The sequence below is a fragment of the Staurois parvus genome, unplaced genomic scaffold (genome assembly GCF_062004578.1).
Source record: "Staurois parvus isolate SC_StPar_1 unplaced genomic scaffold, SC_StPar_1.0 ptg000237l, whole genome shotgun sequence".
NCBI lineage: Eukaryota > Metazoa > Chordata > Amphibia > Anura > Ranidae > Staurois > Staurois parvus.
The window spans coordinates 1,521,498-1,809,855 of NW_028318033.1; the positions used below are offsets into that span (position 1 = coordinate 1,521,498).

General features: G+C 43.1%; 5 protein-coding genes and 1 pseudogene across 6 annotated transcripts in view; 1 reads left to right on the top strand and 5 right to left on the bottom strand.

Moving 5' to 3' along the window:
* PSMA6 (proteasome 20S subunit alpha 6) overlaps positions 1-6,920 on the bottom strand; it is a 12,180-nt gene extending 5,260 nt beyond the window's left edge. The window contains exons 1-3 of the mRNA XM_089680214.1: positions 6,762-6,920; positions 1,418-1,512; positions 394-475 (exon numbers count right to left, since the gene is read on the bottom strand). Coding sequence (XP_089536340.1) covers positions 394-475; positions 1,418-1,512; positions 6,762-6,837 — 253 coding nt within the window. The 5' untranslated portion in view covers positions 6,838-6,920. The remainder of the gene's footprint in view (positions 1-393; positions 476-1,417; positions 1,513-6,761) is intronic.
* A 7,845-nt stretch (positions 6,921-14,765) lies between these two features.
* On the bottom strand, positions 14,766-160,024 carry PRORP (protein only RNase P catalytic subunit). Its single transcript, XM_089680215.1, has 7 exons — positions 158,832-160,024; positions 145,223-145,270; positions 134,850-134,982; positions 89,180-89,287; positions 21,584-21,732; positions 16,674-16,866; positions 14,766-15,017 (listed from the first exon to the last, which is right to left on the bottom strand). Exons 1-7 carry the CDS (start codon positions 159,803-159,805, stop codon positions 14,886-14,888), a joined length of 1,737 nt encoding a protein of 578 aa, XP_089536341.1. The 5' UTR covers positions 159,806-160,024; the 3' UTR covers positions 14,766-14,885.
* On the bottom strand, positions 107,552-107,670 carry LOC149460012 (U2 spliceosomal RNA; annotated as a pseudogene).
* Positions 160,025-160,218: 194 nt separating the features above from the next.
* Positions 160,219-194,842, top strand: PPP2R3C (protein phosphatase 2 regulatory subunit B''gamma). Its single transcript, XM_089680216.1, has 14 exons — positions 160,219-160,467; positions 162,628-162,693; positions 168,579-168,700; positions 170,485-170,589; positions 171,008-171,120; positions 171,257-171,354; positions 176,460-176,530; positions 176,687-176,819; positions 178,856-178,911; positions 183,823-183,898; positions 185,925-186,061; positions 187,847-187,984; positions 189,430-189,489; positions 192,443-194,842. The coding sequence occupies exons 2-14, from the start codon at positions 162,645-162,647 to the stop codon at positions 192,629-192,631; spliced, it is 1,347 nt and encodes a 448-aa protein (XP_089536342.1). The 5' UTR covers positions 160,219-160,467; positions 162,628-162,644; the 3' UTR covers positions 192,632-194,842.
* Positions 194,843-205,719: 10,877 nt separating this feature from the next.
* On the bottom strand, positions 205,720-243,881 carry FAM177A1 (family with sequence similarity 177 member A1). Of its 2 annotated transcripts, none has more exons than XM_089680217.1 (5): positions 243,773-243,881; positions 238,472-238,648; positions 221,233-221,299; positions 216,469-216,566; positions 205,720-210,411 (listed from the first exon to the last, which is right to left on the bottom strand). In XM_089680217.1, exons 1-5 carry the CDS (start codon positions 243,815-243,817, stop codon positions 210,205-210,207), a joined length of 594 nt encoding a protein of 197 aa, XP_089536343.1. In that variant the 5' UTR covers positions 243,818-243,881; the 3' UTR covers positions 205,720-210,204. The 2 variants fall into 2 exon arrangements, with proteins under 2 accessions (XP_089536343.1, XP_089536344.1); XM_089680218.1 differs by lacking the exon at positions 243,773-243,881 and adding an exon at positions 243,152-243,306.
* A 43,626-nt stretch (positions 243,882-287,507) lies between these two features.
* LRRC14B (leucine rich repeat containing 14B) overlaps positions 287,508-288,358 on the bottom strand; it is a 4,645-nt gene continuing 3,794 nt past the window's right edge. Inside the window, exon 2 of the mRNA XM_089680219.1 lies at positions 287,508-288,358. This exon is cut by the window's right edge and continues 687 nt beyond it. The gene's annotated coding sequence lies outside the window, so the exon portion shown is untranslated.

Here is a 288,358-nt window from a genome sequence, read left to right on the forward strand (position 1 = left end):
ACTGCTGCATTGATTACAATGATGATAAAGAATCTAATGTGATCCATTTGACCTGGGGACAACCTTTTTACCAGGGATCTTACTAATGGAACCTTTAATGCCAGTAAAACCTGACAGGAGCTTTAATACCTCTGCACACTAACCAAAACTAAAAAAAAAATGTTTTGGCTATAGATGCACATTAAAAAGCCCCAGCTATTTCCACACAACTTCCTGTTGATCAGTTTGCAGAACAACAAATCTGCAAACTTCTATTGCTTTATCTGTGTAAAGCTGTAACATTATAATTGTGCACCAGTACGTAGTAAATTAAGGCAGAATAGCACAACATATCCACATACTCAGCCTTTCACAAAGTCCACATAGAGCAAAAACTAAAGCCTGTCAAATTACCTGTCATTCCTGTCATCACACAGCCAATGTTCTCAGTTATCCGGAATAAGTGGGTCACTGTGCAACTGTCTAGCAACTTGTCCTGCGGAAAAGAATAAACTCATCAGCAGATATTTCAAATAATATCCAATATTTAAGCAGGAGGCAGAGCAGATATGACCAGTTTACAAAGCTACACAATCCGGTTGTGACAAGCTGAGCAAACAATATTGAAGTGTATATATAGCTAGAACTTTTTTCATGCTTTGTATAAGGCAAGGAAACATTAAAAAAAAAATTTTCTGTCTGTGTCCTATTAAGGAGATTTGCTTTCACTGCCTGCTCTGGAGACACAAAACAGGAAGTACAAGAAAATCTCTGCAAAGAGACAGAATCTTCACAGAAGTCATCAGAAAAGGTGTCTTTTGAAGATTTTCCCACACCTCTTCATGTGATGGCAATGGTAAAATCTTTGCGTTACCATTGACTTCTGTTTTGCTGACAATGGTCCCCAGGACAAATAGAGGATGAAACTAGCTTGTGGAGGGATTGCGAAGCCATCCCCTTAGTATTAATAATCTGATGTTCACAGAAGGAAGAACAAACGAATGCAGAGTGCAAAAAGCGTAGAACTACCGTTGTATCTTCTAAGAGCATAACAGAAGTAATGGAAAATGTCTTTCCATCAGATGCTGCTGTAATTTAGAAGACATTCTGCAAACAAAACAGATAACCCCCCCCCCCCATCTGCAGAAGATGGGAGCAGTCACATCCTTCCCCTGCACTGCCAGGTCTCTATCAGGAATCTCCTAATCTCTCAAAATACCACGTTTCACCATCCCTATGCTGACTCCAAAGAAAAGCAAGACGGTGATAATACATTTTATTCCCAGTTATTTACTACTGCCTCATTTGTGTTTCCACGCCAAGCTTCCTTTAATAAATACTCCAGTTTAGTGTAGGTCCCCAGCCTCCCTCTAGAATCACATTTTCAAGTTCAGGTGGAATGTCCATTTCAAGAATATTTCAAACAAACACAACTTACTGGAACCTTTTTCTGTGTAACAACAACTGCGCAGTCTTTTCCTCGCACTGCCACCGATGTGAGGCCACCTTGGTTAATTGCTTTAAAAGCATATTCTGAAAACATAAAATATATGAAACCGTAATAAGGTCATTTACAGAAATAATACTTTTTATTTCATTAAAAAATATACAATACAAATTAAGGTGTGTGTTAAAGTGTGCCATTTAAACTAGTATAATTTATTACTACGGTTTTCTTTGTTTACTGCGCCAATGCGTCAAAAAAAACAGATTACAATATGCCCAACAACACCTTGATACGCCCCTCTGAGATTTTTTATTGAATTGGTGCAGTAAAGGCTTCTTTCTGGCAACTCGACTATGCAGCTCATTTTTGTTTATGTATTGTCGTATTATGCTTCTTCACAAACATCCACACCATATTTTTCCAGAGTATCATGTGTTTCTCCTGAAGTTGCCTGTGGGTTTTTCTTTGCATCCCGAACAATTCTTCTGGCAGTTATGGCTGCAATCTTTCTTGGTCTACCTGACTTTGGCTTGGTATCACAGAGATCCCTGAACTTTCCACTTCTTAATAGGTGATCGAACAGTACTGACTGGCATATTCAAGGCTTTGAATATTCTTTTATATCCTTTTCCATCTTTATCTAGTTCCATTACCTTGTTACACAGGTTTTTTGACAGTTTTTTTTTATCCTCATGGCTTAGTATCTAGCCTGCTTAGTGCATCCATGAGAGAGCTAACAAACTCGTTGACATTTTATACACAGACACGAATTGCAAGTTATAAAGTCACAGATGTGGGAAATTAACCTTTGCCATTTTACCTGTGTGTCTGTACCAAGGCCAAACATTCCAGTGTTTGGAAACTTTTGATCATGGCCATTTGGGTGAATTCTGTTATCATTATAATTTAAAAAGGAGTCAAACAACTATGTGATAATGGCTTCGTATGATCACGATCCTTAAATAAATAGTTTTTTGGCATGATGATTGTTCTGTTTACTAACAGTTCTCCTCCCTGTCAGCTCGGGCATACTGGTCTGGATGGCTGGGGGTGATTACAGTGAAGCACACTGGCACCGCCCCCTAGTAAAATACTCCCTGCCCACAGTTAACCCTTTGAGCGCCCTTCATGTTAACCCCTTCCTGCCCAGTGTCAGTGCTTTTTTTTTTAGCACTGATCACTGTATTGGTGTCCCTGGGGATGTCAGTGACACCAAGTCAGTTCCACCCAGTGTCAGAATGTCCGCCACAGTCCTGCTATAAGTTGCTGATCGCCACCATTACTACAAAAAAAAAATATTTGAGTATCCATACTGCCATTTGTAAACGCTATGACTTTCAATTAATTTACACGTATTGGGATTTGTTTTTAGCAAAGACATGTAGCAAAATACATTTTGCCCTAAATTTATGACAAAATTTTATTTTTAAAATTTTTTTACTGGACTTGTTTAATAGCAAAAAGTCAAAAATATTGTTTTTTTAGTTTTTTTAAATTATAGCACAAAAAATAAAAAAAGCACAGATCAAATACCACCAAAATAAAACTCCATTCGCAGGAAAAAAGGGAAGCAAATTTAATTTGGGTGTAGCATTGCATGACCACGCAATTGTCAAAGTAACGCAGCGCCGTAACGCAAAAAATGGTCTGGTCAGGAAGGGGGCTAAATCCTCAGGAGGGCAAGTGGTTATCGGGCCCATTCACACTATGTGCAGTTACTTGTGTTTTCCGCATGGAACAAGACAGGTAACTGCAATGACACATAAAAAACAATAGAAGCAGAACCCCTTGTTTCTCTGTGTTCCATAGCAGTGAAATTTTATGTAACGTTTGCATAACAACGTATCGCAACATGCAAAAAATGTCAAAGTGCACCCCGATGCACCTCTCACCCACAATGAATCAACGGAAACATGACTTTAAAAAAAATTATGTGCAAAAAAATGCATGGAAACATGCATAAATGCGCATAAAACACACAGAAATGTGAAGGAAATGCACAAAAACGCAATGCGCTGACCGTGCGTTTTTATGTGTGTTTTAGTATGAATTGGCCCTAAGATGGCTTCATGTCCTTTGTCAGAAAACTGCTGAGTTCACTGGGTGTGCCTGTTCTATTGCTGCTGATCCTTTCACTTTCTCTTTTAGTATGTTATACAGAAATGAAAGGCTGGGCTCTTCAAAGAAATACGTACTTTTTACTTTAAATATGCTTATAATTTGTACTCGGACTAAAGACTATTAAAGAATAAGTTCACCTTTGGGAACATGTTACATGTTCTACCCATTCTCAAGCAGCAGCCGCTCCCCCCCGACAGATAGTACGGGATGAAGCCTCCCCATACTGTCATATTTAAAAACAGCGCGGCCATGCGGGGCTCTCCCCACACGGCCGCATCGCTCATTCACAGACTTCCATGAATGAATGAACTGAATGTCTCGATAGCCTTAGCAGCTGTCGACTTGTAGTTTTCAATGAACTACTATGGCACTGTGGAACACTGCGGGTGATAGTTCATTGAAGTTTCTTGTCAGAATATCTGCTTGCTTGTACATCCCCTATGGCAAGCAGATATTCTGACAGGTCTGCAGGAGCCCTGCATGGCACCAGAGATCTACTGATCGCTAGTGCAACGCTTTCCAGGCTCCTGTAGACAAAAATAATAAATGCACATTTTTTTACCTGCAAAAAAATGTGCATTTATTATTTTTGTCTAAAAGGTGAACTTATCCTTTAATTATTTTTGACAGCTGAGCTTACGATAGATATACAATTAAAAACAACACTTTCTTCCCCATGACCTGTTCCTTCACTGAATGCGTTTGTGTGAAGGAAGCATAACCACCAACAAAGACTATCTGTAAATAATATGAAATTAAAAATGTGTATATAATTGTATAAAACAGAAGATCTTGTAAGGTCACATTGTATTGATCCAGCACTGTGCCCAACTGCAGTTCTTTCCTGCCTTTTTCTTCCTATAGGATGTTTGTGCCGCGGCCATTGGCTCATGCTGCTATCAATTAAGTCCTGTGAGCAGAGACCAGGGGGGTGGGGCCAAGCTATGCTGTGTGTGTCCATAGACCCACATAGCGAGACTGCGCAGAAGAGGGGGAGGCAAGCTATACATATACCATATCTGTTGCCACTACTCGCTACACATGCTTTCTTTTCAATAAATACAAGGAGTACTCTGACTGAATAAGGTGGAGAGGCGGGGGTGACATTGCGATCTCCTCCTCACCCAGTCAGAGAATGCTTCCATTCAATGAGGAAAAAAAAGCAAAGTTATTTGTGAATGGGGCCCCCATGCATTGCACCGTAGAGCACAATGCACATGCTAAGTGTTGTGGTGAACTGTGGTCATGCATGTCTTTTTGTTCGTTGTAGTGCGATGACAATTCATAATATAATGTACAGCGCTGAGCAAACTATTGGCGCTATATAAATACTGTACAATAATAATAAATTAACTGTTTTCATACACACCATATCACACGCATGTTAATGCATCATAGGTGAACACTTAAAGCGGAGTTCCACTCGACATATCAAAAAATAAAAGTCAGCAGCTACAAAAACTGTAGCTGCTGACTTTTAAAAAACAGCCACTTACCTGTCCCTCGGTCCCGTGGTGTGTCCCCCGCAGCCCGTTTCACCGACCATTCTGTATCCCAGGAGGCTGGCATCTTCAGTGTGGGCACCCGGCTGTGATAGCTTGCGGCTTCACAGTCGGGTGCCCACTGCGCATGCGTGAGTAGTGCTGCGTGAATGGTCCTGTAGTCTCCTGGGACCTGTCACGTGTCCCAAAAGACTAGAGGTACAGAACATGTCAGGGTACAGGTACAACACATGCCGGGACCTGTAGTTATGTCACAGCCTGCAATGTAGGTACAGCACATGCCGGGACCTGTAGTTATGTCACAGCCTGCAATGTAGGTACAGCACATGCTGGCACCTGTAGTTGTGTCACAGCCTGCAATGTAGGTACAGCACATGCCGGGACCTGTAGTTGTGTCACAGCCTGCAATGTAGGTACAGCACATGCTGGGGATGTAGTTGTGTCACAGCCTGCAATGTAGGTACAGCACATGCTGGCACCTGTAGTTCTATCACAGTCTGCAATGTAGGTACAGCACATGCTGGGACCTGTAGTTCTATCACAGCCTGCAATGTAGGTACAGCACATGCTGGAACCTGTAGTCCCTCAGTGTACACACAGCCAGGAGGCATCCCTGTACCATTGGCAGCACACAGGTGTGTATTGACCTGTCATGGATGATGCGACACCCGTCCAGCCCAGTGCCCAGACCCCTGCCCAACCATCTGCCACCCGCTCCAGCCCCCGGGGCCCCTCAGGCCTGCTCTATGCCCCAGCTTTGCTTATCAGTGACTCAGCTTGACCACTGACACCCAGGCGGAAGTGAGCGCCAGGCCCACTCACCCCCACCTCACAATCACCGACAGGCTACTTCAGACAAGCAGGCCGCTCAGCCAATGGTGAGGTGCAGTGGGCGGGAGCTGGCAGCAGCCTCAGTGCCAGGCTTGAACCTTGCGAGGTGGTGTCATCTGGGGCTGTGTGATCCCAGTGAATGGTATTCTGACAGCTGTGTAGGAGTTGGGTCCCAATAGACATCACTGGGGATGCACAGAGCAGCTGGCGGGGGGTACAGTACTGTACACCCAGTGTGATAGAGGCCTCATAAATAGCGGAATACCATAGATCGCCCCTACACGTGGGCACAATTGTATGTTTATATAGTCTGCAGGGGCAATGAGGTAAAACCCAGAGAAAGGTGGACTATGACCCCCCCAATACATCGATCACACATACAGCTACACACCCAATGGAGAGCAGTTTCAGTGCAGAGGGACTAGAACCCCTGTCAGTTTTTGTTGCTGTCTGGGTCCCCAGTGGGAAGATTCCCCCTCTCCATTTGTCCTGTTTACCATTATCACCGAGAGTGAAAGTGAAAGAAAATCCAAAATTGCAGGTTGTCACCAGAACAGGAATAGGAGAATTCTTCCAATGGGGACACTACTTCTAGTGATCACCAGAGATTCCCTTATTTCCGGTTTTGCTGTGGGACAGGAAGTGATGGGAAATCTCCCCAGTGGAATACAGACAGAAAAAGATGACAGGGGTTACTTTATTGAAAACGAAGTGCCTAGACGTGTATATACAGGACATGGAGATGGTGTGTGTGCGCCATTCATAAAGATGATGTGACATAGCTGAGCTCCTCCATGCGCCTGCAGGCCGCCAGTGACACAGCAGCTGGGGATGTGAGGATCGGACAGGAGGCGGAGGATCAGGAGGCCGTGCTCACTCACCTACTTGGTAGAGTCTCCCTTCAGGAGAGAAGATGGTGATGTGCCGGTCAAACCCCGCGCTGGAGCCCCGAGACATGACTAGACAAAGCTGCTCCGCTTCCCCGACCTCACTGGATGCTGAGGCGCCGGCTAACACCGAAGACACACCGTCATCAGCCTGAGCCACAAGCGCACCAACCGGGATCAAGAACGCCCGTCACGTGAGGAACTGATTTCACATGGAAGCCATGTATGACTTGGGAAACTTGCCCACAATGACAAGTGCAATCCAGATGCAGTATTTTGGATTATGTTTCCCACAGGATGATAAATGCAGCAGTGTTCAGGGTTGGTTTTGCCTAAACATGGCAGCTGAAGGGCTAGTTCACACTACGTGTTCCAGTACGGTTTTTGTTCTCTCCAAAACGCACAAAAAGTAGGTTACATGGTTGTCAATGGCTTGGTTCACATTAGTGCAGGGGCGGACTGACAACTCATGGGGCCCCCGGGCAATAGGGGATCATGGGGCCCCTGTGTCCTTGCCCAAACTCAAAAAAGCTATGAAAAAAGGTACCAGGGGCAACTCATGGGGCCCCCTACTGACCCCGGGCCCTCGGGCAGTGCCCGAGTTTCCAAATGGTCAGTCCGCCCCTGCACCAGTGCTTGCAGTTCTAGTGTGTTGCAGTTCCAGAAAAAAAGTAGAACATGCTGCATTTTTCCTGCACAGAACTGTACTGGCACACAGTAAAACGCATCAAACATGCAGCAGAACGCACTGGAACACATCGAAAACACACTGGATCCAATGACCCAAAAAAGGAGGGAAAAAAGCATCTGGAACACACCGCAACAGGTACAAAACGCATGAAAAACACACATGCAGAAACGCATCCAGACTGCGTTTCTATGGTGTCAAACATTCCTTAGCCTAGGTTCACACCTGTGCAGTTTGCGTTTGATCCGTTTCTGCAGTGCTTTTTGCGGTGCATTTTGCGTTTTTGCACTTGCATCTTTGATGTGTTTTTCCTTTTTTTTTCCAACTTGTTGCTGGGCAGATTAAAACAAAAAACACGTCAAAAACACAACATTCCTGCAGCATGTCCATTGGAGTCTATTGAACCAAAAACGCAACGTTTAGCATTTAGAAAAGTCACTGACCCTTTCCAAAAAACGCACTGGGTGAAAACGCGGAGTGTGAATGTGTGCTATAGGAAATCATGGGACTGTAGTACGTTTCTGTAAAACACAACAAAAAACGCACTGGTGTGAACCTAGACTTTGTCTAAGCCCTCATGCACCCGGGGCGTTTTGATAACACTGGTAATGTTAGTGGTGTAAAATAACGTTTTTCAGCTTCTTTTAGTATTTTTGCATTAGCGTTTAGCGGCGTTTTTCCGCGATTAGTGGCGTTTTTCCGCATTTGTGGTTTTTAACCCAAAAAAAAATTGGGATGGGGTAAAAAAGTCCAAAAACACCGGTTTGCGGCGTTTTATCGCGTTTGTACAGCTAAAAAAACTCCCAGAAACCCGCTAGTCCTGGGTTTTTTTTTCCAGCCAAAAAACGTTGATTCCAGTCTATGTGTGTATGGACACATAGGATAACATGCTGGGGGGTTTATTAGCTGTACAAAAAAAACATCAAAAGCCAAAATGGCCGCTGTAAAAATGTCCCGTGTGCATGAGGACTAAATAGACTAACACAGAAGAAACAAACATGGGCTTCTTTCACTACAGACTTTAACCTCTTGGCGCTGACCGCACACAAATGTGCAGCCTGCCGGGATCTGGGATTTGACGCCAAGCGGCCGCATATTTGCGTGCAATTAAAAAAAACATATGTGCCCTGCGCGCTCCCAGCACACATGTCTGGTACTCACAGAAAGGTCCCGATCTCCTCTTTCGATAGGGACCTTTCCCGATCATGTGACAGCGAATCACAGCAGTCACATGACCCTAAAACCCCGCCTCCCAGCTTCTGAAACCCTTAAAGGGCTGGGAGGCGCCAAGGGGTTAAAAGATGTCAGAAAGGTGCCCAGAGCAACCAATTATATTCCATTTAGAGATCATCAAGTGTGCATTTCGAGCTCCTGTCAGGTTTTATCGCTGTCTGTGCCCCCGTCATGGAGATTCCCTCTCTCTATTTGTGCTGTTTACCATTAGCATTCAAAGTGAAAGTAAATGAATTCCTAATTTTTAGGCTGTCCCTAGAAAAGTAAAAGGGGGAAATCTTCCAATGGGGACACTAGTTCTAGTGACTATGCGGTCTCCTAGGAATTCCCTTCATTTTCAGGGATTTCCTCTCACTTCCTGTTTGGCTATGGGACAGGAAGTGAAAAGAAATCTCTGAAATGGGACAGATGGCGGAAAATCTCTGACGGGTTATAACCCTCCCTTACTCTATCCAAAATGAAACAAAAAAGTTTTTCCTCTTCACAGATAAATTGACAGGCAAGTGAGGTGCAGTATTGCCTCCTCACCGCCTCCTTTAACTACTTGAACACTGCGCTAGTGCGCTGTAACTAAGTGGTCGCAGGGTGCCTGCAGAGCGCCCCATTCTTTCAGCTAAAAGGGGAGTGGTTGGGGGAAGTAAAAACACAACTCAACTGCGGCATTGAATTATAGCCCCTGGCACTTTCAAGTGAATGGGTCTGCTGTGCAATCTCCCTGCAACTGAGTACAATGCACATGGTTGTGCCGTGCTAATGTGGGGTTCAAGCAAGTGGTGAGGAGGCAATACAACGCCTTGTCACCACCTCTCAAACACAGAATGCTTTTCAGAAATCAAAGCACATGTAAACCAGCCCTTGGTAAAGCTCTGTGTATTATGAACAAATGCAATGTTATTCATTAACCACTAGCCTACAGGACACTTCTACCCCCTTCCTGCCCAGGCCAATTTCCAGCTTTCAGCGCTGTTGCACTTTGAATGACAAATGCGCGGTCATGCAACACTGTACCCATATGAAATTTTTATCATTTTTTTGTGACAGAAAGAGCTTTATTTTGGTGGTATTTAATCACCTCTGGGTTTATTTTTTCTTAAACAAACCAAAAACCACTGAAAATTTTGAAGAAAAAAAAGTTTTTTCTTAGTTTTTGTTATAAAAATTTGTGATTTTTCTCCTTCACTGATGTGCGCTAATGAGGCTGCAGTGATGGACACTGATGAGGAGGCACTGGTAGGTGGCACTGATGGGCATTGACAGGCCTCACTGATGGGCACTGAAAGGCAGCACTGTTAGGTGGCACTGACTGGCACTACTGATAGGTGGCACTGATGGGTGATGCTGAAAGGCAGCTCAGATGGGCACTGATATGTGGCATTGATGTGCACTGGTAGGCACTGATGGACACTGGCAGGTGGCATGGATGAGCACTGAGAGCTGGCACTGATGGACAGTGACAGGTGGCACTGCTGGGGCTACACTGATCATCAGTGCTCTGATGATCAGTGTACATGTCCCCTCCACGGAATGCCGAGTACCGGCTCTCCTCTCCTCTCGAGCTGTCAGCGTGACAGCTTGAGAGGAGAGAAATGCCGATAACCAGCATCTCTCTGTTTACATGTGATCAGCTGTGATTGGACAGCTGATCACATGACCGAGCCGACATCTTCGGCTCTTTCCATGGATCGGCGATCTGCTGTATCCGAGGGACACAGCACACCGCCAATCGCCGCGCTCCAGGAGCCACGCATGCACGGTTAGAATGGGAGGACGTCATATGACGTCCTCCCAGAACGAGAGAACCTCTCCAATCAGGCAGGCCCTTGCACTACATAGTTGAAGGTAAATCTAAAGGAAATTGGACAGAAAATTGTATAGTGTGTGGCCAGCCTAATGCCAGCCATAGACGGGTCGAAAATTGGCCGATATTTCAGCTGAAAAAAAACTAATCGGCTGATTTTCGCACTGTTAGTGGGTTAATTGGTTGGCCATTTTTCAGGTTTTTTGCACAGTTTTTTTATCGGTCATGTTGGAAAATTTGCGGCCCATTTTGACAATCGGCCGATTTTCCCGCCAATGATGGACAAATCGGCCGATCGTTTTACCGATAAAAAATCAGCGCATGAGCCGTGACCTGCAGAGGGACAGAAGCTATGGGGTGAACTTTATGATTTTGTCGGCCAATTTTTTTTACCGTTGTTGGTAACGTCAGCCGAGCTAACGATTTTTTGTTTTTTGGGGTTTTTTTCCAAAAATCGGCCGATGTTCGACCCGTCTATGGCCTGCATTACTCAAGCTCTGTCAGATTGGATGAAGAGCATCTGTGAACAGCAATTTTGAAGTCTTGCCACAGATTCTCAATTGGATTTAGGTCTGGACTTTGACTGGGTCATTCTAACACATGAATATGCTTTAATCTAAACCATTCCATTGTAGCTCTGGCTGTATACTAAGGGTCATTGTCCTGTTGGAAGGTGAACCTCCACCCCAGTGTCAAGTCTTGCAGACACTAAGCCCAGGTTCACATATATGCGGTTCGGTACATCACGTGTGACTCACACAGGAACGGTTCACAGGTTTTCTTCTAAGATTGCCCTGTATTTGGCTCCATCCATCTTCCCATCAACTTTGACCAGCTTCCCTGTCCTTGCTGAAGAAAATCATCCCCACAACATGATGCTGCCAGCACCATGTTTCACAGTGGGGATGGTGTGTTCAGGGTGATGTGCAGTGTTAGTTTTCCACCACATATAGCGTTTTGCTTTTAGGCCAAAAAGTTCAAGTTTGGTCTCATCTGACCAGAGCACCTTCTTCCACGTTTGCTGCATCCTCCACATGGCTTCTTGCAAACTGCAAACGGGACTTCTTATGGCTTTCCATCAACAATGGCTTTCTTCTTGCCACTCTTCCATAAAGGCCAGATTTGTGGAGTGCATGACTAATAGTTGTTCTGTGGACAGATTCTGCCACCTGAGCTGTGGATCTCTGCAGATCCTCCGGAGTTACCATGGACCTCTTGGCTGCTTCTCTGATTAATGCTCTCCTTGCCCGGCCTGTCAGTTTAGGTGGACGGCCATGTCTTGGTAGGTTTGCAGTTGTGCCATACTCTTTCCATTTTCGGATGATGGATTGAACAGTGCTCTGTGAGATGTTCAAAGCTTGGAATATTTTTTTTATAACATAACCCTGCTTTAAACTTATCCACAACTTTATCCCTGACCTGTCTGGTGTGTTCCTTGGCCTTCATGATGCTGTTTGTTCACTAATGTTCTCTAACAAACCTCTGAGGACTTCACAGAACAGCTCTAATTATACTGAGATTACATGACACACAGGTGGACTATATTTACTAATTAGGTGACTTCTGAAGGCAATTGGTTCCACTAGATATTATGGAGGGGTATCAGAGTAAAGGGGGATGAATACAAATACTCGCCACAGCTTTCAGATATTTCTTTGTAAAAAAGTTTCAAAACCATTTATCATTTTCCTTCCACTTCACAATTATGTGCACTTTGTGTTGGTCTATCACATAAAATCCCCAATAAAATACATTTATATAACATGACAAAATGAGGAGAATTTCAAGGGGTATGAATACTTTTTAAAGGCACTGTATTTGGTAGTCAGGGACAGAATGTTGTCACCCTATAATGGGAAATACCTGAACAGGAAGTGACTTTCATAGCAGGATCACCAGGTATTTTTAGAATCAAATCTGGGCATATGAAAATATTGAAAATGACTGATGAAATTATATTAACCATTTCAACAACAGGCCAGTTCTGACACTTCTCACATTCAGTATATGGAAAAATTCACTTTTTTTTTTGCAGTGAGAATTAATTTTTCTTGTTTACAAAGTTAAATTGGGAAATTATCAATTTTGATGCTTTATCATCGCACTGCAAAAGCCATAGGCGTGTTTACAGTGTATTTATGGCTCATTTGTAGTGCTTTGTAATGGTCCTTCCAATCCAAGCCTGTATGCCACAGCCGTGATTCCTTGTATCGCACTATGGCAAAAATGATCCCCACAATACTGCCTTTTGAATAAAATTCATTCAACTGAATGGGGCATCCCTATTCTCCTTACATTTATGACTTAATTTACTTGTTTTTGAAGTGTTGTTAATGGAAACTTAAAAAATGGCAATATTTTCTCAATAAAAAAGAATCTGATATAAAAAAAACCCTCCTATATTACATTTGGTAACAGTGTAGGAGGTGGAAATATTCTTAGATATAACATAACTTTAAGTCAGCTTTAACCACTTCAAGTCCAGACACTTTTACCCCCTTCCAGTCCAGGCCAATTTCCAGCTTTCAGTGCTATCACACTTTGAATGACAATTGCGTGGTCATGCAACACTGTACCCATATGAATTGTTTAGCATTTTTTTGAGACAGATAAAAGTTTATTTTGGTGTAATTATTCACCACTGGGATTTTTATTTTTTTTGCTATATAAATGAAAATCCAAAAATTTTGAAAAAAAAGTGTCTCTTAAAATATTTTTGCAAATAAATAATCTTTCATCATAAATCTTGGCCAACATTTATTCAGTTATCTTTTTAGTAAAGAAAAAAAAACCCAAATTAGTTTATAACCAAAAATTATAATTTTTTTTAACATACTGTCACCATGGTGACACTGTACTACTTGTGGGGGGGTGATGAAGATTTTTTTTTCTTACACTGATTGCTTTTACACCCATAAATGCTGTAAAAGCAATCATTTCTCCTCTCTGGCTGCATTCTTGCAGCCATTGAGAATTACTGCGAGAGCTGTGATTTGTCACATGGTACAAGTCTTGTACTATGTGACCTCTGTGATTAGTCACAGATTTCACTAGTAGTAAGCAATGATGTCAGCAAGTGACATCTTGCTTACTACTATTCATGTGATCACTGATTGGCCAATCAATGAACACATGATCGGGACCTCACACAGAGGTCCCGTACAGCGATCGGTGTTCCGCTGTGTCCAGAGGACACAGAAGGCACCGGATCGTGGTGCCGCGCGCTCCCATTCATGAATGGCAACCCGCTCCTGCACTGCTCCCATCCAGCCATTTATGTACATAAGCCGGACGGGAAGTGGTTATTATACATGTTTCAGATAGGCGTATGAGTGCTGCTAATGCAGACTCCTTTTCGAAGGTGGATGCTCTACCCTTGTCATCCATTTCATTCCAAAGATTGTAAAACCCTTTATTGTCTGGTGAGTCACTGACCAGGAACAATTATATGTATATCAGTTGTCAGACACGTAATATAAATATGCTTGTCCTGAGATTCACCAAGATATAAAAGAAGGATGACAGCCCTGGGGAATGCATCTACAAAAACAAGTCAGCCAATGCTGCTCCCATAAGGGCAGCCTTACATTCAAATTCAGCCGTTTCAGCAGGGGACAGCCAAATTTCAATCCATGTATGGGCAGGCTGGTTGCAGAGAAGTCTGTCTTCCGTTTGACTTCTGTACAACCACCCTGTTGGGCTTTTCTTGACTGATCAGTGCCACTGGCTATTGCTGGCAGCACTGATCAGTGTATTCTGATGGTGGGGGAGTCTCCTTGCTGTCAGAATACAGTAGCTCAGTGAGGAGGATTCCCCCATTCACATTTAGTGGATGGGGGAATCTGGTCATTCAACCTGCTTGTTAAATGAAACAAAATGAAGAATGTATGGCTAGCTTAATGCTGTCCTGAGAGATATGGGCATACAATCTTTATAAAACCCAACTACTAAGAGAAAGGATACGGGCAGCTGAACACGCATTCTTTGAACAATGTCCCAAATTGTGTGTGGTAACCTATTATTCACCAAATTCTTATGGCTCTGAGACAATCTTGAATCCAGCATGCAAGTTTTACTGCATTAATAATAGTAGCATCCAAGTGGTAACATATGTCCTACAGTACCTGTACAGAATCAGTAGTGTTTTTATGATTAGGAATATTTAGCGAACCATGTAGTGGATGTGGACCAAGAAGTCCTTTTAGTGGTCTGCAGCATAAAGGTCACACTATGTGGAAAGATTCACTTGCATCTGGTGTAAGCAAAAATAAAGACGGTACAACAACAAAAAATGAACTTTATTCCCAATCAAGAGCAGTACAAAATATAAGGAGCTGCTGGTAAACCTTCAACAAAATGAGAGAAATAAGTACAGTACAAAAGTATATAACATGTTATCCTACTGCTCTTTCCTCAGACATAGCCAGGTCTTTGGTACTTCAAAGCTAGCTCTCGTCACATTTTTGTGGTCATATGGAATATGATAGGAGTTCTTTGTACTTTGCACTACTGTATCATAGCTAAAGGAAGGCTGTACAGAAAAGAAAACAAAGTTATTACATATTATCATTATGCTAAAGCCTCTATACATAAGCCAATATTATAGGGTCAATCCTCCAAAACCTTCAGATCTTTCAGTTTTTGGTAAATATTACAGCAAGGGTAGGCAACCTTCGGCACTCCAGCTGCTGTTAAAGTAGAAATCTAAAGAGGTGTAATTTCACTATAGCTGGAGTGCCGAATGTTGCCCAACAGTTTTGTTTTTCCTTCTGGGATAAACACTGACCATTGTAAGTAATATTTTTTCTCAACACTATCTCCCACTTTCGCTGGACAGTTTTGTCTGTTAAAGGAAGTTAAAAAAAACAGACTTACTGGCCAGAAAAAAACATAAAGCTAAAAAAACAAAACTAATGCAGCTACCACAATTAAGAATTTGTAAACTGCAATATATTAAATCTTTGTTTTTGAGTTTTGATACACTGTAAAGTAGAAGGAAAGGCTAACTACCCAACTGATACCTAAATCTTCCCTCCCCGTTTTTCCCCATGGCCCTGCAAATGGTTTTAAAACAAATCACAGTGTAAAGTTTTCCTTTGGTTGGAGGAGACTCTAGTAATGCCCTACACATTACAGAGAGGATTCTGAGCTTTAATATCACACGACCTCCAAGAAAACAAAAATGATAAAATTAAAGGTATTTACACTACAATTTGCAGGGCCATGTCAAGAAAAGGGACGAGAAGAATTAAATGTTGATTTGTTAGTTAGCCGCTCCTGCTACTTTTCTAAGTTTCTGGGTCTGCACGCTTGCTGTGGCCATATTGGGGTCCCACTATTCTTTTTGGATATTTTATTTAGTCTAATTTTATTTTAAGGTGAATTAAGCAGCAAGAACATGCAAAGGTGGGTGGGTGCGCCGAAAACTTTCAATGTGGAGAAGAACAGAGATGGGAATCATGGCAAAGAGATCTCACTGTTGAAGTATCCAAAAAAGCTGGACCTGACTCAAATAAAGAAATTAAAAAAAAACTAATCCACGGTGCCTTGAGATCTGATTATAGGATATGTGATTCTCTGGATAACTAAGGAGCAAAACAAAAGCAACAAAATGGACAGGGATATCACAATAATTTTTTTGGGGGAAAGTAAAAACTATAGGCACCCACGTACTGCCCACCTTTGTCCTATGATATGATTGCTTACTCCATAAACTGCCACAATTTTATTGCATTACGCAAGTGCTCTGGAGATGGTTTACCCTATAATTAAAGCTTCATTCTGGGAACATGAGAGCCATCCATAAACGGATCGAAATGTGGTGGTTCAGCAGGAACCGGACAAATTACAATCAGTGTGTGGCCATCCCTGTTTGTTAGATTGACTTCTGTCAAACTGACAAGTTATTCTGACAGCACTGGGTCCCAACTGTCAGAATACAATGTCCTTGTGGGAGGGGATTCCTCCAAAAAAACGACTTATCTATGACCAGCTTTACCATTTAAGCAGTAACCCATGGCAGCCAATAATCGACTGAAAGGTGCTTCTGTTTTATCAATCTGGTTTACTTCACATCACTGATTATTTCACCATACAGTTAAATGGGGCCTGGTTCTTCTATAGATAACCAAACAGAAACGGGATCAAAACTGGGTTGTTTTTTTTCAATTTAGACTGTAATATTTACCATCACGTAAGCACTTCCAGAACTGCGGTTGACCAGTACTAGCTGATGTCCACGCTGCCATCTGGAAAAAAGTTGTTGTGTTTCAACATCAGGCAGACAAGCCTTGTGGTCCCTTAGGAGGTCTTGGGTCAGAAAACAACAGTGGCTGCCAGAATTTATACATGCATAAAGGAGGAAAGGATCATCTAATGATCTGTGGACACAGGGGAGAGAGACATATGCATAAGGTGACTCCTACAGACACTGATGGTCAGTACATACATAAAAATGTTAGCTCATACAGACATTGCTGGTCAATGTATACCAATTATATGGCTAATAAAGACACTGTGGAGTCAGTACATACCCAAAAATGGTAGCTCATACAGACACTGCTTGCATAAGTGTCCACACCCTCTTATAACTGGGGATGTAGCTGTGTTCAGAATTAAACAATCACATTCAAAATTGTGTTAAATAGAAGTCAGTACACACCTGCCATCATTTAAAGTGCCTCTGATTAACCCCAAATAAAGTTCAGCTGTTCTAGTAGGTCTTGCCTGACATTTTCCTAGTCGCATCTTACAGCAAAAGCCATGGTCCGTAGAGAGCTTCCAAAGCATCAGAGGGATCTCATTGTTAAAAGGTATCAATCAGGAGAAGGGTACAAAAGAATTTCCAAGGCATTAGATATACCATGGAACACAGTGAAGACAGTCGTCATCATCAAGTGGAAAAATATGGCGCAACAGTGACATTACCAAGAACTGGTTGTCCCTCCAAAATTGATGGAACTACAAGAAGTAAACTGGTCTGGGAGGCTGCCAAGAGGCCTACAGCAACATTAAAGGAGCTGCAGAAATATCTGGCAAGTACTGGCTGTGTGGTACATGTGACAACAATCTCCTGTATTCTTCATATGTCTGGGCTATGGGGTAGAGTGGCATGATGGAAGCCTTTTCTTACAAAGAAAAACATCCAGGCTAAATTTTGCAAAAACACATCTGAAGTCTCCCAAAAAGCATGTGGGAAAATGTGTTCTGGTATGATGAAACCAAGGTAGATCTTTTTGGCCATAATTCCAAGAGATATGTTTGGCATAAAAACAACACTGCACATCACCAAAAGAACACCATACCCACCGTGAAGCATGGTGGTGGCAGCATCATACTTTGGGACGGTGTTTCTTCAGCTGCAACAGCCTTAGTCAAGGTAGAGGGAATTATGAACAGTTCCAAATTATTATTATTATACAGTATTTATAAAGCGCCAATAGTTCGCTCAGCGCTGTACATTACAAAGGGGGACAGAACATGTGACAGAACAATACCAATACAATGCAAAACATGAGGGGATCGAGAGCCCTGTTCTTTCGAGCTTACAATCTAGGAGGGAGGGGATGGTAGCACAGGAGGAGATAGCTGTGGGGGATGGGGTGGTAGGAAGAGTGGAGGGGGTTGGCAAGTTAGCAGGGGGTGGGGTAGGCTCCCTGAAGAGGTGGGTTTTCAGGGTGCGCCTAAAGGAGAGGAGAGTAGGTGATAATCTGATGGGTTGGGGCAGGGAGTTCCAGAGGATGGGTGACACCCTGGAGAAGTGCTGGAGGCGGGCATGGGAGGAGGAGACCAGGGAACTAGAGAGAAGGAGGTCTTGTGAGGAGCGGAGTGTGCGTGCTGGGTGGCACTTAGATATTAGGTCGGTGATGTAGTACGGGGCAGTATGGTGGACAGCTTTGTACGTCAGTGTTAGGATTTTGAATTTGATCCGTTGCGCAATCGGAAGCCAGTGGAGGGATTGGCAGAGGGAGGTGGTGGAGATGGAGCGGTTGGAAAGGTGAATGAGTCTGGCAGCCATATTCAGGATCGACTGAAGCGGGAATAGCCAGCGGCGAGGTAGGCCAGTGAGGAGGGAGTTGCAGTAGTCGAGTCGTGATATGATGAGGGAGTGGATGAGCTGTTTAGTGGTTTCTGGGGTTAGGAACGTGCGGATTTTGGCGATGTTCCGGAGGTGAAGTCTGCACGAGTTTGTTAAAGATTGGACTTGGGGCTGGAAGGATAGGTTGGAGTCCAGAATGACACCAAGTACTCTGGCCTGTGGGACGGGTTTGATAGTGGCGTTGTTGGATGTGACGGAGAAGTCAATGGGGGGTGGTGTCCGGGCTGGGGGGAAGACAAGAAACTCGGTTTTGGAGAGGTTCAGTTTAAGGAAGTGGAGCGACATCCAGTCTGATATGTCGCTCAGTAGGTGTGTGATTCGGGCGGAGACCGAGGGGGTGAGGTGGGGGGTTGAGAGATAGATTTGTGTGTCGTCGGCATAGAGGTGGTAGTTGAAGCCGTGAGAGTGTATGATTGGCCAAGGGAATACCTTGTGGGCACAAAACCTTCAGGCTTCTGCTAGAAAGCTGAACATGAAGAGGAACTTCATCTTTCAGCATGACAACGACCCAAAGCATACATCCAAATCAACAAAGGAATGGCAGACAGATTTGAAGTGTTTTGCAAGGAAGAGTGGGCAAATATTACCAAGTCAAAATGTGCCATGCTGATAGACTCATACCCAAAAAGACTGAGTGCTGGAATCAAATCAAAAGGTGCATCAACAAAGTATTAGATTAAGGGTGTGCACTTATGCAACCATATTATTTTAGTTTTTTATTTTTACTTCCCTCCACCTAAAAGATTTCAGTTTGAACGGAGTTGTACAGTTTATAGGTTACATTAAAGGTGGAAAAAGTTCTGAAATGACTTATCTTTGTCTAATTTTTTTCCATCACAGAAACCTGACATTTTAACAGGGGTGTGTAGACTTTTTATATCGGAACTATACCAAACTTAAACATCCTCTCATGGTGCCATCTTCCAAGGTCCAGCATATGCACACATGCACCACCAGTTTTTCTGCCAGGCATTTGGGACCTGGCAAAAACCAGTGGTTCAACTGCACACATGCAGGGGTTTTGTGCACATTTGTACAAATGTCCCCAGGTTCTACAATTGGGCACTCTAGTTGTCAGTGGCATTTCTGCACATGCGTAGATAACCCACATGCACACAGACCACACACTGCTTCCTGGGATAGCTGTGATGTAGCAATCCCAGGAGGCAGCAGGGGCCAGCCTTGGCCAAAAAGCAGGAAGTGCTGCCTTTTGCAGCACAAATGTACCCAAAAAGCTAAAAATTATAATTCATTTTTTAAACATTTTTGTAACAGCATGGTGGGAGGACTGAATAGTGAAAATATGGCTATAAGTGTAATTAATCCCAGATTATGTTTTGAATGGCTACAATTGTGTCCAACGCACCCTTGTTCTCTACTCTGGTCTATGACCAACATTGAAACCACCTCTTATAAACATCTCCTGCTTGGACCCATGCATTTTACTATATTTTATCTATATAGAGGCGGTGTAGGGTTAGATTCGCCCTGTCTTTGTGTTCCCCCTGACCAATGTCATACTTAATCCTAGTCTCCCTGATAGTTTGGCTTTGGCTTGCTTTAAACCCTTTTCTGAGATTCAAAAAGCTACTCGTATGTCATCTCACCAGTAATATGTTTATCTACAGATATGTCACTTTTTCTCCTCCAAAGCCCCATCTCTAACCCTTGAGAAAGCCTACTCTCTTCGAACGCATCTGCATTCAGGGTCCATACCAACGGGGCATAATTTCCTCTACTTATAAATTGTTTCAAGACGCCTGTCCCTTTTCTATCGATACACACCTTTATATGGGCAAATGGCCCCGAATCTTTCAACGTGATTTTGCCTTGGATCAATGGAGTAGGAAGCTGCCTCCAGATCATCTATTTGTGTAGTATATAAAGAAAATACTTACAAAATACTGATGTTTTAGTATAAGACCCCTGAGGTTCTCCATGCCCTCAATCAGAGTGTTTCTCCTGTCTGCTGGCGATGTGGCGAGGAAACTGGCACCCTCTTCCATATTTTCTGGACTTGCCAACACATGGCACCCTTCTGGAGAGAGGTCCTTAACCTTTTGCAGCTACTGTTACAGGCTCCTATTCCATTTGAGCCCATCCTCTTTTTTTTGCTGGGCCTGCCTATTCCAGGCCTCTCCAAATTTGCCTGGAAACTTTCCTCCCATGTTTTAACAGTGGCCAGGAGAACCATTCCCAAGCATTGGCTTTCTACTATGCCTCCTACACATTCACAATTGGTGAAGGTTATAGTAGAGATCAGAAGAATGGAATACCTCACTGCCTTACATGCTAACTCTGTCACCATCTTTGAAGCAGTTTGGGAACCGTGGGATCTTTCCGTTTCCGATTTGTCTACGCAATTGTCTGAAAATAATGGCTAATTCACTGTTATGCACTGACACTGTATGTACTATATGCTTCTCAACGATGAGCCTGTTTCTTTGCTCTTTCATTGCCTTATGATTGTTATTTCACAATTCTTTGCAACCCTGTTTGTTGTACACTCTTTAAAAATTTATAAAAAACAAAATTATAAAAAAAAAAAAACAACAACCCCTGACTATGAAAAACTATCTATGCATGCTATATAACAGAGTTTGCATACTCACAAAACCACTAAAGCATTCATTTTGTATAGATTAAAATATACCTGGTTGATCCTGCCTTCAGCTGTCCCTCCCATCTTCTCTGTGTCCCCATTGCAGGCCAATGAGCACTGTCCAGAGAGAGGGTCAGGAATCATGCAGCCTCATAGGACAGTAAGAGGAGAATGAAAACTCCTTCATACTACAAGAATAACCAGTGCTCAGCTGGACACTGATAGAAGAGGCAAGACTGCTATATACTGCTGATAAGAAAAGGTATTTATCAGTTTATATTTACTAAAATAATTGCATTTCCATGTTACTGTAGGAGGCCAGATATAGTGAATGCAGGGTCCTGGGTTTAGTAACACTTTACTTCTAAAAGGTTATGATGAACTGAATGATACTCACATATTGTCAAGGAAAAAGATGTCAGCATATTTCTGCATGTGATCCATGTGCTCCTTTTGCCACTTCTTAGAGGGTCTTTGCATGTGTTTCCTTCCCAGCACCAGAATATGTTTCTTCTTTATTGCCAGGGAAGTGATCGTATCCAAGAGCTGAAACAGGACAAGAAAATAAGAATACACTCTGCAAAGGAAAAAAATAAAAAGGTGGAGATAATGTGATGATTCTGAGCATTAAAACCTCTCTTTATGAGCTATTTAGTGTGCTGGTGAGCATGTTTGTGATCTCCAAGTTAAAGACAGAACTTCCTCTGGTGGGTAATCTACAAATCCATATATTTACTACAACAAAAAAATATGAAAGAGAAACCACAAAAAATATAAAAGGGCAAGCATATGTACAGATAACACATATCTGACCCTAAAACAAAAATGGAATGTACAGCGGCTTACCAGTCCATTTCTGCATTAGTTCTCTTTTTTTTTCATGCAAAGACCAGTTTCAGCAATAGAGATATACAGTGTCCTTGTCACTTCCTGTGAGATGAACTGGAAGCATAAAACAAGGTTATCTTCTATGTGTAAACTACTAATCCAATCATCCCCCATGTAATGGAGCAGAACAAAGTCCAACCTAGGTGGAAATCACCCAGGGACAGGAAGTGTGTTAATCACTGGACTACCAGGTGACAAAAAGCCTGAAAAAAAAGAAAACTAATGCAACATCACATCTGGTGGGCTGCAATAATTAAATTTTTTGTTTTGGGATTTAGATACGCTTTATGTCATATACAAAATGCCTTTAACCACTTGCCCTCCAGAGGATTTACCCCCCTTAATAACCAGGCCTCTTTTTGCTACTCGGCGCTACACTAATTCAACTGATAATTGCGCGGTCATGCAGTGCTGCACCCAAACGAAGTTTACGTCCTTTTTTCAGACAAATAGAGATTTATTTTGGTGGTACTTGATCACCTGTGAGATTTTTATTTTTCGCACTATAAACAAAAAAATACTGAAAATATTAAAGAAAAACAATATTTTTTACTTTTGGCAATAAAAAATATATAGTAAACTCAAAATTAGTTATAAATTTAGGCCAAAATGTATTTTTTGGTAAAAAAAATCCCAATAAGTGTATATTGATTGCTTTGTTTGAAAGTTATAGCGTCTACAAACTATGGTATAAATACTGCAATTTACGCCATATTTCCGTTATACAGTGATGCACTAGTTTAACTGACAATTGCGCGGTCATGCAATATGGTACATAAATGAAATTTATATCCTTTTTTTCACAAATAGAGCTTTCTTTTGGTGGTATTTGATCACCTGTGCGCTTTTTATTTTTGGCGCTATAAACAAAAAAGTTTAAAAAAAAAATGTTTTTTGAAAGAAACGATATTTTCTCATTTCTGTCATAAAAAATATCCCAAAAAACTAAAATTTCATCATAAATTTAGGCCAAATGTATTCTGCTACATGTTTTTGGTTAAAAATATTCCAATAAGTGTATATTGATTGCTTTGTGTGAAAGTTATAGCGTCTACAAACTAAAAGTTGTCATTTAAATGATATATTTCTCGCACAAGCCATGGGTATATGTGGAATTACACCCCAAAATACATTCTGCTACTTCTACTGAGTATGGGGATACCACATGTGTGAGACTTTTTGGGAGCCTAGCCACATACAGGAGCCTGAAATCCAATGACTACTTTGAAAGCCTGAAGGTGCGTAACTTCCTCATTTCACTTCCTCCTGTATGTGGCTAGGCTCCCAAAAAGTCTCACACGTGGTAGTCAGGAAGTGTAATGAGGAAATAAAGAACTTTAAAAGCCTGAAGGTGAATATTGGATTTTGGGGTCCTGTACTTGGCTAGACTGCCAAAATGTCTCTCACATGTGGTACCCCCATACTCGGGAGAAGTAGCAGAATGTATTTTGGGGAGTAATTCCACATATATCCATGGCATGTGTGAGCAGTAAATCATTTAAGTGACAATTTTGTGTGTAAAAAAAAAAAAATAATTTTTTTTTGTTATTTTCCAAAAACTTGTGGTAAAAAAATAAATTCTTCTATTGATTCAACATGCCTCTCAACAAATAGTTTGGGGTGTCTACTTTCCAAAAAGGGGTCGTTTTGGGGGGTGGGGGCATTCTATGCCCAGCATTAGAAGTTTATGCCACACATCACTCACTCTTCTAACCACCTAAAGATCAAGCCTTTTCTGACATGTTTTGTTCACATGAAAAAAAATCAGTATTTTTTGCTAGGAAATTAATTTAAACCCCCAAACATTATATATATTTTTAAAGCAAACACCCTAGTGAATAAAATGGTAGGTGTTGCAATTTTTTTTATGTCACATAGTACTCGCGCAGCGATTTTTCAAACGCCATTTAAAAAAAAAATACTTTTTTTACTTTTAATGCACAAAAACTTAATATATTGGCCAATTATTTGGTTAGTTATAAAAGATGATGGTATGCCGAGTAAATAGATACAAAACATGACATGATTTAAAACTGCGTATGCCCTGTGCAATGGCGACAAACTGCATACATTTTTAATATCCATAGGCAACGTTTTAAAAGCATTTACAAGCTACCATTTTAGATTTACAGAGGAGGTCTAGTGTTAGAATTACTGCCCATACCGCCACAGGGTCAACGCAAGGGGGGGATGGGGGGCGAGGGTGATTTTTTTTTTTTTTTAAGTTATTTTGATTTTTTTTAAATTATTTTTACACTGTCCCTTTCATTTTTTGTATCACTTTTAATGCTATCACAGGGAATGCAAATATCCCCTATAACTTCAATGGGCATTGTCATATATTCTTTTTTGAGAAATCTGGGGTCTGTCAGACTCTAGATATCTCCTCTGCTCGTACATTATCTAATCGAACCAAAATCGGTGTGATCAGATGCTATCCCAATTTACAAATTGCGCTGTTTATATCCTGCGAAACTGAAGTGATGAAATGCTCGTAGCTTCCGATTTCTTAGACTATAGAGATGATTAGCACCATTCTGGTTTCCAATCAGCTCTATGGTCAGCTGGCAGAAACACCGGCTGCATTCTCAGGTTCCCCTGATGGCACGGAACTGCCCGAGAAGGCCGTGGAAGGCAGCGGGGGAGGGCATCATCTCTTGCTCTTGTAAAAGCAATCCTGCAGCTAATTAGCCACTAGGATTGCTTTTACATGAAAGCCAATCGCCGGCTAAATAAAATGATACCAGGATGATGCCTGCAGCTGTAGGCATCATCCTGGTATAACCGTTCAAAGCCCAGGGATGTACCAGCAGGCTGTGGGCTGAATGAAAAAAAGAGAAGAAATCTCTGCCAGAAAAAGTGTGTGGTATGCCCACCATTAGAATATACCGCCCTGCATCCACCCACTTCTAATGGTGGGCACATATTTGGTCACACGGTGCCACATGTGCCAGTTCCAAGATTGAACAAATGTCTAAATAGTGGCACGCTTCAATAAAAATTGTCCACCTATAATTGGTACCCCATATGGAAAAAGGATGACACCAAGTCCCAAACTATCTTGCCACTACTCCCTATGTAGTCTGGGCATCCGGGGGGCTCCATGTGACTATCTTTTCCCTCGTAAATCTGAAACTTATATGTATAGTCTGTTGCCCTCTCACAGGTCTTCTACATCTTGACCCCATATCTGGCACGCTTGCAGGGGAGAAATTGTTTGAATGCAAGGCGGCCAGAAAAATTAATAAGGGACTCATCAACGCAGATTTTTTGCTGGGGAGTATAGACATCTGCAAATTTTTGGTTAAGGTGATTTGCGAGGGGCTGAATTTTGTGGGAGCCAGTCAAATGCAGGGTTACCCTGAGGACGCCAGAGTGTATTGTCGTTGAAATGCGTAAAACACATTATACTCTCATATCTATGCCTGGCCATTGCAGCAGAGAACACGGGCATATGATGAACCGGGTCTGTGGATCAATACAACCGCAATTAATTTTTTTTTAGTAATGCCCATGTTGAGGGTAAGGTTAAAAAAAAAATGTAAATTCGGAAACCATAATGAGTTTCCATGCGAATGGTCTGGCAAGGTTTGAATTTGGGTTGGCGGCAATACATTGTTGTGCATATAAATTGCTTTGCTCCACAATCAATGCATACAGACATTCTATGAAAAACATCTCCAAAAAAACAAGGGGAGGAGTTAAATTTGCTGTTTCCACCTGAATTCTGGGTTGGGCAGTGAATGGGGGAAGTATGGGTGCTGTACAATTTTTGGGCTGCCAATCAGGATTTGCAAGCAGATCCAGAAAGATACTAGGGGCTCTACGGGCCTGTGTGCGAATTCTTGGTGGTTGCAGGACAATACTTGTGCTTGCCACCGCACCAGATTGTACTGCACTTATGGGACTCGCCACGTCACCAAGTGATACTGCAGTGCTGGTAAGTGAAAGACCAGGACGTACTAGACCGCTGGTGCTCGCCAGTTCACCAAAAGGTAGCGCAGCACTAGTACTGGCACTCTGCTGCATAGGAGAGTCATCAAAATTTACCGGTAAGTGCTAACAGAGATCAGGCCTGATTCTGTGAACACTGCGGTTTTGTGTGCAATGTGTCAAGTGACAGTGACCTACTGACACTGCACTTGCTGGGGGAGAAGGGGGGGGGAGTAAGTGTAGGGGCTAAATGCAGTTGCTGGCACAGATCCCGCTAACGCTGAGTTTTTGGGGACGCTATACTAATGTGAACGCTGGTATAGTGCTGATCTGATCAAAGATATTGATCCATTCAGACACTATACTAGCAATAGAGGTTTATTGTGCATGAGCATGCTCCTGGCAATCAAGGGGTTAAATGTGATGACTGGTGTACTGACGGGCAATCTGACACTATCTGGGGGGAGCATGAAAACCATGGTAGCGGGAATCACACATATATATATATATATATATATACACGTGATTGTGTGCACCGGTGCCGCCCTGTAACAGTATTTCTGCTATAGGGTGGTCAGGAAGCGGTTACAGAAGCGGCTTGCGTTACGGTGCTGCATTACTTTAACTGACAATTGCGCGGTCATGCAACACTGCACCCAGATTAAATTTACATCCTTTTTTCCCCCATGAATTGAGCTTTCTTTTGATGGTATTTGATCGCCTGTGCGTTTTTCCGTTTGCGCTATAAAAAAAAATCCTACAATTTTGAGAAAGAAAACAATATTTGGACTTTTTGCTATAAAACCTGTCCAGCAAAAAAATTTAAAAATCAAATTTCATCATAAATTTATGCCAAAATGTATTCTGTGAGATGTCTTTGCTAAAAAAAATCCCAATACGTGTAAATTAATTGGTTTACATGAAAGTTATAGCGTTATGGCAGCAATCAGCGACTTATGGCGGTGATCAGCGACTTATAGCGTGACTGCGGCGGACATTCTGATTGGCCAATCAGCGATCGCATGAATAGTAGTAAGCAAGATGTCACGTGCTGACATCATTGCTTACTATTAGTGAAATCTTTGAATGATCACAGAGGTCACATGGTACAAGGCTATTCACAGCAGCCTTGTACCATGTAACAAGCTGTGACCAATCACAGTTCTCACAGTATTTCTCAATGGCTGCAAGAATGTAGCCAGAGAGAAGGAAAAATGATTGCTTTTACACCCATAAAGGCTATAAAAGCAATCAATGTAAAAAAAAAAAATCTTCATCACCCCCCACAAGTAGTACAGTGTTGCTATGGTGACACTGTACTGCTAGGGTGACAGTATGTTAAAAAAAACAAAAAACACAAATAATAATATAAAAAAAAAATAAAAATGTAAAAACTATTTTCAAAAAATTATCATTTTTGGTTATAAACTAATTTGGGTTATTTTTTTTTTACTAAAAAGATAGCTGAATACATTTTGGCCAAAATTTATGAAGAAAGAATATTTATTTGCAAAATTTTATAAGAAAAACACTTTTTTTCAAAATGTTTAGGTTTTGAATTTATATAGCAAAAAATTAAAAATCCCAGTGGTGAATAAATACCACCAAAATAAAGTTTTATCGGTCTCAAAAAATGCAAAAAAATTCATATGGGTACAGTGTTGCATGACCGCGCAATTGTCAATCAAAGTGTGATAGCGCTGAAAGCTGAAAATTGGCCTGGGCAGGAAGGGGGTGAAAGTGTCCGGACAGGAAGTGGTTAAATAGGCGAAGTTCCAGGCAACAGATGGCAGATAAGCTTTACAAGGATTTTGTTTTATAGATTTAGTAAAACTAAACAAAAAACATTTATTGTCAATATGGGGAACATTCATGGGGTTTCCACAAGTAAATCAAAAGCTATGAGGTTGCAAAGATTACCTGTCTAAGCACTTGAGTCTTTATGGTAGAAGGCACACCTACACTCTTTAATGCAGCTGCACATACTCAGTGGGAACAAAGTGCAGGGTATTGAAACTGTGAATGTAGATGTAGTGGGGAATTTTTAAACTTTCATTGCAGTTACAGTTAATCTTGTTGAGGACAACAGTGTTAACTCAGGGAACTTCCACAGGATTTCCTCTTCTTGGTTCTAGAAGGAAGTGGCTCATCTGGCACTGTTCTCATAATATGTAAAGATCTCAGCTACACCGTGCTATTATACAGAATCTATTAGAACACATATTCTGAGACACATAAACCACTATGAGGAAATCACAGGCAATCATAATATATACAAAGATCTTTTCAGTTGTTTGAGGAAAAGGCATCTGACCACATGGACCACAAAGGAGTGGTACAGCAAACTGCACATGGCACCACAAATGCACTGGACACAAAATGGAATTTTAAAAGTACAAACTTGCACAGGGATCCATTTAGATCAGCAAGAAATATGTCATCTGTGCCGGGGCACCTAAGGTCTCATGCACATTGGGTGTTAAAAAAGCTCCTTTTTAGGGGCATCTGGAGGGGTTTTTTTCTGCCTCCAAATGCCCCTCCATGTCAGCCTATAAGCGTTTAGAGGCAGAAAAAAAAAACACCAAACGCCCCTTAACCACTTGCCATCCAGATGATTTACCCCCCCCCCCCCTTTCCTGACCAGGCCGGGACACTTAAGGTCTCATTCATAGTGGATGTTAAAAACACTCCTTTTTAGGGGCATCTGGAGGGGTTTTTTTCTGCCTCCAAATGCCCCTCCATGTCAGCCTATAGGAGTTTAGAGGCAGGAAAAACAAAAAACAAAACATCAAACACCCCTTAACCACTTGCCCTCCAGAGGATTTACCCCCCCCAATTCCTGACCAGGCCATTTTTTGTCATACCGCGCTGCAGTACTTTACCTGACAATTGCGCGATCATGCAACACTGCACCCAAATGAAATTTGGAGACTGACAGTCACAGCTCTCTGCTCAGAGCAGAGGGGAGAACTGAGCGATCAGTGGTGTGTTCACTGCAGAGCTGGCAGGGGACAGATGCAGCATCAGACCAATGCTGCATTCACCTAGGTGAGTAGAAAGGTGAGGTTTTTTGTTAAAGCCCATACTTCTCTTTTAATTTACTAAAAAAAAAAAAAAAGAAAAGGGGGGCCACACTCTGATGACATCACAGAAGTCTGACAGACATACTAAAAGACAGTGCATCCTTCCACGCATTTCACCAGTCCGAGCTTAGTCTTAGAGATACACGCCCGGATGGGTGAATCGCATCAGTGGGGCAAACCTAGGGTGGAAGGATGTAGTGTGTACTGTCGGTCCATAAACCTGTTGGACTTTTGTGACATCATTGAAGTGTGGTCCATTCTTTTACAGTGGTGCGTTTGCACGGAGCAGGAACGGGCCCCTTGGGCTTTGCACCCAACTAGCTATGGAGCGAAGGGATGGCTGTGCAGCTTGGATGCGGTCAGGTCTCTGGATTTCTTTTAACACAAAGTTAATTTACGTTTCACTATAAAGCAATGCTTTAGCAAGTAAAATACACTGTATTACATTAGGTGCAAACCCTAACTGAATGGTATTTAGTTTGCCAAAGTGCTGTGTACCCTACAACTGATAAAATACTTGATCTCACCTTTTTCATCCTTTGCTGCAACCTCTTTGCTCTCACGCCCTGTCAACGTGCATTGCAATGATGGTTGCATGGCATGTCACATGGATTCCTGATGGTGATAATTGTGGATCATGCCTGTGTAATGTTTGTTGAAACACCCACTCATAGTCCCAGAAGGAAGCCTAACTGGGTCACAATGCAGAAACACAATTGGGAGACACGGGGTGCTGGTGCCATTACTTCTGGAAAACATAACCGTACTGGGAACTGAGGTTCCCGCGTGGGCTGCGTTTTCAGAAGAACTGCAGGAACTTCTTCCCTGCGTGTCACGTGGCATGAGAGTCCATTCAAATGAATGGGCTCTTGTGCCCATGCTCAGTTGAATTCATACTCGTATAACCATGTAAAAGCTTTAACCTGAACTCAGTAAGTGAAGATTTGCTATGTTACAGGGGACATCTAGAAATGTTAACTGTGCCTAAACTAAACCCTAAAAAAGTACATTTTTTTCTGGAATCCCTAATAAAAATATAGCAGTTTATAGGTATGTGAGTGTGCCTAGGCACTCCTGTACCTATAGATTCATAGCTGCATATCTGCAGTGTGAGATCTACGGCACTGCTGCCTCTGACTTCTAGTCTCAGGAGATTTGACATTAGATTTGATCATGTCACTATTGAGCTGATCACTTTTCTCTATGCTGGAGAAAAGCCCTGCATTCACTGATACCCACATGGACAAAAAACATATATGAAATATATTTTAAAAATATTCTTCCCAAATATATTGACATATACTACAATTTTGTCCATATTCAATATATTTCAGAATATATATACTGCATATTGAAATGCTTTTTTTATATATTTTTAAAAATATATATTTTTTAAATATATTCTTCAGATTTTTTTTTTAACATATAAAAAAGTCATTTTAACATATATTTTGTACATACATTTGTAAATGCATTCCAAAAATGTAGATTTGTATTTTTAAAGACATACAGTATATTTGAAATGTATTTTTAAAAATGTTTTTCATATATGTTGAAATAACGCATTTCAACATACAGTATATATATATATATATATATATATATATATATATATATATATATATATTTAATATGGCCAAAATTTTAGTAATTCAAATATATCTTAATATATTTGGGAAGAAATTTTTTTAAATATATTTCAAATATATTTTTCTTCCATATGGGTATGGCCGCCTCTATACAGAGGTACAGTGTAGAACAAGCATTGTAAGCCAGTAATGTGGGAAAGATCAGCTGCAGGAAGACCACTGGTAGGGAAACCACAGTAATTGTCTCCCTGTCTGCCTTTTTTTTGGGGGGGGGGGCAGTTTCCACAGTTCAGTTCCACTTTACATGAGATTTTAGGGATTACATATGCTTTAAAATGATTTGTACTAAAAGGGTCAAAAAATTAAATAGCTATACCTTTGAAAACAAGATGCTGCTCCCCAGCCTCCTCGTGTATGCAATACACGAGGAGGCTGGGGAGCAGCATCTTGTTGCAATGTGGGTGTGTAAATTCCTGCTATCCTGGCAAAATGCAGTAGTTCCTCCTGTCAGTTGGGGGGTCAACAGAAGGAACCACTGCATTCGATGGAGGAAACAAGAATTCAACTCATGTGGCTAGTCAAATATTTGCAGTGGCCAAGGAGCAGCATCAAGGTGGCTTTTTAGCCTGGGTTCACACTGATGCGGTGCAGAATTTTCACCGGTTTCTGTGCGAATTCCACACCGCATCATAATCGCACCATTCATGTGAACTGCTGCGGGTGTGTATGTTAACAAACACCCTGAAATCGGTTCGCAAAACGCAGTGCGATGTGTAGAATCAGATCGCATGGGTGTGAATACCCATGAGATTCGATTCTAGTGCGGACAAAAAAAAAGGGTCTTGCATGTTTTTGGTGTGGATGCGGTGTGATTTGAGACATACCAAATGTATGGCTCAAATTGCACTGCACAGAATTTACATGTGATTTGCACAGGAATGCGGCGCGGTTGCTGTGCGGATCATATGGGATGTGCTGCGCCGCAGAAGTGTGAACCAACAATGCTTAAAGCCACTTCTTTCTGCAGGTACAGCTATTTGCTCCTTTGATCCTTGCACTTTATTATTTGCCATGCATTCCTGAAACTGCAGTCTGACAGTAAGCAATAAGCAAATGTAACTCCAGCAAATAGATTCATTATGAGGACTATGCACAGTTTCAATGCAAAATTTGAGGTTGCCATTCGCTGACATATTCTAGTCATTTTGTCTAATACAATGGTGAACAAACATTTTTCTTCATTTCCCTTCAGATTATTGTACATTGCATTGGAATTATTTCAGCTATTGCATGCAACAGTTTTTTCCTCTTGTGGATACCTTACAACACAATTCTAAATGTGTATGTGACCTTCAAGATTTAAAAAGAAAAAAAAAAAATATTTTGGTGGTCTAAACATTTCCTGGGCTGCCAGCTTTATCACGTCTTTGCCTGTTACTGTAGAAGCAAGGGTACAAATGACACCCTGCGTCTTCTAGTAAATATATTATACTTGGCCAAAAGAGAATTAAAAAACGAAAGGGGTTCAACATGATTGCTGCCTTCTAGCAGAAAGCCCGTGGTTGTACAAATGGTCTGCAGATGGGACAGCACCTCTATAAGACTGCTTCACTGTACTACTGTCTGGGTGAAGGCACAGACCTTTAGCTGATAGTGGGAAATCACCTAAAAGTTCGGCCTGGTTAAAGTGCAGAAGGAGGAAAGACAGAACTAAAAACAGGTCATGTCTGGTGGGTGACAGGAAACTGACAGCGCTAGCATAGATCTGTAAGTCTCCAAAAGCTGCAATGCTATAAATCTTCAGGATAGAGCCCAGGGCTGCCATTGAAGAAAATTTGTTTGAAATGCATGCTGTATGTAACTGATGTCAGTACACAGGCTTCAGATCATTCATCTTTATTACCAGAGAATGTTGGGCTCAGTTTGGTTAGCCATAATGACCATTAATGTGAGCAATGATAGGCAATGAGAAGTGCAAACAACAGCTATCATTACAGCAAATGACACATGCATTATAGCTTTCTGAATTAAGCCTGATGTCTCATGTGAGAAGTACTTTTTTACTGCTGAAAATACACTTAAAGTGACCCTGTGACCAGTCCATGGACATTACTGTACTTCTAAATTAACAACTGAGTTTTAAAACAACCCCTCACTGGACTCTGTAACTGCAGGCACTGCAGAGTAATTAATCTTCAAAATTCACAACTGATGCACTTCAGTCATTCAAGTTGCTCTCTCAGCAGATCAGCTCCCCCCTGCACCCTGATCATAGCAGGGACTTGGCCCATCCCATTCTCTCAGTGAGTCGACTATCCCAGCTCCCTCCCTCAACAACTGCTCGGCAGCCTTCTGACACTCTAATCTCTAATGTAAACACAGTGGAGGTGCTCCGTAAAGGGGAGCAGAGCTGCCAAGAAAGACAACTTCAGTGCTTCTTCTGCTAGCTTTGAGGATGAAATAATTCACAGTGCCTGTAGCTACGGAGATTATTGATGGCTTGTTTTAAAGCTCATTTTCTGCTTGATAAGAATCTGTAATTCCTTGAAGGTCCAAAGCCTGGGCATAAGTATAAGGATCGACTTATGCTAGAACTGATATTTCAGATTTTTGATGGGCATTAATGAACCAAACCATCTACCCACTTCTTATATATTTTGGGGACTTTAAGGGTGGAATTTTCTTGCAGAAGTTTGTGACTAGTTTAAAGTGTTACTAAAGTCATACATTTTTCTTTTTTAAAAAAAAAAAAAAAAAAAAAAATGTTATACTCACCTGCTCTGTGCAGTGTGGTATTACACAGAGTGGCCCTGATCCTCTTCTCGCATCCCCAGGTGGCGATCCTGGCTTCTCCTCTTCTTTGTGCGTCCCCATATGGAGGCACGCAGTGTCTGCATGCTCCCGAGCCGTGCTCCATAGACCTACACCGTGGGACTTAGCCTTCCTCCTCACTGCATTTGATTGCTGCTTGAGTGCCGTGTGAAAAGGAAGACAGGGGAGAAGAGATGCAGCTGTGCTGTCAAGGTCCTACCTTTTCCCTGAGGTTATGTTACTCCATGTGCTGGCGTCCATCTTGGATTCTGCTGTGCATGGTGGGAATCCTTTTTATGCCTTCAGGTCTCTGAGGTCCACCCCCCAGAGGGGCGTGGCTGATGACATATAAGTCTGTGGCCCGCACATGCTCTTTGCACTTGTGTCTTGTGTCTTTGTGTTACTATTACTCTGTTCTGACTCTTGTGACTCTCCTGGTATCTGATTCGGCTTGTACTGTACTTGACTATTCTTTGTATTCTCCTTTGATCTGACCCTCTGTTGCTGAACCCGGCTCGTGACCTGTGATTCTCGTCTGCTGTCCTGTACTGTTTTGTCCTGTTGTTGTTGACCCCGGCCTGTCTGACTACTCTTTTGTCTCTTCCACCAGCTACACGCCATTGGCGGCGGCCATTACCGCAGCTGAGGTGTCTCGGGGGCCGCGACCTGGTTCCTGGCTGCGTCAAGTCCATCCCCACCATCAGGGGCCCTGGTGAAGGGCAGCCTGGGACTTAGACTCCGCGCCCTGAGGGACTTCGGTCTGTGGGTGGTGGTTGTCGTCAGCCAGTGCGTTACATTGTTAGGCCTGCCTGTCCGTTCCTCGGCTCCTGCCCTGACATTACACAAGTGCCATGAACCCTGACGGTGCAGGCACGCCTTCGCTCCCAACGCTAGTCGCCAGACTCGATCAACAGGATCACCTGTTGGATCAGTTCGCTCAGGCGTTGCAAACTCTGCTTGCACGCACTGCACACCTTGCTCCTGGTGCTATTAGGCCGGTAGTCACTCCGGTGGTCTCTCCCGCTGCTTCTCCGCCTATTGCGTCCACCACCTCGGCGGCTGCATCAGCGGCACCCAGAGGTATGACTGGCTCTGCCCCTCTTCCACAGGGCTTTGGGGGTGAGCCGAGTCAGTGTCGTGGGTTCCTCAACCAGGTGGGTATTTATTTTGAATTAATACCCCACGCCTTCCCGTCTGAGAGGTCAAAGGTTGGGTTCCTAATTTCACTACTCTCAGACAAGGCCTTGGCCTGGGGAAATCCCTTATGGGAGAGGAACGACCCAGTGATTCAAGATTTTTCCGGTTTTGTCGATGCCTTCCGTAGGGTATTCGACGTACCGACTCGTTCCGCCTCGGCGGCCAAGCTGCTCATGACCATGCATCAGGGTTCACGGACCGTGGCCGAGTACGCCATAGAGTTTCGTACCCTGGCGGCAGAGGTCGGTTGGAACAATGAGGCTCTGGTGGCTGCGTTTTCCCATGGTCTTTCTGACACACTGAAGGACGAGATTGCAGCTAAGGAACTGCCTGTGGTGTTGGAGGAGCTCATCTCTTTCCTGATCCTGATTGACACCAGGCTCAGGGAGAGGCCTTCACTCAAGGAACGCCTGCGGAGGCCTTCCAATCGACTGGCACCTGCGTTTTCTGTCCCACCCGTTCCTCCCTCTCCTCCCACGCCTCCTGGGGATAGATTGTCTGGTGGTGAGCCCATGCAGCTGGGGTTTGCTCGCCTTTCCGAGGGAGAGCGGGCCACTCGGCGTCGGGAGGGTCGCTGCCTGTACTGTGGTCTTGGTGGGCACTTTCGGCAGTCCTGTCCGGTCCGTCCGGGAAACGCTCGCACCTGAGATCCTGTCGGGGACAGATCTTGGGTGGAGTCTCCTCGTCCCCGGCGTTCCGCAGAGATAAGCCACTGATCACCGTTGTCCTCTCTTGGGCGGGGGGCTCGGTGACGGCCCAGGCGTTGGTAGATTCTGGGGCCGGTGGGTTGTTTATGGACAGCTCGTTTGCTGCCCAGCACTCCATTCCCCTGCAGGCTCAAGTTACCTCATTGGTTCTCGAGGCGATAGATGGCAGGCCCCTGCAACCACCGCAGGTTACCCACGAGACTGTGCCAGTGGAAGTAGCTATTGGGGCTGTTCACAGGGAGTTGGCCTGTTTGCAGGTGATTCTTCTCCGCACTATTCGGTGGTTTTGGGGTATCCCTGGCTCCAGATGCACAATCCAACCTTCAATTGGCAAACTGCCGAGATTCTCTCATGGTCTCCACAGTGTGGGGCCGGGTGCATCCGTGGGCCGGTTAAGATGTTGTGTGCCTCCTCGGACTCTGCATTGCCCACTGATTATGGGGAGTACCAGGACGTGTTTGATAAGGTACGCGCTGGTGCCTTACCTGCTCATCGTCCTTACAACTGCGCCATATCCTTGCAACCCGGTGCCACTCCTCCGCGTGGCAGGGTGTATCCTCTCTCGGTTGCGGAGAATAAGGCCATGGAGGAGTACGTTGCGGATGCGCTTTCCCAGGGGCACATTCGTAAGTCTACTTCCCCAGCAGGAGCGGGCTTTTTCTTTGTTAAGAAGAAGGGTGGTGAATTGAGGCCTTGCATCGATTATAGGAGTCTTAATCGAATCACCACTAAGAATGCCTACCCGATTCCCTTGATTACTGAGTTGTTCGACCGCCTTAAGGGGGCAACAGTTTTTACCAAACTTGACCTTAGGGCGGCGTACAACCTCGTACGGATCAAACAGGGGGATGAGTGGAAGACCGCGTTTAACACCAGAACCGGTCACTACGAATACCTGGTGATGCCCTTCGGGTTGTGTAACGCGCCCGCAGTTTTTCAGGAATTCATAAATGATGTCCTTCGTGACTTGTTGCAGCAGTGCGTGGTAGTTTACTTGGATGACATCCTGGTTTACTCTGCCTCCATGGAGTCCCATATCCAGGATGTCAAGCAGGTGCTGCAACGATTACGTGAGAACGAACTTTTTTGTAAACTTGAGAAGTGCGAATTCCATCGATCCCAAGTTGCCTTTTTAGGCTACATCATTTCTGCGGAGGGATTCTCCATGGACCCTCAGAAGGTTTCGGCGGTTCTGCAGTGGCCTTGTCCCAATGGTCTTCGGCCCATTCAGCGCTTTTTGGGTTTTGCCAACTACTATCGGAAGTTCATCCGGAACTTCTCCACGCTGGCAAAGCCTCTCTCAGACCTAACCAAGAAGGGCAGTAATCCTCACGAGTGGCCACCCAAGGCCATCGTAGCATTCGAGGCTCTGAAATCCGCCTTCGCGTCGGCTCCGATACTGTCTCATCCCAATCCTGGATTGCCCTTCGTCCTTGAGGTTGATGCATCCGAGACGGGAGTAGGCGCTCTCCTGTCTCAACGTCGGTCGCCCGATGGACCCCTACTTCCCTGTGGGTTCTACTCCAGGAAGCTTTCCTCTGCAGAGTGCAACTACCAGATTGGAGATAGGGAGTTGTTGGCAATCATTCTGGCTCTCAAGGAATGGAGGCACCTGCTTGAGGGCTCCGCGGTTCCGGTCCTCATTCTTACCGATCATAAGAACCTGACTTATCTTTTGGAGGCCAAAAGATTGACACCCCGCCAGGCCAGATGGGCTCTGTTCTTGTCACGCTTCAACTATGTGGTTTCATATTTGCCTGGTTCCAAGAATGTCAGGGCTGATGCGTTATCACGGCAATACTCTGAGTTGTCCAGGGAAGACTCTGAGCCAATCTCAGTTATTCCTCCAGATCAGATCCTGGCTGCCATTCGCACCAGTCTGACCTCTCCTCTTGGGGAGCAGATTTTGGCGGTTCAATCTGATGCTCCCCCCGGGAAGCCGGAGGGTAGATGTTTTGTACCCGAGGGATTGCGCACCCGCCTGCTGCGTACCTACCATAACGCCAAAACTGCCGGGCATCCGGGGAAGAACCAGCTGTGTTGGGTCGTCTCTCGCTTATTCTGGTGGCCAACCCTCCGTGCCGACATTGCCTCTTATGTAGCGGCATGTTCGATCTGTGCCCAGAATAAGTCTCCACGGCATCTCCCTTTGGGTCTTCTGCAACCCATTCCCAATTACATTACATTACATTACATTGAGTTTATATAGCGCCAAAGGGTTTGCTCAGCGCTGTACAATAGAGGGGGGGACAATACATGAAACATTACAGCAACTACAAACAGCACACGAGGGGTTATAGGGCCCTACTCTTTCGAGCTTACAATCTAGGAGGGAGGGGGTAGTGGTACAGGAGGAAGTGGCTGTGGGGGATGGAGTGGTAGGAGGAATGAAGGAGAGCAGCAGTTAGGTGAGGGTGGGGTAGGCTTCCCTGAAGAGGTGGGTTTTCAGGGAGCGCCTGAAGGTGAGGAGGGAAGGTGACAGTCTGATGGATTGGGGTAGTGAGTTCCAGAGGATGGGGGAGGACCTGGAGAAGTCTTGCAGACGTGCGTGTGAGGAGGAGACCAGGGAGCAAGATAGAAGGAGGTCCTGTGAGCGAAGGGTACGGGTAGGGTGGTACTTGGGAATCAGGTTGGTGAGGTAGTTAGGGGCAGTGTTGTGAATGGCTTTGTAGGTCAGAGTGAGTAGTTTGAATTTGATGCGTTGGGCGATAGGGAGCCAGTGGAGGGAGAGGCAGAGGGGGGTGGCAGAGGTGGAGCGGGTGGTGAGGTGGATGAGTCTAGCCGCTGAGTTGAGGATGGTCTGAAGCGGGGAGAGCCTGCACTGGGGTAGGCCGGTGAGGAGGGAGTTGCAGTAGTCAAGGCGTGAGATAATCAGGGAGTGCACAAGTAGTTTAGTGGTGTCTGGGGTAAGGAAGGAGCGTATTTTGGCGATATTGCGGAGGTGGAGTCTGCATGTGTTTGTGAGTGATTTGATATGAGGTTGGAAGGAGAGGTTAGAGTCCAGAATGACTCCAAGGACTTTGGCTTGCGGGGCGGGATTGATGGTGGTGATGTTAGTAGTGATGGATAGGATGGGGGGGGGGGGGCGCGGGCAGGAGGGAAGACGAGAAGCTCGGTTTTGGAGAGGTTGAGTTTGAGGAAATGGAGCGACATCCAGTCAGAGATGTCGTTTAGGAGGTGAGTGATGCGGGCGGAGAAAGTGGAGGTGAGGTGAGGGGTGGAGAGGTAAATTTGAGTGTCATCAGCATAGAGATGGTAGTTGAAGCCGTGGGAGTGTATGAGTTTGCCAAGGGAGGAGGTGTAGATGGAGAAGAGAAAGGGTCCAAGGACAGAGCCCTGGGGGACCCCAACAGAGAGGGGGAGTGAGGGGGAGGTGGCACCATTGTAGGTGACACTGAAGGAGCGTCGGGATAGGTACGAGGAGAACCAGGAGAGAGCGGTGTCTCTGATGCCAAGGGAGAGTAGTTTATTAAGGAGGAGGGGGTGGTCAACTGTGTCGAAGGCCGCGGAGAGGTCCAGGAGGAGGAGGACAGAGTAGTCGCCTTTGGCTTTGGCGGTTAGTAGGTTGTTGGTGATTTTGAGGAGGGCGGTTTCGGTGGAGTGTAGGGGACGGAAGCCGGACTGTAGTGGATCAAGGAGGTTGTTGTCAGTTAGGTGGGCGCTTAGGCGGTTGTAGACTAAGCGCTCCAGGAGTTTGGAAGTGAGTGGCAGCAGGGAGATGGGTCTGAGGTTGTTTGGGTCAGAGGGGTCCAGGGAGGGCTTTTTGAGTATGGGGGTGATGTGCGCATGCTTTAGGGGGGAGGGGAATACGCCGGTAGAGAGGGAGAGATTGAAGATGTGGGTGAGGGAGCAGATGAGGAAAGAGGGGGGTGACTGGAGGAGTCGAGAGGGGATAGGGTCCAGGGGGCAGGTAGTGAGGCGGGCTTCTGAGAAGACCCTGGTGACTTCCTCAGTGGTAGTAGGGCTGAAGGAGTGCAGAGCTGGTGGGGTTACGGTAAGCGGGGTCTTGGGTGTGGAGGGGGGCAGTGCGGTTGCGAGGTCAGAGGAGGGAAGAGATGAGGGGGAGATAGGGGGGGGAGGCTAGGTGGGGAGGTAGATTGCGAGTTGACTATGTCCTGACGGATTGCATCAATTTTGTTGTGGAAATGAGTGGCAATTTTGTGGGCGGTGAGTGAGGTACTGAGTGGAGGAGGGGGGGGAGAGCAGGGAGTTGAAGGTGGAGAAGAGTCGGCGAGGGCAGGAGGAGAGGGTGTTAATCAGGTTTACGAAGTAGGCCTGCTTGGCGGCGTGGAGGGAGGAGGTGTAAGTGAGGAAGGCAGATTTGTAGAGGGAGAATGAACGGGGGGACCTGGTTTTGCGCCATAGTCTCTCTAGCGCGCGACTGCGACGTTTGAGGCATTTAGTGTGGTCGTTCTGCCAGGGTTGGAGCGGTCTGGGTTTGATGTAGCGTGTGGTAAGGGGTGCCAGAGAGTCTAGGGTAGCTGATAGTGAGTCGTTGTACGTGTTAGTGGCTAGGTCAGGACAAGACAGTGGAAGGATGCTGTCGTGTAAGCGGTCGGCAGCTGAGTGGAGGGGGGCCGGGTTCAGGTTGCGGAGGTTGCAGCTGGTGATGGTTTGGCGCTCTGGGGGGGGGGAGTTAGGGGAAGGGGAGATGGAGAACGTGAGGAGGTCGTGGTCGGAGAGAGGGAAGGGGGTGTTAGAGAACTGGTTGAGGGTACAGAGGTGGGAGAAGACGAGGTCCAGGGTGTTCCTAATGATGTGGGTGGAGGATTGAGTGTGCTGTGTGAGCGCGAAGGAGGAGGTTAGGTGGAGGAGTTGGGAAGTAGCCAGGCTGTTGTCATTGATGGGGATATTGAAGTCCCCGAGGATGATGGTTGGTAGCTCAGAGGAGAGGAAGAAGGGAAGCCAGGCAGCGAAGTCATCCAGGAAGCGGGGTATGGATCCAGCCGGATACAGTGAGCCTCGAAGGAGGAGAAGGTTAGGGAGGGAGGATTAGGGAGGACCTGGAAGGTGCTCAGCGGTGATAGGAGCAGGCCGACCCCACCACCTTTGTGACCGCTCAGTCTTGGTGAATGGGACCAGACGAGACCTCCATAGGAGAGTGCCGCAGGGGAGGTGGAGTCAGTGGCCTGTACCCAGGTTTCGGTGATGGCTAGGAGGTTAAGGGAGCGGGAGATAAAGAGGTCATGGATGGCAGTAAGTTTGTTGCAGACCGAGCGGGCGTTCAGGAGTGCAACCGAGAGAGGGGGGATGGATGCGGGGAGAAGGGGCACAGATATGAGGTTGAGGGGGTTACGGCAGCTGGCGGGAGCAGGGGGGTCCCTAGAGGAGGGGTGAGGTGGCGAGGGGCCAGGGTTCGGGGAGATGTCCCCAGCAGATAGGAGAAGGAGAAGGGTGAGGAAGGTGGCATGGGGATGGGAAGTGTAGGAGCGTGTGGGTCTGATAGTGGTGGCACGTGGGTCGACGGGGGAGTGGAGTAGCAGGAGGAGGTGGTGAGTGCCGTAGTGGGGAGAGGGGAGAAGTGAAGGGGCAATGTAGAGCTGTTTTGGGGGGGTAGGCGGGTAGAGGGAGGTGATTTTTGGGATGGTGGAGAGGAAAATGAGGAGGAGGAGTGCAGGAGGCATGTTGGGGTGGGTGGGGTGACAGTTGGGTCAGGGGAGGTGAAGGGATACAGGTCAGGGCAAGGTGGTGTGGGGAATCTGTATTACCGTGGGAGAGTCATTTGAGTCCTTCTGTAGGGGTAGAGTGAGGGTGGAGGGCGGCAGCTGGTTGGCAGCAGTCTGTGGGTGCAGTAAGCTGGCGACCATGGGTGCTGTGGCATGTCTTCAGTGGGTACGGTGGTTCGGCTAGTGGAGGGGTCGTAGGGTGCGATGGCTGGGGGCGATGGTAGGCACGGCGACTGGTGATGCTGGCGGCTCGGTGTCTGGGGTTGTTGAGGCCAGGCGTCGGGTGCTGAGGGCTCGGCGTCGTGAGGCGCTGAAGGTGTTGAAGGATCGTCATCAGGGTCGAGCGGGGCGTTGCGGTAGCGATCGTTGGCCCTGCGTGGTTTGTGCTCAACCGTGATCTGTTGCGGCCGGTAGGAGAGACCACGGCTTCAAGGGTCGTGGTGGGCCATTAGTCGCCGGGGCATCGCCAGAGGGAATAGCGTGCCGGAAAGCAGGGTGCTGGGCGAGCGGTCCCTGGTGTGGTGGCTGGCTGGTAGTCCCAGGTGGGGTGGTGGGCAGGGGATCCCCGGTGGGATGGTGGCCGTGCTATCCCTGGTGGGGTAGTAGCGATCCCTGGAGAGATAGTGGCTTAGGGTCCCTGGTGGTTTGGGGTTTCAGGTGGATGGTGGGATCCCTGAGTGAGTCCCTGGAGGCTGGCGGTGTGATGGTGGTTGGGCTCCCTGGTGGGTAGTGGGCGCCCCTGGTGAAGTACCTGGTGTCCTGGAGCGTCGGGGTGGAGGTGGATCCCTCCTGGGTTAGCAGGACCGTTGGTGGTGGTGGTAGCTTCCCGGAGGAGCGGAGGCGTCCCGCCGCGGCCGCAATTCCCGCCGCGATTCCAGCCACGGCTGGCAGGAAACACCGCGGCTTCGGGTGCCGTGGTAGGCCTCAAGCTGCTGCGAACCGCCGGAGCTCCGCTGGAGGGACGGAGTGACTGTGGGTGTTGGTGGGGACCTCGGCAGCAGGCACAGGGGCCCGGATGGGCCCTGATGGCAGCGGTAGGGGCGCAGGGGTGCTTAAGCTGACCATCCAGTGGCTGCTCCGGGCGATCTGGTACCCGGTGGTCGGGGATGGACCCAGAGTCGGTGAGGGGGGCCCTGGGGAGGCTGGCTGATCGGCGGGGACCGAGGAGCGGAGCGGCAGTAGTCCGGGCTGATGTCCGGCGATCCTGGTCGGCCGCGCCAAAAATCGAGGCCGCGGCTTCAGGTGCCGGGTAGGCCGCAAGTCCCGGAGCTCCGGGAGAAAGGTCCAGTGGCCTTCCCTGGCTGGCGAACAGGGACCGGAGGGTCGTGGGGCCCCCGTCAGGGTCCGCTGCCGCCCAGATGGCAGCGGATTGGGGCCGGGGGAGCAGGAGCTCGCCGAGACACGTCCGTGTCGCCGGACGTCCACTCCCAATGGGGAGCGTCCTTGGTCACACCTAGGTATGGACTTTATTGTAGACCTCCCGGTGTCTCGGGGTCATACGGTCATCCTCATGATCGTCGATCGGTTTTCCAAGATGTGCCATTGCATTCCACTCAGGAAATTACCAACAGCGCAAGAACTGGCCACGGTCTTTTCCAGGGAGATTTTTCGCCTGCATGGGTTGCCTAAGGTGATTGTCTCGGACCGCGGGAGTCAGTTCGTGTCCAGATTCTGGTGCGCCTTCTGTTCCCAGTTGGGTATTAGTCTCTCCTTTTCCTCAGCCTACCACCCGCAGTCCAATGGGGCTGCGGAGCGTTCCAATCAGGCCTTAGAACAATTCCTTCAGTGTTATATTTCAGACCATCAGGACGATTGGGCCGATCTCCTGCCTTGGGCAGAGTTTGCCAGGAACTCGGCGGTCAACTCCTCCTCCGGGATGTCGCCCTTCATGGCCAACTATGGGTTCCAACCCGCGGTATTACCTGAGAGGTTCTCACCACAGGACATTCCGGCTGTGGAGAACCATCTTGCTGCCCTGCGTTCTTCATGGGGGCAGATCCAGAGGGCCTTGAGGGACTCAGCTCAGCGCCAGAAGTTCCAGGCTGATCGCAGACGGTTGCCCGCTCCTTCATACCAGGTCGGCGATCGGGTTTGGTTGTCTACTCGCAACCTCAATCTTCGGGTGCCCACACCCAAACTAGCTCCCCGTTTTGTCGGTCCTTTCCACATTCTCCGCAAAGTGAATCCGGTGGCCTATGCCCTTGCCCTTCCGTCTGGGATGCGGATCTCCAATATCTTTCATGTTTCCCTGTTGAAACCTCTGATCTGCAATCGCTTCACTACCTCTCTGCCTCGGCCCCGTCCTGTCCGGGTTGACGGTCATGAGGAGTATGAAGTGAGCCGGATCCTGGACTCTCGATTGGTGCGCGGTCGATTACAGTTCCTGGTTCATTGGCGCGGTTATGGTCCTGAGGAGCGTTCCTGGGTTCCTTCCGCGGATGTCCATGCTCCTGCCCTCCTCCGCGCTTTTCATACCCGCTTTCCTCAGAAACCTTTTGTTGAGCCGCGGAGGGGGAGGGGCCCTTGAGGAGGAGGTACTGTCAAGGTCCTACCTTTTCCCTGAGGTTATGTTACTCCATGTGCTGGCGTCCATCTTGGATTCTGCTGTGCATGGTGGGAATCCTTTTTATGCCTTCAGGTCTCTGAGGTCCACCCCCCAGAGGGGCGTGGCTGATGACATATAAGCCTGTGACCCGCACATGCTCTTTGCACTTGTGTCTTTGTGTTACTATTACTCTGTTCTGACTCTTGTGACTCTCCTGGTATTCTGATTCGGCTTGTGACTTGACTATTCTTTGTATTCTCCTTTGATCTGACCCTCTGTTGCTGGACCCGGCTCGTGACCTGTGATTCTTGTCTGCTGTCCTGTACTGTTTTGTCCTGTTGTTGTTGACCCCGGCCTGTCTGACTACTCTTTTGTCTCTTCCACCAGCTACACGCCATTGGCGGCGGCCATTACCGCAGCTGAGGTGTCTCGGGGGCCGCGACCTGGTTCCTGGCTGCGTCAAGTCCATCCCCACCATCAGGGGCCCTGGTGAAGGGCAGCCTGGGACTTAGACTCCGCGCCCTGAGGGACTTCGGTCTGTGGGTGGTGGTTGTCGTCAGCCAGTGCGTTACATTGTTAGGCCTGCCTGTCCGTTCCTCGGCTCCTGCCCTGACATGTGCACAGTGCTGGATCTATTTTCCGCTCTCTTTCCCTTCACACAGGAAAGGGGGAGTACAGACAAACAGAACATTTTTTTACCTTAATGCAAGGAATGCATTAAGGAAAAAAAGAAAGTTTTTAGCTTTAGTATCACTTTAATGCAAATAGATACTGCACTACCAACAAGGAAACACCGAAAATACCCTCAAATCAATTTACTTCTGTTCCACTAAATGTTCAATCCTGAACCCCTCTTTCATGTACCCCAAAACTGACCCTTGTCTGATATCTAATAGCCTGCAGGTGTAACAATGGCACTTGAAACAGGCCTGTGTTGGGGCTCGTTCACGTTCGACTAATTTCTAACTCTTGCCAAATGCCCCTATAGCGTTTGACAGGCGTTAGGGGAGTGTTTTTAACGCTCCTCAAGCTCTTCCTAAACGCCCTATGCACGTTTTTGAGGCGTTTGTCAAGCGTTAAAACCACACCACAAATGCCTATAATGAAGTTTAATGGATAAAACGCTCCGCAAACACCTGCCAGGCGTTTGAGGAGCATCACCATAGACTTGAATGGGAGGCTTCAGCTCCTCCTGACTCAACATAAGGCGTCAATTTTGTTGTGACGCGACGCTAAGGCTTCAGTGTGAACAGCACTGTGTGCTGCCATGTGTAGAATTTTCATAGGCGTTCGAGGAGAGTTAAAAACGCTTCCCAACCGCCTGTCTAACGCCTGCTAACAAAGCTAGTGTGAACTTAGCCTTAATGAATTGTGAATGTTACTAAACGTTAGTAGTTGACATTGGCAAATAACATGACTATTACTATGATGAGACAATGATGTTGACATTCAGACAGAGAATAGCAGCCTCCACTGTACTGTGATTATGACATGTGATGCACTGAAAGACGTGTTCTGCTCCACTGGGCTCACATATGGAAACTGGTCTACCTAAGCAATGCTTCAAGAGTTATGTCTTATGACATCTCCTGCTCGACTGTCTAGAGCTGTAGGTGGGATGTGCCGATACAAACATTTGTTTCAAAATAGTCCCAACGACCATTTTCTGGCAGGAGTTCCCGTAAGAACCAGTATTTGCACCAGTGTCGGAGGCATTATGTATGGTAAATTCAGGTGGTTCTTACTACTGCTACTCACATTGGCTTTAATTAAGACCAGCTCTGAATTTATTTATTTCAGGTACTTATATAGCGCCGTCAATTTACGCAGCGTAGTATATATATATATATATATATATATATATATATATATATACACACATATACAGTGGGGATCGAAAGTTTGGGCACCCCAGCTAAAAAGTTGTATTAATGTGCATAAAGAAGCCAAGGAAAGATGGAAAAATCTCCAAAAGGCATCAAATTACAGATTAGACATTCTTATAATATGTCAACAAAAGTTAGATTTTATTTCCATCATTTACACTTTCAAAATAACAAAAAACAAAAAAATGGCATCTGCAAAAGTTTGGGCACCCTGCAGAATTTATAGCATGCACTGGCCCCTTTGCAAAGCTGAGACCTGCCAGTGTCATGGATTGTTCTCAATCATCGTCTGGGAAGACCAGGTGATGTCAATCTCAAAGGTTTTAAATGCCCAGACTCATCTGACCTTGCCCCAACAATCAGCACCATGGGTTCTTCTAAGCAGTTGTCTAGAAAACTGAAACTGAAAATAGATGACGCTCACAAAGCTTAAGAAGGCTATAAGAAGATAGCAAAGCATTTTCAGATGTCAATATCCTCTGTTCGGAATGTAGTTAAGAAATGGCAGTCATCAGGAACAGTGGAAGTTAAAGCAAGATCTGGAAGACCAAGAAAAATATCAGACAGAACAGCTCGCAGGATTGTGAGAAAAACAATTCAAAACCCACGTTTGACTGCACGATCCCTCCAGAAAGATCTGGCAGACACTGGGGTTGTGGTACACTATTCCACTATAAAGAGATACTTGTACAAATATGGTCTTCATGGAAGAGTCATCAGAAGAAAACCTCTTCTATGTCCTCACCACAAAAATCATCGTTTGAACTTTGCAAATGAACATATAGACAAGCCTGATGCATTTTGGAAACAAGTTCTGTGGACCGATGAGGTTAAAATTGAACTTTTTGGCCGGAATGAGCAAAGGTACGTTTGGAGAAGAAGGGGCACAGAATTTAATGAAAAGAACCTCTGTCCAACTGTTAAGCATGGGGTTGGATCAATCATGCTTTGGGGTTGTGTTGCAGGCAGTGGCACAAGGAACATCTCACGAGTAGAAGGAAAAATGGATTCAATAAAAGTTCAGCAAATTTTGGATGGTAACTTGATGCCATCTGTGAAAAAGCTGAAGTTAAAGAGAGGATGGCTTCTACAAATGGATAATGATCCTAAACACACCTCGAAATCCACGGGGGATTACATCAAGAGGCGTAAACTGAAGGTTTTGCCATGGCCTTCACAATCTCCTGACCTCAACATAATTGAAAATCTATGGATAGACCTTAAAAGAGCAGTGCGTGACAGACAGCCCAGAAATCTCAAAGAACTGGAAGACTTTTGTAAGGAAGAATGGGCAAAGATACCTCAAACAAGAATTGAAAGACTTGGCTGGCTAAAAAAAGCAATTACAAGCTGTGATACTTGCCAAAGGGGGCAGTACAAGATATTAACTCTGCAGGGTGCCCAAACTTTTGCAGACGCCATTTTTTTGTTTTCTGTTATTTTGAAAGTGTAAATGATGGAAATAAAATCTAACTTTTGTTGACATATTATAAGAATGTCTAATCTGTAATTTGATGCCTTTTGGAGATTTTTCCATCTTTCCTTGGCTTCTTTATGCACATTAATACAACTTTTTAGCTGGGGTGCCCAAACTTTCGATCCCCACTGTATATAGTACATTCACATCAGTCCCTAACCCTCAAGGGGTGTACAATATAAGGTCCCTAACTCACATTCATATATACACATACTAGGGCCAATTTAGACAGGATCCAATTAACCTACCAGCATGTCTCTTGGAGTGTGGCAGGAAACCGGAGTACCTGGGGGAAACCCACGCAGGCACAGGAAGAACATGCAAACTTCAGGCAGGTGGTGCCGTGGTTGCAATAATCCTGTCTCTGAGCTCTGCAGGCAGTTCCTTTGACTCCATGGCTTTTGTTTAGATACAATATTGCCAGCTGTGACCTTCATCTATTGCTCTGAGGAAGGGAGTTTGATTCCTGAAACGCGTTAGCACTTTATCCGAGGACGCATGCTGTCCACGATTGACACCTTTGACTTCTTGTCTCTGCTTTTTTGACCTTCATGGCTTGTGAGCAGGTTTTTGCATCTTTTTAATAAATGTATGGTTTTTGCGTTAATGCACAAGGAGAGTGCGCCCTGTTTTGTTTTTTTCTGCTAGTATCAAGATTCCCCAATCTATCAAGGGTGGCACCTCAGCCAATGCATTATTCCATTTTGAGTGCAGTAAGAGAGATTTGAGCGCCGGTTTCTGGTTACTGTTGGAATTGCCAGCTGTGAGGGCTTTCATAGAGAGGTGTGTGCCTTTCCAAATCATGTCCAATCAATTTCATTTACTACAGATCAACTCCAATCAAGGTGTAGAATATCTCAGCAATGATCAAGAGAAATGGGAGGCACCTGAGCTAAAATGTAAGCATTGTTGTAAAGGGTCTAAATACTCATGCCAAAGTGATCATTCAGTTTTTACTTTTTCCGAAATTTTCAACATTCTAAAATTCTGTTTTCACTTTATTATGGGGTACCGCCAGGGGTGTATTTACAGTACCGCAAGGCAAACAAGACATTTGCCTACGGTGTCATTTTTCAGGGGGGCAGCGCCGTCCCCCAAAAGAAGGAAAGGAAGAAGGGACACACACAGCAAGAGGACCAGGTGGGATCTGAGAGAGGCTGCAGGCTGCTTGATGGTGTGTGCAGAGCCTGACTCTTATTCCCGGGGATGTCCGGAGCTGTGAAGGTGAGTGTCTTATCTCTTGTCAGTGTATGGGGGGGCGGTGGTAGTGGAAGGCTCTCTCGGGTGGGGGGGTTGGAGTGTTGTTCATCAATGGGGGAGCCATTTTTTGTGTTGCCTAGGGCAGTACGAAACCTAAATACACCACTGGGTACCGTGTGTACATTAATGAGAGAAATGAAAAAGTGAAGGGGGTCTGAATACTTTATGAATGCACTGTATATTGAACTTCAATTTTAGCCTTTTGGTGATGACATTTGAGGCCCCTCTTGTACGTAAGTTGACAACCACTGGCCTAGAGAATTAAAACTAATGCAGCTACCACATCTAGGGACTGTTAGGTTGCAATATTTTAAATTTTTTGTGGGGGGATAGAAATTAGATACAATTTTATTGTGAAGGCAGGATCACTAATCTTCAGATATATTTTCTTCAGTTTCTCTCACAAGAACTGTCTACTTGTCTGTGGTGTCCTGACTATTATTATTATACAGGATTTTTATATATTATACAGTTTGCTCAGTGCCTTACAATATAAAGGGAGACAATACAGCAACAATACAGTTCAATACAAGAGGGTTAGGAGGGCCCTGATCCTTGGAGCTTACAATCTAAGAGCTATCTTTCATTAATGTCATCATAATGAAGACTAAACTCTGCAGAGTCTGTGACATAGGCCATCTCTGTTGAACATTTTTTCCATTGCGTGTGTATTTTCCAACATTTGTGTTTATTTTAATGCACAATTGTGTACTTTTTACTGTAAATTACAAAATGTAGTACTGTTAGGAAAGCACAGAAATTGTCTATGAAAGTTTCATCATTAATTTCACATTGCCCAACATTTTAAAACCTCAATAGTGCAGGAAAAAAGTGATCATGCCTCAGTCCCATGTCTGTAGGCATGCGTTCTCAACGTTCACACGTGTTTATATACGGCAGGATTGATTTATTGAAGGAGTGGAGCATGTTCACTTTGCAAACTGAATTTTCATACAGACTAGTAAATGAGGTGAAGGGAAGTAAAAGTAGACTTTGTAAAGAATACCCGATGATATGCAAGGAGAATTGAAAAAATAATAGGATTTTTCTCACACATACCTGGATGGGTTAGGGCCATCACAATGCAATACATGTAATGTCACACTGTTGTGTCAAGGCTGTTCTTCAAAGTGTGGATCAGAAGTAAAGCAATATACACAGAACAATACAAGTGTGAATTGCTCTCTGCATTGTCCTGCCCATGTGCACTGATACTTTTGCTAATTACAAAGAGAGCGGCTAACATGTTTCCTTTGTTTCCCAATAGGGACGCAAGCATTATAAAATTATGATAAAGGATCAAAAAGTAAAAAAAAGATGTGCCTGAAGTTTAGCCCATGCAGGGCAAAACATAACATTTACTTTCCTTCTTTTTTTTACTCTGGGAAGCAGAATAGAACACTAGGAGGGGGTGAAGAAAAGGTAGGTCTGTGTGGTGGTGGGCATAAAAGAGCTCCCATTTTTATGTATTTGATTTTATGTATCTGAGTTGTCCTCATTTCTAAAGCAAGCTTTACTGTTTGTTTGTTTTTTACTATGTATGGGTGCAATATCCGGAAGAGTAACCATCAGGCATGCAGATTGTTGTTTTTGTATTTTATATTTTACATATTTTAGTGTCTCCATTTATGTGTGGCTGTTTTTGACCTCTTCTGTGGTCAGGAAAAAGTTAAGATGGCTGAAATCATCATTTCCAGTTGTCTGTGAAGTTAGTTTCCAGTTTCTGTAGAAACAAATGTAGCTGCTATTTAAAAGATCTAGGAATGCGGACTCCTTGCCTACTGAAGAAGCCCAATCATGTGGCGTAGTGTGTATAGGTGGGAGGAGCCGAGCCTGTGACGTCATTCTGGCAGCAATATAGGGAGGAGCCTACGTGCTGACGTCACGCCGCTGATGATCCGTCGGCCATCTTTGTAAGTGCTTTTTATCCATTGATGATTTTATGCTCCAGGTGGTTGCTATCTTTTTAATAAAACATACTACACTATATGACACGGTCTCCGGGCTCGGTCTATGAGCTTGCCCTCTAGGAGGAATCCCTTTCCTTGGTTCACCGTGGGCTGGAGATGGAGACTTGGCTACTCTACTTTTGATTGTCATTTGGTGCATCACTGGCTTCTGGAGAGATCCCACCTTCAACCGGGTCACCGGCAGGAGGAACAAGCAGGAACACCCCTTAGTGTCATTCCGCTCTGGGCTTGCTTGCTACTTACTTCTGGTGAGTGCATTATGGTGGAGGTGCAGTGCGGAAGTCACAGAAGTCACTACATTTTATTGATTTGATCACATCACTATTTTTGGGACTATTATGATATTTAGAGGACTTCTATATTTTCATTTGTTAGTTGTGATACCGTCCATTTTGTTTCTTCATTGGAGTATTCACTATTCTCTATTTCTTTTTTATGAGGTTTCCTTTCTCTTTTACTATTACACTGGTCATCATTGATTATAACACACATTTTTATTAGTGCTACACATTGATATTATAGTCAGGGGCGGACTGACAACTCATGGGGCCCCCGGGCATTAAGGGATCATGGGGCCCCTGTGTCCTTGCCCAAACTCAAAAAAGCCTATGAAAAAGGTACCAGGGGCATCTCATGGGGCCCCCTACTGACCCCGGGCCCTCGGGCAGTGCCCCAGTTTCCAAATGGTCAGTCCGCCCCTGATTATAGTGTTTTGTCTTGGTGAAGACAGAGGGTTTGCCATGTTGTGCTAGCTGCTTTACTTTTTCCTTTATTTGTCTTGCGCTCACCATTTATTCTTTGATTTTACATTATGGAGTGTTGAGCGTAGTTTGATCCGTTCATGAGGTCTAAGAGTGAGGTGAGCGAAAAACGTGGAGGCACGTTTGGCACTAGAAAAAGATTGGCGATTATAATGTTACATATTGCAAAGTGGTGTTTTATAGCACGGTTATAAAATACTTTAATTTATTAAAAGATTACATTTTTTCGCACTATTACAGCGCTACACTATATTAATTGATTAAAGAGAACCTGTTGCATTGCACTGAAGAGGCAGAACAAATGTTTCCTTTAAAATACAACTCCATCTTTTGCATGTTACACCCTAAATACAGGTGTAAAATGATGCCCCCCCACAATGTCCCCCATGTGACAGTTTAGGGAGTTCTTCTCCCCCAGAGCAGCTGTCACTTTTGAATTCAGAAAGGCTGTGCTGGGCTCCGCCACCGCAGCAGACGGACTGACTTCTAATTCTCAAGGTAATACAGGTGTGACGATCACTACATCTGTAGTCCATTAACACTTCCTCAAGCTTTCCAACTGAAAGTCTGAACCTTGGTATAGACAGGGAGCTGGAAAAAGAGTCTGCAGGAGACAGGCACTGCACCCCATTGATCCTGCTTTGCAGGCTCCTGTGCAAAAAAAAAAAATAAATGGACATTTTTTTTCATATGTATGTAAATTCGTATGTGCATTTATTTATTTTCTTAAAGGTGAACTTTGGCTTTAAAGTGGTTGTAAAGGCTAAAGGTTTTTTACCTAAAAAAACCTTCTGTTTGCAGCATCCCCCCCCAGTCCCCTCAATACTTACCTGAGCCTCATGGCGATCCAGCGATGTGAATGACAGCCTCGGCTGGACCGGGTCTCTGTCTCCTCATTGGCTGAGACAGCAAGCGGGAGCCATTGGCTCTGGCTGCTGTTAATCACAGCCAGTCAGCCAATGATGAGAGAGACGGGGGTAAGCCATGGAATGGACACACGGATCAGCGGGTGCCCCCATAGCAAGCTGCTTGCTGTGGGGGCACCCCGACAGAAAGGAAGGGTCAGGAGAGCCTGTGAGGGACCCGAGAAGAGGAGGATCCAGGCTGCTTTGTTCAAAACCACTGTACACAGCAGGTAAGTATAGATATGTTTGTTATTTTACAAAAAAGAAAAAGATGAGCCTTTAGAATCGCTTTAACCCCTTGACACCGATCGCACACAAATATGCGGCCTCTTGGCGTCTGGGCCTTGACACCAAGTGGCCGCATATTTGCGTGCAATTAGAAATTACATATGTGCTGAGAGCGCGTGCCCTGCGCACTCCTAGCGCATATCTCCACAACTCCTGTAAAAGGTCCTGATCTCCCCTTTCAATCGGGACCTTTTCCAATCATGTGACCACCGTGACGGAGAATCACTGTGGTCACATGACCCTAAAACCCCGCTACACCTCCCAGCTTCTGAAACTCTTAAAGGGCCGGGAGGAACCAGCGTGAAAAGGTTTAAGTTCTGTTTGTACCTAAAAATCCCCCCAATATTCACACACTTGACAAAAGAAGCTTGCTGCACCCGCAGGGCCAAAAGAAAACAATTTCTCATTACATTTGTTTTGCAACTTATCAACTGTACAGAAACACAAGCTATGGTTATACATAGATCTGCACAGAGATCGCACTTTATGGGGGTCCTTGATGCCAGCTCACTGTAAAGACAGACACTGGCGAGGGGCAGACCACGGCTACGTGTGCAGCTTTCAGAATTGTCTGTGTCACAAGGGGAATTTTTATTGTGTCATGTGTGAACGCATTTAGAATGTCCACATTTATTCAGGGGCTTTTTTGATTGATTCTTAATTTACTGAGCTACAATGACTTCTTTCACAATAGGTGGCTTCAGTTATTTCTCTCTAAGGCTGCTGTAGCAAAGGCAGAATAGGTTTATTTTAGGGTAAAGAGATTTTTATCATAGCTGCATCAAAATGTGTTTGCCAGTCAAAACGCATGGGAGAAACATTCTTGTAACCTACAGAAAAGACCTTGTATAATATTAACCCCTTTCTACCCTGGCGTCCCTTTAACATTTAAAAAGCTGCAAGCAGGCAGGCACTGTAAAATCAACCTGTCAGTTTGCAGTCTTCCTTAGGGCTCATGTACACAGGGCGTTTGGAAAACTTTTCTGAATGATGGAAACTGACTGCTGGAAAATGTAGGTTAAAAAAACATCAGTTTAGCCCCGTTTGCATACCGCGTTTATGTGCATTTAGAAGCGTTTTTAAAAGATAACCTCAGGAGACCTTCTAAAATGTCCAGAGTGCACTGAAAACCAGTAAATAATTAACTATTTCAGACATTTTGAGAGAAATAGAGAGAGCAGAAGCAGAGAGAGCAGTATGTGTTGATATGACCTGTCTTTTCTGGTTATATTCACTATGGATCCCATCAGGAGCATAATGCGGCACATTCTAACATTTTTTCCTTCATGCGAATCCTGGAACTGACTGCACTGATGTACCGGGTCCATTAGAATGCATGGAAAACGCTTTGCATGCATTTCTGATGATGAAAAAAGGCTCTGGACAGCATCTGGACATGGAACAGTTAAAAAAATCTTCTAAACGCAAATGCTTATAAACGCAGTTAACCATGTTTACAAGCATTTGGCGTTTGGAACGCCGGTAAAATCTCCTGAACGCAAGTTTGCTGCGTTCGTACACTGCAGCTGATAAACTCATGTTTAGGAGCTTTTCTGTGTTTTTTTCAATGTTCCTAATGTTTTCCTATGTATCCATGTACACATCGTCGTTTACAGGCAGTTGAGTTTACAGTAGTTTTTTTGAACGCACCAAACTTGCGTTCAGGAGTAGATTTTATTAGCGTTTCAAACGCCAAACACTTGTAAACGAGGAAAACTGCGTTTATAAGAGTTTGCATTTGGAAAAATTTTTTTAACTCTTCCAGATGCTGTCCAGAGCCTTTTTTTCATCATGAAAAATGCATGCAAAGCATTTCCCGGTACTCAAATGGACCTAGTACACCATACTTTGAGGTTTCGCATGAAAGAAAATATGTTAGACACTGCTGCAATAATTTCTGCACAGAAATGAGCTGGAACACATCCAAACATCATGAAAAAGAAAACAGACAGCTAATCTCAACACATACTGCTCTCTCTGCTTCTGCTCTATTTCTTTCAAAATGTCTGAAATAGTTAATGTTTTACTATTTTTCAGTGCATTCTGGGCATTTTGGAAGGTCTCCTGAGGTTATCTTTAAAAAATGCTTCTGAACGCAAACGTACATAAACACTCATAAACGCGGTATGCAAATACAGCTAAACAGACATTTTTTAACCTACGTTTTCCAGCAGTCAGTTTCCATCGTTCAGAAGTGTCCTGTGTACATGGGGCCTTAGAATGTACAGCTCAGTTTACATTCCGCTACAGATCCTGTGCGCCTGGATGACTTATGTCCTGCTCATGTGCAGGAGTGACGTCCTCCCATGACAGCCAATGAAGAGGGCCACAGCCCAGCACCCAGAAGAAGCTGGGTAGAAGACACTGGTGCCAGCGAAGGCTCCCAGACCAATAAAAAAGAGGTAAGTATTGCAGACTTTAGTTCCACTTTAGAGCGTTTGTAAAGGTAATTTTTGTTATTAGAATAACAAACATGAGGAATGCGCAAATACCAGGGACAAGTTTCAGGGGCTGGGCAGGTGGATTCTTTCTACATTTAGCCTTGCCCTGTGGGCAAGCAGCAGGGTTTAGTCTGGGTTCACACATCTACAATGATATTTAGGCATGCCTTTCTTTGTGAATACCGTTCTGGTTTCTGTGCGATTTCACTCAGATGCGATTTTGACAGTTCTCACTGTTCACAACTGCTTCCAACTGACTTAAATGTAAAATTGCCTCCCATTGACTTCAATGCAAAATTGCCTCCCATTGACTTCAATGCAAAATTGCCTCCCATTGACTTCAATGCAAAATTGCCTCCCATTGACTTCAATGCAAAACCACCTGTCAGTAGCAAAGAGGAGGGAAATATCTACAAATCTAAAAAAAAAAACCCAGCTAGATTCGAATTGGTGTGAACACAGGATTGCGATTTCTATGGAGATGAAATCTGTACCACAGCGCACTAAACTCGCACAGGACCCTTTTTTATTTAACTGGATCAGAATCGCATTGCATAGATGTGAACGTCTTTCATAGAAAACAACGTATTTTCAGATGCCATGCAAATCTATGCCTTTCGAATCGCATTTGATTCGCACCAGTGTGAAACGGGACTAAGGCTCCATTCACACTTGGGCGTTCCGGGATCGCGACGGAATCACTGCAATTCTGCCCGCGATCTCAAATGAACTACAATCATAAAACGCAGGTTCAGGTGCCATCATTTTCAATGGCACCTAAAACAGGGTGAGGTCTTGCTGCAATTGTTTGATTTATTATGCGGCAAATTGCACAGCATGAAGCCTGTCGCCCAAAAAAGGAGAAGGAGCTTCTTTTGGACAAGCTTCACGGGATGCGGTTTGCGGTGATTGCCACGCGGTAAATAACGTGACAATTGTGGCTTTAGAACCACCTTAAGTCATTCTTTAAAATCCTTGAAAATTTCCCCTCACTTCCTGTCCAGCTAGCACCAGTCTCCCATACAGGGATATAGACAACAGTAAAATCTGAAAGAGTCTACAAATCCAAAATGTGCCTAGATTTTGTTTTCAACTTTGGCTTGACTTTCATTATAAAGTTGAAGTCAAGCCAACTTTTTTTTTTTTGTTCTGCCATTTTTAATTTGTAGTGACAGTCAACTGAGTAGTGTCTAGACTAACACAGCAATGTTTAGTAATAAATAAGTTGTGTGCCAGGTGAGCTAGCTTACATAAAGAAAGTGTGTAATAAGCCGTATTACAGGAAACAATTGGTAAAATCACCAGCTTCTTGTGTGTGGGAAAGGAGACGTTATTGTGTGCATCACCATGATTGCTTAATATTAATGTGGACCTGTCATCCATACAATACATTCTTTATCCAGCACACATCAAGGGAATATAATAGGTTATGCCAATTAATAAAAAAAATGTATTTCCACATGGTCTTCAGAAGATTAGTTTAAAGCTCCATGTACACGGGGCGTTTGGAAAACTTTTCTGACCGCTAGAAACTGACTGCTGAAAAACGTAGGTTAAAAAACGTCAGTTTAGCCGCATTTGCATACCGCGTTTATGAGGGTTTGCCTTTAGAAGCATTTTTAAAAGATAACCACAGGAGACCTTCCAAAATGCCCAGAATGCACTGAAAAACAGTAAATAATTAACTATTTCAGACATTTTGAAAGAAATAGAGAGAGCAGAAGCAGAGACAGCAGTATGTGTTGAGATGATCTGTCTTTTCTGGTTGTATTCACTATGGATCCCATCATGAGCATAATGCGGCACGTTCTAACATTTTTTCCTTCACGCGAAACCTGGAAATGACTGCGCTGGTGTACCGGGTCCATTTGAATACATGGAAAACACTTTGCATGCATTTCTGATGATGAAAAAAAGGCTCTGGACAGCATCTGGATATGGAACAGTTAAAAAACGCTTCTAAACGCAAATGCTTATAAAAGGGGTTACAAGTGAAATAAAATAAGTGAGCCCTTTTCAAATAAAGCAGCCAGGCACACAGGATAACCAATAACAATCCTCACAAAGACATATGTAAAAAAGTGCAGCGCTAAAATAAAAGCAAAAATAAAAATATTAAATAAAATGCTAAAATAAAAAAATATAAAATATATTAATAGTCCCAATGAAGATGAAATAAAGTGATAAATGCACACTAACCAGATGTGCACATTAAATGTGCAGTGTTAATATCCTACAGTTCAGCAAGTGGTCATCTGGGTGGTAAAGATAGGTAGATTCCCCCAGACAGCATGGATCCACGGATGGCACATAAATAGTTAAAAGGTTCCCTTTGAGGGTAAAACCAGGCACAGCTCCATCAAAGGGCAAGACTCCTTCACCGGGTAGAGTGGGGCATGGTGTCTAAAAAAGAGATGCTCCCCGCAAGGGGTCAAGAAAAAAAGTGCCCATAGTGATATAATGTTTAATAAACAGCATTTATTGAAAGCAAATGACAGTAGCAAAAGGATGCATCCGATAAAAAATTGCAGTGTACAGAAGGACTAACCGTCCTGAAGGAGTAATGGCCGCCGGAGCTCCACGATGCTCCGACGGTGTGACGTCACGGCGTACGTAGGCTCCTCCTATCTTTACCACCCAGATGACCACTTGCTGAACTGTAGGATATCTACACTGCACATTTAATGTGCACATCTGGTTAGTGTGCATTTCTCACTTTATTTCATCTTCATTGGGACTATTAACATATTTTATATTTTTTTACTTTAGCATTTTATTTATTATTTTTATTTTTGCTTTTATTTTAGCGCTGCACTTTTTTACATATGTCTTATAAACGGGGTTAGCTGCGTTTACAAGCGTTTGGAACGCTGACAAAATCTACCCCTGAACGCAAGTTTGGTGCGTTCAAAAAAACGACTGTAAACTCAACTGCCTGTAAACTACTATGTGTACATGGATACATAGGAAAACATTAGGGTGAGTTCAGGGGCTGCTGAAAAAAAAACTGAAAAGCTCCTGAACGTCAGTTTATCAGCTGCAGTGTACATGAACCCTTAATTTCATTTCACTCAGTTTCTGTGCTGTGTGATAACAAGTGCAGCCATGGGAAAAGCGCATGTGCAAGAAATGATTTTTCTTGGAGTGTTCTGTGTACAAATCATCTACAAAACACCCCAGTCTGCCATATTGCAAGAATGTGACACATGAATACAGAGCTTACCATAAAAATCCTCCAAAAAAAAACTTTGGGTGTGATGCAGAAATTGGTACCTGTACATAACAAAATGCATTTGTGCGTACGCATCCATCCAACGCAGTTCAAGTCACCTGCCCTTCCCTATGTAACCTAACTAGAGATATACGCATGTGCAGTAATAAGTCGCAGCATTAATCACAGTACTTCCAGAGCTCACAATTAGGTCCTGTTAACACACAGCTCAATAACCTGGGTTTTACCACCCTGGATGAATGCAGGTCACCGCTAAGACAACCGTCCTGTCCTATTCACACTGCAACACACCCCAGAGGTGCGGTGCAGTGAGCTGCGATAAAATGCAGACATTTGCAGGACAAAATGCAGGACATGCGGTCCTGTCCCATACACTGCAATAAAATGCAGACAGAACCGCATGTCACTATAAAGCAACGCACCACACTGCACTTCTGTACTATGTCATTAATCACTTGCCCTCCTGAGTATTTACCTCCCCCCCCCCCCTTCCTGACCAGGCCATATTTTGCATTACGGCTCTGCATTACTTTAACTGACAATTGCGCGGTCATGCAACGCTGCACCCAAATTAAATTTACGTCCTATTTTTCCCCACAAATAGAGCTTTCTTTCGGTGGTATTTGTTTGCCTCTGCATTATTTTTTGTGTATAAACAAAAAAAGACCGATAATTTTGAGGAAAAAAAACAATATTTTTGACTTTTTGCTATTAAACATGTCCAATAAAAATTTGACAATCAAATTTTGTCATAAATTTAGGGTAAAATGTATTCTGTGACATGTCTTTGCTAAAACAAAATCCCAACACGTGTAAATTAATTGGTTTCTGTGAAAGTTATAGCATTTACCAATGGCGGTATATATACTGGAATTTTGGGGGGGTTTTTTTTACTAGTAATGGCGGCGGTCAGCGACTTATAGCGGGACTGTGGCGGGCATTCTGACACTGGGAGGAACTGACTTGGTGTCACTGACATCCCCAGTGACACCAATACAGTGATCAGTGCTAATAAAAACCACTGACACTGTACTAATGGCACTGGGCAGAAAGGGGTTAACACGTGGGGCGATCAAAGGGTTAACTGTGTGCTGCTTTACTACATGGGCTGTATCTGTGTTTCAATTGTACGCACACGGTTTTGTATGGTTCTACTATGCAGAGCCATACAAAGCAGTGTGCTAGAGCTGACAGGGGAGAGAACTATATTGTTTACATACAGTTGCAAGAAAAAGTATGTGAACCCCTTGGGATTCCGTGGAGTTTTGCATGAATTGGGCATAAAATGTGCTCTGAACGTCATCTAAGTCACAACAATAGAAGAACACAGTCTGCTGAACATAATACTACACAAACATTAGATGTTGCCGTGGTTTAATTGCACATAACATGTAAACATTCACAGTGCAGGGAGGAAAAAGTATGTGAACCTTTGGACTTAATAACTGGTTGACCCTCCTTTGGCAGCAATAACCTCAACCAAACGTTTCCTGTAGTTGCAGATCAGACCTGCACAACGATCTGGAGTCATTTTGGACCATTCCTCTTCACAAAACTGTTTTAGTGTAGCAATATTCTTGGGATGTCTGGTGTGAATCGCTCTCTTAAGGTCATGCCACAGCATTTCAATTGGGTTGAGGTCAGGACTCTGACTGGGCCACTCCAGAAGGCGTATTCTGTGCTGTTGCAGCCATTGTTTTGTTGAATGACTTGTATGCTTTGGGTCATTGTCCTGTTGCATCACCCATCCTCTGCGGAGCTTCAGTTGGCGGACAGATGGTCGTACGTTTTCCTGCAAAATGTCTTGATAAACTCTGGAATTCATTTTCCCATCAATGACAACAATCTGTCCAGGCCCTGAGGCAGCAAAGCAGCCCCAAACCATGATGCTCCCTCCGCCATGTTTCACAGTGGGGATGAGGTTTTGATGTTGGTGTGCTGTGCCTTTTTTTCTCCACACATAGTGTTGTGTGTTCTTCCCAAACAACTCAATCTTGGTTTCATCTGTCCACAGTATATTTTGCCAGTAGTGCTGTGGAACATCCAGGTGCTCTTTTGCAAACTTCAAACGTGCTGCAATATTCTTTTTGGACAGCAATGGCTTCCTCCGTGGTGTCCTCCCATGTACTCCATTCTTGTTTAATGTTTTCCTTATTGTAGATGTGTCAACAAAAATGTTAGCATGTGCCAGAGATTTCTGTAGGTCTTTAGCTGACACTCTGGGATTCTTCTTTACCTCATGCAGCATTCTGCGCTGTGGTCTTGCAGTCATTTTTACAGGACGACCACGCCTAGGGAGAGTAGCAACAGTGCTAAACTTTCTCCATTTGTAGACAGTCTGTCTTACCGTGGACACAGGAACATCAAGGCTTTTGGGGATACTTTTGTAACCCTTTCCAGCTTCATGCAAGTCAACAATTCTTGATCATAGGTCTTCTGAGAGCTCTTTTCTGCGAGGCATGGTTCACATCAGACAGTGCTTCTTGAAACCAGTAAACCCAAAACAGGTGTGTGTTTTTTAAGGGCAGGACAGCTGTCAGCAACACATCCAATATCATCACACTGATTGGAGTCAAGGTTGGCTCCCTCCTGGCTCCACTTAGCTCTGGGAGAAGTCATTAAGCTAGGGACTCACATACTTTTTCCTCCCTGCACTGTGAATGTTTACATGTTATGTGCAATTAAACCATGGAAACATCTAATGTTTGTGTAGTATTATGTTCAGCAGACTGTGTTCTTCTATTGTTGTGACTTAGATGACGTTCAGAGCACATTTTATGCCCAATTCATGCAAAACTTCACGTAATCCCAAGGGGTTCACATACTTTTTCTTGCAACTGTATAGTTCTCTCCTCCATTGGTAATACTCGGTGATCACTGGGTGCCGGCAAGTAATCACCATCCGAGACCCAGTGACTGACAGCCGAGGCCACTTATACAGTGGAGCAAAAAAGTATTTAGTCAGCCACCAATTGAGCAAGTTCTCCCACTTAAAAAGATGAGAGAGGCCTGTAATTGGCATCATAGGTAGACCTCAACTATGAGAGACAAAATGAGAAAAAAAATCCAGACAATCACATTGGCTGATTTGGAAAGAATTTATTTGCAAATTATGGTGGAAAATAAGTATTTGGTCACCTACAAACAAGCAAGATTTCTGGCTCTCACAGACCTGTACCTTCTTCTTTAAGAGGCTCCTCTGTCCTGCACTCATTACCTGTATCAATGGCACCTGTTTGAACTTGTTTTCAGTATAAAAGACACCTGTCCACAACCTCAAACAGTCACACTCCAAACTCCACTATGGTGAAGACCAAAGAGCTGTTGAAGGACACCAGAAACAAAATTGTAGACCTGCACCAGGCTGGGAAGACTGAATATGCAATAGGCAAGCAGCTTGGTGTGAACAAATCAACTGTGGGAGCAATAATTAGAAAATGGAAGACATACAAGACCACTGATAATCTCCCTTGATCTGGGGCTCCATGCAAGATCTCACCCCCTGGGATCAAAATGATCACAAGAACGGTGAGCAAAAATCCCAGGACCACACAGGGGACCTAGTGAATGACCTGCAGAGAGCTGGGACCAAACGTAACAAAGGCTACCATCAGTAACACACTACGCCGCCAGGGACTCAGATCCTGCAGTGCCAGACGTGTCCCCCTGCTTAAGCCAGTACATGTCCGGGCCCATCTGAAGTTTGCTAGAGAGCATTTGGATGATCCAGAAGAGGATTGGGAGAATGTCATATGGTCTGATGAAACCAAAATAGAACTGTTTGGTAGAAACACAACTCGTCGTGTTTGGAGGAGAGAGAATGCTGAGTTGCATCCAAAGAACACCATACCTACTGTGAAGCATGGGGGTGGCAGCATCATGCTTTGGGGCTGTTTCTCCGCAAAGGGACCAGGACGACTGATCCATGTACAGGACAGAATGAATGGGGCCATGTATCGTGAGATTTTGAGTGCAAACCTCCTTCCATCAGCAAGGGCATTGAAGATGAAACGTGGCTGGGTCTTCCAACATGACAATGATCCCAAACATACCGCCCGGGCAACGAAGGAGTGGCTTCGTAAGAAGCATTTCAAGGTCCTGGAGTGGCCTAGCTAGTCTCCAGATCTCAACCCCATAGAAAACCTTTGGAGGGAGTTGAAAGTCTGTTTTGCCCAGCGACAGCCCCAAAACATCACTGCTCTAGAGGAGATCTGCATGGAGGAATGGGCCAACATACCAGCAACAGTGTGTGCCAACCTTGTGAAGACTTACAGGAAACGTTTGACCTCTGTCATTGCCAACAAAGGATATATAACAAAGTATTGAGATGAACTTTTGATATTGACCAAATACTTATTTTCCACCATAATTTTCAAATAAATTCTTTCCAAATCAGCCAATGTGATTGTCTGGATTTTTTTTCTCATTTTGTCTCATAGTTGAGGTCTACCTATGATGCCAATTACAGGCCTCTCTCATCTTTTTAAGTGGGAGAACTTGCACAATTGGTGGCTGACTAAATACTTTTTTGCCCCACTGTGTATATATATATATATATATATATATATATATATATATATATATATATATACACACACACACACGATTTTGCAGATCTGTGCTGTCCTGTAGCAGTATTTCTGCTATAGAGCGGACGGGAAATGGTTGATGAAGTGCCAGTTTGTGCTTGATCCATTTCTGCAGTGCATTTTGTGGTGCGTTTTGCATTTATCTCATCCTCTGTATTCTCTGCAAGGTGCGGTTCTGGGAGGTGAGTGGGGGGGTGGAGGCAAGAAGTGACTCAGAAGGGGGGAGTTCCTGCACCTATTGTATGTTTTAGGTGCAGTGCCCATTTAAGAGGTCCCCGCAGTTTAACCACTTGCCTACTGATCCAATTCTGACACTGCTCTCCTACATGTAAAAATAATTTTTTGCTAGAAAATTAATTAGAACCCCCAAATATTATATATTTTCAGCAGATATCATAGAGAAAAAAAATGCTGGGTGTTGCATATTTTTATGTCGCAGGATATTTGTGCAGTGGTTTTTCAAACTAAACTTTTCTGGGGAAAAATAAAATTTATTGAGTTTTAGGCCTCTTTCACACGGGCGTTCCGTATGTCTGTTTTTTACCTGTTCATTTACTGATGAAAAACAAACACCCATGTATTTCTATGGATTAGTGAATGTAAATGGATGATCATCTGTTTACATCCATTTTTTTGGAACGGAAGAAAACTCTATTTTTTTTCCATTAAAAAAAAAAACGGGACAAAAAAACGGATATAAACGGATGTAAAACATGAAAAAACGGATGTAAACTGATGAAAAAAAAAAAAAAAACATGTAAGCTGATGAAAAAACGGATGTAAACTGATGAAAAAAAAAAATGGATTTAAACTGATGAAATAAAAATAAATAAAAAACGGATTTAAAGTGATGAAAAAAATGGATTTAAAGTGATAAAAAAAAAAACGGATTTAAAGTGATAAAAAAAAACCGGATTTAAAGTGATAAAAAAAAACGGATTTAAAGTGATAAAAAAAAACGGATTTAAACTGATGAAAAAATTGATGTAAAGTGATGAAAAACGGATGTAAACTGATCTGTTTTTTATTGGAAAAACTGTGACTGAAGTGATGAAAAAATGGACCGCTCGTGTGAAAGGGCCTAAATTTGCAAAAAGCACAATTTAATACCCTATTGTTTGGTAAAATATAAAAGATGATGTTACGTAGAGTAAATAGATATCTAACATGTAGCGCTTTACAGTTGCATAAGCCCACGGAACTTAAAAGCCTTTACCGGTTACTAGTTTAGTTACACAGGCGGTATGATGCTAGAATTATTGCACTGGCCATACCATTTGCGGCCATACCTCACATATGTGGTACAAACACCGTTAACATATGAGTGCACAACCTACGTATGCGTTCGCCTTTGTGCGCAAGCACAGGGGTGCTTTAACTTTTTTTTTTGTAATTATTATTTATTTTAATTTTTACATGATTTCTATCAAATTATTTTGGTCACTTTTATTGCTGTCAAAATGTCCTCGACGATCGCTATGGTCAGCTGGCAAAACTGCCCCGGTTGCGATCTCTGGTTCCTCGGTGGGACAGGCGAGCCTGGAAAGGCAGCAAAAGGGGATCCCCGTCCACCACCTATAAAAGTGATCCAGCAGCTAATTATCTGCTAGGACTACTTTTACCAAAAAGGAGAATCGCTGGCTGAATACAAAGATACCGGGTATAGCCACTGCAACTGACATCCATGGACATCCTTGGGTGGCAAGTGCTTTACTGTGAACCTGTTTCAAGACTATTAATTTGAACAAAAATCTTCCCATATTATTATATGTACATTTCACATAATTTTGCATGTTATTTACCTGTAAAGCTGCCCTTATTAGACTGCCGCTGGACAACACCTTCTAGGATGCGATCTTTGCAGCCCCAGGTTCGTTTATACTTGCATGAGCCCTCAAAGAGCAATCTGCAGTGGATCACTTTTCTGAGGGTTCACAGGTATTATGTCGCTTCCTCACCGCCTGATGTAACCCCTCAATTCTGCGTTAATGTGCATTGCACATAGTTGCAGTGCGGTCCTATTCATTTGAATGGGCCATGTTCAGCAAGTGCTACTGCCCACGTAAAGCAGCAGAGGGGAACATTATTTTGCAGAGCATTGCAGCCAGACTATGTCTATACCCCTGTATGGGGGGGGGGGGCACAAAAATGCATTTCAACCACCTTGTCACCTCCTCAACTGCAAGTGTTGACACTCCAAAATATTGCCCTTCTCTCCTTCCCTTCTGCTACATAAAAGGTCATGTAAGGAGGTGAAGGGAGAGTGGAGGAGCTGGACCAGCACAGTACGCAATTAGGCACATTCAGAAGAAAAAAAAATATTAAGGCTGATTGGCGGGTGATCATGGGGAGGGGTTAAAATATGCCTCTAATTGTCCTAATGTGCATGGACTCAGGAGACCATGGAGGCAAAACACCAACCTCCTGTAGAAGCAGACATTTATAGGCCAGAGTTCATGGAGATAGCAGCTTTTTTTCTGCTTTTTTTTTCTTTTCTACATTTACTGTAAAAACGCTAATAAAAAGCAAACGCCCCTAAACGCTGCTACAAAAACGCTATTACCAGTGTTGTTTTTATCCAGCTTTTTTTTTGCTAGCATTTTTGAGCTTATAAAAACCGCTCGTGTGAATGGAGCCTAAAGATTGTACATTTCCCTCTGCACTTTAAGCACCTTACAGGCTTTGTAGACTGATTGGTGGACACAATAAATATGGAACAGCACGCACCCACCGTAATAAAAAAAACCCAATTAAGTCGTTTCACAATCCTTCCCCTGAAGTACCAACATAAAAAGAAAATTATACAAACAGACTTAAATAAATACACCCAAAGTCCAAAAAAAAGTCCAAAGAAAGTCCAGAATTTTGAAAAAATATGCACATAAAGTCCTCAGTCTTGATCAATAGATACACACTGATCCAGATGATTGGTGATTGGTGGACACGGATCTACATTTTTCTTTTTTCTTTTTTTACACAAATCCTTTTAGAAAACGAAATCGATAGTAAACAGTCAAGTACAATGCAATTGGGTAGAGTTTCTATGTAAACTGTCACAGAGTAAGATAACATGAGTGTTCCCAGTTCTGGAAATTCCCCGATAGGAAAGGCAGTACGTCCTGTGCGGTTGCCATGGTGACAGTGTCCACAAAGACTTCAAGTACGCAGTTTCCTTTAGACTTTGTAAGGTTAACCAAGGGCGTGTTGCAAAATTCAACAAAAATCATTCCAAGCTCCTCCTTGATATTACAGGTTGTGTAACTGCAGATCCAGCACCGTGAATCACACCGACATGCAAAATAACATAATGGTAACTGACGGAAAATGTAACTAGGGGCTATACCTGTACAATGTGATTAAAATGTAGACATCCTGAAATATATCATCATTTACTGCAGGAGCAAAGTTGGGGTATTATTATTCTTTTCATCTGTTAGGGTTCATGTACACTGCAGCTGATAAACTCACGTTTAGGAGCTTTTCTGCATTTTTTTCATCAGCCCCTTAACTCTCCCTAATGTTTTCCTATGTGTCCATGTACACATCGTCGTTTACAGGCAGTTGAGTTTACAGTCGTTTTTTTGAACGCACCAAACATGCGTTCAGGAGTAGATTTTATCACCGTTTCAAACGCTTAGATTGTACACCCCTTGAGGGTTAGGGACTGATGTAAATGTACAATATATATGTAAAGTGCTGCGTAAATTGCCAGCGCTATATAAGTACCTGAAATAAATAAACCGTGTTTATAAGCCTTTGCGTTTGGAAACTTTTCTCTTCCATTTCCAGATGCTGTCCAGAGCCTTTGTTCATCATGAAAAATGCATGCAAAGCGTTTTCCCGGTACTCAAATGGACCTGGTACACCATACTTTGAGGTTTGGCATGAATGAAAACATGTTAGACACTGCTGCAATAATTTCTGCACAGAAATGAGCTGGAACACATCCAAACACCACAAAAAAAAGACAGCTAATCTCAACAAATACTGCTCTCTCTGCTTCTGCTCTCTCTATTTCTCTCAAAATATCAGAAATAGTTAATTTTTGTATATTTTTCAGTGCATTCTGGCCATTTGGGAAGGTCTTCTGAGGTTATCTTTTAAAAATGCTTCTGAACGCAAATGCGCATAAATGCAGTATGCAAACACAGCTAAACTGACGTTTTTTAACCTACGTTTTCCAGCAGTCAGTTTCCATCGTTTAGAAGAGTTTTCCAAACGCCCCGTGTACATGAGCCCTTAGACATTTTGTTACCTAGTTTTAGAACCCCCACAGAGAAAAATGTCTTTAAGGGCTCCTTTTACGTATGGGGTGGGCAATAAAAACAGGAGGTTAAGCTGTGCTTTTACTGTCTCCCCCTCCTAATCACTTGTCTACCAGAGCAATTTCTTCATTTTTTTGCACTCATGTCAAATACACATTTTTTGCTAGAACTTACTGTAAACTCCCCAAAAGGTACGTATTTTGTGAAAGAAGAGACCCAGGAGAGAAAAAAAAGGGCGGTAGCAATTTTTTTTGTTACACATTTATGCAGTTATTTATCAAAAGCATATCTTCAGGAAACATTACACTAAAATCATTTTTAGCACAAGCAAACCCAACCCAATTTTGGAAGAATATAAGATTTGGTTGAGTTGAGTAAATAGGTATGAAACATGTCAAACCTTAAAATTGTGCAAAAAAGGGAAGTACCCAAAATTCTCCATAGGCGATGCTTTAAAAGCCTTTACAGGTTATCAGTCTGGAGTTGACCATGAATTATGTCCCTAAGAATTACTACTCTCACTTCAATGTTCGCAACAATACCTCACATGTGTGGAGAAACTGATGATGCTTGCATAAATATGTACATATCTGTCAATCTCTCCACTGGCTTCTCATTGCCCAATGGATAAAATTCAAAACATTATAACATATAAAGCCATTTATAACTCTGCCCCAAATTACATCACCAATCTTGTCTCCAAATATCACCCAAACCATCCTCTTCGCTCCTCGCATGACCTCCTGCTCTCTAGCTGCCTTGTCTCCTCCTCCCATGCTCGTCTCCAGGACTTCTCCAGAGCTTCCCCATCCTCTGGAACTCTCTACCCAATTTATTAGACTATCGCCTACTTTTGCTCACTCTCTCTGAAAACCTCTCTTCAGGGAAGCCTATCCTGCCCTCAGCTAATAATGGAATCTTCTATTCCTCCTACCAGTCCACCCCCCACAGTTATTACCTTTTGTTCCACTAGCCCGGGTGTCGGCAACCCGCGGCTCTTTTTCATCTTTTCTGCGGCTCCGGAGCACACTGCCCACCAGGTGACAGCGTGACGAACTCCTCTCCTCTCACAGTCCGCCCTGAAGACCGGAACGGCGCGGGAACACGGCGAGAGGAACGCGCGGAGCAAAGGTAAGTGAATTGACACTATAGGGGGGATGAATTACTATGGGGGGGATGAATTACTATGGGGGGGATGAATTACTATATGGGGGATGAATTACACTATGGGGGATGAATTACTATAGGGGGGATGAATTACTATAGGCGGGACGAATTACTATAGGGGGGACGAATTACTATAGGGGGGACGAATTACTATATGGGGGATGAATTACTATATGGGGGATGTATTTTCAGTTTTAAAAATGTGGCTCTCAAAATAAAAAGTATGCATTTGGAGTGCTGTCGCTCTTCGGCTCCACATATGTATGTGAGCAGGTCTTCTCCAACATGAACTATATTAAAAACAAACATCGATCACGCCTCACAGATGACAGCTTGCAAGCCTGTGTGAAAATGAAGGTGACATCTTACAGCCCTGATGTGCAGACACTGTGCACTGAGGTTCAGGAGAAAAAATCCCATTAACCAGATAAATTAAATATTTTAATTAGCTATTAATGTGCAAAAATATATTTTACATTGTTAAATGAAAAAGTTCTTTTTTTCTTCAGATTGACAGCTAACTGCACGATCCTGTATATAGCATTAAGGTAAGAAACAATATATGCAGTGTCGGATTTGTTTTAAATGTTGCAATGGTTTTGCGGCTCCCAGTCTTTTTTTTCCTTTTCGGAAACGGGTCCAAGTGGCTCTTTATGTCTTAAAGGTTGCAGACCCCTGCACTAGCCCCTCCCTCTTAGATTGTAAGCTCCAAGGAGCAAGGCCCTCCTAACCCTCTTGTATTGAACTGTATTGTCTCCCGTTATGTTGTAAAGCACTGAGCAAACTGTTGCTGCTATATAAATGCTGTATAATAATAATAATAATGTGCTCCCCTTATTCTGTGCTTTTTATATGTGTGCAGGGGTGACAGGGGTGCTTTAAAAATGGTTTTTTTTGTTGGTTTATTTTATACAATTCTTTTTTTAAATACTTTTTTCATTTTTTTTTTTTTACTTTATTGCTATCACAAGAGGTTTACTAAGCCGCCTATAAGATAGCATGGGCAGGTGACAGGTACTATTTATGGAGACATATTGGGGATCTCTTAGACAAACAATGTCTCCCCTGCCCTCCAATGCAGCTATTCAAACATAGATTGTGTTTGAACAGCTGTATTCTTGGCTAGGTGACAGGTCTGGGATTAAAAATCCCATTTCAGTCTTTGCAGATGACACCAAACTGTGCAGCAGAATAACGTGACCTCAATGCACTGTTTAATTGGGCAACTATGTGGCAAATGAGGTTTAATGTTGATAAATGTAAGGTTATGCACTTGGGGGCTAAGAATATGCATTCATCATACATACTAGGGGGGGGGGGTACAACTGGGGGAATCAATAATGATGAAGGATCTGGGAGTTCTGGTAGATCACAAGCTTAATAATGGCATGCAATGCCAAGGTGCGGTTTCTAAAGCGAGCAAAATCCTCTCTTGTATTAAAAGAGGTATAGACTCCAGAGAGAGAGATATCATATTACCCCGGTACAAATCATTAGTAACACCTCATCTGGAATATGCAGTTCAGTTTTGGGTACCAATTCACAAAAAGAACATTGGGCAACTGGAGAAAGTACAGAGAAGGGCAACTAAACTGATAAGAGGCATGGAAGAGCTCAGCTATGAGGAAAGATTAGAGGAACTGAATGTATTCTCTCTTGAGAAGAGGAGATTAAGGGGGATATGATCAACATTTATAAATACATCAGTGGTTCATATAGTGAACTCGGTGTAGAGCTAATCACCCTGAGGTCATCACAGAGGACAAGGGGGCACTCTTTACATCTGGAGGAAAAGAAATTTAATCTCCAAACACGGAAAGGTTTCTTCACAGTGAGAGCTGTGAAAATGTGGAATAGCCTCCCTCAAGAGTTGGTTCTGGCCAGCTCAGTGGATTGCTTCAAAAAAAGACCTGGATTGTTTCTTAGATACACAGAATATAACTGGATGCTAACATTTATAGGTAAAGTTGATCCAGGGAATATCCGATTGCCTCTCAGGGGATCAGGAAGGAATTGTTTTCCCCGCAGGAGCAAATTGGATCATGCTTTGCTGGGTTTTTTTCCTTCTTCTGGATCAACTGTGGGTATAGGATTCTAACTTTTTTGGTTGGACTGGATGGACTTTTGTCTTTTTTTCAGCCAGACTAACTATGTAAGTCAATTCCAGGGTCATTAGTGACCGGAAGATATGGGGAACGGCTTTCACCAGGGAAGCAGTTTCCTGGATGGAATGGGAGAGTCTGGGAACGTGTGTGTGTGCATGTGGGGGTGTGCCGCCCCTTTCCGAGCCCCATAAAGGTACTCGGGTGGCTATCTAGCTGTTGAGTCACTTCTGTGGGAAGCCCTTTGCCGGCTCTTAAAGCCAGTAACAAGCACCTTGACATTTATAAACATACTTTGGAAGACAAGTGTATTTAAGCTGCAAAGCCAGCCGGATGGAGGTGCCATATTAAAAGAAAAAAAACCTGCAATAGGGCTCTGGATCCTACACCAATCAGCAGTAGCTAGTGCAATAGCCAAGCACATGGTACACAAAATATAATATACAAAAGTGACGTGCTATAGTGTTGCCTAGATAAATATTGCTTACAAATTAATAATGAGAAGCATCTGTGTTATAATAAAAATAACCAAACTGCAAGCCATACGTCATAATCACATACTGATGGGGTTTCCGATTTGAGTTGAATTGCATATTGAACTGTGCGGACATAGTTGTGTACATTTTTGGCATGCTGTTGCTGAATGCCCAGGGTATCATATAGAGCACTGTTTGACCACTCTTTGGTGTCCTTTTATGAAACTGAGATCAGCGGCGATCCTGAGGATTATTGCTGATCTCAGATCATTAGTGGTTTAGGAAACAGAGATGATCAGCAGAGAACATGTTCTCCGCTGATCATCTCAGCACACAGATGGCCAGTGTATGAAGGAGCAATGTCAGCTCTTCACTGGTGATCTGCGTTCTCCCTCCAGATTCTCCAGCCCAGAGCTGGAGAATCGGAGGAATCACAAACGAAGCAGCGATAATTTACCGCTGCTTAGTAAACTGTGTTTGACTGATCTTACTGTAATCCTGGGAGATTACAGTAAAAGCAGCCGTTTTCCAGCATTCAAAGCGTTTGTAGATCCTTTCTCTCCTCATTAGGAGAAGCGATCTACACCACTTCATAAAAAGGCATTCAGAGGAGAACTCTCCTTTGAGAACGCTGGAGAACTGAGCAGCGGTCATTTACCACTACATGATAAAAGGACACCTTTATTAGGGGTCATTTAACCTCGGTAAGTCCCCCTCTTTCTGCACTGAAGGGATGTAATATTGCTGCAACAAAAATGTGTTTGACTGATCTTACTGTAATCCTGGGAGATTACAGTAAAAGCAGCCGTTTTCCAGCATTCAAAGCGTTTGTAGATCCTTTCTCTCCTCATTAGGAGAAGCGATCTACACCACTTCATAAAAAGGCATTCAGAGGAGAACTCTCCTTTGAGAACGCCGGAGAACTGAGCAGCGGTCATTTACCACTGCATGATAAAAGGACACCTTTATTAGGGGTCATTTAACCTCGGTAAGTCCCCCTCTTTCTGCACTGAAGGGATGTAATATTGCTGCAACAAAAATGACCCACCCCGGAGATGTTCAAGTCAATGGGGTTGGGCTGCAACTACAGCCTTTACAGGGTTAAAACAGGCACTGAGGAGGTGACATACTGTCTTCTTACTGCATGTGAACCACCTCTGAAAAGTGATAAACTGCTGATCACTTTTCAGAGGTAGGTCAAGCGCTGCAATCATGTGTAAAGCTAGCCTTACACACTAGGAGGTTAATGTAGACCAGTCCTCCACCTCCAAACAGAATAAGGTCAACCACTTTTCACTCGACCCAGTATCCCTTTAAAAGTTTCTGAACGCTGGGGGGGCAAGGATCAGTGATCATTTGACTAATGTGATTGGGCACATATTCAAGAACCAGTCCCAAAGGCTACCAATCATTAGTGGGGACCAAGAGCCGTCTTTGATAGCTCGGTCTCTGTAGTACAAGCTCACACATTTCTGCACTCTTAGCCCGGAAACATTGGCAGCCCAATAACGGATGTGTGCAGCGCACAAGCATTACAGACCATCCTTTCATCGATGCACATGTTTAGTGCAGACAAAGGAAAATTACCAAAAACTACCTCAATCCGGCTCCCAACTTCCAGGAGGCACTGATGATGGACCCGTACCTTATATTGGAAGTAAATTCTATTTTGCACCTTTTACCGACAAGTAAGCCTTTGACCACTACGTTTATGTACGTGGGCCGGACGGGAGCAGTGCAGGAGTGGGTGGCCGTTCATAAACGGCGCCCGCATTTTCAGCCTGTGCGTGCTCCCTGGGAGCGCGCGGCACCGATCACTGTACGGGACCTTTGTGTGAGGTCCCAATCATGTGATTACTGATTGGCCAATCAGTGATCACATGAATAGTAGTAAGCAAGATGTTACTTTTGACATCATTGCTTACTACGTGTGAAATCTGTGAATAATCACATGGTACAAGGCTATTCACAACAGCCTTGTACCATGTGACAAGCTGTGACCAATCACAGCTCTCACAGTATTTCTCAATGGCTGCAAGAATGCAGCCAGAGAGACGGAGAAATTATTGCTTTTACGCCTTTATGGGTGTAAAACCAATGTGTAAAAAAAAAAAATCGTCATCACCCCACCACAAGTAGTACAGTTTCACTATGGTGACACTGTACTGCTAGGGTGACAGTATGTTAAAAAAAACAAAACAAAAAACAAATATAAAAAAAATAAAAATGTAAAAAAATTTGTTTAAAAATTATAATTTTTGGTTAGAAACTAATTTGGGTTTTTTTTTTTTTTTACTAAAAAGATACCAAATACATTTTGGCCAAGATTTCTGAAGAAAGATTATTTATTTATATATAAATTTTTATAAGAAAAACACTTTTTCATTTATATAGCAGAAAAAAAAAAAATCCCAGTGGTGAATAAATACCACCAAAATAACGTTTTATCGGTCTCAAAAAAATGCTAAAAAATTCATATGGGTGCAGTGTTGCATGACCGCGCAATTGTCATTCAAAGTGTGACAGCACTGAAAGCTGAAAATTGGCCTGGGCAGGAAGGGGGTGAAAGTGTCCAGACTTGAAGTGGTTAATAAGGCTTATCTGTACATGTTGTAAATATTTCCTAAACATGCACAATTTAGGAGATATTTACTGTAGAAGCGCCGGTGATGTCACCAGTGCATACATACTGTGCTGAGAGAGCCGTGCCGCGGCTAAAACTCCATTCATGCAGGCGCGGGAGTGACAACATCGCAGCTCGGCCAATCAGATGGCCGGAATAAGGACCGGGTGAAGATGGAAGCCTTGGGGAGCCGTGACAGCACTCCGCTGGAGGGCTTCATTTTCAGGCAAGTCTCTCATAATGTGAAAATAGACTAGCACATTATGCACTTAACCTGCAGGGAGATCTTTTAGAATTTTTTTTTCATGGTTTACTACAGCTTTAATGCTGCTTTCTGAGCACTCAATAAGCTAAAGGGCATTCTTAGTGGATTTTGATGCAAAACAACCCCATCCGTGTCTCCTGGAAGGGAACGAGGTTATATTTTTATTTTTTGCCCTTTTTTCCAATGCTTTATTTTAAACTTTGTTGGGAAAAACGGGTAGGAAAGCAGACCTTCCATTTTTCTTATAAAGGCCACTTTAAGACGAACATTTCCATTTCATATGCACGTAACATTGCCTTCATAATCTGCTTCATCAGTGCACGCTCCCATTGCGCAGAATGCGATGTCCAAGCAAACAAACCAGTGCAAATTTCTATTTTGTGTAAGGTCAACAGCGAAGCAGAAATCTCCACCTCTACACCAGTGGGTTTGAAGAAAGTAGAGACGCATGACATTGGTGTCCCATGTGCAGCCTGACTTTATATTCTCAATGAGGAATGAGATTCAAGATGGCGGTGCCCAATGAATAAACTGGAGTGGGGCTTTCTTCACTGATTATGTTTATAAACCCAATACTCCATATTTGGCAGCGGTTTCTGTGAACATTGGTGAAGGAAAGGGTGACATCTCAGTCTGCTGGGGAAGATGTCATCAAGATGGCAGCATCCAGTAGAAGTCTCGGGACTTTTGGCTGTCTTCACAGGGAAGACTTTACAGGTAAATGTCATTTGAATATTTCACAAGGAAAGAAAAAAGTAAAAAAAAAAAAAAAAACCCTCAAAAAGCACCTCAGGAGAGCACTTCGTAGTGTAGTAATTGTGATGGAATGTAAATAATCAGGAAATAGAAAGGGCATTTAGTGGTGGAGTGCTCACATCTATGGTTGAAACCAGAAAACCTGTAGTCTGCACCTATGGAGAACATAGCTGTCTCCACACAGAGAGGGGTCTACTGGATGCTCCTACACCATGTGATCTCTGGACCCTGATATGGTATATAGAACAGGATCTTACAGCGGCAGTACACTCTGATTTTAAAATTGTTCCTACATTGTAAGCTTATAATAAGTCTTACCGGCAGGTACTGAAATATCAAAATACTGAACTTGCATTGCTTAATAAATATTCACATCAGCCTCAGCTCATGACGTCACTGCACATGTGCAGTATGCGCTGCATTCAGGACACACTTTGGGGTGTTACTAAAACTGGAGCACAAAGAATCTGGTGCAGTTATGCAAAGTAACCAATCAGATTCTAGGTTTTGTCAAACCATAACCACTCCGTGCCAGCCATATGCATATATGAGACCTCTCGGTGGGTGGGTCTTAACAGTGAGCAGCCGCATATATGCAGCCCTGTATAAACAACTTACTGTGCTGAAAAAACACTCCCAGCATGGTAGTTGGTGGGGATCGGCAAGCTCCCGATACATACTTGCCATTGGAAGCTTTCCGATCATGTGACCTCTATGACAGCCAGTCACAGCGGTCACATGATCTGAATGCACCTCTCCGCCTCCCGGCATCTAGAAGCTCTTAAAGGGCTGGGAGGCATCGGTGGGAAGGGGTGAATTGAAAAAGTTGATCTGTTACTATGTACGGCTGCACCAGATTCTGTGTGCTCCAGTTTTAGTAAATCTCCCCACTCAGTGTGCCATGAATGTAGAAAGTGCAGTGCCTTGGTGACGACTCCCCATGCGCATGCACAGGAGTGATGGGCTTGTAGCCCGACCAGAGAGTGCAAACCAAGAAAGAAGACCATGTGAAGATGGAAGCGCCGGGAGTGGTGACAGCACAGTGCTGAAGGGCAGCCTTTAAGACGCAAGTCTGCCATCATATGCTAGTATGTGGTGCATACTAGCACATATCAGAAAACTGCAGGGAGCCCCTTGAAAAAAAAAACAATTTCTGAGTTTACTACTGTTTTATGCCCCAGATAGCAAAAAAAATGTTAGCAGAGGTGCCATTGATAAAAAGAAAAAAACAATCATTTAAGCTGCTTTTTATAAAGAAATGAATGTTTATTTGGACATGTAATATACATAAAACATTGACGCATTTCAAGACTCAGATATGGTCACTTCTTAAGTGAAGTGTGGGAGTGCAAGTTGCAAAGATCTCTCTCCATAGCTGTCAGAGTGTTTTCATAGAGTGAAACTCTTATGGCCAGTGCAGAGGGATATCTGTGGCTTCTTGGCCTGAAGTGTCTCCTACATCTCCATGAGGAAGTGGCCACATCTGTGCCATGAAATGCGTTGATCTTTTTTTTTGATGTATAGTCCATGTCCGAATGAATTTTCATTTCTATATAGAAACCGCTTCCAAGATTGTCCTTTATCAACCACAATACATGGTTTGTGCATTGTAACGTACTGCAGAGTTGGTAGGTTTTTTCGCTAAATGAATACCACAGCAATGCACCAACTGACTATACAGTCTGGAAGAGATTTGGAGTCAAAAAGTGACAGATAGGACACTTGACAGAGGTGTACTTCAGCTGTATATACAAGAGTTTCCCTGAAGCCCAGCATTATAGTGATGCCACCTATCACTGTATGCTACCATATATTTTGTATACACTCCACTCTTTTATTTTTTTTTCCCCAACTACTTGCAATCTTCTGGTTTAAACCCCCCTATTTATCTTCTCTCTTTGATACACAACTATAAAAATTTTCAAAGGAAAATGAATGTTTATAGAAACAAACCAAGCCAATAACACTACTGTTGCCTTGTTCAGCTATACCAGTCATATCCCTGATGCATCATTTCACATTAGTATGAGCTAGAATTGAACAATCCCTGAAAATAAACATTCATGGTTTGTTCAAATGTATTGAACAGATTGCATAATGTTGAAACTGTGAATAAATGATTGTGCACGGGGATTCCCCTCACCAATCTTACATCACAGCACGGCTGATCTCTTCTCTACAGGTATTGTCTTGGTTCTGACGTCTGACCCAAGGAACGCATAGTTCATGTAAAGAGACCGGGACTTGACACACAAAGGATGGAATGCTGCAGAACCACTGCCTGTTACTAGAGTAACTGGAAGTTTTCACAACAATTAATCATGGAATCTGATCATCGTATGGTATGTTGTGTTACCTCTACAGTAAAAAATTAGTGGAATGCAAAGTCAGGTGTGCTTATTAAAAAAAATCTTAAAAGTTCTACTATTTCACAAGTTTGGAAAATAAAAAAGTTATAGTGAAACTGCAGTTGTGTAGAGAAAACAAAACTCCTCCTGGTGAACTTTGCAGGGAGTTGAGGATATGTCAGATTCTTTATTCATCCCTTTTTTCTTTCTTTTTTTTCTGGAGAAAATTCTTGTGGTGTCCTTTTATCAAAGTGGCTGCTTAGAGGAAGAGTCTGCCTTCATTAACATCACCATGGCAATCTTTGATTTGTAATCCTTTGTAACAAAGCATTCTAGCTGCAGCAGTTTAGCCATGTAATGCCCCGTACACACTATAAGAATATTGTACGAAAATTTTCGTACGAGGACCGATCGTCCGATAATCGGATCGTTAGTACACAGCTTTCTAGAGCCAATCACAACAATTTGTGTGACAATATCCGAAGGGACAAGTGCAAAAAGTTTTCTTGTATGATTTTCGTTTAGTCAGTACAGTAGTTGTCCGAAAATACAATACAAATACAATACAATACAATACATGACATCACTTTCAAAATTCTTTTCTTTCATATAAGCATTTTGGTATCTTTAACCAGTTCCTGACCGCAGATAGCCGAATGACGACTGCACTGCGGCCGGCCAGTTCTGGGAGGGCGTTATATGACGTCCTCCCAGAATGCGCTCTCCTGCGCGCCCCCGGCAATCTCCGTGATCGCTGTGTCCTACGGACACAGCTGATCACGTGATGGGGTAAAAGGCCAATCACAGCGGCCTTTTACCACGTGATCAGCCATGTCCAGTGACACACTGATCACAGGGAAATGCCGGTTCTCAGCTGCACTTTACTCTCACTGTCAGAGCGTGAGGAAAGTACTGTCGAAAAATGGCAGTTGTCAGAGCAGGGATCGGCACCGATCACCAGGGCACTGATGATCAGTGCTCTGATGATTGGTGCCCAGCAGTGCCACCCACCAGCTCTGCCCACCTGTGCCCAGCAGTGACACCCACCTGTGCCCAGCAGTGCCACCTACCTGTGCCCAGCAGTGCCACCTACCTGTGCCCAGCAGTGCCACCCACCAGTGCCCATCAGTGCAGCCCACCAGTGCTGCCAGTCAGTGCCACCAGTCAGTGCCCAGCAGTTGCGCCAGTCAATGCCCAGCAGTGCTGCCTATCAGTGCCGCTCACTGCTGCCTCATCAACGCACATCAGTGAAGCAGAAAAATTACCTGTTTGCAAAATTTTATAATAGAAACAAAGAAACTTTTTTTTCAAATTTTTTGCACTTTTTTTGTTTATAGTGCAAAAAGTAAAACACCCAGCGGTAAGTAAAAAGAAAGCTCTAAATGATAAAAATTTCATATGGGTACAATCTTGCATGACCGCGCAATTGTCATTCAAAGTGCGACAGCGCTGAAAGCGCTGGCCTGGTAAGGAAGGGGGTATAAGTGCCTGGTAGGCAAGTGGTTAATAACCTTTTCACTTTCGATGTGAGGCTAGCAAGCAAAAAAAAATGGGCGATCGTTCATCCGATATTCTCATCGTGTGTACAGGGCTTAAGGGTCTTGCAAAGAATCTCAGCAAAAGTGAAACTCCTGTAGGATGCTTGTAATCGGATCTTAAGCTGTGTGTGAACTTTTCTGAAAAAGCCAGCAAAGTTTAGAAGCAAAAAAGGAGAATGCTGGCGTAAATATGGACATCAGTGCAAGCAGGGTCTCCAGGCTATCAAATCACAGCTCCCAAAAGAAATATATCATTTTTGGTTTGATTTTGCAAAAATGGCGTTTTACTTTGTGAAATGTAAGGTTAGTGTAGAATTCTTGGAAAGTCCAACATTACTTTAGCTGAGATGTTTTTTTCCTTAAAGGGCTGTAGAAATTACTTTTAAAAGTAGTAACCAATGGATTTGTTAATTATGTCCCTGAAAATGACCAGCGAAAAAAAAAAAAATTATATAGAGCCAACAGTTTGCTCAGTGCTTTACAATATAACGGGAGACAATACATCAGCGATACAGTTCAATACAAGAGGGTTAGGAGGGCCCTGCTCCTTGGAGCTTACAATCTAATAGGGAGGGGCATACATACAGTGGGGATCGAAAGTTTGGGCACCCCAGCTAAAAATTTGTATTAATGTGCATAAAGAAGCCAAGGAAAGATAGAAAAATCTCCAAAAGGCATCAAATTACAGATTAGACATTCTTATAATATGTCAAAAAAAGTTAGATTTTATTTCCATCATTTACACTTTCAAAATAACAGAAAACAAAAAAATGGCATCTGCAAAAGTTTGGGCACCCTGCAGAGTTAATATCTTGTACTGCCCCCTTTGGCAAGTATCACAGTTTGTAAACACTTTTTGTAGCCAGCCAAGAGTCTTTCAATTCTTGTTTGAGGTATCTTTGCCCATTCTTCCTTACAAAAGTCTTCCAGTTCTTTGAGATTTCTGGGCTGTCTGTCACGCACTGCTCTTTTAAGGTCTATCCATAGATTTTCAATTATGTTGAGGTCAGGAGATTGTGAAGGCCATGGCAAAACCTTCAGTTTACACCTCTTGATGTAATCCCCCGTGGATTTCGAGGTGTGTTTAGGATCATTATCCATTTGTAGAAGCCATCCTCTCTTTAACTTCAGCTTTTTCACAGATGGCATCAAGTTACCATCCAAAATTTGCTGAAATTTTATTGAATCCATTTTTCCTTCTACTCGCGAGATGTTCCCTGTGCCACTGGCTGCAACACAACCCCAAAGCATGATTGATCCAACCCCATGCTTAACAGTTGGACAGAGGTTCTTTTCATTAAATTCTGTGCCCCTTCTTCTCCAAACGTACCTTTGCTCATTCCGGCCAAAAAGTTCAATTTTAACCTCATCGGTCCACAGAACTTGTTTCCAAAATGCATCAGGCTTCTCTATATGTTCATTTGCAAAGTTCAAACGATGATTTTTGTGGTGAGGACGTAGAAGAGGTTTTCTTCTGATGACTCTTCCATGAAGACCATATTTGTACAAGTATCTCTTTATAGTGGAATAGTGTACCACAACTCCAGTGTCTGCCAGATCTTTCTGGAGGGATCGTGCAGTCAAACGTGGGTTTTGAATAGTTTTTCTCACAATCCTGCGAGCTGTTCTGTCTGATATTTTTCTTGGTCTTCCAGATCTTGCTTTAACTTCCACTGTTCCTGATGACTGCCATTTCTTAATTATATTCCGAACAGAGGATATTGACATCTGAAAACGCTTTGCTATCTTATAGCCTTCTCCAGGTTTGTGAGCGTCAACTATTTTCAGTTTCAGTTTTCTAGACAACTGCTTAGGAGAACCCATGGTGCTGATTGTTGGGGCAAGGTCAGATGAGTCTGGGCATTTAAAACCTTTGAGATTGACATCACCTGGTCTTCCCAGACGATGATTGAGAACAATCCATGACACTGGCAGGTCTCAGCTTGGCAAAGGGGGCAGTGCATGCTATAAATTCTGCAGGGTGCCCAAACTTTTGCAGACGCCATTTTTTTTTCTGTTATTTTGAAAGTGTAAATGATGGAAATAAAATCTAACTTTTGTTGACATATTATAAAAATGTCTAATCTGTAATTTGATGCCTTTTGGAAATTTTTCCATCTTTCCTTGGCTTCTTTATGCACATTAATACAAATTTTTAGCTGGGGTGCCCAAACTTTCGATCCCCACTGTACATATACACACACACTGCTCAAAAAAATTAAATGAACACTTTTTAATCAGAGTATAGCATCAAGTCAATTAAACTCCTGGGACATTGATCTGGTCAGGTAAGTAGCAGAGGGGATTGTTAATCAGTTTCAGCTGCTTTGGCGTTAATGAAATTAACAACAGGTGCGCTAGATGTGCAATACTGAGACAACCCCCAAAACAGGAATTGTTTTATTGGTGGAGGCCACTGACATTTTTTCCCCTACTAATCTTTTCTGACTGTTTTTCACTAGTTTTGCATTTGGCTAGGGTCAGTGTCACTACTGGTATTATGGGGCGATACCTGGACCCTACAGAGGTTGCACAGGCAGTCCAACTCCTCCAGGATGGCACATCAATACGTGCCATTGCCAGAAGGTTTGCTGTGTCTCCCAGCACAGTCTCAAGAGCATGGAGGAGATTCCAGAGACTAGTTACTCTAGGAGAGCTGGACAGGGCCGTAAAAGGTCCTTAACCCATCAGCAGGACTGGTATCTGCTCCTTTGTGCAAGAAAGAACAGAATGAGCCCTACAAAATGACCTCCAGCAGGCCACTAGTGTGAATGCCTCTGACCAAACAATCAGAAACAGACTTCATGAGGGTGGCCTGAGGGCCCGATGTCTTCTAGTGGGCCCTGTGCTCACTGTCCGACACCATAGAACTCGATTGGCCTTTGCCATTGCACACCAGAATTGGCAGGTCCACCACTGGCACACTGTGCTTTTCACAGATGAGAGCAGATTTACCCTGAGTACATGTGACAGATGTAAAAAGGGTCTGGAGAAGCCGTGGAGAATGTTATGCTGCCTGTAACATTATTCAGAATGACCATTTTGGTGGTGGATCAGTGATGGTCTGGGGAGGCATACCCATGGAGGGATGCACAGACCTCTACAGGCTAGACAATGGCACCCTGACTGCCATTAGGTATCCGGATGAAATCCTTGCACCCATTGTCAGACCCTACCCTGGTGCACTGGGTCCTGGGTTCCTCCTGGTGCACAACAATGCCTGGGCTCATGTGGTGAGAGTATGCAGGCAGTTCCTGGAGGATGAAGGAATTGATACCATTGAATAGCACCCACGCTCGCCTGACCTAAATCCAATAGAACACCTCTGGGATATCATGTTTCAGTCCATCCATAGGTTGCACATCAGACTGTCCAAGAGCTCTGTGATGCCCTGGTCCAGATCTGGGAGGAAATACCCCAGGACACCATCTGCGTCTCATTAGGAGCATGCCACGACGTTGTCAAGCATGCATACAAGCATGTGGCGTCGCTGAGTTGCTGCAATGAAATTTCAGCAAAATTGACTAGCCTGCTGCATAATTTTGTTCATTTTGATTTTCAGGGTGTCTTTGAATTCAGTCCTCTGTAAATTGATAATTTTCATTTCCATCAAACGATCGGGCATCCGAACACATTACCCAGTTCATATCAATATAGATATCCAGCATATTCTTCCTCATTGAAATCTGATGTGTTTTCAAAGTGTTGCTTAAATTTTTTTGAGCAGTATATATATATATATATATATATTTATATATTACACACACACTGGTCACTTTATTAGGTCCACCTTGCTAGTACTGGTTAGACCCCCTTTTTCCTTCAGAACGGCTTAATTCTTCATGGCATAGATTCAACAAGGTGTTGGAAAAATTCCTCTGAGATTTTGGTCCATATTGACCTGATAGCATCACGCAGTTGCTGCAAATTTGTCGGCTGCACATCCATGATGCAAATCTCCCGTTCCACCACATTCCACAGGTGCTCTGCTGGATTGAGATCTGGTGACTGTGGAGACCATTGGAGTACAGTGAATTCATTGTCTTGTTCAAGAAACCAGTTGGAGATGATTTGAGCTTTGTGATATGGTGCATTATCTTGCTGGAAGTAGCCATCAGAATATGGGTACACTGTAGTCATAAAGGGAAGGACATGGTCAGCAACAATACTCAGGTAGGACACGGCGTTTAAATGATGCTCAATTGGTACTAAGGGGCCCAAAGTGTGCCATGGAACCACCACCAGCAGCCTGAACCGTTGATACAAGGCAGGATGGATCCATACTTTCATGTTGTTAATGCCAAATGACCCTATCATCTGAATGTTGCAGCTGAAATCGAGACTCAACAAACCAGGCAACATTTTTCCAATCTTCTTTTGTCCAATTTTGGTGAGCCTGTGAGAACTGTAGCCTCTGTTTCCTGTTCTTAGCTGTCAGGAGTGGCACCCGGTGTGGTCTTCTGCTGCTGTAGTCCATCTGCTTCAAGGTTCAACGTGTTGTGCATTCAGAGATGGTATTCTGCATACCTTGGTTGTAATGAGTGATTATTTGAGTTACTGTTGCCTTTCTATCCTCTTGAACCAGTCTGCCCATTCTCCTCTGACATCAGCACGGCATTTTCATCCACTCAACTGCCGCTCACTGGATATTCTCTCTTTTTCGGACCGATTCTCTGTGAACCCTAGAGATGGTTGTACATAAAAATCCCAGTACATCATCAGTTTTTTAAATACTCCATGCCATGTTCAAAGTCACTTAAATCCCCTTTCTTCTCCATTCTGATGTTTGGTTTGCACTTCAGCAAGTCATCATCACCACGTTTAGATGACTAAATGCATTGAGTTGCTGCCATGTGATGGCTGATTGGCGATTTGTGTTACCAAGCAATTGAACTGGTGTACCTAATAAAGTGGCCGATGAATGTACCTAAATATTAGTCCAGGATTGCTGCACTTATAAATGTATAATTTGTTTGAAGATTATTACAGAAACAAATTACAGAACAAGATCCAAAACTGTTTTTGCATTAATCTTCAAATAAATTGCATTGCAGTAGAATTATTGAAGCTGTTCATCGCACCTGTTGGAGATTTATATAGTAGGGATGCACCTATACCATTTTTTGATTGGTAAATACTGATACTTTTGGTCAAGTACTCGTCAATACCAAGTAACGATACTTTGCGTGGCGTGTCGACCAATCAAAAGCCGTCTAGTTTGTATTGTCATCCCTGCACTGAGAGGAGAGAAAGCCACAGGGATTTCAAATCCTTGCGGCTTTACACCCCTCCTACAGCTGAGAATCTGGAGTGTCTGTTTCCATCCTCAGTCTGATAGCCGACACCAGTGTATACATCCCCAAACGCCCTCCTCTTCTACCCTCCGCTCAGCATGGGATCGGTGCAGGGAGGTTTCCCGCACTACTCCTGTGTGAAATCAGGCTATGGCAGCCTGGGTTTACATGGGAGTAGTGGGGAAACTGCATGCAATTTGGACAGGAATCCTAGTCATGTTCAAATCGCATGCTATTCTTTGCGGTGCAATTTGTGTCCATACATTTTTGTATTAGCGCAAATCGCACCGCAAAGTATCGGTCTGGGTATCCGGAGCATTTTCACGAGTACTTGTAAAAAAAAAAAAAAGATTTTATATATATATATATATATATATATATATATATATATATATGTGTGTGTGTGTGTATTTTTGAAATGCTTCCTGACTCATTCCTGCACTGAATTGGTGTGAGTTAGGCTTGGTTCACACCTATACTTTTGATCCGTTTTTAGATGCTTTTTTGCATTGTGCTTTGCATTATTACATGCACGTTTTTGCCACGTTGTTCAGTGTTTTGCATTTCTTCACCTTTTTTTTTTTTTTTTTTTAAGGGGACATTTTTTTCTTAGTGGGCAGAAAAAAAAAAAAAACAACCCAAAAAGCACTACATGCATTTCAGCAGCTTCTCCATTGAACTCTATTGTAGCAAAAATACTGCTTTTTGCATTTAAAAAAGTGCCTGATCTTTTCCAAAAATCTAGCAGCTCACAAAAAGCACAGATGTGATCATGTCCCATTGGAAACCATGTTAAATGGACTGTAGTGGATTTCTGCACAAAGCAAAAAGCACTAAAAAAAACTCAGTGGTGTTAACCAGGCCTTAAAGAATATGCAAGCCCAACATTTCATATTCCTAATATGTGCCTGCTGTACCATGTACTAGTATGAAAAAGTATCCCGTTTTCACTGTATTGCTTTTTTTGTGAGAAATTCCTGATGTTCCTGTCAGCTCCTCTACTTTCCTGATAAAAACTGACCACACTAAGCATGAGAGCACACCTTGGTCAGTTCTCTAGCTGTGCTGAGACCTTAGTTTGCTCTCCTCCAATGATCAGGCTTGTGCTGACACGCCCACTTGCATAGCAATTCACTGGGATGATCAGTGTGCTGCTATTTCTTCTCCCCTAGTTCTTATGCAGCTGGGAACGGAGGGTATGTGAACACTTATAAAAAGAGGAAAAAATGGTGCATATAATGTTTTTTTTTAATCTATACATAAATATTTTGACTTTTATTGCTCTTTTGAACTGAATAGGTTGTTTTACAAGGTGAGGGTTTACAATCAGCCGGAAATGGGCAACAAATATCTTCTAATTATACAGGTAGAGCAAGACCTTCCACTGTGAGATGGCTCAAAAATATTACCTGGTGTGCAGGATATGATGTGGATGTAGCATGAAGAATGGCAGCAGGAATTGTCAGACTGCAAGTTCTCAATAAATATAATTCTGATCCGATAGGGGATGTACAGCTGAATGCATCACAGACTTATTCGCAAGTGCCGACTTTGTCAAATAAAAAGCCACGGCATCAGCACATTAGAGCAATGAGGAACATAAAACATTACTTGTGGGTAATATTTTGCTTGATGTATGTCATAGGTGCACACATCCATATACCATGGTTCACTCTGCATACACACTGGCACAATTTGCATAGAAAAGAGGCATCTTAAATGTGGTTTCTTTGTGAAAAACATATAAAAACCACATTTACCTTTCCCAACGTTCTGTACATATACAGCTGACACATAGTCGATGGTTGCAGGTTAGTCAAACCACACAGGAAATTTTTACAGCATTAGCCGGAATGTACATCGCCTACAGTGTATTTTTTGTAAACATTCTCCTTGGATTAAAAACAAAAGGGTGAGAGATTCCACGCAACAAAATCAAAAGGATAGGCTGCAGCCAACACCTACCACAGACCCAATAGGAGTGTGTGCAAACAAACACAAAAATTGGTGTGGCGTTACACCTATTCCAATAACAAGAAAACAAATGTGCGCACTAGGACTATAGTGCACCTCCCTCTAAAACCAAACAACCCTAGTACATAGACTGCAGTGTGAAAACAAAAATCTATATGGTAAGTGTTCCACTAAAACCTAAAACATATGATAAATAAAGTACAGTGAAGGAGATAAGTATTTGATCCCCTGCTGATTTTGAATGTTTGCCCACTCACAAAGAAATGATCAGTCTAAACATCGAATGGTGGGTGTATTGTAACACTGAGAGACAGAATAGCAACAAAAAATTCAAAAGAAGTGCATGTCTAACAAATTATGCACTGATTTGCATGTTCATGAGGGAAATAAGTATTTGATCCCCTATCATTCAGCAGGATTTCTGCCTACCAGGTGTCTTTCATACAGGTAACAAGCTGAGAATAGAAGCAGTCTCTTAAAGGGAGTGCTGCTAATCTTATTTTGTTACCTATATAAAAGACACCTGTCCACAGGAGCAATCAAAAATCAGATTCCAAACTCTCCACCATGGCAAAGTCCAAAAGAGCTGTCCAAGGATGTCAGGGACAAGATTGTAGACCTACACAAGGCTGGACTGGGCTACCAAACTATCGCCAAGCAGCTTGGTGAGAAGGTGACAACAGTTGGTTCAATCATTCGCAAATGGCAGAAACACAAAACAACTGTCAGTCTCCCTAGGTCTGGTGCACCATGTAAGATCTCACCTCGTGGAGTGTCAATGATCATGAGAACAGTGAGGAATCATTCCAGAACTACACGTGAGGATCTTGTCAATGATCTCCTGGCAGCTGGGGCCACAGTCACCAAGAAAACAATTAGTAACACACTACGCCGACAAGGATTGAAATTCTGCATTGCCCACAAGGTCCTTCTGCTCAAGAAAGCACATGTCCAGGCCAGTCTGAAGTTTGCCACTGAACATCTGAATGATGCAGAGGACGACTGGTTGAAAGTGTTGTGATCAGATGAGACCAGAATCGAGCTCTTTGGCATCAACTCAACTCGCCCTGTTTGGAGGAGGAGGAATGCTGCCTATGACCCCAAGAACACCATCCCAACTGTCAAACATGGTGGTGGAAATATTCTGCTTTGGGGGTGTTTTTCTGCTAAGGGGACAGGGCAACTGCACCACATCAAAGGGACGATGGACGGGGCAATGTACTGTCAAATCTTGGGTGAGAACCTTCTTCCCTCACCCAGGGCATGGGTCATGGAAATGGGTCATGGATGGGTGTTCCAGCATGACAATGACCCAAAACACATGGCCAAGGCAACAAAGTAATGGAGCAACAAAGTAATGGCCTAGCCAGTCTCCAGTCCTTAATCCGATTGAAAATCTGTGGAGGGAGCTGAACGTTCGAGTTGCCAAATGTCAGCCACCAAACCTTAGTGACTTGGAGAGGATCTGCCAAGAGGAGTGGGCCAAAATCCCTCCTGAGATGTGTGCAAACCTGGTGGCCAACTACAGGAAACATCTGACCTCTGTGATTGCCAACAAGGGATTTGCCACCAAGTACGAAGTCATGTTTTGTGAAGGGGATCAAATACTTATTTCCCTCATGAACATGCAAATCAGTGCATCATTTGTTAGACATGAATTTCTTTTAAATTTTTTGTTGCTATTCTGTCTCTCAGTGTTACAATACACCTACCATTCGATTTTTAGATTGATCATTTCTTTGTGAGTGGGCAAACATTCAAAATCAGCAGGGGATCAATTACTTATTTCCTTCACTGTACATGTGACTTATGGCAATGGTATGAATGATAGTGCACCTCCCCCTAAACATACAATTTCTTAAAAAGTACCGTATTTTTTGCTCCATAAGACGCACTTTTCCCCCCCCAAAAAATGGGGGAAAATGTCTGTGCGTCTTATGGAGCGAATATGGAGCGGCCGACCTGGTATTCCCCCCCGTCGCTGCTGCCGTGTTAGAATACTGGGCCGGCGGCTCGGCTCTACTGTGTAGAAGAACCTACTCCTCGGTCCAGTGGTGTCCTGCTTTCACCAGCCGTCTTCTCTCCCTCACGCCGGCTTCTTCAGTGTGGGCAACCGGCTGTGACAGCTTGCGGCTTCACAGCCGGGTGCCCATTACGCATGCGTGAGAAGCACTGAGCTTTGCGAATGGCCCCGTAGTCTTGTGGGACCTGTCATGTATCCCACAAGACTACAGGGAGGGAGGGGGGAGGACAACTCCGCGGAAGTGGAAGCGGGTACCTGTCAAATTTCGAGTACCCGCTTGCCCCCCTCCCCCCCCCAAAGGTATGCAGTCTCTGGTCATCTCCTGTACTGTGTCCGCAGTCTCTGGTCATCTCCTGTACTGTGTCCGCAGTCTCTGGTCCATCTCCTGTACTATGTCCGCAGTCTCTGGTCATCTCCTGTACTGTGTCCGCAGTCTCTGGTCATCCCCTGTACTATGTCCGCAGTCTCTGGTCACCTCCTGTACTATGTCCACAGTCTCTGGTCATCTCCTGTACTATGTCTGCAGTCCATTGGTTCAGAATTTTGTATTTCTTGCTTTCCTCCTCTAAAATCTAGGTACGTCTTATGGAGCGAAAAATACGGTATATACCACATAAATAAATCACCATAGGGTACATGTCATAGTGAGTAAATAAACGTGTTAAATCCACAGAAAAGTCTTTGAGTCTTGTGAATGAATGTGATCCAATCTGGTATCTAATCATCACAGTATACGCTTAGACAGATGGTATTCAGTTCCGTTCACCATTCAGTGCTCTCTGTGTGGAGTGAACTGATATTGTCCATATATATTAGTGACATGAATTTGTGTTCATGCGTGCTCCCCCTTATTCACCGCACTCACTGCAATTTTAGACCCGGTGCAGTGGAGGGGGAGCACGCATGTTACATTTTAATTTCCCATATTTTTTTTATTATATTAAATATAGAAATTTGCAGGTGTACCACTACAGGGAGTACTGTATATGAGTTAGCTTCATTTAATCTTTCTCTGATAGCTGGTGAAGTGATGTCATACACACAGCCAGGCGGACGGCATTTTCAGTGGGAGAATAGCAACGCCAGCCTGTATATTTCACTCATGACAGATACCTGGAAGTAAAATCAAAGCCTAAACTTTTTTTCATTTTGGGTAGAGTAAGAGGGTATAACCCGTTATTTTTTTTTTTTGCCATCCATATCCCATTGAGGAAATTTCTCTTTACTTCCTGTCTCATAGCCACAAGAGGAAGTAATAGGAAATCACTTCAAAGTGATGGAAATCTTAGGTTTTCACCAGAACTAGTGTCCGCATTGGAAGATTTTCCCTCTATTCCTGTCCTGAAAACAACTCAAAATGTAAGATTTTATTTCGCTTTCACTCTTGGTGATAATAGTCATCAGAACAAGAAGAGAGGGTGAATCACCCTCATGGACCACAGACATCAATAAAAACCTGCACATGTTCTAATCCTTCTCCAATATGGCCAAAACGTAAAAAAAAAAAATACAAATTTGAATTTTGTTACAATTTCACATATATGCATTGTGGTAATGTGCATGTTTTAACACACCTAAAGCACAAACTGCAATGCGGTATGGCAACACAACACTTTATACCAGCATCTGTGTTTCACTGCATCACAAAAAGGTAACATGCTACCCTGCGGTTTGAAAAATTGGTTCAGGAACTATTTCTGGATTGTCTTGGAGCGTTGGCAGCACTTTCAAATGAATGGGCTGCCTCAACACATTGTACACTATTGCACGGCATGATGTACCTTCATGCACCACATCTGACCGCACAGGTATGCTGGGGGCCCTTAAAGTGGACTTTTCTACTGATGTGCATAATGACCAATATTCTATAATGTGTATGTCTACACAAACAAATATCTTGCCGATCACCATGATTATAGATAGGTATTACTCACAGCCTTGGAGTAAACATCTTTTTTGGCATTGTATGCCACATTCAGCCCATCCACCACAATGTCATACGGGGGCCGGGAATTCACGAACATAAGAAATGACTTCAATTCCTAGAATAATAAAAAAAACAGACATTATATGATAAAAATGCAATTTATTCAAGAATGGGTTACATCACATACACCAAACAACGAGATGTTGTACAAACCATAATCAGCATGAAGAACATGTTAGAAATCGCATAGGTATTACAAGTTATGAAATTGATTGATTAAATGAAAAAAAAACCACTATAAGTAGTCATAGTTGTTACAAAGCGATTGCACCCTCAGGTAAATAACGTATTCTAGATGTTGCAATGCCACCCAAGCAAAGGAAAAAAACTTAACTGGAGAGGGTTCCCCAAAGAAACAGGGGGAATAAGTGATAGGGTAAAGGAGAAAGATGGGTCTGTAATGACAGCGCAGGGGAGATCAGCTCGTCGGTGTGGAAAATGGAAGACAGGGGAAAGTTGAAAAAAAAAAAAAAGGGGGGGGGGGGTCATAAGTTTAAAGACCAATGGGAGACAGAGGTATATTGTAGGGGAGAGGGAAGCAGTGGTGTATTTAGGGTTTGTGCTGCCATAGGCAACACAAAAATCATCTGCCCCCATGGACAGCGACCCATACAACTCCCCCTTTCCACTCCAGTGGAGAGAGAATGACATTGACCAACAACACCCCTGCTTCCGACCCAGGAGAGCCTTCCACTACTCCCCACCCTCAGGCGATAGAGAGACACTCACCTTCACAGCTCCGGACATCCCCGGGAAGGAGAGCCAGGCTCTACATACACCATCAAGCAGCCCGCAGCCTCTCTTGGATTCCATGGTGCATGTGTCTCTTCTTTCCTCCCTTTTTCTGGGGGGAGGTGCTGCCCCCTGAAAAATGCAGCCCTAGGCAAGTGCCTTGTTTGCCTTGTGGTAAACACGCCCCTGGATGGAATGGAAGTTATGACCCAGTCCCATCTATAGGCAGGTGTAGATAAGGGTCAAGATACCATCCCACTAAGTCCTCCGCATGTTGACTCCAAACTATTAGAATTAAGGAGGAGTGGGGGGGGGGGGAAATAGGTGAACACAAGTCTAATCCATTGAAACAATTGTTTATAGACCTTGATTGTATCTGAAGGAATATTTCAAGTCGTTACAGTAGAACCATTTCTCATTCACTTCAGAGGTCTTGTGAGGTCTTCGATTTCCCCTGGCAAACCAGTGTCTGACAGTTGGGAGTTAGCTACATTTCCATGCGCTAGGAATACAGGACTTGGCCGCGTTCAGCAGCTGTAGGAGCATAGATTTCTTGTAGCATTTACTTGATATAGGAGTGGAGGAAGATGGCCAGATTATCCATCAGGGAATAATCTGTGGTGTGATGTATAATCTATAAAACCGGTAAGGCTGGGTTGTTTTTATGCTGCAAATTCAGACTCCATTTTTTTATCATGCCTTTCAAAATGAAAGTGGTAGTAAAGTCACTTTGTATATTTTTACCTACAGGTAAACTTATAATAAATCTTGCCTGTAGGTAAACTCAATATCTCCTAAACGTGTACCATTTAGGAGATATTCTATGGAGCAGCAGCCAGTGACAATACTGGCACCTGCGCTATGAAGGAATGGCATACCCGTGCCATTCCTTCAAAGCTGCATGCCGTGGCCAAAACGGAGGACATCATCGGGGGCTCGGCCATTCAAGCAGCCACAGCCCAAGAACCCGGGCTGGAAGACTTCTGCAGAGGGCTTCTTTCTATGGCAAGTCTTTCATAATGTGCTACTGTGCAATGAATAGTAGCACATTATGATATTACCTTCCAGCAGGAAACTTTTTTTTTACATGTTTACTACTACTTTAAATCTTTTAAAAACAATTAAAGTAGATCTAAACGCAAAACTTTTTTTCCTTCTGGATAGAGTATAGGAGGGTTATATCCTGCCAGATATTTTTTTTGCCTTTTGTATCCCATTGGGGAGATTTCCCTTCACATCCTGTCCCATAGCCAAAACAGAAAGTGAGAGGAAATTCCCTGGGGTATCCCAGATCACCAGAACTAGTGTCCCCATTGGAGGGCACAGACAGCAATGAAATTTGACAGGTGTTCTAATCCCTCCAAAAATGTTTTGCCTTTAGTTATACATAAGAAAAAAAAAAAATGTAACCTGGCCTGGCCTCAGATGAATCCGAGAGGTGTGGCAGCATCAGTGTGCCTCATTGCTGCCTCCTGGGAAAGCTGGGTGCTTGAAACCACAAAAAATGCACTCCTGCAATTTTTGTTGTAAAAACTTCATTTTGACATGCGTATTAAACCTATTTAGGTTTTGTTTTTTTAGGGGGGAGGGGCCATCAGTCAAGCAGACTTTCGATTTTATTGGAAGGTTCACTTTTAAGATTTTATTGTGCACTTTACTGCACAATACCGAAGTATGAGAAATGTGAGGCAATGTATGCAATTGGCTGCAGTGCTTTGCAGTACCATTCCTTTTGAATGGCACCCTTGCCATCACACCTTGTCAGCAGACCACAGCGCACATGTGTTTCAGCGCAATACCGTGCACAGATGTGAATCATCCGTGTGTTGTCTTAGATTGAATAGAAAAAAAATTATGCCGGTCCATTAAAACCTTTGCAATGTGTTAGCATCTTATTTAACCACTTGACAACCAGGCACATTTACTGCCTTCATGCCCAGGCCAATTTTCAGCTTTCAGCACTGTTGCACTTAAATGACAATTGCGCGGTCATGCAACACTGTACGCATATGAAATGTGTATCTTTTTTTTTTTTACACAAATAGAGCTTTCTTTTGGTGGTATTTAATCGCCACTGGGTTTTTTAAATTTCTTTCACTTTCACTTTGTTTCTATTATAAAATTTAACAAACAGGCACATTTTCTCCTTCACTGATGAGGGTTGATGAGGCTGGACTGATAGGCAGCATTGATTGGCACCGATAGGCTGCACTGATGAGGCGGCACTGACTGACAGCATTGATGGGCACCGATAGGCTGCACGGATGAGGCGACACTGGTCGGAATTGATAAGGAGGCACCGATGAAGCTGCACTGATATGCAGCACTGACTGGTGGTACTGATGGGTGGCACTGCTGGGCAGCACTGCTGGGCACTCATAATCAGTGCCCTGTGACAGAGTGAGCAAAGTGCTGCCGATAACCGGCAACTGTATTTACTTTGCAATCAGCTGTGTCATTGGACACTGTATCCTCAGGACACATCGTTCCTAGACAGCGCCGGGTGCGCGCCGCTGGGGGTGCATTCTGGGAGGACATCATATGACACCCTCACAGAACTGGACAACCGCGCTGTAGCCATCATTCGGCTATAGCGTGGTTGTAAAGTGGTTAAAGTGAAAGTGCATTACTGCAGTTAAAACACAAAATGCCATACTTTACTGAGAGAGTGTAAGAATGCATTGCAAGCGGTGGACTCGTCTGAATGGGTCCAAAGAAAACCGGTCAAAACTAGGAAGCAGCCTTTGCTGATCTAAACAAATTAATTGTTTAGCTATCATGCTGATTATTTGGTTTCCAAAATAAAGCACTGATGCAGCACACATAGGAAGTTAAGTCAGCACTTCTGACTGCCATACTTTTTTAGAAGGAGAATGACAACCTACATATGTCTCTGGGGACAGGCTTTCTCCAGGGGGCAGTATTGAGACTTGCAGACCAATAAACAGATAAAATGGGCACTCTGCTTAATCTTTGTGTACTAAAAAAGACTTGCCCTGTCCTGCATGAATGTATGAAACAACACTTGAGCTGCAGGTATTCTGTCAGTCACTCCTGCTCTACCCCTTGTTTCAAATTTTAGCTGCCCATGTTGCCACTGTCAGGTGGATTTTAAATTGAAGCTGGTGCTCATCTCTATGGCAAGGAAGGCCAGATAAATTCCCTGACATACACATAACCACCAGAGATAGTTTTTAGAAATGTCTAAAACAAATGCAGTAGTATAGTACAGCATTATCCATCAATCAAGTCTGGGGTTTAAGTGATATCCTTTATTGGCGAATTTATTTAAAAAAATTATGCAAGCTTTTGAGATTCCCATTTCAGGAAAATTGTATAAAACCTGCAGAAGTGATCCAAGTTATGCCGAAAGCTTGTATTTTTAAAACAGAAATATGCTTTTTATATAATAAAAAGCTTTTTTGGCCATATATCTCCTGTGGGTCACAGGATTGCACTTTACTTGTGCACTCTTGTGACCCAGAATCAGCCAGCATCCTGAGCAGAGCAGAGAGCGGTGATTGAGAGTCACCGCTCTCTGCTCAGAGATGGCCGAGAACGGAGTAATCAGCAGTCATTTGATCACTTAGTTCTCACTCTTAGAGCTGGCGGGGAACAGCTGCAGTATCAGACTGAGATTTATTTTTTTTTTTCACAACCCCAAACTTCTCCTTTAATATCTTATTAGTCAATAAATGCTATCACTTAAATTTCAAATACATTTTCAAAACTAACGGACACGTTACAATACCGAGTAATCGTGTGCGCTTCATTCTTAGTTTATGCTTATAGTTTGCTTCACTGTTTATCATATTTAGGTAATTTTTTAATACTCCACTTATCACTGCAGAAAATTAATAAAAAAAGCCCCCAAAAAACCAAAGCGTAATGGACCCTGTGCTTTTTTTTGTGAAGTGTAATGAGGATTGCCAGTATGCATGAGCAAAGGATGTAGCAAGGAAGATGGTAGGCTTTATGCATGGGAGAGCAATGTGGAAGGTAAGAAAGCGGCGAGCATGTGTTGGAGAGAATTGCGGATGGTATGATGGTGGGCAGTGTGTGCAGGAGAGATTTTTGGTAATTAGAAGGGTGGTTAGCAGGTGCAGAAGAGGAGAGTCGAAGGTATGAACATCAGCAGTATGTAAAGGTGAGTAGTATGGAGGGTATGACAGTGGGCAGTAGGTGCAGGTGAGTAGTATGGAGGGTATGACAGTGGGCAGTAGGTGCAGGAGAGGAGTGTGGAGGATATGACAGGGGGCAGTAGGTGCAGGAGAGGAGTGTGGAGGATATGACAGGGGGCAGTAGGTGCAGGAGAGGAGTGTGGAGGATATGACAGGGGGCAGTAGGTGCAGGAGAGGAGTGTGGAGGATATGACAGGGGGCAGTAGGTGCAGGAGAGGAGTGTGGAGGATATGACAGGGGGCAGTAGGTGCAGGAGAGGAGTGTGGAGGATATGACAGGGGGCAGTAGGTGCAGGAGAGGAGTGTGGAGGATATGACAGGGGGCAGTAGGTGCAGGAGAGGAGTGTGGAGGATATGACAGGGGGCAGTAGGTGCAGGGGAGGAGTGTGGAGGATATGACAGGGGGCAGTAGGTGCAGGAGAGGAGTGTGGAGGATATGACAGGGGGCAGTAGGTGCAGGAGAGGAGTGTGGAGGATATGACAGGGGGCAGTAGGTGCAGGAGAGGAGTGTGGAGGATATGACAGGGGGCAGTAGGTGCAGGAGAGGAGTGTGGAGGATATGACAGGGGGCAGTAGGTGCAGGAGAGGAGTGTGGAGGATATGACAGGGGGCAGTAGGTGCAGGAGAGGAGTGTGGAGGATATGACAGGGGGCAGTAGGTGCAGGAGAGGAGTGTGGAGGATATGACAGGGGGCAGTAGGTGCAGGAGGGGAGTGTGGAGGATATGACAGGGGGCAGTAGGTGCAGGAGGGGAGTGTGGAGGATATGACAGGGGGCAGTAGGTGCAGGAGAGGAGTGTGGAGGATATGACAGGGGGCAGTAGGTGCAGGAGAGGAGTGTGGAGGATATGACAGGGGGCAGTAGGTGCAGGAGAGGAGTGTGGAGGATATGACGGGGGCAGTAGGTGCAGGAGAGGAGTGTGGAGGATATGACGGGGGCAGTAGGTGCAGGAGAGGAGTGTGGAGGATATGACGGGGGCAGTAGGTGCAGGAGAGGAGTGTGGAGGATATGACGACGGCAGTAGGTGCAGGAGAGGAGTGTGGAGGATAGGACGGGGGCAGTAGGTGCAGGAGAGGAGTGTGGAGGATATGACGGGGGCAGTAGGTGCAGGAGAGGAGTGTGGAGGATATGACGGGGGCAGTAGGTGCAGGAGAGGAGTGTGGAGGATATGATGGGGGCAGTAAGTGCAGAAGAGGAGTGTGAAGGACTGCCCCCCATCATATCCTGCACACTCTTCTCCTGCACTTACTGACCCCCATAATATCCTCCACACATAATAAATGAGGAGACATTTTGATGAAATCGACTGGCCAAAGGGTCTCTCTAAGTGCTGGGGGTGATGCTAAGTGTTAAGTGCAGTTAGAGTGTTAGATGTATGGGTTAGAAGAGTTATAAGAGCTTTGAGGGGGCTGAATCTGTCGAGAGAGAGACTTTTTTTAATCAGCTGCGATGGACCAGCATCAAACACTACCAGAGACTGGCTCTTGGTCTTGGAAGCATAATGTACAAATAAATAAGATGATGATGTAAAAAAAAACTTTATTTTTTTAAAGTAACATAGGAAATTTGTACAAGTGTAATGAATATTGTTTAGCTGACAAGTGAGACAAGTTAAGCTTGTACATGAATACATCTGACCTCTCCTGAAATATTTACAGAATGTTTAGTAAGAACATCGACTTCAATGTCATTGTTGTGACAAGTGTAGCTTGCGGCAAAAAAATACCCTGAAAAAGCACCTTCATTTTACCAAAAAAATGATTGAATATGAGCATATGGAATGAAAATCTTACAGCTGAACTTCGACAATTATCTATATTGCATACATATAGTGAAGGAAATAAGTATTTGATCCCCGGCTGATTTTGAATGTTTGCCCACTCACAAAGAAATGATTGGTCTAACAATCGAATGGTAGGTGTATTGTAACACTGAGAGACAGAATAGCAACAAAAAATTCAAAAGAAATGCATGTCTAACAAATGATGCACTGATTTGCATGTTCATGAGGGAAATAAGTATTTGATCCCCTTCACAAAACATGACTTAGTACTTGGTGGCAAATCCCTTGTTGGCAATCACAGAGGTCAGACGTTTCCTGTAGTTGGCCCCCAGGTTTGTACACATCTCAGGAGGGATTTTGGCCCACTCCACTTGGCAGAGCCTCTCCAAGTCATTAAGGTTTGGTGACTGACGTTTGGCAACTCGAACTTTCAGCTCCCTCCACAGATTTTCAAATCGGTTTAAGGTCTGGAGACTGGCTAGGCCACTCCAGGACCTTAATGTGCTTCTTCTTGAGCCACTCCTTTATTGCCTTGGCCGTGTGTTTTGGGTCATTCTCATGCTGGAACACCCATCCACGACCTATTTTCAATGCCCTGGCTGAGGGAAGAAGGTTCTCACCCAAGATTTGACGGTATATTGCCCCGCTCATCGTCCCTTTGATGTGGTGCAGTTGTCCCCTTAGCAGAAAAACACCATCAAAGCAGAATGTTTCCACCATCATGTTCGACAGTTTGGATGGTTTTCTTGGGGTCATAGGCAGCATTACTCCTCCAAAAACGGCGAGTTGAGTTGATGCCAAAGAGCTCGATTCTGGTCTCATCTGACCACAACACTTTCAACCAGTCCTCCTCTGCATCATTCAGATGTTCAGTGGCAAACTTCAGACGAGCCTGGACATGTGATTTCTTGAGCAGAGGCACCGCTTGATTTCAGTCCTTGTTGGCGTAGTGTGTTACCAATTGTTTTCTTGGTGACTGTGGTCCCAGCTGCCAGGAGATCATTGACAAGATCCTCACGTGTAGTTCTGGGATGATTCCTCACTGTTCTCATGATCATTGACACTCCACTAGGTGAGATCTTGCATGGTGCACAAGACCTAGGGAGACTGATAGTTGTTTTGTGTTTCTGCCATTTGCGATTGATTGAACCAACTGTTGTCACCTTCTCACCAAGCTGCTTGGCGAGAGTTTGGTAGCCCAATCCAGCCTTGTGTAGGTCTACAATCTTCTCCCTGACATCCTTGGACAGCTCTTTGGTCTTTGCCATGGTGGAGAGTTTGGAATCTGATTTTTGATTGCTCCTGTGGACAGGTGTCTTTTATACAGGTAACAAAATGAGATTAGCAGCACTCCCTTTTAGAGACTGGTTCTACTCTCAGCTTGTTACCTGTATGAAAGACACCTGGTAGCCAGAAATCCTGCTGAATGATAGGGGATCAAATACTTAATTCCCTCATGAGCATCAAATTATTGCATCATTTGTTAGACATGTATTTCTTTTGAATTTTTTGTTGCTATTCTGTCTCTGTGTTACAATACACCTTTGTGAGTGGGCAAACATTCAAAACCGGTAGGGGATCAAATACTTATTTCCTTCACTGTACTTTAGTTCAAACTATCTCATACCTTAGTGGTCGCTGGGAAACCTGATAATCATTATAGCAGTTGACACTTCTACAGTGATGGCTGCAATATCTCCGATCCTGCTTGTGTTCTGTGTAAGTGAATTCCCCTCTGCATGCTGACCATATGGGGTTGCTTACTCGGCACCGTCCTGCATTTTTTTCAATGAATGCACAGCATTTTCTGATTGGATTGGAGAGGAGGGGCAGTGATGTCACAATCTCCACCTTGTCCAATTAATGCTAGTGCCTCCCGGCCCTTTAAGGGGTTTCTGATGCCGAGAGGTGGGGACGGGTTTTGTGATCATGTGACCGCAGTAATTGGCTGTCGCAACGATCACATGATCGGAAAGCTACTTGCGATCGGGAGCTGTTAGCCCACTGGTAACTGTGCCGGGAGTGCATTCTCGGCATAGCTGTGTTTACATTCTGGTATGCATTTATGCGGCTTCTTGGCGTTAAGGCCCACCCACAAAGAGGCCGCATTCTATTCTACAAATGGTGGCGGTGCTGAGCTAGCGACCTCCCCTGTGGGAGCTACTTGCAAGAAATTTGAGCAGGATACGGAGGATTGCTGCTATCACTGCAGTGGCGCTGACTGCTCAAGCAATTCTCAGCTTCCCCAACGGCATATCAGGTATGAGATATACATACTTACATTGTGCCAAGTTGGATCAGTGTAACTAAGGGCTCATGTACACAGGGCATTTGAAAAACTCTTCTGACCGCTGGAAGCTGACTGCTAGAAAACATAGGTTAAAAACATCAGTTTAGCCGCGATTACCTTCTGCATTTAGCCGTGTTTATGCACGTTTGCGTTCAGAAGTGCTTTTAAAAGATAACCTCAGGAGACCCTCCCAAATGCCCAGAATGCACTGAAAAAGTCATGCAGTATTTTAGTAGTGAAAAGCATGCATTAATGTTTGTGGGAACCCCGCTGACAGCTGAATGTAAAAGAAAGAATTGCCGGCAATTAAAAAATTATTTTAAAAACTGGCATGGGGCCCCCCTCCAATCCATACCAAGCCCTTCGGGTCTGGTATGGATTTTGAGAGGAAGCCCCACGCCAAAATTGAAACAAAAAAAAAAAAAAAATGGCATGGGAGTCCCCCCCAAAATGCATACAACATTCAAATGTTTTTTTTTTTTTTTTAAAGGCTATGTAGTATCCTACCGCATACTCGGATGCGGTAAGATACCGCTTCGTGAATTGTGCTCTGGATATCGACCAGTCAAAAAAGGCTTCTAAATGCAAATGCTTATAAACGCGGATAACCGCGTTTAAACGCGTTTGAAACGCCCGTAAAATCCTGAATGAAATTTTGCTGCATTCAAAAAAACGACTGTAAACTCAACTGCCTGTAAACGACTATGTGTACTGTACATGGACACATAGGAAAACATTAGGGGCTGCTGAAAAAACGCAGAAAAGCTCCTGAACGTCAGTTTATCAGCTGCAGTATACATGAGCTCTAAGCAATACAGATAATACCCGGAGTTCAGCTTTCAGTACTTCTCTGTGCTTGTATACTATCACTCAAAGACAAGTGGCACCTAGCATTCGAGGTACAAATATTATCTGAATCAACAAGGGAGAGAGGTTCTGAATTTGTTATTCAAAGAAAGGAAAAACCCCCTAATAAAGCCTGTTTCATTTTTAATACAAGGAAAAAATCCTTCGTAAGCCCAAAAGGCCATTAGATAAATCCATGGATGAACACTTAACTATATTTTGTGCTTTTAGGTATTTTCAACAATCTACTAGATCTGGTAGAACTACTTCTTGTAGAAGGCTTTTCCACATTATCAGAGCTTCTTACAATAAAACATCCTTTCCAAATTATTATTTTATAATTATTGTTCTAGTTATACAGGATTTATATAGAGCCAACAGTTTATGTAGCACTTTACAATATAAAGGGGGACAGTACAGCAAGAATACAATTCAATACAAAGGGATTAGGATGGCCTCATCCTGACAATTTACAATCTAGGGAGGGGCTGGTGGAACACAAGGTACTGTGAGAGATGATCTAATGGGGGAAATAAAAGATTTGGTTAGCTGAATGAATGATAGGTTTCCCTAAAGAAATGAGTTTTCAGGAATCTCCTAAAAGTGGCCAGAGTAGGAGATAGCTGGACAGATTGAGGTAGAGAGTTCCAGAGAATGAGAGGCTCTGGAGAAATCCTGGAGACTAGCATGGGAAGAGACGACATGGGAGCTAGAGAGCAGGAGGACTTGGGAGGACTTGGGAGGAGCAGAGAGGATGGTTTGGGTGATATATTGAGACAAGACTGGTGATGTAGCTTGGGGCAGAGTTGTAAATGGTTTTTTATTTATTTATTTCAGGTACTTGTATAGCGCCGTCAATTTTATGCAGCACTTTACACATATATTGTACATTCACATCAATGTTAATACTTTGAATTAGGGCCAGTTAACACAAAAAAAGCACTCCAGATGCATTTGGATATGTTTTTGCTTTCAGTGCACACCACATTCCATTCCGGTGCAGTTTTGATGCAGCTTGACATGTTCCAGTACAGTTCTGTGCAGAAAAAATGCAGCACGTTCTACTTTTTTTTTCTGCACTGGAAACTGACTGCACTGGTGTGAACTAGGGCCATTGGAATACATGGAAAACACTGTGAATGCTTTTTTGATGCAGAAAAAAAAATGCACTGGACTGCATCTAATGTGAACTAGCCTTTAGGGTTGCACGATACTGGTACACGCGCTGATACTGAGTACTTGCACAAGTACTCATACTCGTGCAAATGCTCCAGATACCAAAACCAATACCTTTGCAGTGCAATTTGAGCCCATACAAAATGAATGGGCTCAAATCACGCCGCAAAGAATTATATGCAATTTGAATAGGACTGCTGTGCAATTCCTGTCCAAATCGCATGTGGTTTCCTGCATAGCTCCTGCATGAACCCAGGCTTGTCATAGCGACTTGGAGCCTGAGTTCACACGGGAGTGGTGTGGGAAACCTTCCTGCATGAAAGGGTTCCACCAGCTCCGGCTCTTGATTCCACTGTGGACACCAGTAGCTTGTCTCCTCCTGTCTCTCCCATGGTTCTCTCCCTGCAGCTTCTCCAGTCATCCACTGGACCCCCTCCCCAAATACCCCCCCCAGTCCTGCTGTACCAGATTGACAATCCCCACTCTGAGACAATGAAAAGCCACTTCACAGGTCCGGGGATTTGAAATCCCTGCAGCCTTCTCTCCTCTCCTTGCAATGATGACAGTACAGGCTAGATTGGTCAGCACTATCACTGTGGGCTCAAATCAGATAGGCTCAAATCGCCCCACTGCAAAGGTATAAGTACTCATACTCGCTTGTAAAAAAAACTAAAAAAAAAAAAAAAAACAGTATCAGTACATCCCTACTTTGCGTTTTATTTGTTGGGCAATCAGAAACCAGTGGATGGCTTGGCAGAGAGGGATGGCAGATAGACAGGATAGACTGAAGGCAGTGGTGTTCCGAGGCAGGTGTGGGGAGTGCGGCCTGCTCCGGGTGACACCAACCACATGGGGTAACACCGGACCCCCTCCACAAAAAGGTAAGTTGTAAAGCAAGCTGACGATCCCCACAGGATGGATCTAATCCATTCTGCGGGGATCGTTGGCTTTCTTTACAATTTACCTTTTCTTAGAGCAGGCCCGATGTCACCCCGTATAGGTTGCATGTCGGCAATCCCCGCATCACCGAACCTGCTCCAAGAAAAAGGTAAGTTGTAAAGAAAGCCGACGATCTCCGTAGGATGGATTGGATCTGCGGATTGAGCTTAATGGATCGAAGTCCAATCAATTATGCTCAATCCACAGAGCCGATCCATTCTGCAGGGATCGTCGGAAGGGGTGTCACCAAGTGTTACCGCACCGGTGACACTAACCCTAGGGACGCCTCTGACTGAAGGGGTGATAGCCTGCGTAGAGGTGGGCCTATGAGCAGGTAGTTGCAATAGTCAAGGTGTGAGATAAGAATGAATGAGCTTGTTAGCAGTTTTATCAGTTAAACATTCACAAAATAAACTCTTTTTGATCAAGTAGCAAGGGATGTCATGAAGTCAACTGTGGAGGCATTAAACTAAACAGTTTTCCACTGTAGCCAAGATCCTCCTTTGAAACTTGGCTCGCTTTTCTGCACCATTCCAAGTTCAACGTAATTTTTTTTTTTTTTAATGAAAGTTAATGGTGCAAGGGCCAAATAATGCTTTGTAGAAGGGAAGAACAATTCTTGTCTCTAGAGAATATTCCTTTTTTAGTTCAATTTATAGACCAGGAATTGGTGAGTATAATGTGTGAGGGGCAGACAGAGGAAAGTGCAGCATCCCTGCCCTGTAAGGGCTGGCAATGGCTTTTTCTGAGGCCGCTCAACCACCTGAAGGGTGGAACCTCACCAGGGCCAAGCTGGACAGCTGCCAGTCAGTGATGTCCAAGGTGGAGTTGATAAATGGCACAGCACCCTGTACTCCTTGGACACTGGCACTGCTCACCATTATTGCAAACTTTTCCTTGAGCATCAATGAAACCCATTTTCCTTGAACACCAATGAAAAGTTAAATGTTTGTAGTAAGCACCAATGCAAAGTTAGTTTTGCTACTGAACACCAATGCAAAGTTAGTGTTTTCTGTGACTGTCATTCTGATATTTAGTATGCAATTCTGTTTCAAGAGACCTTAAAGTTGTAGTAAAGCATAAAAAAGTGTTCCCCCTGCCAAGCAACATCATAATGTGCTAGTAGGCATTGTATAATAGCAGATTATGAAACACTTACCGTATTTGCCGGCGTATAAGACGACTTTTTAACCCATAAATATCTTCTGGAAAGTCGGGGGTCGTCTTATACGCCGGTATACGGCGAGCCGGTGTCAGGGCGGCACTTTTTCCAGGGGCGGCGCGGTGGCGGAAGGGACACTAAGTACAGGGGCGGGCAGGGGGCTGCTGTACCTTACCTGGCTCCGGTCCCGGTCCCACGACGATCCGGTCCAGGAAGCGCGGCTGCTCCTTTTCAGTTCGGCCGCTCGATGGTCGCGTGGCCGCTCGGCTCCGCCTCCTCACCGGTGATTGGTAAGTGTGCAGCAGCACCATGCTGTGACACTCTTGGCACTATTCCTCTCCCCCACTGACACTAACGATGGGGCACTGTTCCTCCCCCACTGACACCAACGATGAGGCACTGTTCCTCCCCCACTGACACCAACGATGAGGCACTGTTCCTCCCCCACTGACACCAACGATGAAGCACTGTTCCTCCCCCACTGACACCAAGGATGGGGCACTATTCCTCCTCCACTGACACCAACGATGGGGCACTATTTCTTCCCCCCACTGACACCAACGATGAGGCACTGTTCCTCCCCCACTGACACCAACGATGAGGCACTGTTCCTCCCCCACTGACACCAACGATGAGGCACTGTTCCTCCCCCACTGACACCAATGATGAGGCACTGTTCCTCCCCCACTGACACCAACGATGGGGCACTATTCCACCCCCCCACTGATACCAATGATGGGGCACTTTTCCCGCCACTGATACCAACGATGGGACACTATTCCTTCCACTGATACCAATGATGGGGCGCAATTCCTGCCACTGATACCAATGATGGGGCACTATTCCTCCCACTGACACCAATGATGGAGCACTATTCCTCCCACTGACACTAATGATGGGACACTATTCCTCCCACTGCAACCAATGATGGGGCACGATTCTTCCCACTGACACCAATGATGGGGCACTATTCCTCCCACTGACTAATGATGGGGCACTATTCCTCCCACTGACACTAATGATGGGACACTATTCCTCACACACTGACACTGATGATGGGGCCCCATCATTGGTGTCAGTGGGAGGAATAGTGTCCCATCATTGGTATCAGTGGGAGGAATAGTGCCCCTTCATTGGTGTCAGTGGGAGGAATAGTGCCCCATCATTGGTGTCAGAGCGAGGAATCGTGCCCCATCATTGGTGTCAGTGGGAGGAATAGCACCCCATCATTGGAATACCATACTGAAATAGCATACCATATTGAAATCAAATCTGATGTTTTTTCATTTTTATTTGGTGTGTGTTGGAAGAGGGGTAGTCTTATACGGCGAGTATAGCTCAAACCCTATATTTTAACAGGAAAAGTAGGGGGTCGTCTTATACGCCCAGTCGTCTTATACGCCGGCAAATACGGTACCTTAAAACGAAGCCCTCCAGAGGTGTGCCATCAACGCTGACAGGGCTTCCATTTTCATCTGGTCTTCTTTTGCGGGCCATCTGTCCAACTGGCTGAGCCACAATGACATCACTGCTGCGCATTCGTACGAGAGACCTGGGCACAGCAAAAGCTCTGATGAAACGGCATGAGTATGTCGTTTCTTCAGAGCATGTGTGCCGGTGACATCACCGACTACTGCTCGATGGAGTATCTCCATCGGTGCTTGTTTAGGAGATATTCATTTTATTTACAGGTAAGCTTTATTATTAGCTTACCTGTAGGAAAAAAGAAAAAAAAAAAAAAAATCACAACAAGTTTACTACCACTTTAAAGCCAAAAAGTGGGCCCCTCTGTGGGTTAACCAGTTGGCATATCTGATTTTCTTTACTACCTTCTCATTATATTTATACCCATATGGAAACCTGATATTTATTTCAGGTACATATATAGCGCCGTCAATTTACGTAGTGCTTTACATATATATAGTACGTTCACATCAGTCCCTAACCCTCAAGGGGCGTACAATCTAAGGTCCCTAACTTACATTCATTGGATTTGTAATACACCACTTTATGGCAGGTCTGCTCTTGTCAGCTGCTAATTTCTTTTCCCTAACTTACATTCATACATACTGTGGGAACTCGCTTCAAAGTGGTAGAGCTTTTAAATGCACACAGCAACTCGCTTTCTTTAAGGGCCTTTTTAGCCCACTTTTATTTAAAGAATGTCCCATAACATAAAGGTTTCCCGCAGAGGGGTATCCACCATCAAACAAAACAATGATTCAGCCTCCTGGCTTACACTCAGCTTGATGTCTGCCTCCTGCAGACTTCTTCAAGAATTATGGCTCTTGCTCACAGCTGGCCACTAGCACACAGCTAGTCTCTAGCAGCCCCTTGCTGCTTTTGGCTTCCACCTCTCCTAGGCGAAGCCCACCTGACTCCTATCTGCCGGGGTGGAGCCCAGAACTCTGGTCCTGACTCTATGAAAAGGCCCGCACACACCTGTGCAATCAGTATCCTGGCCATTCCCAAAACCTGGTCCCAGGATTGGAGATTTCATCCCTCCCAAATCGCTTCGAAATCTCCAGGCTCCAGATCCCAAAACAGACCTTACAAACAAAGGAGGAAAGTGAAAAGCCACTTTCCTCCGTATCAAACATTTACCCTGGAGCCCCTCAACCTGCCTTGTTGAGAATCCAGGGTGACAGATCGCCACACTGTCACAATACACATCTAGGGAAAATTTAGTCAGGATCCAATTAACCTACCAGCATGTCTTTGGAGGGTGGGAGGAAATCGGAGTACCTTCAAGAAACCCACGCAGGCACAGGGAGAACATGCTAACTCCAAGCAAATGGTGCCATGGTTGGGAATCGAACCAGCGACCCTAGTACTGCCAGGCAGAAGTGCTAACCATTTAGCCACTGTGCTGCCACTACTACCTGATGGCAATCAAAGTATGCTTTGAAATGTCACATTACATGAACATGGGTTATTGTGGTGGATTTCACGTCTCCAAAAGCATGCATGCAATAAAGCCGGTCACCAAATCCAACTGTACAATCTTTTTTTTAGATTTACCTTCATCTCGTTAGCTTAAATGCCTACTTGACTGGATATAAACCAAATAGGTTGCTGAGAAAGGACCTCACATTATCCAAATCTAAAAGCAATCAGATTGTAACATGTAGTCAGATCTGTCATGTGGTTGGGAGATCCGGTCAACACATGGCAAACATAATGCACCATAAACCACAGAAACTGTTCATACATAAAGAGCATGTCTGTACCCAAAATTATAGATTTCAAAAATGAAACCTATTCAGTCTAGAAAAGCAATATAGGTTACCCTTTCCTGTATTTCACATTTCCTTGTGTGTTCTTTACAAAAAAAAAACATATAAGGAAAAAAAAATAACGAACATTCAAATAAAGAAGAATTCAAATAATCTTGACATAACTGACAGAGCACCAAGCACAAAGGTTATTATACAAACAACTGCCTGTGGCCGGGCAGGTACTAAAGAGATGATAAACTTCCCCGTGTTGTTTACAGGGAAGAGTGTGGGGATTCCCCAGTGTTTGCGCTCAAAGACAGGCACTCACTATGGCAGGGTGGGGACGCATAAGGAACTAGCATGATATTTCATTTTCTTCAATTCCCCCAGCTACCTGACAACCAGGAGAATAAACAAACGTCAAACAAGACTGCTAATGGCTAAATACAGTACAGCATCGAGGACATTTTTTACAGCATCTGCAATGTATCTAACAATAAAAGAGCTTACCAGAAATAGCTTTGCTATATATTGCTGCTATGAATGCTCTTGGCTAAAGGGCAAGGCTGTACTTATTAAAGACTCAAAACAGAGAAATTATGATACCTGTTCCCCTTTTGTTTCCTTCTTTTATCCACATGTAGACATCTGTGGATAAATATAGCTAGATAACTGTACAGCCAGCTTTACAGTAAAAGGGGGGTTGTCTAGTGTTCAGCAATTGAAAAATGTATACAACTTCCTTCAAGCAACCCACAGTATATTTTTTTTTGTGAAATAACCTGCACCAAAGAAATAACACACAATCAAACAATGCTGCTGCTCAAAAGATTTAAAAAAATCAAAGTAAAAAGAATGAAAACAGCGCAAAACAAAAGAAGAAAAAAACAAAAGTCCAAATAAGTCCCAAATAAAGAAAGTCGTGTTTTTTTAAAAAAAAACTTATTAAAAAAAATAGTTCCCAACGTGTTCAAATCATCTGTAATAGTGCAAATATTCACCCACACCCACCCAATCAGGTGATTACCAAGTGGGAAATGACTTCAGGAATCAGACACACATTTTGGAGGTGAAATGAGATCTTCTCAATTGTATAACACTGAACGAATCTCCAAATTACTTCAATATTTTCCTGAACAATGCCTTACAATTGGATGAAAGAGAGAGAAAAAAAACCAAATCATGTAATTACTGATTTTTTTTTTTTTTAAACATGAGACTTTCTTTATTTGGGACTTATTTGGACTTTTGTTTTTTTGTTTTTTCTTTTCATTGTTTTGCGCTGTTTTCATTCTTTGTTTGAACCCACAGTATATGAATGGTCACAAATTTTTTTTTTAAGTCCACAAACGTGCAGATAACGAAAAAACCCATAAGTGTTCACAAAAAAAGTGCAAGTGCAAAACACCACACAAAAAAGTGCACTTAGGGGTGTGCTTTGTCCTTCCCCTGAAGGGACAGGGGAGGAAGGAACCAAAAGGCCACACATCCTCCCCCTAGACTTCAGGGCAGGCCCGAGGACCCACACCCTCCATCCTGTGAGAAAAACACACCCATAAGTAAGAAAAAGTGACAAAACGTGGGAGGTGAATAAATTAAATAAATAGAAAATAAAAAAAGTGGTCGTGCCAAATAGTGCACGGACCAGGCCCTGAGGCCTGTAGCAAAAATTGCCCTGGTCCTAGCCAAAAGGCCTGGTCCTAAGGGCAGTGTGCAAGAAAAGTGGAAACAGTGACCATGTGCCATTTTCACACTGTGGGGTCCCACACCCAGGTGCTACTAGTGGCACCCCTGAGGCGACTACTCAGGGGGCACTGGTTTGCGGACTTTCTGCCTTCCCGGCCCCTGGCCAGACAAGGTATATCTGTCCAAATCAGGAGGAACTGGGTCCTTCCGGTCTCCTCAGGAGAATTACTCACGGGCCCCAGCTACTACTCGTGGGCACCACGCTTTCTGTTCCCCCGGTACTAGCCATCCAGCCCCCATCATTCCAGCAGGGGTACTATACAACCAGCCATCCCCGCAAAGCTAGAATGGCCGTGGAGCACCCCCCACTGGACACTGATAAGAACAGATACTACACTTGATCTTAGCCAAAAGGCCGAGAAGCGATACAAATAGGGCTTCTAAACAGCATTGAAGGCAATCATCTTCCAAATCCTGAATCCTGTGTTCCAGCTCACATGACCGTCTCCCGATCATGTGACAACTCATTGTCACAGCCAATCACAGTTGTCATGTGATCAGCACATCCTTCCCCCCAGGCATACAGACCCCGTTAAAGGGATTAAACTGTTCAATTGCAACCCTTTCTTCACCCAGCAATCTGTTGCAGTTGCATACGCACCCAGCCATTAAAAGGAAATGTTTTCAAAATTTTACATCTAGGTAGGGTGGCCATATATTGTGTCATATTTTTGATCAATTACTTCATGGCATGGCACTTTGTACTGCATGACACAACAGAATGGGGTCCATTTATTTAAAAAAAAAATGCATATACATTTGTTCTATGCAAAGTATTTATTGCAGGTATTTTACTACAGAATAGAAAACACCAAAAACAATTGCCTAAGAACATTCCAACAGAGGAGAAAGTACTCTAAGAACATTCCATTTTGAACCATTCTCCCAACAGTTGGGTAAATCGCACAGAATGTCCAATGCGGTTTTGATGGATAATTTTCTATCATTTTATCATTCAATGGATCATTTTGAACATTTTTTTTTAATAAAAAGACTCTAAATAATAAATCACAGCAACGGCTGGGGTGGGTGGAAGTAATAATTTCAAGTATGGTCAGTTAGTAGACACTTTAATCTGGTTGTCTGTGATGGCATAGTCAAAACTATGTTGTCGAATATTCAGTTTCACGCTATTCATTTGTTTATTTTACATTGTTTTGTATGTTTTGCGAATGTGACTGTACAGGATGGCTCATACATTTTTGACCAGACAGGTATTCCAGCTACATCCAGGCCAGTCAGGCAATATTCTTCTCCTCCGTAATGGACCTTGATGGTACATACCAGGGAGCATCTGTAGAAGAAAAGCAATCCACCACAACCTTCCTTGAATTGAAGGTGCACTGGATCTACTCTGAGATGTCTTACCTTTCCCATTCTGTTATTACGTGAACTCCAGGAAACCAGCAATATACATAGGTGGAATACATATATAGGAACTGCCAAAGAAATGATCACACTGTTCAGCTTGTCTTGCGTTCTATGCACCCGTTGGCCAACAGCAGAGCTAGGCCTTTGGCCTTCACATCAGCAGCAATACATCTTTGTTAAAAACATTAATCTAGAAAATCCCCCAACCTGCTGAATAGCAAACAAAAGGAACAAAAGCAAACAGGTGAGGTCATTCCTTTGTTCACTCTGCTCTTTCATCCTATCAGCATGTTCCCTGTCAACAACCTGTGTACTGCAGTAGAGCCTGACTGGCTTGTATTGCTGTATCAGGCAAGCCTGGCAGCTGCACTTGCAATATAGTTGGCACTCAATGCGCAGACCTACGCCAAACCAATGAAGTACACAGCCAATCTGGCACTGCATGCATGTAGACAGGAAGAGGGAGGAGATCAGCAACACAGAGATACAAAAATGGTAAAAACAGAATGCTGTTTTCTTTATAATATATGGGGTCAATTCCAGGGGTGGACTGACAACTCATGGGGCCCCCGGGCAATAGGGGATCATGGGGCCCCTGTGTCCTTGCCCAAACTCAAAAAAGCCTATGAAAAATGTGGCAGGGGCATCTCATGGGGCCCCCTACTGACCCCGGGCCCTCAGGAAGTGCCCGAGTTTCCAAATGATCAGCCCGCCCCTGGTCAATTCACTAAGAGTTAAATAACGACTGAAAAAATGCGGTAAAATAAGCATGCGATAGATCTTTTGTAAATGTTCAATTCACTAAGAATTTTGTGGTAAATAACTCTTGCAGTAAAATATCGGTATTGCGGTAATTACCACATATTTTCATGCAGTAATTTATCACACAGTAGCTGGTTGTTAAGGAAGTCGGCCGCCGTGTCCTTAACAGTGGATAATGCCTCAGCTGTCAGTGGGTGTCCAACTGACAGCAAAACAAAACATGACGGCTATTAAAAATGATGAAAAAAAAAAACAGCTTGGGGGGGGGGGGACAGCTTGGGGTCCCTCCCCCCCCCCCATTCACACCAGGCGCTTTGGGTCTGGTATGGATTTAAAAAGAAAAAGAAAACGGCCCCTAGGTCTGGTGTGGATTTGGGGGGAACCCCACGCCAAAATTAAAAACAACCAAAAAAAAAAATAAGAAAAAACGGTGTGGGGGTCTCCTCACAATCCTAAGGGATTTTGGGTCTGGTATGGATTTTAAAGAAAGCCCCACATCAAAATGTAAAAAGAAAAAGAAAATGGCCCCTAGGTCTGGTGTGGATTTGGGGGGAACCCCACTCCAAAATTAAAAACAACCAAAGAAGAAAAAAAAAAAACGGTGTGGGGGTCTCTTCACAATCCTAAGGGATTTTGGATCTGGTATGGATTTGGAGGGACTCCACAACTTTTATAAAAACTATTTTGGCATGGTCTTCCCCTTAAAATCCATACCAGACCCCCAGGGCCTTGTATGGATGGGGGGGGGGACCCAACCACTGCATCTGCAAAAATCCCACACGTGATACTGCCAGCAAAACCTGCCAGCAAATACCCTGCTGATAAATATCGCATTTTTTTCCGCATCTTTTGTTACTTTCTGTTCTGTTTGTGAATGGGACTTAACAGCTTACCGCATGTTTTTTTGTGGTATTTACCAACACATTTTTAGTTTTGCATTAAATATCGCAGAATCGTTTTTTGTAAAATACTATACTCACCGTGCCCCTCACAGATCCGGCTCTCTTTCCCTCACCATGGTCTCTATGTGCAGAAAAGAGAGCCGAGATCCGGCAAAGGTATTGAGTCTGTTCACACTGTGACAGCTGTGATTGGACACTGCTGATCATATGGGAAAGGACTGCTGTGATTGGCCCCTTACCCTGATCTGCAATCTTCTGTGTCCAAGGCACACAGCGGTCCCAGAGTGCTCCCGATGTGCACCCTCCCAGAACTGGAAATCCAAGCTGTAGGCTTATATAGGCTATAGCGCCGTGGAGAAGCGGTTAAAGTGGTTTTAAAGCCTCAGTTCACATATATACGAATTTGGATGCATTTTTGAACAGCACAGATTTGCAAGATGTGTGAAATTAAATTTTTCTGCAGAGCCTGTTCACATATATGTGGGCCAGCAGCAATGCGATTTTAAAAAAGGGTCCTGTGTGCATCAGAATCGCACCTGTACGGCATGAACGAAATCGCACCGCACTGGCCTTTAAATTCGCACAGAAGTGATGTCATCTCGGCCCAGCCAATGACAGCGGCCAGCAATCGAGACCCAGGGTGTTCTAGGGATGGCAAATTGCTTGATCAAAGGTGAGTATTGTTCTACTTTAGGGTAAAATACCTTCAGAGTGCAGCCCCCTCCTTATACTTAGCTGGGCCTGATCTTGATCCAGCGATGTGCAGAAGAGCAAAGGCTCTCTCTGTTCTTTCCCTCCTCATTGGCTCAGATACAGCATCAGGAGCCATTGGCCAGTGAGGAGTGGGGGGCGGAGCCGAGCAATGCTCTGTTTGTCTTTTTGTTTGGACACACAGAGCCGGCTCAGGAGCAAGCAAATACAAGTTCCCCATAGGGAGGCCAAGAGTGACAGCAGGGGACCTGAAAAGAGGAGGATCGGGGCTGCTCTGTGCAAAACAATTGCACAGAGCAGGTAAGTATTAACCGGTTTGTTTTGTTTTTTAATCCCTTTAAGAGAGGTTTCAGAAATAGAAGTGCTAATAGTTTATTTTTTATCAATTAACATTACATTGGTAAGGGCAATGCTGACAGTTTACACTTCTTCAATTTGATAAAATCTCCCTTAAACCTATTCTTGGCAACATGTAAGGCCCCCATGTACAGGGGACACTTCTGAACGATGGAATCTGACTGCTAGAAAACTTAGGTTAAAAAAAAGTCTGTTTAGCCATGTTTGCAAACCGCATTTATGCGCATTTGCGTTTAGAAGCGCTTTTTAAAAGATAACCTCAGGAGACCTTCCAAAATGCCAAGAATGCACTGAAAAACAGTAAAAAAATTAACTATTTCAGACATTTTGAGAGAAATAGAGAGAGCAGAAGCAGAGAGAGCAATATTTGTTGAGATTAGCTGTCTTTTATTATTGCAGCAGTATCTAACATATTTTCTTTCATGCAAAACCTCAAAGTATGGTGTCCCGGGTTAATTTGAGTACCGGGAAAACGCTTTGCATGCATTTTTCATGATGAAAAAAGGCTCTGGACAGCATCTGGAAATGGAAGAGTTAAAAAAAAAATTTTCAAACGCTTTTAAACGCGGTTAGCCGCGTTTGAAATGCTGATAAAATCTACTCCTGAACGCAAGTTTTCTGCATTCAAAAAAACGACAGTAAACTGCCTGTAAACGAAGATGTGTACATGGACACATAGGAAAACATTAGGGTGAGTTCAGGGGCTGCTGAAAAAAGCGCTGAACAGCTCCTGAATGTCAGTTTATCAGCTGCAGTGTACATGAGCCACCATTATTTCACGAAGCTGCGAACACACTCATACATATAAAACGTGACTTGGAATTTTGGCAATAAAGAACAAATAACCTTGGGGTTCCATGACCCTTGTACTCAATATCTTTTTATCAATTCTAAGAAGAGGAAAGATATAAAAAATGCAAAAAAGAACACAGAGTGCAGAACACAAGGGGAAACCCAAGAAAACTTGCAAAACAAGAAAGTAAAAAGAGGCGGGCCTCCCTGGCTCAGATCTCCGAGGGACATGTGACATGGCAGGACGCGCAGGCCGTTTTACTGAGGAAACAAGCTCAGGAAGTAAGAGCTGTGAATCAATTCTAACACAGAACATCTGACTATGAGTACAACTTCCAGTACAGTTCACTACATATTTCCAGCATAGTTCACTGCAGATTCCCCTTGATTTTTATAACTTCCACATTACGAAAACTATTCATATAAATGGATGAGACGATCGCAGATCTCTGGTACCCGTGTGACAAGTCAGGCTCTCTTCTTCTTCTTCCTAGAGCAGCATTAAACCCCAAAATAGAAATGTAATATATTAGATATTTTACAGCTTATCAACCCTTATATATGATGGCTGCATTTGTTTTCTTTTTTTTTAGGCTTTTCTTTTCATTTATTCTCTTCTGTTGATCTTTCCAGTATCACACTTTTTGTCTTCGTCTAGGTTAACACCTATGCATTTTCCGCTGCGTTTTGCAGAAATGCACAGCAGTCCATTTAACCTCTTCATGACGACCATACGCAAATATGCGGCCTCTTGGCGGCTGGGCCTTGACGCTGAGCGTCCACATATTTGCATACCATTTGTAAACAAACATGTGCTGACAGCACGTGCCCTGTGCACTCCCAGCATGTCAGCGTCCCACGGAAAGGTCCCGATTACAAGAAGAGATCGGGACCTTTCCAATCATGTGACTGCCATAACAGCCAATCACAGCGGTCACATGACTCTAAACCCCACCCTGCCTCCCGGCGTCAGAAACCCCTTAAAGGGCTGGAAGGCGCCGGCGTGAAGGGGTTAACATGATTTCCTATGGGACAGGTTCACATCTCCAAGTTTTCACCCATTGCGTTTTTTGGAAAGGGTCAGGGACTTTTTTTTAATTGCAAAATGTTGCGTTTTTGGTTCTATAGACTTCAATGGAGACGCTGCAGAAAAGTATGTAGTGCGTTTTTTTTTTACGCGTTTTTGATGCATTTTGTGTTTTATTCTGCAAAGCAACAAGTTGAAAAAAAAACAAAACACAAAGCATCAAAAACGCGTTTGCAAAAATGCACCACAAAAAGCACTGCAGAAAACGCATCAAAAGCAGACTGCATAGGTGTGAACCTAGCCCTAGAGTGTCCCCACTTCACTGGAGGAGCAGCAGAGACACCTTTGCGTAGCAGCACTGTGAATTAGGTACTGTTAGATGCCCTAGCATATTTACATTGATTTGGCTAACAAATTAAACCCAAACTAATACTTATTAACCAGTTAGTTACGGCAACAGTTTTTTCCTTTTAGGAGAAAAGTTTTTACATAAATGAATAAAAGCTGAGCATTGTAAGGCAGTTTTAAATGGTTTTTTCTTAATCCTCGAAATGCCACTTTTGCTGGATAGTTTGGTCTGCTAAAGGAAGCTGAAAAATAACAGACTTACTGGCCTGGATCACCAAGTGAAATAAAGGGGGAAAAAAAGCAGTCACCAAATCCAAGAATTGGTAAGCTGCAATGTAATACATTTTTGTTTTGGTGTTTATTTAAAGGCTAAGTTCACCTTTAGGAGCATGTTACAGTCCAAGGCTGTCAAATTGGAGGCTGTGGTGAAACTACAAGTCCCATCATGCCTCTACCTTTCGGAGTCATGCTTGTAACTGTCAATCTTGCAATGCCTCATGGGACAGCTGGAGGCCGCCAGTTTGACACCCGAGTGTTACACCCATATTTAGTAGCATGCTCCCATGCAGCCACCTCCCAACGCCAGTGCTCCCCTCTCTGTGATACTGGAAGAGGGATCTTCCCTCACAATTTGAAAACAGCGCGGATGTGTGGGGGTCCAACAAATGAATTTGACTACAAGTACTGTCAGCCATTAGTGGCTGATGGCTTGTAGATCTCAATGAACTTCAAGGGCGCTGGTGAGTGCTCTTATAGTTCACCGATTCTTCTTGGCATTCAGTAACTGCCTGCCCATATGGAAGGTACTGGGCAGACAGTTTGCTGACAGTCTTCCTGTTCCTTGCATTACACGGAGATCTGCTGATGGCGGGTAAAATGCTTTAAAGGCTGCAATGTAAATTAAATAAATAAATACACATTTTTTAACCTGAAAAAAAAAAAGATGTACATTTATTTTTTTTTTTTTTTTTTACAAAAAAATGAACATATCCTTTAAAGTTCGCTGTTACTTTCATGCGTCTGCATGAAGGTAAAAGACCTTCAGTGTGCAGCTCCCTTAATACTTACCTGAGCCCGATCTTGATTCAGCAATGTACACATGAGAGGCTGCTGTCTCGGGTCTCTCCATCCTCATTGGCTGAAACACAGCAGAGGGAGCACTTGGCTCCCGTTGCTGTCAATCACAGCCAGCGATGTGGGGGGCGGGACTGAACCATGCTCTGTGTGTTGTTTCATAGACACATGCAGGAGTGAGCACACTCCAGTGCCCCCAGGAGCAAGCTGCTTGCTCTGGTGGTTCTCAGGAAAGAGGAGGAGCCAGGAGCATGGGGATCTAAGAAGAGGATAATTGGGGGTGCTAAACCATTACACACAGCAGCTAAGTATGAGGTGTTTATTATTTTATTGACAAAAAAACCCCTGAAACTTTAGAACCACTTTAAGGAAACCTGTACTGAGAAAATACAGAGGCTAGCTGACTTCTGAAAACGCAAGCCGCCTGGCTGTCGGATTTAGAACACGCTAATTGAGAAAAGTCAGAACTGCTAACTTGTATAACCCTTCAATGACCCAAAGTTTTGATCTTTGGATCAGTAGGATGACAAGAGAAACTGTCCTTTTGGAGTAAGAGGAAAGCAATGGTATCCGCAGTAATGGTTTCTTGTAGGTTGTAGTGATGTTGAAGAAATGCCTGTGCAGTAACACCCTTCCTTCTTTGAAGTGTTTCTCTAGCTTTAAAGTTGAACACCAGGGAAAAGGGATGTCCTCCCTTGAAGTGGGGCTGCCCCCACACTGTACGGGTTAAATCAATGCTCATTTATGTGTAGAGTACTGGAAAAAGAAAACAAAAGCAGTTTTACTTACCCAATCGTCTGCACTGAATGGAGCAGAGGGGGAGCAAAAGAAAGATAATTATATGCTGCTGGCTATGGGGGGATTAAAGCAAACCTGTTGCTTTGTCTGAATCAGAAAACCTTAGGTTTGCTTTAACTGGTTTGGTAAATGTGGTAGCTTTACTAGTACAGGTGGTACTAGTTAATAGAGCCTGAGCTCTTTTGCATATACATCTCTTGTGGGTCACAGGTGTGCACTTATTTTTTCTCTCCTGTAACCCAGAATCAGTTGAAAGACTCTCAGCTGAGGTGGCAGAGCCACTCCAGGCTGTGGAGAGATCCCAACAATATTGGTGGGATCCACCCAGCTGCCCATGCGGCTGAGAGCTGGAGCCAGCTGCTCCCACCCCAGCCTGGCGCTCCGGTGAGCACTGGAAGAGCAGAGAGGAGTGAGGTGACTGACAGTCACCGCTCTCTGCTTGAAGCAGACTGAGAACTGAGTGATCAGCGATCATGTGATCACTCAGTTCTTGGTCTGAGAGCGGATACTGGACAGCTGCAGCCTCAGACTGATGCTCTGTCATGGAGGCAAGCATGTATGTGTGGGGTTTTTTTTTTAGTTTTTTTTACAAACCCCTACTTCTTTAAAACAGTGAAGGAGGTATGCGACTGACCACTGTAAACTGTTCAGCACAGGAGCTCCATTTGTCCTTCCTATGACACAGACATGCCTTTTGTCTCAACACTTTTTCTCGATGGCAAACATTAATATTGTAAAGAGCTGGACTACTCTGGCTCTACAGACGGTTATCAGTTCATGAATACTATCTACATGGCTACCATTAACAGGTCATGATGATATACAACAGAGATATAGCTTGGTTAGAATTGCCGTCTAGAGGATGCCCCATGACCTGACTCCAGACTCTTAACATCTGCACACTTCGGTTACTGCATGCGTGCTTTGCAGCTCATTTTTTTCTTTTCTTGTAAAAATTCTTCAACGTTTCTCTCTGGCGCAGGAAATATTCTGCTAGAACATATTGTGAGTCAGAGGTAAGTTCTACAAAAAAAATCCAAACGACACAGCAGAAATTGAAAATGTTTACAAGATTTCTCCCTGCAGAATGCTCAAATTTTTGTTTTTGTAGTTTCTGATTTCCCTTTTCTGCTTAGTACAAGGGTAGAATTATTTGTTTTAAACTAGGTTACAAATGTATCTGCCAATGCCTCAGAGAAGACCTGCATTGTTGAGGGAATGGCAAGTAAACATTTTATTTTAAAATGAAGTCTTTATGAAATTCAGAAGTCGGTTTCCAACAATCTTAAAGTAGAATTAAATCCAAAATGTTTTTTTTCCCCCATTTTGAAAAGAGTAAGTGAGGTTATACAGTTGTAAGAAAAAGTATGTGAACCCCTTGGGATTACATGGAGTTTGCATGAATTGGGCATAAAATGTGCTCTGAACGTCATCTAAGTCACAACAATAGAAGAACACAGTCTGCTGAACATAATACTACACAAACATTAGATGTTGCCATGGTTTAATTGCACATAACATGTAAACATTCACAGTGCAGGGAGGAAAAAGTATGTGAGGCCCTACCTTAATGACTTCTCCCAGAGCTAATTGGAGCCAGGAGTGAGCCAACCTTGACTCCAATCAGTGTGATGATATTGGATGTGTTGCTGACAGCTGTCCTGCCCTTAAAAAACACACACTTGTTTTGGGTTTACTGGTTTCAAGAAGCACTATCTGATGTGAACCATGCCTCGCAGAAAAGAGCTCTCAGAAGACCTACGATCAAGAATTGTTGACTTGCATGAAGCTGGAAAGGGTTACAAAAGTATCTCCAAAAGCCTTGATGTCCACTTTAAGACAGACTGTCTACAAAAGTCAATCCTGTTCTACCAATAAAAAAAAAAAGTTATAATCCTATACCCATAGTTGATCCAGAGGAAGGCAAAAAAAAAACAGCAAAGCATGATCCAATTTGCTCCTGCAGGGAAAAAAAATTCCTTCCTGATCCCCCGAGAGGCAATCGGTTATTCCCTGGATCAACTTTACCTATAAATGTCAACAGGGTCAGTAGAAGCAGAAGTGTCCCTATTGAAAGATTTCCCCTCTGTACCTGTTCTGCTTTCTTTCACTCTCGGTGATAATGGTCATCAGGAATGGGTGAATCTCCCTAAGGGCTTGTTTACACTTGACATCTTCCCAAACACCCCTATAGAGTTTGACAGGCATTTGGGGAGCATTTTTAATGCTCCCCAAATAACCTATAAGTGGTTTTGAGGCATTTTCCAAGCGTTAATACTGCACCACAAACGCCTATAATGAAATTAATGGTAATTACGCCTTGCAAAAGCCTGGCAGGCGTTTGGGGAGCGTCACCATATACTTGAATGGGAGGCAGTGAAAGTCTTTAACTCCTCCTGACTCAACACGAGGAGTCAATTTTTCCGCGATGCGATGCTAACGCTTCATTGTGAACAGCACTGTGTGCTGCCATGTGTATAATTTTCATAGGCGTTTGAGGAGCATTAAAAACACCCCTCAAACACCTGCAAAATGGCTGCTTACAAAGCTAACGTGAACTGAGACTTACATGGAACCAGCAACGAAAGCTTGACAGGTGTTTTAATCCCATTGGACCCAAAACTAAAAATAAAAAACTTTTGGGTTTAGCTTTAGTCATACTTTAAAATGGTAAAACTAGCAAAGGGTTACAAAGGAGTGAAATAACCACATGTGGCCCAAAAAATATATGCTTGACTTGGCAGAACCAATGCCATTGAGAAGATTAAATCTTGACCTAAATCTCAGTTACCGCACTACGTATTTCCCAAATGCAGACTTTTCAGATTCAGGTTAATGCATGGTACACATGTGCATGGGTAAATGCTGATGCAGCTACACATCTGGGTTTACGAGACTATGGCTACCAATGACTATTCATTTGTATGACAGGCTGTACATGACATCTGCTTGGGAAAATGCCTGAAATTTTAGCCTTCTACTGTCCATGTGTATGGGGGTCATAAAGAATAACCTCCGTTAATTGGAAGCACTCATAATACTCAAAGATTTTCTATAAAGCTGAAAATATGTTAGCCACGTCCATCCCTTGGCCATCATGGGGGGATAACTGCAGCAGATCCTACAAGCACATCTGAGGAGAGGCAGAAGACACACCACCTATCAGTGGCAACCTTGTTCACCTATGGCCTGCGATGGCCAACCAGACACGGGAACATCTTATGCAAGATACAAAGGTTGATTCAAGTACTGTTTGTCCTAGTAAAAGTATTTAGGACAGCGAGTTAACCTAAAACAGTTCTCTTGCGGAATTTTTTTTTCTACAAAAGAATGCAGAAGAAGTCTTGAGAAAGTACGTGGTTTTCATAACAAACTGCTTGACCTAGGCCCTAGTGTTTTGCCTGATCTACTTTTACAAATTCTTCAGCAGACAATCCCCACTATATACAATGGATTGGGAGACAGTTGTAACAGTATACATATATCAGCTTGCCTGCAGGTGTACCTGATAAAGTGGAGTTTTTGAGAAATATTAAACTTTCTGAAGACGAGACGCATCAGTTTACTGAAAAGGGTCAGCATGTACAAAAATATTCTACTGTCCTAATATATGACCCTTTAAAGAGAATGCAAAGCCACGCTTTCTAAATCACCCTTTCAATTTAAAATAGAAATAAAGGCAAAACATTTGTGTATAGATATAAAAACGTTATAGATTTTTTCCCCCTTTTTTATAAATGATCACATACCCTCTAAGTTCCTTAAGCAGCTGAGAAAAGGCAACTGGGGGATGAAAAACAGCATCATACTGATCTTCCCAGTAAATGGCTGTGAATGGGGATGGCATGTCAGCACAAGTCTGATCATTTGAGGAGTGCAGACCACGTTCCTAGCATAGTTGTGCTCAAAGGTTTGTATCATCTGGCAGAAATTGTGAAATTTTTATATTTACATTGAAAATATGACTGATCAAGCCAAAAAACTGTCTTTTCTGGGGGTTTTTTTTTTGTAAGGATAGAGATCATATGAAGCCATTTATCATCACATAGTTGGTTGGCTCACTTTTAAATTATAATATCAGAAATTACCCAAATGGCTCTGATCAAAAGTTTACATACCCTGGAATGTTTGACCTTGGTACATACATGTATACATAGTCATTGAGTGTGTTAGCTCTCCCATGGATGCACTGAGCAGGCTATATTCGGAGCAGAAAAGAACTGTCAAAAGACCTGCTTAACAAGGTAATGGAGCTTTATAAAGAAGGAAAGGGATATAAAAAGATATCCAAAGAATGAATATGCCAGTCAGTACTGTTCAATCACTTATTAAGAGGTGGAAATTTCATGGATTTCTTGATACCAAGCCAAGGCCAAATGGACCAAGAAAGATTGCAGCCACAACTGCAAGAATAATTTTTTGAGATACAAAGAAAATCCCACAGGTAACCTCAGCAAAAATACAGGCTGCTCTGGAAAAGACAGTTTTTTTTTAAAAGAGCACAATATGATGATACTTGAACAAAAATGAGCTCTATGGTTAAGTTACCAGAAAAAAGCCTTTACTGTCACGGTATTGTCGGGCATAATGTAAATAGGCTTTTTTGTGTCATTGGCACAGTAAAGACTTCTTTCTGGCAACTCGACCATACAGCTCATTTTTGTTCAAGTATTGTCTTTTTGTGCTCATTAACCGACTCCCGCCAGCCATATATGGAAATGATGGACATGTTGCGGTTCTCTCCTTCTGGGAGGATGTCATATGACGTCCTTCCACTTCAACCGCGCATGCGTGCCCCTGGGGGCATGCAGAGCGGCGATTGGTGGTGCGCTGTGTCCCAGGATCACCGATCAGCAGAAAGAGCCGATGACGTCGGCTATGTCATGTGATCAGCTGTGTCCAATCACAGCTGATCGCATGTAAATAAGGAAATGGCGGTTATTGGCATTGCTCTCGTCACGAGCTGTCACACTGACAGCTCGTGAGGAGAGGAGAGCTGGTAACCGGCATTCCTCAGAGGGGACATGTACACTGATCATCAGGGCACTGATGATCAGTGCCCTGATGACCAGTGTAGCCCCATCAGTGCCACCTGTCAGTGCCCATCAATGCTACCTGCCAGTGCCCATCAATGCCACATCAGTGCACATCATTGCACATATGAGTGCCCATCTGAGCTGCCTATCAGTGCCATATATGAGTGCTGCCTTTCAGTGTCCATCAGTGACACCTACCAGTGCCTCCTCATCAGTGCCCATCATTGCAGCCTCTCAGTGTCCATCACTGCAGCCTCCTTAGCGCACATCAGTGAAGGAGAAAAATCACTTATTTATAAAATTTTATAATAGAAACTAAGAAAAAACTTTTTTTTAAAAAATTTCAGTTGTTTTTGGTTTAGTTAGCAAAAAATAATAACCCAGAGGTGATTAAATACCACCAAAAGAAAGCTCTATTTGTCGAAAAAAAATGATAAAAACTTTATATGAGTACAATGTTGCATGACCACACAATTGTCATTCAAAGTGCGACAGCGCTAAAAGCTGAAAATTGGCCTGGGCAGGAAGGGGGTAAAACTGCCCGGTAGACAAGTGGTTAAAGAAAAAAAATTAATTGCCAGGTTACCCTGTGTCACCTTGTGTCTGTACCAAGGCCAAACTTTCCAGGGTATATAAACTTTTAATCAGAGCCATTTGGGTGATTTCTGTTATCATTACGATTTAAAAATGAGCCAACCAACTATGTGATAATAAATGGCTTCATATGATCACTATCCATAAATAAAAGACAGCTTTTTGGCATGATTGGTTATATTTTCTAAATAAATGCCAAAAATTCACAATTTCTGCCAGGGTATGCAAACGTTGGAGTACAACTGTAGCTAGAGAATTGACCGTGCTGTTGTCTCATGTCTAGTGTGGTCAGTTTTCAGTAGGAAAGAAGAGGGACTGGCAGGAACACCAGGGATTTCACACAAAGGAAGCAATACACAGAGAACAGGATACTTTTTCACACAAGCACATGGTACAGTAGGCACACATCAGGAATATGGAATGTTGGATTTACATATTATTTAACTATAGAAGCAGATGCACATGGAGTGCCATCACAGACACAATCGAATGTCAAAGTTTGACATATGGGCAGTAGTGTGTACAAGGATTCGAATGCGGAGGCTGTGTTCGGATCTGTGCACCTTTGCAAACTTTTACATGTGATTGTGTCCATGCCGGCGCTACGTGTGCATCCATTTTTGGGTTGCCTGCACACAGCTGTGAGATGGATGCACACACATCTGCAAGCAGCTTAATCGCCATCTGAATGAGCCCAAAGCTGAAGTTTAACCACATAACACAAATATGCGGCCTCACAGAACTGGGATTTTTTCTGTGGGGCCGCATATTTGCATACCTGTCTTTCTACTGGGAACGCGCTGCACGGCGCGCTCCCAGCACAAAGACCGCGGTGTCATTGAGAGCACCGGGTCCCTTCTAATGATCGGGACCTGGGACTCTCGATTCCAGGTCACATGATCGCTGTGATAGCCTCTGATTCGCTATCGCAGTGATCAGTCACTGTACAGCCTAGCACCCTTGTTTTTTTTTCTTTCTATGAATGGAGGAGTGAGATACATTGTATCTCTCTAACTCCAGGCATAGAGGGGAAAAAAAAAGATAAATAAATATTAAAAAATAAAATAAAAAATAAAGAAAAAATACCTAGATCAAGGTTTGATCCAGTTCAGTGCCAGGATCAAAAGGTCAGGATTTAAAAGAAATTTGGTATCAGTGTGTTTTGGGTAAAAAAAATAAAAAAAAGACAAAACAAATTGCGCACTATTGTTTCTGGGCTCTACTACGGGTACAAACAACAAATAACATACACATATATGGTATTGCTGCGATCGTCAAGAGCTGGAGAATTTATTTTGGGTTGTTCTTTGGTAGTAGGTTATGGTAGTAACAAGAAACACACAGCTAAATAAAAAAAAGTTTTTGTTTTTTTTACTGTTTTGGGTCTGTTTCCCTTTGATAATAAAAAAAAAAAATTCAGGAAATACCCATTACCATTTACCACCAAATGAAAGCCCAATTTGTCCTGAAAAAAACGTGGTATAATTCACCTGGATGTACAAAGTAGTTGTGATGATATGTACGGTTTTACTATCACATGTCAACGTTGCAAAATTGTGCTTAGGCATTTAGATTTGTTTTACCCTTAGGCGTGAAGGGGTTAATCTGCCTATATTTTGCCTTCCCTGATCCCCCCTTTCCCCAACATGCTAGCTGCATTTTTATATTTCAATATTTTTATTGAAAATCTGTAAGAGACAGTATGCAGGGATATAGAAAACGTAAACCCACCCACATGATGAGTTGTAGCAAAACAATTAGAATTATGGAATATATAGGCACATAAGAATACCTCAACCAATGATGTGGTAAACAATAAAGCATAAACCCCAATAGGGTAACAAGTATTCCATCAATCAGTAGGTGTGGGCAGGTTTCATATAACCAAATAACAAAAATAAAGAAACCGAAAAACTGAAGAATAAATTGGAAAAGAAGAAAGAAAGGAAAGAAAAAGAAAGGAAAGAAAGGAAAAGAAAGGAAAGAAAGAAAAAGAAGGAAATGAAAGGAAAGGAAAGAAAGGAAAGAAAGAAAAGAAAAGAAAGAAAGGAAAGAAAAGAAAGGAAAGAAAGAAAAGGAAAGAAAAGGAAAGGAAAGAAAGAAAAGAAAAAAGAAAGGAGAGAAAAGAAAGAAAAAAGAAAGGAGAGAAAAGAAAGAAACATTCCTGTTTGCGGCTGAAAAACACACACACACACACACAAAAACCTATCTCTGCACACAGCAATAACAACAGCGCCATCTCCTGGAAATATGTAGACAAACCACAGTTCTACTGTTGGTAACTCAGCTGACCAATGAGAGAACATCGTCATTCACATATTTGTTCAGCTTCATATAAGTGATTCTCTGCACAAAAGAGGTATAAACATAAATTTCACTGCTACAAACTGAACAAAGAACATACAAAGGGTTATATAGGATCTAAGTGGATACAGGTATATAGCATCTAAGTGACAACTGTTAAGATTTCAGAGCAGACTACCATTGCTTCATTCTAGATTTTAGGGGCAGGATCACACTTGTGCAGGGAGCTGTGTTTTATACAGATGAAAAATGCAGCTCTCCACAAAGGTACACAGAAAACAGTGGTTTTCTATGTGCTCTGTTCACACCTCTACATATCTGCAGGGCTGAGAGGTGAATAACATGGCAACATGTCTGCATTTTTCAACTCTGAATGGGTGTCATAATATTGCTCTTAAAAAAGAAGTATGGCGACAGCTTTTTGGTCATACTTCTCTTGTGGATTGCGGGAGTGAACTTACTTTTGCACTCCTGTGACCCAGAATCAGCCAGCAGTGGGCTAAAGCCTGCTGTCAGTTGATGTCACGCAGTCGCCCCAGGGGAAGGATCCCCCATCATATTTTCAGATTCCACCCAGCTGCCTGGTTGACAGCTGGCTGCACCCGCCCCTCTCCAGCCTGGCACTCCAGTGAGTGCTGGAGGGGCAAAGCTGAAAGCAGTGACTGACAGTTACCACTCTCTACTCCAAGAAGCCCAAGGACTGAGTGATCAGTGGTCATGTGATTGCTCAGTTCTCTGGCTTAGAGCCAGCAGGGGACAGCTGCAGCATCAGTTGCGTAAGAATTTATTTTTTCAATACACCCCAAACTTCCTTCTACATAAAAAGCAGATATTGATCCATTGATTGCATCCTGCAGGACAATACACCTGTGTGCCCTGAGGGCTCTTTCACACCCACCTGGTGGGGTTGCCAGCATTGCCCAATGCACAGACAAGGCAACTTGTCTTAAGTCCTACTGTTTCAGTTCACACCAATGTGCTATGCTGGTGCATGGAGAAAAAAGTACGACAGATTGCATTTTTACATATCGCGTTCCGACACTCTACACCGCATTTGCAGCGTGCTGTGGTGCATACAGGTGAATGAAATGTCATTTTGTGACATTTCTTAAAAAAGTGAAAACAGGTAAACAGTGTAATGCATTGTACAAACACACGGCACCGTACCTACACAACGCACACCAAGGCAGCGTGCGTCCTACAGAGCTGGTGCGATTGTGCTCCAACACTGATTGCTACATCTCCTGTCATCAGGGGTGGACTGACCATTTGGAAACTCGGGCACTGCCCGAGGGCCCGGGGTCAGTAGGGATGTCCCTGGTACCTTTTCCATAGGCTTTTTTGAGTTTAAGCAAGGACACAGGGGCCCCATGATCCCCTATTGCCCGGGGGCCCCATGATCCCCTATTGCCCGGGGGCCCCATGAGCTGTCAGTCCACCCCTGCCTGTCATCTAACATTTTATCATGTAAACACACTACAAAACCAGTCTCTATCTCCATTTTGGTAGGCTCAGCGGTGGAAATCCCCTGGCAGGTCTATATTTAGCCAGGCAGTGACAGCACCTCAACCGCACTCCCAAATGCCAGCAATTCTAAATCCTAGTGGGTTTGCAATATACCAAAATAAACTAGGGGGCGGGAGGCATTTTATTCATCAAATAAAAAATGGAAAGTTTAAAAAAGTACCTATCCGCATAGATAAAAATAAAACGAAGGGATTTTCTTTAGGGAATTTTTGTTTTAAACCACAATCATGCCCAGTCTGTTTCTGGTTCTCTTTTTTTCACAGACGCAGTGCACCGAGCAGAATGGCCACTTAAAGGTCCGCCTATTGGGAGTGCATTTTCAGGTGGTAAATGTTGTTGGTATTTCTCTCCTATGCTTGGGAAGGGCGAAGTGTGGACTCCATTGTGTTCATTATTTAGGAAGGCTTTCACCTTAAGTCCAGTATACACAAGCAGAAAATTAGCTATCCCAGCAGGAACTGGCTGACCTTCAGCTGTCTGTTCAACTCCTAGATTGTAAGCTCCAAGGAGCAGGGACCTCCTAATGCAGGCCATAGACGGGGAGAAAACCGGCCAAAAATTCATCCAAAAAAATAGTTGGTCGATTTTCGGATCATTAGTGGCTGAATAGATCGGCCGGTTTTCTTGATTTTGACACTTTTTTTTATTGGTCATGTTGGAAAAAAAAACGGTCGATTTTGCCCATCAGCTGATTTTCACGGCAATGATGGGCAAATCGGGCAATCTTTTTACCGATTAAAAAAATGCGCATGAGCCCTGACCAAAGAAAAAGAAGAACATCTGTATCTATTTGTATCCATTTAGGATACAGATGTTTCTATTCGGATACAAAGAGATACAATGTTTGCAACCACAATACTTATAAATGTCAAATCTAATAGCGGTGTCCCTGCAGAGAGCTCCGCTATTATATTTGACATTTAAAAGTATGGCAGTTGCAACATTGTATCTATTTGTATCCAAATAGAAACATCTATATCCAAAATGGATACAAATAGATACAATGTTGCAACTTTGCTATAGTTTTAAATGTCAAATATAATAGCGGAGCTCTCTGCAAGGACACCGCTATTATATTTGCTGAAAACGGACGGTTTTCTCCCCATCTATGGCCTGCATAACCCTCTTGTATTGAACTGTATTGTTGCCGTATTGTCTCCCTTTATATTGTAAAGCGCTGAGCAAACTGTTGGCGCTATATAAATCCTGTATAATAACAATAATAATAACAGAAGCCGGACAACAACCACCTTCTGTCAAACTATCTGCCTGGCAAACCAGCCTTGCAGTCAATATGCGTCTACTGTGCATTTCTTCATGCAAATTTGAATGCGTTTGATGCACATTTTTATGTGTGTTTACATGCAGTTGATGAGAGTTTACATGCAGATGATGTGCATTGTTCCATCTGCCTTTGTCCTGTAAGGTCGCTTCCTCCTGCTTTCTTTCTTTGGACTTTTCTATATACTGCAAAGCGTTGCATTGCATTTTCACACATTTACATGCTTTTTCATGTGTTTTGCACATTTGCTGATAAAATGCAGCTTGCTGTAGTTTATGCACCATAATGGTGTGAACTATGCCTATAGGATAACCTGCATTTTGGAGTGTCTATGCAGTTGGAATGCAGTTAATAATAAACCCAACTGCATCTGGTGTTAATGGGCCCTAAAATCTAGCTCTGACTAGTCATAGAAATGTTCCCTAGCCCCTCCTTCTACCTATTCTGTATAAAGGAGGGAACATTTTTTAGATTAGTTAGAGTTACCTTTTTCTTCCACTTTAATTGCCTTATATTAGTTTTCCATGATCAATGCTAACATGAAACTGGTCAGTATGTATTTAGCTCAGTACATACACCCATACATAGGACCACAAAAAACTTTTTTAGCAGCTCTAGATTAATAAGTATGCAGCACCTACAGTCATGGCCGAAATTGTTGGCACCCTTGATATTTTTCCTGAAAATCAAGTATTTCACACAAAAAAGGTATTGCATTAACACATGTTTTGCTATACACATGTTTATTCCCTTTGTATGTATTGGAACAAATATAAAACAGAGGCAGAAAAGCAAATATGACATAATGTCACACAAAACCCCAAAAATGGGCTGGACAAAAGTATTGGCACCCTTAACTTAATATTTGGTTGCACACCCTTTGGAAAACATAACTGAAATCAGTCGCTTCCTATAACCATCAATAAGCTTCTGACACCTCTCACCCGGAATTTTGGACCACTCTTCCTTTGCAAACAGCTCCAGGTCTCTCTTATTGGAAGGACACCTTTTCCCAACAGCAATTTTAAGATCTCTCCACAGGTGTTCAATGGGATTTAGATCTGGGCTCATTGCTGGCCACTTCAGAACTCTCCAGCGCTTCTTTGCCATCCATTTCTGAGTGCTTTTTGACGTATGTTTGGGGTCATTGTCCTGCTGGAAGACCCAGGATCTTGGACGCAAACCCAGCTTTCTGACACTGGGCCCTACAGTGCGACCCAAAATCCTTTGGTAATCCTCAGATTTCATGATGCCTTGCACACAGTCAAGGCACCCAGTGCCAGAGGCAGCAAAACAACCCCAAAACATCATTGAACCTCCACCATATTTTACCGTAGGTACTGTGTTTTGTTCTTTGTAGGCCTCATTCCGTTTTCGGTAAACAGTAGAATGATGTGCTTTACCGAAAAGCTCTATCTTGGTCTCATCTGTCCACAAGACGTTTTCCCAGAAGGCTTTTGGCTTACTCAAGTACATTTTGGCAAACTGTAGTCTTGCTTTTTTATGTCTCTGTGTCAGCAGTGGGGTCCTCCTGGGTCTCCTGCCATAGCGTTTCATTTCATTTAAATGTCGACGGATAGTTCGCGCTGACACTGATGCTCCCTGAGCCTGCAGGACAGCTTGAATGTCTTTGGAACATGTTTGGGGCTGCTTATCCACCATCCGGACTATTCTGCGTTGCAATCTTTCATCAATTTTCCTCATCCGTCCACGACCAGGGAGATTAGCTACAGTGCCATGGGTTGCAAACTTCTTGATAATGTTGCGCACTGTGGACAAAGGCAAATCTAGTTCTCTGGAGATGGACTTGTAACCTTGAGATTGTTGATATTTTGCCACAATTTTGGTTCTCAGGTCCTCAGACAGTTCTCGTCTCCTCTTTCTGTTGTCCATGCTTAGTGTGGCACAGACAGACACACAATGCAAAGGTTAAGTGAACGTCTCTCCTTTTTATCTGCTTTCAGGTGTGATTTCTATATTGCCCACACCTGTTACTTGCCCCAGGTGAGTTTACAGGAGCATCACATGCTTGTAACATTCTTATTTATCCGCAGTTGTGAAAGGGTGCCAATACTTTTGTCCAGCCCATTTTTGGAGGTTTGTGTGACATTATGTCGAATTTGCTTTCTTTCCTCCCTTTTTTTGTTTTGTCCCAATACACACAAAGGGAATAAACATGTGTATAGCAAAACATGTGTTAATGCAATACGTTTCGTGAGAAATACATGATTTCCTGGAGAAATATCAAGGGTGCCAACAATTTCGGCCATGACTGTATATCATACAGTGAAGGAAAGAAGTTCCAGCATGACAATGACCCAAAACACACGGCCAAGGCAACAAAGGAGTGGCTCAAGAAGAAGCACATTAAGGTCCTGGAGTGGCCTAGCCAGTCTCCAGACCTTAATCTGATTGAAAATCTGTGGAGGGAGCTGAAAGTTTGAGTTGCCAAACATCAGCCACCAAACCTTAATGACTTGGAGAGGATCTGCCTAGAGGAGTGGGCCAAAATCCCTCCTGAGATGTGTGCAAACCTGGTGGCCAACTACAGGAAACATCTGACCTCTGTGATTGCCAACAAGGGATTTGCCACCAAGTACTAAGTCATGTTTTGTGAAGGGGATCAAATACTTAATTCCCTCATGCACATGCAAATCAGTGCATAATTTGTTAGACATGCATTTCTTTTGAATTTTTTGTTGCTATTCTGTCTCTCAGTGTTACAATACACCTACCATTCGATTGTTAGACTGATCATTTCTTTGTGAACGGGCAAACATTTAAAATCAGCCGGGGATCAAATACTTATTTCCTTCACTGTATAGAAGAATACAGCAAAACAACATAAAATAGAGATGTTTCCAACACCCACGGTACATCTTATATGAAACTATAAAAGCCACCAGGTGCCCAGACTTCACTGAAGCAATCTGAAAATGAGAGATTGTCTGTGGCCCTATTAGGATCCTTTCTCTAGTTTCTATGGCAAAGATATTTAGATCACTATAATAATCTGTCGTTGATGGCTTGACAGTTTTGTTTAGAGCGCTCTTCACCAAACCATCAAATGGCTGGAGTCATAACTGATCACATGTGCAGCATCATGGCAGTTGCGGATCAAACAGAGGCTAAGATGGTAGCTTCCTCGGCTGAACACAATTGGCGGGTTTAGTTTTACTTTAATAGGCAACATAGCAAATTAAACACCAGAATCAGTCAGTCAATGCTTGTATCTGCCCTTGTTTAAAGGACAAGTTCACCTATTGTAACATGTTACACCATATTCAGGGTGTAACATGTTACAATCAGACCGGCCCCACTCCCCACTTTGACAGCTAGCGAAAGATCTCCCCCACACCCGCTAGCTGTCAAATTAGAAAAAAAAAAAAACGCTCCGGCTGCGTCTCTCATTCACATTCCTCCGTGAATGAGAGACTACAAGTCCCGACAGCCTTCGCAACTATCAGCTTGTAGTCCTCAATGAATTACCAAGGTGTTGTGGAGCGCCGTGGTAGTTCATTCTTCCTGTCAGTATATCTGCTTGCTCATACATACTGTACGGTCAAGCAGATATACTGACAGATCTGCAGGAGACATGCATGGCACCAATGATCTGTTGATCGCTGGTGCAATGTTTACAGGCTCCTGCAGACAAAAATAATAAATGCACCTTTTTTTTTACCTGCAAAACAAAAAAAAACAAAAAAAAAAAAAGGGGCATTAATTATTTTTTACAAAAAGGTGAACTTATTCTATAACCACTTCCCGACCGCCCTATAGCAGAAGTACTGCTACAGGGCAGCAGGGCTGTGCAAAATAACGTATATATTCGTGATTTTGTATTGGCTTCAGCTGTCGATCACCGGGTCGGTGATTCCCCGCCGTCACCCGGTGATTGCAGATTATCACAAACGGGGGAGAGGTTTGTATGTAAACAATACAGACCTCTCCCCTGTCAGCTCCAGCATGCTGCTTTGTATGGCTCTGCATAGCAGAGCCATACAAAGCAGCGTGCTTACCGTGAAGCACACACACAGCACATAGTAAAACACACAGCACACTGTTAACGCTTTGATCGCCCCAGATGCTATCCCCTTCCTGCCCAGTGTCCTTAGCACAGTGTCAGATCTTTTTATTAGCACTGATCACTGTATTAGTGTCACTGGGGAGGTCAGTGACCGTTAGTCAGTTCTCCCCCAGTGTCCAAATGTCCGCCGCAGTCTCGCAGACCCATAATAAGTCACTGATCAGCACCATTACTAGTATAAAAAAAAAATCCAGTATATATACCGCCATTTTTAGACGCTATAACTTTCACGTACACCAATTAATTTACACATATTGGAATTTTTTTTTGTTGGCAAAGACATGTAGCAGAATACATTTTGGCCTAAATTTATGATGAAATCTGATTTTTTTAAATTTTTTTACTAGACATGTTTAATAGCAAAAAGTCAAAAATATTGGTTATTTTTCAAAATTGTCGGTCTTTTTTTGTTTATAGCTCAAAAAAATTAAAAACTGCACAGGCGATAAAATACCAGCAAAAGAAATCTCCATTTGTGGGAAATAAATAAAAAAGGACATAAATTTAATTTGGGTGTATAACTTTCACATACACCAATTAATTTACACATATTGGAATTTTTTTTTGTTGGCAAAGACGTGGCAGAATACATTTTGTCTTAAATTTATGATGAAATCTGATTTTTTTAAATTTTTTTTACTAGACATGTTTAATAGCAAAAAGTCAAAAATATTGGTTATTTTTCAAAATTGTCGGTCTTTTTTTGTTTATAGCTCAAAAAAATTAAAAACTGCACAGGCAATAAAATACCAGCAAAAGAAATCTCCATTTGTGGGAAATAAATAAAAAAGGACATAAATTTAATTTGGGTGCAGTGTTGCATGACTGCGCAATTGTCAGTTAAAGTAATGCAGCGCCGTATAGCAAAAAATGGCCTGGTCAGGAAGGGGGGTAAATCCTCTGGAGGGCAAGTGGTTAAAGTAACTTGGAGTCAATGGGAGCCATGATGAGTCAGTATCAATCCCCAACCACCGTATCGCCACAGCTGCCACATTGAAGGAGTAAAGATCTTATAGCTTCTTGGGATTGAAGGGTTTTTAACAATTTTAGACCTGCTTGGTTATTGCATACTAGGAAAAAGAAGTTTAACCTGTCAAAGCTGAACTCCAGGTGTGGTTTTTAATGCATAGATACATTGGTCCACCTTGGACCAATGCAATAATTCGTTTTGCACACCTGTAGGACTGCTGTGAAAGCAGAAAACCACTGTAGTAGTTGTCACTACTACAGTGATCGCTGCCATCTTCAGGATCCCATGCTTCTATTCACTTGCATTTTTGTCCTGGGGCTCCAACTGTGTTGCTGACAAGATTGCTGGGTGAGAATGAAGAGAAAAAAGCCTACAAAAAAGAAAACGAATGCAGCCACTGCATGTAAAGATTGGTAAACTGAGACATATTACATTTTCGTATTTAGGATTAGATACACTTTACCTACAATACCTGAGTAAATGGTCTGTGGTAGAGGAAGACTAAACATTTCTGTGTAGCATATGAAACAGAGTAGCCCCCGCACCTTGTTTCACAATGCCGTGATTAGTCATACAAAGCAGCTAGCAGAGACAAAGACTGCCTGAATAACACTGTCCTAATTTCCACCTACAAACGTATCATAACAAGAAGGGAAATTACACTGAAAATGCACTGAGGATTATTCAGTCTGAGCCCCAAAAAAGTCCATAAGACACATTTTAGCAACTCCAAAATGCCTTTGATTGTTGTGGAAATTTAAATTAAGTGGAAAATATATAAACCATCTAAAATTAGAGGTAACATTAACCACTTGCCATCCAGAGGATTTACCCCCCTTCCTGACCAGGCTTTTTTTGAGTTACAGCGCTACGTTACTTTAATTGACAATTGTGCGGTCATGCAACACTGCACCCAAATGAAATTTACGTCCTTTTTTCTTCCCACAAATGAGCTTTGTTTTGGTGGTATTTGATCACCTGTGTGTTTTTTATTTTTTGCTCTGAAAAAAAAAAAAAGACCGACAAGAAAATAAACAAGATTTTTGACTTTTTGCTATTAAACATGTCCAGTAAAATTTTTTTTAAAAAAATCAAATTTCGGCATAAATTTAGGCCAAAATGTATTCTGCTACATGTCTTTGCTAAAAAAAAATCCCAATACCTGTAAATTAATTGGTTTACGTGAAAGGTATAGCGTTTACAAATGGCGGTATATACTGGATTTTTTATTTTATTTTTACTAGTAATGGCAGCAATCAGCGATTTATAGCGGGACTGCGGCGGGCATTCTGACACTGGGGGGGAACTCACTTGGTGCCACTGACATCCCCAATGACACCAATACAGTGATCAGTGCTAATAAAAGCATTGACACTTTACTAATGGCACTGGGCAGTAAGCGGTTAACATGAGGGTCGATCAAAGGGTTAACTGTGTGCTGTTTTACTACATGGGCTGTATCTGTGTTTCAATTGTACGCACACTGTTTTGTATGGCTCTACTATGCAGAGTGTGCTAGAGCTGACAGGGGAGAGAACTAGATCAAAGGGTTAACTGTGTGCTGTTTTACTAACTGCTGTGTGTGCATGCTTCACTGTAAGCACACTGGTTTGCATGGCTCTGCTATGCAAAGCCATGCATAGCAGTGTGCAGAAGCTGACAGGGGAGAGAACTGTATTGTTTACTTACAGTTCTCTCCCTCTGTTGGTAATGCTCCTCAATCACAGGGTGCCGGCGAGTAATCACCGTTCAGGACCTGGTGATTGACAGCCAAGTCCGCGAATAGTGGTGCGGGTGGGGTACGCGCGCCCCCTACCCAGAAATGCAAAACCCGTGCCGCCCTGTAGCAGTATTACAGTTATAGGGTGGACGGGAAGCGGTTAAGAGCAGCAGAGTGTTGTATCATGTTAGCAAATATAAATTTGGATTTAGGGCAATACCATTTTTTGGCTAACTAAATTGCAATGTATTTAGTTAGCCAATAAATGGTATCACCCTAAATCCAAAACTTCTACAAGTAACATTAAAGTGACATTAAACCCACATCATTAAAAACTATCAGTAAATGCTGTATTACATGCTGTTCACACTCACTCAGTAACTATGGGAATAATTTTCTGCATTCTGCAAAAAAAACGGTTGATTCTACTGTTCTCTTTTGTTCATGTCCCCAGTTGGGGATTTGGCAGCTCTGCACATGCTCAGTTTTCAGTGAGTTTCTATGCTGAGCATTTTCTCCCGATCACATCTGAGCAGCCCATGTAACTAAAGAGTCACACATGTGGGCATGTACACAGTAGTAAATGATAGCCCACTCCCTCCCTCCTCCTCCATGCCAATTAACCAGCTAAACACAATGGGGGTTGGATATTACATCTTGATTGGAGGCTTCACCTCTCTTTTATTCTAAGACACAGGCTGGAGTGGCATGGCCCAGACTGTGACTGGCAGAAGTCCGCCCACACCATGTTATTGCCAAAAAAATGATAAAGATTTGATTTCAAACATACAGTATATTTGTATGACAAGTTAAACAGTTTATTGACGATATTTATTTTTACTCTATATTCCAAAGGCTGCTTTATTTATTTTTTTTAATTTTGAACATGTGATCAGCAGCAGAGGACTAGAAGCCCGTCTTGCTTATGTTTCCCTGCAGACAGGCTGGTAAAGAGCTGGGTTATGTGACAGCTGTATGTCGATTAGAAAAAAGGTACTTGGATTCTTTTTTTTTTATTTTTTATTAAAATAAATAAATAATATGGTGGGCAGTGTTACTCACTCCATCTCTTTTCACATGACATGGCTGCGTCTCCAGCAATGGGGAGGGGAACCATATTAGGCCACAGACAGTTGGGAACTTCTATTCCTATTAAAAACCCTTTAAAGTGAACTCGTGTAAAGTAAAGCTACAATTTCTTTTTAATACTGGCTACTCCAGCACCCAGTCAGATGGGGACGTGGAGCTAGTCCTTAGCCCCATGCAAGTTCAAATTTTTTTTCACTTCACTCCTATGGGCAAATGGAGCAGCTGGGTAGCCAGTATTAAAAAGGAATTGTACAGTGGGGATCGAAAGTTTGGGCACCCCAGCTAAAAATTTGTATTAATGTGCATAAAGAAGCCAAGGAAAGATGGAAAAATCTCCAAAAGGCATCAAATTACAGATTAGACATTCTTATAATATGTCAACAAAAGTTAGATTTTATTTCCATCATTTACACTTTCAAAATAACAGAAAACAAAAAAATGGCGTCTGCAAAGGTTTGGGCACCCTGCAGAATTTATAGCATGCACTGCCCCCTTTGCCAAGCTGAGACCTGCCAGTGTCATGGATTGTTCTCAATCATCGTCTGGGAAGACCAGATGATGTCAATCTCAAAGGTTTTAAATGCCCAGACTCATCTGACCTTGCCCCAACAATCAACACCATGGGTTCTTCTAAGCAGTTGTCTAGAAAACTGAAACTGAAAATAGTTGACGCTCACAAAGCTGGAGAAGGCTATAAGAAGATAGCAAAGCGTTTTCAGATGTCAGATGTGTGAGACCATAAAAGTGTATGGATTACAGGACAGAAGCCAAAGGAAATGTGTATGGTTTACTCACTTGTGGAGTGGTTTTCAGGAATGTATCATTCCCTTTAATGATACTGGTAATGACGGCTTTCTTTAGAACACTGTATTCTTCTGGCGTCAAATCAATGGACTCAACCGGCTGTTTACATGCATTACAGTGACCACTGGAAAAATATGAAGAGTTGTAAATGTTAATAAAAGAAGTCCACACAAAAACAGGCAACCTACTGCTGCAGTCCAAAAGTCACAATTATAGTACATAATCTAATGCCTCTTCAATGATATGCATCTTATACTGTGTTGTTTAACTAAGTCAACCTGTCATTTAATTTCAAATGCACTTCAATGCTGAAAGAGAACCCGCCACTGAATAGGAACTCAAGTGTAATAAAACAAGAATACAAATTCCTGGAATCACTATTACAAATGAAAATGAAGCAAAGTACTTTTCCTTGCAAAGGAAGAAGACCTAATATGCAATGTAGCGGTGAACACATTCAATGGTAAGGCTCCATGTACACGAGACATTTGGAAAACACTTCTAAACAATGGAAACTGACTGCTGGAAAACATAGGTTAAAAAACGTCTGTTTAGCTGCGTTTGCATGCCGCATTTATGCACGTTTATGTTTAGAAGCATTTTTTAAAGATAACCTCAGGAGACCTTCAAAAATGCCCAGAATGCACTGAAAAACAGTAAAAACTATTTCAGACATTTTGAGAGAAATAGAGAGAGCAGAAGCAGAGAGAGCAGTATGTGTTGAGATGACCTGTCTTTTCTGGTTGTATTCACTATGGATCCCATCATCAGCATAATGCAGCACAATTTACCATTTTTTCCTTCAAGCAAAACCTGAAACTGACTGCACTGGTGTACTGGGTCCATTTGAATACATGGAAAATACTTTGCATGCATTTCTGATGAAGGAAAAAGGCTCTGGACAGCATCTGGATATGGAACAGTTAAAACCGCTTCTAAACTCAAAAGCTTATAAACGTGGTTAGTCGCATTTACAAGCATTTGGCGTTTGAAACACTGATAAAATCTACTCCTGAACGCAAGTTTGGTGCTTTCAAAAAACTACTGTAAACTCAACTGCCTGTAAATGACGATGTGTACATGGACACATAGGAAAACATTAGGGAGAGTTCAAGGGCTGCTGAAAAAAAAAAACGCAGAAAAGCTCCTGAACGTCAGTTTAGCAGCTGCAGTGTACATGAACCCTAACTGGTCCTCTGCTACACTACGCTTATTCAACGGAGCAATAAAACAACGGAGGAGAACATTTTCATATTTCTGCACAAGCTTGTGGTAATTAGAAGTATGGGAATTACATTCCACCCACATTTCAGATTACTATTTGTAAAAGGAGAACCCCAGACAAAAAAATTATAAACTCATAGTTGAAGTAAATACACGTACACAGTCTTACTTATAAAAAAAAGTGTTTGAAACTAACTGTCAGAAGAAAGTTAAAAGGATTTAAAAAGCAAGACAAAGTCACTAAACAGTCTGACGACTGTGTACATGAATTCTTACAAACCTCTTTGCAGGTGCACCAGTCTATACACTGTATATGTAATTCAAGTTTATATGCTCCTTTAAAATGTAAATTTCAAAATTGGCAGGTACTCTCTAAAGGAGGATAAAAAGAGGGAGATCCATCCTGCCATCATTCTCCCAAAAAAGTTAAAAAAGAAAAAAAAAAAAAAAATCTTTCAGGAAGGAAGTTTAAAATCCACCTTTTTAAATTAATAAATGCAAAATACAATATACCTTTTGCAAAGATCATTCTCAAATCATATATACTAAAGTACTGTACATACAGTTGCAAGAAAAAGTATGTGAACCCCTTGGGATTACGTGGACTTTTGCATGAATTGGGCATAAAATGTGCTCTGAACGTCATCTAAGTCACAACAATAGAAGAACACAGTCTGCTGAACATAATACTACACAAACAGATGTTGCCATGGTTTAATTGCACATAACATGTAAACATTCACAGTGCAGGGAGGAAAAAGTATGTGAACCTTTGGACTTAATAACTGGTTGACCCTCCTTTGGCAGCAATAACCTCAACCAAATATTTCCTGTAGTTGCAGATCAGACCTGCACAACGATCTGGAGTAATTTTGGACCACTCCTCTTCACAAAACTGTTTCAGTGTAGCAATATTCTTGGGATGTCTGGTGTGAATCGCTCTCTTAAGGTCATGCCACAGCATTTCAATCGGGTTGAGGTCAGGACTCTGACTGGGCCACTCCAGAAGGCGTATTCTGTGCTGTTGCAGCCATTGTTTTGTTGAATTACTTGTATGCTTTGGGTCATTGTCCTGTTGCATCACCCATCCTCTGCGGAACTTCAGTTGGCGGACAGATGGTCGTACGTTTTCCTGCAAAATGTCTTGATAAACTCTGCAGTTCATTTTCCCATCAATGACAACAATCCGTCAAGGCCCTGAGGCAGCAAAGCAGCCCCAAACCATGATGCTCCCTCCGCCATGTTTTACAGTGGGGATGAGGTTTTGATGTTGGTGTGCTGTGCCTTTTTTTCTCCACACATAGTGTTGTGTGTTCTTCCCAAACAACTCAATCTTGGTTTCATCTGTCCACAGTATATTTTGCCAGTAGTGCTGTGGAACATCCAGGTGCTCTTTTGCAAACTTCAAACATGCTGCAATATTCCTTTTGGACAGCAATGGCTTCCTCCGTGGTGTCCTCCCATGTACTCCATTCTTGTTTAATGTTTTCCTTATTGTAGATGTGTCAACAAAAATGTTAGCATGTGCCAGAGATTTCTGTAGGTCTTTAGCTGACACTCTGGGATTCTTCTTTACCTCATGCAGCATTCTGCGCTGTGCTCTTGCAGTCATTTTTACAGGACGACCACGCCTAGGGAGAGTAGCAACAGTGCTAAACTTTCTCCATTTGTAGACAGTCTGTCTTACCGTGGACACATGAACATCAAGGCTTTTGGAGATACTTTTGTAACCCTTTCCAGCTTCATGCAAGTCAACAATTCTTGATCGTAGGTCTTCTGAGAGATCTTTTCTGCGAGGCATGGTTCACATCAGACAGTGCTTCTTGAAACCAGTAAACCCAAAACAGGTGTGTGTTTTTTAAGGGCAGGACAGCTGTCAGCAACACATCCAATATCATCACACTGATTGGAGTCAAGGTTGGCTCACTCCTGGCTCCAATTAGCTCTGGGAGACGTAAGCTAGGGCCTCACATACTTTTTCCTCCCTGCACTGTGAATGTTTACATGTTATGTGCAATTAAACCATGGCAACATCTAATGTTTGTGTAGTATTATGTTCAGCAGACTGTGTTCTTCTATTGTTGTGACTTAGATGACGTTCAGAGCACATTTTATGCCCAATTCATGCAAAACTCCACGTAATCCCAAGGGATTCACATACCTTTTCTTGCAACTGTAATTCAAAATTTACAGGGGATTTTGGGGACATCTATTCAGAAGGATCCGTGGGTGTGTCTTTTTTTATAAGTCAGAGATGTCAATGAAACAACGTAAAAATAGTATATTATACCATCTGATTAGTGCGGCAAAAAGTTTAATCCCCAAATTTTGCCAGGATCAGGACCCTTCAACAATGAGGGACTGGATAAAAAGAATCAAATATATATATAGTAGTAGTGGTGCACCGAAAATTCAAAATGCACTTGGCCTAAAACCGAAATGCAGTTTTTAAAAATGAATATATGTTTTTTGGAAAAAAATATACATTGATTAAAAAAACACAATATATACCCCAATTTTTGTAAAATACGAAAGAGGATGTTACGGCGAATAAATAGATACCTAACATGTCACTCTTTAAAATTACGCACGCTCGTGAAATGGCATGAAACTGAAGTACTTAAAAATCTCCATTGGTGATGCTTTAAAAATTTCTATAGGTTAGCAGTGTAAAGTTACAGAGGAGGTCTAGTGCGAGTATTATTGCTCTTGCTCTGACATTCGTGGCGATACTTCACGTGTGTGGTTTGAACACCGTTTACATATGTGGTCATGGCCAATATATGCGTTCACCACTATGTGCGAGCACAGGGGGGAAGGGGGCAGGTTAAACTTTTTTTTATTTATGTAATTCTCTTGTTTTGTTTTTTTGCACTGTCCCTTTAAAAAAAATTTTAATTACTTTTATTCTTATCACAAGGAATGCATGCATCCCTTGTGATAGAAATAATTAGTGACAGGTCCTCTTTATGGAGAGATATGGAGTCAATAAGACCCCACATCTCTTCTCTGCAATGTAAAGCATTAGATCAAAAAAGCATTGCTCTAGTGCTTATAGAAAAAAAATGGCAGGAACCGGAAGTGACATCGCTCTGGTCCTCCAAGGGCATAGAGATAAGTGGAGGCCATCTTTCCTTCACTACTCTCTATGCCCAGCACAGGGATCATTCGATGGTTTCTCAAGCTGAGAACTACCAAGCGGCGACCAGTGGCGGCAGCAGCAGGCATGCGGCGGTGGGTGGGCGGGCAGCGGCGGCAAGGGGCGGGGTTTTTTCAGCACCTGTATCGCTGCTTTTTTTTCCATATCGGCCACGGAAACATTTCGAACACCAAAATTTTGGTGCATTCCTAATTAATAGAATGGAGGAGTTACGCCATATGGTGGAAGACAAAATGGAAACATTTCGAAAAGATAGGAGTAGGTGGTATGAATTCAAAACATCTGAAAAATATCTTAAAATGAGGGGTGCCCCAGTAGTTGAGTTGCAGAATCAAACTGGTTAACTTAATAGAAAATAGGGTTGTAGATATAGGTTGGTAAACAAGGAAGGAAAGAGATGGTAAGAATTACTTGGAAAGGGTAATAGTATTGGGAAGGGAGGGATTGGAGGGGTGGGAAGGAAGGGATTGGGGGGGTGGGAATAGGGTTAAAGTTTTCTTGTTTATTTTTGGGAATGTATATGCTGTGATAAATGATTTATGGTTGATTTTTGTATTGTAATACAATGTAATACAAGATATAATACAAAATAAACAAAGGCCCAGTTTATTGTCCTTCAGGTTTTTTGGGGGACTGGACTGTGGTCATCGGGATCATAAATTGTCCTGGCATCAGTGGGAGTAAGCAATGCATCTTTGGTATTAGGGGGAGGAATAGCACCATATTGTTGGTTTCACTGGGAGGAATAGCGCCCCATCGTTGGTATCAGTGGAAGGATTAGTGCCCCATTGTTAAAACCTTTGGACCCATATTGGTGATCCTCGGTGTGCTAGTGACATTTTTTCCTTGCTGATTCTGTTTGGTTCCAGCAGACGGTCACTGCAGCACCCACTTATACACACAGCCATTTTTAACGCAGGAACGTGTGTGTTTCGATTATACACTTGCAGTGTGAGGAATAGAGCCCCATCGTTGGTGTCAGTGGGAGGAATAGTGCCTTATCATTCATGTCAGCAGAAGGAATAGTGCCCTATCATTCTCGTCAGTGGGAGGAATAGTGCCCTATCGTTCGTGTCAGTGGAAGGAATGGTGTTCCACAATTGGTGTCAGTGGGAGGAATAGCACCCCATCGTTGGTATCAGTGGGAGGAATAGCGCCCCATCATTGGTATCAGTGGGAGGAATAGTGCCCCATTGTTGGTGTCAGTGGGAGGAATAGTGCCCTATCATTCATGTCAGCGGAAGGAATAGTGCCCTATCATTCGTGTCAGCGGAAAGAATAGTGCCCTATCATTCTTGCACAGCGGGAGGAATAGTGCCTTATTCTTGTCAGCGGGAGGAATAATGCCCTATCGTTGGTGTCAGTGGAAGGAATGGGGCTCCATGATGAATGCCAGTGGGAGGAATAGATCCCCATTGTTGGTGTCAGTGGGAGGAATAGAGCCTCATCGTTGGTGTCAGTGGGAGGAATAGAGCCCCATCGTTGGTGTCAGTGGGAGGAATAGGAAGGAAAAAATGTCACCAGCACACCGAGGATCACCAATATGGGTCCAAAGGTTTTAATAAACCATCACATAGTTACAGCAAGGCAACGTTTCGGAGTCTCGCAGGACCCCTTCATCAGGCATGTAACAAATTGTGATAGAAACTGGAGAACTATTTAAGAAAACCTTCCACCAATCAGAGTGAAGTGAAATGAGCTTGGCCCCACCCCATGATGTCATGTTCCCTCCAAAAATGTATTCAAATCAATGTAAACAGAAACATTACAAACTGCGAAAATAAATAAAGCAATGATCAGATGTACATAAACTGCATTCCCGGGGATATAAACATTGTGGTCATGTGTATCATGGTACTCCCCGGATTGTAATAAAGTGTCAGTTCTCAGAAAGACAGGGTTGCTATAAGTGTTACAATTGTAATGTATGCAACTCATTGATCTGTGGGGAATATTTCACACATCCCCACAGTGGGAAACGTTACCAGATACTGATGTCTGCTCTGCCCCCCCACCCAGTGCACAGTGGAACACTGGGCTGAGCGGGAGGAAGTGGGTGGCTCAGACTCTCAGCAACTCGCTGAGAGGCTGACCCAGGTGCCGCTCCAAACTCTGGGGTGGACCCTGACTTTAAAGTCAGGATTCTTCCCCAGCCTGGACCAGCTGAGTGACTTGTCACAAGGGTACAGAATGAACTGCACTCCTGTGATCAACAGGAGAAGTACAGCCAAAAAAGCTTTGGCTGTACTTCTCATTCAAAGAGGAATTATACTTACCACCTCTCCACTGATGTGACATCCACAAGTTCCCTCGCTGGTGCCAATTAGTGGTGGGCTATATGTTCGAGTCGGCTGTTTGTGTGTGCGAACACATGAACAATAAGGGCATTCAGTGGACTATTCACCCGCCACGCCCCACAATGCACTGCGCCCTGACAGTGCATTCTGATTGGCCAATCACAGTGCATGATGACGTCACAGGGGGGTAGGAGTGACCCCGCCCTCTTGTGATGTCATATCAGTATTTCAGAACTGTCATCCCGCTGCAGCTGTCAGATGGCGGGAGCCAGCGTCGAGAGCAGAGCGGTTTTTGTTGACGGGCATCGTGATTGAAGTTGGATCTACTTCTGGAGACATTTTTTCAATTTTTGTTAATAAAGAACTTGTCAAAGACTGTCTACTGTCATTTTTTACACTACACTTTTTGTGAATGAGTAGCAATACCATGTACCCCATACTCATTAACATGGGGTGGGCAGGATCTAGGGGCTTAAAAGGGGGCTTCCAGATTCCAACATGCCTCCCCGCCCGCAGTCCCCCACAACCACCAGCCACAGTTGTGGGGAAGAGGCCCTGTCCCAAAGCACCCGCCTCCATGTTGAGGGCATGTGGCCCGGTATGGTTCCTAACCTGCCGGGTTGCATACTCAGATAAGGGTCTGGTATGGATTTTTTTACATTTTGGCGTAGGGGTTCCCCTTAAAATCCATACCAGACCCGAAGGGTCACCCCACCCTTTTTTCTTTTGTTTTTTTTTTAATTCTGGGCAGTGCCGGCAATTCTTTTTACATTCAGCTGTCAGTGGGGAACCTTAGTAGCTGTGCGGTATCTTACCGCATACTCAGATGCGGTAAGATACCGCTGAGTAATTGTCCCTTCTGTTCAAAGTTTGCGGTCGAACTTTCATTATGCTCAAATGTTCGACCATGAAACAAACAGGGGGGTGTTTGGCCTATCATTAGTGCTGATATCTTCGCCTGGTCTTCTTCTGGGTTCTGTATCTTCAGCCACCTTGATGGCTGTGCTGGGATGACATAATTCCCAGGCATGCATGGAAGTTAACAAAAATTGGCAGTTGACTAGTGCAGAGCCGCCTAGGAAGTGGTTAATTGAATCCTACATGGAGTAATTTGTCACTACAAAGGTGAATGCGACTGTGTATTTATTTGATCACATCTAAAAAATATCTTAAAATGAGGGGTGCCCCAGTAGATGAGTTGCAGAATCAAACTGGTTAACTTAATAGAAAATATGGTTGTAGATATAGGTTGGTAAACAGGGAAGGAAAGAGATGGTAAGAATTACTTGGAAAGGGTAATAGTATTGGGATGTGCATAAAGGGAGAACGGAAGGTTTGAAAGTGAAGGGAATTTTTTTGTTGAATATCTCCTCAAGAATAGGAGATTTTGACAAAATACTCCTACAGAAAGAAAAATATTGGATTTATACACTAGGTACATCATTGCCACAGGGACTAAATACTGAGCTTAATTTCAAAGTATTTTTGAATTAAGAAGGAATAAAGAATTTACTAGGTTTAATATGTCCACGGAGCTATCTGATAAATATGAATATATATAAAAAAACATGGTCTGAATACTATCTGAAATAGATCTGATGGAATTGGGCCATTTCCCTAATGTTCTTCTACAATCATGTTTTTCTATGGGATTTTTGATTTTAATGTAGTGATGACATTTCAACACAAGAGGACGACGTATGCAGTTAAAAAGGCGCAATTAAGGCACTATATAAAGCAATGGAGGAGATGTCCCCTCCCAGTTCTGACGAAGTCTGTGATGATTGGCGGACGAAACGCGTCAACGTAATGACATCATCGCGCTCGGCATCTTCATAGGCTGCGGCATCCACAAGGGAAAAGAAGCAAGCGTTGCAGCTCCATCTTGGATAAGCATGAGGCAATATAGATAACAACAAGGCAACAACTCTGAGGAGCTTTTTTCGGCGATTCAAGTGACTCAGTTCACTTCCACCGGTGGCAAGTACTAGAGTGTTAAGTTGAGTCACTTTAGACCGCAATTTTTTAACGAGAGCTATATGCTATGCAATAACTAAGCCGTTTCGAGCCCTAGATTAAGGGGAATGTTTGGACGTAATAGGTAATTATTATACCGTGTGTTATATAGTCTGTGTTATGGGACATTAGTCTCACACACCTCTATAGGAGCCGCACCAACTCTTCATAGGAGCCGCATCAAGTCTTCAAAAAGAGTAATTTTTGGAATCCCTAGAGGGGCACTTTTAAAAGGGACCATTGATGTTTGAATGACATCTACCGGAATTCTCCATATTAACTATTCTGGACTACTACTCCTTTACAAATTTACTCATGTTTTTTCACATGAACAGTGAGAAATTTTTCTGGTCTTCCACATTTTAATTCACATTAGTTATTTGTATGACACTTTAGCACTAGTGGTATTTATCTCTTAATACTTTATATTTATTTCACCCTTAGAGTCACTTCTCACTGTGGATTCATTTCCATCTATCCTGGTTATCCAGGAAGACACATACCCACCATTTCTATACCATGGCACATTTATTGTTAAGGTAAAGAGAGGTATATTTACAACTTAATTAATATGAACATGTGCATCCTGCTAGGTTGATGTCCAGATGATTAGCCCTTGTTTCCTTTGTATTCATCATAATCCATTATTTAATTCCTAGGACTTCATCCATTTTCACTGTGATATTCATAAGGGAACAGCCAAAGAAGCAAACGAATTTACTAGGCCATACAGATCATTTCTGCCTATACAGTCATTTTTGAAGACGCCAAACAGTTTTTTATTTTAACTCTTTGATTTTAACATGATTGCAATATGTTCACCCTGTCAATGTCAACCTATTTCATGATCTAAGTGATCAAATAAATACACAGTCGCATTCACCTTTGTAGTGACAAATTACTCCGTGTAGGATTTAATTAACCACTTTCTCGGTGGCTCTGCACTAGTCAACTGCCAATTTTTGTTTTCCAGTATTACTAGGTTTATAATCCACACTTTTATATAAGTGAGTCAGAGATATTACTGAGATACGGTTTTCGTATCAATTTGGATGGCTTTTTTTCTTTTTTCATGGTATATGCATGGAAGTTAATTCATCCTGGCAGATGCCAGAATTGTACAACAAGATGTGCATGCACAGATAAGCATACATAGTCAAAAATATTGCAAAAGACAGGTAAAAATCCTTTATTACAGAACATTTTTATGTAAAGTTCCACTTTAAGAAAACATTCAATAAAATAAGAAAGTCCGTTTGTTCAGGATGCCATTATGTAGTAGCAAACGAGGAAGCCTCCACTTTCTGCCATTCGCGGGTTTTCTAAGTCAAGAATGCTGCATATACAAACTTCCCTTTAGGTGAAATTTGGTACTGCAGCAAAAATACAGTGGGGTTGATTTACTAAAACTGGAGAGTGCAAAATGTGGTGCCGCTATCCATGGTAGCTAATCAGCTTCTAACTTCAGCTTGTTCAATTCAGCTTTGACAATAAACATGAAAACTGATTGGTTTCAATGCACAGGTGCACCAGATTTTCAAATCTCCAGTTTTAGCAAATCAACCCCAACATTCCTTTATGCTATTGCTTCCCAAATCTGCCCAGAATCAGGGGTGTCAGTTATTTTGCTGTATGAAGGGGGGCCTTAATAATATTAACACACTTACCTATTACTGATGAAGGTTTGCTTCCCCCTCCAGGATTCACCAGGAATACTAAAGGACATGAAAATGACATTTTAGAAAACAACCATTTGCAAATACAACAGTAAACATGTGAGTAAGCTATGATAATAACATTTTTGTGTGATATTCAAATCACATACATACCTAGACAATAAGCTCAGCAAAACAAAACAACAGGCAAGAAGATAAATACATTGTTGAAATGCAGCTATATGTACTGTTTAACCTTCCTATTTGGGGACTGCAGTAGGAACTAGATGGATTTGCTAACCCTTCTCCACTATACCCAAAACTACCTAAAAAAAGGTTTGGTTTTAGATATGTTTTAAGCATACAAATCTCTAAATGGCACTTGGTAAAGATCTATGGAATCAAGTTTATTTGCGCTGCAGGGTCACATCTCAACTCCAAAACTGGAATAGTATATTTTCGATGGCCTCTCCTGTGTGGTAGTGAACATAAGAAATGAGCAAAAGCTCTCCAATAGGGCCACAGACAGTGATAAAATAGGAATTTTGACTTGCCTATAACATTTCTTATATTGGAGTACAATACAGGACACAGTATTTATATTCATACATGATATATGCAGGCTTCAAAACAAAAGGTCGGCAACATGGTATGCATAAATATAAAATCTCCTTTATTTCAGATCCATTGAGCAGAGAAAACTACAATGCGCAAGCATTGACGCATTTCAACCTAAGTGGACTTTAGACATAACACGGTTTGGCGCAGGACAGAGGGAAAAGGAGGACAATGCCCCAATGAGGTGGAGAGAAGAGACTTTCTTAGTCAAAAAAGGAAGGTTTTGGTCTCAAAGAAACTCCCTGAGGAAGGTCTTCATAAGGGATTCCAAGGCATAAGGTTTCTGGAAGGGAATATACAAGGCAAAAACCTGTCCCTTGGGGGTACTCACGGCCAGATGTTGGTAAAGATCAGACTGAGGAAAGGCCTAAATATGATCGATTATTCCCTAGGGTTCAGCTATCTGTCTTCATTCCAGGGACAGTAATCCTTCCATGTGCGATGGTAAATCTTGCTGGTGTTTCATATCTGTTAAAATAAAAATTTTTGCAGGAGTTGGAGTTTCTTGCTCTGTGTAAGGTGGAATAATAGGGTCAGAAATACCCTTAGCCTTTCAAACAGCCATTCAGTTGTAAAGGCTCAAGGTTTTTTACCTTCTTGCATTCTATTTATGAAGGTAAAAAAACCTTCTGTATGCAGCAGTGCCCCCAGCCCCTTCAATACTTACCTGAGCATCATCGAGATCCACTGATGTTTACGACAGCCTTGGCTTCCCCGGGTCTCTGCCTCCTCATTGGCTGAGACAGCCATTGGCTCCCGCTGCTGTCAATCACAACCAGTCAGTCAATGAAGAGAGAGAGGAGGCAGGGCACACGAACACACGGACGTGAGAATGGACACAAGGAGAAGCGAGTGCCACCATAACAAGCTGCTTACTATGGGGGCACCCGACAGAAAGGAGGAACCAGGAAAGTCTGTGGAGTACTCGGGAAGAGGAAAATCCAGGCCGCTCTGTGCAAAACCACTGCACATAGCAGGTAAGTATAACATATTTGTCATTTTACAAAAAGAACCTTTAGAATCACTTTAAAGCCAGTGACTGAGAAGCAGAATAGAACAGGGAGCCTTGGGCCAAAAGGTCTGGTCTGTTTGGAAGAGGACAAGGCCCGCCTGCCAGAAGTCTGAGTATGTCTGTGTACCATGTTCTTATGAGGCAATTTCATAGAATCAGTGGGACACTTTCCTCTATTATCTAGCAGTCGAAGAAGGATCTTCATTGGAGAGAAGGCATACACCAGTTTGAATTGAGTCCAAGGAATCAGCGAAGCATCTACTGCAAAAGCTAGAGGATCCCTGGTCTTGGCTACAAATTTGTTCAGCTTGTTATCGAATCAGGATGTCCACATCCAGTTTTCCACAGCTTAGACAGATATTTTGAAATATCTTGAGTTGCAGAGGCCACTCACCTAGGTCTAGGCTTTGGCAGCTTAGGAAGCCCTCCTGCCAACTGTCCACTCCAGGGATGTGGACAGTCGAAAAAGATGTGGGTTTGATTAAACATAATCATCCTTCAGACATTGGGAATAAGGTTATGATTGAGGAGTCTTGTGGCTGGAGGTTGTCCAGGTTATCCAGGTAAGCTGTAACATGAATGTCCTGGGTTCGCAGAAGAGCCAGAAGTGGGGAAAGCTTTTTTGTGAACACTCAGAGTTTATCAGAGAGCCCAAATGGTAGTGCCACCAAGTAGAAGTGCTGATCTCCCACAGCAAAACACAGAAAGTGTTGATGTGAGGGGAAGATGGGGATATGTAGATCGGCATCTTGTATGACTACTGATGCCAGAAATGCCCCTTATCTGAGAGAAGAAATTATAGATCTTGTTGATTCCATCTGGAATTTCAGTACCCGAAGAAATTTGTTAGATTGGTTTATTGGGTGGATGCTGCCATTTGGTTTTTGGAATGTAAATAAGTTTGACTAGAAACCGTGAAACCACTCTTCTAAAGGGGACTGGTATAACCACTCCTTGTACCTAAACTTGGTGCAAGGCTGTCATTAAATCTCCACACCAATCTTCTATTGGTCTGAAGCTACCAGATTGAAAGTCAAATAGCAACGAGGGGACAGAGATAGATATTCTTTCATGTATCCCTTTGAAGTGACACATTGGACCAAGAGGTCTCAGACTTCTTGGATCCAGACTGACACACATGCCAACAGATGTCCCCCCCACTACAAGGAGTGGTGTGCCCTTTATTGTGGGTAGGGCTTCAAGGTAATCTCAGTGGACTTGGGAGTCCAGATCTTGCGGCAAAAGGAAGTTTTCATGCTTTGATTTTCAGCTTGATGCCTGGGGAAAACAAAAAGCTGAGCAAAATTAGTAGCGGTAGGAGTAAGAGACTTAGGTTTTTTTTTTCTTGTGGGACATCTTTCTCCCAGTGACTTCACTGATGAATTTTTCAAGGGATTCTCCAAACAGGCATTCATCATCAAATAGGAAGCGAGTTCAGCAGACCAAGCTTTTTGCAACAAAATCCAGAGCATATGCAGAGGTAAGGGATATTCTTGGGATTTGGTGAATTACACACGCTATAGCATCAACACAAAAACAGTAAGGCTGGGGGCTTCAGCTGCAATTTGTCTAAGAATGCAGGGTGATCAAAGAAAGATGCCAGGTCTTTGTTCATTTGTGTTATCCAGTTAGCAATAGTCTGGAAAGTAAATATGGCAACAAGAGCAAATAACGCCTTTAAGAGGGGTCGAAAACGGTCTATCAACACAATCCTTACAAGGAGGAACATCCTCAATAGGAACTGTAAGAGGTTTATTGAGAACTAAAATTGCAGGATCCACTACAGAAATGCCTATTTCTTCCTAAAATCATTTTACTTAAGAAAAAAATCAGCTAAAAGCTTAGGAAGAATGAAAACCCTCTCAGGGTTGAGCCAATCCTCACAAAGTGCACAATCAATCTGTGCAAGTATGGGAAAAGTCTCTCAGTGCCCACAGGAACTTGTTTTGGCTGTGGAGAGTTAGGTGCTGTTAGGCAAAAGTATATGCTATATGAAGAGATGGGAGGACGAACTCCAATGCTCAATCTTTTTGAAATGTTGGCAGATGATTTGGGAATCTGCTACTAAGACCTCTCATTGTGTTGTGTATATAGAAAACATATATAAAATATTGATGCATTGGTACAAGACCCCTGTAGTGCTTCATGCAATCAACCCAAATCTGTCTGACAGGTGCTGGAGGTGCATGGGAGGAGTAGGCACCCTGGCACACATTTTTTGGTTTTGTCCACAGATTGCGGGTTATTGGGCTATGGTTAAAAAGGTCTTGGAGCAAGTACTCAATGTTACCCTACCCCTAGACCCGCTACACTATCTTTTGGGGCTACCCTTTAGGGGTATTCTCTAAGCGGTCTAAAAGGTTGGGAATACACATTCTGACAGCTGCTAGATGGGTGATACCACGACTCTGGAAATCAGTTGATGTCCCTACGCTAAATCATCTCTTAAGAGCGACCTCTGCAATCAGGGAAATGGAATATCTTACAGCTCTAGTGGGTGATTACTCAGGTCATTTTTGATCTATTTGGGAATTATGGGATCAATTTCCCTTTGGTAGACTTCCTTCCTCTCCCCCCCCACCCCTCTTATAGCTCAGACACCTCTTCATGTACCAAGCGTCTGACAAATAATGTAACCTAAAGATATGCCGGTTTATGTCGTTTTGTGCTTTAAGTATTGTACAGTTTACCATGCTGTCTAATTATGTTCACATTTCTTCTGTTTTCTTTTATATTGATTGTGATTCTCTTCTATTGCAATGTTTACACCTAAAGTGTTGTTTTAACTCTGTTCTGGAAAAAAAAATGGGCTTTGGCCTTTAATAAAAATTTACAATAATTACAAAAAAAGTATAGCCTGCATCATGTTAATTACTGTGTCCACAGCTCACACCCCATCAAATGCAGGGGAAGGAAAATTCTCTGTGGTCTCCACTATACAATAAGGGTCCTCAATACTTTCCTCCATAATATCCTCAGGTAAAAGAGGTTCTGTTTCCGATCCTTGAACAGGGCCAGGGGGAAAAGAGGAGGTATAGCATTTTTTTACCTTTAAATTGAAGGATCAAGAAATGCCAAAAGTTTTCCAAATAATTCAGACATAGTGGCAGAGAAATATGCTTTTGTCAGACAGGCCACATGGTGAATATCTGAGAGGAAGCTAGAGTCAGAAGGGCGCGGTGTCATATTAGGATATTGCTTCCGGAGAAGGGAACAGATTTCACCTTCAGTGGTGTTTGACGTTTCCAGTAGGCTGTCTGCAGTATATGTTATTCTGTCCTTTTGTCCCAAGCCCCAACTTACTCGCCCGTAAGGTGTCATTGCTAAAGAATGGGATCTGCAGTGGGATATTCATAGTATAGAGTGCAAAATGTATGGGGTTTTGTGTGTCCAGATTCAGGACCTACAGTAACCCAGTTGCTGGCTTGTCGAAGATGGCAGCAGGAGGGCAGCAACATGCTGTGTGTGTTTTGGGTGGAAAAGGTGGCCGGGAATGCATTATCCAGGAGATGCGACGCAGTTGCCGCATCTTCCTGAGACTAAGCCTAGGGGGAGAAAGAACGCCAAACTTAAATTGCTCACACAGCAAAAACATTAGAAAAATATCAGCGGTACTAAAATGGTCATGAGAACCACAATGGGGTTCAGGGTAGGATTTCTGCTGCTGTTCCTAATTTTTTGAGAAATGAATTGCACGTGGACGCCGGAAAATGATCACACTGACAACGGTGCAGTATAACCACGTCCTCATCTCTGTTTATTGCAGGGCGGTGCTTAACCTTTTATACATAGAAAACAATAGAGTATACGTCATTATCATGTAAATATGATCATAGCACATTTTGGTTGGCTGAAATATAGAAAGAAGGAAAAAACTTGAAGCTTGTTGCCGTTATCTCTTCACTCCCTCACATATTCAAGGCCGTAACTGCAAGTTCCTCACAGCTCGACGGGAGGGATTGAGAACATCGCTGAACAAACAAGTTAAGGAGGACTGCAAAGCCCAGCAGACAAAATATATACGCACAACACATATATTTAGAAATATAAAAAAGTATAAAAGTAAATATGTATAAAATGTATATATATTCAGGAGGAAACCGAATAGACATTTTACCAAATCCATCACAGTACCACTGGCATTTTTTGCTGGCTGATAGCTAAAAAGAGTGGGATATTTGAGTGGAGAGTGAAAGTTTACTTTTGACTGCTAGAGATTGCTGGTGCTTGTAGTTGTTTTACTTTCTTTGGGTCTTGCTAAAAGCTTTTGCTTTTTTAAAATCACTTTTTCTGTCACTTTTTTTCTTCCTTTCCTTGTCTTCCTTCAGTCTGCTAATTAAGGGGAGGGGTTAATTGGTCACAGGTGATACAGGTCCTACATAACTTGCTGTAGAGCTCACTCTGAGCGTGCTCATTCTTGAGCGTGCCTGTATTTTGCCTGCTGGACCTTTGACTAAGTGGACATTTGATAAGTGGAGTTAAAAAAACGGAGTGAAAAACAAGAGATTATAACAGGAGTCTACTAACCTGTAAGTGACAATTGATATTAATAATGTGCGCTAGCAGGGTGGAAGGTTTGTGCAGTGCACAGTGTGCTGCATGTATACAGCAATGGAGCAACAGCTCCAGAATGGATACCACTGCAAAAGATGTGAGCGGGTTGCCCTTCTGGAAACTCACGTTAGAGATCTGGCGGAGAAAGTTGCAACACTGGGCAGAACCGACAACCTTGAAAGGGGTCTTCTGCGCTCTGTGCAGGTAGCTAATGGGATTGATGTGGAGGGCGGATGGGCTAATCAGGATTATCAGGTAGGAAGATAGGTTACTGTAAGGAGAGGGAGTGGTAGGGGCTCACAGAAAAGGAAGGCTGGCCCTGGGTTTGTGCACCCAAACAGATTTGCGAAGTTGGGTGAAGATGTGGGGTTGGCAAGCTCAGGGGTCGCAGCCCTGAATGTCATTGCTATCCCTAACAGCCAGGAGGGCAGACCATCTGGGAGGGGTGGTGAGGGTAGTGCAGGGAGGCCTAGACAGCTGGTGGTAGTAGGGGATTCTATAATCAGAGGGACTGATAATTTGTAGTCAGGATCGCCTCAACCGAATGGTTTGCCGTCTCCCTGGTGCCAGGGTTCGGCATGTGGTGAACCGAATTGATAAATTACTGGGAGGGGCTGGGCATGAACCAGCTGTCTTGGTCCATGTTGGAACCAATGACAGAATACATGGAAGGTGGAGGCTCCTTAAAAATCAATTTAAAGAACTAGGCTGCAATTTGAAGGGAAGGACCTCCAAGGTGATATTCTCTGAAATATTACCTGTGCCATGTGCAACTCAGGAAAGACAAGGTGAGATTAGAGAACTCAATGCATGGTGGAAGACCTGGTGTAAGAGGGAAGCATTTGGGTTTCCAGAGCACTGGGCTGACTTTTCATTAGGGTGCAATCTATATGCTAGAGATGGTTTGCACATAAATGGAAGGAGGTCAGCTGTGCTGGGGGAGAGATTTATGGGAAGGCTGGAGGAGTATTTAAACTAGGATCGAGGGGGAAGGGAGAATTAGACTATAACGGGGTAGACAGATCAGACAGGGGTCAGTACTTATTGGTGGGTGGAATGGGGAAAGATGGGGGGAGGGCTATGGCAGATGATAAGAAGGTTCCCATTTTACAAACAACCAGTGGAATTGGTACCATTTGTATGAAAAATATTGAAAATACGTGTGCACACGGTGTCAATGGATTAAAGTGTTTGTTCACCAATGCCAGAAGTCTGCCAAGCAAAATAGGTGAGTTGGAAACTTTGGTTCATGAAGAGAACTATGATTTAATTGGTTTTGCTGAATCTTGGCTTCATTCTTCACATGACTGGGCCATTAATATTCCTGGCTATGTTCTTTTTCGGAGAGACATGGTAAATAGGAAAGGTGGTGGTGTCTGTCTCTATGTGAGAAGTGATCTCAGAGCGAGTGTGAAAGAGGACATAGTTGATGGAGAGTGTGATGAGGCTGAAGCATTATGGGGAAACTACACATGGGGTGCATACTACAAAGGAAATAATTGGAGTTTGTTATAGGCCTCACAGTGTTAATGAGGAGGTGGAGACTCAGCACAGATCAAAAGGGCTGCAAGGGCTTGGACATTGATAATAATGGGGGATAGATAACTACCTGGAAACTGACTGGAGTGATGGCACTGCAGGAACTGTTAAAAGGGCAAAAAATTTTAAACCTACTACAGGACAATTTTATGGTACGGTTCATAGAGGTCCCAACTAGGAATGATGCTCTGCTGGACCTGGTAATCTCAAACCTTGCAGAGCTTATTATGAATGTCCATATAAAAGAACATCTAGGTAGCAGTGACCATAACATGATTTCATTTATTGTTAGCTGTAAACAGAAAGCACATACGGGAAAAATAAAAACGCTCAATTTTAAGAGCTAATTTTCCAAAGCTGCTCTTCAAGACTTAGACTGGGAGAGTATTGGCATCAATGAACACAATTTAGAAATGGGAGTTCTTCAAAAAGAGTGTATGTGAACACACTGCAAAATATATTCCCATGGGCAACAAGTTTAAAAGGCTAAAAATCAAAGCTATGTGGCTTACGACCAAAGTTAAAAAAGCTATAGATAATAAGAAAAGAGTGTTTATTAAATATAAAAATGAAGGAACACTATCATCGTTTAAATATTACAAAGAACATAACAGAATATCCAAAAAGGAAATCAAGGCCACAAAAATTGTAAATGAAATACAGATTGCAAAAGATGGCAGGACCAACCCCAAAAAATTCTTCAAATATATTAACAGTAAAAAGGTCCGGTCCGAGCATGAAGGCGCCTTTACAAAAAAATCTAGAGTGGGTGACTGGGGACAAAGAGAAGGCAAATTTATTTAATATCGTCTTCAGCTCTGTGTATACAAAGAAGCATGGGGGAGCTCTTGTCCATAATGGGCATGGTATTGACACAGCTACAGATGATCCACATTGACTCACAATTGATATGATCCACAAATATTTAGACAGAATAAAGGTGAATAAAACACCTGCACCGGATGGCATACACCCACGGGTCCTTAAAGAATTGAGCTCTGTCATTTTAAAGCCATTGTTTCTCATTTTTAGGGACTCTTTAATGACTGACATAGTACCACTAGATTGGCGTAAGGCCAATGTGGTGCCATTATTTAAAAAAGGGTCAAAATCTTCACCAAGTAATTATAGACCTGTTAGTTTAACATCTATCGTTGGGAAGATACTGGAGAGTGTAATAAAAGACCACATAGATGAGTTCTTGCTGGAAAAAAATATTTTAAGCAACAGACAGCATGGATTCATGAAAGACAGAAGTTGTCAAACAAATCTGATTTCTTTTTATGAGGGGGTGAGCAAAACCTTGAACAGAGGGGTGGAGGTGGACGTGGTATACTTGGATTTTGCAAAAGCATTTGACACAGTTCCCCACACATGGCTAATGTGTAAGGTAAAGTCTATGGGCTTGGAAAAATCCGTATGTAAATGGATAGAAAACTGGCTAAAAGATCGTATTCAAAGAATAGTGGTTAAAGATTCATATTCTGAATGGTCTAGGGTTGTCAGTGGTGTACCCCAAGGTTCAGTGTTGGGACCCTTGCTATTTAATATATTTATAAACGATATAGGGTCTGAGATTAAAAATCCCATTTCAGTCTTTGCAGATGACACCAAGCTGTCCAGTGGAATAACGTCCTTACAGGATGTCTTCAATTTACAAGCCAACCTCAATGCACGGTTTTGTTGGGCAAATATTTGGCAAATGAGGATTAATGCTGATAAATTTAAGGTTCTGCACTTGGGGGCTAAGAATATGCATGCATCATACGATTGGGCGGAATCAATGGTCGAGAAGGATCTGGGAGTTCTGGTAGATCACAACCTTGATAAATGCATGCAATGCTAAGCTGCGGTTTCAAAAGCGAGCAAAATCCTCTCTTGTATTAAAAGAGGTATAGACTCCAGAGAGAGAGATATCATATTACCCCTGTACAAATCATTAGTAAGACCTCATCTGGAATATGTAGTTCAGTTTTGGGCACCAATTCACAAAAAAGAACATTGGGGAACTGGAGAAAGTACAGAGAAGGGCAACCAAACTGATAAGAGGCATGGAAGAGCTCAGCTATGAGGAAAGATTAAAGGAACTGAATTTATTCTCTCTTGAGAAGAGGAGATTAAGGGGGGATATGATCAACATTTATAAATACATCAGTGGTTCATATAGTGAACTCGGTGTAGAGTTATTCACCCTCAGGTCATCACAGAGGACAAGGGGGGACTCTTTACATCTGGAGGAAAAGAAATTTAATCTTCAAACATGGAAAGGTTTCTTCACAGTGAGAGTTGTGAAAATGTGGAATAGACTCCCTCAAGAGTTGATTCTGGCCAGCTAAGAGGATTGCTTTAAAAAAGGCCTGGATTCTTTCTTGGATACACAGAATATAACTGGATACTAACATTTATAGGTAAAGTTGATCCAGGGAATATCTGATTGCCTCTCGGGGGATCAGGAATGAATTTTTTCCCCTGCAGGAGCAAATTGGATCATGCTTTGCTGGGTTTTTTTGCTTTCCTCTGATCAACTGTGGGTATAGGATAACTTTTTTTTTTTTTTTTAATGGTTAAACTGGATGGACTTTTGTCTTTTTTAGCCAGCCTATGTAACTATGTAAATATCTCCCAAATCCTCTGCTTGTAAACCTGCATAGTGTATTAAGCACTGCGGATTGTATTATTAAAAGCCAGGAACTGGTGCCAATATACAGGAGAAACTCTGTCACACCTTGCCAACAATGCTGGGCCACCTACTGAGGTCCAAGTATTGCCCATCACAGTAGGCATACTCCCAAAGGGTTGTTCAGGGTCTGGAAGCAGTAAAAATGGACCACGGCCCTTGAGCTGTATAGCTAACTACACACATTGCACTGTATGCTAAGGTGAACACGTAAGGCAGGGATGCTCACCCTGTGGCCCTCAGAGCCCTCTGATGTGGCCCCCAACCTCAAACCAGAGAAGTGCATGCCTGGGGCTGGTAACCCATTGATCGCAATCTGAGCTTACCAACCCTCCATCCCAGAGTATCAGAGTGCATCGAGCCGGCGCTGGCAGTGGAGGGAGCAGGAGCCACATAAGCTGTTGCTTCCTCTGTAGTGCTGGCTCCTGTCCCAGCCGGAGTGATACCAAATGACTTCACAAGGAAACCTTTCTAGAAACTTGGAGAGTGATGCCAGCAGAAGCTGGAAGAGGAAAAAAGTCAGTGTGTTGCACATCACATACACTGCACTCTTGCAATGCACATACTAGCACCTATAAAAGGATTAACAACTATTAGGCTGCTTTCACACTGATCCATGGGTGCTGTGAAGTGCACCTGCGGGTTAGCTGCACTGAGCCATAGACTTTTATTATATCCTGTGGGTTTGGTGAGCTTTCATTTCATTGTGGCCCGCAACCGGTTACCAAATCACTTAAGTGGCCCTCATTCTTCAAAAGGATGAGCTTTTGACTTAAGCCAAGTGCCCCAAGCAAACATTACAGGCCAGCCCCATACAGTGAGGTCATGGCTCAGGACAATAAACAGTCAGACCTTGAGAGAAGTATCAGTTAAGAAAACTGAACAGTTTAATTGCCCTCCAGAGGATTTACCCCTCCTGACCAGGCCATTTTTTGTGATACGGTGCTGAATTATTTTAAATGACAATTGCGCGGTCATGCAACGCTGCACCAAAATTAAATTTATGTAATTTTTTTTCCCCACAAATAGAGCTTTCTTTTGGTGGTATTTGATCACCTCTTTGTTTTTATTTTTTTGCACTATACACAAAAAAAGACCGACCATTTTGAAAAAAAAATTTTTAATATTTTTTACTTTTTGCTATAAAACATATCGAATATAAAAAGTTTAAAAATCAAAATGTCTTCATGAATTTAGGCCAAAATGTCTTCATAAATTGAGGCCAAAATGTATTCTGCTACATGTCCTTGCTAAAAAGAATCCCAATACGTGTAAATTGAAGCAGAGTTCCACTCACCCTGTCAAAAAATAAAAGTCAGCAGCTACAAAAACTGTAGCTGCTGACTTTTAAAAAAACAGCCACTTACCTGTCCCTCGGTCCCGTGGTATGACCCCTGCAGCCCGTTTCACCGGCCGTCCTGTATTCCAGGAGGCCGGCATCTTCAGTGTGGGCACCCGGCTGTGATAGCTTACAACTTCACAGCTGGTTACCCACTGCGCATGCGTGAGTAATGCTGCGCTTCATGAATGGTCCTGTAGTCTTCTGTGACCTGTCACATGTCCCAAAAGACTACAGGGAGGGTAGGAGGACATATTCGGTTTCTGATCACCTAGGCAATCGGACAGGGAGTGGGAGCGGGTACCTGTCAAATTTGGGTACCCACTCTGCCCCCCAAAGGTGCCAATCCTTAATGGGGAGCGGGGGAGCAGTCCTTAAAGCGGAACTTACCCTTTTCGGTGGAGCTTAATTGGTTTGCCTGAACGCTATAGCGTCTACAAATGGTGGTATATATACTGGAATTTTTTTTTATACTAGTAATGGCGGCGATCAGCAATTTATAGTGGGACTGCAGCGGGCAGTCTGACACTGGGGGAAACTGACTTGGTGTCACTGACATTCCCAGTGACACCAATACAGTGATCAGTGCTAATAAAAGCATTGACACTGTACTAATGACACTGGGCAAGAAGGGGTTAACATCTGGGGTGATCAAAGGGTTAACTGTGTGCATTTTACATTATGTGCTGTGTTGTGTTTTACTACGGAGACATGCCTCTTTGTATTTCTGTGCTGTGCAGAGAAATACAAAGCAGCATGTCCTTGCTGACAGGAGAGAGACCTGTGTTGTTTACACACAGTTTCTCTCCCGTCAGCTTTATCCGACAATTGCTGAGTGCCGGCCGGAAATCGCCAGCCGGGATCCGGTGATTGACATCCCTAGCCACCAATAGTGGTACGGGTAGGGCGTTTAGCGCCCCACTACTCGGAAATGCAAACCATGTATATATACACGTGATTTTGCGCAGCCCTGCCACCCTGTAGCAGTACTTCTGCTATATGGTGGTGGGCAAGCGGTTAAAAATAAAAATACTTCTGCAGAGGAAAACAGGTCCATCACCTAAGGACACTAGAAAAAACTGGAGTCTTATGGAGTGGGTAGGGTTATACGAGTGTGCACTAGGGGTGACCCTGCCTAGTTTTTGCTAGTGTCTAATTCACCTGAAGGTAGCCTGCAAAATGTCAAAATAATATTTTTTTTAAATAGAGTAAGAACCTCTAACACAACAAACACTTTTCTCCTGCGCTAGGAAATGACTCAGTAGACCCAATAGGAGTGTTCTGGAATTTTCTGGAATATGCACTGCTTGCTGCCCTCAACAGACCGGGGTGGTCCAAATACACTGGATACAAATGGAGAAACAAAAAAAGGGCGCACCGAACTAGTGCATTATCGTTTAAAATATTTATTGAAGAAATAAAGTAAGTATCATACTCACAATAGACATAAAAACACAGGCATGTCAAACTGAACAAGATGTATGATGCAAACAACATCTGAGTCCAAAAGATGGAACCCTGGATGACCAACTGACTAACGCGTTTCGAGGACACAACCTCTTCCTCAGAGCCAACCATCTTATGGACTCAGATGTTGTTTGGATCATACATCTTATGATAAATATTTTAAACGATAATGCACTAGGTCGGTGCGCCCTTTTTCTGTTTCTCCATTTGCATCCTGAGTAAGAACCTCTGTCAGGTATTTATTGTCATCTGTGTGTCTATTGAGAAGATCTTCTGACTTCCTAATCTGAAATCACCAGATCTCCCCTACAAAGACACAAGTGGCAAAAAAAATGGGAGGGTTTAAAACCCTTCCCTGCTCAAATATGGGTCTCTGATGGAGATGTGCATTATTTGCTTTAGCAAGCACCCTTACCTTTCAAACCAGGATTGTATCGATTTCATCAACGCTTCCCCAGGATAGATATAGTTTTGTTTAAAATAATTCAGAACAGAGATCAGCCTTTTTCTGTAGTTGTCATCCTGCAAATCTTGAGGAACATCAAAAAGACTCTGAATTGCATCATCAGTAATCCGTAAATTATCCCGTATCATTCCATCGTACAGCGTCCATGCAAGTGCATGTTCTTGGTGTTCAATGGCTGCCTGAAGACAGTATGCATAGGTCCGGGTCGTAACAGTCCATGTCTTCTTTATGTTCTCTATTAAACCTAATGCCTCCCTCCAGCGATGTGTTTTACACAAACCCTTAATAAACAATTTATAGGCTGCGGGATCCAAAGGCTGAAATTTCGTCTTCATGATATCATACAGATCACAGACCTCGTCTCCCTGATTCTGATTCACACACAGCAGCAAATAACAAGAAAGTAACTGATAGCTGACGTCGCCCTGTTCTTCTGCCACAAAGCACAAAAGAGACTTGGCGATCTTTAAATCAGTGCCCATTTTCACCATCTCTAAAAACACCATTTTTTCAAACGTGTCCGAGTAAGTAGATTTTTCTTTCAGCTCCCTCCAGCCATCAGATCCCAGGGGCTTCGTAGGTAAAGTTAAAAGATCTGATTTTACATGGTTACGATCACGCCTCTTCGGATGTGGTATGTCCTTTTCATTCCTCAAAGAAATGTTAGACCTTTTTTTGGATGAACCAGCTAAAAACATTGACGCTCTCCTCTCAGGCACATTGCTTCTAGTCTGTGTTAAGCCTTTTACATAGAACACATGTTCATCTATAGGAGCGTTCACACTGCATAATGTACTTATATAATGGGAAGGGCTGTGCGACCTGGTCATGTCACGGATGGAAGAAGCCGCTTGGTAGATGGAGACTCTGCTTACACAAACCTGTCTGTGCACAGCCCTGAAAAACACGTGTAATGACAACATGATGTGGCCCTCATCAACCCTCTCTACTTCCCTGCTGACTATTAACAGCCACAATGGTTTTTCTAATTGCTCAGAGACAAGCTAAACAAAAGCAGCAGCCAAATCACTCATCTTCTTTCAATAAATCATACCCACTACTAAGAACTAATGAGTCCATAGTTTGTCTGCCTAAAATCGCATGGAGCGGTCACACACCGTTCACTGCCGGCTCAAAGGCGACACCGGGAGCAGGAAATATATTCTGGTCTCCAGCAGCGGTGCCATTTTCCTGTAGTACGTGCATAGTATTCTATACACTTAGTCTACTGTAAAATGGCCCCCTGCCCTATTCATAAAGCGTGCAGAAATGGAGACGTACTCGTACAGCGTTGATTTCTTGTAAAGTTTGGGTTAAACTACCGTTTCCGGAAGAAGTGACGTTTTGTATTGAACTGTTCGAAAGACTATATGTGGTGTTTCATAGTAACCGGCTATATACAGATTATGAGGCGGCGGGAGGACATTACAGGGCTCGGGCTCTAGTGACTGAACGTGTGCTGCTTCCCTGCCAATGGAGCGCTGATAGGAGAAGTATAATGTGTACCGGAGGACCGGGGGGACTCCACTGCTGGAGATAACACCGGTGTGTGCGCTTACTGGCCTCGTTCTTGGGAGAAAAGAGAGTGAGTGTTTATTATTTCAGTATCCGTTCATAGTTTACACTTTGCTTTTCCTATTATTCCTCATAGCTGTTTATCTGCAGTATAAAGGCACTGCTATATCAGACTGATGTCATCAGCTCGCCTCTGCGCCCCCCCTGCCCGCAGCTCGCCTGCGCTCCCCCCGCCATTGTGAGCAGCTCGCCTGCGCTCCCCCCGCCGTTGTGAGCAGCTCGCCTGCGCTCCCCCCCCGCGCTGTGAGCAGCTCGCGTGCGCTCCCCCCCCCGCGCTGTGAGCAGCTCGCGTGCGCTCCCCCCCCCGCTGTGAGCGGCTCGCGTGCGCTCCCCCCCCCGCGCTGTGAGCGGCTCGCGTGCGCTCCCCCCCCGCGCTGTGAGCGGCTCGCGTGCGCTCCCCCCCCGCGCTGTGAGCGGCTCGCCTGCGCTCCCCCCCCCCGCCGTTGTGAGCGGCTCGCCTGCGCTCCCCCCCCCCCCCGCCGTTGTGAGCGGCTCGCCTGCGCTCCCCCCCCCCCCCCCCGCCGTTGTGAGCGGCTCGCCTGCGCTCCCCCCCCCCCCCGCCGCCGTGAGCGGCTCGCCTGCGCTCCCCCCCCGCGCCGTGAGCGGCTCGCCTGCGCTCCCCCCCCGCGCCGTGAGCGGCTCGCCTGCGCTCCCCCCCCCGCGCCGTGAGCGGCTCGCCTGCGCTCCCCCCAACCCGCGCCGTGAGCGGCTCGCCTGCGCTCCCCCCAACCCGCGCCGTGAGCGGCTCGCCTGCGCTCCCCCCCAACCCGCGCCGTGAGCGGCTCGCCTGCGCTCCCCCCCAACCCGCGCCGTGAGCGGCTCGCCTGCGCTCCCCCCCAACCCGCGCCGTGAGCGGCTCGCCTGCGCTCCCCCCCAACCCGCGCCGTGAGCGGCTCGCCTGCGCTCCCCCCCAACCCGCGCCGTGAGCGGCTCGCCTGCGCTCCCCCCCAACCCGCGCCGTGAGCGGCTCGCCTGCGCTCCCCCCCAACCCGCGCCGTGAGCGGCTCGCCTGCGCTCCCCCCCAACCCGCGCCGTGAGCGGCTCGCCTGCGCTCCCCCCCAACCCGCGCCGTGAGCGGCTCGCCTGCGCTCCCCCCCAACCCGCGCCGTGAGCGGCTCGCCTGCGCTCCCCCCCAACCCGCGCCGTGAGCGGCTCGCCTGCGCTCCCCCCCAACCCGCGCCGTGAGCGGCTCGCCTGCGCTCCCCCCCAACCCGCGCCGTGAGCGGCTCGCCTGCGCTCCCCCCCAACCCGCGCCGTGAGCGGCTCGCCTGCGCTCCCCCCCAACCCGCGCCGTGAGCGGCTCGCCTGCGCTCCCCCCCAACCCGCGCCGTGAGCGGCTCGCCTGCGCTCCCCCCCAACCCGCGCCGTGAGCGGCTCGCCTGCGCTCCCCCCCAACCCGCGCCGTGAGCGGCTCGCCTGCGCTCCCCCCCAACCCGCGCCGTGAGCGGCTCGCCTGCGCTCCCCCCCAACCCGCGCCGTGAGCGGCTCGCCTGCGCTCCCCCCCAACCCGCGCCGTGAGCGGCTCGCCTGCGCTCCCCCCCAACCCGCGCCGTGAGCGGCTCGCCTGCGCTCCCCCCCAACCCGCGCCGTGAGCGGCTCGCCTGCGCTCCCCCCCAACCCGCGCCGTGAGCGGCTCGCCTGCGCTCCCCCCCAACCCGCGCCGTGAGCGGCTCGCCTGCGCTCCCCCCCAACCCGCGCTGTGAGGAGCTCGCCTAGCGCAACACAATTCTGTATCATATAATCCTCTATGTCTAGGCACATTAGGTCCTTTAGAGGCAGAAAAAAAATTCTGTTTTGCGTTTTTGAGAGGTTTTCTGGCAGGAAAACCACTAACTGTTCCTAAACGTTATTACATTGTGTTTTTCTGCCAAGGTGTTTATGGATCTTACATGGTACATTTGAACCAAGTTGGTCCAAACAAGCTATTTCCTTTAATAATGCATGTGGCCCTTGTCGGCGCTGTATGTAGCATTAGCTGCACACAGTACACAGAGCTGTGTTACGGCTGAAGGTTTAGTTACACAAAAATTACACATTTTATATTCGATTACATGACAGATGTTTCTTCCGATCATTTTAAAAAATCTTTCAATCTTTTTGGGTCTATCACACTAATAAGTGAACATAAAACGTCTTAATTTATGATTATATATTTATTTCCTGTCTGTAGTAAATACCACACCTACAATGGATTGGAAGAAAAGTCTAAAAGAAAAACTGGAACGGGATAACAAAGGTATTGTTACTAAAGTGGACAGTCATGTGTATACATTGTGGAAAGCCATTTTGTATTTTAGCCAGGAGCATTTTGCTGAACCCCATATAAACAATTATGCACTATGCTGGTTATTTTCGAAAAGTGGAGAGTGCAAAATCTGGTGCAACTCTTCATAGAAACCAACCGGAATCCAGGTTTTCTTGCCAAAGCTTAATTGAACAAGCTGACATTACAAGCTGATTGGCTACCATGCACAGCTACACCAGATTCCACGTGCTCTAGTTTTAGTAAATCTACCCCTATCTTCATAAATACTAAAACTGAACTCCTGGCAAACAGCTGAATACATTGTGGATTTACACGTACCCTAACTGTTTTCTATGCCAATAGATTTGTAACTGTTTATCCAGTCTTGTGATCCAAAAAAAAAAAAGTAAGCAGCTAATAAAGCTCACTTTTCTAGTTAAATAGTATAGTTAAACAATACAGAAAGGTTATCACCGTGCTGAGCTCCTGGGCAGTGGCTGAACACACTTGTCTTACATGCCAATAGATTTGTATTTGTTCAGCCAGTCTTATGATTCAGATTCTGCTCCCATTCTTTGACTGGACAGTGATGAAGATTTCGCACACTGATAATGACTTTGGCCTCTTCTCTTTTAGGCATGTTCATTCTCCCTATAGGAAACCTTCCCTCAACCAACCTTAACATGTAACAATGTGAAAGGAATAGAGGCTCAAAGAGGCACTCTGATCCTCGATTAACAGCTTATATCCAGCCATTTTGATTGTTTTTTTTATACATTTAAAGAGGGCCCTATAGGTTTTTGTTGTCTGGTGCAATGTTTCTCAACCTTTTTTCAGTCAAAGCATCCTTTGAAATTATGAACAGTCCCAGGGCACCCTTTAAAATTATGGACCGTCTTGAGGCACCCCATTCTAAAATGTGAAAAACTATTCTAATAGTTTAATATAACGCAGCAACATCCACACATGTAGGACACCCAACATTAGAGGTGATTTATTCTTCCAAAGCAAGCACACTTTTGCACACTGGTACTGACTAGTATTCCAATGTTTCTCTTCTCCTTCAGTTTTTCTCCATCACAGAGCTAATGTGACCCCAGCACTGGTGGAGAGGGGCAGGGGAGGGTTAAACAAGGATGCTGTGCAGGCAACCAACATCCACTTTATCAACTGATAATGTCATTGGTTGTCAGGACGCCGGCGGCTAAAAGGTCATATAGGTGCACAATGGCTTTGTGTAACTAAAAGGCGGGCTTGTTCCACCCACTGGCTTGTATACAAGTTTTGGGCAGTTTTTAGAAAAATTTTCAAGGCACCCCTGAAGAAACCTCAAGGCACCCCAGGGTGCCTTGGCACCTTGGTTGAGAGGCTGGTCTGGTGGTGGCTGTTTTGTTTTTTTTCTTTTTTAGCCAATTTTTTGGCAAATATTAGAGCCCCCCTCCTCCCCTTAACTGATCATTAGTTACCTAAAGCAGCAGTCAAAAGAGTCCCGAGTCTTCTCATCCCTATTTGTGTACAACTTGAGGCAGGGTCCTCTTTTGGGTCTGCGTGTCAAGGCTGTTTGATGTGAACACTTCCTGTACAGTGTCAGGTACTCTCAGGATCCAGAAGAGTAATGTCAGTGCAGGGGGACTGTAGGAAGCGGGCTGGTCCACTAAACCACACAGATGAAGGAATCTTCCCTGCCAACTTTTGTATTTAGGCAGCTGCAGCACACATGGCTTCCTAAACAGTAACTGCATCTGATTGGATGCAGTCGTTTTTCAGTCGACAATTTTCCATCTGGCTCTTTTGACTTGCTTTTTTTTGTTTTCAATAACCTAAAAATTCAATAAAAAATAAATTTAAGTACAAAACAGGGCTTCTGGGCATACCCTTGTTACAACAAAGTAAACAACTACAGCACTCAGTGGTGGAACATAATAAAGTTGAGCACACTCAAAGTCATGAAAATAATTAAAATCCTAATGAACTGTATTCAAGAATAAAATCTTATCCAAATTGATATATAAAAGATAGTCTATCTCCTTCCCACCCAGTCACTGCAATAAGAGGCCATAACAATCCTCCTTCCAATATGGAAACCACTTTTTTTAATATTGATTAAAATAGGGCTTAAAATTTCAAGTCTAGACCTACTAGCCAGGCACAAACCTTACTCTCCACCAGTTGCCCCACCCAACCTTGCCCAGGTCTGCCTCCAACCCCATCCCCAGCCCGTCCCCCAGCCCTGCCCCCAACCATGCCCCTCAAAGCTTATGAAATTACATTTTTCTTTAGAATAAAGAGTCTAAAATATAAAAAAACTGCAATTATATCATAGCTTTATTATGTCAATTTAAACATAACAGCAATAGCTTAATAGCAATAGGGTGCAATCAAAATATCACGTTTTACAGCTTTAAGCCTGTAGTAAACATTCTGTATTTTTTTTTTTTTTATCTCCTGCATCTTTAAAAAGAGACTTTAGTAACTAAAGTCTCTTTTTAAAAGATGTAAGTTTAGTTTACAGAATTATATATACCGTATTTTTCGCTCCATAAGACGCGCCTAGGTTTTAGAGGAGAAAAACAAGAAAAAAATATTCTGACCCAATGGACTGCGGACACAGTACAGGAGATGACCAGAGACCGCGGACACAGTACAGGGGATGACCAGAGACCGCGGACACAGTACAGGGGATGACCAGAGACCGCGGACACAGTACAGGGGATGACCAGAGACTGCGGACATAGTACAGGGGATGACCAGAGACCGCGGACACAGTACAGGGGATGACCAGAGACCGCGGACACAGTACAGGGGATGACCAGAGACCGCGGACACAGTACAGGGGATGACCAGAGACCGCGGACACAGTACAGGGGATGACCAGAGACCGCGGACACAGTACAGGGGATGACCAGAGACCGCGGACACAGTACAGGGGATGACCAGAGACCGCGGACACAGTACAGGGGATGACCAGAGACCGCGGACACAGTACAGGGGATGACCAGAGACCGCGGACACAGTACAGGGGATGACCAGAGACCGCGGACACAGTACAGGGGATGACCAGAGACCGCGGACACAGTACAGGGGATGACCAGAGACCGCGGACACAGTACAGGGGATGACCAGAGACCGCGGACACAGTACAGGGGATGACCAGAGACCGCGGACACAGTACAGGGGATGACCAGAGACCGCGGACACAGTACAGGGGATGACCAGAGACCGCGGACACAGTACAGGGGATGACCAGAGACCGCGGACACAGTACAGGGGATGACCAGAGACCGCGGACACAGTACAGGGGATGACCAGAGACCGCGGACACAGTACAGGGGATGACCAGAGACCGCGGACACAGTACAGGGGATGACCAGAGACCGCGGACACAGTACAGGGGATGACCAGAGACCGCGGACACAGTACAGGGGATGACCAGAGACCGCGGACACAGTACAGGGGATGACCAGAGACCGCGGACACAGTACAGGGGATGACCAGAGACCGCGGACACAGTACAGGGGATGACCAGAGACCGCGGACACAGTACAGGGGATGACCAGAGACCGCGGACACAGTACAGGGGATGACCAGAGACCGCGGACACAGTACAGGGGATGACCAGAGACCGCGGACACAGTACAGGGGATGACCAGAGACCGCGGACACAGTACAGGGGATGACCAGAGACCGCGGACACAGTACAGGGGATGACCAGAGACCGCGGACACAGTACAGGGGATGACCAGAGACCGCGGACACAGTACAGGGGATGACCAGAGACCGCGGACACAGTACAGGGGATGACCAGAGACCGCGGACACAGTACAGGGGATGACCAGAGACCGCGGACACAGTACAGGGGATGACCAGAGACCGCGGACACAGTACAGGGGATGACCAGAGACCGCGGACACAGTACAGGGGATGACCAGAGACCGCGGACACAGTACAGGGGATGACCAGAGACCGCGGACACAGTACAGGGGATGACCAGAGACCGCGGACACAGTACAGGGGATGACCAGAGACCGCGGACACAGTACAGGGGATGACCAGAGACCGCGGACACAGTACAGGGGATGACCAGAGACCGCGGACACAGTACAGGGGATGACCAGAGACCGCGGACACAGTACAGGGGATGACCAGAGACCGCGGACACAGTACAGGGGATGACCAGAGACCGCGGACACAGTACAGGGGATGACCAGAGACCGCGGACACAGTACAGGGGATGGACCAGAGACCGCGGACACAGTACAGGGGATGACCAGAGACCGCGGACACAGTACAGGAGATGACCAGATGTACAGCGCTGGAGCGAGGAACAGGTAAGGTCCTGCAGGAGAGAAGAGCTGAGCGGCCGGCCCGATATTCTGACATGGTGGAGGCAGAAATACTGGACCGGCCGCTTTATATTCGCTCCATAAGACGCACTAACATTTTCCTCCCTTTTTTGGGGGGGAAAAAAGTGCGTCTTATGGAGCGAAAAATACGGTAATATATGTTTCTTTTATATCCTTGTATATAATTATATATTAGGTATGATATTATGTCTCTTTTATATATAATTAGATAAATATATAATATTATGTTTCTGTGTTATCCTTCTATATAATTAGATATTAGGTATATTATTATGTCTCTTTTATATAGAATTATATATAATATATATAATTCTATATAAAAGAGACATAATAATATGTCTCATGTCCCCTGCGGCGGGGGAGAGCAGGCCTCCCCTCGAGTCCCCCCGCGGCGGTGGAGAGCGGGTGTCTCCTCTCAGAGGAGGAGAACGGACCTCTCCTACACATGTCCCCTCAGCGGCGCTGCCAGTGTAATGGCAGTGCCGAAGAAGAAGTCGGAAACCCGAACTCGGCTTCACAATAAGGCTTGGAGCACAGGTGGAGCCGCTCCATCTATGCTCGCCACAAAAGGACTTCCCCTCGCATTGGGCGAGCGGCTTTTTCAAGCCCTGGATTAAAATATTTATCATCAGCGTGCAGTGGCATCAGAAGCTCTTTTAATTTTGAAATTGACCTTTGTTGACCTGGGTAATACGAGGGCCACCAGAGGCTCGAATTTCAACTGATTGCTCCTCATTTTGAGCATTGTATGGCCAGCTTAACAGAGTTTCCTCCAGTAGCAGCACTTGTTCTATTTTAATGTTCTGTCAGCACTTGGCCTTTTCACACAACAGTAGGCTCCCACAGCAGAGAGAGAGCCCTGAGCGTCTTGTCAGCTCACAGTTATAAAGGAAGGCCTGTGGCAGCTGATACTAGTAATGACTGAATACCAGTTAAGATATGGACCTAGGAATGGAAGCTTATTCCCACTCAAAGCTCTACAAAGTCTCCGAGTTCCATAACCCAGAACTAAATTTCTTACGATTCTGGAAAAACAAAAGTTTGTTTTTTCCACTGCAGTCCTGGATTCCTTACCATGTATATTTGAGAAAGTTAGGTGACACATATGCACACTGTCCACAATCCTGCCATCCAGTACCTCACAATATATAAAAATATATATTTGTTCATGGTGACAGCCATATTTGCAGGACTTGCTCTCTGCCCACCATCTTATCTCGCTGATTAGTTCTCTGTAATTGAAATCCATTAGACTGTTTGCAGTCTCACATGATGTAATAATGATACCAATTCACCAAGTCATGTTTGCCTAAATGGTATGTGACCTGATGGAGCTCAGGACAGTATTTATTATTTAAGTCATGGAAGATGTAGATTTTTATTTTAGATAATTATGTGATCTAGTAACACTTTAGTATATTCTGCTGGTTCATATGTAAACCTACAATAAATTATGTGAATTATGCTGTTTTTTTTTTTCTTTGTTTAACAAGAAGCTTTTCTTTTTGTCAGCTAGAAGAAGTGAGGCAGAGATGAAGGATGAAGAAATGGCCCTGTTTACTAAATTTTACTCCGAGAGTAATGGATGCCAGAAGGTGTCAAATTCCTTGAATATTCCTCGATTCTACTACAGGGTGAGCAAATGGGGGGGAAAAAATACAGCAGAGATGCTTGAAACTGTTAATTTTGTACAGATTAATGTACTATCAATAAAAAATAAAATAAAAACATGTTTGAGATGGATGAATATACAGTGGGTATAGAAATGAATTGCCCCTAAAATAATCACATTTTGCTGCTTTGCAGCCTGAAAGAAGACCAACACCGTTTTTGTTTTATCCAGCTCTAGTGAAAGTTATAACACCAACATGTCAGAACATTTAAAAAAAACAAAAATCAAAAACGGAATCACTGAGTTGGAAAAAGGATCACCCCCTCCTAAAAATGACTTGTAAACTCAATCAGGTGTAGCTAATCACCTTCTCAACGGCACACAAAGCCATTTGACTTTTCACTGTGATCAGCTGTGGTCATTTTGATTAGCTCAGCATTAAGCGCTTTCCTGGAGCATTTCAGTCCTTGGTAGTGCAACTGAAGCTAACAATCAACTATGGGTGGTAAGCCACTGTCAAAAGATCTCTGGGATGAAGTTGTGGACAGACACGAGTCAGGAAGGAGATGGATACAAAAAAAAAATAAAAAAAGGCTTTTACAATGCTTAGAAGTACAGTGAAGTCTATTATTAAGACGTGGAAGGTATTTGGTACAACACAGACCTTCCCTGGATCAGGACATCGCTCCAGACTGGATGAAAGAGCCAGGAAGAAACTGGTCAGAGAGGCTACCAAGAGGCCGACAGCAACCCTGAAGCTGTTGCAGGAATTTATGACAAGGAGTGGTCATTGTGTGCATATGACAACAATATCACAAATTCTCCACAAATGTGGCTTGTCTGGGAGGGTTGCAAGAAAAAAGCCACTCCTCAAAAAAGGTCACATGCAGTCACAACTGAGTTTTGCCAAAATTCACCTTGAAGATTCTGAGACCACATGGAAAAAGGTGTTATGATCAGATGAGACTAAAATTGAATTATTTGGACTTATGACTAAACAATGACCCAAAGCACACAACAAAAATCACCACACAGTGTTTGAAGGAGAAAAAGGTGAATGTCCTCGCATGGCCTAGTCAGAGCCCAGACTTAAACCCCACTGAAAATCTCTGGAATGACTTAAAGAATGCAGTCCACAAGCGGTTACATTCAAATATAACTGAACTTGAGTAGTTCTGCCAAGAAGAGTGCACAAATATTGCAAAGTTAATAGAGACATACCCCAACAGAGCAAAGGCTGTAATAAATGCAAAAGGTAGTTCAACAAAATACTGACACAAGTGGGTGATCCTTTTTCCAACGCGGGGATTCTGTTTTTGAAGTTTTTTTTTTCTGACATGTTGGTGCTATATCATTCACTTGGATGTTAAAAGTTGCAATGAGTAAATACAGCTGGATAAAACAAAAACTGTGTCTGTCTTCATTTCAGGCTGCAAAGCTACAAAATGTTATTTTAAAGGGGGGTGATTCTTTTTTTTTTTTACCCACTGTATGTGGGTAGTAACTATTTCTTGACCACATACCAACCCCTTTTCACTTCAGTTTAACTGGCAGTTCAACTTACTAGAAGAGTTTGAAGCTCATTTTTCACCATACCAACTATGACATGCTGAGTTGATCTGGAGGTTACAGGTTCTATTTTATTATTCTTTCCACTTGTGTCTGGCTGTTTAAAAAACAATTACAGATTGGGTTCTTGTTCTTTTAACAGAACTTGTGTAATGAGCTATTTGCCAGGTAGTTCTGTTTTTAAAAAGCAATTCTTATTTAGCACAGTACTTGATCAGCCACTGTTTTGCCATGCAGCTACCAGCAGAAGATGAGGTGTTACAGCAGAAGCTACGAGAAGAGTCGCGAGCTGTATTTCTGCAGAGGAAGAGTCGAGAATTGCTAGATAATGAGGAGCTACAGGTGAGAAGTGTTGTCAAGGTTTATTTCCACTTTACAGTGAACCTTTCCTCTTGTGGTATCTGCACTTGCCTTAACAATGGGTTCTTCTGTCTCTGAATCCTAGGCCTAGGCTTTATACAAGGCCTTCAGTTTAACCAAAATATGATTAAACCCTGACCCCTGGCACTAGTCTCAACTCCTGTCAGTCTGGTCACAAACGTTCAGGCATTGGATAGTTACTATGACATGCTCACTTTAAGACATTTTACAAAGTAATAGAAATTACTCTAAGATGGTATTTTTAATACGGAATGGATGTCAACTGTACTGTATCCACTACAAATAATACAACAATAGCAATACTCTCTAAAGTGTATATGTTACATGTACATCAGTAAATATACGTTGGCTTTACCAAGTTTTTATTTCTTTTGCTAAGAATCTCTGGTTTCTTCTGGACAAGCATCAATCACCTCCTATGATTGGTGATGAAGCCATGATTAACTATACCAGCTTCCAGACTGTTGGGGAAAAGGCTGGACAAAAATGCAGGTAAGTACCATGATTTTAATAAACGTTTCCTTTCATGCATTTCTTTGCATAACTTGTGCTTGCACACTATATTTTCCCTGGTATTCTATTATATTTTTGAACATTCTATATATCAACGTGTCTTCCTTTCTCATAGACCATTTTTTACTGCAAAAGTATTCAGCAAACTTGTGCACAATGATCCATATGGCAGAATTTCCATTATGCAGTTTTTCAACTATGTAATGAGAAAAGGTGAGTTTGAGGGATTTATGGAGGGATGCTGGTCTAATGTGGAAATGAATACTGTTTTAAAGCTTAAAGTAGAACTAAACCCTCCTATCCTTTTATGACCAAGGAAGATACCATCTTAAGGCAGTCATAGATGGATATTTTTTTTTTTTTTTTCAGGCAGCCAGGTGATCAAAAAAAAATGAACTGATTCCCCCATCCACACAATCAAGGTGGATGAAGTAATCCTCCTTGCTGCGCTGTTGAATGCTGACAGTAGGACTCCTCAGAATACACTGATTAGCACTGTAGCACTAATCACTAAAGAGAAGCTGATCTTCTGTCTAGTGGGAACGGATATAGTTAAATCGAAATTTGACTGGTCCCTGCTGAACAGATTGAATATCGATCCATCTATGGCCAGCTTAAACCTTGGTTTGATCTGTATTTTCCATGTTGCTGCACATGTGATCAGTTATGAAATCAGCCATTTATTTGATGGGTTGGCAGTTTTGTTAGGAGCAAAGCACCTGTGACAGTTATCAATAATGTCATTCCTTGAATGTAACTGTTTTGGGAAACTGTTAGGCCTCGTTCACACCTGTGTGCAGAGTTGTCAGGTTTTTCTGCACTTGTTCTGCAAGGGCACAAAGTAAAATATTGATATCCATGTGCCCTGTTCACACCACAGCACTAGTATCACTTGCAGATTTTTTTCTGTGCAGTATTCTGCAGCATGTAGAAAACTCATTGAAATGTACATTAAAACTGATGTAAACGCGTGTTTCTGTAATGAAATCTGTGCATTTTTTTACATCCGTTTTTCTGCATGTATGGTGTGAATGAGGCCTTAAATCGAAGGGATTAGTTCCACTTTAAAGCAGAACTAAACCATCCTATCCTTTACAGCCGAGGAGGCTGCCCTATTAGCCTCTGCTTAATATGCACTTGTCATGGTGCAGTATATTTGTTCAGCTATAACTCTAGCCTTTTGATGGTTTGACAGTTTGGTTGATCGCTTGACAGTTACATTCTGCCCATGCCAGGATTGCTAATTGTTTTTCAAAACCTTAAATTTATGAGTTTTAGTTCAGCTTAAAGCTTTTTATATAATTTTCTAAATGGCTGTGTAGATTTACTCTGTCAGGAAGATTGGTGTCTATTTCTGGTCAAATGACAGAGAATTCCTCCTATCGTGGACTGCAGCATTATGCAGAGGCCACAAGCCGGACACTGCTGGCTCTACATCATGATCTGTATTTTGTGAATTAAAGTACTTTTACAACAGGCATCACAAAATGACTTCAGTCCAGATTGAATAACAGCTCTATCCAGACTAACAGCCAGACTGTCCCCAGTGCAGGTTTCCCTCTGCTGTGATTGGTTGTTAGGACCATCATTGTCCTAACAACCAATGATCTCACATACGTGCCCCACCTCCAAATCACAGGTGGATGAAAGTGAAACTTCCTCTGTCCAGATCTGCAACCTGCTCTCTCACAGCTCCTGCCCTCTGCTTACATGGTGCTATAAGGCACAGGTACACTCTGATAGGGACAACTGATGCAAGGGGGCACACTGAAAATTGATAGTAATTATTATTGAAAAGCTTTTTATATTGTACATTGCTTATTTTTTGATAGACATAAAATGACTACATACAGTATATACTAGGATCTGAGTCCTAGCACAAGCACGAAATTCAACCTTATCTTGAAGAACATTTTACTGACTGCACACCTTTAAATTCTATATCAGTACCCCTGCTTTACAATTCCCTACAGTATGTTCTCCCAACTCCTCTGTGTGCTTCCCGCTAGGTAAAATACCTCCAGCCCTCAACCAGTGATCTTCATTGTGCAATCCCACTCAGAGCAGCAAAGCCTGTGGTTAGTTCATACTTTGCATACGCATTGCGGCCCCATTTAATGCTATAGAAAAGCTGTACTGGGAGAGACCACTTGAATATGCTATGAGTATGACTTACCGATGGGAGTGAATGGGTCCCTAAATGGCCATATAGGTAGACTTTGTACATACAAGCACTTGTCTTTTTTGAAAGGTAGGGTAGGGACTGGCTAGAATGAAATCTCTTTGACACCAAGCTTTGCACAGCTTAATATGTATTACAATGTATGCTAACCCAGATTTCCAATTGTGTATGTTAAATTTGCTGGGCGTGTTATTATTAGGACAAAACAATAGTTTTCCTGCACACACCAGCTAGCCAGGAAAAAAAAGAAAAGAAAATGCTGTCTAACAATTTGTGTTGAAAACAAAGATTTTATTTGCACAATGGCAGCTGAAAGGCGTTCATTGTGTCCCCACACCAATTCCAGCAAGCTAAACAAAAATGGATACAACCCCAATTTAGAACTAGCTTTTAAAATAAGGCACACATGAAAGCGCTTTCCAAAGATGGAGCTTCAATACATTCAATTATACAGTGTTTCCTGAGATATACGGTCTAAAGAAAAGCTTCCATATTCAACAGACATGGGAGATGTTGCAAAAAATATCTCTCCTCTTAGGCCTCATGCACACTGAGAAGTACAAAAAACGTTTTTGAAACTACAGGAGTTTTTAGAATCAAAAACTTAGTAAAAAGGCGTGCATGAGCTTTCTTAGGACTGGTGTTAATGCATTCTATCGGCCAGAGTGCTGGCTATTAGAATGTGTTAACGTGCACTAATGCACCTTTTTCCCACTTTTGAGCATTTTTTTTATCCTCTCCTGAACGGATGGTTTTTTTTTTTTTGGATTTTTTTGTTTTGTTTTGTTTTTTTTCCCCTGCCTGTAAATTTCACTGCCACTAAACTCCTTACCACTTGCCTAGTAGGCACTTATACCCCCTTCCTTACCAGGCCAATTTTCAGCTTTCAGTGCTGCCGCACTTTGATTGACAATTGCGCGGTCATGCAACATTGTACCCATATGAAATTTTGATCATTTTTTTCTCACAAATAGAGCTTTCTTTTGGTGGTATTTAATCGCCACTGGGCGCTTTACTTTTTGCGCTATAAATTAAAAAAAGTGCAAAAAATTTGAAAAAAAAAAAAAAGTTTATTTGTTTCTTTTATAAAATTTTTCAAACAGGTATTTTTTCTCCTTCACTGATTTGCGTTGATGAGGCGGCACTGATGGGCACTGATAGGCGGCACTGATAGGCAGCACTAAAGGGCACTGATAGGCAGTACTAATGAGGTGGCACGGATAGGCGGCACTGATAGACAGCACTAATTAGGGGTCACGGATAGGCGGCACTGATATGCGGCACTGATAGGTGACACTGATGATGGGTACTGATAGACGGCACTGACTGGCATCACTTCTGGGCACTGACTGGCGGCACTGACTGGCACAACCCCTGGGCACTGACTGGTGGCACTGACTGGCAGCACTGCTGGGCTGCACTGGTGGGTGGCACTGGTGGGCAGCACTGGTGGGTGGGCACAGGTGGGTGGCACTGCTGGGCACATGTAGGTGGCACTTCTGGGCACAGGTAGGTGGCACTGCAGAGTGGCACAGGTGGGGGCACTGCTGGGCACAGGTGGGGGCACTGCTGGGAACGGGTGGGCAGGGCTAGTGGGCGCACTGCTGGGCGGAACTTGCGGGTGTCACTGCTGGGCACCGATCATCAGGGCACTGATCATCAGTGCCCTGATGATCGGTGCCGATCCCCGCTCTGACAACTGCCGGTTCTCGGCAGTACTTTCCTCACGATCTGACAGCGTGAGGAAAGTGCAGCCGAGAACCGGCACTTGCATTTCCCTGTGATCAGCGTGTAATTGGACACCGCTGATCACGTGGTAAAAGGCCGGTGGGATCGGCCTTTCACCACATCACGTGATCAGCTGTGTCCGTAGGACACAGCGATCATGGAGATCGCCGGGTGCGCGCCCCCTGGGGCGCCCAGGAGAGCGCGTTCTGGGAGGACGTCATATGACATCCACTCAGAACTGGCCGGCCGCGGTGAAGCCGTCATTCGGCTATGCGCGGTCGGCAAGAAGTTAAAAAGCTTATCGTGTGCATGGACACATAGGCTAACATAGAGGGTGGTTACAAGCAAAGTAAAAGATCAAATGGCTGTAGGAGCATCTTCTGTGAGCTGCAGTGTGTATGAGACCTTAGAAACAATAAATCAATGAACTCTTGCCAGCAGTCCGTAATAAAATAGTGCCAAAATTATAAAGTGACAATGACTCCAAACCTTTGTATACCTATTTGGAAGCATCTCACACATTACACTTACTGATATTAATGTGCCACAAACCTAACACCATGCCGCGCTTCCATCTACATTATTTCCGTCATATTCATCCTGTGTTTAAAACTTATAAGACATGCTGGTAGGTTAATTGTCTCCTGTCTAAATTGTCCATAGTATGTGTATGAATGTAAGTTAGGGACCTTAGATTGTACGCCCCTTGAGGGTTAGGGACTGATGTGAATGCACAATATATGTGAAGCGTTGCGTAACTTGATGGCACTATATAAGTACCTGTAATAAATAATACTATATAAACTGAATTCTACATAAACATTGTTCTTTCAAAAAAAAGTCCCATCAATTCACTTAGTCCTACAAAAAATCATCCTGTGACGAATTTGTGAATATGCCATCCAAGCATTCAAATCTCCCAAAATTTGTGCACCATCACCAATACGCCCGATGTGCTCTCACCTGGAGCTTTTGACCTCACATATGCAATGTTTGGTCAAATATTGCTTGTGTCCCATTTTTAAATGGACTAAGTAGAAGTGTATCCTGAAGTATCTTTCTCCTTCTGGGTCAATGGTAAACCATCTCCTCTTTAGAAACTGTTGTTTTTCAGAGGTGCTCTGTAAAGTATACTGGAGGGACCCGGACACAGGTTTACTCATATTCTCCCAAGGAGGGGAAGCACTGAACAGGAAAGCAGAGAATAGGAAATAAAATGAATGGAGTACAAAAAAAAAGGGGGGGGGGGGGGAGAAGGGGGAAATTTGTGATGTGCAATCTCCTCCATGTACACCTTTCTTTAAAACCTAGTTATAAATTGGAGTAGTAGCCATTTTTGTTTAGGTTATTACATGGCAATTGTTTGTTGCAAATTTGAAATTTTAATGCGCAGTATCCTTTCTGACAGTGTGGCTACACCAGACAAGGATAGGGTTAAGCTTGTATGATGTGGCTGGACAAGGCTACCTCCGAGAGTCAGTAAGTACCTGCTTGTGTATTTATATTTTTGTTTTATGTACTTCTGTGTCATTGGAAGACTTTGTGAATGAAAACATTTTTGTGTTTGTACTTTTTACTAGTGATGTGGTTATCAAAGAGTTGTAAAGCGATTTGCTTGTTTTCATTCTCTGGCAGGACTTGGAGAATTACATCCTTGAGCTTATTCCCACTCTGCCTCAGTTAGACGGTTTGGAGAAATCTTTTTATTCTTTCTATGTTTGTACAGCTGTCCGAAAGTTCTTTTTCTTTCTTGATCCTCTGAGGACAGGTAATGGAAACTATACAAATGATTTTTGTTTTTTTTCATCTTCCAGTACAATGTGTGTGTGTGTGTGTGTGTGTGTGTATATGTATAATATGTGTGTGTGTATATACAGTTGTGTTCAAAATAATAGCAATCAGACATCACTAACTTGATCAATCACTGTTTTTGGTAGAAATTATATTTCTACATGGCAAATAATTTACTAGCAGGTGTAGTAGAGTAATAGAAATCCAACAGACCCAACAGTCATGACATGCATGCTGCTGATTCTGTGTAATTGAATCACTAATTGAAAGGGGCATGTTCAAAATAATAGCAGTGTGGAGTTCTATTAGTGAGCTCATTCATTCTTTGAAAAACAGGAGGCAATTATTGCCCTTATTTAAGGAAGGAAGGCAGCAAATGTTGTACATGCTGGTTACAGTGCATTTCTCTCTGAAATTCTGAGGAAAATGGGTCGTTCCAGACATTGTTCAGAAGAACAGCGTACCTTGATTAAAAAGTTGATTGGAGAGGGGAAAACATATAAAGAAGTGCAGAAAATGATAGGCTGCTCAGCTAAAATGATCGCAAATGCTTTAAAATGGCAACCAAAACCTGAAAGACGTGGAAGAAAGCGAAAAACTACCATTCGAATGGATAGAATAGGACTCAGCCAACAATCAGCTCCAGGAAGATCAAAGAAGGTGTAAAGTTACCTGTGAGTACTGTTACAATTAGAAGATGCCTATGTGAAGCCAAGCTATCTGCAAGAAGCCCCCGCAAAGTCCCACTGTTGAAAAAAAGACATGTGCTGAAGAGGTTACAATTTGCCAAAGAGCACATTGACTGGCCTAAAGAGAAATGGCGCAACATTTTGTGGACTGATGAAAGTAAGATTGTTCTTTCTGGGTCTAGTGGCCGGAGACAGTTTGTCAGACGACCCCCAAACACTGAATTCAAGCCACAGTACACTGTGAAGACAGTGAAGCATGGTGGTGCAAGCATCATGATATGGGGATGTTTCTCATACTACGGTATTGGGCCTATTTATTGCATACCAGGGATCATGGATCAGTTTGAATACATCAGAATACTTGAAGAGGTCATGCTGCCTTATGCTGAAGAGGAAATGCCCTTGAAATGGGTGTTCCAACAAGACAACGACCCCAAACACACCAGTAAACGTGCAACATCTTAGTTCCAGACCAACAAGATTGACGTTATGGAGTGGCCAGCCCAATCCCCGGATCTTAATCCAATAGAAAACTTGTGGGGTGACATCAAAAATGCAGTTTCTGAGGCAAAACAAAGAAATGGAGAAGAACTGTGGAATGCAGTCCAATCATCCTGGGCTGGAATACCTGTTCACAAGTGCCAGAAGTTGGTTGACTCCATGCAACACAGATGTACAGCAGTTCTCAGAAACAGTGCTTATACAACTAAATATTAATTAAGTGATTCAAAGGAAAGCAAAATTTTCAAACATTTTTCAGTTTATATAGTGAATGTTTGAGTTTGTAAAGAAGAATACAAACACTGCTATTTTTTTGAACAGTCTAATATTCACTTTTTTTTCTTCAAATTTTTTAGAGGAACAACACAAATTTGATCTATTTTTCTTCATGTTTTGATTTGGAATAGAATGTGTAGTGTTCCCAATGCATTTGTGTGTATGGAAATAAAAACTATTAGAAGGATTTTGAGCTTTATTCACTTTTTTCAACACACTGCTATTATTTTGAACACAACTGTATGTGTGTGTGTGTGTATTTGTGTGTTTTGTATAATAAAAAATAAAAACCCAGTGGTGGTCAAATACCACCAAAGGAAAACTATTTGTGTGGGAAAAAATTAACCACGCAAATACCAGTTATTGTAGCGCAGTGAATAGCAAAATAATGACCTGGTCATGAAGGAGGTAGAACCTTCCAGAGCTTAGGTGGTTAAAATTTGTTTACAGTAGTTTCATTGTTGCTTTCAGATTATCTATATCTGAAAAAATTAAACCTGTTACATACTAATTAATAAGCTTTTGTGTTTTCTGTATTTCTTTTCAGGAAAGATAAAAATACAAGATATATTAGCCTGTAGCTTTTTGGATGATTTACTGGAGGTATGTACTAATATCTTACTATCTGTTTGCAGTACATAATGCACGATAGCTGGTGAATCTAATAATTTGGTGCAAGAGCCACATTGTTTTGACAATTTCAGTAATATAGCAGAGCATATGCCTAAGTTCATGTCACACTACCGATTTCTGCTGCTGATGAGGTATCTCCAGCAGCACCACTGTAAGTTTTTAGATATCTGGACACACCTCCAGGGATTGAGTTTGCTGTTGCACCACTCACCCGATGCTTTACAGTACTGTTTACTCAGATTTTTATATTCAGATATAAAAGTAATCACTAGCTTGCCATTGGTTACTTTTTGTATCTGAACATAAAAATGTGAGTGAATAGTGCTGTGTAAAGGACAGAAGAGGTGATCATTATAGCGACATTTTATTTCCCAAGTAGTCTTCCAGGACAGCCCACGAGACATAGAGCTCCCACCACGGGACAGGAAACGCAGTACCCCACAGAGAATAAGAGGCGGTCCTCCAGGCCCCAGCCTCAGTTATTAGTGTTTCCTCTGGATGGGGGTAAACTGTTTCCCTGGAACCATGTGGGAAAAGTTCTCTCCCCGGGGCTGGTTGGAAGCTCGGTTGGGGGGGGGGGGGGGGGGGAGTTTTATTTCTTGGGCCAGAGCTGTGATGGCTTCCCTTTTGACCAGTAGTCCCCTGTGGAGGAGGATGGGTGCAGGGCGGACTATCGGCGGCCTTACCTAATGTTTTGGAGACCGCATCTTGGATTCAGTGGTTCCTGTGGGGTTTGCTCTGTTGGTTCGGGGTGTGCCCAGCTCACTGCATTGTTATGTGTGAGTCTATTAATGTTCTGAAATCAGACACTTCACTGTCATCCGCAGGGCGTGTTGTCTAGTCAGGCGGTGCACTAGGATGCAACCCCCATAGAGAGCCACTGATTTCTGTGTCCCGCTCTTCCCCGAGCTTCCTCCTATTGTGGTGGGGATGAGGTGGGGCCTCTGCATTCCACGCTGGCTCTGAAAAACTGCAGTGGCATCACTTCCGGCGCCAGGGGACGTCATCACCGGGCACTGGGGACGCCGGTTCCGATTCCCATGTAAGGGTGGACTGTGTGGGCTGCTGGTGCGCTGGTCTTCTTTGGCTACAGCAGAGGCTGCAATGGAGAGACCTGTGGCTTTGGATCCTCCTGCAGCTGCAATTCTGGTGGTTGATTCCGGGCAAGCAAGCACCAGCTCCTCACAGGTAAAAGCAACGTGGAGGGGGGGGCGCGGTGATTCCGCCTCCAAGGCTCTGTTGTGTGTGTTGCCCTTTACGGGAGAATAACCTGTTTGGTCCCAGTTTGCAGGAGGCGTTCGAGGGCACGGCTGATAAAAATAAGGCCTTCCCAGAAAAGAACGCCACGGAAATGTTGGGCAGGCAACAAAGGAAACGGTAAATGAGGAATCTTGTTTAATCCTCCTCAACCCTCCTCTAAAACCCAGTGACTCCTTTCTCCCTGTGGGGGAAAGATTGAAGGCCTTCCTCCCAGCTTGGGAGACTATCGCCTCCAGTCCATCTATCCTTCTTCCAATAAGTCAGGGTTACAGGCTGGAGTTTGATACCTTGCCCCCCAAGATTCTTGATCATGAATCTTCCTCGGGATCGGGAGAAAGCAAGTGCATTGTGCTTGCAAATAGGCGAGATGGTAGATCAGAGGGTTTTAGTCCCAGTTCCAATGGAAGAGAGGGGTCAAGGTTATTATTCTCAAGTTTTGGTGGTGAAAAAACCCTCAAGCAAATTTTGACCCCGAATTTGCGACCACTCAACAATTCAATAAAGTACAAACATTTTCATATAGAGTCAACATATTCTCTCAGGAGCATCCTGCGGCAGGGTTGTTTTATGGTGACCCTAGATATGAGGGATGCATACCTTCATGTACCCATTCATCCCTCTTACCAAAAGTACCTGAGATTGGCTATCAGGTTGAAGGAGAAGGTTCTGCACTAGCAGTTTAGAGAACTCCCTTTTGGACTGTCTTCAGCCTCACAGATTTTTTCCAAAGTCCTGGGGGAAGCTCTAGCTCCACTGAGATGAAGGGGCATTTTGATGGATGGATCTAAAGTTTACCCAGAATCACCTTCAGGCACTGGGTTGGGTGATCAATTGGGAAAAATCGAATCTGGAGCCATGTTAGTCGATAAGATTCTTAGGGTATGTCATAGACTCACTCAACAGTTCCAAAAGTATTTCTCCCTGCAGACAAACTAAACAAAGTAACATGCTGGGTAGTGCAGCTGCAATCAAATCTTCTGGTTTCCCTGAGGGAGATTTCGGCAGTGTTAGGTCTCATGACAGCGTGCTTTCCAGCAGTTCCTTGGGCCCGTTTTCACCAAAGGTCTCTACAGCATTTTTTGCTCAGAGCCTGGGATGGGTCAAGAGATACCCTAGACCTCAGAGTTCTCCTTCCGGGAAGCATCAAGCAGTCTCTATGGTGGTGGAGAACGGAGGCACGTCTCTCCAAAGGGCTAGAGTGGATCTGGCCAGATTACCGAAGGGTAACGACAGATGCCTCCTCATGGGGTTGGAGGGCACACATACAAGAAAGGTTGACCCAGGGCCAGTGGTCAAGTGACGAGGCCAGAATCTCCTCAAACCAAAGGGAACTTTTGGCTGTGGAAAAGGCAGTGATAAATTTCCAGGAGCAATTGAAGGGTCAGCATTTGCAAATCCTCTCAGACAACAGTAGGACTGTGGCTTATATCAACAAACGGAGCAACCAGAAGTCTGCGACTGCAGGCAATTGCGAAGAGGATATTGATGCGAGCGGAGGTCAATCTAGCATCAATGTCAGCCTTACACCTGAAGGGTTCCCAGAACATAGTGGCTGATTTTCTCAGTCGTCAGACGGTACTCCAGGGGGAATGGTCTCTGGCCGAAGAAGTTTTCTCTTGGCTCTCAGATATGTGGGGCCAACTGGAGATAGACCTGTTTTGCCTCTCAGGTGAATGCGAAGCTTCAGAGATTTTTCTCCATGAATCCAGGGGATGCAGCAGTGGTCTTAGATGCTTTGGCAAATACATGGTCCTACAGTCTAGCTTATGCTTTTCCCCCTTTCAGATTAATCCCAGCAGTAATACGAAATTTCAGCTGGAGAAGTTGGATCTCATCCTGATAGTGTCACATTGGCCAAAACGTCCTTGGTTTGCCCTTATGAAATCCCTAGCAGTTTGCCCTCCTGTGTTTCTCCCAAAGAGGGAGGATCTTTTGTCACTGGGACTGGTTCGTTGTCCAGGCTTAGACATGTTCAACCTCTCAGCGTGGTACCTGAGGAGCATTTGTTAAAATAGGAAGGTTTTTTGGATAGGGTAGTCCAAACATTGGTCAGCGATCGTAAGCCGGTTACTAGAGCCATCTATTTTAAGATTCGTAAGAAATTTAATTTATGGATGATGGAGAAAGGGCATTCAGAGACTTCCATTCAGACAATCTTAGATTTCTTTCAGAAAGGAGTAGACAAGGGTCTATCTCTCAGCACCATAAAAGTACAGGCAGCAGCCATGGGAACACTTCTAAAAATTTCCCTCCTGGGAGATACAATTTCCCGCTTCTTTAAGTCGGTGGCTATGATGAGACCGGTGCCTTCGAAGTCCTGCTCTTCTTGGGATCTTTCGTTAGTTTTACAGGTGATGACATCCAGTCCGTTTGAACCTTTGACGGAAGCTTCCATTAAACTGCTTACTTGGAAGACAGTTTTTCTGATGGTCATCACTATGGCTCGTAGAATAAGTGAGCAGCAAGCTCTGTCAATCAGAGAACCCTTTTCGCTGGTTTTTGATGGCAGGATTATTCTGAAAACAGACCCGGGTTTTTTACCGAAGGTAGCCGCGACGTTTCACAGGTCACAAGACATTGTGCTACCCTCCTTCTGTGCCTCTAATGAAAAGGAAGAGAATTTCAGTCGGCTGGATGTAAGGATCTGTATCCAAACAATTCAGAAGATCTGATTTTCAGATCACTAACCCAAATATGGATGGATCAAGCAAACCATTTCTTGCTGCTAACAAACCAAGGGGCTATCATGCTTTTCATTAATGCACATTCTACTAGGTCCTTATCCATGTCCTGGGCAGAGAGAGCTGGTGCTGCCTGGATCAAATTTGCAAGGCGGCTACTTGGTCGATCTTCTTGACATTCATTAAGCACTACCAGGTTGATCTCCTGAACAGTCAAGAGCAAACATTTGGGCATAAGGTCCTCCAAGTGGTGGTCCCACTCTAGGTTGGTAAGTTCTTGCGTATCGTCTCGTGAGCTGTCCTGGAAGACGACTTGGGAAAACCGGAGTTGGACTTACCGGTAACTCTATTTCAAGGAGTTTTCCAGGACAGCTAGATTCCCGCTCGATGCATTATGTTATGCTGTGTTGTGTTATGTTTTTCGGGGCCGTCCTTCGGTACTTGTGGTTTACTGAGGCTGGAAGCTGGAGCCTGGAGGACCGCCTTTTATTCTCTGTGGGGTAACGTGTTTCCTGTCCTGTGGGAGGAGCTCTACGTCTCGTGGGCTGTCCTGGAAGACTCCTGTAAATAGAGTTACCGGTAAGTCTAACTCCGTTTTTTTGTGTGCATATAAGTATCTCCAGCTGATGGAATCATAGAGCTGAAACTGACACCTTTCTAATGGGTATTGTTTGGCAAAATGCTGCAAAATCACACTTGTTAGAGAGTAAAAATTGAGTGACACGATGCTGTAGAAAAAATTGTGTGGTATCCTAATGATCCTAGTGTGGACCACTAGTATGATATTGCCTAAATCTAGAGCAGTGGAAAGCAGTATGTATTGTTGATGGGTCATGGTAATGAGATCCAGTTGCTAAATTTTGCCTTACCTTCTATATGAAGTATTGATTGTGGAAAGCTCTGTGATAACTCCACTTTTTGCTGCTCTATTTTTTTTTAGCTGCGAGATGAAGAACTTTCTAAAGAAAGTCAGGAGTCCAATTGGTTTTCTGCTCCTTCTGCATTAAGAGTCTATGGTAAATTAATTTCAGTTTTCCCCTTACCTGAAGTGGATTGGTACTGATAACTGACCTGCCTAAGTTGGTTATTTACGTTCACTCTGATTATATGGAAATGGTATTAAATCGCCCCTTCACACCTCTGCATCTGCTGTACAGTTTATTTTTATCATCTCAGTACTTATATCTTTATATTAATAGTCATATCTAAAACCTAGAATGATTTAATGTATTGTCATGTATTAATATTATTATTATACAGTATTTAGTGCCAAAAGCTTTGCTCAGCGCTGTACATTATAGTGGGGGACAGAACATGGGACAATACAGTAACAAAACAATACACGAGGGGTTCGAGGGCCCTGCTCTTTTGAGCATACAATCTAGGAGGGAGGGGATAGTGGTACAGGAGGAAGTGGCTATGGGGGATGGAGTGGTAAGAGGAGTGGAGGAGATCGACTGTTAAGTGAGGGTGGGGTAGGCTTCCCTGAAGAGATGGGTTTTCAGGGTGCGCCTAAAGGTGAGGAGGGTAGGTGACAGTCTGATGGATTGGGGTAGTGAGTTCCAGAGGATGGGGGGAAGTCCTGGAGAAGTCCTGCTGTAGGAGGTCTTGTGAGGAGCGAAGGGTGAAGGAGCGTTGGGATAGATAGGAGGAGAGCCAGGAGAGAGCGGAGTCTCTGATGCCAAGGGAGTGTAGTTTATGAAGGAGGAGGGGGTGGTCAACTGTGTCGACTGTGATTTTGAGTAGGGCGGTTTCGGTGGAGTGTAGGGGATGGAAGCAAGACTGTAGTGGACCGAGGAGGTTGTTGTGAATGAGGTGGGAGCTTAGGCGATTGTAGACCAAGCGCTCAAGGAGCTTGGATGTAAATGGCAGCAGGGAGATGGGTCTAAGGTTGTTCAGGCCGGTGGGGTCCAGGGATGGTTTTTTTGAGTATGGGGGTGATGTGCACGTGCTTTAGGTGGTAGGGGAATGCACCAGTAGAGAGGGAGAGATTGAAGATGTGGGTGAGGGAGCGTAGGATGGAGGAGGAGGGTGACTGGAGGAGTTGTGTGGGGACAGGGTCAAGGGGGCAAGTGGTGAGGCGGGCTTCTGAGAAGACCTTAGTGACCTCCTCAGTGGTAGCAAGGTTGAAGGACCGGAGTGTTGGGGAGGTTATAGTGTGCGGGGTGTCAGGTGTGGTGGGGGGCAGGACAGATGCGAGGTCAGAGGAGGGGAGAGTTGATGGGGTTATAGTGTGATGGAGGCTAGGTGGGGAGGTAGATTGAACATTGGCGATGTCCTTACGGATTGCGTCCATCTTATTTTGGAAGTGATTGGCAATCTCGTGGGCGGTGAGTGAGGTACTGGGTGGTGGGGGGGGGGGGGAGAGTAGGGAGTTGAAAGTGGAGAAGAGCCGGCGAGGACAGGTATTAGAGCTTATGGGTCCTTGGATGTAGTGGCTTTGTTAGTTTCCCTTTTTTCAGGCATTTTTTCCCGTTTTATTTTTACATAGTGATCCTGACAGTAACACACTTCCTGTCCTGGGCTGACAGCACTTACTGTAGTGTATCTGTGAAGGAGCAGCATTGTCACCCTAGAATGTTTGCTACTGATTTGGACTACAAACATCTTGCCCTCTCCTCATCTCCATCAAATAATGGGGAGGTGTTTGGCAGTTCACAGAAGGTTGGAAAGGCTAATAACAATGTTTTGAGATTTCAGTTCAGTGTAAAGGAAGTTAGAAGCACATTGGATTTTTAGTAAGTTTAACATGTACAGTATTTTTTATGTACTTACAGAATTAGCCTGAAAAAGGAAATCTATGCAGCCACTACATTTTAGGACTTATATGCTGCAATATATCACATTTTTGTTCTTTAGTTTAATATACTTTAACTGCGCTCAACCACTGAGTGATAATAACCAATGACATGTCCAGTGCTGTGGTTTCCCATATGTGTGCAGTGTTTAAGAATGATTGCTTTATTGATTGTTTGTTTTTTGTAGTATGGTGACAGAATGTAAGTCTTGTAGCTGATTTTTACTGACTTATGTTCTACTTAGGTCAATATCTTAATCTGGATAAAGATCATAATGGAATGCTAAGCAAGGAAGAACTGTCCCGTTATGGTACTGGAACCTTGACCAGTGTATTCTTAGATCGAGTCTTCCAGGAATGTCTGACATATGATGGGGAGATGGTAAGGCTTGTACATCATAATTTGTTACCTAATCAAATCTTCTGTCTACTATGTTACATTTAAAGAATTATAAATCAAATACTGTAAATCAGAGTCAGATTATCTAATAACGCTGCACTTGGTACAATAACTTTGTGCTAAGTTGTACCTGGTAAAGCCTGTAGAGCAGGGGTCTGAAAACTGCAGCCCGCGGGCTGAATATGGCACTTTGCTTGCCTTTATCCAGCCTTTGGGGCGCTATCCCTTCTACTGACATCAAAGACAGGGTACTATTCCTCCCACTGACACCAACAATGGAACACTATTACTCCCACTGACTCCAATGATCGTGATACTATTTCTTTATCATACATCACGGGACACAGAACAGGCTATTCATGACTATGTGGGTTATAGGTGAATGGACCAATCAGAGAGGAGGTCCTCCATATATACGTCATCCTGAAAAAAGCAAACTAATGCAGCTATGGAATCTAAGAACTGGTGCGCTGCAATATATCACATATTTCCTTTAACCACTTTGCACCCTTATGATGTACAGGTACTCAGTTTTAAGTTGCTGTACTGGGATTATGGCTGCAGGTCTCTGGTGCACTGACAGGGGAGGAAGGTACATCTATACCCGACTCCCATCTGTGATGTAAGAAACCGGAAGGAACATGGATTTTGTCACTTCCAGTATCAGTTTACAAGCCGTTACTGACTTTTAAACTATCTGATCAAACCAGTTTCAGTTTGATCAGATGCTTTTGAGGGCAGAGAAGAGATATGGGGTCTCACAGACCCCAGATCTCTCAGTAAAGAGGAACTGTCAGTGCCCATGCTATCACAAAGGTTGAACAATAATAAAGTTGCTTTAAAAAAAAAAAAAAAAAAAAAGCTTAAATGTGTTCAAGCGCACATGCAAACGTTTTACACAGCTCCCGCACACATATGTAAATAGCAATTGCACCACACGTGAGGTATTTCCGCAAATGCCAGAGAGAGCGCAATAATTCTAGCACCAAACCTTATGTAACTCTAAACTGGTAACCTGTAAAGGCTTTTAAGGCATAGCCTTCGGAGATTTTTAGGTGTCGTAGTTTATCACCATTCCACGGTGCATGCAGTTTTAAAGCATGATATGTCATCTTTTTACTTGGCATAACATCATCTTTAATATTTTATTTAAAAATTAGGTCTTATATTGTGTTTTATGTGCACAAAAATTCATTAAAGTGTTTTTTTGTTTTGTTTTTTTTCCCTAAAAAATTGAGTTTGTTAAATGACTGTTCAAATATCATGCAGCGTAAACACAATTGCAACAATCACTATTTTTATTCTCCAGGGTACTGTTTAAAAAAAGAAATATATATATATATATATATATATATATATATATATAATAAAATGCAGATTTTAAGGCTCCATGCACAATGGATTAAAAATTGCTGCTTCTACAGGAGATTTGCCTCCGTGTTATCCTATGTGTCCATGCACATTAGGACGATTAGAGGCAGGAAAAAAAAAACCCTTCTGGTTTGAGTTTTTGATTGGAGCTTTCTGGCAGAAAAAATGATAAACTCTCCTAAACTGCGTACAAAACACTCTATATCAGTGTTTTTTTTCTACCAAGGGAACTGGTGTTTTTTTTGTTTTGTTCTAAGCCCAGTGTGCATGGTGCCTTACGTGTATGTAGAAATGTCAGAATTGGCCCAGTTTTGAAGTGATTAGGAAAGAATGCATTGTTCTCTGTTATGTTGGATCTTTGCAATCAATTGTATTACTTTTACTTTCTGTTTTCAGGATTACAAGACATACTTAGATTTTGTCTTAGCTTTGGAGAACAGGAAGGAGCCGGCAGCCCTGCAGTACATATTCAAACTTCTTGACATCGAGAACAAAGGCTACCTGAACGTCTTTTCTCTTAACTACTTTTTCAGAGTATGTCCTGGTTTGGTTGTGTTGTAGTTATCATGGAGAGTCACTTTCTCTGAACAGTTTTGCCTAACAGTTCTGTTTTTGTGCGTTGAAACCATCCAGCAAGCAGGATGTAATTTTCATCTTTCTGCTGCACATCAATGTACAATCACCGTTTTTACAGTGATAGTGTTCCCCAAAATATTTTTTACTCTTGTTATGTTTTTCCATGCTTTCAGAATCCAGTTATGGAAGTACAGAATTCCCCTTTTAAACTCCATCACCAAACTCACCTATTAAATATAACTTAATCTTATTTCAAAATCAGCATTTTTAAATCTGCACCTTTCATTAAAACATTGTCTGGTGATCCTGACATGGAGGTCCTTGTTTCGGCACTTCCTTCCTGTTCTAGAATGGCAATGCTATGTCATTGTGTATCAAGTGTGCTTATGTGTTGTCACCCTGCCACATGGGCTCTAGAGAAGAAGTTACCATTTCGACACACATAACACAGGTGTGGTTGTCTGTTGTCCCCATCAGGAAATCTGCCATGAGAAATTCTATGCAACAATCACTGGAGTACAGTAAGGCCTTGTTCACACCATAAGTTTCAGACTGATGGAAACTGATGCACAGATTTCACTTGCAGAGACATCAGTTTTCATGCGCCTTGCAATGAGTTTTATACATGTTGCAGATTCCTGTGCAGAAAAAAATCGGCAGATGATACTAGTGTTGTGGTGTGAACAGGGCACATAGAGAACAATTGATTTTGTTGTGCCCTTGCAAAACGCATGCAGAAAAACTGATGTATCTGCACCATGGTGTGAACGAGCCCTTAAACAGGAAGTGGTTAGAAATGGCCTGCAAGGACATCAGCACAACTGAAATGGAACAAAGTATGAAAGAGGTGGAAACAAGTATGTCCTGTTTTGGTCTGACATGTAAACCTTTTCATGAGATGAATATTATAGCACATTTCCTCTGCTAAGCAGGAAGCAAAGCTTGTTTATGGAGAAAGTTACATGTTTATGTATCATTTGACAATCTCTTTAAGGGCTCGATCACATGGGGCTCTTTCCTGTGGGGCCCATGCAGGTTCGTGTTTTCCTAGCACGGGGATACGCGGGTGTTACGTGCATCCCTGTGCCGGCATAACATTCGTTACTGTTGGGACAGGCACATCTGCTGTGCCCTAATATGACATGCAAGTGAGTGCGGGTCCCCGGAGCACCTTGTATGTGTTCAGGGATCATCAACCGCATTTCTCTGAACGGACACGGTCCCTTCAGCCGTGTGTCTCAATAGAAATGAAAGAGAGATGCAGGCATGGGGATACCTGCAACAACTGTGCATCCTGTGCTGATAAAACACGGATCTGCACGGGGCCACAATAGAGCATCCCATGTAAACAAGCCCTAAAAGTGCAATTTATTCATTTTCTTCTGTTGCTGTCTTTCAATCAGGCAATTCAAGAACAAATGAAGATCCATGGTCAGGATCCAGTTTCTTTTCAGGATGTAAAGGTGAAGTTCCCAGTATTTGTTCAAATATTTCATTCATTTGACCCTTTAATAACATGCAACGAATCTGAGGTGAAACTACCCCTGGTAACATATAAAAGGCATCACCTGCAGGTTAGGTAAATGTTCTTCCTCAGCACATGGGTTCCCTAAATCCTATGGAGCTCTGGTACACAAATACCAGCCAGCTTTCTTGTCAAAGAACCTTGGCCCTCCCATTTTGATATTGCCTAATAACTGCAATGCAAGGTTAGGCTAGCAATGCTTTTTAAGTAGGGGTTTACTTTTTCACTTCACAGGTTTTCTTGAAATAGCTCCGTAAAAATTGTGAAGAATTGTTTACCTGGTTTGATCAGGTCTTGTATGGTAAATAGAAAACATCTAGAAAAAAAATCTATTTTAGACCTTGTTGACATTGAAAACATAAATGTGCTTATGCTACTACTTTTATCATCCCCAAAAAAGCCATTACCACTTGTGAGCCATTCAGGTGTTTTTACTTCATATTATGATATTTGATCAAATATATTTATAATGAAGAAGCACTAGATCTATTGCAGATGTAAGAGTCTACTTCCAAGAGATACAGAAATATAAGATCTAATCCTTATTTTCTGCGTTGTATATGCAGCAATCTAATGCAGACAGTTTGAGGCCTAACACCTTTAAAGCTGTACTCCCACCGCAAGATAAGCATATTGGGAGTTCTAGCTTTTGGTCTCTGCATGCCTTTTAATGACATTGACTACTTGGAGCCAGCGACAGTCAAGAACCTAGCATTTTCAGGAAGGGCACTCTTCTTCACCATATTTTACTCTTTAATTCTCATATGAGATCTTCTTTATCACCAGGGGACAGTTAAAGTTGCTCTACAGGCTAAAAGTTGTTTTTTTTTTTACCTTAATGCATTCCTTCTGCATGTATCCTCGCCCTTTATATTTACCTAAACCCAATCTCGATCCAGCTCTGTGCATGACAGCAGAGGCTTTCTCAGCTCTCTCCTTCCTCATTGCCCAAGAGACCACAGCAGGAGCCATTGGCTTCCTCTGTCAATCACAGCCAGTGAGGAGGGGCTGAGCCATGCTGTGTGCGTCTATGGACACGCATAACCGACTTAGGAGCAAGCCTGTTTTTTTTTTTTTTTTCTTCATACATACACAAACACTGCTCAAGAAAAATTAAAGGAACACTTTGAAAACACATCAGATCTCAGTGGGGAAAAATATCATGGTGGATATCTATACTGATATGGACTGGGTAATGTGTTAGGAACATAAGGATGCCCCATTGTTTGATGGAAATGAAAATTATCAACCTACAGAGGACTGAATTCAAAGACACCCTGGGAATCAAAGTGAAAAAATGATGCAGCAGGCTCGTCCATTTTGCTGAAATTTAATTGCAGCAACTCAAAATGGTTACTTAGGAGCTTGTATGGCCCCCATGTGCTTGTATGCATGCCTGACAAAGTCGGGGCATGCTCCTAATGAGACAATGGATGGTTTCCTGGTGTATTTCTTCCCAGATCTGGACCAGGGCATCAGTGAGCTCCTGGACAGTCTGAGGTGCAACCTGGTGGTGTCGGATGGACTGAAACATGATATCCCAGAGGTGTTCTATTGGATTTAGGTCAGGTGAGCGTGGGGGCCATTCAATGGTATCAATTCCTTTATCCTCCAGGAATTGCCTGCATACTCTCGCCACATGAAGCCGGGCATTGTCGTGCACCAGGAGGAACCCAGGACCCACTGCACCAGCGTAGGGTCTGACAATGGGTCCAAGGATTTCATCCCCATACCCAATGGCAGTCAGGGTGCCTTTGTCTAGCCTGTAGAGGTCTGTGCATCCCTCCATGGGTATGCCTCCCCAGACCATCACTGACCAACCACCAAAATGGTCATGCTGAATGATGTTACAGGCAGTATAATGTTCTTCATAGCTTCTCCAGACCCTTTAACGTCTGTCACATGTGCCCAGAGTGGACCTGCTCTCATCTGTGAAAAGCACAGGGGGCCAGTGATAGACCTGCCAATTCTGGTGATCAATGGCAAATGCCAATCGAGCTCTATGGTGCCGGGCAGTGAGCACAGGGCCCACTAGTCAGGCCACCCTCATGAAGTCTGTTTCTGATTGTTTGGTCAGAGACATTCACACCAGTGGTTTGCTGGTGATCATTTTGTAGGACTCTAGCAGTGCTCATCCTGTTCCTCCGTGCACAAAGGAGCAGATACCGGTCCTGCTGATGGGTTAAGGACCTTTCACGGCCCTGTCCAGCTCTCCTAGAGTAACTGTCTCCTGGAATCTCTTCCATGCTCTTGAGACTGTGTTGGGAGACACAGCAAACCTTCTGTCAATGGCACGTATTGATGTGCCATCCTGGAGGAGTTGGACTGCCTGTGCAAACTCTGTAGGGTCCAGGTATCACCTCATGCTACCAGTAGTGACACTGACCCTAGCCAAATGCAAAGCTAGTGAAAAACAGGAAAGATGAGTAGGGAAAAAATGTCAGTGGCCTCGACCCCCAAAACAGGAATGGTTTTACAGGTGGTCTCATTGTTGCCCATCTAGTGCACCTGTTGTTAATTTCATTAACACCAAAGCAGCTGAAACTGACTAACAACCCCCTCTGCTACTTAACTGACCAGATCAATATCCCCGGAGTTTAATTGACTTGATGCTATACTCTGCATAAGAATATACACTGCTCAAAAAAAATTAACGGAACACTTTTTAATCAATCAGTTTGATCCTCTGTTGTGCTAGATGCAATCAGTTGCAATTGTTTTTCTCCATACATTTCACACTTCCTCCAAAAGCATCACGTGGTAGTTTGATTTGTACATGGGATACTTAGGTAAATGATGAAACACTCATTGGGAAAAGGGGGCCATGTTTTGAAGAGCTTTCAGTGCTGCACTTAGAAAATATCAATGTATTATCTTTGTTTCCCTTTTAGGATGAAATCTTTGACATGGTCAAACCAAAGGATCCTTTATGCATCACTCTTCAGGATCTCATTCAGAGCAGCCAAGGAGATACTGTGTGTAGTATTCTTATTGATCTGAATGGTTTCTGGACCTATGAAAATCGTGAGGTGCTGGTAGCTGCTGATGGAGAGAGCCCTGCGGACATTGATGATACATAATGTACTATTGAAGAGCTATTCCTGTGAGCCCACCTCCCTTGTCATCACCATCGTGTGGATGGAATGGTTTTAATGAACTTGCCAGAGCTGGAAACATAGAATGCGAGTAAAGAATGGCATCAGCAATGTAATATTTTTTATATAAACCTTTAGTGAACCTGTCATGTTATCTCATATCTGTTCATCTAAGCTTCCTTGCAGGTACAGTCATTTGACTACCAGGATAAGTAAGAGTTCCAGGACTAGCACATGACTTCCATTGATCACCTCCTGAAAATGCTAGTTGTCTGGCTGTTATACTGACACTCTGGCTTCACTACTTTTGAGGGCTCATAAACACCATGTGCAGGCATCCGTGTGTTTATGTGCCTGTAAAATGCAGGTCTCTGTAGGGGCACAAAGTTGGTGTGATATATGGTTCGGAAAATTTTAGACATGCAAAACACTGGATGGCACCAGAGGTTACCACAGTGCACTGTGCTGCTGTCTAGAGGCCTGAATGGAGTGTTCAATTCTAATAAAGGTAAAAAATGTAAACCGTACATTGCACCAATCCCTTACTGCCAACAAATATTGGCAGCAGTGCGTACACATGCTTTAGTATGTGAGCAGTGTGAACTGAGGCTCTGCCATGGAAAAATAATATACAGAGCAGGAGAATCAGAAAAAAGTCAGAAGTCCTTATCTGTATATGTATTCTGGGTCAAGGTAATGAAGAGATCGGTTCAGTATCACAGCCAGCCAACTAGAACTATGAGAAGGAGAGTTCAATAATAGCTGCCTCTTTATTTTTCTGATGACATGTATGTAGATAGGTGTGCACTGTCCTGGAACTATTTCTAGAGCCAGAAGTCAGGTGATTACAAGCTTGTGTGCTGGACTGGAGTTTCATCTGACAGATCCGCTTTAATGGGGTCCTGCAGGAAAAATTAACATTTCACTCACACATTGGCTCAGTACATTATCTTCACTAGGAACAACAAGAGAACCAAAGGCTATCAAATGTTGGAGCCCTTTTGTGAGTAGTGCTTGCATCAAGAAGAAAGGGTAGACTCCTATAGCTTGTTCTAGTTCAAGTTAAAGCGGAACTTGACCCATAAACAGTTTGATAACAATTAATATTCTTTAACAAATTAACATGCATTTGACATAATTATGATCCCAAACTTGGTGTGCACTGTAACTTGCCTCCAGCATTGCTCCTGTTTCTTCTTGCTGGAGTCCACCATTTTGTTGAAGCCAGAGCAGTCCTTCTTATTGGAAATGCTCCCCCTCTCCTTGGTCTCAAAAACTGTCACTTTCTTCAATTTAAAATTTTTAAATGTCCATCCTTGAAGTTCACAGGCTGCCAATGAAAGACAAAGGAGAGGATATCAGTGAGATAGGATAAGATGCTATCCTTTTAAGTTTAATTCTATTGTGCCTCCCGGGCAGCAGAATTTGTCTTGTCACTTTTTTCCTGCTTTTCTTTTCTATCTCCCTAATCTGTGTTCCCTCTGCACAAGCTCTATCACTCCTGTTGCTTTCTTCTGCAACAGTAAATCTTTAAAGCTGTCCGCTGATTGACCTCTAGTGGCTCTGATTTTATATACAGTGCCTAGAATAGAAAGCAACTGAGCATGTGCAGAGCTGGGTGAGACAGTGTATTACTGGATTTAAAATGGGTAAAGCTCTAATTTTTAATGTTTTTACATAGCTATACCTGCAGAAGGGGCCAGCCTGAAGTCATCTATCAGAATTTGATTCTCTGATTTAATTTCCGCATTAACTATTAGTGCAAATAATTTAAAAAAATAGCATACAGTAAATAACTGTGTTTTGTTGCAAGTGTACTAATTTGGCTACAATCACCTTGAGCCCTGATCTGAAATTGGCAGCACTGAGAAAGACTGGTTGTTGGGTGCTGCTGTAGAATCCACCCCTAACAATCTCCTCAGCCTTCATGATGTCAGATAAGGGCTCAGACTTCACACAGCCCTAGAAAGCTTTTGTACTATGGGCTCTTTTCAGAGTCTTGTTACATAGTGTGGGCACTTTGGAAATGCTGTATGTTTTATTCATTAATTGTACAGTTTTTTTTACTTTTACTATACTTTATGTCATCTCCAGAAAAGACCATCACTGGTCAGCCAGTATTAAGCTTAAAACGATTAAATCTCAGCCTTTGTGATGAACATCATGCTTGATTAAACTGGAACTCTGGCCAAAACACTTTTCTAGTTCTGAGTCGAGTTTGGAAAGCTTAGAAATTCTTTTTATGTTTGATTACTCCCTTTGTCCCCATTGGGACGATTCCCTTCAATTCTTCTCTGAGTGATACAACCAGGAGTGTGATGAAATCCCTTCTTAGTTATTACTGGAATGTGTCCTTTGTGGACAACGTGCCCCCTACTGCTGTTCTGGTTTTAGATTTCCCTTCACTATCTGTCCTGGTCATCAAGACAGGAAATATGTGGAAATTTCCCCAATTAGGTCACAAATGAAAACAAACATTGGAGAGGTTCTATTGCTTCTCATTTCTGTGTTGTCCTTCCATCTTATGAAATATACACAAAGAAAGGTGTATTTGTCTTGTTAGCAGTTGTAAACCTGAAGTTTTTAATGTTAGGTTTAATTGTTACTTTGATAAGTCTTCCACTTACTGTCAAGCACATATTTAAATTAACTGCTTCCCGGCTGCCCTATAGCAGAAATACTGCTACAGGGCGGCATGGGTGTGCAAAATCATGTGTTTATATACGTGATTCTGCATTTCCGGGTAGGGGGTGCACGCCATGCCTGCACAGTGGCTGTCAATCACTGAGTCCCAGACAGGGATTACTCGCTGGCGCCCGGCGATTGCCAAGGATCTTCGACGGGGAGGAGAAGTTATTCCAAAAGATGAACGAACGAAACCAGCGCTCCAGTCTTCATACAACCAAGGCGATGCCAAAATGCCAACCGAATAGGTGCTGCTCTTTTAAGATCGGGGAATCTGACCACTAGTGGAAAAGAACAAACAAGGGCGCACTCTCATCGTGCATTACCATGGTATAACACGTATTTATTAAATGAAAAAAGAATATATACTCACAAACCAACGTGGTAAAAGGTGGTCCACAAGGACAGTCACAATGCATCTGTGTCTACTGGTGCAGATAGGCTAACGCGTTTCGGGAGCTAAACCCCAGCTCTGAGGAAGAGGGTTTAGCTCCCGAAACGCGTTAGCCTATCTGCACCATTAGACACATGCATTGTGACTGTCCTTGTGGACCACCTTTTACTACCTTTCATCACGTTGGCTTGTGAGTATATATTCTCTTTTCATTTAATAAATACGTGTTATACCACGGTAATGCACGATGAGAGTGCGCCCTTGTTTGTTCTTTTCCACTAGGGGAGGAGAAGTTACTAAACAAAACAGTTCTCCTCCCTGTCGGCTCGTGCACACTGCTTTTGATTAGCCTGAATACGCTTTTTATATTGACAGGGCATCAATGCGGGAGGTTGCCATGATAACTATTCATTCATAAAAGGCAATCTGTCATCTCCCCACGCACCCTTTGACGAAGCCACAGAGGCGTAAGGGTGAATAGTTGACTGAGTGACATTTCATATACCGGCATATTGGCTCAAAGCTGACAGGTCCATACGGACTACAGTGACAGGACATTATCAGGGGATGAGAGGGGAGAGAGCATACTTATTCCATCCACGAAGCTTCTACCAGCTGCGGCAGTCATACCATTCCGATACCGCTGTCACCTGTAGTGCACCAGGAGTGTGCACTTTATTTGTGAGTTATTTTACATTTTTTTTAATACATTTTATATATGGGTACATACTATGTTAGCTTATCTTGTTACATAATCGGTGAATCGTTACATCAGAAATCGTTCATATTGGAACTTTGGAGGACTCCTACCTGAAGGACATCCAGGGATAATAGGGTTAAAGGCCAAAGTTTAGTAGGTCTAACCATCAGGTGAGAGGGTGAAGGTTCCTCACTAGTGATGATTCCAGCACTTGGATGGAAGGGAACCATTTTAAAACAGCTGATTGAGACTTTTATTTGATGTGTATATCATTGTGATGAATGTTTTGTTACAATGTTTCTTGTTTAATATGTATTCAGTAAGAATCCTGATATGAACTGAGAATTTGCTGCATTAATTCTTTTGTATTTCTAGTCTTTTATCTGTAGCACTGTCCTATTAACTATATTGTACGTCACATATGTGGTGTGATCATATGAGGACATAGGAGCAGCAGATTGTTTTCATTTATTTATTCATTCATTGCTACTGTATCAGGACCATGCACAGGTTGATTTTATTTAAATTTTAAATTGTATTTCCACTTTTGCATTCAGTTTGGGATAACCCTTTATATTCCATGTTTTTATTCACATAATATAACTTAGAAAAATACCAAACAATTGCTGCTATGTAATTGGACTGTGGATTTGATGTTTACCATAAATAATCCTGTCTGTACTGTGCTGGCAGTTTTTCATTATCAGTTGTAAACTAAATTTCAAACCCTGTTCTAACAATAATGGGTGAAAGACCTTATGGCTTGGATTCTGAAGCTGACATCTTGTATATGGGAACAAGGTAAGACTTGCAACACACTAGGTCTATAGGAAGAGGACAAAAAAGGAACATGGCCTCTGGAGGGGAGTAAAGATTTAAGAACAGGGAACGGAGGTTACAATTTGCATAGACTCACCAAAATTGGATAATAGAAGTTTGGAAAAATGTTGCGTGGTCTGATGAGTCTTGTTTTCAGATGGGAGGTTAGACTTTGGTATAAACATGAAAGCATGATCCATACTTCCTTGTACCAACGGTTCAGGGATGTGCAGCCCATCCAGTCCCCCTTGGGGATCTTTAGGAGGGGAGCACACCCTGATCGATGGCATGATTAGTCCCTCTTTCAGGGAATCTTGAACCACCCACCTGACCAAAGCCTCTACTTGTTGGCTGGTGCCTTCTCTTTTGCCAGTCGCCCAGGCAAAACAGGAGTCACATAATGGCTTGTACTCAGGGACCTCGATTTTGCACTGCCGACACGTTTTCTTTCCAGAGCAGCTGGAGTGTTGGTTAATGTGATGCCTGGAGGAGGAACGAGAACTTCTCCAAGGATGCCTGGAGCTGGAAGGAGACCTGTGGCCTCCAGATTTGTACTGTTTCCTGAATGACATTTGGTTATCCTGTTGATACATTTTGGACTATGTTTTCTAAAAAAGTAGCTATTATAGTTACACTATAAATTACAAGCAGAAGAATGAGGGAATACATTTATAGTTGGCCTCCTAATTGCTTGTTAAGCGCTGCCATCTTAACCATGAATTACTAGCAAAAAAAGAAAAAATCCCAGCCATGCGGTAAAGCCCCCTGGGAGGGATAAGCAATTACTCAAACGGCAAACAAGGCTTATGTCAAAAAGTATATATTATCAAAAAGTTTATTAGCAAAAGATAAAATTACAGTTCCACATAGCTTATAAACACACAGTGCTCAATACCCATAGTCCACGTCACATTACAATAACTTAAAAACAACGTCACTAAGTAGACATCTGGACATCAAAGGCACGGACAAATAGCCGTTATCACTAACAATAATCATACAATCCATTATTACAAGATATATATGCCCCAGGGCCCATATAACAGCCACCTGCCACCTAACTCATTGGAGATAAAGGAGTAAGGGGTCCTCTAACCACCCTTGATTTGCACCATAGTATTATTCAAATCAGTAGTCCCGCTTCAAATATGTTGGCTGGTAGACAGGACAGCAGGAGGACCAATTACTGTGATGATGAGGTCATACAATGATGGTCAGTCTCTCAATGTAAACTCCAAATTAAGTGGCATCCAAACCATGGATTCGCCTTTTCAATGAATGGCTAAATATCACCGGGGCTCCAAGCAAGAAGCAGCTAGCATCTATTGGTAGCAGAGCAGCAAGCCAGGTGGTAGGGAGGGTGCAATGAAAGGCAAGGCAGTTCAACTAGTGACCTGCAGACATTTAAAGCAGCAAATAGCAAGCATTATTTCATATAGACTATAGACGTAGTTTGAGACAGTTCAATTGCAGTATGTAAACTTATTGAGAAGATATATAGCATACATCAAGTCATTCAGGTAGGCACTAAAGCTAGACCCTTGTAACCGATCCACCCGTGGGAGTGGGACCAATCGTGTCCCTACTGTGTGCCAATAGCAGATACTTATATACTGTGTAGCTATGTCCAAGAATTGTTGCTCCAAGTTCCCCTCATAAGCCCATATGCCACACTCCAGCTCGTGATGCTCGGAGCTATAACATGGCTGTCAATCTCACTCCTCGTGGTCCACCACCATGGTACCTGGGCGTGGGGACATGGTGATGTCATGTCATGTGACGCTCTGTGACATCAATGCATTTCGCTTAAGTACAAGTGTAGCTTTGTCAGGAAATTTGTGAGGTCCACATGATAGCTCTTTATATAAGGTAACTTATCAAAGCCAGTTCCACATGCTGTAAATTTCTTAAAGGGGACATCCTATAATTTCTGACGTAATTCTAAATCCCATTGTAAATTATATACATTTTTAGATAACAAATGAATCCAATTACACTTAGAGCAGATATTCTCGTCATCTAAAATATTCTAATCTGATCTTATATTAGTTGTATGTCTCTGTGGATGGATAGGAGTATCTTGAGATCATATATACAGTACGCTCTTATTCCTCCAGAAATACCTGGAGGTTCAACTCCGTATTTAGGCCTAGCAGGGCCAATGATCTCAACTTGTATATCCACCATTTTTCCTTCCTAAGCAATAAAGTATTGAAATCAAGTCGTCTCTGGGACAATTTAAGGGCATATATACCTTTTAATTCTCATTCCCTCCAAGCTACCTCCATGAATTTTACGGAAGTGTTTTGCTAATGGCTTTTTGAGACTTTTAGGGTCCCTTCTCTTTTATTTCTCGCATATGTTCACCAATCCTAATTTTTAGTTGTCTTTTGGTTTGACCAATGTAAATTTTATCACAAGAATAGGTAATCATATACAGTGGGGCAAAAAAGTATTTAGTCAGCCACCAATTGTGCAAGTTCTCCCACTTAAAAAGATGAGAGGCCTGTAATTGGCATCATAGGTAGACCTCAACTATGAGAGACAAAATGAGAAAAAAATCCAGACAATCACATTGGCTGATTTAGAAAGAATTTATTTGCAAATTATGGTGGAAAAGAAGTATTTGGTCACCTACAAAAAAGCAAGATTTCTGGCTCTCACAGACCTGTACCTTCTTCTTTAAGAGGCTCCTCTGTCCTGCACTCATTACCTGTATCAATGGCACCTGTTTGAACTTATCAGTATAAAAGACACCTGTCCACAACCTCAACCAGTCACACTCCAAACTCCACTATGGTGAAGACCAAAGAGCTGTCGAAGGACACCAGAAACAAAATTGTAGACCTGCACCAGGCTGGGAAGACTGAATCTGCAATAGGCAAGCAGCTTGTTGTGAACAAATCAACTGTGGGAGCAATAATTAGAAAATGGAAGACATACAAGACCACTGATAATCTCCCTCGATCTGGGGCTCCATGCAAGATCTCACCCCGTGGGGTCAAAATGATCACAAGAACGGTGAGCAAAAATCCCAGGACCACAGGGGGGGACCTAGTGAATGACCTGCAGAGAGCTGGGACCAACGTAACAAAGGCTACCATCAGTAACACACTACGCCACCAGGGACTCAGATCCTGCAGTGCCAGACACGTCCCCCTGCTTAAGCCAGTACATGTCTGGGCCCGTCTGAAGTTTGCTAGAGAGCATTTGGATGATCCAGAAGAGGATTGGGAGAATGTCATATGGTCAGATGAAACCAAAATAGAACTGTTTGGTAGAAACACAACTCGTCGTGTTTGGAGGAGAGAGAATGCTGAGTTGCATCCAAAGAACAACATACCTACTGTGAAGCATGGGGGTGGCAACATCATGCTTTGGGGCTGTTTCTCTGCAAAGGGACCAGGACGACTGATCCATGTACAGGACAGAATGAATGGGGCCATGTATCGTGAGATTTTGAGTGCAAACCTCCTTCCATCAGCAAGGGCATTGAAGATGAAACGTGGCTGGGTCTTCCAACATGACAATGATCCCAAACATACCGCCCGGGCAACGAAGGAGTGGCTTCGTAAGAAGCATTTCAAGGTCCTGGAGTGGCCTAGCCAGTCTCCAGATCTCAATCCCATAGAAAACCTTCGGAGGCAGTTGAAATTCCGTGTTGCCCAACGACAGCCCCAAAACATCACTGCTCTGGAGGAGATCTGCATGGAGGAATGGGCCAACATACCAGCAACAGTGTGTGCCAACCTTGTGAAGACTTACAGGAAATGTTTGACCTCTGTCATTGCCAACAAAGTTTATATAACAAAGTATTGAGATGAACTTTTGATATTGACCAAATACTTCTTTTCCACCATAATTTTCAAATAAATTCTTTCCAAATCAGCCAATGTGATTGTGTGGATTTTTTTTCTCATTTTGTCTCTCATAGTTGAGGTCTACCTATGATGCCAATTACAGGCCTCTCTCATCTTTTTAAGTGGGAGAACTTGCACAATTTGTGGCTGACTAAATACTTTTTTGCCCCACTGTAGATTACCCCGGTGGTCGAACAGTTAATTAAGTTTCTAATTTACAACCTTCTTTCCTTAAGAGAATACATAAAGGTATTAGTTCATTCTACATATTGACAGATCTGGCATCTTCCACAGGGGAACATCCCCTTGGCCCTAAGATATTCTGAGAGCCAATCACTAATCGATACTTTGAGATTTCAAATTGAGAGTGAATTAAAATTTCTCCAAGATTCTGTATCCTAGCTACCATTTGAGGAGAATCACCCACAATATTAGCCAGTCCTGAAGTATTCATAAGGATGCCCCAATGCCTTTGGAGTATCCCTCTTACTTTGTCCCATTAAGAGCCAAAGGAGGTAATTAACCTTACAGGGCCTGGGGAGTTCATCTTCCCTTTTGGGATCTTCTTGACCAGGAGGCTCTTCCTATCATAATTAGCAGCAATTTTTTTTAGCCCTTAAAATTTATTGGGCCCCTAAAATTATATTGTTGCCTATGGGTTCTTCCAGATCTCCCTAAAATTTGCTCTGCCACATCTTTACAACTGCCAGAACAATAATCCCCCTTCAATGATAGAACTCTGTCCAAAAATAAAACACATACAAATAATAGCACAAATGTCATCAAGAATCCCTAATGGCAAGTACACATGATGAGAAAATTGGCCGAAAATAACCGCAGAGTGATTGTTCAATAATCTAACCATTAGTACTCAGCTTCTGACAGCAGATCACGACTGTTAACGTTTCCAGAGGAACACGAGGGAATATATTTCTCGTCAGATAACAGATCTAATGATTATCATATGATTATTATGGTGTTTGTACAAAAGAATTTGAGTGTACAAGATTGTGCATGAGTGGAAATGAAAGAATGAACTGAAAGAAGAAAAGGGAAAAGAACATTTTTTTTCACTGAAAAATATAAACAAACAGGAAAAAAAACTTATATTATGTACAGTATTGGGCTTAAAAACAGATTGATATTTGGTTATCATAATGCTACTTTTTGGACTGTGTTCTCTAAAAAAAGAACCAATTATAGTTACAATATATTGGCAAAAGTATTGGGACGCCTGCCTTTACACGCACATGAACCTTAATGGCATCCCAGTCTTAGTCCGTAGGGTTCATGATTGAGTTAGTCCACCCTTTGCAGCTATACCAGCTTCAGCTCTTCTGGGAAGGCTGTCCACAAGGTTTAGGAGTGTGTCTATGTGAATGTTTGACCATTCTTCCAGAAGCGCATTTGTGAGGTCAGGCATTGATGACAGGTGAGAAGGCCTGGCTCTCAGTCTCCACTCTAATTCATCCCAAAGGTGTTCTTTTGGGTTGAGTTCAGGACTCTGTGCAGGACAGTCATGTTGCCATCCCCAAACTGTTCCCACAAAGTTGGGAGCATGAAATTGTTCAAAGTGTCTTAGTTCCAGTGAAGGGAACTCTTAAGGTGTCAGCATACTAAGGGGCCAAGCCCAATCCGTGAAAGTCAACCGCACACCATAATCCCCCCTCCACCAAACTTTACACTTGGCACAATACAGTCAGGCAAGTACCGTGCACCTAGCAACTGTCAAACCCAGACACATCCATCAGACTGGCAAACAGAGAAGTGTAATTCGTCATTCCAGAGAACACGTCTCCACTGCTCTAGCGACCTGTGGCAGCGTGCTTTACACCACTGCATCCTACGCTTTGCATTGCACTTGGTGATGTAAGGCTTGGATGCAGCTGCTCGGCCATGGAAACCCATTCCATGAAGCTCTCTACGCACTGTTGTGCTAATCTGAAGGCCACACGAAGTTTGGAGGTCTTTCTTGACTCTGCAGACAGTTAGCGGCTTCTGTGCACTGTGTGCTTCAGCATGTGCAGCCCCTGCTGTCATTTTAAGTGGCCTACCACTTCGTGGCTGAGTTGCTGTTGTTCCCAGTTGCTTCTGCTTTGTTATAATATCACTAACAGTTAACCGTGGAATATTTAGTAGCAAGGAAATTTCACAGATGGACTTATTGCACAGGAGGCAACCTATAACAGTACCACACTTGAATTCACTGAGCTCCTGAGAGCAACCCATTCTTTCACAAATGTTTGGCAATCTGCATGCCTAGGTGCTTAATTTTATACACCTGTGGCCATGGAGGTGATTGGAACACCTGAATCCAATGATTTGGAGGGGAGTCCCAATACTTTGGCAATATAGTGTATTTCAATTCTAAAGAAAAATGTGTGTTGTCACTTTATTTTATTTTTCAAATTTGCACTTCATCCTTTTTAAAGCATATACATAGAAATTACACAGGTGAGTTTCATAGATTAGACAGAACCAGATGTAATTACTATGTGTGGTTATAACATTTGTGGTTTATTGCAAATGCCTATAGCTCAAACTAATTTGCACTGTGGCAATACCATGTCCAGAACATAGCAAGGGGCCACCTAGTTTGTGTATTCCAAGGTCTGAAACCAATGCCGAGGACTGTAGACGCCGGGGTCGGCCGGAAACCTAATGCACCATATGAAAGACACATGCTTACTTCCATTGAAATATGTCTAGCAGTGCCATCAGCATAGAACTGGCAAAAACCAGTGAGACCCAGGCACACCCATCCACTGCCTGGAGAGGTCTAACCAGATGTGGTCTTCATGGAAGAATTGTAGCCAAAAAGCCATACCTCTGACATGGAAAAAAGGCTAAGCCTCACTATGCATGTAAACATAGGAACTGGGATGCAAAAAAAATGGGAGCAGGTGCACAGGACTGGACAAATCCGCCTTTGGTTTGGCCCCCACAGAGCCCTGATCTCAACATCATCGAGTCTGCCTGGGATTACATGAAGAGACAGAAGGCTATGAGGCAGCCTGCATCCAAGGAAGATCTGTGGTAAGTTCTCCAAGATATTTGGAAAAAGCTACCTGCTAAGTTCCTTGAAAAACTGTGTGCGCATGTAAGTAGAAGAATTGCTGCTGTTTTGAAGGCAAAGGGTGGTCACACCAAATATTGACTTGATTTGGATTTCTCCTCCATCTACTTTCCGGTTTGTTAAAAATAAACTATTAACACATTTTTATTTCTGAAAGCATTCTTAATTTACAGCATGTCTAAAACTTTTACACAGTAGTGTTTATCATTATCAGTAGTTGTTTTCTCTGTTTTTTAAAGTAATCACATGACCTCTGCCCTCAAGTCAGCTTAGAGAGCCGGGGTGAAGTATGCAGGGGGGCATTAGTAGGAGTCAGAGGAATAGCAGTACACTGATAGTCCCAGTGATTAGCTGTGGGGGGCAAGGGGTTGTCTTGTCAGCACAAGTCTGACCTAGGGAGTACAGGCAGACTGTGCTGCCAAGTAGGATGCAAAGAATAAAACTGACCACACTGGATTGGCTGTGCTTTGATGTTTAGCATGGTCAGTTTGAAACAGGAAAGCAGGGGGACTGGCAGGATCACCAGGTATTTCTCACAAAGGAAGCAATACAAAGAGAACAGGATACTTTTTAATACAAGTACATGGTACAACAGACACATATCAGGAATAAGAAATGTTAGGTTAACATACATTTTTAATGGTGAACTGCTGTACCACTGCGTTAAGCACATGAAAGGCAATGCACAGTGCATATGTGTTATTCCAATAACATCCACTGCTCAAGCCCCAAAGAAGAGGGAAGTTCTTCTATCTATTGGTATACATACTTCCATCACAGATCTGTGTTCTCAAAGTAAAATGCACTCGGCTGTACATCCATCAGACGAAGGTTTCATGCACACTAGAAAGCTAAAAACTGCTTTAGAAACACTGAACAAAAAAACACCAGCGTTTAGCCTAATGTGTAAGCTACGCTAAGTAGGTTCGGCTTTAAGGAGCTGGGCCGCCACTGTCCTTAACAACCAGTAAATAGATGGTTGTTAATGAATGGGCTGAGAAGCCAGTTGACGAGTCCTTAACAACAGATGAGTTATCAAATTTTTTTTTATTTTGGTATGGGGTTCTCCTTAAAAATGTCCCCACGTTTTTTGTTTTTTTTTATAAAATTCAGCTGTCAGTGGGGAACAGCACTGACAACTGATGACTCCTCCATTGTTAAGAACGCCAGCGGCCTCCGCTTCAAAGAAGAAACAAAACTCTGCTAAACGCTGGGCACCAGCATTTAGCAGAGTTTAGGAGCTGTCATGTTTTTTCTGTAAAAAAACAACAAACTGCTAATGTTCCAGAATGCGCTGGCAGATTTTACTTTTTGCCACTAAAACTTGAGGCAGGTAAACAAAACGTCTGATGCCCAAAATAGCAGCTGTACAAATCCGCAGTGTGCATGAAAAAAAAAAAGCGCGAGAACCAAAATTTTCTAAAAGGAAAACACCACGGCACTTCTTTGCTAGTGTTTTAGAAAGCTAAAATGTTATCCAGTTAGAGTTTACATCTACTTTAAAATAAATTTGTTTAAACACAATAATATTGCACAGGATTAAATTTTCCATTGAAGAAAATCTTTATTTTGAAATAAGTTTTACATATTTTTACTGTACATGTTTAATAAAAAAAAAAGTTATCTTTACAGCAAAATAAAATTCCAAAGATTCTTTGGGCCCAGTAATATAACTTGTTATAAAGGAAATTGAAGACATGAAACCAAAACCAGAATTTGCTTCTCATCTCTTTCTAGTGCTGCTTAGAAAATCCAGGCAAATATCTGATTAGCAAATATAGGACATGCTCTTACAATAACTTGAACTTTGCACTAGGTTTAATAAATATTGAGAATTGGTTGGTTGAGAAAATGGTTCGCATCAGAAAAAGGTTGGTCAAACATATTTATGACCTCAGCGTGTCATAACTGAAGTGGAACTCCTGTGCAAGAGCCCCCTTTTTCTTTTTTTTTTTATAGATTTGGACAGACTGGGGAAAGGTAAGAACTCTTTACAGATTTTTAGTTACTCTCTGGTTCACCATGGAAGAGATTTTTCCACAATTTCTGTTCTAATACAATAGGAAGTCAGAAAATCTTTGACAGGAGTCCTCCCTGAGACATTTCCCCTTGACTCTTACTCTGGTAAATGTAAAATTGTAGATTTCGCACTAATTTCTGTCACTAAGACAGAAAGTGAGCATACACATCCCCAACAGAGACACAGATGGCGATAAAATCTAGAGAATGGTCTTAACCCCTCCCCACTGTATCCAAAAAATGTTGTATGGAGTAAATCTTTGGCATGAGACTGACATTCTGTTGCCAGTAATATTGTTGGCCTATAACAGACACAAAATGTTAACTTTTTGTTTTGATACAGAGGAAACTGATCCTCTCTACAATTTAGCACTTAGAGACCCATTAAATGGAACAAAAGTACAATGTTAAAGTCTCAGCTAAAGTTAATACTTTTATATCCATTTTGGAGTAGAGTTAGAACCCACTTTTTTTTCTTTTCTCACCTGTGTCTCATTAGGGAGATTTCTCTTCACTTTCTAACCTGTAGACTCAACAGGAAATCAGAAAGTATCTTACCAATGACAACTTGGACAGATGTGATGGAAACAAGTGTCCCCATTTAGGATTTCCCCTCTATCCCTGTTCTGGTGGCAACTGAAAATTCATTTTGGCATTACATTAAAGTGGTTTTAAAGGCTGAAGTTTTTTTTACCTTCATGCATTCTATGTTGGCGTGTTCACCTACCCCCACAGCCCCCATAATACTTACCTAAGCCCCATCTTGATCCAGTGATGTGCACGACAGCAGTGGCTCTCCTGGGACTCTCTCCTCATTGGCTGAGACACAGCATTTGGGAGCCATAAGCTACCACTGCTGTCAATTACAGCCACTAAAGGAGGGGACGGGACTGAGTCAAGCTCTGCGTGTCCCATAGACACACACAGAGGCGGCTCAGGAGCAAGCACACACGAGTGCCCCCAGAGCAAACATCCTGCTCTGAGGGTACTCAGCAAGGGGGAGCGCCGGCAGGAGACCTGAAAATAGGTGGATTGGGGCTGCTCTGTGCAAAACCACTGCACACAGCAGGTAAGTATGATGTGTTTATTATTTTTAAGAAAAGAAAACAAAAAAAAAAACAAAAAAACAAGCCTTTAGAACCACTTTAATTTTCATGCCCAGTGACATTGCTGATCAGGAAAAACAGAGAAGATGAATCTCTCTAATGGAACACAGACAGCAATTAAAAAAACCCAGAGTGGTTCTAACCCCTGACCAATCTATTCAAATTGTCTTTAGTTATATTTTTAATAATCCCACCAAATGGCCCTTGTTAACATAATGTGGAGTAGGGCAAATATGTCACAACATATAAACCTCCTAAAATAACAGTGCAAAGAGCAACAGAGTGCTTAGTGTAGTCTAACTACAAAATCAAGTTTTTTTCCACACATCACTGCCTCTTACACCATGCCGACACATACTCTTAAGTGCTTTTCATCATACATGGGAGAGTTTGTGTGTACATGAGCCTATACCTTTTATACAAATATTACATATTTATAAACCCTGACCATGATATAATTTTTTTTTTTTTAAAGTATACAAGGAGCATTTTGATACAATATTCCCTTAATTTATGAATAGACAACAAGCCTGGTAAACTTCAGGCACAAAAGTCACATATATACATGCAAGTACTTAGGGGATTACAAATATAAAGACATGACAGCTGTAGCCCTAGTGTGATACATCAGAGGAAGTTACAATTCTACCAGTCAGGTGAACATAAATCTCTCTGGGTACTCAGAGTTAGGAGGTTATTATGTTAATAAAATGTGAGCAAAGTGTGTAGTTGGGGGATTTAATGCCATAGAGCAACTACAAAAAGCAGACATTTGAAATATTTCCATATCTTCAATAAAACAAGACGCCTGTCAATTTCCAAAGATAAAATCATTAAATAAAAATAATGGGATTCATAAAAAAAACAAAAAAACATACATACTAACCTCTATTCTGCAGCATCCATGTGGCAAAGCGGCTGTCCCACGCCAACTCTAAAGCTCGCCATACACTAGTAGATTTTCGAACAAATATTTGTGTGAAAATTCTCAGTATATTCAATGGCTAGATGAATGTCTAAGGTACTTCAAAATTTAATTTGCTTTTAACGTTTGATTTTGCTTGAGGTGATTGCGAAAGAAACAATTGACTATTGTCCGTGATACTTTTTTTATTTGCACTAACATACAATTTTCAGGACAAGCTTTTGGGGTATGTCTCCTTCTTCAAGGTCCCAGCAGTACTCACTGCTTGGACCTTGAAGAAGGGGACATACCCCAAAAGCGTGTCCTAACAATTGTATGTTAATGCAAATAAAAAATATATTACGAACGTTTGATTTTGAAACGAATAGACTTTCCCAAAAAAAAACCCAAACCATTGAAAGAAATCAGTTCCTTCAAGAGAAAAAAAAAACTTTCCATCCTACTCCTTTGAATTTTCATGTCACTGTGTTCAAAAACAAATGTTGTTTTGGCCCCATTAATAATTCCAAAAATTGAACACACATTCTTAATAGAATTTCTTTAGAAAATTGTTCGTATTACTACATGGCCAGCTTAAAGCGGTTTTAAAGCCTTATATTTACCTGAGCTCAATTGCGATCCAGTGCTGTGCCCGAGTGCAGCGGCTTTTTCCTTCCTCACAGGACAGATTGATAGCAGGACTAATGGGGTGCTAAGCCCCACTGGCTGTATCTATGGATGAAGGCAGCGGGGCCCAGGAGCAAGCCTACATCAGAACTTCAGAAGAGGAGGATAAGGGCTGCTCTGTGCAAAACCACTGCAGAAAGCAGGTAAGTATAATATGTTTTTTATTTAAAAAAATAAAAGGTTTAGAATCACTTTAGGATGTAGATCTCAGCATTCATCTGACCACTGAGCAGTCCATTCTTAGTCTGCTCACAGTGGAGACCAGTGACTGCCACTGCACCCCACTCTGCTCCTCCAGCACTCATTGGAGCAACAGGCTGGAAAGGAGGTCAACCGTGTGTTGAATGCCAGAGCCAGCTGTTAACCAGGCAGCTGGACTGCTATCTGTTGACTCTGGATAACACAAGTACATTACTAAATGAAAAGTATATCTAAAATAGAGTTTTGCCCATACTTCTATTTAGCTTTACAGCTAACGGTGTTCAGTGTACTTTTATTGTTAACTACATATGAAACATTTATGCTATGTCCATCCAACATGTTTCTTGCAACAAAATCCACTTCTCAAGGATGTATATGCAGATTAGAAGAGTATCTTTCAATATGGATCAATTCCATATATACATATGCAAATCATCAGAGAGAATAAAAGCACACTGATGCTGGGCTCAATGGTGGTTCGTGCAGGTACTCCCCTGTTTGGGACATTACCTACACCTCTGGATCTCCCTCCTGATGCACTACGTTCTCCAGTTTGGAGCAAGGTCAGGTCTTCCAATTAAATGTGCTTTTATGATTCTCTGTGATGGTTCGCAGTATGTACATATGTAATTGATTTACGTGAGGAGACATTTTTCTAATCTGCATATGTACCCTTGAGAAGGTGGACTTTGTTCCAAGAAATATGTTGGGTGGACATAGCCTAAATACTACATATGTATATGTTGAGACATATCTATGGTTATCTATGGTTAATGATCTTATCGTTAGAAACTGAGAGGCTTCTTATTTAATGAAATATTTACTAAATATAAAGGATTTAATACATCTGCTTTTGTAGTTACTTCATGCTTTTAAATGCCCCAAGCTACCCAGTTTGTTCACATTGGTAGATTTACAGGGGTAGGACATGCAGTAACATAAGAACTTTCCTTGATCTTCCATTTATCTGTTCTGTTGGTGAATTTATTATGTTATTACACAGTATGGTGGTTCAAAATGGGACTCAAGTCATTTTAGAAAGGCACCATGATGATTTTGGCAGGTGAAGCTTTCCTGTTTGTATTCCCCGTCTCAGTTCACTTCCTATTAAGTAGGGACAGCAGACAGTTCCTGCTTCTGTGCAAGGTTCACCGAATCCTCTCCTTCCATCACAAAACTAATGTTCACAAAAGAGGTGGCAGCCTCTGGCTGCTGTGTCTGAGCACTGCTCTCACTTGGCTGCTGGCTGCGCTGCTCTTGGTACTGTTTCTCAGCCCGCTCCGACATTTCATTCTCTTCCTCCTCCTCTTCCACCTACAGACAAGAAAGATAAAGATCCATTGGTGGAAAGTTAGTCACACTATTACAAATGTTTAGTGACTGTCAATTTTCAAAGCCCAACTCCTCTCAGTTTTAATAGTCTGACTCCACTGGAGATTTTCCTTTACTCCATGTGACTCTTCCTGTAACAAAGCACACAGCAATATGAAAAAGGGTTTCTAACCATTACCTACTTACTGAATTTAGCTTTAAAGAAAATACACGCTCATAGCCAATGTTCAGATTTTCTCCTTTTTTTTTTTTTTTTTATTATTTCCTAACCTGCTCCCATGAAATAAACAGCACCAAATATCTTTCTCCAAAACAACTTTCTCACAGGTGCCTGGAAATTTTAAACTTGCAGGTCAGTGTCTCAGATGAAGGAAAATTTCAAACAAGCTCAATAGGTTAGGCGAGGAGGCTCCCACAAAGCAAGGCTTCAGTAAATGTAGCTCAAACCATGGAAATACAGAAAGGCGCACCAGACCAAGATTGCAAAAATATAGTCCAAGATAATTTAACTTTTGATTAAAAAAAAGTCATATAAAAACAGCCAACAAGTTTCAGAGGCAGCACCACCAACCATCCAGCTGTGGTTGTGTATGAGGAGAAGGGGGGGGGGGGTAGCGGAGCCAAATCGCAGCTCACCGTGTCAATTCTACTCTAAATTTGTACTTTCCTTGAGAAAAAAAAACCTACTAAATAGTGGCTTTGAGCGAAACAAAGTGCTGATTACTCCTTTCCCTGCCAATCACTGAGACCAGGTCTACAAGATACATATGGCAATCTAAGAAACTACCAGTCCTCCAGTTTTCACATCAATCAATTCAGCTTAAGTGGTCCAACCTGGAGGCCCTACTTCGCTCGGACTCTCTTGAAAAGCCAACCTTGACACGGTTTCCCATATCTTCACGGTGGCATTCCTTGATTTGCCTACCCTCCGACAAAAGTGGCTCCTAGATGTTCAAGATCTGGATGATAAGGATTGGACAGATGTGGGACATGCCTTTTAAGCAGCTGGTTTCACTCACAGATTGGCTAATACAATTCAAGATCCTACATAGAGCCTATTACACACCACACAGGATTCACCGGCTCAACCCCTCAATCTCTCCAACCTGCTGGCGTTGTGACCAGGATGTGGGGGACCATTTTCATATTTTCTGGACCTGCCCAGTTATCCAGGTGTTCTGGGAATCTATGGTAGGCATTATCAGTAGGACAGCCCAGATCCCGTTCACCCCCTCTCTGAGAATCTGTTTGTTGGGCCTTGTTGAACACCAACACCATTGCTGTGAGGACACAGGATCACTTGAATTACTGCTATTCGATGCCAGAAGGGTGCATACGTTGCACTGGAAAAAAACCCATGGCTCCCACAATTGTATTCTGGGAACAATTTGTTAATTCTCAACTACCACTTTATAAAGCCATATATATAAATAGGGGTTGCACTTGGAAGTTTGAAAAAGTTTGGGCGAAGTAGTTAGAAGATGCCACTGTGTAGTTTTCCCTTGTATCTAGGATTGGGCTTAAGGTCAGGAAGCACATAGTTATGTACGCCTTACTGTATCCTGTTTTCTGAGCGGGGACCAGTGTTGGGATACTATCAGTGTTAAACTCAGCTGGTACAACTGGTACAATGCTAGCCATGCAGTGGATATAGAAAAGAATCACCCCCTTTAAAATAATCAAATTTTGTTGCTTTGCAGACTGAAATGAAGACAAAAAAGTTTTATTTAAAAAAAAAAAAAAATTCAAAAGCAAAATCACTGAGTTGAAAAAAGGATCACCCCTTTTGTCAGTATTTTTTAAACCACCTTTTGCTTTAATTCCACTGTTTAGTCTGTTGGGATATGTCTCTACTAACTTTGCACATCTAGACTTTGCAATATTTGCCCACTCTTCTTTGCAGAACTGCTCAAGTTCAGTTAAATTTGATGGTGTTGTTTGTGAACTGCAGTCTTCAAGTCATTCTACAGACTTACAATGGGTTTAAGTCTGGGCTCTGACTAGGCCATACAAGGACATTCACCTTTTTTTCCTTCAACAACTGTGTGGTCATTTTTGCTGTGTGTTTTGAGTCATCGTCATGTTGGAAGGTAAACCTTCTTCCCATTGACAACTTTCTGGCAGAGGGCAGCAGATTTTCCTCAAGAGTTTGACAGTATTTTGCCCCATCCATTTTTCCTGACAAGTTCTCCAGTCCCTGCTGCAGAGAAACACCCCCATACCAGGATATTACCACCTCCATGCTTTACTGTAGGAATGGTGCTATTTGGATGGTGAGCTGTACTGGATTTCCGCCAGACATATCGTTTAGTGTTGAGGCCAAATAATTCACTTTTAGTCTCATCTGACCATAACACCTTTTTCCATGTGGCCTCAGAATCTTCAAGGTGCATTCTGGCAAAGCTCAGTGGCGACTGCATGTGGCCTTTCTTGAGGAGTGGCTTTCTCCTTGCAACCCTCCCAGACAAGCCACATTTTTGGAGAATTTGTGATATTGTTGTCACATGCACACAATGACCACTCTGTCATGAAATTCTTGCAAATGCTTCAGAGTTTCTGTAGACTTCTTGGTAGCCTCTCTGGCCAGATTCCTCCTGGCTCTTTCATCCAGTTCGGAGAGACAGTCAGGGAGGGTCTGTGTTGTACCAAATACCCTCCATTTCTTAATAATAGACTTCACTGTGCTTCTAGGCATTGATAAAGCCTTTGGAATTTTTTTTATATCCATCTCCTGACTTGTGCCTGTCCACAACTTTATCCTGGAGATCTCTTACCAGGGCCTTGCCACCCATAGCAGATTGTTTGCTTCAGTTGCACTACCAGGGACTGAAATGCTCCAGAAAAGCTCTTTTCATGCTCATCTAAACAAAAGGACCACAGCTGATCTGTGCCATTGAGAAGGTGATTAGCTACACCTGATTGAGTTTACAAGTCATTTTTAAGAAGGGGGTAGTCTTTTTTCCAACTCAGTGTTTCAGTTTTTTACATTTTTAAGTTTGTTTTTCATGTTTGTGTTATATCTATCTTTCTCTTGGATGTTATAAGTTGCACCAAGTAAATATAGCTGGTTAAAACAAAAACTGTCTTTATTTCAGGCTGCAAATCGGAACCTCGGAAGGTGAGGGTGAGTTTCCATTGGCAACGGCTGAAGATGTATACTTCCACTGTCTCTGTTATTTGTATCTGTAAAGGTATATCTGAGAGGTGGGGCTGAGTGACCAAGGAATGTGAGGAGCACAGAGGCCAAATAGCAATGTAAAGAAAATAAATATATTTAAAGTTGCCTAGGACTGTACAAGTTTATTGAGGAGGTGGAAAGGAGGGACTCTTTTTCTTCCTGTCTCAGATCTGACAATACTGTATTTCGAACTTTGAGTTAAAACCTATGGTGAGTCAATATGAGGAACAAATCCGCTAAAGGAGGGGGGGGGGGGGGGAGTAAAAAAAACCCCGCAACCCAACGCAAATCCTAGTACAATAAAGGAATATATGTCATTGCAACAAAAAAGCCTAGAGATACAAGGCATGGAGAAACAACAGGAAGGAAGTAGGACATATGACAATGAGCAGTCTAGATTATCAATAGGAGTAAGGGAAGGGAATAAGATCAACGAATCTATAATTGCCGAAAGTGGAAATCGATCAAAAAGTTCTGGAACAACAGAGAACAATATCACAATTTCCTAGAACAGAGTTGGCGGAAATGTTCGCAAAGTTGGAGTTTTCCATGAAAAATTAAAAGGTGATATTTCACAAGGATCTGGGATTAATGTTAACAAGAGTAAAAGAAGTGGAGGAGAAAACGGAGATACAAGTCCAGCAGATCATTAATCTGGAGAAGCAGTTAGAGGAGATAAGAAGGGAACAGGGGAAGTTCTCTTTTAAACTGGAGGATCAAGAGAACAGAGAGAGAAAAAAAATAATCTAAGGGTCCGAGGATTACCAGAAGATTTGCAGGAGAAGGACCTTAGGGAACAAATAAGGAGAGTGTTTAACCCAATAATGGACAGATCAGTCTTAGATCCTTTGAAAATTGAGAGAGTACACAGGCTAAGATACCCGCCAGGATTAGCATCAGACATCCCTAGAGACATGATTGTCTATTTTCACCATTATGAGGATAGGGAAAGAATTTGGAAAAAATTGCGGGAGAACCGTGAAAGAAGGTTCTGAGAATCGAACTTGCAGGTTTTTGTGAACATTGCATCCGAGACACTAGTGAGAAGAAGATTGTTGAAACCTTTATTGGATCAGATGAGGGAGAAAAGAGTGCGATACAACTAGGGGTTCCCGGCATGTCTGATTGAATGGAGGTATGGGAAGTCGACAAGGTTAAGATTTCCAGAAGAAGTTTTGTGAAAAACTGGAACTGCAGAATGTGGACACTAAGGGATGGTCAGAGGGGCTAAACAAAAATGTAAGGTTAAGAAAAGAAGTGGAAGCCAGTTAATAAAAAGAAATAATAGATGGTGTTTGGGATGGGTGACCGAGAGATGTTGGGGTGAGTGGAGAGAAGGGGGGTGGTAAATTCTCCCTGTCTCCAGCCGCTCCTCCTCCCTTCTCCCTCTTTTAGTATTCTTAGTGAATTGCTAAGGAAGTAGTAAAATAGAGAGGGTGGTGTGTCAGGAGACTAAAAGGAAGTTGTCTCCTTTTGAGATTCTGATGGGAAGACCATTTCCCACCCCATAGACGAGACAAAAATAGGTGAATAGCTTTCAACCCTATGTTGAGAAGGGGGGGGGGGGGGTAAGATCAGGCGCACATGTTCAGAGTTGTACCCCAGAATAGGAATCATTAGTGGGGGAATCTCACATCAGATTCCACCAGGGCAATGTGCAGGCCAGGGTTTTTTCAGGAGTAGGTTAGGGAAGGGAGGGGGGAGTAGTGGGGGGGGGGGGGGGAAGAGTAGTGGAGGGAAGGGGGGGTGGGATAGATGGGGCAGAGGGACGGTCCATGATTTGAGCTGTACATATCTCTCTTCCTTTAAACAGAAATGTAGAATGATAAAAGAAACATCTAATGGCTACGAGTAGGATTAATCTCATGACCTATAATGTGAAAGGTTTAAATTCTCCCACTAAAAGGCATATGATACTTAGAGAAATCTACCAACATTCTATACATGTATTGTTCTTACAAGAGACACAATTAACATATGAATCTAATGTTAAGTTATATTCGAGGCACTATCCAACCTGGTACTATGCATACTCACCAATAAGGAGGGCTAAAGGAGTAGCAATTGGGTTTTCAAGGAGGGTAGGCTTTGATGTGGAGAGGGAATTGGTAGACCCAGAAGGCTGGTTTTTGTGTTTAAGAAGGAAAATGCAGGGACAAAAAGTATACATTGGTCAACATCTATTGTCCGAATCAAAATCCAGATGTCTTTTTGCAGGGAGTGCTGGGAAAAAGTATGGAGTTGACGGAGGAGTTACATAGATTAGAACAGGAGCATAAAAAGAGACAGGATATAGAGATACAGCATAAGACTATCTTTAAAGAGAGAGGAGTTAAAGGACCTGCTGGAACAGGAGAGGACGAGGATTTTTAATAGGGTCTCCAAAGAAAGATATCAGTGGGGGAATAAACCAGGAAAACATCTGATGAAAAGATTGAAAGAAAAGAAAATCGATGAATTTTATTGAAAAAATAAAAGGATGAAAAAGGAGAACTGGTATACTCCACCACTGATATTGTGAAAATATTCCAAAAATACTATAGTAGGTTGTATGATGTGAACCCCAAGAACCAAATAGTAACAGAGGAAGTAAAGAAAAAGAAAATGTGGGAATATCTAGCAGCAGCGGATCTGTCAAAGATACCAGAGGAAAAGTGGGAGGAAAGAGTCCAGGACTGGTCCAGGATAGGGGAATGGTTTTTATTGCTCATTTGACAACTATGAATGTATGTTGTTTTAAGATTTGGGGAAAAAAAAGGAAAATAAAAAGATATATTAAAAAAAAAAGAAAAGAAAAAAACTACCCATCCTACTACTATTGATTTACAACTAGGTAGAAAAAAACATAAACATATACTTACCTCTTTTTGCATTCTGTAGTATTCATCAATTGCATACTGGTACTTGGGTGTACTGACTCCTAACACTGAGGCAATTTTCTCTCCTAGAAAGTCACAAACTGAGGAAAAATATGAAAATTGCATAAGTAACAACGTCTAGAAAATATAAACAGATTGCATACTTAGCAATGTCTATACATTAGAACTCCGTGTTTTACATTATTATAGTTCTGTCCTGGATTGAACCATTAATGTCCTCTAGGCTCAAGCAAATCATTTTACATAAAGCTTCTACCTCTTTATAGGATCAGGTGCCATTAGACATATCTTTAAATTACAGGAGCTATCAATGTTCAGCTTTGCACTTCTTACACTGAAATAAATAAGCAAACCATTTTGAAAAGTCTATTTGTAAATGTTAATACAGACCATTTTCTGCTTCATATACTACTGCTCTAGGAAAATAGGCACTCGGCACATTATTTTAGTCAAATGAGCGGGGAAATTGAATCACATCAGCTGTCTAAATACTGACTGTCCCATTTGTATGAGATTATTTAAAGCTCCAGCATTTGGATAAATGACAGACACTGGATGAAGCAGAAGCTTCACCAATGAAAGTGGGGGTGATTGACAGCTTCTGTTGCAGGGTAGGTGAAATGGTGTTTTAGAAATCAGATCTGCTCTCAATACATAGATAAGTAGATTTATAATATATACTTTAAAGTGTTACTAAACCCACAACAGTAAAATCAGTCAGTATACGCAGTAAAGCATGCTTGTTATACTCTCAGTGGAACCTAAAGGGTTAATCCTCTGCGTTGTGTAATAAGGCTGTTTTATGCTGTCTTCTCTGATCCCTTCTTCCACAGTCCCCAATCTATCTGCTAAAAGTACAGAGCTCAAGGAGTCACTCTGCACATGCTCAGTTTAGTGTGCATTGCTTTTTTTTTTCTTTGGAAGGGTGCATGTGATTAGCACTGGGCCAATCAGCACTGTCCAGACAGAGGGTCAGGGGTTATGCAGCCTCATAAGACAGTCAGAGCAGAATGAAAACTCTGCCTACAAGCTTTAACCAGTGCTCAGCCAGACACTGAGAGAAGTCACAAGACTGCTATATACTGCTGATGATAAAAGGTATTTAGCAGTTTATATCTATTAAAACAATTGCATTTACATGTTCTGTGCACTGTGGATGACCAGATATAGTAAATGCAGGGTCATGGGTTTAGTAACACTTTGATACCAAATTCCAGGAGAAAAATGCCCACATAATGGCTTTATATTATTTTAACTCTTATTCAAACCCTACAAAATAAAGATGTACTGCACATAAATTATATTGGAGCATGTAGGAGTCAGAACCTACTTAGAAACGATTACATCATTTTAAAATACATCTGTGAACATTAACCAGTGTATGTGAACAACATTCTTGCTAAACATCAAAACCCAATTGGCTGGAACAGCAGATGCATTTATGTGTCTCTTTACAAACTAATTTTCTAGATTTACCCACATGACCTCCAGCATGAACCTCTAACACAGGAATGAAGACAAAGATTTTTCAATCGCTACAGCCGAGTTTCTCAACCGCTGTTCCGTTTCGTCCAGAGGTTGCTACACAAAGGTGTAACCACTGACACCAATGATCTTTTTAGTGGTCTTTAACCACTTGCCTACCGGGCACTTATACCCCCTTCTTTACCAGGCCAATTTTCAGCTTTCAGCGCTGTCGCACTTTGATTTACAATTGTGCGATCATGCAAGGTTATACCCATATGAAATTTTTAGCTTTTTTTCTCACAAATAGAGCTTTCTTTTGGTGGTATTTAATCGCCGCTGGGCGCTTTACTTTTTGCGCTATAAACAAAAAGTGTGCAAAAAATTTGAAAAAAAAAAAAAAAGTTTCTTTGTTTCTATTATAAAATTTTTCAAACAGGTAATTTTTCTCCTTCACTGATGTGCGTTGATGAGGCAGCACTGATGAGCACTGATGGGCACTGATAGGCAGCACTAATGAGGTGGCACGGATAGGCGGCACTGATGATGGGTACTGATAGACAGCACTGACTGGTATCACTGCTGGGTACTGACTAGCGGCACTGCTAGGCATTGACTGGTGGCAGCACTGCTGGGCTGCATTGATGGGCACTGGTGGGTGGCACAGGTGGGCAGAGCTAGTGGGCGGCACTGATGGGCGGAACTGGTGGGTGGCGCTGCTGGGCACCGATCATCACGGCACTAATCATCAGTGCCCCGATGATCGGTGCTGATCCCTTCTCTGACAACTGCCGGTTCTCGGCAGTACTTCCCTCACGCTCTGACAGTGTGAGGAAAATGCAGCCGAGAACCGGCAATTGCATTTCCCGGTGATCAGCGTGTCATTGGATTGGCCTTTTACCACATCACATGATCAGCTGTGTCCGTAGGACACAGCGATCACGGAGAGTGCTGGGTGTGCGCCACCGGGAGCGCGCAGGAGAGCGCATTCTGGGAGGACGTCATATGACACCCTCCCAGAACTAGCCGGCCGCAGTGTAGCCGTCATTCGGCTATCTGCGGTTGGCAAGTAGTTAAGGGGGGGGAATTCTTTCCAATGACCACAAAGGTAAAGACCATACATCACACTAATGTACAGAGTTGTTAATATAATAATAAGCAGGGGTTCACTGAAGTCAAAAGTTATTTTAAAGGGTTCCTCCATGTCAGGAAGGTTGAGAAAGGCTGAGCTACATTACATACAGGAGCAAACACTCTGAGCCCACAGGAAGGCAATGTCACAGTGGGCTCAGGATGGTGTCATTATTCTAATGTAAACAACTTATTATGTGAATTATAGGACTCTGCATGTGTCTGTTAATTGGGATATATTAAAAAATGAAATCACAGAGAAGACGCAATCTTTTTATTAAAACACACTTACTTTGGTAGAATGGGTAAACTAAACACTGCACAAATGCATCTGAAATTGCACATATTGGGGAATAGCAATGTATGTATTAATGAAAAAACAAGGATTGCGAAGATGGGCCACTATTATCTAATGGATATAAATGAACATTTGCATATATGGTCGAACTTGCAATATGCCTGAACAATGTCATATATCCACTTGCCAGGGTGGATAAAAATCAATGATTTTTTTAAAAAAAATAAAAAAAAGAAAGATTTTTTTTATTTAAAATCTGATTTTTTTTAAATAAAATGCTTTTTGAGGAAAATATATTACCATCCAAAGGTTATTCCATCATGAAATAAAGATTAGTTTTTTAATTATGTAGAATAAGGCTGTATATGTTTAATTTTTTTGGTAAATAAATTCCATGAATCCATTCACAATGTCATGCTCTTCCAGAGGTTTTTGTAAGATTATTGGGCAGTTTCTCTGCCTACAAGATATTATCACAGATGCTTGGTTTACTTTTGCAGTTCTCAAAACTGAATTTGACTCAGCGGAGATCACATGCCTCTTCTTCACAGCAAAAATGTTATAACATGAACAGAGTTAAGAAAAAGACCTTAATTCTAACTTCTACAAACCTATGAATACAGAATCAACCCCTTCAGTGCTAAGTTTCAAGAAGTTCAGTGTATAGAATAGAAACAATATTATTCTGATTGTTTGGAGTGGAATAGATCTGCACAAGAAGAAAGTGAAACTAAGTGTGAGGAGGAAGGGGCTGACCGTCTAAGTTTCTTAAAATATATATATTTTGTTTAGCCAAATTAGTTAACAAACATGGATGTTTGTTTAAGCAAATAACATATGCTGGAATGTTATTGTTTCAGTTGAAGAAATCTATTTAAATTGTTATTATTAAGGTAATGATTATTTTTCTCCTTCCTAAGTACAACAGAAAAGTTGTCCAAATATGAATGATTAACCTATTAAACTGGGGATAAAAAAACTAATATGAAAAGTTGTTATTCTAAAAATCTTCATTTACTTGCATATTAAAGTTATACCAGCAAGAATTATTCTTTATGTAGAAAACTAGGATTTAAATCAAGCCTTACTGACTAGTGATTTAAATCAGTTTGATTTAAATCAAATCCACCCTGCCACTTGCCATCCACCCTGTAGCAGTTTTACTAAATAAATGTCATATATCCACTTGCCATCCTACCCGCGCTGTCATTGGTTCCTGTAGGTGACAATCACTGGGTCCCGGCCAGCAATTCATGGCCGGGACTCGGTGATCAGCAGAGCAGCTGAAAGGAGAGAGATCAGTGAGTGTCAACAACACAGGTCTCTTTCATGTCAGCAGGGTTGTGCTGGTTTTTATCTCTGTGCAAAGCAGGGAGATAAAAAAAAAGCAAAAAGGCATGAAAAAACAGCACAGTTTAATCACTCCCTAACACAGAGTTAACCCTTTGATCGCCCCACATGTTAATTTTCAGTCTTTTTTCATTTAGAGCACAAAAATAGAAAAACCCAGTAATGATCAAATACCACCAAAAGAAAGCTATATTTCTGTGAAAAAAAATGGTATAAAATTTCATTTATGTACAGTGTTGCAATACCGTGTAATTGTCAGTTACAATAGTGCAGTGCCGTATAGCAAAAATCTTCCGGAGGGTAATTGGATATTCATGACAACTAACAGTCGAGCAGTTTAGGTCATACAAGGATCCATATATTCCTATCAAGCAACTACATCACCAAGGTTTAAAAAACAAAATTTAGATAAACCAACCTACATTTTTTAGCAGGATCTAAGCAAAACAGTTCTGTCTGTTTAAACGGGTTTTCTAAATGATCAGAGCAAAGCACAACAATACCTGAAAGTGTTGATGTTGCTACTCTCAGCATGTAAAACCAGAGATACGGACCCCAGGTTAACTTTGACTAGAGGGGGAAAAAAAAACAAAATTAAAACCTATTACCAAAATGGTCAGGTCTTCTATGACACAATATAACTGAACAAAATGCATTTATATTTCTATAGAAACCTCTGCATTAAAGGATAAAATCCCTAACACAAATACAGCTGCCAACACTTAAAAGCTTGTGATACTAAGCCCAAAACAAACTGTATACTGTAAAACAAAGTGTGAATGCTAATAACAAAGAATATAAAGGAGCAGGGCCCTCTGTTTCCTCTTGTACCACATTGTATTGTAACTGTTATGTCTACCTTCATTTTGTAAAGAACTGCACAAACTGTTGGAGCTATATAAATCCTGTATAATAATAACTGTGATAAAATAAATGATTAGTAACACCCGGTAAGCTTTTCACAATATACCATAATATAATAACAGTGTATGGGTCAGAAATATAAAGTGAATCCAAGAAAAAGTAATAATAATTGACCAAGAAGTCCTCCAAAAGTTGTGCATTGCTGTAAAGTTGTTCTTAAAAAAAAAAAAAAAAAAAACACCCAGTGACACTAAAACCATGCGAAAAAGTCAGCAGCTTACCAGATGTCATGGACCTATGCTAAAAAGCAAAAGGTCTACATGCGCCTTTAAGGTGGTCCTGGCCACCCTCTTGCCAAAAGGATCACCTATGCCACAATCTTTAATCCAGCAAAGCAGATCAGTAGCTCTCAAAAATAAAAAAAAAAACACAAATGCCAGCCCATATCATAAAAACATAAGGAATACATTTATTTCTAAAAAAAAAAAAGTGTTGCACTTACATTCCAAAGCGGCTGGTGATGGCCAGACTGCGCATCATAACACAGCATGAAAAGAGCTACTGATCTACTTTGCTGGATTAAAGATTGCAGCACAGGTGATCCTTTTACATTTTTGACCCATACACTTTTATTATATTATGGTATATGGCAACGCTTACCAGGTGTTACTCACCATTTATTTTATCACAGTTTGTTATTAGCGCCACACTATTTGTTTCATACACCATTTAGATTTCTATGCCAGTTAAAAGAATAGCATTTTAGAAAAACACTTCTAAACATTCACAAGCACATTTGCTGGTGAACTGTTCATAGCAGAAATGCCACTACGATATTCACCAAACTTTCCAATACCAAATATACACCTAAAGTGGTATTAAACCCAAAAACAAAAATGTGACATACTTTAGTCTAGCAATTCTTAAATGTGGTGGTTGCGTTATTTTTCTTTATTTTTAGTTCATTTTCCTTTATTTTCACCAGATGATGTAGCCAGTAACACACGTCCTGTCTTAAGCAGCCTAAACAGGAGACGTTTTTTTATTTTTTTGTTTAACCAGTGGGTTGAAAGAAAAAAAAAAAAAAGACTTGATTCCCCCATCTACACACTCAAATGTGGATGGGGGAATCCTTCCACTCTGCCTTTGTATTCTGACAGCAAGGAGACTTCCCCGCCATCAAAATACACTGATCAGTACTGCTGGCTATATTCAGTGGCACTGATCAAGCGACAAAAAAAAAAAAATCAACAGGGTGGTTTTACAGATGTCGATTGATCAATGGCTGTAGAACCTCCCTGCCCACACATGGATCGAAATTTGGCTGGTCCCTGCTAAATCAGCTGACTTTCGATCCATGTATGGCCAGCTTTAGGGTGGCTCCTCTATCTACGGAGGAACAACATAGTCACTCATGGATAGCAGCACTATCCACAGAGTAATGTTAGATGGACAAGTAGATTAACCCCTTTAGCCCCCTGGCCAAATCTGACATTCCCCTCCTACATGTTAAAAAAAAATTATATATATATATATATATATATATATATATATATATAAAACATTTATTACATTTTTGAAACAGAAGCCCTAGAGAATAAAATGGTGGGTGTCGCAATTTTTTGTATGTCACACAGTATTTTGGCAGTGGTTTTTCAAACTCAATTTTTAAGGGGAAAAATATACTTTAGTGAATTTTAATGCTCAATATAATACCCAATTGTTTGGTGAATATATAAGATAAATGTTATGCTGAGTAACTAGATATCCAGCAAATCAAGCTTTAAAATTGTGCACACTGAAATGGTGACAAACTACGGTACATTGAATTATCCATAGGCAATGCTTTAAACGCCTTTACAGATTACCAGTTTGGAGTTACACAGGTGGTCTAGTGCTAGAACTATTGCTCTCTCTTTAACCATTTCCCGCCCGGCCATTGTATATAAAAGGCCGGACGGTGGAACTGCAGGGTTGGGTGGCCGATTATAAATGGCCTCTCCGCACCCTGCTAGTGCGCGCTCACCGGGAGCACGCATCACCGCGATCCAGTGCCCGCTGTGTCCTCCGGACACATTGAAACACCGATCGTCGGACGGGACCTCTGTATGAGGTCCCGATCATGTGATCACTAATTGGCCAATCAGTGATCACATGCAAAGTAGTAAGCAAGATGTCACTTGTGACATCATTGCTTACTACGTGTGAAATCTGTGAATGATCACAGAGGTCACATGGTACAAGGCTATTCACAACAGCCTTCTACCATGTGACAAGCTGTGACCAATCACAGCTCACTCACTAGTTCTCAATGGCTACAAGAATGCAGACAGAGAGAAAGAGAAATGATTGCTTTTACATCCTATATGGGTGTAAAAGCAATCAGTGTAAAGTAAAAAAAAAAAATCTTCATCACGCCCCAAAAGTAGTACAGTGTCACCATGGTGACACTGTACTGCTAGGGTGACCGTATGTAAAAAAAATTAAAATAAAATAATATAACAAAAAATAAAAATGTAAAAAAAAAAAAATGTTTAAAAATTATAATTTTTGGTTATAAACTAATTTGGCTTTGTTTTTGTTTTTTTACTAAAAAGATAACGGAATACATTTTGGCCAAGATCTATGATGAAATATTATTTATTTGCAAAATTGTATAAGAAAAACACTTCAAAATTTTTGGACTTTTTCATTTACATAGCAAAAAAAAAAATAAAAATCCCAGCAGTGAATAAATACCACCAAAATAAAGTTTTATCTGTCTCAAAAAAATGGTAAAAAATTCATATGGGTACAGTGTTGCATGACCGCGCAATTGTCATTCAAAGTGTGATAGAGCTGAAAGCTGAAAATTGCCCTGGTCAGGAAGGGGGTAAAAGTGTCCGGACTGGAAGTGGTTAACTTTCATGGCGATACTGTATGCGTTCGCCTGTGTGCGCGCAAGCACGGCGGTGCTTTAAAACTTTAGTGTACACACTTTTTTTTTTGTTTTTTAATCACTTTTATGGCTGTCACAAGGGATGAACAACATCCGTTTTGATAGCTGGAGCAATGACAGGTCTTCTTTATGGAGAGATATGGGGTCTATTGGACCCCAGAGCTCTGCTCTGCCCTTCAAAGCATTAGATCAAGCCCAAAATGGTTTGATCTAATGCTTTCACAAGCCAATAATGGCTTCTTTATATCCTGGTGAAACTAATAAGTAACAAAATACTCATCTCTTCTGGTTTCTTAGACCATAGAGATGATCAGGGACCCTTGGGTATTACTATGGTCAGTCAACGGAACTGGGGGTACCCCTTCTGCCGCCTGTAAAAGCGATCCAGTGGATAATTAGCTGCTAAGATCACTTTTACATTAAAGCCCATCGCCAGCTGAAAAAAAAAATAGATACTGAGATAATGCATGTAGCTGCAGGCATCCCCCTGGTATAACCCCTTCAACCTGCCTATGTAGGGGTACATTGAGGAGTGGTTAAGATGAACTTATCATCCAGTATAGCCCCACTCCAGCTTAAACTATTTAAGCAGTTACAAGTCTCCCTGTTAGGATAAAGGTTTTACTGAATAAAAGTCGATCGTTGTAAGAACCCCTGTCAGTGTTAAATGGTTTGTCTTAACTCTCTAACTGCCACTTTTGCTGGACAGCTTGGTCTGTTAAAAGAAATTGAACAAAAACAGCATGATAGGGATGTCCTTTACATTTTAGCATTTAATAATACAGATAGAAGCTGGGCCCTGCCAAGCCTGTTATGCATGGCCTATGGCTGAGGATTTGGCAAACTCTGCTCTGTAGTATTGTTATTGAAATCTGCATCACTGTAACCTTCTATTATGTAGCAGCATTGCATCATGTTAATTGCCTTCTAAACACCTTTGGATACAGTATTTAATTACAATGTTTTTTCTGTGAAGATTCTTATACAACTAACTCCTAATAGCCCTATAAATTATGCTGCCTATAAACATCAGAGGGCTGTCTAATGTACAGGTGTGATCTGACCACTAAAAGATCATAAACCCCAGGTTCACATATGCGGCCGTGCGGACCGCGTTTTGCGCGAGCACGAGAGCCCATTCATTTGAATGGACTCCCGTGCCCCGTGACACGCAGGGAAGAAGTCCCTGCACTTTTTCCGAAAACGCAGCCCGCACGGTACCCTCGGTGCCTAATATTGTTGCGTTTTTCAGTGTGGGAAGTGTGCCATTATAACTAATGGCACCCGCCCGCGGGTCCGCATTCCTCTGTGTGGGTGGTGCGGCTGCACGGATTTTCGTGCAGATCCGCAGCGGACCACCTTGGTCACACAATAACATGGAGTTAGACTTTAAAGAAATTTTGGTTTGATTTGTGCTAGAAGATAATATAAATCATCAATGGCAATTGCAACCTACATCCAATGAAGTCTCTGTCAGGGAATGCCTTTCAATGCACAAAGGCTTTAGGAACAGTGTCATAACCAAGATGAGAACAAGATTCCATGGATTGTGATCATTTGAAGTACCTCTTGTCCTGAAGGAGTGCCAGCAAGATTGAACAGACCTTCGCAGTACTATTTTAACTCCCTTCTCTGTGAGGACAAGTGAGCCATGTGCTCTAGAGGTACAGGGGTTCACACTGCACCTGCACACACCCGGCCTCTTTACTGATCACAAACAATGGAATGCCTCAACTCATAAAATGATCACTAGACTATTACTTTATAAGGAGCTTGACGTGGGTACTGCTCTGGACAACAATAAGTGCACACTCGTCTTTTTTTTTTTTCTTTTAAAAAAGAGAGATTGCTTTGTTTTACAAGGTGAGAGTTTACATTCAGTTTAAAATAGAAATGAAAGTCAAAACATGTATATACCTCTAAACAACATTCTAAAATACTTTTCCCCCATTTTTTTTATAAGTGATTATCACATACCCTCTGCTCTCAGCTGCATAAGTGTGAAGAAAGGAGAAACAGCAGCACACTTATCTTTCCAGTGAAAGAGAGAGAGAGTGTGAGTGTGTAAGCAAATGGTACAGCTGGCACATATCAGGAATATGAAATGTTGGGTTTACATAGTCTTTACATTTTTGGGACTATTTATATATCAAGTACAATCCCATATTTTAGTTCTATCAGTCAAGAGTATGTTGGTAAATAAGCTGAAAAAGGACACTTCCATTGTAATTGTTGGCCCCCAGCTCATACTCTACTAATGGTTTCATTACTGATTGCAGGGTACCTACTGATGCTGCAGTCTGCAATCCTGTTGCCCTCTGCTCCTATTCTGTCATGAAAATCCTGTTTTGCACCATCTGGCAGTCATAGCCAGTTCCTCTGTCATTTTGACTGAGCTTGCCCTGTTTGTTGTCCTTTGACTTTGTCAGATCTGAATCAGTTTCTCTCTGTGCTTCAGAAACTGTTGTTAGAACCCACTGAAGACTTTCCTCTCACTAATCTCACTCACAAGGTGGCATTTATTGCAGCCACCACCTCTCTGCTGACAAGTGTGTCAACTGGCAGCCTTGTCCTACAGGGACTCTTTTTTGGTTTTGCATAAAAACAAGGAAGTGTTGAGGCCTAGGAACTTACTTCTTAGGCAAGAAGGAAGTTTCTGCCATGAACCTCAATCAAGAACTTTTTCTTCTGTCCCTCTATCCAGGTCTAGTTAACCAAAAAACATTTTCCTCTATTGAGTAGCTGTGGTTTGGGCTGTGAGTGTGTTTCTCAGTCACTGCTTCTTTAAGAAAGATTGATTCCCTTTTTGAGGTCCTAGATGGTCCTCATGAAAGGTACACCAGCTCTCTAGGTGGCTCAGGCAGACCATCATTCAAGCTTATGGTCTCAAGTAGCAGACTTCAACCTTTCCTGTCAAGGCACACACTTCTAGATCTGGGAATGCTTCATACATCAAGTTTATGTTTCCCAGGTTGACTAGGATGGCACCTGGTTTTCTGTTCACATGCTCTACCAAGGGCAATCTAATGTCACTTTCAGGCATAAAAGGTCCTTCAGATGGCCCTTTAAAGTTGCAGACAGTCCCCAATTCTCTGTTGTTTTCTTGGGCCTGTTAGTGTTTGTGTGCTGCATTTCCCACCCCTTGTTTGGGCTTGCTTTTGGATGTCCCAAAGGTGAAAGACTTCTTGCATCCCTCAAAGAATGAGAAAGAAAATAGGATTTTAATACTCGCTGTAAAATATTTTTCTTGCAATCCATTGCGGGACACAGGTCCCACCTCCCTGTCTTTACGATTTTGCTCTTGGTACTGCTTTACTACAAAATTGATGTACAGTTCGGTCCATATATATTTGAACACAGGCACAATTTTAATACTTTTGGCTCTGTATGCAACCAGAATAAATTAAAATTAAACAATCCAAATTAATTTGAAATGCAGACTTTCAGCTTTAATTCAAGGGGTTGAACGTAAATATCAAGTACAAATGTTAGGAACTGCAACCATTTTTATACACAATCCCTCAATTTTCAGGGACTCAAATGTAATTGGTCAAATGAATATAATCCTGAATAAAATGTTCATTTTTAATATTTTGTTGAGAATCCTTTACCGGAAATGACTGCCTGAAGTCTGGAACCCGTGGACATTACCAAAGACTGGGTTTCCTCCTTTCTGATGCTTTGCCAGGCTCTAACTGCAGCTGTCTTCAGTTGTTCTTTGTGGGTCTGCCTTTAGTTTTGCCATCAGCAAGTGACATCCATGCTCAGTTGGGTTGAGATCAGGTGATTGACTCGGCCATTGCAGAATATTTCACTTCTTTTCCTTCATAAGCTTCTGAGTTGCTTTTGCAGTGCATTTTGGATCATTGTCCATCTGTACTGTGAAGCGCCGTCCAATCAACTTTGCTGCATTTGGCTGAATCTGGGTTGACAGTATATCTCTATAAACACTGAAGAATTAATCCGGCTGCTTCTGTCTTATCAATAAACGCCAATGACCCAGTGCCACTGGAAGCCATGCATGCACATGCCATCACACTGCCTTCACCACGTCTTACAGATGACATTGTGTGCTTTGGATCATGAGCTGCTCCAAGCCTTCTCCACACTTTTTTCTTCCCGTCATTCTGGTACAGAATCATCTTAGTTTCATCCATCCAAAGAATGCTTTTCCAGAACTGGTCTGGCTTTGTTAGATGTCTTTTTGGCAAAGTCTAATCTGGCATATGAATGGTTTGCACCTTGTGATGAACCCTCTGTATTTGCTCTCATGAAGTCTTCTCTTGATTGTAGACTTTGACAATGATACACCCACCTCCTGGAGAGTGTCGTTCACTTGTCTGGATGTTGTGAATGGGTTTTTCTTTACAATAGAGAGGATCCTATGATCATCCACCACTGTTGTCTTCAGTGGACGTCCATGCCTTTTTATTTTGCTGAGCTCACCAGTGTGTTCTTCTTTCCTCAGAATTTGCTAAACTCTTGATTTGGCCACTCCTAATGTTGCTGCTATCTCTCTGATGGATTTGTTTAGTTTTTGAAGCCTTACAATGGCCTGTTTCACTTGCATGGTCAGCTCCTTTACAGGTTTACAGCAAAAGATTCCAAATGCAAATACCACACTTAGAATCAACTCCAGACCTTTTACCTGCTTAATTGATGAAGAAATAACGAAGTTGTACCCACACCTGGCCATGAAACAGCTTTTGATTCAATTGTCCAATTACTGTTGGTCCCTTGAAAAAGAAGGGATGACTACTCTTAAGAGCTGTAATTCCAAAACCCTTCCTCCAGTTTGGCTGTACATACCCTCAAATAAATCTGAGTGTGTACACTTTCAGCCCATATTCATTATAGAACTATAGATTGACTATATTTTGGTAAATACCTGAAAAAAAACCTAAAATTGTGCCTGTGTCCAAATATATATATGGACCCAATTGTAGGTTGCTAATAGGAGCAGTTATCCTTGGCTGGCCTACAGTTGTTTGTTTGCCTGTGTCCAATTCGCTCAGTGGTTGTATTACTGGAACCTGAAAGACTTCTTGCATCCCTCAATGAACTCCTAAAAGCTATTTTTCATCTCCCATGTACAACTCTCAAAAGCCAAGTTCCACTTATCTTTGTCCAATTCCTACAAGCTGATTTTCCTGTCTCCAGTACAATGCCCACAAACTATGTTTCCCATCCTTGCACTGCTCCTACAAACTCAATTTCCCTGCCCTTGTATAATGTCCAACAGGTATGTTAACTCATTCTTTTACAGCTCCAACAAGCTATGAACTCTATAGAGCTCCCACCAGCTATTATTATTATTTTTTATTATTATACAGTATTTATAAAGCGCCAATAGTTCGCTCAGCGCTGTACATTACAAAGGGAGACAGAACATGTGACAGAACAATACCAATACAATGCAAAACATGAGGGGATCAAGGGCCCTGCTCTTTCGAGCTTACAATCTAGGAGGGAGGGGGTGGTGGCACAGGAGGAGATAGCTGTGGGGGATGGAGTGGTAGGAAGAGTGGAGGAGGTCGGCAAGTTAGCAGGGGGTGGGGTAGGCTTCCCTGAAGAGATGGGTTTTCAGGGTGCGCCTAAAGGAGAGGAGAGTAGGTGATAATCTGATGGGTTGGGGCAGGGAGTTCCAGAGGATGGGTGACACCCTGGAGAAGTCCTGGAGGCGGGCATGGGAGGAGGAGACCAGGGAACTAGAGAGAAGGAGGTCTTGTGAGGAGCGGAGTGTGCGTGCTGGGCGGTACTTGGATATTAGGTCAGAGATGTAGTACGGGGCAGTATGGTGGACAGCTTTGTACGTCAGCGGTAGGATTTTGAATTTGATCCATTGCGCAATCGGAAGCCAGTGGAGGGATTGGCAGAGGGGGTTCCTTCATGCTTGTACAGGAAATACAAGCTACCCCACTACCCCCCATCCTTTGTACAAATGTTTCCTTGTAGGTCACCAAGAAATTTACAGATTTCCTTGTATCCATTTCATGCACCCTTTTGTCTGCATACTTCCCACTGGGCCTATTCTGTACATCATTCTCTGTTGCTTTCACTGAAAAATTCACATACAGCCCTTAAGAGTTCAAAGTAGCAGATGGTAAGGTGAGGAGAGTGTGCTGTATAATAGCTCTGTAACCCCATCCTACCGGTTTTAATCCAATTACAGGTCAGAGTAAGCTGGTTTTAACAAGAATTGAGATGTTGCAAGACAATGCCTATTAAACAGATTTGACAGACAGGAAATTCTCAAACTCTGTTCATTTTTAGGTCTTGTTCACACCATGTGCAGAAATGTGAGTTTTTCTGCAAGCATTCTGCAAAAGAACAGAGAAAACAATTGTTCTCTATGTGCCCTGTTCACACCACAACACTAGTATCACACGCAAATGTGTTTCTGTGTAGGAATCTGTAATGTGTATAAAATTCACTGAAACACGCATGAAAACTGATGTAAACTTGTCTCTCTGCAACTGAAATCTGTACGTTTTGTTCTTCAGTTTTTCTGCAGATATGGTGTGAACAAGGCCTTAGTGATAGCACAGAGCTGAACCAGGTATTTTTGTCTCACACAAAGCAACCCTGAGAAAAATGAGTGAATGTGTGTGTCAGATCATGGGGAATATTGAGAAGTGCTGACTATACAGTATGAAATCCTCAGATTCCCAAGTATAAGGTCAGCTTTACAGGACCACTAAATAAAGGAATGTACCCCCTTACTAATACTGCTGCCTCATTAATGCCATAATACACTGCACCACCCCAAAGCAACAGCTAGCAATTAGGACTACAGGCAGTACAACTATATTCCAAAAACAAAGCTATTCAGAATAAACTCTAAAGAAGCCCAGATTATAAAATTATTTATATATATATATATATATATATATATATATATATATATATATATATACATATATATATATATATATATATATATATATATATATATATATATATACACACACATATACACACACACACATATATATTTATTCAAAGCCAGGACAGTTGGGAGGCATGCGGTCCTAGATTTAAGGTCCGAAGAGCAGGGCCCTCCTATCCCTCTTGTATTGAACTGTATTGTTGCTGTATTGTCTCCCATTATATTGTAAAGTGCTGAGCAAACTGTTGGCGCTATATAAATCCTGTATTATTAGAATAATAATAATAATGTGGTCCATGGAGAGGAATTGTATGGACCTGGGGTTCCACCACTTCTCCTCACAAGTGGTGTTATTTCTATACCAAACAGGCACAGTTTCACCACTCAAAACTGGGGATCATACACTTTTGGAACACATGTGAAGTGGGATTGTGTAGTGGAGCACATGGAATATTCTCCCCTGTGACAGCTGGAGTCACATGAGGACTTTTCCTGATTGTTTTGAACACTGTTTGCCACAGATGGACACTGTTCACTTTCTTTGTATTTTATCACATGGCTAATTTTTATTGTTGTTCGCTACCACTTGATGCACATTGGGTTTTTTTTAATAGAGATCAGTGCGGCAATCAAATTTTATTTTATGGGACACAAGGATAAGAGGATAAAAAATCTGATGACTCAATGGGGGGGGGGGGGGGGGGGATTTACTGGTGCACTCAGAATCTGGTGCAGCTGTGCATGGTAGCCAGCTTCTAACTTCAGCTCGTTCAATTGAGCTTCGACAATATAACCTGGAAGTTGATTGGTTTCTATGCAGAGCTGTATCAGATTTTGCAACATGCAGTTTTAGTAAATAACCCCCAATATGTTTTTCATTGTCAGCAGCAGGATTCAACTCTCTTTTTATCAGGGTTTTTCTAGCAGAAAAAAAAAAAAAAAAGAAGAAGAAAAAAAGTCTGCACACCTAAAAGGCTAACCTCAAAAGAAATGTTTTCTGCACCATAAACAGTAATAGGCCATCGGAGACATGATAATTCTTCATGACAGAGGGCTCCACCCCCTGAGATATCAAGAGGGAACATTCCCTCTTGATATCTCAGGGGGGGGGGGGGGTTAGAGCCCGCTGTCATGTACGATTATCATGTCTCCGATGGCCTATTACTGTTTATGGTGCAGAAAACATTTCTTTTGAGGTTAGCCTTTTAGGTGTGCAGACTTTTTTCTTCTTCTTTTGTTTTTTGCATATTGATTAGGTAGCACCCTTCCAGAAACTCTGGTGACACCTCCACTTTTATACACTGTACAGGGATTCCCCAGCATTCGCCAATTCCCGTTTCCCTGATTTATGACTTTTTCTAGCAGGACACAGTAGTAACAAAGCAGCCAGTGGGTGAAACCACGGTGCACACCTGCGACACAGGATTCTGATACACACAGAAGTGTTGGATAACAAAGATTCCATCAATCAATCAATCAATATAGCTCTGCAAGAGAGTGATGATCGTAGCCATCAGTGGCTGGCTTGGTTTTATAAAACTCTTCTTTTGTGGACTTTTTTTCTTTGAAACACAGTTGCTTTGAAAATAATTAATACATTATTGCTGCTTTTGTTCATTTGTCTAAAGTTCAGCTTTAAAGCTCTAATTGCTTCTAGATCACCATGTACCTGTAATGAACAACAAACTTTGGCTGGTTGGTAGTGATACCTGGAATATATACATGCAAACTATGTACATGCAAACTATGTACGGACGTAATAAGGAAAGAACAAATGCAAGGACAATTCAGCCTTACAAAAGGATATTATTCAATTACGAAACTCTGGAATCCACGCTTTATTTTTTCACTTAAGACTCATGGCCCTCTTTTTCAGATATGAGAGCAAAGGGAAAGTCCTGGTAAGTTACTTTTTACTTGAGTCATCGCTTACACAAGGCTTGGATTCCAAGCATGACAGCGCTGATTGGCCCAGAGGTCAAAGGAGCCAGTCACATATTCCTCTATACCTGAAAAATTCAAGTATTTCCTTCAGCTCCTTGTGCTAAACCAAAAACATGCTGCTGGGAATTGGGAAAGAGCAAACTTTGTTGCTTTGATTTAAGCCCACCTAGGTACCTACTATACTACCACCCTTACTACAGCTTACAGAGGAAGCACTTCCACTAAAAACCCAATCTTAGCTTCCAGCCTTCAAAAGTCAGAGCTACAGCTCTGCAATCCATAAAGCTCAGGCCTCCTTCTGATTGAAGAGCTCCACCTCTGACTCAGCAGGGAACATGTTGGACCTCTACTAAGACCATGGATTTCACATTGAGAGCATGGGGCCTTTTCTACACCATACTGGCTTTTCTATTGTGGTTACCAGGCTGTGTCTGCTTTCTAAATAAAGTTAAACGGTAAAAATGTTTGTTTTGATGCACCTGGAATATATTTAGTAGATTTAAAATGAAGGCGGCTTTAATTTTTAAATGGTTGGGGATAAAAGGGTCCCCTTTTTCTCATTATAGATGGAAAAAAAAAAAAAGACAGACATGGCTTTTTTTTTTTGGTTTTGATATTTGTGCTAAGCATATCTTTTATCCTCCCACATGAAGCCCTTCTGTAGGGAACTACTCTAAAACCTTTAGTATATTGTATATAGAGAGAACAGAACAGGTAGTACTTTGATCCTTATCTGTCCACTTTGTTGCACACAGCAATAATGTCTAATGAATAGACAAGCACATACCTGTACGAGTATTCAATCTATTTTACTGGCTTCACTTGGGTCATTTTGCACTATTGACAAGGATTTATATTTAAAATGTGGAGAGAAAGGAAGGTGCAAATGAATGCAGAATTTAGATACCTGTAAGTCCAACCTATTGCCAATACAGGGGGGGAAATAATTATGATCCCCTGCAGACTTTGTAAGTTTGCCTTCTTACAAAGAAATGAAGGGTCTATAATTTTTCCCATAGCTGTATTTTAAATACAACCAAAAATTCAGAAAAACAAACAAAATGTTATAAACTGAGTTGCAGTTCAGTGAGTAAAATAAGTATTTGATCCCCTACCAACCAACAATAATATCTGGCTCCCACAGACTGGCTATGTGCTCATGTGGTACACAGATTAGTCCTGTCAATTTGTGAAGGTGCTCCTAACAACAATTTGTATAAAAGACACCTGTCCACAGAATCTCTTCTATTCAAACCTCACCACCATGGGCAAGACTAAAAACTGTCAAAGGACATCAGTTACAAAATTGTAGACTTGCACAAGGAGAAATGAGCCACAAGACCAACAGTAAGAAGCTTGGTGAGGAGACAACTGTTTGATGGTTATTTTGTATTCCTTCCATTTGTAAATAATCACTCCGTCACCCTCGGCCTGGAGTTCCATGCAAGCTTTCACCTCATGGGATAAGGATGATCATGGGAAATCCTCATGAGATCAGCCCAGAGCTACACCAGAGGAGCTTGTGAATGATCTCAAGGCAATTGAGACCACAGTCACCAAACAAACCATTGGTAACACAATATGCCATCATGGATTGAAATCCTGCAGTGCCCACAAGGTCCCCCTCCTCAAGAAGGCACATGTACAGGCCTGTCTGAAGCTTGCCAATGAACATCTAAATCAGCCTCTCTCAACCAGGGTGCCTTGAGGTTTCTTTAGGGGTGCCTTTGCAAAAAGTCTACAAATTGCCCAAAACTTATATCCAAGCCAGCGAGTGGAACACTCCTGGCTTTTAGTTACACAAAGCCACAGGTTTTCATTGTGCATCATTACAACCATCTAGCTGCTGGTGTCCTGACAACCAGTGACATCATCAGTTGATAAGGAGGATATCAGCTGCCTGCACAGCACCCTAGTTTGGCCCTCCCCCTGCCCATTTCCATCAGTGGTGGGATCACATTAGCTCAGTGATGGACAAAAACTGAGGGAGAAGAGAAACACTGGAATACTAGTCAGTACCAGTGTGCAAAACCATATTTGTTTTGGAAGAATAAATCACCTCTACCATTGGGTGTCCTACATGTGAGGATGTTGCTGAGTTATATAAAACTATTAGAATAGTTTTTCACATTTTAGAATGGGGTGCCTCAAGACTGTCCATAATTTTAAAGGGTGCTTCAAGACTGTCCATAATTTTAAAGGGTGCCTTGACTGAAAAAAGGTTGAGAAACACTGATCTAAATGATTGAGAAAAAAGATTGGGAGAAAGTGCTGTGGTCAGATGAGGCCAAAATTGTGCTCCTTGGCATTAACTCGACTCGCTGTGTTTGGAAGAAGAGAAATGCTGACTATGATCCTATGAACACCATCCCTACAGTCAAGCATGAAGGTAAAAACATTATGCTTTGGGGTCGTTTTTCTGCTAAAGGTACAAGCCGATTTTGCCGCATTGAGGGGCCAATGGACAGAACCATGTATTGTAAAATCTTGGATGAGAATCTTCTTCCCTCAGCCAGAACACTGAAGATGGGTCTTCCAGCATGACAATGACCCAAAACATAACGTCAAGGCAACAAAGGAGTGGCTCAAGAAGAAGCATATTAAGGTCATGGAGTGGCCTAGCCAGTCTCCAGACCCTAATCCTGTAGAAAATTTATGGAGAGAGCTGAAGCTTTGAGTTGCCAAGCGACAGCCAAGAAACCTTAAATATTTAGAGAAGATCTGTAAAGAAGATATTTAGAGACGATCTGTAAGAAAATCCCTCCTAAGATGTGTGCAAACCTGGTGACCAACTACAAGAAACGTCTTCCCTCTGTGCTTGCCAACAAGGGTTTCTCCTCCAAGTACTAAGTCATGTTTTGCTTGAGGATCAAACACTTATTTTACTCACTGAACTGCAACACAATTTATAACATTTGTATCGTGTTTTTTGTGGACTTTTGGTTGATATTCTATCTCTATCATTTAAAATACACCTATGATACAAATTATAGACCCTTCATTTCTTTGTAAGTGGGCAAACTTACAAAATCTGCAGGGGATCAAATAATTATTTTCCCCACTGTATGCACCTTCAGGGCTCATTCACACCACAGTGCTAGCAGAAGCCTACGTATAATGTGCATGCACATAAAGACAATCTGCTCTAATTTTTTTTTCAGAGCACACCAGTGCAGTGCATTACACATTAAAAATGTGCCACTTTCAGTTGTCCTATATCACCTAATAATATTTGCAAAGCTAGAAAATGAGTACAGATTGTTGACTATCCAGTGAATGCAGTACATGAAAAGAATCCACTATGAAAATCTTCTCTGCATATTGAGAGTGTTTACCATTTAGGTGAGTAGCATTTTAATATAAATGTATGTATTTTGTTCAAGAGTAAGATGTGATCAGGTGCAAAGTACTTCAAGCGTGGATCACAGGAGTACAGTGCATTCTGTACTCCTGTGACCAGTTTTCAGCCGAGAGAAGGCTAAAGCCTGCTGTCGGCTAACATTACTGAGCTGTACCAGGCTGGGGAAAAAAAAAAAATTGCGATCACATAGTTGGTATCCAACCAGGAGCCTGGACCGGCATCTGGCTCAACCTCTTGCAGAGCCGCTGAGAGCCTGAGCCAGCCCCTCCTGCTCCCTCCATAGCCCAGTCACCGCTCACTGCTCATTGCGGAGGGGAGAACTGAGTGATCAGTGGTGTCCTATCGCTCAGTTCTCAGCCATAGAGTCAGCAGGGGACAGATGCAGCATCGGATCGATGCTTCATCCACCTAGGTAAGTATGATTTTACAATAAAAAAAAAATCCCATAATTCTCTTTCAAAAGAACCAGTAACATATGAGCTTATGCAAGAACCCAGTATTCAGTGTTAGATTATAAATATCCAGACCTATACTATGAAAATTATCATTGGTCCCTACGTGGCTTAACTTATTCTGTACAAGGATGATTCTATATCCCAAAAGTTGGAAGCAAGATCACCTGAAATCTGACCTTTGCTGCTTCACCAGCTGTCAGGCCAAATGCATTGAGTAAAAAAAAAAAAAAAAATGAAACAACTACATGGGGCCAGACCTGATTGGCTTAGTGCTGCTCCTCCTCCTTCCAACCAAGAAGGGATTAGAGGAGACTGATTCAAATCAATGAGGGGAATTCATTAAGACTGGAGTAAATGTGCAATGCAACCAGTGGAATTATAGCTTTCATTTTTAAAGCTGAAATAAACCCTCATTCTTTTCAGCCAAAGAAGCAGCCATCTTTGCCGCTGTTTGATCTTCAACTGCCATGATGCTGCACATGTGATCTGTTATGACACCAGCCATTTCATGTTTTGACAGTTTGGATTGAGAGCACAAGCAAATGTGACAGTTAGCATTCCTTGCATGCCGGGAATGAAAGTTTTAAATTGATGGATTTAGTTCCGTTTTAAAAGAACAAGCTGATGTTAGAAGCTGATTGGCTGCCATGCACAGCTGCTCCAGTTTTAGTGAAACCCTGTATTATCTTTATGACAGCTGCATGTAACATATAAAGATTTATAATGAACACATAACTAAAATTGTGTTTCTTTTAGATCTGCACGGAGTTCATCTTTAAAAATAATCAACATGCCTTCACAGATATTTCATTTTTGTTGCACACAAATTATTACGAGCGCAGAGACATGAGATTTTCTGCACATGATCTGCAAGGGCACAAATAAAAACAATTGTTCTTTGTGTGCCCTGTTCTCACAACACTTGTACCATGCAGAAATATTTCTACACAGGAATCTGCAAAGTGTATAAAACACACTAAACGTGCATAAAAATTGATGTAAATTAGCAGGCTCTGCAAGTGAAACCTGTGTTTTTTCCATCTGTTTTCCTGCATGTATGGTGTGAACAAGACCTACAAATGAACACTGGCATCACTGTCCATGCTGCCAAAGCAGTGAGAGGCACAGAAATCAGTTAGGCCTCACAGTCATAGCTGGCCGGCCAATACATACCACTTGTTGGACAGACATCGGATACCCAGGACACTTCTGTCTCTGATTTACAGCAGCGTTGGCTACTATTCTATTTTACTAGGTGATACTATTCTACGGTGAAATGGTAAACACTTACTGGATCGACAGTTGGTAAAAAAACCTTCTTCTCTTGTAACTCTTCTTCCTCATCTGTACTGTACTCTTCCATGGTTTCCCCACTGGCAAAGTGGATAATTCTACGAGGAATTTTCTTTTTCTTCCTTACATCCCCTAGCTCAACACTCTCAAACTCACGGTCCCCACTGGACATGACCTGGACAAATAAAAACAAAACACATTATTAAATAAAACAAACAAAAAAAACAAAACAAACTTATCGCATCTAAAAGTGATATTTAAGTCACAGATTGAGCCTGGCAGAAGAGTCAGCCTGTGACTTCCTTAAACCATTTGGATACTCAAACAAACAACATTTCCCGGTCTATGATTCCAAACTGTGTTCCTGTCCACCTGGTGTATTGAGTGTTCTTACCTACCTTTGTGTGTTTCACTACCTTTTATTGCATTCTCCAAAATGTTAAAATAAGGCCGGCCATAAATGGGTTGAAATTCGACCAATTTTTTTGTCAGAAAATCGGACCTAAGAATAATCAGTCGATTTTCGCTGTTAGAGGGTCAATGGCACCGGCCGATTTTCGTGGTTCCTCCCCTTTTCGGTGATCGCCATGTTTGAAAATTTGTGAAAAATTACCTATTTTCGACTCGATGGTCAAATCGTATAATCGTTTTTCCGAAAAGAGAATGCGCATGAGCTGTAACCTGGAAGGAACAGACGTTTCGCCTGTTATATGGGGTGAACTTTATGACTCGGTCGGACGATTTTCGAAATCATTGATGGCACCATTGGATTACCGGCAAACAACGTTTTCGATTTTCAGACGAAAAATTATTCGGAATGCGAACCATGAATGGCCTGCATAAGAGTCCAACAGGAAGAATGGAACCCCCTCATAATGATCACATCAGGTGTGCAGACACAGGAACTCGGCTCCCCAACAGAGATCTCAGCCATCTCCACTTTGTTTTTCTACTAGGCCCCCCAATCTTTCCTGTTAAAAAATAGGGATGAAAAACATTGCTCACCCTCTCCATACTCCAAGGATCTTCCTCTGGTTCCTTCTCCAGAGTCATTGAACCCGTTTTGTATGAGCCCAGACTGTCATGAACATACCCCCTGGGGTACATCACATCAGTAATAGTAAAATGTGGCACAGTACGTTGATGAGGTTATAAAGTCAGCACCAGTTTCTGAACAAATGAGTGCTGCCTCTTGAAATGTCTAAAAATGTACCCAAGTGAATTGTATAAAATGTTTGTGAGACAGATAGAACTTTCTTTTGGTGGTATGTAATATCCACTATTTTGTTAAATACCAAAAATGTGGGTTTGCTTACATTTATCTTTAACACCCCCATGATCACTGGTGATCACTGGCACAGCAAGACCCCCCTTCACCTTTAACCAGTTGCCCGCCACCCTATAGCGGAAATACTGCTGCAGGGCTGAGCAAACTCACATATATATAAGTGGTTTGCATTTCCAGGTAGGGGGTGCACGCACCATTGGCAGCTATGGATGTCAATCACTGGGTCACGGATTCTCCGCCGGAAACCCAGCGATCGCCAAGTAACAGTGACAGGGGAGAGACCTCTGTGTAAACACCACAAGTCTCTCTCCTGTCAGCAGTAACATGCTGCTGTGTATTTCTCTGCACAGCAGAGAAATACAAAGCAGTATGTTTCCAAGTAAAAACACAACACAGCACATGTTGTAAAACACAACACAGCACACAGTTAACCCTTTGTTCGCCCCAGATGTTAACCCCTTAATGCCCAGTGTCATTAGTACAGTGTCAGTGCTGTTTATTAGCACTGATCACTGTATTAGTGTCACTGGGGATGTTAGTGACAGTTAGTCAGTTCCCACTCAGTGTCAGAATGCCCACCGCAATCCCGCTATAAGTCGCTGATTGCCACCATTGCTAGTCTACAAAAAAAAAAAATTCCAGTATATATACCGCCATTTGTAGACGGTATAAGTATCGCGTAAACCAATTAATTTACATGTATTGAGATTTTTTTTTTTATAGCAAAGACATGTAGCAAGAATACATTTTGGCCTAAATTTATGACAATATTTGATTTAAACTTTTTTACTGGATATGTTTTATAGCAAAAAGTCAAAAATATTGTGTTTTATTTCAAAATTGTTGAACTTTTTTTGTTTATAGCGCAAAAGATAAATGCACAGGTGAACAAATACCATAAAAGAAAGCTCTATTTGTGGGAAAAAAGGACATAAATTTCATTTGGGTGCAATGTTGCGCAACTGTCAGTTAAAGTAACACAGAGCTGTATTTCAAAAAATTGCCTGGTCAGGAAGGGGGGGGGGGGTAAATCCTCTGCAGGACATGTGGTTAATCTACTGATCCTCTTTTCTGCTGTATTTACAAACATTAAGAGCTCCCTTTCTTCTGTTCTGAATGGGATGACTGCTTGTAAATACTAATGTTTACACTTATGATGGCTGCAATTTTGTTACTGGCTCACAGCAATCACAAGGTACAGAGCCAATCTGATTAGCTCTGTACATCCTGATTGTGCACTGAGAACTTCAATGACAGCTCAATGAATGCCATTCAAAAGCTCACTGGCTGCCTAAATGTGTTTTCTGAAGCACCGTTTATAAATGGTACCCAAGAAATACATGTACATCTTCCATACGTTCTTACAGTACAGTGGTACATATGATTAAGACAGTTACATCCATGGGTTTAAAGCCAGTCATACACTATACAATCTGACTATACAATCTCTGCAACATCTCCTTTAGAATTACCAGAGCTATGTTACATGTGGACAAATCTAAACAATTCATTCAATGTGCATCAAATCAGGCAAAGCCTTGCACGTAAAGTTGGTGGTAGACATAAAGGCGGTTGTACAAACAGATTGTATAGGTTATAGTCAGTAAGAATGTGCTTGGGTTGTGTCCAAACTTGGGTTCGGACTAAACCAGTCACTGATACCCAATCAACTGTGGCCAAAGTATTCCCCGCCCAAAGCTACATATACACAAGGGGGCGGAGACACTCATGACATCACTGCCTTAATTACATCAATGATGTTGTGAGCTGTGATGAGCTAACACGGGTGTCACACTGGCGGCCCTCCAGCTGTTGCCAAACTGCAAGTCCCATGAGGCATTGCAAGACTGACAGTTACAAGCATGACTCTCAAAGGAATGATGGGACTTGTAGTTTGGCAACAGCTGGAGGGCCGCCAGTTTGACACCCCTGAGCTAGGGTGTGTTAGGACTGAGATCTGATCCTGCCAGGAAGCTGGCACCTGTACTGGCCAATCATCTGTGTCTGGGACATTCCCCGACACCCAGCTGCACGTATACATGTCAGGAAGAAGGGTCAGCCACACACCGGAGGATAGATTAATATAGTGTACATTTATTGATCCATAGGACACACAAAACACCAGGACATGAATACAGGACCTGTTAATGTGTTTCACACAATCTCCTGCTTAAAGTGCAGTTCCACTCACGCTGTCAAAAAATAAAAGTCAGCAGCTACAAAAACTGTAGCTGCTGGCTTTTAAGAAATACACACTTACCTGTCCCTCGGTGTGTCCCCTGCAGCCCGTTTCACCGGCCGTCCTGTATTCCAGGAGGCTGGCATCTTCAGTGTGGGCACCCGGCTGTGACTTCACAGCCGGGTACCTATTGCACATGCGTGAGTAGCGCTGCGCTTCGTGAATGGTCCTGTAGTCTTCTGGGACCTGTCACGTGTCCCAAAAGACTACAGGGAGGGAGGACACCTTTTGCTACCAATCGCCAAGGCGATCAGACTGGAAGTGGGAGCGGGTACCTGTCAAATTCGGGTACCCGCCCCCCAAAGGTGCCAATCCTTAATGAGGAGCAGTCCTTAAAGCGTAACTTCCCCTTTTGAGTGGAGCTCTGCTTTAATTAATTAAGCACGAGATGTGAAACGCAATAACAGGTCCTGTATTCATGTCCGGGTGTTTTGTGTGTCCTATGGATCAATAAATACACATATTCATCTATCCTCTGGTGTGAGGCTGACCCTTCATCCTGTTGCATCATGTGGGGTGGTGAGCCAGAGACTGCGCCTGTCGTGGATTGATCTGGATTGTTTGCCTGAGGGGTATACCTCTGTTCTATGTATACATGTCCCTTGTATGTGTGCTGCTGCATGGCGGGGAATGCCCCAGACATAGATGATTGGCCAGTACAGGTGCCAGCTTCCTGACATGATCACATTAATGTGGGATCAGATCCCAGGCCAAACCTGTCAGAGCTCATCGCTGTCTTCCATCATCTCCGCCTCTCTGTGTACATTCAGCTGTGGATGGGGGGCACCTTAGTGGCAGCTGATTGCAGCAAATGACAGGTTCACTTTGAAGCCAAGTTCAGAGCAAACCTCAGCTCAGCCTTATAGTCAGCTTCCCAATTCCCTGAATAATGGAAGGAGGAAATAGAGAGACTGGAAACCCCAAAACGAAGCAGAACATGTGATATCAGGGCATGCTGGGAGTTGTAGTCCTACAGCAGATGTGTGGACACAAGACAGGTCCTCTTCTCCCAGCCTGTGCAGAGTGAAGGGAGTGCTGTGGCTGGTTGTATATACACTGCCCATATATATTTATATATATATATATATACACACCCCACACTGAGCTCTGCTGACATATGACAGCACACGTCACCGGCCCACACCGCTTACCTCCCCAGTGGCCATACTTGAGCCCCCCAACACCGGCTGCCAGGCAACAACACCGACTCCCAGCTCCTCCCTGAGCCGTACACAGACACTCCGTACTCTCCAGGCCTCAACGTGTACGCACACAGCAGACGCTCCCTCACCTGCATTCCTATTGGACGGCGCTTTCAGACTTGAATCCCTAATGGACGGGACTCTCCCACTTGTTTTCCTATTGGACGGCGTTCCCCTCGCTTGTTTTCCTATTGGCCGGCGTTACCCTAGCTTGTTTTCCTATTGGGGCTTCCGCTTTTACGTTATATCAAGCGAACAGGCTGCCGCCTGAAGGTGGCGCTGCTTTCCAAAAATCCGCAAGCTAAACAGCAAATGGCGCTGCTGAAAGGTGTGACCTCAGGTTTTCCTGAATGAGAGCAGCTGCTGTGTCTGTGTGGTGTGCTTGGAGCCCTACTGGGGAGGATGAGGGAGGTGGAGGAGCCTGAGCTGTATAGAAAGAGCTGTTGATATTTGCCAAACTTTAAAGCAGTAGTAAACCGCATCCAAAAAAACAAAAGAAAAAATCCCCTGCAAGGTAAAGGCATAATTTACTAGTATGCTTTGCATGGTAGCACTTTATGAAGGACTTACCTTAAAACTAGGCCCACCTAGTGCTGTCACTGCTCCCCGGGGCATCCATCTTCACCCAGTCTTCCTTCCGGGTTCACAAGCTCTGGCCGTCTGACTGGCTGAGCAGCGATGGCGTCATTCCCACGCATGCCAAGGCACAGCGCTCTGAAGGAACAACACGGGTGTGCCGGCTATCAAAAAGAGCAAATATCTCCTAAACACTGCACATTTAGGAGATATTCATTTTACCTACAGCTAAGATTTATTATAACCTTGCGTGGAGGTAAAATGATTAAAGAAGAGTTTACTACAACTTTAATTCTTATAAGCCAGAGGAAGGGATTTGATCAGGCCCGGACTGGCCATAGGGCCCACCGGGCATTTGCCGCCTGGATAAGGGGGGCGGCTGGGTGGCCCATAGAGGAACCAGACCATGCATTTCTCGGTTCCCCTATGTGCCACCTGGCCACCCCTCCTATCCATCTCCTGCATGCCCTGGGTTCCTGTATGCTCTCCCCATAGCTGCCGCCCCCCTCATCTCCTGCAGCGCTGACACCGGTTTCCCCCCTCCCTGCAGCTGCTGCTGCGGATCTGTCAGGATAGACTGTCCCCAGTGCTGACAGTTCCCCACCCACCAGAGATGGGGGGGGGGGGAGAGAGAGCTGCCCCTCCTCCTCCCACCCACTTCTCCTGTGTCTGTCCTGCCCACACTCCCCAGCAGTCTTGTGTCTTTTCTCCCCCCTTCTTTCTTTCTGTCTCTCTCCTTTTCCCCTCTTTATTTCCCTCCTTCCTTCTTTCCCTCTTTCTTTCCCTCATTCCTTTCCTCCTTCCTTTTTTCCCTCCTTCCCTATTTCCTTCTTTCCCTTCTTCCCTCCTTCCTTCTTTCCCACCTTCCTTCTTTCCTTCTTTTCCTCCTTCCATCTTCCTTTTTACCCTCTTTCTGTCCCTCCTTCCTTCTTTCCCTCCCTCCTTTCTTTCTTTCTTTCCCTCCTTCTTTCCTTCCTTCCCTCCTTCTTTCTTTCCCTCCTTTCTTTCTTTCTTTCTTTCTTTCTTTCTTTCTTTCTTTCTTTCCCTCCTTCCTTCTTTCCCTCCTTCCTTCTTTCCCTCCTTCTTTCACTCTTTCTTTCCCTCCTTCTTTCTTTCCCTCCTTCTTTCTTTCCCTCTTTCTTTCTTTCCCTCTTTCTTTTCCTCCTTCCTTCTTTCCCTCCTTCCTCTTTTCCCTCCTTTCTTTCCCTCCTTTCCTTCCCTCCTTTCTTTCCCTCCTTTCTTTCCCTCCTTTTTTCTTTCCCTACTTTTTTCTTTCCCTACTTCTTTTCCTGCTTCTTTCCTTTCTTCCTTCTTTTCCCCTTTCTTTGCCTACTTCCTTCTTTCCCTCCCTCCTTCCTTCCTTCCTGCCTTCCTTCCTTCCCTTCTTTTCCTTCTTTCCTTCTTTCCCTCCTTCCTCTTTTCCCTCCTTCCTTCTTTCCATACTGCTTTTCCTCCTTTCCTTCCTTCCTTCTTTTCCTCTTTCTTTCCCTTCTTTCCCTCCTATTTTTCCTCCTTGTTTCCTTCCCTCATTCCTTCTTTCCCTGTTTCTTTCCCTCCTTCTTTCTTTTCCTCTTTCTTTCCCTCCTTCGTTATTTCACTCCTTTCTTTTTTCTCTCCTTCCTTCCATCTTTCCCTCCTTCCTTCTTTCCCTCCTTCCTTCTTTCCCTCCTTCCTTCTTTTCCTCCTTCTTTCCCTCCTTCCTTCTTTTCCTCCTTCTTTCCCTCCTTCCCTTTTTCCCTTCTTCCTCATTTCCCTCCTTTCTTCTTTCCCTCCCTTCTTTTTTCCTTCTTTTCCTCCTTCCTCTTTTCCCTCCTTCCTTCTTTCCCTCCTATTTTTCCTCCTTCCTTCTTTCTTTCCCTCATTCCTTCTTTTCCTGTTTCTTTCCCTCCTTCATTCTTTTCCTCTTTCTTTCCCTCCTTCCTTATTTCGCTTCTTTCTTTTTTCTCTCCTTCCTTCCTACTTTCTCTCCTTCCTTCTTTCCCTCCTTCCTTCTTTCCCTCCTTCCTTTGTTCCCTCCTTCCTTCCTTCCTTCTTTTCCTCCTTCTTTCCCTCCTTCCCTTTTTCCCTTCTTCCTCATTTCCCTCCTTTCTTCTTTCCCTCCCTTCTTTTTTCCTTCTTTTCCTCCTTCCTCTTTTCCCTCCTTCCTTCTTTCCCTCCTATTTTTCCTCCTTCTTTCTTTCCCTCATTCCTTCTTTCCCTGTTTCTTTCCCTCCTTCATTCTTTTCCACTTTCTTTCCCTCCTTCCTTATTTCGCTTCTTTCTTTTTTCTCTCCTTCCTTCCTACTTTCTCTCCTTCCTTCTTTCCCTCCTTCCTTCTTTCTCTCCTTCCTTTGTTCCCTCCTTCCTTCCTTCTTTTCCTCTTTCTTTCCCTCCTTTCTTCTTTCCCTCCTGTTTTTCCTCCTTCTTTCTTTCCCTCATTCCTTCTTTCCCTGTTTCTTTCCCTCCTTCTTTCTTTTCCTCTTTCTTTCCCTCATTCCTTATTTCAATCCTTTCTTTTTCTCTCTCTCCTTCCTTCTTCCCCTCCTTCCCTCTTTCCCTCCTTCCTTCCTTTTTTCCCTCCTTCCTTCTTTTCCTCTTTCTTTCCCTACTTCCTTCTTTCCCTCCTTCCTTCCCTTCTTTCTCTCCAGTACAGTGAAATACCTACGAGTCAGAGAACATTGCAGTGGCAGCATTTCCATACACAAGCTACCAGAAAGGTAAGTATAGGACCTCTACTTTTACAGCACTAGGGTTTTTTCATAAGAAACCCTGTGCTGTCAAGGCCACTTTAAAGTAAACATGCACTTTGCTATTTAGTTATAGTGAAGTAAAAGCAGCAATCTGCTTTTTCATTCCAGGTCAGTTACAAAGTATTTTATGAATGACACAGCCAGGTAACTAGCATTTTCAAAAGGCGAGGTTAGGAATTTTAGCCAGTGTATTTCTCTGAGCACACATTTCTTTTAGGAATAATGCATATTGCTTTAGTTTATATTTTTTATTATGGTCAGATTAAAAGCATTTTTTTATCCAATAAAGTATTGGATATGAATGTCTTGTCTTCTTTTCACATTTGTTCTGTATATTTACGTGATTTAGAAAGCATGTGGTTCACAAAGCTTGGTAGTTCAAGGTGAAATTTAAAAATCTCTTGCCAGACAGTTAAATTTTTTTAACTGTCTGGAGAGGGTTCTTTTTTTTTTAAAAGTTATTTTGATTTTTTTAATTATTTTTACACTGTCCTTTTCATTTATATATTTTTTTGTTGATCACTTTTAATGCAGTCCCATGCCATCGGAGGAACCTGAGAATGCAGCCGGTGTTTCTGCCAGCTGACCATAGAGCTGATTGGAGACCAGAATGGTGCCAATCATCTCAATAGTCTAAGAAATCGGAAGCTGCGAGCATTTCATCACTTCAGTTTCGCAGGATAAAAAGAGCGCCATTTGAAAATTGGGAAAGCATCTGATCACACCGATTTTGGTTTGATTAGATAATGTAAGGGCAGAGGAGATGTCTAGAGTCTGATAGATCCCAGATTTCTCAAAAAAGAATATATGACAATGCCCATTGAAGTTATAGGGCATATTTGCATTCCCTGTGATAGCATCAAAAGTGATAAAAAAAAAAAAATGAAGGGGACAGTGTAAAAATTATTTAAAAAATCAAAGTGACTTAAAAAAAAAAAAAAAATCTCCCCACACACGCGCACAACTGTGTGCACGAGCGTTGACCCTGTGCCGTTATGTAAACAGCGGTTGCACTATGCATGTGAGGTATCGCCAAACGTCAGATCAAGGGCAGTAATTCTAACACTAGACCTCCTCTGTAAATCTAAAATGGTAGCTTGTAAAGGCTTTTAAAACGTTGCCCATGCACATTAAAAATTTTTGCAGTTTGTCGCCATTGCACAGGGAGTCACAGTTTTAAAGTTTGTTATTTACCAAGATGGCGACCGGAGCAGCCGCATAGATCTGAGCTCCGGTCGCCTACACTGCCCACTCACCTCTATCTGGGGCCAGTGGGTGGACGACGGCCATCGGGGGTCCCCCCTACCCTCCTTGCTGCTGGAGGGGGGGAGCGGTGCCTCTAGAGCCCCCACCACGCAACCCAGAGCTCAGCCGTGGCGTCCGACCCGACGGGGCCTGCCGCGCAGCCTGCATCACCAGAGTCCGCTGGGCCCTGATCTCCACTGGCCGCCCGCCAGTCTGCTCCCACACAGCAGCAGGGGACGGACACCGTAAGCCTCCCTGAGACTCCTGCAATCCGCCGCGGCACCTGACCGAGCAGGGTCTCCCGGGGCCTACACAAATCGAGCCCGCGGCCTGCAGCATAAAATTCATCCGCCCACCAGTCTCCTGCAGCCCCAATAACGGCGGAGGGCGAGCACCGAAGGCCTCACCAACCCCACCTGCACCTGGAGGAGGGGAGCGGCTTCACCTAGACCCCCCCTCCGAGACGACTGCAGCACCCAGCCTGATGGGGCCTGCTGCAGCCTACCACAGCACACTCCCCCTGAAATCCATCCAGCAGTGAGCCTGCAGTCTTTAAGGACCATTGCAACCCACCACGGCACACTCCCCGGTCACCAGAGCAGCTGTGAGCCTGCAGCCCAAAGGAACCTTGCACCCCATCCCTACCCACACCTGAATGAGGGAACTGGAGCGGGCCCATCTCCACCTGAACCCAGTAGATGAACATGGCCTGGTGAGACCTGCCACAGCCTACCACGACACGGCCTGACCCAAGACCTGCCACAGGCTACCACGATGCAGCCTGACCCGGACCTGAGACCTTTCTGTCTACCCCCCGTGAGTATAGCTGATATCCATCCCTCACTGCCCCGAGTCAAACTTCACCTCACATTCTAGAACTTACACAAATTGGAACCTGTAGCCTGACCCAACTATGCTACTACTCCTCTACACCAGCACCGGGCGCCATAGATCCCCTAGGGCCAGTACCACCCTTGGCCACAAGTCACGTGACTGAACTCTACTAAACTTAAGCACGTGAACTCTAGCCGCGGGAAGGCACAACTACGAAAAACTCCACGGCACACTGGACCGTCTGCAACCAAGCACCCGGGGAAACTCTTCTCCATACCTGACTCCCACTCCGTTTACCTTTGGAAATCCCTCCTCTACTCCTCCTTTTCATATTCCTCTCCTGCGTCCCCAAAATCTCTTTTCTCTGTCCCTCTGATCCACCCAAACAACTGTACATCTCACCTTCACTGCTTCCATCTCCCTACTACTGCTCTCATCACCTCCTCCTGATACTCCACTCTCCTGCTGATCCGAAAACCAGAACTGAAAGACATACACGCTCCTATACATCCCACTCCCATGCCACCTTTCTCACCCTTCTTCTTCTCCTAACCTCTGGGTATATCTCCCCGAACCCTGGTCCTCCACTACCTCGCCCACACACAAGACATCCTCTCTCTTCCGTAAACTGCCGCAACCCCCTCAATCTTATATCTGTCCCTCTGCTCCCCTAAACCACCCTCCCGTTCTCATGCGCACTCTGGAACACCCGCTCGGTCTGCAACAAGCTCACCTCCATCCATGAAAAACAGAAGATAAGTGAGCGCTTATGTGATAATATATAATATATAATAAGCAGCAGCTGTACACCCAAAAGGCACCGTATCAAACCTTCAATAGCATATATGTGAACAGGGAGGTGCAGCGCTGTATAACCAAACAAATAATAATTACACAATAGTGAACAGTGACTGTAAATTAGTAATGCCACTATATGGTGGCTCTAGGTGAAGAGAGTGAAAAACAGTCCAGTGAAGGAGTGCTCTTAAGATCCAGGGTGATCTTCAGACGTCCAATATACAGGACCATCGGGTGATAAAATATAAAGACTGCGCACTCACCAGATACGCAATCTTTATGCGCATTTGTGTAAAATTATCACTAGACCTCCTGTATCATCATCCTGGTCTGGTCAGATCTGGTCAGCATATCCCTCATGGCCCGGTAACTGGATGGATGCAGCTGTTCCGTAGACTTGGCCGGTTCTCACCAGAACTCAAATAAATAGAAAGGGCCACATAGTGTAATATCCTCAGGTATCTTTATTGAAGGCACAGGATAGCAGAAAATCCAACTTACAAAAAATACTGACCCAGGTATGAATCAAAGATGGCCGCCGGGGCCCCTCGTGGCGCCGGCGGTGAAGCGTCCAACCTGCTGTAGCTATCCCTGACGCGTTTCGAGCGAAGGCTCGTAGTCATAGGGGTGCACCCCTATGACTACGAGCCTTCGCTCGAAACGCGTAAACTGCCGCAACCCCCTCAATCTTATATCTGTCCCTCTGCTCCCCTAAACCACCCTCCCGTTCTCATGCGCACTCTGGAACACCCGCTCGGTCTGCAACAAGCTCACCTCCATCCATGAAAAACAGAAGATAAGTGAGCGCTTATGTGATAATATATAATATATAATAAGCAGCAGCTGTACACCCAAAAGGCACCGTATCAAACCTTCAATAGCATATATGTGAACAGGGAGGTGCAGCGCTGTATAACCAAACAAATAATAATTACACAATAGTGAACAGTGACTGTAAATTAGTAATGCCACTATATGGTGGCTCTAGGTGAAGAGAGTGAAAAACAGTCCAGTGAAGGAGTGCTCTTAAGATCCAGGGTGATCTTCAGACGTCCAATATACAGGACCATCGGGTGATAAAATATAGGGTGCACCCCTATGACTACGAGCCTTCGCTCGAAACGCGTCAGGGATAGCTACAGCAGGTTGGACGCTTCACCGCCGGCGCCACGAGGGGCCCCGGCGGCCATCTTTGATTCATACCTGGGTCAGTATTTTTTGTAAGTTGGATTTTCTGCTATCCTGTGCCTTCAATAAAGATACCTGAGGATATTACACTATGTGGCCCTTTCTATTTATTTGAGTTCTGGTGAGAACCGGCCAAGTCTACGGAACAGCTGCATCCATCCAGTTACCGGGCCATGAGGGATATGCTGACCAGATCTGACCAGACCAGGATGATGATACAGGAGGTCTAGTGATAATTTTACACAAATGCGCATAAAGATTGCGTATCTGGTGAGTGCGCAGTCTTTATATTTTATCATCCGATGGTCCTGTATATTGGACGTCTGAAGATCACCCTGGATCTTAAGAGCACTCCTTCACTGGACTGTTTTTCACTCTCTTCACCTAGAGCCACCATATAGTGGCATTACTAATTCACCTCCATCCATGACCTCTTTGTCTCCCGCTCCCGAAACCTGGGTCCAAGCAACAGACTCTGCCTCCCCCGCAGCACTCTCCTATGGAGGTCTCATCTGGACCCACTCACCCAGACTCAGTGATCGGAAAGGTGGTGGGGTTGGTTTGCTCATGTCACCACTGAGCACCTTCCAAGTCCTCCCTAACCCTCCCTCTCTATCTTTCTCTTCCTTCGAGACCCACTGCATCTGGCTATTTTCTCCAATTGCAGGATTGCAGTGATCTATCGGCCTCCTGGACCTGTGTCCCGCTTTCTTGACGACTTCGCCGCCTGGCTACCCTACTTTCTCTCCTCTGAGCTACCCACTATCATTCTTGGAGACTTCAACATCCCTATCAACATCAACAACCCAGCTACATCCCAACTCTTCCACATAACCTCTTCTTTTGCACTAGCACAGTGTATACAGTCCTCCACTCACTCTGACGGGAACACTCTTGACCTTGTGTTCTCTCACTTTTGCACTCCCTGCAACCTCACAAACACCCCCTTTCCTCTCTCCGATCACAACCTCATCACCTTCTCTGTCTCCTCGTTCTCAAACACCTATCCCTCCAAACGGCAAACAATTACCAGCAGAAACCTCCGGAACTGGAACCCTGCTCCCTTCCACTCTGCAACTGACCAACTTTACGACAGCATAAATCCCCTATCCTGCCCTGACCTGGCCACTATTGCCTACAACAACTCGCTTTCAGCCGCTCTAAACTCGCTCGCACCCCCAACAACACGAAGCATTAGGCCCCGACCGCTCCAACCCTGGCAGACTGACCACACCAGAAACCTCAAACGTCATAGTCGTGCGCTGGAGCGACTATGGCGTAAAACCAAATCCCAACAAGCGTTCACCCGCTATAAATCTGCCTTCTTAATGTACACTTCCTCCCTTCACGCTGCCAAACAAGCCTACTTTATTACCCTCATTAATACCTTCTCCTCCAGTCCTCGCCGGCTCTTCTCCACTTTTAACTCTCTACTTTCTCCACCTCCACCCAGTACCTCACTCACCGCCCACGAGATTGCCAATCACTTCAAAAACAAGATTGACACAATTTGTAGGGACTTTGCCGCTGCTCAGACACCCACCCCACTTCGCACTCCTCACATGATAACCCCCTCAACACTTTGCTCCCTTGACCTCATTACCACCAAAGAGATCAGTAAGATTTTCTCCAAAGCCCGCCTCACCACCTGTCCCCTGGACCCTGTCCCCTCACAACTACTGCGATCCCCCTCCTCTTCCATCCTGTGCTCCCTTACTCACATCTTCAATCTTTCCCTCTCCACTGGTACCTTCCCCTCCCCTCTAAAGCACGCACACGTCACTCCCATACTCAAAAAACCCTCCCTGGACCACACTGACCTGAACAACCTAAGACCCATCTCCCTACTGCCATTTACCTCTAAACTCCTAGAACACTTAGTCTACAATCGCCTGAGCTCCCATCTCACTGACAACAACCTTCTCGACCCATTACAGTCCGGCTTCCGCCCCCTACACTCCACGGAAACTGCCCTACTCAAACTCACCAATGACCTACTAACTGCCAAAACCACTGGCCACTATACTATACTCCTATTACTTGACCTATCTGCAGCTTTTGACACGGTTGACCACCCCCTCCTCCTCAAAAAACTGCACTCTCTTGGCATCAGAGACTCTGCTCTCTCCTGGTTCTCCTCCTATCTATCACAGCGCTCCTTCAGCGATACCTATAACTCTGCCTCCTCCTCTTCACTCCCTCTCTCTGTCGAGGTCCCTCAAGGTTCTGTCCTCGGACCCCTCCTCTTCTCCATCTACACCTCCTCCCTTGGCCAATTGATAAACTCCCACGGCTTCAACTACCATCTCTCTGCCGACGACACACAAATCTATCTCTCTACCCTTCACCTCACCCCCCCAGTCTCCAATCGCATCACCAGCCTACTAAGTGACATATCGAACTGGATGTCACTCCACTTCCTCAAACTCAACCTTTCCAAAACTGAGCTTCTAGTATTCCCCCCGACCGTGCCCCCCCCGACTTCTCCATCAAGATCAACAACACTATCATCAGTCCCACCCCTCACGCCAGGGTACTAGGTGTAATCCTAGACTCCAATCTGTCCTTTCAGCCCCAGGTCCAATCACTGACAAACTCATGTAGACTTCACCTCCGCAACATCTCCAAAATACGCCCGTTCCTAACCATGGAAACCACTAAGCAACTCATTCACTCCCTTATTATATCACGCCTTGACTACTGTAACTCCCTCCTCACTGGCCTACCTCATTGCAGGCTATCCCCACTCCAGTCCATCATGAATGCTTCTGCCAGACTCATTCACCTTACTAACCACTCTGTATCTGCCACCCCTCTCTGCCAATCCCTCCACTGGCTTCCAATTGCCCAGCGGATAAAATTCAAAACACTAACACTGACGTATAAAGCCGTTCATAACACTGCCCCTAAATACATCACCAATCTTGTCTCTAAATACCACCCAAACCATACTCTCCGCTCCTCGCAGGACCTCCTACTCTCTAGCTCCCTTGTCTCCTCCTCCCATACTCGTCTCCAGGATTTCTCAAGGGCTTCACCCATCCTCTGGAACTCCCTACCCGAATCTATTAGGCTATCATCTGCTCTCTTTTAGGCGCACTCTGAAAACCCATCTCTTCAGGGAAGGCTACCCCGACCCCAGCTAATCAGCTAATACTGGAATCCCCTACTCTTCCTACTACTCCATCCCCCCCAGCTAATTTCCTCTTCTACCACTATCCCCTCCCTCCTAGATTGTAAACTCCAAGGAGCAGGGCCCCCCAATCCCTCTTGTATTGAACTGTATTGTTACTGTACTGTCTCCCTCCATAATGTAAAGCGCTGAGGAAACTGTCGGCGCTATATAAGTCCTGTATAATAATAATAATAAAAATAATAATGTTTGCTATCTATTTACTCGGCATACCATCATCTTTTATATCTAACCAAATAATTGGCCAATATATTGTGTTTTTATGCATTAAAAATAAAAAAAAGTGTATTTTCTTTTTAAATTTGCTTTTGAAAAATCGCTGCGCGAGTACTATGTGAAATATAAATTTGTAGTGCCCACTATTTTATTCACTAGGGTGTCTGTTTTAAAAAAAATATATAATGTTTGGGGGTTTAGATTAATGTCCTAGCAAAAACATACTGATTTTTTTTTTCATGTGAACAAAAAGTGTCAGAAAAGGCTTGGTCTTCAGGTGGTTAGAACAGTGAGTGATGTGTGGCATAAACTTCTAATGCTAGGCATAAAATGCCCCCACCCCCCAAAATGACCCCTTTTTGGAAAGTAGACACCCCAAACTATTTACTGAGAGGCATGTTGAATCAATAGAAAAATTTTTTTTTTACACAAAATTGTCACTTAAATGATTTCCTGCTCACACATGCCATGGGCATATGTGGAATTACTCCCCAAACTACATTCTACTACTTCTCCCGAGTATGGGGGTACCACATGTGAGAGACATTTTGGCAGTCTAGCCAAGTACAGGACTCCAAAATCCAATATTCACCTTCAGGCTTTTAAAGTTCTTTATTTCCTCATTACACTTCCTGTCTACCTATCACAGTTTCGGAGGCCCTGAAATGCCAGGATAGCACCAAATTCCCCCAAATGACCCCTTTTTGGAAAGTAGACATGCTAAGGAATTTGATAAGAAGTATGGTGAGTATTTTTCAGATCTCGTTTATTGCCAAACGTTTTTGGAAAATTAAGAAAAAAAACAAAAACATATTTTTTCTTTTCTTTTTTTATATTTCAAAACCTTGTGAGAAAAAATTTGATCTGCAAAATACTCACCATGCCTCTTTTTAAATTCCTTGGGGTGTCTACTTTCCAAAAAGGGGTCATTTGGGGGGTTTGATGCTATCCTGACATTTCAGGGTTTCCGAAACTGTAATAAGTAGTGAGGAAGTGAAATGAGGAAGTTACGCACCTTCAGGCTTTCAAAGCGGTCATTGGATTTTAGGCTCCTGTATGTGGCTAGGCTCCCAAAATAGTCTCATACATGTGGCATCCCCATACTTGGTAGAAGTAGCAGAATGTATTTTGGAGTATAATTCCACATATACCCATGGCTTGTGCAAGAAATAAATCATTTAAATGGCAACTTTGTATAAAAAAAAACAAACGTTTTTGTCATTTTCCAGAAACTTGTCGAAAAAAAAAAAATTTCCATGGACTCAATATGCCTCTCAGCAGATTAGGGTGTCTACGTTCCAAAAAGGGGTCATTTGGGGGTGTTTGTACTATCCTGGTATTTTAGCACCTCAAGAAATGTAATAAGCAGTCAGAAAGTAAAAGCTATGTAAATTCCATTATCTATACCATAGTTTGTAGACGCTATAACGTTCACACAAAGCAATCAATATACACTTATTGGGATTTTTTTAACCAAAAACATGTAGCAGAATACATTTTGGTCTAAGTGTATGACGAAATTTTAGTTTTTTTGGATATTTTTTATGACCAAAATGAGAAAATACAGTTTTTTTCCAAAATATATGTTTTTTTCTTCAAAACTTTTTTTGTTTATAGCGCCAAAAATAAAAAGCGCACAGGTGATCAAATACCACCAAAAGAAATCTCTGTGTGGAAAAAAAGGACATAAACTTCATTTATGTACCATAGTGCATGACCGCGCAATTGTCCATTAAACTAGTGCAGCGCTGTATAGCAAAAAAATGCCATAAATTGCAGTATCTATACCATAGTTGTAGACGCTATAACGTTCACACAAAGCAATCAATATACACTTATTAGGATTTTTTTGACCAAAAACATACAGCAGAATACATTTTGGCCTAAATGTATAACTGACTTTGAGTTTACTATATATTTAAAAATTAAAAAATATTGTTTTTCTTCAAAATGTTCGGTCTTTTTTTGTTTATAGCGCGAAAAATAAAAAGCGCACAGGTGATCAAATACCACCGAAAGAAAGCTCTATTTCTGTGAAAAAAAGGGAAGTAAATTTCGTTTGGGTGCAGCATTGCATGACCGCGCAATTAGCAGTTGAATTAGTACAGCGCCGAGTAGCAGAAAGAGGCCTGGTCATTAAGGGGGCTAAATCCTCTAGAGGGCAAGTGGTTAATGCTAAAAAAGGGTGGGTAATAAAAAGTCCCCATTTGGTGGTTGCAGCTCCAGATAAAAAGGTCTTAACCCACATAATGCACAAGCAATCAAAAGAAAGCAGAAAAGCGCAAGCAAGTAAGTGTATAAGTTTAATGGGAAGTAAAGAGTTAATAAGAAAATGCACTCCCTGTGTAAGGGAAGATAAGGCTTGTTGCCGTGTTCCCAGAAGAATCTGCTGGGACCATCCGAATAGATAAAATGACAGAAAATGAGTGCTAAAACAAGGAAGACTATGTCATCTCAAAATCCACAGCCATGCACAGAGAGGAGGAGCTTGGAATCAATAGTTGACAGAGGTGGGCCTCGAACCTACGACGATGAACTTAGTAGACCCGTACCGTGCCCTTAATAACTATGCTACAGCCACTGCCTAGGACAAAGCATGTCAAACTCACCTTTGTTTTCAATGTGAAGTGGCTATAGTGCAGTGCTTCCAGATCAGGAAATGCCGGGCGGAAGGCGGTTCTCTACGCGTGCGCAGCTCCGGGGGCCGACTGATCGTGCCTGAAACCAGCACATGCGCAGTTGCTTCACGGGAATACATGTCTTTTGATGGCCGCGCTGCGTGCCCCCGGGGCCGCGCTGCGTGCCCCCGGAGCCGCGCACGCGTAGAGTGGGAGGATGTCATATGATGTCCTCCCAGAATGAGAGAACCGCCTTCCACCCGGCATTTACTGATCTGGCAGGCGGGAATCAATTAAGCACTGCACTATAGCCACTTTACATCAAAAACAAAGGTCAGTTTGATACACTTTATCTTGGCAGTGGCCATAGCACAGTGGTTAAGGTGTCGGTCTACCAAGTGCATGGTTGTAGGTTCAAGGCACGCCTCTGTCACCTCAGACTGCGTGGGTGGTCTGTCCCCCGGGGTGGTTGTGCCCGTAGGTAGTCTGGATTAAGTGCATGGCTGTGGATTTGAGACGCAATTACCTTTCATTTTTTAGCATTCATTTTCTGTCATTTTATCTATTTGAAAAGCCTTTCATGGTCCCAGGAGACTCTTCTGGAAACATGGTGACAAGCCTTATCTTCCCTTACACAAGGAGTGAATTTTCTTATTAACTCTTTACTTCCCATCACAATTATACACTTCTGCTTTGTTTTGATTGTTTGTGCATTATGTGGGTTAACTACTTGCCTTCCTTCGATTTACCCCCCTTAATGACCAGGCCTCTTTCTGCTATTCGGCGCTGCACTAATTCAACTGATAATTGCGCGGTCATGCAGTGCTCTACCCAAACGAAATTTACATCCTTTTTTCACAGAAATAGAGCTTTCTTTTGGTGGTATTTGATCACCTGTGTGCTTTTAATTTTCACGCTATAAACAAAAAAAGACCAAAAATTTTGAAGAAAAACAATATTTTTTACTTTCGGCTATAAAAAATATATAGTAAACTCAAAGTTAGTTATAAATTTAAAACGTATGATCTACGTGAAAGTAGAAAATATAAAATATAGAAAATGTAAAAAAGTGTCCAACAGTGTTGCTTAATGATAACCAATGGAATGGAGTGACATCTGTGAAGAGTACATCCCATCCGTGACAATCCTCCACCACTATGCACTCATCAGAAGCCAGAAACAACTGAGCTCTATACAGAAATCCCTCCAGAAGATGTGACCTCTCCACAGCAGGAATGGATATGTATCAGATATCAGATACAGCTGGGCTCTGTATGGAAATCCTTCTGAAGAGTGAGTGACTTCTCCAGTGCATGAATCAGCTAACAAGCTGATTGTGGTAGACCAGGCTTAGGACTCCTTTTGTTGCAATTCCTCTTAACCTCTTCCCTACCACACTATAGCCGAAAGACAGCTATAGCGCTGTTGTCTAGATCTGGGATGACATCCATGGACGTCATTCCAGAACACGCATCCTGTAACGATTATGCACAATAGAGACATGGAAGCTGTACACGATAGCCATCTTGTTAAGGTCTCAGCCATATTGTTTTTCATGAACAATCATCTTTCTCCCCTCCTCCCTCCTCTTGAAAATGAAATTTGTGTCTGTATGTTGTAACGAATTTCAAAAGAGCCTGTTATCTTAAATAAAACACAAATAGAGGCCAGCTCTAGAGCAGTAAACCGCTAATTAGTCTTGGCAGGATGTCTATTTTTCAGGAACCATGAAAACCACTTTCCCCTGCCCTATCGTAAAACAATAACTCAATCAGCCGTCTCACATGACCTGTTAAGCCATTAGAGCCATTAGAGCTCTAGGAATGCAGAGCGTGCCATAAAACGTCTATTCCACATTTAACAATTCCACATACAATTCATACAGGAACTGGGCACATTAATATTAGGTATATATTTGAATATAGAATATCTTACCGAACAAATCAAGGTCCTACATGACTATGTTAGCACATAGGAAAGGGGAGAAAGCAGTTTCTTCCCTCCCGGGTGACAAATGTACTGTGTGTTTGGTATCCCTGGGTTTGAAATATAATTCTGAATATTAATCTGCCAGTTACTAGAATACCACATGCACATACTGGAAGTTATTAATATTAGTTTGAAATTGTAGTCAGGACTTGGTCATAGACCTCCTAGCACCCATCCCCTAAACCACATGATTGGTCAGTTGTTCTCAGGCGACACCACTTTAATATCATAGAAAAGGATTGACAGGCCTGGAGAAGGGAGCTCTCATTTAACATCAACCAAGAAACATCTTAACAGGCTTGAGAGCCAAGGCAACATTTTTGCTCAGACAATTAGACTCTGCTAAACCAGGACTTTGCAAGTATTCTGCCTTCTTAGCTCCTTTCTTTTATTTCTCTGTTGTTTTATTGTTCTCTTTATGTCTTTGTAACATCATTTCTGTAAATATTTTAATTGCACCATTTTGAGCTTTTTAGTAATAAACCCTATTTTGAAAAAGTGTTGATACTGTCTCTAAAGCTTTTAATGCAAACTAAAGAATTTCTGTCTCTTCAATAGTGCTACTGTATGTAATAATCCTCTGAATATCCCTGTCTGTGGTGACAGTGTGTATTACAGACGTTTATGCTAAAATCATAGTGTTATTGCTAGGATTTGTGAGTTTCCTCCTTTTCTGTAAAAAGGCGGTGGTGGCACTGTGAAGGGTTAATTGCGTAATTATCCTAACCTAGTAACAATCACTCTCAGGCTGCTGGCAAATAGATTGTGGTCCCCCCGAGCTGGAAAATCTTTGTGCAGGGTACAGATGAGAGTGGCATTGTTACGGAAGTGACAGCGTGGTGTGAGATTGACTGGTCCTTTGTTGAGAAGGGCAGGGTCGGGTATAGCAATCGTGCACACAGAGCTGGACGAGGCCCTCCATTTTGTTAAGAATTCTCCATGTTGTCCCATCATCCCCCCTCCCTCTCTGTTCATCCACAGTGACATGTGGCCTGTGTGTTGGCAGAGGTCACAGGCAGCCAAAGCACAGCAGAAGCTCCGAGCTATAAAACCCCCAACGAGCTGGGTGCCTGGCTGTCTAAGAAACTGTGCAGTCTGGCATATTGTAAAAGTATAACCCAAGCCTTTCCCTGAGTTCAAAGACATTCCAGAGGAGTAATAAACTAGATACCACATTCAAAATCCATTTTCCCCCTATGTCTCATATATTGGAATATGAGAGACTTACATAAAAACCAGGCATATCTTCAGATTGGTCACGATAAGACAAACCATTTGATATGTCACACTCCTTGGCTGGAATATATAGGAAAGCAGAAAATTACATCTTCTGAACCATTCAAGTGCATGTGACATGTTTCATATCTAAACATTCCGCATATGCGTCTGCATATTAATCTACCCGCGGGTGGAATATAACATGTACCTTGGAAAAGTTATCAATCTTAATAGCAGCTAGGAGAGATTCTGGTTGTAACTTAGGTCTCCACCTACACTTCCCTCCCCAAATAAGGCAATTGGTTCTTTGTTGTAAGGAGACACCGTGCTGAGATTGTAGAAAAAGGCTGTTATGCTTGGAGTGGGGGTGAGAGAAAGCAGAGTCTCCTGCGTTTAACATCGAAACTAGCAGTAGAGACAAGAAATCTTTTTGACTTATGACACTTGAAGCTGCTTAACCCAAGGCTGATTGGCAAGTACTTTAACCCTTTAACCTCCTTTCTGTTATCTCTTTGATGTGCTGTTGTTCTCTGTATATGCATATATATATTGGCTACATCTTTTTTCTGTAAATATTTTTATTGCACCCTTTTGACCTTTCAGTAATAAACCTTACTTTCTGAAAGTGTTGAATTGTTTCTAAAGCTCTTTAATGCAACTTATGAATTCCTACCGCTGAAGAGCGCTACTATGTGTGTTTAACCCTCTGTATAACCTGTCTGAGGTGACAGTGGTATACAGACGATTATTTCAACCATCCTAGTGTTATTGATGATATTGCCGAGTTTCCTCTTTCTCTGTACAAAAAGGAGGTGGTGGCAGTGTGAAGGGTTGATTGCATAATTAACCTGACCCAGTAACAATCGTGCTCAGGCTGCGAGTACACAGGTTGTGGACCATTAGCTGGAAAATCTGTGTGCAGGGTGCAGCTGGTCGTGGCATTGTTACGCACGTGACATTGCGGTTTTAGATTGGCAAGTCCTTCGGTCACGAGTTTGGTGAGAAGGTCAGGGGTCTGACGCCACGATCATCACATCGGGCACCGCGTTCCATCACACCCCCTGCGCGCACCCGGTGCCATCGGTGATTGCTGTGTCCTATGGACACCGCTGATCATGTGATATGGTAAATGGCCAATCACAGCGGCCTTTTACCACGTGATTAGCTGTGTTCAATGCCATGACACAGCAGGTCACCAGGTAAATACAGTTGTAGGTTATCTGCTGCACTTTCCTTGCGCTGTCACAGCATGAGGAAAGTACTGCCGATAATTGGCAATTGTCAGAGAAGTGATTGGCATTGATCATCAGGGCACTGACGATCAGTGCCCTGATGGTCAGTGCCTCCCACCTGTTGCTATCAGTGCCTCCCACCTGTGCCCAGCAGTGCCACCCACCTGTGCCACCTATCAATGTCCATCAGTGCCGCCTATCAGTGCCAGCTCATCAGTGCCGCCTATCAGTGCCTCCTGTCAATGCCCATCAGTCCTGCTTATCCGTGCCACCTCATCAGTGCCCTTTGGTGCTGCCTATCAGTGTCCATCAGTGCAGCCTCATCAACGCACATCAGTGAAGGAGAAAAATTACCTGTTTGCAAAATTGTATAATAGAAACAAAGAGAAACTTTTTTTTTCTCAAATGTTTTACTCTTTTTTGTTTATAGCGCAAAAAAAAAATAAAACACCTGGTGGCGATTAAATACCACCAAAAATGCTAAAAGTTTCATATGGGTACAGTGTTGCATGACTGTGAAAGTGCGACAGCGCTGAAAGCTGCAAATTGGCCTGGGCAGGAAGGGGGTATAAGTGCCCGGTAGGCAAGTGGTTAATCCAATCCACTCAGTGACCTGAGTGGATTGGATTAAGAGGAATTGCAACAAAAGGAGTCCTCAACCTGATCTACCACATCAGATTGTTAGCTGATTCATGCACTGGAGAAGTCACACACTCTTCAGAGGGATTTCCATACAGAGCCCAGCTGCATATCTGATACATATCCATTCCTGCTGTGGAGAGGTCACATCTTCTGGAGGGATTTCTGTATAGAGCTCAGTTGTTTCTGGCTTCTGATGAGTGCATAGTGGTGGAGGATTGTCACGGATGGGATGTACTCTTCACAGATGTCACACTATTCCATTGGTTATCATTGAGCAACACTGCTCGACACTTCTCTTTTGGACTTTTTTACATTTTCTATATTTTATATTTTTTACTATCATGTAAATCATAAGTTTTACAGAGGAATATTTGTGTATATTTATGTATACACACCATTCTATTGTTCTGCCACAGAACTGACAAGAAGATCCTGTGTTAGCTCAATGTCAATCTAGGACTTGTTCCACCGGCACTGAACAATGAAACAATGAGAGAAGGTCACGTTTTTTCCCCATACCTTGAAGTAGAAGGCATTTTACATTGCTTCTACTGGTGCACAGGGTAGAGGGGGATTGCAGAGACTGTAGGCACCTGCTGGGGAGGGGTGGGCTGTCAGGGGAGCCAATGTACCTTCACCTCCAGTGGTCTGTCCAGGAGCACTGTGCACACTAATCTCAATGTCGATAATACCAAATCCCTAGCTCAAGTTTTGAAATTAAGTACATTATAGGTGCATTTTACAGACAGCATGTCAGAGATCAGGAATTTTGATTAGTTGATACAGTTTACTTCCTTTGCATATCATCGCTGCTGTCTACATCGGGCTGTGGCACTGCCCGAGGGCCCAGGGTCAGTAGGGGCCCCATGAGATGCCCCTGGTACCTTTCATAGGCTTTTTTGGGTGTGGGTGAGGACACAGGGGCCCCATGATCCTCTATTGCCCAGGGGCCCCATGAGTTGTCAGTCGGCCCCTGTGTCTACACAACCTTAATAAACTGCTTATTGGAATCGCAGCGAGCAATCTGAAACACTTTGATAAAGCACTTGAGGCTTGGTTTACATCTGTGCGGGTGGTGCCGCTGCGGATCTGCACGAAAATCTGTGCAGCCGCACCACTCACACAGAGTTCTAATGGCATGCCACCCGCACTGGAAAACGCAACCATACTGGGAACCTAGCACTGGGACTTCTTCCCTGTGTGTCACGGGGCACAGGAGGCCATTCAAATGAATGGGTCTCGTGCCCACGCAAAACTCGGCCCGTACGGCCGCATATATGTGAACCAGGGGTAAAGAAGAGTTAGAATATATGAACTTTGATGGTGTGATGGTGCTGGTAAGGCCTGGTTCACACTAGTGCGATTTACGATGTGACTTGTGCTGCACAGAATTGCATGACAATGGAAATCACATTATTCTTTAGCAGCTGTATTAGGAATTGTTATTTTGAGAAGGTCTGTTTATCTATTCACCGCTTCCCAACCGCCCTATAGCAGAAATACTGCTACAGGGCTGCACGGGTGCAGAAAATATATATATGTGCATTTCCAGGTAGGGGACTACCCATGGCGCCATTCGCGGGTCCTAGCCGGTGATTACTCGCTGGCGCCCGGTGATTGCTGAGCATCTCCAACGGGGAAGAGAACTGTTTAGAAACAAAACAGTTCTCCTCCCTGTCAGCTCATGCACACTGCTTTGGATGGCTGTGCACAGCCATGCAAAGCAGTGTGCTTGCAGTGAAGCACACAGACACAAGTAAAACAGCACACAGTTAACCCTTTGATCACCCCTCATGTTAACCCCTTGTTTACAATGCAGCCCTCCTCCCTGTCAGTTTGGGCACACTGCTCGGGATGCCGGAGCACAGCCATCCCTATCAGTGTGCCTTACAGTGAAGCACCCCCCCGCCCCCTAGTAAGACACTCCCATCACACAGTTAACCCTTTGATTGCCCCAAATGTTAACCCCTTCCTGCCCAGTGCCATTAATACAGTGTCATTGCTTTTTTCTAGCACTGATCACTGTATTGGTGTCACTGAGGATGTCAGTGACACCAAGTCAGTTTCCCCCAGTGTCAGAATGCAGTCCCACAGTCCCGCTATAAGTCGCTGACCGCCGCCATTACTAGTAAAAACAAAGCAAATCCCTGTATATCGCCATTTCTAAACGCTATAACTTTCACATAAACCAATTAATTTACACATATTGGGATTTTATTTAGCAAAACATGTAGTAGAATACATTTTGGTGTAAATTTATGACAAAATTAGATTTTTTAAATTTTTTTACTGGACATGTTTAATAGCAAAAAGTTAAAACATATTGTTTTTTTTTTCTAAAAATTGTCGCTTTTTTTTTTTTTCTGTAGTGCAAAAAATAAAAAAAACTGCACAGGCGATCAAATACCACCATAAAAAATTTGTGGGGGAAAAATAGGACATAAATTTGGGTGCAGTGTTGCATGACTGCGCAATTATCAGTTAAAGTAACCGCACCGTAACGCAAAAAATGGCCTGGTCAGGAAGGGGGGGGGGTAAATCCTCAGGAGGGCAAGTGGTTAAAGACATTGATTTCCCTTGACAGATGGATAAAGCAATACCATCACATCATAGTTCATAGACACCTTTAATAAGAGACACAAGAGCTGGGGCATTGTCCCAGACATCACACTAATACTGCATGCATCAGCCTGAGTTAAACATGCAGATCACATAGCACATCACAATGTATAGATCAAATTGTTATGCATCCCATCTTCATATCTTCATTGCAGAACTGGTCACTTGCAGCATTTGCTGGTCTCACTTTCACTGGCACATTTACAGCCCTCACTGCATTTGCCGCACTTGTCCGGACAGCAGGTGCAGCAGCCTGTGGATAGAAACAGGTATCAGATGATGGTAGAATAATGTGCTTAGACTGAAAACTGACATCAATAAAACATCCTAATAAAAGTTAAAAAAAGAAAAATCTATGTATACAAAAATGAAACCTACAACAAGCAAAACATGAAGAATAATGCCAGCCATAGACGGTTCGAAAATCAGCCGACTTTTCAGCCGAAAAAAAAAAAATTGGCCGATTTTCGCAGTTAGTTAATTGGTCGGCCGTTTTTCGGGGTTTTAGCACTTTGAGATTATTGGGCATGTTGGAAAATTCACGGCCGATTTGGATGATCGTCCAATTTTCCCGGCAATGATGGCCAAATCGGCCGATCGTTTTAACGCTAAAAAATCTGTGCATGAGCCGTGACCTGCAAGGGACAGAAGTTATGGGGTGAACTTTATGATTTAGTCAGCCGATTGAACAACCGATTTTTTGTTTATCGTTCGAAAAATCGGCCGATGTTCGACCCGTCTATGGCTTGCATTAGTGATGCAATTGATCTATCAGAAGACAATCAAGCCTTTAGATAGAATAGCCAGGTAACGAGCATTTTCAGAAGTTAGCTATAGCAGTCTGCATATTTTGTCAGTGAAGGTTTCCTGTAAAGTTATAAGATTACAACTGAATGTACTGTAAGCCCTGCTTCAATGCCCTGCTGAATGTACTGTAAGCCCTGCTTCAATGCCCTGCTGAATGTACTGTAAGCCCTGCTGCAATGTCCTGCTGAATGTACTGTAAGCCCTGCTTCAATGCCCTGCTGAATGTACTGTAAGCCCTGCTTCAATGCCCTGCTGAATGTACTGTAAGCCCTGCTGCAATGTCCTGCTGAATGTACTGTAAGCCCTGCTGCAATGTCCTGCTGAATGTACTGTAAGCCCTGCTGCAATGTCCTGCTGAATGTACAGTAAGCCCTGCTTCAATGCCCTGCTGAATGTACTGTAAGCCCTGCTGCAATGTCCTGCTGAATGTACTGTAAGCCCTGCTTCAATGCCCTGCTGAATGTACTGTAAGCCCTGCTTCAATGCCCTGCTGAATGTACTGTAAGCCCTGCTTCAATGCCCTGCTGAATGTACTGTAAGCCCTGCTTCAATGCCCTGCTGAATGTACTGTAAGCCCTGCTGCAATGTCCTGCTGAATGTACTGTAAGCCCTGCTTCAATGCCCTGCTGAATGTACTGTAAGCCCTGCTTCAATGCCCTGCTGAATGTACTGTAAGCCCTGCTTCAATGCCCTGCTGAATGTACTGTAAGCCCTGCTTCAATGCCCTGCTGAATGTACTGTAAGCCCTGCTTCACACCAGATTTGACAGTTCTAAGTTGCATGACAAGTCGAACCTCATTTGCGGCAATGGAATCGTTCAAATCAGTGCAACTTAAGTCGAAGCGAAAAAGGTTCCTGCACTCAGTGGTGTATTTAGGTTCCGTGCTGCCCTAGGCAACACAAAAATTGCCCCCTCCCCCCCACGGAAAGACCATGATACCGACCAAGACCCCCCTCCCTCACAATGAGAGCCTGACACTGACCAACAACACCCCACCCCCACCCGAGACAGCCTTCCACTACCATCGCCCTCCCATACACTGCCACCCCCCCTCCGACCCTGCGAGAGAGAAGACACTCACCTTCGCAGCTCCAGACATCCCCGGGAACAAGAGTCAGGCTCTGCATACACCATCATGCAGCCCTTCTCAGATCCCACCTGGTCCCCATGATGCATGTGTCCCTTCTTCCATCCCTTCTTTCGGGGGATGGTGTTGCCTCCCTGAAAAATGCTGCTGCCCCCCTGAAAAATGCCGCCCTAGGCAAATGCCTTGTTTGCCTTGTGGTAAATACGCCCCTGCCTGTACTATTTCTGTGTGACTTCATTGTGACTTGCATCAGCATCTGTTAAATTAAGTCGCACAGAATGTCATCTACAATAAAATCCTTCCGAATTGTTGGTTTTGAAGTCGCACTGAGTACTGTAACTTCAAATCCGCACTCGTGTGAATCAGGGCTAGAAGACAAATCAAACAGGTCTAAAAGTCAGGTGAAAAAATGGAAACTCCAGTGCAAGTTATAACTTGTATATAAAGAGCAAGGAAGGATCTGGTAAGTTTCACAAGTTAGGGGATCTGTAAACTTTTGCAGAGGACAATGTTTATCTACCCTGGAGGTACAGATGGTCTGTGCAGCTGCATGCAACAAATGGTCAAATTCCCCGTGTGTGTACATCCATGCAGGACCAATGAAGGACTCTGAATGCAGTCTGTGCTATCAAAGTGGATAAACACAGCCCTCTGGTATAGATAGGGTTGCCACCTCATCCGTTTAAAACCCGAACACATTAATTACACAGGTTAAAAGGCTTATTTAATGCAGATAAGGTACTAAGTGAGTTTAATTACCACTTTAATCAGCCCCAGAACCTGTGTAATTAATGTCTTTGGTTTTAAAGGGATGAGGTGGCAACCCTAGTTATAGGCCCATGCGCCCTAGTGAATGAGCTCTAAATATATTTGAGAATATTTTTGTATTTTGTTGTGACTAACGAGATAATACATGCAAATATATAATTTAACATAATGGGGGTGGGGAATCCAATAAAGCATGGGCCTGCACAAGAGGTAAAGGTTTTACATAAATAAATAAAAGCTGATCATTTTAATCACTCCTGCCAACGGTAAATGCCCTGTGTCATTGATGTAAGCTGATATATGCTTCTGGAGAGCTTGAACTTTTGATAAACAGAGTTGCTGGCCAAATCTCCAGATGAAAATAGAAGAAAGAGAGCCTAAAAAAGATCACGAATGCAGCCATCACATCTAAGACTCTTGTCTTAAAAAGGAAGATATATATTATTCCAAGTTGGTTTCATAGTTTTTATATGGTTAGAAACTTGACACATATGATGTTCTAGGTATGTTACAATATTGTTACATGAAATGAAGTTGAATGTCTTTCTAGTAGGAAAAAAGAGCAACTTAAGTAACAAAACCATGTTTCATATAACACAGAGGTCTCCAAACTGTGGCCCAAGGGCCAGATGCGGCCCTTTGCTAGCCTATATCTGGCCCTTGCGGCACTATACCTCTGAATGATACAAGACACTATTCCTTGCACGGATACCAATGATGGGGCACGATTCCTTCCACTATTACCAATGATGGGCACTATTCCTCCCACTGACACCAATGATGGGTCACTAATTATCCCGCTAATACCAATGATGGGGCACTATTCCTCCCACTATTACCAATGGTAGGTGCTATTCAAGCCACTGACACCAATGATGGGTCACTATTCATCCCGCTAATACCAATGATGGGGCACTATTCCTCCCACTATTACCAATGGTGGGTGCTATTCAGGCCACTGACACCAATGATGGGGCACTATTCCTCCCACTGACACCAATGATGAGGCACTATTCATCCCACTAATACCAATGATGGGGCACTACTCATCCTCCTGCTGACCACCAACCCTGAGGTGATGTTTATTCTCACTGATGATGGGCCCAGGACATTTTCTACCCTCACTGGGCACAATCCGGCCCCTAAAGTCTAAAGACGTTTGGAGACCCCTGATATAACACATCACATGACCCATGGGGTATGAACAGCCGGAACTGCGAGGCAGACCGTTGGGCAAGGCAGCAGAGAGAAATGAATTCATCTCTAGCAGACCTAAGCTGACATCTAAGAGTCACAAAAGAAATTGGTGTTGGAAGCAAGTAATTATGTAATCCACTGTGGGGCCCACTCTGATCGATGTCTAAATAATTACATTCCTCTATTCAGGGCTACAAAGATGAATGACACCCCCCCCCCCTTTCCTTCTCCCCTGTTACTGGGCATGTGAATCAGATCCATTTTTAAAGTGGTTGCAAAATGTTTTTACCTTAATACATTCTCTGCATTAAAGTACAGCTATAGGCAAAACATTTTTTTTCCATTTTGGATAGAGTAAGGGAGGGTTATAACCCCGGCAGTTTTGTTTTTGCCATCTGTGTCCCATTGGGGAGATTTACCTTCACTTCCTGTCCCATAGCCAAACAGAAAGTGAGAAAATCTCTGCAAATTAAAGGAATTTATTTGGGGGTACCCAGGTCACCAGAACTAGTGTTTCCATTGGAGTAGTTCCCCTCTATTACTTGTCTGGGGACAACCCAAAAATGTAGGGTTTCTTTTACTTTCAATTTCAATGATAATGGAAAACAGGACAAATAGAGAGGATGTGTCCCTAACCGTGGCACAGACTGTAATAAAAACCTGGCAGGTGTTCTTATCCATCTCCACTCTATCCAAACTAAGAAAAGGTTTTGCCTGTAGTTATACTTCAAGGTAAAAATATCAGTCCCCCCCCCCCCACACTGCTGCTATCAGTCAAAATCCTGTGAGGAATGGGAGGAGATGGGCCTTACCGGGCTGTGTGTGTGTATGGACTCACACAGCCTGGCTGGCAAGTGTGCCTGCACAGGTGCCCCCTCAGCACATGGCTTGGGAAGGGGATGAGGAGGAGTGGACAGTGCCAGCAGGAGACTCCAGAAGAGGAGGTAAGAGACAGTTCTGTGCAATATCATTGTACAGAGCAGGTGAGTATACTGTTTTTTGTATTTTTGTATTTTCATTTAAAAAAGACAATCACTTTAAATGTTTTTCTAAACAGAAGCCAAAAATTATTTTCTACTGAGAAGAAAATGATTGAAACATTTCTTTTAAGTCCAGCTGAAAATGATGGAAAATAAGGAAACTTATCCTGGTTTATTATTTTAGGAAACAGAGCCTAATTGTTATTTTAATGACAGCCAATGGAAGTTGGCTAACTACCGTTGCATAACAGTCACATGACTGAAAATAATGGCTTTTGTGGAACTAACTGATGCTTTACAGGTAGTGGATTTAGTCTATTGTAAAGTACATGTGAGGTGGATAAAAGTCTTAGTCTTACTTTTATTGCATGAATCGCATTGGCAGTCCTGACATTTACAGGAATCTGGTTTGCAGGTACAGGGGGCACCTATAAAAGACAAAGAGATACAATTGTAAATAACCAAAATAAAACACACACACATACATATAAGCAAGCTAGACTATACAGAAATCTATAATTGTGTAGCAGTAAAAGATTCTCAGTTGGTCTTCCTGGATTGCAGAATCCTGTCACCAATATGCAGTTTATCATGGATTGTGAGAGGTGCTAAATCAATAGTATCAGCACTTTAGACAAATATTTGCACCACTCCACATTTACAAATGTTTCCAGTATATTTATGCAGTTTACCCCCTGAAAATGACCCTTCACATTTTTATGAAGGCAAGGGCTAGACTCAGAGGGCAGTCTTTAAGGGGCAGCTGCCCTGGGCCCGGTCATTGTGGGGCCCAAAGCAGCTGCCCATACTTGCCAATTGTACTGGTTTACATTCCCTTGTCCCTGGAAGTCTTTGTCCAATATCTTAGTGTGAAGTGCTGTCAGTTATGCTGCCCAGCTCTGTCATATTGCCATGTACAAATGACTCACATGTGCAGACCATGTCAGCATTCACATATATATATAATACCAGCACTCATATGTAAATAGCAGATGCAATGTGGCATTCATATGTAGGTAGTGGAGGCATTCATATGTATATTATGCCCCCTAATCCCCCCCCCCCCAAGGTTCCAGCCACCAACACCTCTACCTGAGGAACCCCGCTGACAGCTGAAACAATAAAGAATGTGTTTAGTAGTTGTGCAGTATCTTACCACATACTCTGATGCCGTAGGATACAGCTTAGTGAATTGTCACTTCTGTTTGAAGTTTGCGGTCAAACTTTCATTATGTTAAAATGTTCGACTGCGAACTGAACAGGAGGGTGTTTGGCCCATCACTAGTCATCAATTTGAATCCCCCCTAACTTTGGTGGTCAGTGTAGAAATGTCACCGCCTATCCCCATCCAGCAATGCCACTGATCCCATCTACCCCAAGCACTACCATTGGTCCCATTCCCCCAAGCACTGCCACTGGTCCCATCCCCCCATCAGCACTGTCACTCATCCCATCCCTCCAGCACTGTCACAAATCCCATCCTCCCCACCACTGTCACTGATCCCATCAACCCTCCCCCCAGTACTGCCACTGATTACACCCTCCCCCACAGCACTGCCATTGATCCCAGGAGTCTAAGGAGTTTTCTTTCTATTGGTGGGTCCCCTAACCTTCTCAGTCCATGGTGTGAGGGGAGGATGTACTGTAACTTTCAGCAGCCAATCAGTGAGATGTAATTAATTTCTGTAACCTCTAGCAACCAATAAGCAACCAATAAGTCAGTGGTAAGGATATGCAGTAACCTCTAGCGACCAATGGGTGAGCAGTAATGATGTGCAGTAACCTCTAACAACCAGTGAGTGGTAATAATGTGCAGTAACCTCTAGCAACCAACCAATGAGCAGTAATTATGTGCAGTAACCTCTCACAACCAATCAACAAGCAGAAATCATGTGCTGTAACCTCGAGCAACTAATCAGGGAGCGGTAAGGATGTGCAGAAACCTTAAGCAACCAATCAGTGAGCAGAAATCATGTGCTGTAACCTCGAGCTACTAATCAGTGAGTGGTAATGTGTGCTGTAACCTCTAACAACTAATCAGTGAACCGTAGATATGCTGTAACCTCCGGAAATCAATTGCAATTATTGCCTGATCTTCTGCAGTAAACAGATTTTGTGTTTAGCTGCTATTTATTGTATGTCTCAGAATAAGTGGAGAGCAAAATTGCATAAGGAGGGACCAAGAAAATGTTTGCCCAGGGTCCAATCAATATTAAAGACAGCCCTGGAAATATGGTGAAGGCGACATTGCCCTCCTTCCAGTAAGTTTGCTTTCATTTTTTACTGTTATGCTGGATGTTGTGTTGCACTATCCCCTCTAGTTAATAGGTGAAGAGCTAAAGCCAGGAAAGCCTATGACAGGACAAGGGACCAAGCCAACAGGGCCCTGGAGCCTGAGGCCGGAGGGTGGTGACACTAGGGGAAGTGCAGTGGGGACCACAACAATCTCATCAATACTGCTTTTGCTGCAGGGAGATCAGAGCATCCTCTCACCCTCCTCCTTTTGCACTCCTGACCACCAGAACCATCTGTGTAAAGACAAGGGGCCCCTTTTCCACAGTGAGAACTTTACAGTCTCATTACAAGAACTGGTGAGGTGACAGACTGCTCATCATTTGCATACTCATTAGCACGGAACTGAGTTGCTGGAAGCAGGACACTTAATACCTACTACCTATACGGCACCTTAAGTGCATCGTCAGTGAAGGAAATAAGTATTTGATTCCCTGATGAATTTGAATGTTTGATCCTCACGTGTAGTTCTGGGATGATATCTCACTGTTCTCATGATCATTGACACTCCACGAGGTGAGATCTTGCAGGGTGCACCAGGCCTAGGGAGACTGTTTTGTGTTTCTTCCATTTGCGAATGATTGCACCAACTGTTGTCACCTTCTCAACAAGCTGCTTGACAATAGTTTGGTAGCCCAGTCCAGCCTTGTGTAGGTCTACAATCTTGTTCTGGACATCCTTGGACAGCTCTTTGGTCTTTGCCATGGTGGAGAGTTTGGAATCTAATTGTTTGATTTCTCCTGTGGACAGGTGCCTTTTATACAGGTGACAAAATGAGATTAGCAGCACTCCCTTTAAGAGACTGCGTCTAATCTCAGCTTGTTACCTGTATGAAAGACACCTGGTAGCCCGAAATCCTGCTGAATGATAGAGGATCAAATACTTATTTCCCTCATGAACATGCCAATCAGTGCATAATTTGTTAGACATGCATTTCTTTTGAATGATTTGTTGCTATTCTGTCTCTCAGTGTTACAATACATCTACCATTCGATTTTTAGACTGATCATTTCTTTGTGAATGGGCAAACATTCAAAATCAACAGGGGATCAAATACTTATTTCCTTCACTGTATACTGCAGGCTGGTTTATCAAGACTGTTAAGTGCACCAACATTTCTTAAAGTGTCTTAAATGTGGCTCCCACTGCTGTCAATCACAGCCAGTGTGGAGGGAGTGGGGGGTACGACTGAATAGGGCTTAGGAGCGAGCATGCATGTGTGCCCCTATAGCAAACAGCTTACTATGGGGGCACTCAGCGGGGTAGGGGCACAGGAGCACTGGCAGAGGACCCGAGAAGAGGAGGTTTGAGGCTGTTCTGTGCAAAGGTATTGCATAGAGCAGGTAAGTATAAATTTTTTTGTTAAATACCTTTAATATCACGTTAATGCATTTTATTGATATTCACAGATAAAACCAAAAAAGAGGGACAGAGGGATTTGGTGTCAAAAGAGGGATAGTCTCTCCAAATGAGAGACAGTTGGGAGCTACAACAATAGAAGACGGTTGTATGCGGGGAGGTGGCATGATCCAATCACCTTCAGGCACTGGAATTGATAGGACGTAACATAGCGAGCCCCCTCATTTATGCGATGGAAGACGAGAGGTTAATGAAGCACCTCTCAGTGTCAGCTCAGTGTGGGAAAAAACTTCATATATAAGATTCATTTTTATCTGTCTGTTTGTTTTGTTCCCTAACATCTGACATCATCTACAGACTACCCAGAGAAAGGAGATCATTATCTAATCAGGGTGTTTTAAACTGCAGTGAACAACTGATTTCATTCACTGATCAGGTACATTGATCTGTCATCTTGTTCAGCTCTATCCTGTGAGCCTGCTTATATGTATGCAGAGGAGACAACTGCAGCATCTGTTATCTCAGGGGGATAATACCTTATGAGATCCAACCCAGACAATAGGATGTGATATTCTAAGGCCAAGGATGTCTACTGCAATCTTAAACTGCATATACTGCAGACAGTGGTCACATGCAGCAAGTGCGATCTCACTGCCTACTAAGTAAGCTCTTGGGGTCAAGTGACACTTATCTGATGTCTATGGCACCTGAACACTGCAGGCTACAATACTGTATGTGTTCTATATTATCCCACTATTTACAAATACCAATCTTTAGTCAAATACAGAATTGGAATAGTCATCATTAGATAAACAATCATTATTAGTAATCAAAACTAAACAATGCCCATCCATTGTCATCAATGTCATTGTCATACCTTGTGTACATTTGCAGTCCTGAGATTCCATGGCTTCTGTGGATTCAGATGTTCAGTAGACGGCGGTGATTTTCTGATGCTCAGTAGACGGCGGTGATTTTCTGATGCTCAGTAGACGGCGGTGATTTTCTGATGTTCAGTAGACGGCGGTGATTTTCTGATGTTCAGTAGACGGCGGTGATTTTCTGATGTTCAGTAGACAGCGGTGATTTTTTGATGCTCAGTAGAAGACGGAGATTTTCTGATGCTCAGTAGAAGGCGGTAATTTTGTGATGCTCAGTAGAAGGCGGTGATTTTCTGATGCTCAGTAGAAGGCGGTGATTTTCTGATGCTCAGTAGAAGGCGGTGATTTTCTGATGCTCAGTAGAAGGCGGTGATTTTCTGATGCTCAGTAGAAGGCGGTGATTTTCTGATGCTCAGTAGAAGGCGGTGATTTTCTGATGCTCAGTAGAAGGCGGTGATTCTCGGTGTGTTGCTGTATGAAGTGTGCAGCTGTGCTGTTCTCTATATACACAGGACTACAGACTGAGTGCAAAGACCAGCAGCACATAATCACACCCACAACCACCCACATGACTCCAGCCCCATGTGTGATGATGCAGTGTAGAGCAAGGACATGATGTGTGCAAAACCTGCAGAGTCAGAGGAGACAGACCATTGCAAGGCACAAACGTAGCTGCTCGAATTATTATTGTCAATAAAGCATCATTTTAGTGATCAAATGCTGACATAACGGAAAATAGTTGTGAAAATGCATATGTATGTTTAACCATTTCAATACCGGGCAATTTTACACCCTCCTGCCCAGGCCATTTTTCACGTTTCAGTGCTCTCACACTTTGAATGAAAATTGCGCGGTCATACAACATTGTACCCAAACTAAAATTTTATCATTTTCTTCACACAACTAGAGCTTTCTTTTGGTGGTATTTAATCACCGCTGGGGTTTTTATTTTTTGCTAAATTAACAAAAAAAGACCAAAAATTTTGAAAAAAACACGTTTTTCTTTGTTTCTGTTATAAAAGTTTACAAATAAATAATTGTTCTTCATAAATTTAGGCCAATATGTATTCTGCTACATGTCTTTGGTGAAAATAACCCAAATTAGGATGTATTATTTAGTTTGTAGGAAAGTTATAGAGTTCACAAACTATGGTATAGATCTGAAAATAGATCAATCCTGAAGTACTGACAGCCAATCTAATTTCTTGAGGTCCAAGAATGTCAGAATAGTACAGATATCCCCCAAATGACCCTTTTTGCAAAGTAGACAGTTGGACGTACTTCATAAGAGGCATGGCGAGTTTTTTGAAGTTGTATTTTTTTTGTCATAATTTTTCGGAAAATGAAAAAATTAAAAAAATTATTTTCACTATTTTTTTTTTACATACTGTCACCAGTGCAGTACAGCGTCATCATATAACTGGCATGGCGGTGAACAGGGACACTGACTGGTGACAGTATGAAAAAAAAAAATATATATATTATTTTTATTTTATCTTTTTATTATTTTTAATTTTTTAATACATTTTTCTTTTATTTTTTTAAGATTTTTTTTTCATATTTTACTATAGTCTACCATAGTAACATTGTACTACTTTGGGGAAGTGATCAGTATTTTTTTTTTTTTTTACACAATTTGCTTATAGCAAAGAATTACTTTGCTATAAGCAAGCATTTACCTGAATGACATCGATTCATTCAGGGTTTTTTTTTTTTTTTGTGCTTAGCTGTGATTTGGCCACAGCTAATCACATGACATGTGCATGTGACCTGCTGTGACCATTCACAGCTAGGCACTAGTATACAATGGATGGCATGAATGAAGCCATCCATTGTATACAACTGTCATGTGACCTGCTGTGATTGGTGAGGTGTATCATGTGTCTAAATATATTGAGGCTATATATATTTTTATATATATATTTATATAATATATTTAGGCTACGTTCACACTAGCTTTGTCAGCAGGCGTCATACAGGCGTTGGGAAGCGTTTTTAATTCTTCTCAAACACCTATGAAAATTCTGCACATGGCAGCACACAGTGTTGTTCACACTGAAGCGTTACGGCAAAACTGACGCCTTATGTCGAGTCAGGAGGAGTTGAAGCCTCCCAAATGCTTCCCAAACGCCTGTCAAATGCCATAGGGATGTTTGGCAAGAGTTAGAAATAAAGTCAAGTGTGAACGAGCCCTAAAGGTCCCACATTAGAATCTGGGAGGTATGCTAAAATTATAGCCACCAACTGTCACTTGTTTGGAACCAAATCTTCTGACTAGACTCGCTGCTCTGTGTGTCCATACAGCTTGGCCCCACTCTCTCCTCACTGGCTGTAACTGACAGCAGCGGGAGCCAATGGCTACTGCTGATGTCTCAGCCAATGAGGAGGGAGAAACCCTTGAAAGCCAAGGCTCTCCTGCATATTGCTCGATTGAAATGGGGCTCAGGTAAGTTTTAGGGGGCCTGGGGGTGCTGCACACAGAAGGTTTTTTACCTTCATGCATAGAATGCAAAGCCTTGAGCTTTTACAAACACTTTAACTACCGATAGTATTATACTACATTAAACCTTACATCAAGCCTCTGAATGATTGTGACAGTATGTTATACAGATGACATGTTAGATCCAGGGTGAGTGCAGTGAAATATTGTTATACAAATTAGATGTTAGATGTAGGTGGAGTGCAGTAACAGTATGTTATACAGAGGGCATGTTAGACCAAATCAATGCAGTAACAGTCTGTTATACAGATGTAGTACCCTCTAGTGTGCTACTAGAATAGCGTAGTGTATTGCAGGTAAAATCATTGTGTACGACTCATGGTAACTCATGTGTGAGTCTGTGATTAAGGTTGGGTTATTGCAGGTCAGCTGGATGATTTAACAGGTTATTGCCCTAATCCCTCTTCCTGACTCTGGAGGACCATGGAACCTTCCATAAGTCAGTAAGCAGGAGGGGGTGGGGACCTAATCTGCATGTTTATGTGAGTCTGGCCAATGCCAGGTTTGGAGGCCCTGGTAGAGAGGTAGACTGGCCCATAAATATGGGAGAGTCAGGCTAACAGAGAAGTCGGGTGGAAGATGTAATGGTGAGGAGACTGTCGGTGCCTAGGAGGGATCTCCTAGGTCTGGGGGGGCAGGCAGCCTCCAGGCTGGGCTTGGGCTGGCTCAGGAGGATACATTCAGCAGTGCAGCATAAATGGGATCAAGACCTGGAGCAGAGGGGAGTAAAGAGGACAGAGTGAGTACATCAGCATGCCCTGGGATCCACAAGGGGAAAGACTGCCACATGTAGCAAGCTTTCAGAGGACAGCACTGGGCTCAGTCCTTTATCCTTGTCCCAGGAGATCTTCCAAGAAGCCAAGAGGGCTGGTAGTGTCTGCAGGCTGCGGAGCATTGGAGCAGTTCCACGGGGGAGAGGAGACATCTCTGCATGTAGTTTCAGGAAGCTAAGCTGATTTAAAGTGGCTGCTAGTTCCTCACCTGTAAAGGGCTGTTGCTACTAATCCACAAAGACTGACATCTTTCAAGAAAAAGAACAGTCTAGGATCTGTTTCTGTACATAGGAAGGAAGTTGTGCCCTTCATTCATTCAAACCAAACTGGGCATCCCATAATCCCTATTTCCCTATCCAAGTTATTCCACCTAATAAAATAACAGAACCAAGTTCAAGGACTGTTCACTGACTGTGGATGAAAGTGTGAAAATGCCTGTTGCCTGGCTGTGCAGACCTTAGGGGTTCCCACAACATAGCGTCCCTCACAAGGATAGCACTACACAGATGACATTTTATATCCAGGCTGAGTGCAGTGACAATATGTTGTACAGATGACATTTTATATCCAGGCTGAGTGCAGTATTAATATGTTGTACAGATGACATGTTAGATCCAGGCTGAGTGCAGTGACAATATGTTACACAGATGACATGTTATATCCAGGCTGAGTGCAGTGACAATATGTTATACAGACGACCTGTTAGATCCAGGCTGAGTGCAGTGACAATATGTTATACAGACGACATGTCAGATCCAGGCTGAGTGCAGTGACAATATGTTATACAGATGACTCTTTAGATCCAGGCTGAGTGCAGTGACAATATGTTATACAGACGACATGTTTGATTCAGGTGGAATGCAGTGACAATATATTACACAAATGACACGTTGTATTCAGGTGGAGTACAATGACAATATGTTATACAGATGACTCCTTAGATCCAGGATGAGTGCAGTGACAATATGCTGTACAGATGACCTGTTAGATCCAGGCTGAGTCTGGTGGAGTGCAGTGACAATATATTACACAGCTGACATGTTGGATTCAGGTGGAGTGCAGTGACAATATATTGTACAGATGACACGTTGGATTCAGGTGGCGTGCAGTGACAATATATTGTACAGATGACATGTTGGATTCAGATGGAGTGCAGTGACAATATATTACACAGATGACATGTTGGATTCAGATGGAGTGCAGTGACAATATGTTACACAGATGACCCGTTGTATTCAGGTGGAGTACAATGACAATATGTTATACAGATGACTCCTTAGATCCAGGATGAGTGCAGTGACAACATGCTGTACAGATGACCTGTTAGATCCAGGCTGAGTCTGGTGAAGTGCAGTGACAATATATTACACAGCTGACATGTTGGATTCAGGTGGAGTGCAGTGACAATATATTGTACAGATGACACGTTGGATTCAGGTGGCGTGCAGTGACAATATATTGTACAGATGACACATTGGATTCAGGTGGCGTGCAGTGACAATATATTGTACAGATGACACGTTGGATTCAGGTGGAGTGCAGTGACAATATATTGTACAGATGACACGTTGGATTCAGGTGGAGTGCAGTGACAATATATTGTACAGATGACACGTTGGATTCAGGTGGAGTGCAGTGACAACATATTGTACAGATGACACGTTGGATTCAGGTGGCGTGCAGTGACAATATATAATACAGATGACACGTTGGATTCAGGTGGAGTGCAGTGACAACATATTGTACAGATGACACGTTGGATTCAGCTGGCGTGCAGTGACAATATATTACACAGATGACACGTTGGATTCAGATGGAGTGCAGTGACAATATATTACACAGATGACATGTTGGATTCAGATGGAGTGCAGTGACAATATGTTACACAGATGACACGTTGGATTCAGGTGGTGTGCAGTGACAATATATTACACAGATGACACGTTGGATTCAGATGGCGTGCAGTGACAATATGTTACACAGATGACACGTTGGATTCAGGTGGTGTGCAGTGACAATATATTACACAGATGACATGTTGGATTCAGATGGAGTGCAGTGACAATATGTTACACAGATGACACGTTGGATTCAGATGGAGTGCAGTGACAATATATTACACAGATGACATGTTGGATTCAGATGGAGTGCAGTGACAATATGTTACACAGATGACACGTTGGATTCAGGTGGTGTGCATTGACAATATATTACACAGATGACATGTTGGATTCAGATGGAGTGCAGTGACAATATGTTACACAGATGACACGTTGGATTCAGGTGAAGTGCAGTGACAATATATTATACAGATGACATGTTGGACCCAGGCGCAGTGAAGTGAGAGAGAACTCAGCAGTCTGTACATAAACCACACGCCCACCTTATACTGCAGACTAATTCTAAATTATTGCTATCATGTGTACTAGGGCTGAGTGCAAAGTGAGGTTAAAGGACAACTATAGTAAAAAAAAAAAAAAAAAAAAAATTTTTTTTTGCAAAAATAAAAAACCCAGTGTCAATTAGAAACCACAAAAAGAAAGCTCTATTTGTGTGAAAAAAAATGATAAAAATTTAACGTGGGTACAGTGTTGCACGACTGCACAATTGTTAAAGTGTAACAGCTCTGAAAGCTGAATATTGGCCTGGTCACGAAGGGGGTAAAAGTGCCCAACAGGCAAGGGGTTAATATACACGTATTGGGATTTTTTTAACTAAAGAGTAGCAGAATACATTTTGGCCTAAAACCAAAAAAAAAATCACAAAAAAAAACCCCAGCGGTGATCAAATACCACCAAAAGTAAGCTCTACTTGTGTGAAAAAAGGACATTTCAGTACAGCATTGCATGATTATGCAATTACCAGTTGAAATAGTGCAGTGCCGAATAGCAAAAAATGGCCTGGTCAAGAAGGAGGGAAAATCTTCCAGGGCTGAAGTGGACAGGCAAACAGTACAGTCCTAAACCCTGTCTGATTGGCTAGGTCATAAGGCATAGCAGCAATATATGACTAATGAAAACAACATTTGTTCTCATTTTAGAGTCCTTAGTTAAGGAGGAGCCCCTCCAAAAAATAAAAGGAACTAAGCAGTCTCCGATCAAAAATAAAGTCTGGCATAGTCCGCAAAGAGAAAAAGACAAGTGGCCTACTGAACTGAAACCCTAGTAGTATATCTATGGGCTTGGCAGTCTCATCATGGTGCCATCAGGTTTCTTGACTGCCACAGAGTAACTTCGGTTAGGCTGGCAGGTCTTAACAACCACCACCTGGTCCCTGTAAATAGCCCGGCCTTTGCTCCATTCCTCCTTGATATCTTGAAAATGGGCCCAAGCTTCTTCCAAATGAGGCCCTCTCAAGTGTCTGGGGACATGCATGTGGTCCCAAATCAAGTCCTCCTCCCATTGCACCCTAGATTCCACAACTGTGCCCATAAATTCTTGAGGGACATATGGATAATCTAGTCCCCACTCCAAGGCAATACTTTTCTGTATCTCTCTCTGCAAGCAGGAGAAACAGGACAAAAGCTTTTTGTTCCCCAGTCCTGGCTGCACACAATACATAGGATAACGGATGACCCACCTCTGCAGATCAGTAGACTTGGCTTTGGCCTTAGGCCAAGGTGAGGAAAAGGATTTAAGTGGTGGGGCTTGGGAAGGAATCCTGACAGGCTCTGACCTACAGGAACGTCCAGTAGAGTCTGGTGTGGAAAAAGGTTTTGACGGTCCCATCAATGCCTTCTTCCTGTTCTTCTGTGGTACCCCCCAGTCCCATTCTTCCTCTGTTTCCTCTGAGGACCATCCTTCATGTTCTGTCTAAAGGTTCAAACTTAGCTAACAGCCTGAGTGAATCCCAATCTATCCAACGGCTGAGACTCTCCGCTGGCTCTCCTGAGGATTGGGCATCCTTGCAGCTAGGCTACTTCCAAGCAGAACGGCCAGGGCTGGTGGTGGAGGCCAGCTGTTTGGGGCATCAGCTGGTTCCATCTGGGCAGCACTTCTGGGCACCGGCATTCCAGCAACATCTGTGGGCACATGATGGTTAGTGGCAGGCAACCCTTCTCCGCTGTAAGGGTCCATCATTAGAGCAGGGGAGTCGTGGTCCCAGGACTTGGCCCTATTCTGCGGTTCAGGTATCACACTTCCTCTGGCTTTTAGATTCCGGCCCTCCAGTCTCTTGGTACAAAGTCCCCTCAGCAGGTCCACACTGCCAGATTGCTGGGCAGCAGCTGGTTAAGTGGCTCTCCACAGTGCCCACACCTGACCCAAGTTTCGATCAGAGAAGTTGGCTTCCTGCATTCAGGACAGATTAGTCAAACTCTCTCCATGCCTCTGACCAGCCCTAGGCCGAAACATCCATGATGTCCCAGGCGGACCTCTGTGTCTATCAGGATGATCTCTGGCGCAAAGACTTTCGGATTCAGCGATAATGCACCCTCCATCTTGCTCCACTCACCCTCTCTCTCCACGTGGTGGGTGTAGATGGCGGTTTTTAGGGCAGGCGTATGGGCACGAGAGGCATGGCCACACCCCTTCTTATGACTCCTTGGCGCCAGCCAGTCTGCTGCTCAGGAATCTTCCCACACTGGTGGTAACCCCCGCTGTTCCAGGCAGGAGTAAACTGACTGATGTTGCTGGAACAACAGCAGAGCACGAAGCACACCCCCTGCTGAATATGTTTGCATAAATAAAGTCTCTAAGCACAACCAATACAGCGCAGCTGGGCATTTGTAATCCACTGAATTGCAGGCCTTTCCAGTTGCTTCGGGAAATGACCAGCGCAAACATGTGGCATTTACTGACTGTAGCAGGCAATATTGAGCTTGGCAGAACATAGTCTTTTAGCGTAGTCATCTGCTGAGCAGCAGAAAGACTTCAGAACACTGATGAGCCACTCCAGTTGCTCCACACAACAGTATGCAGAAAAATGGCAAACAAGTTGCTGGCATTTGTGATCACACAATGAACAGTCTCTTATCGGAACTACCTGTTGAGCAGCGAGCACTGACAGGCCACCTATTTGCTCTGGACGATGGCAAGCAAAACAACAGCAATAGTAGGCACTTTACTGATTACAGCAGGATTATTTGAAGCATAGTCCTTTATTGGGGCCACCTGTTGAGCAGTGAAAAGACATTTGCAACTCGGAGATCTGCCCCCGTGTCTCCAGGCAATGGTAGTAACAGCAAAGCACATTGACTTAAAGCAGGTTAATCACAGCACAGTCCTTTTCACCAGCCATCTGTAGAGCAGCCGGGAGATCTTTAGGTAAGCTCAGCATGGTTGTCAAGGGCGACAACAGTAACATCAACTGGTTTTTGGCTCGTCAGTTGCTAGGGGTAATGGCAGGTAGGTTGCTATAGGAAAATCCCTGAATTACGAGCCCCCACATGTAGCACTACCCCCTTAGGAGTTGCTAATGAATTGGGTCCCCCTATTGTCCTGTTCAGTCAGGCGCCACAAATTTCCACAAAAGCTTGCATCTAGAGTCAGAAATCAGTCCTTGAGCTTTGATTTTGTTGTTTATTGATGGGATTTGAACTGGGATAGGGTTAGGGATGTACAGGATGCCAAAGGGTTCAAATAACTGAGGACAACTTCTTTACAGCACAGTCTCTGTGGGAGAGCTAGCTAGCATCTCCTTAGTGTACCACCCCAGACCACAGATGAACTTTTCCTCTTCACCCAGCAATCTGAAGGTATCGCTGAGCAGGAGATTCAGCTCCTGTCCCTTTAAGGAGGGGAACAGTCACAAGTAGGGGCCAATCTGGTTTCCCACCAGAGTGCCCCTTCCCCTTTCTGCCCAAGGGAGTGTAGGTGTACTCACTCAGATCCTCTCCTGTACCGCTGGTGGGTTGGCTGCTGCTACCAGGCCTATCAGCTAGGCTGCTCCTTCTCTGCCATACAGGTGGTCCTCTCTCGGGGCCAGTGAGTTCCAAGCTTTTCACCTTTCTAGCTTCAGGCCTGTAGGTGGGCTCCATCCCATTGGGCCTCCTTGCAGCCTCCTTCTTCACTGCCTCATATCTTGCTCTATTCTTCTTCCACTCGACTCCTCTCCACCACTCCTACCACTGAGCAGGCTCGAACACTTTTTAAGGGTGTCCAGTCCCTTGTCAAGCTCTTGTTAGGGATTGGCCAAGACCCCTCAAGAAAGCAGCCAGCCACTCCTCATATCCACCCACTGCCTATAATGCCTTCCTTTAAAAGCCCTAGAGTAGGGGGAAATTCCAGAGGGGCTGGCCCGCAGAGCCTCTCAGCCATGACCACAATTTGACCTCTCTCTGGTTATTACACCTGGGCTGCTGCTCAGTGCCTGTCTAACCATTGGAATCTAGCTCCCCCTAGCTAAACTGGGAGGGTGCTATACTAGAATCCCCCTTCCCCTGTAATGCGGAGGATTTATACACAGCACAGCATTCCCATATTGGAGCGATCCCTCACATGGCCACTAGATGTCACTACACAGACAAGGCGCCGAGATCCTTCAGAGCTCTATCATGCACCTCCTCCTCCTGGCTCCTCCAATCAGTGAATGAAGGGACTGTTGGCCACGGCCCTTTTATAGGCGGCTGTGAACACGTGATCCCTCCGCGCGGCAAAGGGATATATAGGGGAGCTTAGTGGCACATCAACCAAACCGTTTCTAAACTGCAGATGGATAAACAGGATAAAATCCTGACCTGAACCTGATGTAAACCTGACCTAAACGGCTGAACAACTACTGTATCAATCAACTGTGAAACTTGAGCTTCAATCTACACTGCACATGTGTGAATCAGCTCTAAGCTCATATGATGTTTCACTGACACATTAGGGTAGGTTTACACCAGTAAGGTATCATCCATGTGTGAAAAGAAAGAAAGAAAAACAATGATCCTAAGCGCTTAGGGGTTCCTATTGGAATTATCTTGAAATTAGCCAGTTTATATGTCAAACTGTGGTAAAGAAAATGGCAGTCATCGTTGGCATAGTAATATTAATAAGGTTTTTATTAAACATCCATCGCGGCCATCGGTCAGGCTAAAAAACAATTATCATAAGAATCCATAATCACATAGGATGTCGATCCCCACTTACATATTCATCAGTGTGGCAGCAAGGCTTTATGGAAGAGGCGTCCAGGTGTGCTGCTCATATAGCGGTTATCCCCTGTGGCTGAAACTGATGTACAAACCCCCCCCCCTCCCAAATGTCCCCTTTTTGGAAACTATACACCCCAAGGAATTTGATAAGAGGCATGGTGAGTATTGTATGAACAGGAGCCAGGCGCTGTGTAGTTTTGTGATAAAAATAATACACCTTGTATGGAGGTGTGCCTTTAATAAGTCATATGGTAAAACAATAATAAATAACCAGCCTGTGGCTTTAGGAAGCCAGGTTCCAAGATGGACGGCCCGTCCGCTCAGAGGGAAGCAGTGGAGTAGAATGCCTGTCAGTGCAGGGACCACGTTTACCCAACGTCCCAGCGTCCTGAATGACGTCACCACGATATGGAGAGACGGAGGGGGGGAACTCTTGCTGGAGCCGCAGCTTTAGAAGGAAGAGGCCGGTTGCTGGGACAACATGTTTCGCGCGCATGCGCTTTGTCAAGTCTCTCCAAGTGAGTATTGTACAGATATCATTTTGTCACAGGGTTTTGTAAAAGAAAAGAGAAAATACATTTTTTGTTTTCTTCATTTTCCAAAAACATGTGACAACAAATGAGATCTGCAAAACACTCTCCATGCCTCTTAGCAAATACCTTGGAGTGTCTACTTTCCAAAAAGGGGTCATTTGGAGGGGGGGCTTCTACTATCCTGGCATTTCAGGGCAATGTTAGAAGCTTATGCCACATGCCACCCAGCCTTTTCTGACACTTTTTGTTCACATGAAAAAACTTTTTTTGCTAGAAAATTACTTTGAACCCCCAAACACTATATATTTTTTTAAAGCAGAGGTCCTAGAGAATAAAACCGTGGGTGTTGACATTTTTTACATCACACAGTATTTGCCCAGCAATCTTTTGGGAAAAATACACTTTTTAGAATTTTAATGCACACAAACACAATATGTTGCCCAATTGTTTGATAAAATATAAAATATGATGTTATGCTGAGCAAAGAGATACCAAACATGACATGCTCGTGCAATGGCAACAAAGTACATACAATTTTATTATCGATAAGCAATGCTTTAAAAGCCTTTACAGGTCAACAATTTATACTTACACAGGAGGTCTAGTGCTAGAATTACTGCCGTTAATCTGACATTCGTGGCGATACCTCACATGCATGGTGCAACCACTGTTTACATACCGGCACGGGGTCAACGCTTGTGCACACAGGTGCGAGCACACAGGGGGGCAAGCGTGCTTTTTATTTTTTAGTTATTTTGATTTTTTTAATTGCACAGGCAATGCAGCCGTTGTCACTGCTCTCTTCACTATCCCGAAGCCAGTCACTGGGGAGATCACGTGACCAGGACGGTTACTCTACACTAAAATTTTCACGGAAACTAAATTATTGTGTAGTGCCCCTCCTGGACTGGGGTTGAGGATGACTTCCCTCCAACACAGGGCTAACATTATCTCCACTGTGGACATGGATCGACCCTGGGGTAGTCACGACAATGAACAGCATCAGTCATTTTAGTCTTTTCCTTCAATTTTAGTGCTGCGGTTCACAAGGAGAGAGGGTTAGGGCATAGGTCTCCTTTCGGCATCAGGGCTTCAGACTCTGGCAGACTTTTTCTCTGCCCAAGGGAGTGCAAGGATCTTCTGAGGACAGACACCAATCTCCCTCCAGCAGGATGTTGAACCCTCCTCAACCAGGCAGGGAAAGGCAGCTTGAGGAATTCTGTGTTAAGCTCCACACAGGTTCCAGGCCTAAACAGCACAAACCATTGTGTGCACTTTCTCAGGCCGCAGGGGAAAAAATGGCTTACCAGGACACGCCTTGAGCATTTATAGCTTCTCCCAGTATGCACCACTAGCATGTATCCTAGTGGTAGACAGAGAGCACATGAATGCTCAATGGCACACAATTATCAACGCCCCCATAAGTATTGCCTTGAATGCCAGTGACACCCAGTGGTAGCAGTAGGGGATGGCAGCAATGCTTAATTACTGCACAGAGACCTCTTTTGCTAGGCCAGTGAAGCCATGAAGATTATGAATGGGTTCCACCAATCACACAAAATCATGAGACCAAGTGACTTGTGTAGGCTGAAATTTCCTGTTCTAATTAATCTGGACTGTTTGTTGCAGGGAAGCCTACAATAGGCCACACTGGCTTCTGGCTGGCAAACTGGATAAGTGAGACTCTCAGACACCTTTTCTTAGTCTTTATATCTTTCATCAGAGTTTAAAAATGTCTAGTCTAGCCCAGAAACCTTCTACAGCTTATAATTAGATGTGTATCCACTTTAGACATTTGCTATGGTACCTATTGTGTGCACATATCACAGGACTGTTAACCTTAAAATACAGAAATTTTCACCTATTATGTAGCAGAATATTTTATCATTTTACAAAGAATGTTATCTGCAGCTAGAGGCCTCTCTACTCCTAACAGCTTTCGATCAGTGGATTTCAGACTATTTCAAAATGGCCACTGCAATTTTACTCTATGGAATGACCCCTAAAAAAGGAAAGACCTGTGCAAGCCTGAAGAATTTGTGACATCAGGGAAGTGAATGTTCTGCAATACAGTCCCAGAGGATATCAAGTGACGAAACGCGTAGAGAAGGGTCTTTGAAGGTGACGTCACCACGCACGGAGGTGATACGATTATGTCTTCATACTTGTATTAGTGATGACACTTGAAAATGTAAGTGTTCTATTTATGCTTTTATACAGTGAATTAGTTAACTATGTGAGTTCCCCTTTTCTTTTTCCTCTTGAGTGTTTGAGAAATACAATTGTCTGGTGAATCCTGAGAGAGCAGAATATGGCACTGCAGAGCGTTACTCCCAGAGCAACATGCGCTTCAGCAGGTTTATGAATTGACCAATGTATCACTCTGGTGAGCTTAATTAATTCATTTGGTAATGGAAAAGCAGTTTGGTGGTACTAAGAAGAGCTAAGAAGTTATTTTGCATGGGTGGACTGTAACACATATCAGATGGACATTTATAAAATTTATAAAAATTATTTAGCACTTTATTGGTATATTATTGCACTTTATTACTATTTTGCACAAGGGGAGGGGATGTTATATGATACTGATATTTTGTTATATGTGTATATGTTGCACTTCAGCTGAATTTGCACTTTATTTTTGGTCCATGGTTCATGGGTATATGGTATAATACTGTACATAGGGGGACATTAGATATTATGAGGCACTCTTTCTGTGGAGATAATTGAAGAGTTTTGCACTTTATTTCAGTGAGTGTCCGTCACAGTAACTATATAGTCTTAGGTTGTAAGCTCCAAGGATCAGGCCCTCCTAACCCTCTTGTATTGAACTGTATCATTGCTGTATTGTCTCCCTTTATATTGCAAAGTGCTGAGCAAACTGTTGGCGCTATATAAATCCTGCGTAATAATAATAATAGTTTAGGTGGATATCATATACCCAGTTACACATTTTGTAGAGAAGAAATGTATTTATTTATTTATTTATTTGATTGCACATTGAGAAGGTTTGTGCTGTTCCATCATTTACCAATACAGTCTTGGAAGAAGGAGATCGGTGATAGAACATTTTTTGAAGAAAGAGAGAAACTTCAGAGAGACATCCTGCGGTGTTCTTGTAGCCATATTCCTGTTGTTTGGTGCATAGAGGAGAGTACAGCGAAGATGGCGCAAATGAGAAACTGTTTTGAATAGCCACATACAGAGGAAAATATAGACAATTGTGTCTGTTGGATAATTAAACTGATTCATCTGAAAAGACCCCACATCTGTTATATCTTTCAGTGTGTAGTATTTTACAGAGATGGTATATTGCTTACTATTTTGTTACTTTTAAAAAGGAAATTTGCACTGTACAGTTGTCCAGGGCCCTAATGCAAACTTTTGGGCACCTTTGAGATTTATATTACAGTTAGCTCAGATCAATAAAGCAAAGTGAACTTTTATATTACGCTTGTTGATTATTGATTCTTCTTGAAATTATTGAACTTGGTGCTCTGTTTCCTTTAAACATTTTCTGAATTTTAACAGGCAGCTGCCCCTGCAGCAAAGGAATAAATTTCATTTTTTTTTTTTTTTACAATTGTCTAATTCACTGTGACATGGGATTTCAAGCGTGTTGCCAGTCCCAGGTAGATGTAGCCACATACTCATCAAAGCCAACACTCTTTTGGGTGTACTGCAGACACATTCTGTTACTGGGATTTTTAAAACTTTTAGCTGCTTTCAGCTCAGTCAGTATTGTTTATAGCTCTGAAGAGGATCAGTCATCTCTGATACTTAGAAGGATCCCTTCTGTTCAC

Coding starts and splice junctions, on each gene's coding strand:
- PRORP (XM_089680215.1), bottom strand. CDS start 159,805: ATGTTGTCATTACACGTGTTTTTCAGGGCTGTGCACAGACAGGTTTGT. Junction 134,983..145,222: donor CAAACCTTCATCAGTAATAG/GTAAGTGTGTTA, acceptor ATATTTTTCCAG/TGGTCACTGTAATGCATGTA. Junction 21,733..89,179: donor AAGATGTTTACTCCAAGGCT/GTGAGTAATACC, acceptor GTCCTGTTTCAG/CTCTTGGATACGATCACTTC.
- PPP2R3C (XM_089680216.1), top strand. CDS start 162,645: ATGGATTGGAAGAAAAGTCTAAAAGAAAAACTGGAACGGGATAACAAA. Junction 176,531..176,686: donor AAGGCTACCTCCGAGAGTCA/GTAAGTACCTGC, acceptor ATTCTCTGGCAG/GACTTGGAGAATTACATCCT. Junction 186,062..187,846: donor TGACATATGATGGGGAGATG/GTAAGGCTTGTA, acceptor TTCTGTTTTCAG/GATTACAAGACATACTTAGA.
- FAM177A1 (XM_089680217.1), bottom strand. CDS start 243,817: ATGCCCCGGGGAGCAGTGACAGCACTAGGTGGGCCTAGTTTTAAG. Junction 221,300..238,471: donor TTTTACCAACTGTCGATCCA/GTAAGTGTTTAC, acceptor TTCCCCCTCTAG/TCAAAGTTAACCTGGGGTCC. Junction 210,412..216,468: donor ACTACAGAATGCAAAAAGAG/GTAAGTATATGT, acceptor TCTTGTCTGTAG/GTGGAAGAGGAGGAGGAAGA.